Source organism: Pleurodeles waltl, chromosome 1_2 (assembly GCF_031143425.1).
Source record: "Pleurodeles waltl isolate 20211129_DDA chromosome 1_2, aPleWal1.hap1.20221129, whole genome shotgun sequence".
Lineage (NCBI taxonomy): Eukaryota > Metazoa > Chordata > Amphibia > Caudata > Salamandridae > Pleurodeles > Pleurodeles waltl.
In genome coordinates, this window is record NC_090437.1 from 7,537,785 (window position 1) to 7,826,142 (window position 288,358).

Genomic DNA, 288,358 nt, shown 5'->3' on the forward strand with positions numbered 1-288,358 from the left:
TCAATGGGACTGCCCAGCAGACACCACGAAGTGCGTTGGTGGGGAAAGAGCGGAATGAGGTGGGGGAATTTACTCCCATTTATCACAGGGAATTTGCCGCAGTGGGGGATGCCCGGATTTGTTGCTGATACACTTGGGAGAAAATGATTTAGTGAGGCAATCAGGGCTCACATTGATACAATTTATGCAGAAAGATTTGGAGCTATTGAAGCGGAACCTGTGCGGGACATCTCTGGTGTGGACAGAGTTTATACCCAGGCGGGTATGGAGAGGGGCAATCAATCACGGAGCCATTGAACGGGCTCGGAAAAAGTTGAATAGGGCAATGAGGGTATTTTGCTGGGCCCAAGGGATTAAGGTGCTGAGGCACGAGGATATTAAGGAACAAGAGGGGACATTGTTCAGAGATGATGGAGTACATTTATCGCAATTGGGAAATGAGTATTATTTGATGGGTTTGAGGCTGATGCTAGAGAATTTGTGGGGGGAGAATCTGTGGATTAGGAAATGAGAAGGAAGCAGGGTGGCAAACGAGGGTTTGCCGGGTGGGGCAGAAAAACGCCACATGGGTTTTCCTGGGAGGGGGGAGAGCCAGATGCTGGCTTGTTCCCCCCTTCTAAGGGGAAAAATGAGGTGAAAGATCAGAATGGGGGGGGAGGATTGTTTACAAACAAGGAGGGCATGGAAGGAATAGGGGAGTGTCTAGGGGAGGGGATTTGAAGAGAGCTATTAGAAGAGAAGGAAGGGCATAAGGAAGCTTTTAAGTTGAAAGTTGGGCGAGAGGGATTTCATACAGTTCAAAGTTGTTGTTGTTTATGTTAAATCCTGTCCTAAATAAATGACCTTTTGCACTAGAAATGAGTGTCAATGTATGTTTGTCCCGATGGGGGGGCCCGTGGAGAGAGAGACTCGCTCTAGTCTCTCCGCGGGTCTTTTCGGGACAACAGGAAGTGGCGCAGATGCGCCAGGATTGGGGGACAGGTAAGTAGGGTTGGGCTTTAGGGATGGGATAAAAGGGGGTGGAGGGGTGGGGTCGGCCTCTTTCCAGGCCGACCATTAGAGGGAGGAAGGTTTTGACCACCCACCCGCCCTGCACAGAAGGTAGGCAACAAGGAGAGGGTTGTTAAGGGTAATGCGTGATTAGGTAGGTAGGTTTAGGTTTTGACGTCAGTTAGGACAGGTGCGGTGCACAAGGGTTGGCAGGAAATGGGGGAGGGGGGAGAGCCAGATGCAGGCTTTTTCCCCCCTTCCAAGGGGAAAAATGAGGTGAAAGATCAGAATGGGGGGGAGGATTGTTTACAAACAAGGAGGGCATGGAAGGAATAGGGGAGTGTCTAGGGGAGGGGATTTGAAGAGAGCTATTAGAAGAGAAGGAAGGGCATAAGGAAGCTTTTAAGTTGAAAGTTGGGCGAAAGGGATTTCATACAGTTTAAAGTTGTTGTTGTTTATGTTAAATCCTGTCCTAAATAAATGACCTTTTGCACTAGAAATGAGTGTCAATGTATGTTTGTCCTGATGCTCTTTCGCAGGTCCGTACGTGGTCTGAGATACCCGAAGCGTGAGGACAGTGTAACCTTCCTTTTCTGCCTGTAAGCCTAGCACAATGGGGATAGTGTCCCATTACAGGTTGTGCCGTAGGTGATTATGTCACCTATGTCCTCTTCAAGTTCGGTTTTATGCAGACAAAGACGAGGATGTACCGCACTTAAGTGGAAAAGGAATAGGTTTGTGCTCGATTATTTTGTGGCTCTGATCTGGATGTCTGCACGTGACGAATGCAGCTGCACGCAATTATGGATTACATAAATACATATAAAATGTTATTATTCGAGGTTGGGCGATCTGTGTTATTCTGTGGATGCGGCGATATTTGTAGTGGTTTATTGAGGCATCTACATTGGAAACTAAATAAGATAATTTGGGAACGAACCAAGACAGTGACTAGGTTTTCCTGACCTTACAAAAATCCTGATTGATCGCTTCAGGAGACAGTGGTTGTATTAATACAGATATCGGATTCTTCCAAAAAAAGTGCCTCTAAAACATATACCTAGCATTCGAGGCCAAATTAGAGAGAAAAGTCAGATAATAACCTTGAGGAAAGGAAAGTAACAAACTCAGTCAAACGTGTTGGCTATTGGTTATCACTAAAGTTATACTTTTTAATATGTTTTAAAATGTTTTGTAAATTGATTATTCTTGCAAGTAAACATTTTCGTAAAAGATTACATTAGATTTTATAACAAATATTGTGTTTTAAATTGCATTGAAGTCTGGAATGTTCCCTTGATTCTCCTTCAATAGAAATTACCTATTGGGGCGTTACCGTGTAAATATGCTATACATTTAGGTTTTCTCTGTCTAGACTCTAGGGAAACACAGTAAAGAGAATTTGAGTCGTAGTTGTCACTTATATATTGAGAAAGGCCTAGCAAGACCCCAACCATTTCATAAACTCAAAAGCAAATATCAAGAAACTAGGAAACTGCTTTCCGCTAGCATTTTCACTAGGGGATATAAACATATCAGCAAAATGGTCAAAAGAAGATGCACTGATCGTAGGCGCCTGCTGTCTTGTTTATAATCTGTTTGCCAACACAGCTAATATGTAATTTTTCTTGGAAATGCTAACAGGCGCTTCTAACATTTCAAATAATGTACTAAAATACCAAAAATTATAAACGATCTTCACAGTATTGGATCACCCTCAGTATTGTAGCACCAAGTTAAAGTTTGACAGTGCTAATATTGTAATACTTCTTTAGGCCCCTCAGCGCTCTTTCAGTCAGTAAGTAAAAATCTTTATTCAGTCAATGCATGACCTGAAAAGAAGAGAATAAAACAGCGATATCGCTCAATAATAAAAAAAAAAAACTTTCAAAATGATTATGTCATGAGAAGACAAAAAGACATTCCCAGTTAGTAAAAACAAATGAGTACTATGTAGCAAACCAACCCAATGTCATCCATGTAACAAAAGCCTCAATTTTGGGAGTGTCAGATGGAAATACGTTAAAGATACATCATCACAAGCAGGCAGTCTATAATGATTTGTTAATGAAGGTTCAGAAACGCACTGATGGTGAATCTAAATGCTGTAAAAAGTACAACCCTTCTTCGTGTATACTAAAATTCCTATGATGTAAGAGAAGGTGGGGGAAACACGATCTTAAATTGTAATATAGGCCCTCATTACAACCCTGATAGTAAACGCCGCTTACCGCCGTGCTGACGGCCTCCAAAATACCGTGACCGCGGCGGTAATCCGCCATGGGTATCATGACCCACACATAGAATACCGCCACAATACAGACACCCACACAAGTCCGCCAGACCAAAGGTCAGTGATAAACTGGCGATAGCAAAACCCACACCGTTACGCCAACAGGAATATGCCCACAGTATCACGGCCCACGAATCAACGCAGCGGTCTTTCAACCGCGGTAAACCATTTGTGGTACACACCGCCGCGCTCAAAATACACACACATTTACAAGCACCACCACATTGGACAATTCAAACTACACATACCTGACAAACATACACACACCACACCCACACACCCACACCAATATAAAACACACACCCACATTACCCACAACCCATTACGAGAACAAAAAGATTGCAAACAGAGAGAGAGAGAGACAAGCCAGGAGCACCCACTCAATGTGAGCCACAGAACACCATCACCCATACACCATCCACGCACATCACAGCACATGCCACAACACAGCACCCCACACATCACCCCACACATCCTCACACACATCACACACACCACATCCATAGCACCCCAAAGACACCCCAGGTTTTCTGAGGAGGAACTAAGGGTCACCGTGGAGGAAATCATCTGGATAGACCCACAGCTATTCGGATCACAGGTGCAGCAGACATCCATTGCAAGGAAGATGGAGCTATGGCGGAGAATCGTGGACAAGGTCAACGCCGTGGGACAGCATCCAAGAACAAGGGATGACATCAGGAAGAGGTGGAACGACCTACAGGGGAAGATGCATTCCGTGGTTGCAAGACACCAGATAGCTGTACAGAGGACTGGCGGTGGACCTCCACCTCCACCACCACAAATAACAACATGGGAGGAGCAAGTCTTGACAATACTGCATCTAGAAGGCCTGGCAGGAGTAGCTGGAGGACTGACTCCGGTAAGTCAAATCATTACTACTTTCACCCCCCCACCTGCATGCCATCAAAAAAAACCACCCTCACTCCCATCACTCCACCACCTCACATACACCCCACAATCACAACCCACTCATCCCAATGCCAAGCCCTGCATGATATACCAATGCATGGACACCACTCACAGACCTGCATGGGCACCCATCACCCCAGCATGCCCAACAGAGAGACTCACCCAGCCCACAAAATCACCATTCACAGACTGGGCTCTGGTAAGTCAAAGCTTTACTACATTATCCCCCCTACCTTCATGCCATCACAAACTCGTACTCCAACCCCCATCACTCCACCAACTCATATATACCCCATTAGCACAACCTACCCATCCCAATACCAAGCCCTGCATGCACCCCCAATGCATGGACACCCATCAGAGACCTATATGGGCTCCCATCACCCCAGCATGCCCAATAGAGAGACTCACCCAGCCCACAAAATCACCTCTCACACAAGGCCAAGCCGACAGGGAAATCACATTCATAGAGGGAAACACAGCCATGCACAAGATGGCACATGCAGATACATTGACAATGCATTGGCATCCTAACAGGACCCCTACCCAACGTCCACGGAGAGGAGATGCCAGCCACATCCAGTCCCCCCCCCCAGAAGAGGCCCACAGTGATGACAGCAGCTTTGCACGCCTGGATCACGATTACCAACCTGGTCCATCAGGGACCTCTGGACAGTCGGTTACCCTGCCACAGTCCCAAACCACCAGAGAGCCTCCCCCCTCAGGAAACACCAGCACAGCACCCACCAAGCGGGACCATGCCACTGTCCCCAGGACACATCAATCAGCATTGTGTCCATCACTACAGGGACCCCAGGCAATCCCACAAACACAGGATGATAAGGGACCTGTGGTGAGTGGCAGTGGGCACACGGTTCACGGGACAGAGGCACAGGACAACAGGGAAGCTGGGGGGACTTCTGTGTGACAGGGGGAGGACAAGCCCAGGGAACTGATCCTCCACGAGGCACTCTCAAATATGATGGGAGCATACCACCATTCCCAGGAGACCATGGGCCAGGTACTGGGCAAGTTACAGGAGACCCAGCGGCTGCAGGAGGGACAGTACCTGGGGATCAGGGATGAACTAACAAAAATCTACACCATCCTGGTCACCATTGCAGGGGTGCTGGCTGACATGGGCAATACCATGGGGGAGGCAGTGGCACATCAAAGGGCGCCTGACACTAGCCAAACTGAGGAACAGCCTTCCACCTCCGCCAGCGCTAGTAGACAGTAAGCCCCGACACAGGACCAACAGGCCACCAGCACCCCACCCCCTGCAGAAGGAGAACCACCCTGCAAAAGGTCCCTGCAATCCAGGCAGAAACCAGAGAACATTGCCAAGACCCCCGCCAGGAAATAAGACCCTCCTGATTGTCACCCTTCTGTCCCACTATTTCACCCTGTCCACCTTGAACTGCCATTGCTCCACTTCCTATGTCCCCTTGGACAATGCACTTGTGATATCAATACGCTGGACTCTAACTGGACATTCCTCCACCATCACCCCCGCCCCTTGCACGTAGCCCCGTACTTATTGACAAAAATATAAGCACCCTTGAAACAAATACCATACTGGAGTCAGTGTCATGAATCGAAAAATTTATTAGTACAACATTATCAAAGCATTTCAACGTATATGTTCAGTGAAACGTACTACAGGATGACCTTTGGTGGGCAGCAGTACATATAGCAGGAGCCAGAATGGGGCACACAGATCTGAGAATAGAGAATCCAAAGGGTACAGTCAGTGTCCATAGACAGAGGGTTAGAGGCTGCCATGTACAATGTCCAAGAGATTACTAAAAAGTAAAGTTGAGTTACAGTCTCATACCTGTGTCACTGGAAGTATTGCTGGATAATGTTTGTTCTGTTATCCACATCTTCTTCATCTGCCTCCTCTTCCTCACTGTCGACAGGCTCCCCCGCACCACAAGACCATCTTCAGGCTCATTCTCCTGCAGAAAAGGCACCTGACGTCTCAAGGCCAGGGTGTGCAACATACAGCATGCCATGATGATCTGGCACACCTTCTTCGGTGAGTAGTACAGGGATCCACCTCTCAGATGGAGGCATTGGAACCTGGCCTTCAGGAGGCCAAAGGTTCTCTCAATAATCCTCATTGTACACCCATATGCCTTTATATAACGTTCCTCTGCCCTTGTCCTGGGATTCCGCACTGGGGTCAGTAGCCATGAGAGGTTGGGGTAACCAGAGTCACCTGTAAATATCGAGGGACAACTGATAGACACACACTAACCCTTAGGGACAACCCCATACCCAGACACCTACTTATAATGAGTGGGGACCCTGGGCTCACCTATTAGCCACACCCGGTGCCTCTGGAGTTGACCCATCACAAAAGGAATGCTGCTATTCCTCAAGATATAGGCGTCATGCACAGAGCCAGGGTATTTGGCATTCACATGGGAGATGTACTGGTCCGCCAAACACACCATCTGCACATTCATCAAGTGCTAGCTTTTTCTATTCCTGTAAACCTGTTCATTTCTCCGGGGGGGAACAAATGCCACATGTGTACTATCAATGGCACCAATGATGTTGGGGATATGTCCCAGGGCATAAAAGTCAGCTTTCACTGTGGCCAAATCATCCACCTGAGGGAACACGATGTAGCTTTGCATGTGTTTCAGCAGGGCAGACAACACTCTGGACAACACGTTGGAGAACATTGTCTGAGACATTCCTGATGCCATGGCCACTGTAGTTTGTAAGGAACCACTTGCCAGGAAATGCACCACTGACAGCACCTGCACTAGAGGGGGTATTCCTGTGGGCTGGCAGATAGCTGACATCAGGTCTGGCTCCAACTGGGCGCACAGCTCTTGGATTGTGGCACGATCAAGTCTGTATGTGATGATAATGTGTCTGTCTTCCATTGTCGACAGGTCCACCAGGGGTCTGTACACCGGAGGATGCCGCCAGCTCATCCTCTGCCTCAGTGGTTGTAGCCTATGGAGGAGAACGGTGAGCCGAAGGTCATATTTCCACATAGAATGCACAACTGTTGCTGAATTTAGGTCACACAAGCAGTATGTGAAGTTGAGAGTCAGTTGATGGGCCAATGTCTGCTGTGACGCAGTTAGGTGCCATGCCATGTGCCCCCCCTGAAATGGCGGCTGCCTGACCTGTGAGGAGGGACAAGTGGAAATGAGGTAAGTGCGCTGTGCGCCGTGCGCCGTCACGGTAGGCGGTCAATGATCGCTGCACAACTTCACATTGGTTATCATTGGGCCCTATGGGTTCCAGGAGCCAATGGCGATGTACGCCGGCGGTGACAGTACGCACCCCCGCGGACGTCACTGCCATTTTCTAACTATTCATTCAATTACTACTTGACCGTCAACAGGAGAAGACCTACACTGCAAGTGCTGCTGTGACCTGAGTCTGGAAGCGACAATGGCTACAGTGTCTGGGGAAAGGGCCCCTGCCTTCACTGCCGAGGAGTTGGAGAAACTGGTGAATGGGGTTCTACCCCAGTACACGTTACTCTACGGTCCTCCAGACAAACAAGTGAGTAAACTATGAGCATGATGTGTGGGCAGAGCATGTTTGGAGTGGTGTGGATGTAGGCCACATGTTGGGTGGTGCTAAGGCGTCCTGGCCTGAGTGTTGCATGAGAGGTGGTCAATGTATGTGCATCAGGGTATGGGTGGGAACTGGTGGGCAATGAGTATGATGGTCCAGATGGGTGAGTAATTTCCTTTTCCATTGTCTTTTCCGTCTAGGTCAGTGCCCACCAGAAAAAGGGTATTTGGCGTGCCATCGCCAAGGGGGTGCGGACCCTGGGGGTCTATCACAGGCAGGGCACCCACTGCCGCAAGAGAAGAGAGGACCTGTCCCGCTGGACCAAGAAAACAACGGAGGCCCAGCTGGGACTGGCCTCCCAACGTGGAAGGGGTGCCTGTCGCACCATGACACCCCTGATGTTCCGCATCCTGGCGGTGGCCTATCCGGAGTTGGATGGGCGCTTGAGGGCATCACAGCAGCCACAAAGGGGTGAGTACAGATTCTGAATCCTGACTTTGCGCGCTTTGGGAGCTAGCTGAGTGGAGAATGGGGGCTGTGGGTGCCCCTAGGCCAGGGCAATCATGGCAGGGTAGGTCTCTGGTGTGCAGGCTCTGAAGCACTCCAAACCCAATGGTGTTAGTGGGCATATACTACTGGGCATGGTCCTGTGGGTGTCAGGTGTGCAGATGCTGGCATTAGGCATTGTATCCTATGGGCTTGTGACTACCTTAGTGACTGGTTGGGCATGTCCTAGTGCATAGGGCAGCTCCCTGTGTGTTGTGTACACCAACGGTAGTGTTGTTGCTGGCATTGACCAAGTGTATCCTCTGTCTCGCCCCCCACTTTTTTGTTTTGTCACCCTGTCCTTGTGTGCATTAGCATCATCTGGCAGAGGAGCAGAGGCACCGGCGACGGAAGGAGCTGCATCCCACATGGCCCGTGAGGCCGAATCCACCGAGGATGAAGGCACCAGTGGGATGGAGGGCGAGGGGCGCACCATGATGGGGACAGGAGGGGAGACCAGTGACTGCGACTCCTCCTCCGATGGAAGCTCCCTGGCTGTGGCGGACACCTCTGTGCCCATCCCAACAACAGGTACAGCCGCCACCCCCCTACCAGCACCGCCCTCCCAGCTGCCCCTCAGCCCATTTCCTGTGCCCGCTCAACTAGGAGGGTGGGCATCTCCTTCACCCCAGGCACCTCAGGCCCTGCCCCAGTCAGCCCTGCAGCCCTCAGTGAGGAGGCTATTGACCTCCTGAGATCCCTCACTGTTGAGCAGTCAACCATTCTGAATGCCATCCAGGGTTTCAAGAGGCATTTGCAACAAACAAATGCATACCTGGAGGGCATTCATTCTGGTGTGGCGGCCCAATAGAGAGCATTTCAGGCTCTGGCCTCCGCACTGATGGCAGCCATTGTCCCTGTGTCTAGCCCCCCCCCTCCAAATTCCTCTACCCAGTCCCAATCCCCTCAATCCCAGTGTATCCCAAGCACACCTTCAGACCAACAATCACCCAAATCACCACACTTCATCACACAGGCACTCACACAAGTACCATCCCCATGCAGACACACCAACATCCACTGCCTCCACTGTGTCCCCCTCCTCCTCATCGTCCACCCCCCTCCCAGTAGCATCTCCACTCGCACCTGCATGCACTACAGCCTCATCCACTACGTTCATCACCAGCACGCCCATCACAACACACTGCTCACGAGCAAACACCACCCCCACAACCATGCACACGTCCCCTGTGTCCTCTCCCAGTGTGTCTGTGACCCCTCCTCCCAAAGTACACAATTGCAAGCACCCACCCACCCAACAGCCATCCACCTCACAATAGCATCTAGCCCATGCACATTCTCCCAAACTCAGCAGATCTACACCTCCCACAACCACTCCCACTTCCTCCACTCCCAAACCCTCTCCATCTTCCCGTCCCAGTGTTTCTAAAAAACATTTCCTTGCAAACTTTGACCTCTTCCGTACTCGTCCCCTGCCTCCTCCTTCCCCTTGGGCCAGGGTGTCAAGATCCCAAGCCAGCACCTCAGCCACCAAGTTGGCGTCCGCTGTGGTATCTGCAAGTCCCAGGGGATTAAAGGGGGCACCCGTCAGGGCTGACAGTGGGCCACCGACCCTGCAAAGGATCAACACATTCCACCACCTACAAAGGTGAAGAAGGTGCCAGCATGCAGCACGGCCAAGAAGCACAACCCACCCAGCAAGGCCTCCTCCAAAACTGCATATGCCGGTGCCAAGGTCCCAGCAGCGTCTGCCCAGGTGGGGAAGGGGAAGAAAACCAAAGGCAAGGCACTTCTGGCCTCGGAGCCTCCAGGTGAGGGACTGGTGCCCAACATCAGTACCGACAGCCCAGCAACCTGTACCGCAGAAAGCACTGCCGCAGGCACTGCCACCTGCACCGCCATCTGCACTGCCACATGCCCAGCCAGTACCACTACATCTGTCATCAGCAGGCATCCCCAGTGGGCAGCCATCTGGGTATGCAGGAGGCGGCCTGGACCCTCCACCCACCACTTGAAGCACCACCACCAGCACCGGCACTACCAGCAGTTTGCAGCCTAAGTCGCCGCAGGATGGAGTCTGGCTCTGCCTCCATGGAGTATCATGCTACCTGTTCCATGCACATCTTGTGCCTCAGACACCTAGGTGAGGGAATGGGAACTGCCACACCCCAGGTGCAGCATCACTGGGCAGAAGGCCTCCTCCAGAACCAGTGGAGATTTGCATCCACTATCACTTTCCTTGGCAGGATGAAGCAGACTGGGCACGAGGCCCCCTCCAGAACCAGTGGAGCTATGCATCCACTATCACTTTCCTTGGCAGGATGAAGCAGACTGGGCCCATGCCCCCTCCAGTGCCAGTGGAGAAAGGCATCCACTCACCCTATCCTTGGCAGGATGAAGAACACTGGGCACAAAGCCCCCTCCAGAACCAGTGGAAGAAGGTATCCACTCACCCTATTCTTGGAAAGATGAAGCAGACTGGGCACAAGGCCCCCTCCAGAACCAGTGGAGATATGCATCCACTCACCCTATCCTTGGCAGGATGAAGAACACTGGGCACAAAGCCCTCTCCAGAACCAGTGGAAGAAGGCATCCACTCACCCTATCCTTGGCAGGATGTAGCAGACTGGGCACAAGGCCCCCTCCAGAACCAGTGGAGATATGCATCCACTATCACTTTTCTTGGCAGGATGAAGCACACTGGGCACAAGGCCCCCTCCAGAACCAGTGGAAGAAGGCCTCCATTTGAGACACTGTGGCTTTGCACTCCTCAGGACCAAGCAGTGGGCAAACTGCCCACTTGAGAGACTGTGGCTTCACACTCCCCAGGACCAAGCAGTGGCAAACCACCCACTTGAGAGACTGTGGCTTTGCCCTCCGAAGGAGCGAACAGTGGGCAAACTTCCCACTTGAGAGACTGTGCCTTTGCACTACCCAGGACCAAGCAGTGGGCAAACCACCCACTTGAGAGACTGTAGCTTTGCACTGCCCAGGACCAAGCAGTGGGCAAACCACCCACTTGAGAGACTGTGGCTTTGTACTCCCCAGGACATCGCTGTGGGCATGTTGCCCCCTCCAGGAGCAGTGGCGTAGTACCATCTTCCGGCTGAGGTGCCCTACCCCTGAGGTGGCTGTGTGTTTTCGACCTGATGCCCCTGCAGTGTTCTCTCAGTTTTGAGGCATGAGTCAAGTGCGGGCTTTGCCTATGTTTTTTTGCCCACTGGGCCATAAACATTTGCAAAGGACAGTGTACGGCCTTCTGTACATATTGTAAATATTTGTATATACTGTTGTTTACAATCGTTAACTTTATCTGCATATTTCTAAATATCACTAGTTGCACTCAATTCCTTTAGTCCTTGCATTCTTCCATTGGGTTACGGGGTGTAAATGTACTGTTGCTGCATGTGTTTGTGTGTATGGTGTTGTGGGTGGGGGTGGGGGTGTTGCGTGTGTGTGTCACTCTCTTTTTCCTCCCCCCTTCCATGTGCCCTAGGTGCAGTACTCACCATGGTCGTCGCCACCTCCGTCTTTGTTGTTCCTGGTGTGGAAGCAGATACACCAGCATCGGCAGGACATGTAGTTCAGGCTCCATGGTGTCCTGGTTCTTCGTTGAATGTAGAAAAGTGAGTGGTCCCCCTTCTGGGTACTGATTCCGCCGTGCTTTTGATGGCGTTGGTACTGCCCCGGAATGCTGGCGGATTGGTGGGTTGTGATAGGGTGGGCGGTACATTGTCTTCCCCCTGTCTGTTGGCGGTGACCGCCGCAGTGTTTGTTGCTACCGCCGTGGCGGTCGGAGTGTTAAAGTGGCTGTCTGTGTTGGTGGCTTCCACCGTGGTCGTGATCCCATTTTTTTTACCGCAGGCCTGTTGGCTGTATTACTGCTGCTTTATCACTGACCGCCAGGGTTGTCACAAGGGCCATAGTGTGCAAAAGTGAATAAAGTGCATTGTAGATTGGGAAGAAACCGTGTCACAGGGCAACAGGGGAGTGAGGCAAATCAGAAGAGCCTGTCGGTGGCAATGATACTAAGAAGTGGACCGTACTTACATGTTAGATAGAATCCATGGTCAGATTTACTGTCTCAGATAATTTCAGTTCAGTCCCTGCAGAAGCTGAGATTGGCACATATTGAAGAACAGTCGACGTCAAAGTACTTTACTATTCTGGCATTTTCCCTGTCTACTTAGAACTTTTGCTTCACCACCTCCCTAGAATGGAAGCAAATTCAATATGGAGAATCAAAAAAATAACTCAGCTCAAGATCACAAAAAGATTCCTTTACGTATACCAGTTAGGGAATGGCAGCCATGTTACTCAGATGAAGACAGCCCTCTGAAACCTTATGAGGAAAGCTGGTCTTGGGCGTAGCCCACAATTTCAGCCACAATAAGAAGGGAGTTGTGCTCACTTGTTCCTAAAAATAACCCAAGCCAAGTTCAAGGTGTGAGATGAAACTTGTTGTGGTTTTGGAAACGGCCAGGAGTCAAGACAAGTTTATTCTCCACTGGCTGCAAGCTACCCAGGCCAGCATAACCCCATATTCCCGCCCCATATGTCTCAGCTGAAAGGCATTTGCTCCTGTATAACAAGATAATTTCTGTCAAAGGCTTGTGGCCTATCTTTTTCTAATAGGTACAGATCGCTTCACAGGACGCCACCATCTCTTGGCCTCTCTGGGTAATTAGCCTGTTAGATTTTCAGATTGACATCAAACAAGATAGGTATCTAGTTTTACCTATCTAGGTATCATGAGTACTTTTTTATCCGTTTTTTTTTGGGCCACATGTCAATATGAAAGAGTTCTGATTATTGACTTTCTCATGAAGTCATTAAATGCATTTAACAGGGCCTGCAAACAATTGGCTGTTTGGGTAATAAGAACTCCATCATCCACATGTAGGACGGGTACCGGGCGAAACCCGAATTTAGGATCATCCTTAATATGTGAGACCAGGGCTGAATCTAGGGTATTAATGTAAAATAAAAAAGGTGCCAAAGTACAGCCCTGCCTAACCCCTCTTGAGGCCTGTATTGATTAACTGCAATCACTGTTTTTAGTAAAGCACAATTGCATGGAAGTATCCCAGTAAGGTGCTTGAGAATGTCTAGTAAAGAGGGGTCAATACCTACCTGATCTATCAACTCTCATAGTTTCTCCCTGTCAACCAAGTAAAAGGCACCGGAGAGGTCCAGAAAAGCCATGTGTTTGGCACCCCCCCTTGTTTGACAAATTTCCCTATTATTAGGGATACGTTAAGCGCTTGTTCAACTCTGCCGAGCTCTGGTCAAAACCCATATTGGACCGCTGAAAAAAATGAATTGATCTCAGTCCAATCTTGCAATTAGCCAAAATTACTTGCAGTAAAATTTTGGTGGAAGAATCTAATAACAAAATAGGGTGGTAACAGGCTTGGAGGTTCTTATCTCCTTTCTTGAAGATCAGCAGTATAATTGACTCCCTCCAGGAGTCAATGGAATCCCCCTAATACCTGCTCGAACTACATTGGTTATTATGGCAGCCCAAAAGTTGGGATTTAAAACCCTCAACATGAATAGAGTCTAAAGCCCGAATCTTTTGGCTGAATATGATATTGAAACTGGATAAATGATAACTAGTTACTCAGTTTCTGACGTATCCCGCAATGTTCCAAGATAATAACTGAAAACTCGTGGACGTTTTAACTGGTTTCTGATCCAGGCTTGGTTTAGGTTCCATCTGATGAATACTTGTAGAATCAGAATAGTTGTGTGGGAGGTAATAGTTCTATTGGTGCTGGATATCATTTGCTGTCAGTCGATGTCAGAGAGGTCTGATAATGGATCAAAATGGTTTGTAATGGAAATTGGAGCTCGGGCCACAGGTGCATATGAGTTTTTGGAACTACATCTGTGCCAGATAGTATCAATGGCCCTGATAAGGGGAGGATGATAAAAAAACTCTAAAGGAAGGGCGACAATTTAACTGGCTGGTTAATTAGATAGTCCAAACGTGGCAGCTAAAACGTGCACAAGGTCTGAGTCTTTAAAATTGATGACCACGCAATTACCTCATAAAGTTTTAGGCAATGTGCTCACCCAGCTCACCCTAGGTGCCACAATGATGTTATTCACAATATCAAATAAGCACCCAGCATGTTTCTTGCACCCATGAACAACTTTGTGAAGAAGGCTTTGACTGTCCTCTTGAACATTCTCCTTCAAAGGCGGAACGCTCTCTAAGATGATCACATATGGAGTACATTCAGGCAGAAGATGTACGTGTGTAGATTGGCCCCTTGATGCAGATGGTGAAGCCTGCTGGGAGTGATGTCTTCTAAAGGAGGAAGGGCAACTGGCCTCCAGTGCTTGAGCTGAAAAATCATTTGTCCGATCAACAAAGTTGGCACCATACATGGCTGTCCTAATCAATTGACATAGGAGGGTTATGGTGACATTATGTTGGGTTACATAGCTTTGTAGAGGGGCAACACAATGTCCCCCTATGCTGTCTCACAAAGCTTTGTTATATGCCTGTCGGATTAAAGTTTTTCAGACACCGATTTAATCCGACCCAACACATCCTGCTTGAATGATTTCAGGAAGGCTTCCACACTTGCAAAAAAGAGTCTATAACATGATTGTATTGCAGCGTTGATACTGTTCATAGTAATGGGATTATTCACTGCTGTCTGTGTGGGGTCAAGAAGAGGTGGAGCACTATCCTTGGATGAATGGGCAAAATCCGATGAGACAAGATCTTTTTGGAGAGATCTAGTTATTTTCCCTTCTCCCCATTTTCTTTTAGAGGCGAGTGGTTTATTTGTGCAGGAGGTTGCGGGGCCAGATGGAGCGGACATAATTTTGCTCCAGTCATTGAGGACTATCCATGAATTTGTTAGATTTGCCTCTATTCCGCCTCTGCAAATTAGGGCTGGTTTGCATGACATTCGTCTGTCAGTGGTCTTTGAGGGTCACACTTGAGTCTGTGATATGCTCTCCAGGTTGAATCTCCAGTAACAAAGATGGGTCATCAATCTGCTCTTGTACTGCCTCTATGCAGCCTTACACCGAATTAGTTCAGTAGAGATTGCTCCCATTGCGGTGATAAGATAGGAGGCAATAGAGGGGGTGGAAAGTAAAGCCCCCTTAGTTGAAGAAAGACTCTTCTTCTCCGTAAGCCAAAATCTCAAAAAATGGGGGCACTGAAATGTAATATGCTACACCATTTATATTGCGTATGTAATAAAAAAGAGGCAAGACAAAATATTGTTGCCAACCTTGCTCGATAACAAGGACCATCCACAGAAAATCAGCCTAGGTTTCAAATATGAACCAAGGGAAAGAGCCGTGGCCCAGCCCAGCCTCGTCCAGTTGCAGACGGGCACAGACAATCCTGCTCTTGGTCCAGGCACATCCAGCAAGCATCCCACACTGCGGGATACTGAGAGAGCTTTTAGCACGATGACAAGTATGCCCCACCTCCTTGCAACACACAGTCTTCTGGGGATGCTGTTTATTTCTAGGGCAGTGGTTTTCAAACTTTTTAATGCTATGCCCCCCAGGGTGAGGGGAAAATAAATCATTGCCCCCCCTCACTTTTTCACAGTAATTCTATTAAATTTGCAATGTTTAAATGAGTCTAGAGTTATTTATACATTGCAGTTAACTTCTGTTACCTTTTTAAAAATGTGATAACTGTTTTTCTGCTCAAAAAAACAGTGTTATCTGCATAAAGCCTTTTTGTCCAGAGCCTGGTGCCCCCCCTGGGGTCACTTGAGGCCCCCCTACTGGGTCCCGCCCCCAGCATGACAATCCCTATTCTAGAGACAGCAGCAATTTTTAAACAATATAGATTCTGTGAGTCCTCTTGATGCACTGGATTGGGATGCCATTCTTCTGTGGAATCTTCAGCACATCTTCCTGTCACTCACTCCGTTCAACCCAAGTAGCCCTCAGGGAAACAAAACAAATATGAAGCCTGAGTAATCCGGCAATCTTAATTTATCATTGATATCTGCCCATCACTGGCACCTGTGAGGTAACATCTAAACACAATGGTGGCACACAAAAAAACAGATAATTCTCAGGACCCACGAGTCCCCTGAAGATAATGACTTCCTAAGCACCAGTGCAAAAACAACCTTGTTGCCCGTTTTCAGCCCCTGCCAGTGGGATCCCAACAGGCCCACAAGGTGCCTCCTATTAAATGCCCACATAAACACATAATGAGAACCCCTAGGTACCCACCTGGGGACACAGCTCCATGTTGGACCCCTAGCGTTCTGGGTCTCAGGTCATCTTCCTAAGTCGGGTTGGGTCCGCTCTCCTGAGTCTCGGGTTCTCCCCTCCTTGTCACAGCTCTTAGCACTTGAGATATTGCCTCTCCTGCAGTATCGCAGCTCCTCCTGCATCCCGCTGCTTGAACTCTTCCTGGCCATTACCAACACTCCTTGTGGCGCCTTACAGCTTGATCTCTTCCTCCATCAGTATTCATCAAGATTGCAACATAAACACTCTCACTGTGTGCAACTGTTGGCATGCAGGTCTCTGTTCACCCAGCCGTTATCAGAGAGGTGTTTCTTGGAAGCCAAGGTGGGGCTTGCTTTAACATACAGTACATTCGCTCATGGAGTCCTCCAGCCCTGCGTTAATCTTCCGGGGACATGGCCTCACAGACACTTTTGAAATCCCTTAGTCAGCGAGCAAGGCTTGAATGATGTTCTGTGGCAAAAAGAAGCACCTGTGTGGACGTAGCTGGCTTTATTTTCACAGATAGCAGTGGTGAGGTTTGCTGGTTTGATGCAAATGTTCCTGTGTGGCACAGTAATGTCATACCTGGCTTCATAATATTATTGTTTCTGTTCCATTTTGACGAACGTTCTTGGGATAGGAGGACAGATCTTGTCTGCTTCCAGAAATTGTGTTTATATGTAACAATAGCCATGTTTTTGGATGTTAGGACTTCATAGCCAACTCAAGGCCTCCCCTCACTTGAGTCATGGCCCCTCTCTCTTTAATTCTTAATCTGGCTGCAGATCCCTGGTTGTCCTTGTTCCTTTGCACTCTTCTAGGCAATAATGCAAAATGCAGCTGAAAAAAATGTGGAGAAAAGGGTGATTACCCAAATAAAAACTCTGATCTTTGTCAGAGTGAACCAGCTCAAAAAACGATGGTAGCTATGGAACAGAGCAGATTGGCTCAACTTGGAGAAATTCAGTAAAGTATTTATCCAGCACTCAAACTGTAACAAAATCAGAACAAAAGAAAAGAAAAATCCCAACCCAATTAAGAACAGAGTAAATTTGAATATAAAAAACAATACACGAAACTACACATATAATAAAATCCAATAAGTTTAACTGGGGTTATGAATTTAAAAATAGCGCCAAAAGTATTAATACCAACCACTGCAGGTGGAGGCTTGGTCCGGTGAAGTTTTCTATATTTGGACTTGGAATCTTTTCTAGAGCTTAGATTTCCTCAGTGAGGCAAGGCTACAGGCTGTGGACGAAGAAGGCTCAATGTTGTTGGATGCCTGTTGATGGAAGTCCTGCTGAACTGGGTCTAGTGCTGCAGAAAAGAACCTATTGGAAGCTGTGGAAAACTCAATCTCAGCAGTCATGCACCAACCATCAATGAATCAGCTTGACAGGTTGACCCAGGTCTCATGCCCCTTCTCAGGCCAAAAAGTTGGCAAAACATTTCTAACTACCATGGTTCAGGAAACTTTAGGTGGAGTACACTTTAACACCAGCAAATGTCCAGGACCTTGAAGACAGGACTTGGGGGAGCATGACTCACCCCAGCAGAGACCCACAGAAGGGTCCATGGCAGGTTCAGTTGAAATTGATCAGCTGGGAATGCAGGAAAAGACCTCTTGAACCTTGTTGCATCCTTGTTGCCCAAACTAGAGGTCAGCCTTATAACCCTTGGAGTCTTCTTCATTTCCTGAGCACAAAAATGAGAGGAAGTCAAATCTTCAGGGTGACTCTCGGGCCACAGACAGAAGGTCCAGTCCTCTTCTTCTCTTTCAAAGATCCAGAAGTGATCTAAGGAGGGTACTGTTTAATTTATTCCTGGCTCCAGCCTGTGATTTGGGGGAACTCCTAGACACCCTAACCAATTGGGTTAAAGCTCACAAGGGTGACCCTATCCCTTTTTGCAGCATGTCGTGTATGCGCTGCTGCAAACACTCACGCAATGTTCCTCTCTGCCCGAAACCAATATGGCAGAACCTTTAATCCCCTGTGCAGAGTTCCTGTGCCTACCACATGAGCAACCCCTCCTCTGTGGTCACTCAAAACTGGTTCTGGGAGCAACTCCTCTCTTACTGGGCTTGGTATCTGACTGGCTTATAGGGACAAAGGAAGGGTGCAGACTCGGGTGTTATCTACATCTGCCTGTGATAGGGTGGGTCTCTTTGAAGTTAATTAGTTCCTAGGCACAGCACAGATGGTCAGCCCACCAGAAAAACAGAACACCTCCAAAAACCCAAGGCCTTTGCCTCAGCTCTGGGAGCAAGTTCACACCACATCAAATAGGCTATTTAGCTCCTGTGTCACAATTTGAAGCACATGCAAATGTTATTGAAGAGGCTTTAGGAGGGTGACAGGCAACTTTCTAAAAGTAACAGCTCTTAAATATTTATTACATCTCTGACTTTGTCAATGAATTAGTCTTGTAATCAATATTTTAATAACTCAAGAATTAATTATATAGCTGTTTCCTAGGTGGCAATAGCAATGTTAAATAAATACTGGATTGCAGTGTTTTCCTATAGAACCTTTTAAATATCATACACCCTGCCTTAATGGGGAGTAAAGCCTGCTTTGTGGTGATTTGTACTTAATTAAAAGTAAGGTTTTAGGCTTGTCAAAAAAGGATATATTGACTAGTCAAATTGGTAGTTTAAACCTGCACAACCAGTGTAGGAAGCTGGCTCTCTTCATAGTGTACTAAAATGAAGTACACTGTGCTGAGAGTCCGGTAGATCCCCAACTGGTATTGCAGAGGAAAAGGTAGATAGGGCTAGTGCTTTATTTGTGGTATTGTGGGCAAGCAGTTAGGCTTATCAAGGAGTCATGCTAGGTGTTTGTTGTACTCACAGAGGCAATAAATGAGAAACACACTCAATGTTAAATCCAAGACCAATTTAGAAGAAAAAAAAATGCTTTTAAATATGCTTTGAGACAAAGAACTTCGTTATAAGTTAAGCAGATTTTAAAAGATAAATACTTTGCAGTTTCAAAAATCAACACAGTGCAATGTTTCCGTTCAGAAATGTTAACCTATGGGAGGAAAATAAGAATGCAGTTTTCCAGGTAAGTACATGTCTTACAAATCCAGTCTTCAGGATTTGAGTTCAACACCAGCCAAAGTTCAAATCAGTACCAAAAGTGCACCCACAGCAGCACAGGTTTGGCCAGGTGCAGAGTGCCAACACAGCATTGGGCACCCAATGTTAACCAATGGAGACTGGGAGTAACTGAAGATGTGCTGCTCACAGGTAAGCAAAGTGGAGTCAGGGGTTGATCTCCTGGGGTTAAGGTAAGCACAGGGACTCATGGCAGCACCAAACTTACACCCTCAGTGGCACAGGGGTGGCTGGGTGCAGAGTGCCAACGCATTGTCAAGCGCCCAATGCAAGTCATTGGGGGAGATCAGTTTTGGAAAAAGGTTGCAGGCTTGGGCCCTGAAACAGGCTGCTGGAGGCTGAAAGAAGAAAACCCACAGCTGCCCAGGTACATTTTGATGCTAGGAGATGTGGGGACACTGACTGTTCAGCTCCCCAAGACCCAGGGGATTCGGGTGCAGTGGTGACTTTTGGCATCGGGAACAGCTTACTGGGCAGGTCGCGTCAGGGGGAGTGTTCGATTTGAGGCTGCAGGCATTGAGGCTGAGGCTGCAGGGGTCAACCCATGGTGGACTCAGACTCAGAATTGCTGGGGAACTTTTGCAGGACTGGTGGGCCATTTGGACTCGAGTGTGGATGTCGGGTGCAGAGGTGGGTCTGGAGGTGGTTTTGCAGTTCCTCAGGACAGAGTTCTCTTTTAAAGTTGGTTTCTTCTTGAACAGGTCCGCTGTTCTCTGGAGATCATGATCTTTGTCAAAGGCAGGCAGTCCTCCCAAAGCTTTGGAGGTTGCTGGACTGCAGGACAGGTTATCTTTTGGTGCACCATCATCGAGGGCTGCAGACAGGCTGGTAGGGCTGTGGCCAAGTCAGCTGTTGTCTGCAGTCTTTTCTGCTGAAGCAACTCTGTAACGTCCGGTTCTTCTTAGGTCATCAGGAATCTAAGTTCTAGGATTCAGATGTGCCACCTAAATACTCAATTTAGGGGCATTACAGGGAGTGCCAGGCAGTAGCCAATGGGCTGACCCCCTTCAGGGTGACAACACACTTCTAATGACCACTTCTACTGGGAAGTGGGCATAACCCTAACCCTAACCCTAGAGGCCTAATTCCTTCCAAACAAGATGGAGGTATTTAAAAAGTAGTGTCCACTTCAGCTCGTCCACCTTAGTCAGTGGGACTGACATGAAGTGGGCATTCCTCCTAATTTAACTATTTTTCCTACCTGTACTGCCGCCATCGGGTCAGGACAGGGCGGTTGGTCATCTTTACCATCTGGAGAGACCTGGGTTGCATTACAAAGGCGGCAAAGCATTTAAAGCTCCCCACCCTGCAATGTCCATCCTGCCTGGGAGAGGAGGTAACACCTCTGCCCAGTGCAGGCTTTTGTCTCTGGGCTTCAGGAGCACTGGGTCTCACCTCAGGGGGCCAGAACTCTATCTAAGGTAACTGCATTGGTTTTGACCAGTTAGTGTCCATCCTTGGAGTTGGAAGGTTTTCAAGGGGAACCTCTAAGGTGCCCTCTGTGTGAATATTTTAATGAATTCATCACTGGATTCAATGAAGGTTTGTAAATAGGAGATGTTTTCTACCAAACATCCCTATCTTCAGTGAATCCATCATGTGGCTGGGGAACTCATAATGACCAGTGTCCAGCACATGTACTTAAAATGGCTTCCCTTTCACTTACTATGTCTGAGAGTCGACAAACACATAGCAGGGGCATTTCTACTCATGCAGCTATGCTCTCACATGTAATATAATGCGTCCTGCCTTTAGGGTTGGAAGGCCTGCTAGAGGGGTGACTTATATACATTACGTGCAGTGTAAAGGAGACAGGGCACAGAGGTTGTGTGCCATGTCATGGTTTCATTTTAGTTCTGCACCAAGGCACACAGCCTGCAAAAGCATCACTGTGTGTACTTAGTGAGAGGCTTCCTGAGGGTGGCACAATTTCTGCTTTTAATATCCCATACTCTAGGTACCAAGGGTACCATTTACTAGGGACTTGCAGTGGTAGCTAAACATTTGCCAATTGGGAAAAGCAACACTTTTGGGGGGAAGAGATCTGGCACATGCAGGCTATTTATCAGGGACCCAGTGCCCTTTCAGACAAAGTTGTACCAGAATCCATGCAAACAGTGTGTGGGGGAGGGGTGACCATGTCAAAAGAGGTTCTTTCCTACAGACAGGCTACTAGTCGAAGGCCAGGGGTTATGCCTGCATTGCTACTTCGTTACATGGCACAACTTGGTGACATTTAACTTACAAGCCCTGCGTGCACTTTGGTTACCAGAGACTAAGAGGTAAGTTAAATATGCCAATCAGGGTACACCAATTTCATCCTGTTGAAAGCTGGAGCACAGGCCCTTTAACAGTGCAGAGTTACACAGCCAGAAAAAAAAACAGTCATGGCAATACATCTTGGGGTTTACCACACAAATGATTGGTAGTTCCGAGTTCCAACAGCAGCGAACACATAGAGAGAAGCACACACAAAACAAACACATGCACTAATAAAATGTTTTTCATGAGAAGGTATAAACATTCGAGTTAAGAGCTGTGAATTGCTTTGTGGCTTTAGTCAAGTGTTTCCTGTGCATTTTGAAGCCAGACAATAAGAAGCGAGGCACCACACTTAAAAAGAGCTATTGTCTTACAGTTATTTACCTTGTGAAAGTGTTCAAATTAAACAACTTTGGGGATATGGGTCTGCCGTCCAAGGTAATACACAGATTGTGGTTGTTGGAGCTGGTCGAGTGTTGATAGCACCACATAACTGTAATAAAGGTATGAGTGTTATTGCAAAAAATAAGAGGATGAAATGTATTTATTATATTACGCACAGAAGTGATTTATAAACAAGCTCTATCAAACTAAACGGTTTCTGGCTACTATGTTCAAAGAAATCAACCACATGATGATACTGGCTGTGTTTAGTATCAGGTATTTTGCAGTTTCAGTTGAGTTGTTAACTTTCTTTCTGGCGCTTTAAGCATAGGGGTTTCACTAGTAGACTCCAATACTCGAGAGGCAGCACAAACAGCAAAATTATGTAAGGGTGGAACCGTTTGGCGCCAGGTAAGGTGATTGGATGGGGAACTTCGGGTACAGAGAGGGTCGGAAGGGTAACCGGGCAGTATTATTTGACAGCTCAGTATGTGGGCCGGTTTTTCAGCATTTAGAGGTCCGTTCTTTTGGCCAGGTGGACTGGTTTTAATGATGATTTTTCTGATTTTACCACAAACTTTGCCTACAGCTAACACAAATGCGTGCAGTCTCCAATACATTGCAAAATATTCACCCAGTATCTTCAAAAGTTAAAAACTTTTGTTTTGGTGTCCGGGTCTTATTTTTTGGTCCAAATCCGACCCTGTCAAGGTATCGTGCTCAGCTCGCATTAGAGCCAGGTTTGGGGTTATTAAACTAAGTTTCAGGCAGCGAGAGTCCTGCTGATACCACGCAAGCAGCGCCCGCGGCCGCACGTGGGTGGGTTGAAAGCAGGTACACCGTATCGCCGATACCGTAAATCACCTTTAAGATGAAGCTGCGGCTCGGCTCCCACTCTCCCCTCGGGTGCCGTGAGCTCCGGCATGCCCGCTCCTGTGCACTTACTTCCTCTGCCAGGAATGCGAATGATACTGCCTTGCATGTATGCGGGCGGCGCTCCGTTCGCGATATAAAGGCAGCAGGGCCTCCCACCTGCTACCGAGAGAACAACCGCAGCAGCACCCCAGCTGCCGAAAGGCTCCTCGCGAGCTCCCGCAGAGTTCACCTGCCCCTGCATCCGAGTCGCCGTTCTAGTGAGGGGGTCCCACACTAACTGCTCCAACTGACGCCTTACACTTGTCCTACAGCCAGCGCGCTCGACCGGGTGTCAGCGTACAAGAGGAAGACTGCTTGCACCTACGACCAGTACATTTCTCGTTCACAGGTGTCACACATATCTTCCTGGGGGCGGCCTCGGCCCCACAGAGTGTCGCCTGGTCATACTCGCGCACACTTATACGTCTGTGACAGCGTGACATTCCGCGAGTGATCCTAGCTATGGCCCTTGCCGACCAGTGACTGCCGTGTCCCCATGCTCCTCCCCGCTGTGCAGCACACACCCCAGTGACAGCCCGGCGCGTATTGCAGCAGCAGCCCGCACCCTTGCAGCCTGTGAAATAACTGTCAGCACCACCAGGATGAAGTGCCGCCTGACTCACCCCCTCCTCCTTCTCGGAGGTAAGTCACTTTCTGCTCGTGACCCCCTAGGATCCTGCAGCGAGGCTTGGTATTAGCTTTTTTAAATTATGTATTGAGCAATTCCAACTGTCAGTTTTCAAGTTCTGAACATATTACCTTTCTTTTTAATGGCCGTAGATTTATCGTTCACGAAAGGATAAATGACTGAGCTGGCCTTACATGTTGGCAAGACTGTGAAAGTCAACTACAGGTGCCAGCAGCGAACGCTTAAATTACCGAGCCTACCTTACTTAAAGTGCAATTTGTATTCTGCTTCGATTAAAGTTGAATGTGTACTAATAAATAAGGCAGACTGTCTTCCTTTCTGACAGTAACTTTCACTGTGTAACTTGTCCTAATGTTATGAATCCTTAAGTGTTCTTAATAGCTCGTAGGTGGTGCGCTCTCTTTCAGTTGGGTATTCTTAGCGCTTTATACAAATACATAAAATTGGAGAAAGCATGTTTCGTCTCTTGTAATGTCGCACATAATTATTTATCTTCATGCAAATCTTATTAGTGCATGCGGTTGTGAGGTTCAGTGAAACTTGGGTGCAAGAAGGACAATACCAGAGAGACCTAATTATAACGAAGAACTTCTAACCAAAATCACTAGCAACAGCCTGACTATACCGATTAACATTGGGGAACTGGCCCTTTTATCTGTAGGATAAATTCAGGGGTTTTGTTTAGATGCCTGCAGTGCAGTAGTCTAAGTCCAGGGGGTCTAATTTAGAGAGGTCAACTATTATACTCAGGTGTAATTCTCCACTTATTAGCTAGTCAGCATTTCCGAGACGCAATTCATCCTAGGGGTATATTTATATTCGCCACCCCTCCAGTGAGGGAGGCGGAGTCACCTAGGACTGAATTTGAGATTTGTTTTTACAATTAGTAACTTTCATTTGTTGTTTGAGATCTCTGCCACGGAGGAGGAGGGGGCGGGGGTGTTGATCTCCCTATGGGAAGGATAGGGAAATGTATTAACGTTTATTTTTTATACAAATAATTAAAACTATTTTAGTGGACATTATACAAGTAAAATAATTTTTTAACATAAATATGTTGCTTGAAATATTAAAATGAAAAATAAGCACATGCATTCTAGTAAATATATATTACATAATAGCATAATTTAAATATAATAATTTAATTTATAAATATTTTCTAAACAATAATGTAAGATAACTCCGTTTCATTAACATTTTGTTTTTCTTTAATGTGTGGTAAACTTGATCACAGGTTTTGTATGTATACTTTTTATATTTTTGAAATATCTTTAAAATATTTTTTTTAAATAAGTGTATTTTTAAATATATATTAAATTAAAAATAATTAATTATACCAATTTTTTTCACTAGCATGTACACACACACACACACACATACATACACAAAGAAACAACATTTCAACGTAGAACTTAGTTAATTAACTTAAAATGAGTTCATAAGGGGTGATATTTTAAATTCCTGGCTGCCTTAATTTCTATTGGAGTGTGCTGCAGTATCAGCGGTTGGCCAAGTGTGGTGTCTGACTTAACTGTAAGGTTGGGCTGGACTACACTAAAGCCTATTTTGATACAATTAGGGCTTAGTAGCTTTAGAAGTGTATTTTGTGAACTGGAGTGGTCTTAATCTTTGATCGGCATTTGTTTTGTGTTGTCAAACCTTTCCTTAAATTTCCCATAACCTACCCATTTTAAAGTAATTATTCCCCATTTTCCTACCAGCTTCCCTGATCCTTCATAGAATTATTACAGAATTATATATTTACATGTAGTTGTTGGAAATGGGGTTACTGGTTGAGTGGAGTGAAAAACTACTCAATTAAAAAACACAATTTCTGTAAGGGTGAAGTCACAAGCAACACCCAAACTAACCTGGCCTTAACCCTCTGCTAGCTTCCACACAAGCAGTCAGCCTAGAGGCAATATGTGAAGTATTCATGCAGCACTTCAAACAGTAATAAAGTGAAAATACATAACAAGAAAAATCCCTCGCCAATTTAGGAAAATAGAGTAAAATTTAACAAAATATTTGACAACAAAACAACAAAAATATGCAGTTTCAATGATTTAAGTAAAAATAGGGTCCATAAGCACAAAGCACCAGCTTTGGTTATCTGGAAACACCAGACTGGAACAAAAATCACAAGTTCTGACCGACCACGATAGAACACAGTTCGGAAACTAGTATCAAGTTTAGCCTGTAAAACAAAGTGCCTTAAATACTGGTTGTAGAGCGTTGCAAGATCGCTTGTCAAAGATGTTGTGCAGCGATGGTTCCGAGGAGCTGCGAGGCTGTGAGGCAGAGTTCTGCATCAACATCAAGGATGCCATCGATGAGAGATCTGTGATGCAAAGTCCTGTGTCAAGGATCCATGGTGCGCAGGGGATTCTGGAGAAGCTGGGATGCTTGTGATGCGAAAGTCTGCTTCAAGGATGCATCACACATCGATGGATCAGATGAGACTGCGGGATGTAATGCAAAGTCCAGCATTGGGGAGCAACTGTAAGGAAATGAATCGCACTGCCTCAATTTTGCCCACAGGACCACAACTGGGCTAGCAGAGCACCTTCAGGCCCACAGGTCTGAGGTGGCACCTCTTGGGGTTCAAGACTCACAACAGACTGAGTCCAGGTGCAGGGTTCAATGTGGGTGGAGCCTTTTCTGTCCCTGAGGGTCAGATTAGGAGGTCAGCCAACTAGCCCTTGGAGTCACTCTGGTGGGCCTGGGTTCAAGATTCAGGTCCAGTCCTTTCTCTCAGGCAGCAGGACAGTAGGACAGGAGGGCAGCAGGGCAGCAGAGTAGAAGTCCTTCTTGCAGAGCAACACAGTAATCCTACTGAATCTTCCACAGGTCTAGACATATACTGAAGAGTTGGTTCTTAGGGTCTAATATTTATATCCGCTGTCAACTTTCAAGTAGGAGAAGGTTCTAGAGGCTTCCACGCAAAGAGGTGTGTGGAACTTCCTGCCTCTCTGCCCTGGCCCCAGATTGTCTGGGGTCACAAAAGACTAGTGTAAAAATCTTTGTGAGTGTGTTTAGGCAGGGCCTTTGCGATGTGCAAGGGTGGTAGGTGACATCTCCTCACCCTCATCAAGTCAGAGATTGCCCATCCTCCCAATACCAACTGCACTTTGTCTCATTGTCTGACAGCAATACACACATGCCAAATGCCAGCTATATTTAGTCATGTGACCCAGGGTACAGGCAGCCAGCACCAAATGGCTAGGGCAAGAAAATATCAACTTTCTAAAAGCGGCAATTTCTGGATTGTGACTTAACATCGTGTTGGAAATGGCCTCTCTGCAGGGTCACCCCCAAACTTGTTGCCTTCCTCCTTCTCTTTTTCTGACCTCGTTTTTGCTGGTTTTAGGACTCTGCACATTTTACCACTGCTAACCAGTGCTAAAGTATATGCTCTCTCCCTTAAAACATGGTAACTTTGGCTCATACCCCATTGGCATATTTAATTTACTTGTAAGTCCCTAGTACAGTGCACTACATGTGCCCAGGGATTGCAAAGTAAGTGCAACTAGTGGGGCTGCAGCACTGATTGTGCCACCCACATAAGTAGCCCTTAATCATGTCTCAGGCCTGCCATTGCAAGGCCTAGGTGTGCTGTTTCACTGCCACCTCGACTTGGCAGTAAAAAGTACTTGCCAAGCCATAAACTCCCTTTTTTCTACATATATGTTACCCCCTAAGGTAGGCCCTGGATAACCCACAGGGTAGGGTGCTATATAGATAAGAGGCAGGACACATACCTGTGTGTTTTATATGTCCAGGTAGTGGAAAACTCCTAAACTCATTTTCCACTACTGTGAGGCCTATTCCTTTCATAGGCTAACATTAGGGTTACCTTCATATACTGTTTGAGTGTTAGGTTCTGATCAGAAAGGGGTATACAGATCATATTTAGTATGGCCAGAATGGTAATACAAAATCCTGCTAACTGGTGAAGTTGGATTTTAAATTACAATTTTAGAAGTGCTACTTTTAGAAAGTGAGCATTTCTCTGCACTTACAATCCTTCTGTGCCTTATAGCCTGTCTCCAATCCACATCTGGAGTGGGCTGGTTGACAGCTCCCTTATGCATTTCACCCAGACAACCACAAACACAAGATACTCAGTTACACCGCCCCACATCTGCATTTTGAATGGATCTTCCTGGGCTGGAAGGGTGGAAGGCTTAACATTTACATTTCAAAAGACAGTGGCCTGCCCTCACACAGTGGACTGCTAAACCCCCTACTGGGACCCTGGCAGACAGTGTTGTACTGAACAGGACCTTGTGCACTTCAAAACCACACTTTGAAGGCACTTTTGGGTATACAAATTGGGTCCCTGACCCTACCATCTTAGACACTTCCTGGGAGGAGAGATACTCTGCACCAGACCCTGCAATCTGCCAAGAGGAGCTGGCTGGCTGCCTAAAGGACTCACCTGGTCTGCTTTGCTGTAAAGAGCTGCTACCTTGCTGTTGCCCTGCTGCCTTGCTGACCTCTGGCTCTGCTGAAAAGTGCTCTCCAAGGGCTTCAATTGAGCTTGCCTCAGGGCCAAAAATAATACATCTCTGCAAAAGAACTCCTTGTGTGATGAAACTCGATGCACAGCCTGCTGGAATCGATGCACAGCCTGCCTAGCGGTGAAAGAATCACCGGATCGCCAAACTGTAATGATGCTGCCCTGATCCCTGAGTGGAGATCGACGCAGTGCCAGCGTTGCGACCGGAACTTTGATGCCCAGCCCACTGGATCGTGTAGTTTGCTGAGCCAGAACTACACAGCCTGACTTCCTGCGGGAGGAATCAACACAGTGCCTGCCGTGTGACAGAAACTCTGACGCATCGCCTACCGGATTGACCCAGCATCTGTGACTTTGTCCTGCAGGGCCAGGATTTCCACCCATCGTCCTTGGGCGTCAAAAGACCCCACATCACAAAGAGGATACAAGCCTGCCTGCCAGAATTCACTGCAAAGTCCGTGCCGCATGGAAAATAATCAACTCATTGTCTGTGTGTGCCCGGAAATCCGACGCACATCCTTCATTTTCCTCGCATACCCTCCTCTGCGGTCTGAGTGCATGTAATTCGACGCATACCAGGTACTTTGTTCTTTGAAGAGACTTGTTGCTTTTGAAAGACTTAAGATTCTTCTTATCATTACAAAAGTGATAATTCAACTTGTACTTATCAAATCTTGATCATTTTGACCTTAACTCACTCAGATAAATATCTTACATTTTTCTAAACTTGTGTGGTGTATTTTTGTGGTGTTTTCACTGTATTATTGCAAGATTTATTGCACAAATACTTTACACATTGCCTTCTAAGTTGAGCCTGACTGCTCAGTGCCAAGCTACCAGAGGGTGGGCACAGGATAATTTGGATTGTGTGTGACTTACCCTGACTAGGATTGTGGACCCTACTTGAACAAGGGTGTATACCTCTGCCAACTAGAGCCCCATTTCTAACAATCCGACTTTACCATTAAACAGGGTTTTAAATTACAATTCCATAGACACCAAACTCAAAATCACTTACTGCTCCTAATTGAAAGTTATAATTTATTAAATGTAATAATTTAACCTAATGTTATCCTATGGGAGAGGCATGACCTGCAGTAGTAAAAACACAACATTTAAATACACTACACACTGCCATCTGGGCTACTTAGAGCCTAATCTAGGGGAGACTTATATGTATTAATGAAAAGAAAGGTTTAGGTCTGGTAGAATGTTTATTTTGACAGGTTCAAATGGAAGTTTAAAATGGGACACACTAGCTGCAATGGCAGTCCTGAGATATGTTGAAAGGCTACTTAAGTAGGTAGCACAATAAGTACTGCAAGCCCACTTATTTAATTTTCATGCCCTTGGAATATGTAGTACCACTTTACTAGGGACTTATAAGTAAATTAAATGTGACAACTGAGTGTAAGCCAATTTTACCAGGCTTAAAGGAGAGAGCACACAGACTTTAGTACCGATTAACAATGCTAAAGTGCATAGAGTCCCAAGGCCAACAAAATAAGTACAACAAAAAAATAGAGGAGTCAGGGAAAATGTCTGGTGGAAGACCACCTAAAGGCTGACAGATCTAACATGCATTCACCCAGAAAAGATGGGAAAGTTGAGGTGGAGCTCTCCACCACTAGGTTAGTGAATTAATTTTTACTCATAAGTAGGTAGTGCTACTGTAGTACTACTTTATATACTTCAAAATTAAGTTTGTGAATAAGGCCCTTCATCTTCATCTTTGAGACAGTCAGTCGACAAAACTTTGCAAAGGGCCCTGTCAACAAATTTATAAGGGTGAAATCATTTTTCTGTGCCAGTGAATCTGTGTAATAATAACGTTCTTCTTTCTTTTTATGTAGCCTTCCACAGAATATTTACAACATTTATAAGCTCTCCAAATAACATGTTACTACTATCCAATTTAATGTTACTTAATTTTCCAATGTCAAAAGGCTGAAAGGCCAAGTAGACGTGCAGGGATTGCAGCGTGTGACCAGCAGATGATCACATATGTGAGCAGCAAACATTCAGCTCACTGAATCATTTTGACAGCTGTTTTTATATCTAGATTGTGTGTGCCTCCTTATATACTTGTGTAACTCAAAGATGAAAGTCATGGTATATCAAATACTCTCTGTGCTACTGGTTACCTCCTCAGCCCTTTCTCGTCCCATTACTTATTAATTGAGATCTGTCCACCGTCACATAGACACCATGTGATCAAGTCAAATTGAAAAAAAACACAGGCTTCCCACCCCTCCCCTTATACCCTTCCCTAAAGATCCATAAATGGGGCGAGAGCCGCAAATGTACCTGTTTTATGTGTCTCCTGTTGCAGATGCTCCTTGACCTGGACCGGCTGGGTTAGCTTAAACTACCAATAATTTTCTGCAGAAAAACCTGACCATGTGGGTCTGGACTGATGGGGCCTGTACCCCTGTCCCTGCTCTATTTGCCCTTATAGTCTCCTACTCACACATCAACAGTCATGCCACTTTAAATACATAGACAGATCAGTGTTCTCAATGTGTGATAAGAAACGAATGGCTGCGGCCCACAGTTTGTTGCCCACTGCTCTCCTCTCCCTGGTACTCACCAGATGCTCCCTAAGGCCGCTTAGACGGCTTTCCAGCCACAGCACCTCACCACTGATCCCAGGGATTCATAGACATACTGACAAATAAAGAAAAGTATTTAAGTTCCTCCCATTCCCCCCAACATTCTGTTTTAGTAGTGTTTCTGGGGCACAGACCTTCAGGGTTGCTGCTGAGTGGAAGCTCCAGTGAGACAAATCGTTTCTAAAACTTATGGCCCTCAACATTTTCAACAGGTGCAGCACCAAGGCTGGGATTACACACAACCTGATGCACACGTGTTCAAAACCATTGCAAAGAGGTTGCTACCTGTGTGCTCTTCTAGAGCGTAGTTACATAGGCTGTGGCAAGGCTGTCCAAATAACAATGGCCTTCTAGGTTACTGCAATTTCTCAATACATTGAAAAACAAAGAATCAATAAAAACAAGTTTAAGAGTGACTACACTAGGATTTTCGGTCCTGACATGGAACATCACCTAAGTGAGAATAGTGTCAGAATTCACATATTCATTCACTAAGCACCAGTTCCAGATATCTGCCTGTAACCTACATGTCACTTATGCCTCAACAGTTCATGTTCTCTGGGCAATTAAAACGTGTGTACCTCTGTGATGCTGGATCTGTCCTGAGGAAATGGAAAATTGCAGTTATTGCCTTCTGTGAGGGAGGGAACCTTGTTTACTATTGACATGCTGTCCCTACTCCACGAGGAACTAAAGCGTGCGCTGCTTTTGGCTGATTTTCATCTGCTTGTGTCGATGCTGCCTTAGCTGCACTGCTCCTCTGCAAAAGAGACAATTGGACTGTTTCTGCCTAAGGGGAAGCTCTTCAATTAAGATGGAGTGTTTCCACTGCTGTTGCCCCATTTTATAACAAAACACAAAGGATCATTTGAAGGCTCATGCAAAACTGTGTGACCCAGAGCAATTACTTTTCTTCCGTCTGCTTCCTTTTCAGCGATCACCACATTTGAGCCAAATTGAAATAATTTAGCTCAGGATGTGCACTGTACAAAATCCTCTCTTTTTATGGTGTGACAGACCTTAAAGTTCCGTCTATGTCAACACTAAAGGCTTTGCATAGGAGGCATAAGACAAACCACTTGCCTCTTGAGTCGCCAATAACATTTTTATCAGGGCAGAAAGGAGAAAGAATGTGATATCCATCCAGGATCTGAATTGCACAATGTCTAAACAGAAGACCTGGTTTAAGTACCAGCTTCAAAGCATGACTAAATTGTTTGATCCTGAGTAATTACTTTTTTCCACTTTGCCTCCCTTGTCATGATCACCACATTTGAAAGCACCATGAAATAGTTTGGGATTGTTGCTCCAGCTACAAAATTGAAAGGACGTATATAGGAGGAAACAAGACATCTTTCTTGCCTCATGTGTTTTTAATAAAATTGTCACAGCAGAAAAGGTGCCGCTCAGAGCAGTGATACAAAATAAGGTGCTAATAGGAAACAATCCAAAATACACTATTATATGTAAAAGTTCGTACCTCAGTTATAAATAGAATGGCAGCCTCTAACATTTCCAGAACAGGTAGAGGTCAAAGTTGCAACAAGAGTCATTCCCATAAGGCTCTAGCACTGCTTTTCAGGATCGGAGGGAACACAGATGGAGCTGCTTAGAATTATAGGATTAGATGGTCATCACCTCATGACCACTGCCCTATTAGTGCTTGCAGCAAGGCAGGAGGTGCTTTGGTAGTGGGTTATAGTTCAGTCTCAAAGTCTAAGCACTGCTGCTGCTCACATCCATTTAGCTGAGAGTGTAGCTCGGAAGCCTGGGCATGATTTGTTCTAGTGCAATGACTTGCCCTGGGAAAGATGTGCCATACTGACAGCCTCACCAACAGAATCTTGCAAGGCCTGCCCTATTGCCCTCCTTTTGAGTCTGGTGAACATGGTTTATAAAGCTAGGATTGTTTTGCAATATTTGATGTGATGTGATGAGATACTTATATACCTGTGGAAAAAGCCTGAGCCCAAAGCACCAACACATTTCGATGAAAAGGGGAAGTAGGGTCTGTTGCTCAGCCGTACTGTTTTTAATCATGTGGTAGGGAGAGCCAAGTAAAAACATTTTAGCTCACCCGCAGAAACTTTAATATAGGTCTGACCGTTAACAAAGGGAGTACATAGACGTTGACATAAGTGACATAACCTAATCCAAACTAGGGAATTTATAACTAGGAGACTGTGCAACCAGTGGCCATTAGTACTCTTGAATGCTTTATAGTGCAAGATATGGAACACACTGATAAAACATAACACATTAGATAGATAAGCATTCATCATCCTATACAAGTATATGACTATATGGTAATTCTATAGTAGGTTTTGATCTTTATTGCAGGAGTTTTGTACTCCTTCTGTGTTTATATGTGAGTAGGAAAACTATACAACAGTTCTTTATTTAATGTCTGACACTCACTCTTTATTTTCTTGGCTACCTGTGTTGTACCTGTCCTGTATGTGTGAGAAAATTGTGTGATGTTCTTTCTGCAGCTGCCCCTAGTCCTTAACGTATTTCTTCACTTAACTCTATAGTTAGAGAGGGTGAATTTGGCTCTAACCAAAGGTATAACAGGGCACAAACCTCTACAGCCGACCCTGACGATGTGTCATATAAATCTCAAAAGGTCTTGTGCCAAGTCTCAGCGTGGATGGCATTTGCCAAAAAATCTCTGACATTCTGCCCCCTGTTGGCTACCAATCGTCAACATTTCATAGTATCTTTCATTATAACTGCCTCGTACTGATCTTCTCAGATTTGAGTATCCAAACTGCAACACGCTGTGGTCTGGGCCTGCTTGTATAATTTCCTTTTTTTTCTAATGGACTCAGCATTCCCACCCTCCAAGGCCTGGCGCAGTTCATTTTTCACACTCCTGCAGTCTTTGTTGTACCATGTGCTAGCTACTTTACTAGGTTGTTTTGTCCCTGGGTGCCTCGGGTACCCTTTGTGAGAAGCATGTCCCCAATAATTTAAACAGTTGCTTGTGGATAGTTAAGATATGGTTTATATCCTGTGAAATTGTTTGACTATTTAGAGATACTAAGTCATATAAAAGGGCCTTACTAAGCCCACTAAGTCAGCGTGTATTGAGTTCAAACCAGTTGAAAGTGATAGTGAAACGTGTGCTGAATGTTAATTTAGGTTGGTCAATGTACAGTGGATGGCGTAAAGATCAGTGTAATTCCCAACGACAATCTTCATATCTATACAAGACTCCTCAAAGGTAGAGAAATCAGTATATAATCAATCCTACTGGCATGATTAGTACGATTATAGGTGGGAAGTGCTTGTAAATCAGACTTAGTGGGCCCATTTCATGCCCTCAAGCAATAAAATTGTGTGAATGAAAGTAGTTGGTATGCTACATCCGTCCATCGCTGTAAACATAATCAACAATGACGCCGGAACCACAACGTTGTTGTTAACGCAAGCGGAACCACGCTTGCGTTAACAACACACTTTTTTCTGCCTTACCCATGCATATACTGAACAACGCACATGCGTGGTTAAGGCAGAGGAAAAGGGAGTTAGCATTGGGATAGGACGCGGTCAGGTAAGCGGGGCTGGGGGGGTAGTTTTGTTTTTGGGGCGGGTGGTCCGGGTAACTTTGTTTTTAGGAGCGATGTGGGGGCGTAGGGGTAATTCTGTATTTAGGGTGGGTAGGAGTGTGTTTTTAGGGTTGGGGTAGTTTTGCATTTAGGGCGGTTGGGGGTGTGGTTTAGGGGCAGGGTTGGGGTAATTTTGTATTTAGAGCGGATGGGGTCAGGTTTTAGGGGTGGGGTGGGGGTTCGAGGTAATTTTGTTTTTAGGGGTGGGGTCAGGGTAATTTTGTTTTTAGGGTGGGTTTTTACGGGTGGGGTTGGGGCGGTCAGGGTAATTCTTTTTTAGAGGTGGGTAGTTTAATTTTTAGGGGTGGCGGTTGATTGTTTTTAGGGTAGATGGGAGATTGGGTTAGAATTTAGGACTCAGGGTGGGTTGGAGGTATAGGGGTTGTTTTTAGGGGTAGGTGGTGCGTGGGGGTACTTTTATTTTGGGGGTTAGGGGTTTGGGGTAGTTTTATTTTGTGGTTGGGGGGTCAGGGTAGTTTTATTTTTAGGGTGGGTCAGTTGTTTTTATGGCAGGTGGGGGGTTGGGGTAGGATTTAGGGCTCAGGGTGGGTGGGGGTATTGGGATAGTTTTAGGGGCAGGTAGGGGGGGTTGGGTAGTTTTATTTTTACTGTGAGTGGGGGGTCGGGTAATTTTATTTTTCGGGCGGGGTAGTTTTATTTTTGGGGTCCGGTCAGTTGTTTATAGTGCCAGTGGGTGGTTGGGGTAGGTTTTAGGGCTCAAGGTTGGTGGGAGGGTATTGGGATAGTTTTTAGGGGCAGGTGGGGGGTCGGGGTAGTTTTACGGTGGGTGAGGGGTCAGGTTAGTTGTATTTTTCGGGTGGGTGGGGGGATGGCATGCGTAAACCAAGCATGCCGTTCCACACATGCCTTTACTAGATATGCATTTACAATGAAAAATCGTTGTAAAGGCATGAATGGTAAAGGCATTTGTGGAAACAACACAGTCATTGTTCCAACCGCGTTGTTCAGGCATGCTTGGTTGGCGCATGCATTGTTCCATCATACATTTGTCCTTCACTTCACAGGTCTAATGCAGAAACACCCCATTCCTCATCCTCCACCTCAGTAAGTGAGTGGCTATTATTATCAAGAGATTCAAAGGTGGTATTAAAATCTCCGACAATAATTACGAAGTCTTGTTTGTCAAATTGTTCCATGTGAGCCCAAAGCTGTTTCAATGTCGGTGTTTTGCCTCCCTCTCGTAACCTTTGGTTGTACACATTATACAGATAGATCGTATGATTGTTCTCCCTTGTAATAGTTATAGCTTGAGTATCAGGGGATGAAATGGGAATAGAACACAATTTAGCATCCAGAGAAGTACAAATCCAAATGAGAAGGCACCTGAAGGGCAGCGCTTCCCTTTAGAGCTAGTGGGTACAAAAAATGAACTTATACTGGTCTATGTATGGGGCCAGAGCTCCAAGTTTCTTGGAGGAGACAGATGTCTAGGACAAGGTGATTATATCACATAACTTCTTAGTTTGCATACCATTTGAAAACATGAGTAGCTCTGGTAGTGGAGATATATAAGGTAAATCCAAACTTCTAAGGTGGATTTCATGCTGCTATGGCTCAGTGACAAGCAGACTCTTCAACTGTACTTAATGTGGGATGGCACCTTTCTCTGAGTCAATACACCATTGACACCATTGATGTCCCCAGGTCTTTATTGGAGGAAGGGAGACAAGAAGTGAGAGAAGGGACGGAGGGGTGCAGTGTGCTATGTTTAAACAACATTAGAGTGCTAGCCGGGGGATTTTTACATAGCTCAATTTCCACAAGCCCTTCTATTGTGTTAACATATTTCAATCTAATCTCAATATAAATGTGAGTTCTCCCATGGATAGATTGATTGTGAAGTCTTCTGACATGTAGGATGTCTGAGCGGATTATGGTATAAAATTTCCCTACAGATCTTATGTAGTGGGTGCATTTATTTATTAATGAGTCCTCATCCTCCTTAATCCCCTTAGACAGTTTTGGGACCTTTGTACAAAATGCAGAATTTGCCCTCCCTTGCTGTGGAACCCTTTCACTTTGAATAAAGGAGGGCTGTGGTGGTCTATTCTAGGTTATTCTTTACTGACCATAATTGAAGAAGTAGGATCTCAAGTGGTGCCTGTAACCTACTCGGAGCTAGTAGGGGTGCCCGTAACAGATGCTTAGTAGGGTGTGGCTCAGAGTTCGGTTGACGCCCAAGTTGCGTGCTATGTGCAAAGAATAACCAGATTTAATGCTACTATTTTTCCACTTATTTTGGTCATGCATTAGTGTGGTACACTTGTGGATAGGCATTTTGGTGGAAGCCTTAGCACTAGGTGCAAAATTGGTATGTTTAAGCTTTTTTACTTCCACCAACAAGGCAACTAAAGCCACTAACTGTGATCACAGGTCAATTACCTGTAGCCTCTTAACCAATGTAATAACACTAAGCATGTCCTCTTTTCCATCAGACCCCAGTTCCAAGCACACAGTGGAGCTGCCACTCTTATTGATTGTTATCATCTGTTGTACACTCTTTCCCCACAGCTCCCCCACATCTGATTCACTACACAATTAGGTGTCCCCAAGGACTAAATGCCTATTTGTGCAAACGATTACAGGCTCCAGCTGGACTACTGCATGCGTATTGGGATTCTTGCCAGAAAGCCTGTCAGCAGTGGCCCCCAATGGCTTGCTAGTCAGTAATGCATTTGAACTGATCCATTTAAAGCTGGGCCTGGGGGATAGGCTCTTTTGTTTAGTAACACAAAATTGGAGCAGTTTTATCCACCAGATTACCTTTAGATGCTTTGTGCCTCCCCACCCCCCAAGAGTGATTGACCTCCTTAATAAGAAAATCAATGTCCTCAAGCTTTGTGTTAGCTGGGGGTGTCTGTCCTCTGAATCACAGGAGATAAACCCTAAACTTTTCTTCCTCTTTCCTGGGAGGGTCTTGGTTGCCTTCCACTTGCCCATGTGGTCAAACTAAATCACAGACCACAAAAGGAGACACTGCCAACATAGATAAAAAGATGGCACACATAAAATAAGATTCTAACAACAAGCTCTGAGGCAAACCGCGTCGCATGAAAAAGATCCACATTGTAAATGCTTGTTTTGATGCATGATGTGAGTGAAAGCGTGGACTCTTGTAAAATATGTGATGGGAGATTACTTTTAGTTTCCCAAGTAAAACAAACAGTTTTTAAAAGAGCTGACAAGTGATTCCATATCATCCATAGCACCTACAACTAACTTTGGCATTCTAGTCAACAACATTTTGCATGCTAGGGTTTTGATCCCATAATGAATTTGTTTAATCAAAACTTCAATATTCTATTGGTTGAGGTTGAGAAAAACACGCATAAACAGGTTATGAAATCATATGCCCTATGTCATAATGAAAAAAATAGTTAAAAGCAAGATCTCTACATGCTGTTGGCTTAAAAAAGCACAAAAATATATGATAGTATCATGTGCCATCAGATGTGAAAGGCAAAACAGCATTTAGTTCCTGGCTTTCTCCCTTTTTTCTTGTAGGCAAACCTGGATTAATTGGTCCAGTTGGTGAGAGGGCAGAGATAGCCTTTCAGATGTAAATGCCAGAATATCTGATGAATGGGCAGACATGAACATTCATTGGAAAACTAGCTTGCTAAAACTACTTATTTACCAGACACTTGCTAGCATGGGCAAGTTAGTCATGTGTGATTATATTTTTTTAGTTTTATGGGGTGCAAACTCACTCCGAAGTTATTGGAGTGTTTTAAATGAGCACCAATTACATTACACAAGGTCACATTCATTTTTCCTTTTTTAGGCAGGGAGAGTATAAGTAATTGCCCAGAATCACATTATGTTGATCCGACACTGAGACTCAGACCTGGTTCCGCAGTTCCATAGTCAGCAGCTCTGGTCATCACACCACATCCTCTCCTTTGCGGCACAGGCTGCAGGTGCTGACCCGCAAGAGCCGCCAATGATTTTTTAATATATTTAATATTTAAAAAAAGCCAACAAGGAGTCATCCTGAGCCATCTGCTTTTGGCAGACATGCTAGTTAGAAATTGGGTCTCTAGTTGGCAGAGGTATACACCCTTGTCCAAGTAGGGAACCACAGTCCTAGTCAGGGTAGGTCACAACACAATCCAAATTATCCTGTGCTCACCCTCTGGTAGCTTGGCACAGAGCAGGCAGGCTAAACTTAGAAGGCAATGTGTAACATATTTATGCAATAACTCATACAGTAACACAGTGAAAACATCACAAAAAGTACTCCACACCAGTGCAGAAAAATAGTTAATATTTATCTGAATAAAATAAAATAGAAATAACAAAAATCCAATGTGCACAAGTCGAGATATCATGTTTTAAAGATTCAAATGAATCTCAATCCTTAAGAATCAGTGGTTGCATCCTTGTAACACACAGTATCTGAGATGCATCAACAATAACAATGCACGGGGGCCGCAGAGGTGGAGCTGTATTGAAAAATAAGGCACTGTGTTGAATTTTCCGTCTCAGCACAAAAGATGTGTTGTTTCTTTCAACACTGCAAAGGGATGCTTCGATTTCCAAGAGCGCAGCCTTGGTTCCTCATTGTGATGCAGGGATGTTTTGATTCCCAAGGATGATGTGTTGAAAATCCTTGAGGCTCTGGTAAGAAGGAGCAGGTGCTGCATCGATCCGGTAGGCCGTGTAGCACATTTTTAGCCATGAGGATAGTGTTGTGTCGATTGCTGCAGGCTTTGCATCGGTTTTCCGATGCTAGGTGATTTTCTTCCATTTGGTGAAGTTTTGTGGCCCTGAGACTTCAGAACAGGAGGCAAGCTCAATCCAAGCCTTTGGAGAGCACTTCTGGGGAAGGCAGAGACCTTCCAGCAGAGTAAGAGGCCAGCAGGCTGCAGGGCAACAAGCAGGGCAGCAGTTCTTCTCAGCAGAGCAGCCCAGATGGGTCCTTCGGGCAGCCAGGCAGTCCCTCTGACAGAGTCCAGGTGTAGATCCAGAAGTGTCCGATTTGGTGGGATCTGAGACCCAGTATATATAGCCAAAAGTACCTTTGAAGTGGGGTGAAATTCAAAGAGTGGTTTTGAAGTGCACAAGTTCCCCTATCAGCACAATCTTGTCAGCCAGGATCCCTGTAGGGGGTTATCAGTCCTTTATGTGAGGGCAGTCCCCTGACTTTTGAAGTTTAAGAGAGAGCCCCTCCACCCTTCCTGCCCAGGGAGACCCATTCAGTATGCAGATGAAAGCAGATGTGACTGAGTGTCCTGTGCGAGGAATGCACAAAGGGAGCCGTCAACCAGCACAGACCGGACGTGGATTGCAGACAGGCTGCAAGGCACAGATGACAGTAAGTGCAGAGAAATGGCCACTTTCTAAAAGTGGCATTTCTAAAATAGTAATATTGAATCCAACTTCCCCAGTAAGCAGGATTTTCTATTACCATTCTAGCCATACTAAACATGATAGGGTTACTCCTTTCAGATCAGAGTTTACTTCTTAAAAGTATATAAGGGCAGTTCTAATACTGGCCTATGAGAGGAGCAGGCCTCACAGCAGTGGAAAACTAATTTGTGAGTTTTTTACTACAGGACATGTAAAACACAAATGTACATGTCCTTCCTTTTACTTTCATGGCGTCCTGCCCTATGGGTTACCTAGGACGTACCTCAGGGGTGACATATTTAGGAAAAGGGGAGTTTAAGCCTTTGCAAGTTGTTTTAAATTCCAAATCAAAGTGGCAGTGAAACTGCACACACAAGCCTTTCAATGGCAGGCCTGAGACATGGTTAAGGGGCTACAAATGTAGGTGGCACAATCAGTGGTGCAGGCCCACTAGTAGCATTTAATGTAGAGCTTTTGGCACATGTAGTGCACTTTATTAGGGACTTACAGGTAAATTAAATAGGCCAATTGGGTAGGAACCAGTGTTACCATGTTTGGGAGAGAGAGCACATGTACTTTTTCACTGGTCAGCAGTGGTAAAGTGTGCAGAGTCCTAAAACCAGCAAAAACAGGGTCAGTAAAATAGAGGGAGGCTGGCAGAAAGTTGGAGGATGGCCACCACAAAGCTTTTAGGTATTACAATGCTGAATTTGAAGAAGCCTCCCTATCAATGCTGGTATGGAAAACTGAACTTTCTGTCTTTCTGTCCCAGACTGGAAGTTAGTGAATACACATATTCTCTGCTTTTGGGATTCAACATCTCCTAGCTGCAGCTAAGGTTGATAGCAAGCTTCCAGTGGAAGCTGAGTGTGTCAGACAGTCAAGTAAGAGGCTTGTGTACATCTACAACAACATTTGTAGAACAGCTTTGAATGTTCTTTGCCTCCTATTGATTGTGAACACTATTTAAAGAGTGGTGGTGGACTGGGCAGGGTGTGTAGTGATACTCTTTTAGCATTATGGAGGGCACATAAGTGTAAAAGAGGAAGAATTTAAGATCCTCTTCTTCATCTTTTAATGAGGGAGAGTAGGACGTGCAATGAAATCCCCCGTGAGTCAGGTGCTCTGGACAGCTTCTTATTAGGCGAGGATTGAGGTGGCTGTTAGTAAGGCATTGTCTAAAGAAAAAAAGAAACGACCTGTGGAAAAGTCTTCTAAACCTGCTCTTGATTCAGGGACTGAAGAACCAAACATTACTACTGCCAGCAAATATCTTGCTAAAGAGGAGTTGCCACAGATTTTTTAACATATTTGTGAAAATCCCAGCTATGAGGCAGCCCAGGGCCTGAGAAAGAGGAGGGTTTGTTTCCTCAGTACACACGTTCACCCACTTCAGGACTTCCACTTCATAAAAGAATCAGTGATTTGATCTTGAGGCAAAGGAGGGATATTGACCAAGCTTCGGTGCCAAGATTTCTGCAGAAATCCTATACCTTTTTGGAAGGCAAAGAAATAATTCCTCTGACATTAAAGGTTGCTTCCATTCTGGCTCATCTAATAGGTAGAACAGCCATCAGCCTTGATGATGCACTCCTATAGAGTAAATCGTTTGAGTCAAATGATCTGGTCCTAAAAGCTGCTACATATTCCACATGTATTGAAATGGGTTCTGCACATTTAATCCATGTGGATTTTTTGCTTTTTGATCACCCGGTTTAGAGATTTTTACTGTGGGTGAGTCTCAATACTTGTGTCTCTCGCACAGTAATCACATGGTAGATTGACTGTGTGTGGTTACCACCCACGTCCACCATTTGAAATAAGGCTGCTGCAACACAGTTATGGTAAGGGGTACTTGGCTGATTATATGTAAACACATGTGACACATGTGAGAGCTGCATGAAACTACAGTCATGCCCAGCCCAGTAGTTGCACACTGATAGCCTGCTGCAGAGTGGACTCTGCAAGTTTAGATGTCGACCTAGGGTATGGCTCATAATATTAGTGGGCACTCACAGGTAAAGTCAGTAGGGTTTACTGGATCATCTCCAGTGGAACTGTATTATACACATGGGGGAAATCTGCATTAAAGTGCAGTTTCACTTCCTGTAGGCCTACAAAGTCCAGTAAAGTGTCAAACTGGGACGGAACATGTGTGGCAAATTTGAATATGCAAGTCCCAAGAACCTACCTGTACACCCTATAGGTCATTCTGAATTGTCATTTTTCTTAGACTCAGCTTACGATCAGATTCCAGACCTTTTCAGACTCCGCTGGGTCAAGTTAATTACTGTGCCCCTCAGCAGAGGGAACGCGGGCCTCTCCTTTCAAAAGGAGTATTTAACAGTGCTTCCCACAGCTCCTGAGGATGAAGGGGAGGGGAAGAAAATCAGCATCTGTTAATTAGTTGTCACACTGTACCAGGGGTTAGGCAGCCCAGGACGAGGAACAAAGGAGGAAGCACAGACAACTGGAGCCAACATAGGAGTGAGGTGGTCCAGTTTGATTTTTTGGTGGGAAAGTCCCTGGCAGTGGTGTCAGCAAGGGCTGGAGCTGAGGCTCCAGAGAAGAAGTGCACAGAGACCACTTGACAGCGTGATTTTGGATTGTCCCATCATGCTTTGCAGGAGAGTTTGGACATGGTTGGAGGGTGATGTGGCACCCTAGTATTTACCAGATGGTTCTGGCATCTAGGACTCCTCATCCCCACTAAAAAGCTCTTGCACAATGGAGAGACAGAGAGTTAGACACTGGAATTGGGAGGCAGTAACGCCATAGACAGCTGGAAGGACAATCCCTGTGGTGCCCCAATGGACTACGGTCTCTGTCTACAGTTGATCCCATGAACAGTGGGTCTCTCGAGGACCAGTGAGGATGGTTCTTTTACACCCTTTGACGACCAGTTGGGAAAAGATCTGAACTTATGTGTCCCAGCAACAGTGGAGTAGCACCAGAAACAAAGAAAAGGAGAAAAGCTGGTGCAGGGACCCAGTGGAACTAGCTCCTAAAAAGTGGGCCACTACAGGCTGCTAGGGCTTGCCACCAGGAGCAAAATGAGACCAAGATTATGTTCATCGGCTTAATGGGACCGGAGATATTCAACTGTAAATGATGTGTCTTTTGACCTCTGATAAGTTTTAATAGTACACCTGGGTAGAGCTGGTGCCTGGCACAAGCTTAATAATTATTCATGCTATGGAATGGGGTGTGCATGGTGCCCGTTGCCCAAGTGTTCAGGAGGGCCCGAGGACCACATCCCCCAGTGTGTCATTTACAACAGAGGGGCCTGGGACTTCATTCACAGGCCCCTAATGCAGGAAGCAGGAGAGGGGGCGCTGTCGCACCCCTCACAGTGGAAGGGCCCCACACAAGCAAAGGAAAACTAGGAGCACCATCACACCCATTGACATCACAGTGGAGGTGGGCCGCCTCCTTGAGAGGGTCCAGCGCTACAATGGGTTGTTTAGTTCTCAGTGAAAGGGTAAATGTGCACCTATTACTTGTGCACGCCCCACATCCAGCACAACTAATAACATGGTTTCCTTACACCATTTATGCATTGCAGTGGCTAGTTTGAGATCTTGAGACCTTGTCAGAAGCAGTACATGTAGAAACGGACTCTTCTGAGTTTTTGCGCTATACGGAACAACAACAGGCTGCGCTCCAGAAAAATGGGAATATTTGTGGCTAGGTATTCAGAAGTTACTTACAAAGAAAGCAATTATTCCTGTGCCAATCAAAGAAAGGGGAGAAGGAACCTATTCTATTCTGTTCCTAGTCAAGAAGGTCTCAAGAGAGTGCCGACCAATACTCTATCTTAAGAATGTGAATGTGTTGATTAAAACAACTCATTTCTGAATGCTTGTGTTGCAGAAGTTAAGAAGTTAATTCAACTGGTATTAAAAGTGGTCTTCCCAACAACCAGAGACTTACAGGATGCAAACCTGCAAATCCAGGTCCATCCGAAGCATCAGCTGTTTCTTAGGTTCTCTATGGGTCTCTGGCAGTACCATTCAAGGTTCTACCCTTCTGCCTCAAGATATCTCCATGTGTTTTCAAGAAGGTGATGGCTCCTTTGATGGGCATATTAAATCAACATGGAAATTCCATAAGGCCATACCTAGATGCCTGTCTGAAACTGTCATCTTCTTACAAGACGATGAAAGAAACTCATGGTGAGGGCACTGGAAGTATTAAAGGTTCACCGTTTCCTCATAAGCTTCAGCCCAGGATCAGATATTTACTAAGGCATGGTTCAGAATGTGTGTGAATCTAGAAATACTTCCAGAGAAGGGAGTCTGAAACAGGCTCGCTTTGAGAACATTATGACCAAGGAATCGTCCTGGTCCCTTGGAGAAAGTGTCACTTACGACAATTAGTAGGACACATTCTGCACTTCTGGTCACCAACATCTGAAGATCTAACCATAATGTCAGAACCCCTTTCAAAGAGCCAGACTGGATTCCGATCAGTGCTGAATTTGGGCCGCTTGTTTCCAGTGCTTAGCACTGGCACTTATTTGACAGGGCCGACTCTATTTAATTTTTCTCCACTGGGCTGTGGGTCCAGCAATTATTAAAAATAAATTGACTTGTAGTACTGATCTCCTTTGGTTTGGATGTCTTCCTGGTATGTCTCAGAGGATGGACCACCCAAGTCCAGGCATGATAACTGTATCACGTTAGTGATGTCGGTTGTGCACGCCTGCCTTTCGCCAAGGAGCATGTCATTCCTACTGGATGATTACAGTTGAGGGCGGGCTGATGGGTGAGCTGGGAACAAGAATGGGAAAGTTCAGGATCTCAAGACAAACTTAATGTGCCCTTGCAGTAAATGAAAAGTGCATAGCAAACTTTTACTAGCTTGCACGCACTGAACTGAATCCAGCTGAAGCAGGCCATACATAATCAATTCTGCCTTTTGCATGTGCATTGCCTGGGCCCAGCAATACATGCAGTCCTGTTCCGAATCAGTCTGTTGCAGTTTTATGTGATCATTTGAAAGAATATGCATTTTGATCCAGAGCATATTGACGGGCTCTTTTCGCTTCCCTTCCACTTGTTCTCCAGCAGCTTTGCCTACTTCGCCCTTGCTTTGGACCTGCATATTTATCTGGTACAGGTGCTCTTCGGAGTAGTGGACCTCCAATTGTGAGGGCTGGGCTTCATCAGCATGTTGCAGTGTCACCCAAGCGTTTACCCTCGTTTTAGTGATCTGCATGTCTTGTCCAGTTTGACTGTTGTCAAAGGTAAGGTAATTGTATAAATTATTTTGAAACTCATGATCCAGACCTTTTTCCTCCTTCCCAACTCTTCCTAGGTATAACCTTCATTAACCACCTTCTGATACAACAGTCGAGTCAGAGCCTCCAAGTTTTCAGTTTACTTATTTGTACCATTTCGATGTTTTGAGGTTTGTTTGTGATGTTTAAACATAAATACAAGTTATTGCCCCCTTACTGAATGGCATATTTTCTTTTGAGAAATTATCTGCGTTATTGTGTAAAAGGTACAAAATCATTAGCAAGGCTTGCAATTAGGTCATCTCTAGTGCTTCCCAGTGCATTCGTCTGCCTATAAGTGCAACAATGGTTAATGTGCTGCAATCTGCAGCGTCTGGGTGTGTCTCTTTCACTTGTGATTGAGAGTAGAGAGATCTCCAACGCCTACGAGTACAGCCACCTTTGCTAAGTGAGACTGAACTCATCTCTGGTGCCTTTGTGCGCTGCTTCTTATATACCTGGGATTGCAGCCCTATTGAGTTCCTGAAATTGCTCCTGTCTTTAATTTCAGACTGTGCAGCTATTCTTTCTTGTGCCTGAAATTATTGCCATCTCTACTGTGTAGCAATGTTTGTTTTTTCACATGCTTCTCCATTTCACCGAAACCGACTGTTACTGAGTAGATAGGTTTACATCTGATACCCTGTGAGCACTGGCACTTTCTGGGTATATATGAATGTATCTACCGGTGTTTGTGTAGCCTAAACCTAGTTGGGAGTTTGATGCCCGTGAGCATGAGAGAAAGATAGATTAGATATACTTATCCAGTGCCTAAGTTGAACTGGCTGTTGAAGGTGGGGCCTACCAGCACTTATTTCTTAGGACCGTTACCTATTTTTCTTCATCAGACTTTCACCCAGAACAGAGAGAAAACATCAAAATGGGCATATACGTAGTGCCTACTACAGGATTTTGAGCAAAACCTTGAGCACTGGCACTTCTTGTCTTACAAATTAAGCACTGGTTCCGAGGCTCCTGGCTAGGGGTCCTCACGGGGGCAACTCAGCCACTATCCTCAATGCTTCCTAGCGATCTACGGGTCACGCTGCTCACAGTTCTCAGACGACAACCTGATCCTCAAAGCAACTTTGGTATCTGCAGCCCTCGTGGCATACAGTGTTGCCTTAACACTACTGGCCAAGGTGGGCTCCTACCACACGATAGTCTGTACCACGGAAGCCCCTCCTGGTATACGGAGTGGCCACTAGGCACTGCAAAGGCTTTGACCCTTAGTATCTGGCTGTAACTTTCACTGCGGCCCCTCCTGGCATATGAGATCACTACAACCAGCACCACAAAGGCTCCACATGGCACACCACTCATGGCTATCTTCAGAGTGGCCCTTTCATGGCTTACAGGGGTCACTAACTGTAATCTGCACCCTGGCAACAACCCAATCGGTGTAGCAGCTATCTCCTCACACCTGGACTGCCGACTGGCCCTCTCTCCCTCCAACGCTCTCCTCTCCCACACAGGGCACACTAGCCTTGGAAAGCAGGCAGATGCTGGTGTTCCAAGCTCCAGGACAGGTGGTCTTGGTTTCCATGAGTGATGTCCCCTCACCCAGCTAGGACACTGGAAAGCCTTGGACCCCAGTCCTCGTCACAGGTGGAAGTCTTGCAGAGCTTCCCCTCCTCACACAGCCCATCTGGCTGGCAAGATTTTAGGGTCTCAACCTCCCCTTCTTATAGTCCATTTCCAGACAGTAAATGTAATTTAGGGTCTGGGTCTTTGAAGTTTTATGTTGGAGTTCTGCTCCTTTGTAAGGAACACCTTTCTCTTCTTCCTCGTCTTCTTTAATAGGGTGTCTGCCCACCATCAAACAACTTTTGTCTCAATTATCAAATGCTTCACCAGTTGGGCTGCAGATTATGTTATCCAGTGGAGGACCTGTTTTCCACTCAAGGGAATTCACAGCTTCCAGTTTTTTTTCAAGAACAGAGGAAGATGGGGTTGGAATCTGGATGCAGTGTCATGCAGTTGACCAGAAGGCCTTTGATTTGCTTCCTCCCCTTCCCTCTTCTTCTGAGATTCTTGGTGAGTAGAGAGAGGGCAGACGTGATTTTTATGGCTATAGCCTTGCCTCGTTCCACGTTCTCTCTGACAGTGACATTAAAAACTGATAGCGATTGGCTCCTTTTGATCCATCTATCTCCTCTCACCTTTCCCTTGCTTCAGATTCATCATCTCAGGATATTGAAGCTAAGGCCTTGGAGGTTGAAAGTGAAGGGTGGCTGACCATGGGTTTGTCAGGGAGATAAGTGAGCTCCATCTAGGCTGCTAAAGGAAGATCCACTCTTCTTCCTACATTAGGCATTGGTCTACACTTTTGTTATGGTGTTAGCAATGCAGCAAGTACCCCTGCTCACCTAGCTCATGTATATCCTTGAATTCTTAAAGGATGGCTTCTCTCTTAATTTGAAGGTGCCCTCTTTTCGGATACAATTGGCAGCAATAAATGCTTTTAGGAGTTATTGGGGATGTTTAGAGGAGGATCAGGTTTTAGTTAAGAGGTTATTTAGAACGTTTTATAACATCTGCCCTTTAGAAAAAAACTATGTGTCCCACCAACGATTTACTGCTAGTCCTCTGGGCATTTAAATCATCTCCCTTTGAACCTCTAGAGACGAATAATGGAAAACGTTTAACTTGTAAGAGCTTTTTCACACAGCTATCACATCTGCAAGAAGGCTAGGGGCTTTGAGATATTTCTTGTTTAGTTTCCCTTTTCTGCATCGTGCTGAGAATAGAATCTTACTACAAAAGGGGACACCTTTTGTTCCCAAAGTCAAATCTCCATTCCATCTAGAACAGGAGATTGTCCTACTCATCTTCCATCCACATTCTCAAACTCCCGAGGAAGAGCTTCTACACTGTTTGGATGTGAAGCATGAAGTTTTTGTTTGGATTTATCTAGAGAGATTAGCAGATGTTAGTGCTTGTTGCATTAACAGCTTATTTGTGTATTTTGGGTCTGTCAAGGAAAGACTAGAACCTTCAACATTAATAGACAGTAAATGTATAAGATCTGTCATAGCCTTAGCCTACAAAGAAGCAGGTGTTCCTCCCCTTGAAGGATTTAGGGTAGATCGGCTTGAGACACGTAAGCAACTTTAGCAAAAGGTCAGGGTGCGTTGCTAGGAGAGATTTGCGGAGCTGCAACAAGGGCCTCCGCATACACTTTTATCTGACACTATAGAGTACTTTAGGAGACATAGATTTGCAATACCTGTGGTTCTACGGTTTTATTGTTGATGATTTAATAGAGGAAGAACAAATAACTCATCATTTTGTTCAGCATTGAGTCTCTGTTGTCCTGGTCTTATCATTGCCTGCTAGGTCTCAAATATTTAATTAATCAGGGCATAAGCAGCATGCAAAGTTAATGCTTCAATTACTTATTCTAAATGCTCCTTTTACCTGGGTTAGCCTATCCCACCCACCCTTTTCAGACCAGGTCAACGTAGCATAGGAAGGTTTGAGTCAACGAAAACGAGGAGTTGGTATGGTGGGAGCACCTGTAAATATTTTCTTTATTTGAAGGCTCGGTGCTTCTTACATACCTACTTAATCTGTGCATAAGAAGCATTTGGAGGAATTACATTTCCAGTAAGTAATTGAAGCATATGTACCTTTTTTGGGGTGAGTCATAGTACTGAGAAGAAGCTGTCTGCTGCTCCAAAAACTACAACTTGTCAACTCAAACTACAAATAGGATGGATAGGCTTCGACCATCTTTCTCCTTAGGGCTGTTTCTATTCTCCCTGTCCAGGAAATTGCGTGGTGCTAGCCAGCATTTTTAAAATCATGTTTAATTGCAGTATTCCGGTAAATGTGAAATGTCAGGACTTGTGCGTCCCATTTCGGGATGTTGAAGCTTATTATCTAATTGCAGTCGGTAATAAAGTGAGTCAAAGAACACCTGTGACCAGTCCAAGCATTTGTTTATCTGAAGACACAACCGTGTGAAACTCCGTCGCGTCGTTTAATTACAGCAGGACTTTTAATCACCTGGTGCAATAAGCTCGAATTAACTCTCAGTTTCTGTCATCCCTGTTGGCGCAGTTCTTTTTTTCCCACGACAATTTCACCTTCCTTGCAAAAGTTATTCCAGTTCCGTACATACTAGCGATAATGTAAGAAAGGAAAATGGTCCCCGGTCCTGTGGCTAGGTAGTAAAGACTTTGACAACTCTGTCAAATAGGCAGGTACCTGAAACGAGACCGTGTGGTCCACGGCAAATCCCCCCCCCACTCAGTATTTCGCATCACCAGAACTTGACCCAGTTAAAACGTAGCAAATGATTTGTAATTTAGCTTTCCAAATTGTTGAACGATTCGCACATGACCTGCGAATGGCACGTGAAACCGTTTGCCAGGCCAAACTTTTTAGCCATCCTCAATTTACCTACTGTTATTTTTATGTTTCCCGTGTTATTTCTGTGAGCTTACAGGTACCAGCAAGAAGGGTGCTGTTGGACTTAAAGCCTGGGCTGGCCAAGTGGCACCAGTGTAAATTTAAGATTTAGGGAGGCCCTGGGCAGGAAGTATTTAGTGGTAGCCATGTGAGAGAGAACTTTGAAATGTAATTTGGTGTGGGTAATTGTTGAGAAAAATGCTAATCTTAATACCAATGTTAAATAAGAATGGACTGATTCACCGCGAAAAAACTATTTTAAACCTGTGTTTTTAACTGTTTTTGTATGTAGCTCTATGGCTGGTGTTAGCCGATTAAGGAAATTAAATGAGAATTACAATGTTTTTACCCCCGTTTTTGCTAATCCAAGCCCTATATTGCCTAACAATAGTGAAATGTATCTTAACGGCCCATGTCAAAAAGGTGGCTGAATCAGACTTGTTTTTATTGTTTTTCACAAAAGGAGGGTCTACAGGGACATATCGTTTCATTATTCCCTAAGTATCGGCCAAGAATAATGCTTAGAGTGCTGGTTGAAAATCACCTCTCTGTCATTTTTGACACAGTTAACACTACTGGGCTTTTGTTTGCCGGTCTACTGCATTGTGGGAGCTGCAAGTCGTGTTTTTCATCAATCGAACTAATAAGGGCGACATACTTAAACAGGTTGACAACCACCCTCATGGCATATGAGCCATCATCAAAATACAATCATACACTGGAAAGAGCGTTCCTTGGTCTCAGTGATTTTCAAACTATATTAATGTCGCAGCATTTTGATTTGAGTCATTCTTCCACACAGTGCTTAAGTAAATTTGATTTCTCTAAATTTCACAGGGGCCGTTTTCCTAAACCAGTGCGCTCTTGTTTGCGTTTAATTGTAAGTGCAAAACTGCAATTACAGAGTTCAAAGTGAAGTCGGTTTTAAATAAATTCGGGCCCAGACTGGATTCCCCACCCTTGCCGCTGGATCTGTCCTGAAAGCAAGTCTGATATGGCTTCTTGCATGTAGATGAATGGGACTTCAAGGTAACTTTCGCCATAATGACGTATGTAGCATTCCTAATAGCTGTTACCTGTCCACGGGCTATGAGGCCCAATGCTTTAATCCCATTTTTTGTCATCCGTAGTCATTACTCGCTCTGAGACTGTTTTTTGTAGGCCAGGTAGGCCATACTTACAATACATACAGCGAAATGCGTGTCTTAGAATCCAAAGCGCTATTAGGTAACGAAGAATGGGTGCCTGAAGGTGACCCTCACGACACGTAGCCCGTTTGCAGAACTCTGTTTATCTTCTGCTCATGCAACAAACCTACTCACACTGTTTTAAAGTAGAATAAACTGGGAACCAAGTCCTTCTGTGAGTGCCCGCAACTGCTGACTATGAAGTCGATTTCCGCCTCAGGGTAAATAGCGCATATTTACGTAAGCAGAATGTGGCCTGACCACATTCCTCGGCCTCTCTCTTTGCCTTCCCAGACATCAGCAACTGGTCATCCCCATTAGCTATTGTCTAGTTAGCACCAGATGACCCCGGATAGAGAGGCAGCCCAACACCTGCATACCGATGGAGCAACCAGTGGAATGTGCACCAATACATATACCTACTTCTTTCTCATCCCTGTTCTCACTAACTGAAGGGGGCTCCTGCCTCGACAGGAATTTCTCTAATGTGAAAGCAGAAGAAATGTTTTTCAATGCTCTGTATCTTCCCGGTGTAAGGGGCGCTGCTTGCAAGGGGACTTCAGTTTAGTAGCCCGTAACGGGCCTGCCTTTACTGTGGCATCTGAATGCATCTCTCCCCGAGGACCGGTTGGTCATCATATCCCTTACTTTTGGTAGGCCAGTAGAGATGTGCTGCTGCACATGATGGGTCTGTCATGGAGCTGAGCTTCGACAGAGGACTGTCTGCTTGTTTTGGAATGGCCTACGCACACTGGTGGTCTAGGGATTGATTTATCCAAGCAAATGAAGAATCCCAGATCAAATGATGGCTTCTCTGGGAGGTCGAATCTCTTGTGAGGAGAATAACTCATGTACATGATCTCCATTCCGTGCACAAAAAACAAAAAGCAAGACCACTGATTCATCACCATTGTGTGTCATTTATTCTCGCTGACTCTGCACTATCTTAGATGAGATTTGCTCTTGCAACAGATTGGATAAATAAGACTAGTCTGCTTTGCTCTCTGGGCCCAGTGAGGGCTATGGGAACTATGCTAAAACCAAATGCTTCTGCCCATAGGAACCGGCCATCTATCTGGCTGCGATTCCACATATATTTCTGACTTTGCTTCATATTATTTCCAACATGTTCCTCTGTGTAGTTCCTCAAAATTACCTTGTAGTTCACCGTAATTATTCACGGATGGCCATACCCATGTTTCACCCATTCATCTCATCTCCAGCATGTGAGAGTAAATGACGTGACCTGCCAGGTTCATGCTTGAACACTTTCATGCGGTCCGTGTGCATGTCAGCTTTCACCCCCCCCCCCACCATAGTCTAAACCACCACTGGTTGTCCCACACTTTAAACCCCTTCTCTAATCCAGCACATACCTGAGGGCCTCTAGAGTGCTTTTTAGAGGGCCTAGTATTAATAATAACATGACCAATCATTGGGAGAGTGCACTTCTAGGCAGGGGGTTGAATACTTGGAAAGGGGTGCATAGTGGACCATACATAGTTTACTTCCCTTTGCCTCCCAGGAATGGAAATAATAAATCTTGTTTGTCCCATACATGCTTTCTCAGTCTTGATTGATGTATTCCTTGGCTATTTGTTTCTTATGTGTTCTGTAATAGTTGAGAGTTGACTTTTCGATGTCTGCTAGTCATTCTGCCACAGCTGTCCCATCTCTCTGCAGGAATATCATCTTTGGTAGTGCAGGACACTCTCTTTGTATATTTATCACCATGATACAAATCCCTGCTCAGTTTTCTTCTGGAGGCACTATTTCTGTTTCCTTTTTTATGACTTGAAACTCAAGTGACCTGCTGATCCTAGGTTATCCCAAGGATCACTCTATAGTGGATTCTTATGTTTGCCCATGAACCTGGAAATCCCCACTACACAAGGTCAGCAGACAAAAGAACATCCATATCCACCAATCTATCGACAACTTACCTGCCTCCTCTGAGACATGGAGTTGTTACTCCTTTACCCTTACCTTCTGGGAGGGAAGCTGAGACAGGTGAGAAGATTTAACATTTGTGCTTTATAGTGTCCTTGAGGTACAGGTGCCTACGTTGAGCAGGAAAGTTGTAAACGGGTGGATTTAATCAGAATGGAGATTCAACTGTTCATCACAGCCAGGGAGGAGCAAACACTGTTCATCTCACTGGCATATTTTTTGACAAAGAAAGTTAGATAAAGGGAGGGATGGGACTATAAGATCGACAGAGACCATGGTCTGCTGCACTTAATGAATTTTTCTGAGTAAGGATGTACCTGATATGTAAGGTGTGTTGTGGTTTTAGCACTGCTCATTTGACACTAAGAAGCAGAGGACAGGGGCTGGATATGTTACTCCACTGTTTAGCAGACCACCAATGCGAGTAAAGGCAGTGCTTGTGGGTATGTACATGCACAACTTGAGGCTGCTTGAATGATGAGCAGTCCTCAGAGGTGGGGGGACAAACATTTGACAAAGAGACTCAAGAGGTAGTCTTCCCCTGATTTCTTCCTAAACTTCATCTTCACATCCAAATGTCAGCATGTATGCAGATCTCACTGGAGGAAACAGCACAGATCCTCACATCATGACTGAATGGCAGATCAGATCGCTACTGTTGGACACAATATGCGTGGCAGAATAAGAACGGGAAGAAATCCAGCAGCTATCGAATATTATCTTCTTTAGCAAACCACCAGAAGCAGTCACATCAGAAACGGGGCAGAAGTAGAATAGGAGTCTAAAGGGAAATGTACTTTTAAATTTCATATCAGTACTAACATGAGATTTCTGTTTCTAGATGGTTTAAGTCCATCCATGCTGTCTGTCATATGCCAGTTTGAAGGGCCACTTGAATAGAGCTTATGTTTCACAGATTCATTTAGGGTGTGATCCTAAATGAATGAAGGAGTTGGGCAAACATTTAGTGCCATATCTCCCATCTTCCTGGCTGTACCCATCACTTACACATGAAATTTATTGTCACAACCAATTTAGGTAGACTCTTACTCTATTTTTCTGTTGGAATCATCATATCAAGAGGAACAATGTACTTGGGATATAATAATTCTGTGTAGAATCAATTTACTCTGTGGGCCAACACCTTCACTGGTTTTACACTAGAGTTCCTGATGATGGCTTTAAAGGATTGAACAAAGTTGTAGAATGTGATTCTGACTTCCCTGCAGTGCTGGAGAGTATAGCGAAGCTGGCGGAGGCTACATCAAATTGCAAGTCTGATGGTGTTCAGAGTGTTGGTCTTAGGCAGGAGGACTGGCATTAGAATAGCATCAGTTCAAGGGGCAAAGTGAGGCAATGCAGTAGACTCTATCCTTGAAAGATTATAATTCATATAAATTAACCTCAGATATAAACTAGAGAAGGTCAATCTTCTTTCTTTATAAGGAGAATAAGTATTCTTTAGCTCTGAATCAAAGAGCTAACGCTTCTTTTGTGTGTCCAGAGACTTTCAAGCCGTTTATTTCAGCAAGGAATCATCAACTAAGATGTTATAACAAATGTAGGAAAACTAACTCCTCTAGAGAGAAAGAAGCCTCACCACCAAGTAAGCCAGTGTCAGGGAGGCATTGCCATTCAGAAGGAGGGTGCAACTCTTCCTGGATGCTTGATTGGAATTTATTCCTGGTCAATGGGTACAGCAGTTGGTACAAGAAAGCAACCAAAATGGCTTTGTGTTCTTGCCTCTAAAAAAACAGTGTTGTACCTAGATGATGTTTGTGACATGCAGCAGGAAGGAAAGACTTGTGGATGCATATTCCGCTTCTCAAAAATTCTAGGAAAATCCATCAAAGTAGGGAGAGAGTGCATTTTTATAATCTTGTGGATCCATAAGTCTCTGGAAAGTTCACGCTGGTTCTCAGCCTCAAAAGCATTGAGACTATCAGGTAAAGAATAACCATGCTAATTTGTCAGATTTTCTTTTTTCTTTCAACTTGATGGAGGGTTACTAACATGTTTCAGAAAGGGTGTGGTGGGAGGGTGAAAATAAATTCCGTGAACAATGAGCATTTAAAATTCTCTGTTGTGCCATGTAGCCAGAAAACAGATCTACATATATTAACAGGGTACATGCATTTTGATTGAGTGTGGATTTTGTCTGATCTCATATTTGGGTGTTTGGCTCCTTCTGCACAGCAGTTTGAACAGTGTGTGAGAGTGATATGGAGTATGAGTCACAACATTCGGTTTTGGAGCAATCTAAAAATGTCTTGAATGCATCATAGGAGACGACTTTCATAGAACACTGTTTATTACTCATTGTCAAATTCTTAATAGGGGGGGGCTTTCACTCACCTGAAAACTACCCTGTTAAAGAGTCAGTGATGTTTAAGAACAATTTTTTGAGCACAGAGGTATACTGTGGTTTGTCTTTTAGTAGTGTCATGGGCTCATGTGCACAACTTTGAACTGCTGGAGTACTTCCACTTACTCTGTTTGACCAGGTCTCGGATCAAATGGTTTTGATTGAATGGTTCTGATCAGTAACTTGGTAAGCGGGCATTCCAGTAATAATACAGCTCAACCTACAATGGTACAACTCAACCTACCCTGATATTTTACTTTGAATCCTCATCCACACTGAAGTTACAGCTCATGCCAACCAAGGAAAGTAGTCCATAGAATGACATGAGCATAGAACAGGAAGAGAGGAAGTAAGGCTCTAATTGCAAATAATTAAAGGTAGTGTTACAGGACCCAAAGGTATTCTCCCACTAGACAAACACAGAAGGCAGTGCTGATGAATGGAGATAGCATGTTGAGTCAATCTATGTAAACTAAAAGGGTTCCAACAAGTCCAGAGATTTAGCTAACCTTAGCATTCTAGTTATTCATGTGGGTAGAGACACATCTTGAAAACAGTTGACGTCGAGGCAGTGGACAGTGTGTCAGCAGGCAGTTTTGGCCTTAGCTTTTTCCTTTCTTGGGATGTAGCTTTAAGCTGAGACCCATTTGGGAAGTGCTGTTCAAATGTTGAAACTACCGAAAAAGATGTCTTTGTAACCTCAGAGCATACCTCAATTCAAATGTTTTGTTCTAGAGTATAAAGGTACGACACCCTGGCACCAGCTTCTCTCCATCCCCCTAACTGCGTGATTTGTAGTCACACTGAGATAACTGGGAACAAGCTTTTGCAATGCAATTGGTCTTGAATTTATGAGAGTTAGAGCTATTGGCATTGTAAATGACAAGGGGCCAGATGTATCATCACGGCCCTTTGCGATTCGGAAATAGCGATTTTTAAGAAATCGCTATTTCTGACTCGCAAAGTGGCATGTATCACATTTGCGAATCGGTAATAGCGATTTCTTAAAAAACGCAAATGCTACCGAATCGCAAATTGCGATAACGGCCCCATTCGCAGCTATGGGCCTGTTGGCCTCTATCTGCACATTTTTTGCATTTCCAAAATTGCGATTTCTGAGCCAGAAATCGCAATTTTGGAAATGCAAAAGCCCATGGTGCTGGGGGGCTAAGGCCCTCTCTGCTGCACCCCAAATTTTTTGAGGGGGACATGTAAGGTGCTCACATGCCAAAAGGGCATGTGTGCTTTACATGTACAATTTAAAAATGCATTTTAAATGCATTTCAAAATTTTGCACATGGTTACCATCAAGTTCAACTTGGTGGTAATTAGCGATTCCTAAATACCAAAATCACATTTAGGAATTGCTTCATACATGTGCTAAGAAAACGCAAATAAGGAATCCTTATTTGCGATTTCTAATTTAGAGAGTCCCAATTTGCGACTCTCTAAACAGGGTCGCAATTTTAAGGAATTGCTATTTTAGCGATTCCTTAAAATTGCATTCAGAATGTATTTCATACATTCTGAAACAGCATTTTGCATTCGCAAACGGGCATTCACACCGTTTGCGATTGCAAAATGCTTTCATACATCTGGCCCAAGGTCTTTTACCTAAGTGTTTTGGCTTGGAATGTAGTGGATGTATGCCAGGTGCCACAGCAACCTTTCCAGGCCTATCGCTGCAGGAGGAAGCACACAACAAGGCCTCCATCTTGGGAGTATTTTTTGCCTCATTCCCATATACTGGCTGTGATACCCTAGATATGCAACCCTTTCTAGTGTGTTTACCTAAACATTTATAGCACCAAACAAGCCACAAGGAGGGGGACAAAAGAGTCAGGAGCAAAGAAAAGTGTGCAGCCATATATTTCTGTGTTAAACTTTTAAAGGAATTGTTCCTCAACATTGGCAATACCTGCCTAACTTTTATGACCACAAACAAAGAGAATAACAGAAGGCACAGCTTAACTGAACAAGGGGCTTCAAATGTGTGCAGAACGGTAAAACATAGCTTTAGGGGTAGATGGGCTGACAGAATAGGTTCCAGAGGTGCGACATCTGTGATCGTGGGTCAGTTTTTTAAATTGAAATACAGAAGGGTTGGTACGCTGTATTTATTTATAGCACTGCCTTGGGTTAATAGTCTCATGACAGTCCTCGGCTCCAGACTGGACTCTGTAGAACAGATACGTGTACCTGAATTTCCTAGGACTTGGCAGTGCCTTTCTGTGCATATATTTCTGCACTGGCTGATGGTTTTGAAGTGAGACTTATCTCTGTTGGGGTGGCTACTCAGAAAATGACGTTTTGGCCTTGCAATCTGAACCACTCAGAGTAGAGTTGGTAGGCTGGGTTTGGACATTAGAGACCAGTGGTGCCTATTGAGGCTCCTACAGGGCTGGTTTGTTGGCATTATTTTTTAAGGCTCCAAAAAGGATGCAAATGTATGTTTTCATGGGAATCCAAGGTAGGTCCAGAACCATATCAGAGTTCCTCGATACCCACTTAATATAAATTACGTAAAAATAATTTATATGGAACTTATTTACATAGTGGTTACGCTTCAAGCCTGCCATGGATCCTACCTTCCCAGTCCTTTAATGGACATGCAAGTCCTCTAATGACATGCAATAAAGTGTTCTAATAACCTCAACAAACACTTGCAATGTGTATGTAGCACAGAAGAACCACAACATAAAAATGAAATTAAAAAGCTGCTATGCAGTGCACTGCTTCCTGTTTCACCTCGTGTTCTATAAATGCGCCACTCATTCTATCAGTTTGTGAGGTCAATGTCTCTCCTCCCTGCGCAAGGAGAATAATGACAGAGGCCCAAATCAAGCATTTCCATCAAGTAGAAAAACTCAGTGCTCAAAATATTTGAAACAAAAGACCTTGAGGCCCATACGAATTATGAAGTGAAAAATTACCCAGCCAGAAGTTGCTATGAAGCAGACATGGGCTTGCTGCCTGTTTCAAAATGCAAAGACATGAAATTAGCAAATTAGGCCAAACTTCTGTGTTCAGAAGCACAGTTTGTCTGACCACAAATCACCAGCTTAATTTTAAATGCCAAGTTAGAATTAGCGAAGTGAAACAGTAACATAAATATTCACAGACGGGAGGGGTCATTGAGCTGCCACCCGGCCTGGAGTCATGGCTCCTCCAGTTATGTTCTAAGCTTGTGTGTGTGTTTTTTTTCAGACACAAGTGGCAAAATTCACTAAGAAAACCTACAGTCTTAAGTTTGCTCCTACATTAGGGGGAGATTTTTGATTCTAATTTTGGAATTCTCAAAGGATTCTAGAAGTAATCCCGGGAGCCTGCAACAGCCACAACGTTTCTGAAGTACTCACAATTGTAAACAGCTACACATACATAACTGCTCATGGAAAATAATTTCATATAAGAAAAAAATGATTACTAAGACATTTACCTTTTCTAACTTTTTCCCCTATTTTCCACTCCACACATTTTATGGATGTTTCCCCTCATTCTGTAACTGAGAAATGATTTACTCCTGTCTGTAACAACAGTAAGTTTCTAACTATCTATCTATCTATCAATCAATCAATCAATCAATCATTTGTGGAGCGTGCTACTCGCCCGCTAGGGTCTCAAGGCGCTGAAAGGAGGGGGGAGAGGTGCTACTGCTTGAACAGCCAGGTCTTGAGGCTAAACTTTTCCAGACTAAGAATGTTTGTGAGAAGTTACCAATTCATACATTTGTCAGTGTGCACAAACTTTCTATGTCACCCCCACCATGGGATGCACACTCCACATATATGAGGGCAGATTTACTCCAAGCTAATGCTACATAATACAGGTGTTATATTAGGTGTGTGTAAATTGAGTTATAAGCACAAATTAATATTCCACTTTTGTAAACCAAGCCTTTCACAGAAGTAGGTTGAACATATACATGCAAATGACTGTGAATGGGACAATGAGTGCTATGGGGCACATAAACCCAACTTCCTACTTCCTAGGAAATCTTTTGACAAGTAAATCTCATGGTGCCCAAATAGGTGCTGGGAAAAGGTTTGCATTCAAAATATACCTGCAGACTAGGATGTAGACAGTGTTCCAACCAAGGGAGGCCACTGTCCACGTCACTAATGTGACACTGGATACCGCAGTGGTGGTGCCTTGTGTTATATCATGCTGATACTCGGTCCCCTTCCCGGTTTATACACAGTTTGGTTGTGTGGCACAGCCATAATGAGATATCACACAGACCTTTTCCAGTTGGCAAATTGTAATATTGAATACAATATTTAGAGACATGATGAGGCACATTCCGCTCCATTGTTATTAGCTTGTCTGTTCCATTACAGGCTGGGACAAACCCTGTGAGAATTGATTTGGCCCAGCCATTCAATGGACATTCTGTTGGAACAGCTGGGCCAAGGAACTGGGCAATTTACAGCTCCTAAGGCAAAATAGAACTGTGTCAATGGTGCAGTCCCCCTATAGGTTTTTAAAGTAATTTGGCAATAATTTAACCTAACCATTAGGTGACTCCATAAGGCACCTTCCTTACACCACAGGGCGTGCTTAGACCATGTATCCTCTGAAGGGTAACTTGTGCACCCCCAAATGCACACATATAAAGCATACAGCATTAGTGTACATGTGGTGTGTAGTCATAGAACACACAGTGAGAATAAGCTAAGACAGTCAGGCTCTCTCAGGCAGTGACTCAGCTCTGACCTCTCTTAAAGTCAAAGAATTTGCAAATAAAAAAGTCCCGGTGCCCAAAGCCCTCCTCCTAAACTTGCGGCTGTTGCAATTAAATGTGGCAACACAGAATACTGAGGTGGCGTTATCCTGAAGCCATCTGGGCCTCTTCAATCTATATGATGCCACTCCCTGCCCCTTCAGCTCAATCTAGCAGCTTTCTGCTTTCTCCCTTTGTGATGCTTTTTTCCTCCCTCTTTCCCATATGTGTCTTTTGCCCGCAGCAAATGCTTGAGGCAAAAGAATAAGCCCTGGCCCTCAAAAATAAGTGCCGGTGCTCAGCACCGGAAACAACAAGCGCAAATTAAGCACTGCTAATAAGGTGAAACCTCTGCCCAGACAGTGTTAAAGAAAAAAATGGCAAAATTAGGAGATTCTGCTTTCACAAAATATGCAGCATTTGGTCTCTATGGTTATTTTTCTTGGTGCAAAATTTAGTGAAGATGACACATAATTTGGTCCTCCTCTGCAACATAATTCCAGTGGACGTGGCTATTAGGTTCTTTCTTCCTTCCGCTAAGTGCAAGAAGTCATGCTACCTGCTTTTACTTCTTTAGTCCTGTCCCTCAGCTGGGGAACAAAGGCTGTATTTATGTACATGTCTTCATGCAGATGACTTTTCTAGAAACACCAGAGATCTTAAGGTTGACCACCTCTTTTTGACACATGGTGCAGAGTGGGAGAAAGGCTTCAACGGATACCGGTCAAGATTGATAACCCTTCCAGTCACCTGGGCGTGATATATGACCGGCTCCTCCATACTGTCAGAGGGAGGATAATCCAAAGGAATCCCAGTTTCTTAGCCAAGGGTTTATGGTGATAATCTTGGGGAGATTTGCCTAGAGGTGCTATACTGTATTTGATTGTTCATTACATCAACAGTGCATATTTTAGAGGGATTCCTACAGGCAGTCATTAAGAAGGTGTAGTTTGTTTTGTTCCAATAATTTCATATGTTGCAATAGGACGTTTAGGCTTGTGAAGTAAATAACGCAATGTGAACCATGATCTTGGGTTTTCTTGTCAGTAAGGGGGGAGAAAAAGGAGAGGCAGATGTAGGTAATGGCTTCATTTTTACCAGAAATCTTGATGATTAGGAACTGTGTTGGATAAGAGCCAGGATTATTGAAGACTACCACTAAGTAATCACTCTGACAACCTTTTTGTGAAATTCCTATTTTCCTACAAAAAGATATACTTTTTCTTTCTGAATGATTCTATAGCAGTGATTCCCAACCTTTTGACTTCTGCGGACCCCCACTTTATCATTCCTGGACCCCAGGGACCCCCATTGAATCATTATTGGAATCCAGGGACCCCACCCACTGAGTCATTATTGGAAGCCGGGGACCTAATTTTATGTAATTTTTTAAGCAGTTGCGGAACCCCTGAGGAGGCTTTGCGGACCTGCAGGGGTCCCGGACCACAATCACTGTTCTATAGTTTATAAAGGAAAGGTTATGCATACCATTAGTTTTGTGTGACTCACTATCCCTTCCACCCTAAAAATGAAAAAACAAGTTAAACACATGACTGTTTTTCAAGATATAATGTTAACTTTTACCATGCATAAAGACACACGACTTGTTAACAGTATGTAGTTTCTGCAGTTCTGTTCTTTTGTTTTTGAATTCTGGTATTTGTAGTGTTCGTGTTCACTTTAAAAACGTAGGCCTTAATTACCAGAGTGCAAAGAAAATGTAGGGATTGTGTATTCTAATGTGTTTTTTGCCTTAGTGCTCCACGTTGGGCCCATCACCACCACTGGCCACCATTTCAAATGCAGCCTGTCTCATAGGGCAGAATTATAGTGCCCATAGATGTATTTACAGAACACCAGACGACTTTACAATATTCATTATGCCTGTAAAATTCGTGACATTTGTGAATTTCTCTTTGCATGAAACTTCCTCAAGTATCACATTAAGTGATGTTTTCACGTTTTTTGCATGCTTTTGGCCACTGAAAACTGGTTAGAGCAGAAAATGTCTAGGTCAATACTTTTCCTGCTTGTGTGTCTTGCCGTCAGCTCGCATAGCTTTTTTTTCACGCGACGTATTCCTTCACCATATTCCACGTGTTTTTTCTCCCCAGGAATATACCTGGAAACAGATTGTAAGATTTTTGAACACCCCAACAGAAAACACAGTGCTTCTCCAGGATTTTCACTAGCAGGGCACTTAGCCAGTTTAGACAGAGCTGTTGCAACAACTTTAGCCTAGATTTATTATCTCTTCATGTCCGCGCCTGTTCATTTTACATCTGTAGTTGCCGCATTCCAATGCCCTAATCCCGCTCTCTTTTATTGGTTTGTTTGTGAACCCTGCAGCCTGCCCATACCACATTCCAATCCCAGACGATTTACTTTGAATGTCCACACTGACGCAGTTTTAGAATAAAAACTGCTTCCTAAAAATAGCCTATGGTGCTTTGTTTGACATTCTATACTTAGACCAGGTGAAAACACATCTGATAATACTCTTTAAAGCTCTTGTAATTGAAAGTTTTGACGACATCCACCCATTCAAGCTCATTCCTGCAGTCAATGGCCTTTGATCTCTATTTACCTCCCTTCATGAAAGACAGATTTTACAGTCGTTCGTGGTAGTTAAAGCCTACTTATTGTGGCAGCACGCAAAACGTGTAAGGTATGTCAACTGCATTTCTATAGCACTTTTCTGCTATGAGTAACATTTCCAGTGCCGAGTGGTGGGGGATGTCCCATGTGATTGGCATGGAATGCAAAATTAGTGAAATGTCTGTCTTTTTTTAATTGTTACTTTCCTAAATCTAGAGTATGGGAAGGGAGTCCATCGTGACGCAAACAGCAATGTATGTTTAACATGGATGCATGTTGGGTTAACATAGCTCTCCAGTACAACTAAATCTTCTCGGATAATAGAGTGAATATGTACACACATGCAGGCGACAAGACCAATCATGCATGGCCACATTCCTGCCTTTCACGTTATTTTAGACTCTACATAGTCTACAGTTATGTTTTCTTTGATTCGCTTGTAGACAGCTTTTAGCTGTCTGGTTGTGAAAGACTTACTGTGAGCTTTGTCTGCTCATTGCATACCATTGGTTGGTGTTTCTTCACTCTCATCTGCTTGCTTCTCTTTACCATTCTTTTGATTGCCTGACTGTTATCCTTCCACTTATCACATTAGGGGGCCTGTTTTTTTAGGTCAAGGTTATTAGAAAGTGCATGCCCTGCCTGTTCTGAGGCACATTGTAGTTTATCAAGAACATGGAAGGGCTTTGAGCCCGCCAGTTGCTTACCATTGGTTGGCTGTCCTTATCACTCTAATTTGCCTGCTTCTTATTCGAATCTCAGTTTATCAAACTTGTGTTTGTCACTTCCATGAAGCATTGCCTTTTTTCAATCTTTATGATTGCCTGGCACTGCTGCTTCCACTGCTTGCTTTCCAAGCACTGCTTTTTTGTGTGAAACTTTCTATTGGAGCACATATGTTTTTTCACCGTCTCCCTCATTTACGTCTCTCCCCCTGCCGTCTGTGTTGTTCTCTGTTCAGCAGCTTCATCTCTTTGCCCCTCTTGAGATTACCCATGTGCTTCTTCACATTGATCACCCACATCTGCGGCATCTATGTTGCTTTCCTTCAACTCTCCATTGCTGCTTTCGCACTTGCCCACCCGCTTTGCTTTTGCATCCCTTTCATCCCTCCCCTTCATTGCCTTGACGTTCCCTCCTGTGTTGCTTTGACATTTCACCCATCACCATCCCTTGTGCTATTTTGCTTTTTTGACCCCTCTCCCGTGTTTCTTCGACTTACCCCCCTACCCTCCCCTGTACTGCTTCTGCTTCCCCCACCGGCTTAGAAAAAATACTTTTGTGTTTTATTATTCTTTTAGTTACTGATCCAACTTGGATAGATAACTAAAAACAAATAATGAAGTGGCAGAGTCATTTTGTAGGTGCTCGCATGCAATAACTTTAGACATGCTGAACAGCACATGCGGTGCAGGGTAGCTAAAGCTCATTGACAAAGCCAGTAGAGCACAAAAGCAAGACCTAATGGCTTTGCCAATGCTCATTCAATTTCTTGTAACACCCCATGTTAATGCACATGTTTTCTAACTCTTGTGTGCTGCTTCCCCACCCTAAAGCACCTCCCTGTGCTCAGTCCATGTTGCTCCATCATTTCCACCCCAATGCTCGCCCATTTCCTAGTTTCCTCTTCCCTATCTTTACTTTTTTTTCTCCCCAGTCTCAGTTGTCTTCATTGGTCCTTGTCCATTCCTTACTGCTTCATCCCCATACACTCCTCTATTGCATACTCCACCATGGAGGTAATATATATATATATATATATATATATATATATATATATATATATATATTTATGAAGTTAAGGGAAGGGCCCAGCAGCTGCCATTCGATGCCGAGCCTCTTCCTGTATCAAAAAGTGCTCTCATGCAACAAAAAAGTAATGTATTTCTCGATTCAGGTGGCACCTGCCATCTTGGATCGATAAATTCAAAAAAGAAAATGGCACTTGCATCATTTTATAGGCATGCACATGTGGTAACACATGTAAGTACATGTCATCACGCATATGGAATAATCTGGTTGTGTCATCATGCTTTTCCTTCTTTTTTCCCCAATGCTATGAAGCATTGGCCAATCTGATAGGTCAAAAAGTTCAGACCTGTTGGTTTTGCCAATGCTTGTTTTTCTTTTCTAACATTATTACTGCCCCTCCTCTGTCCAGTCCCTTTTGAGTCTTGCTCATAGAACACTTATGTGCCTCCCGTGGTGATTCTCACTTAGTGCCCCAAGACCCACCCCTCCACTTGAATATGTACCCCCTTGTGCTATATTTGTATATATTCCCTAATCCCCACTTCACACCTGGGCAATGTAAATTCCTGTAATGCTCTTTATAGAATTTGATGTAAAATAACTCCCTCTTGTTAACCCTTCCTTGAACTATTTCTTGCCTTTATTATTTGGTGATATACGGCCTGACTTAGAGTTTGCCAGATGGGGTAACTCCGACACAAACGTGATGGATATCCCGTCCGCCGTATTATGATTCCACTATGGGAATCTTAATTTGGCGGATGGGATTGGTGTCATATCACCAGAAATGAATGCAGGACTGACCTCAACAATGATGTATAGCGTGGGAGCACAAAGCTCTTTTCTTCTTGTTATATGTTGTCTTGTGAAGCATTACACACCTGTGATTAGTCAGACAGTTTGCAAATTTTAAGTCGATTGGATGGGATAACCCCATGTGGATGTGATAAATAGCTGCAGGCTGACTGAGCGGCTTTAAAAGCCTAAACTCAGAATATAAAAACTATTGAACAATGTGGGGCTCCTGGATTAAGTGAACTATAAAGAGGCCATTTCCGCTGAAGACCAAGGCTACTGTAATGAAATCTGCTGAACTTAATCTTTAAAAAAAGCATAGCAAGCATGCAGGAAACATTGTCATAATGTCTGGGAGCAGTGCTTAATTTATATTAAAATAAGTGCCAGGATATTTGACAAAAGGCCACTGCAGCTTGCAATCACTGCCAGTGCTGCAAAATGCCAGCAGCACTGTTACCTACTAGCCATCACATTCCAATAAGTTTGACAATTTGAATTATTCCATGTAGCCAAAGTTGTAAGAATGGCCTGGACAAGGTATTAATTTTTTAATTCAATGTGTAATAATTTTCAAAACGGTATGATAATGTTCTCTGAACAAAATTAGATGGTGCCATCACGTGGTGGACTGTCAGAAAAATAAGTCCTGGTGTTAAGTAATTAGCGCTGTGCCCATCATGACAAACACTAACACCTTTAGCACTGCCTAGGAGCGTTTTCACGGCTTCCCAGTTAGTTATGTTAATAATGATCTAAGAAGTAAGCACACTTTAAATCTGCTGATAGCTCACTTTTACCCTTATTATTCACACAATGTCCGCCCACATCATTTTGAAGTCTTAAGAACTATCTCAGCATATACATATATATAGGGTTCGTTCAACCACAGGGTGGTGCACCAGTTGCATGTTTTTTTATGTTTTACTCCCTCTAAATATCCGTTACTTCTCCATAGTAATCTTACCTGTGTGAGCGTGATATGTTATGCTATGTTTTTATACACCACTACAACTCACTTCTACAGGAGTATCCCGGCGCTGAGACTTCAACTAAAAGGGTGCTGTCAGGCTAAGACCTTAAAATAGCCATGCTTTTAGCAATTTTTTTTTTTTTTACAATTTTGAAAGGTTTGAATTTGGGGTTAGCAGCGTATTCAAGTAATGTGCAACCAGATAGGCGAAAGACCCCACTAGGAATCATTCAAATACAACGGGGAGATGCCAGTGAAGTATTAGAGGATATAAGGCTCCTGACTGGATGGTCGAACCTTATTCTGGAATGAAGATAGGCTGAGCCATACCCATACAGAGCTCTGTGTGCTCGGCAAAGAAGCTTGAAAATACACCACTTGCTGATAGGGAGCCACTGTATGCATCTTAAAACTGGACCTTAGGAGGAGGCAGTAGGCAGACAGAAGACCAATTGGGCTGCTGCATTCTGAATCATCTGCAGTCTTGACAGAAGAGCCTCATTAGCGGCAACCAAGAGAGCACTGACATAGTCTAAAGAACTAGTTATAAGGTCTTATGGGATGTACTTTCTGCAGCTAAGGGCAAGCCAAGGAAAACCTTTCCTAAGCTGCACACATAACCCTGGGCTTCATGCCCATCAGACACTACTGCTTTAATTACATTGATCAGATTCATTCTAACAATCCCACTGCTGCTTAGCATGAACCTTTTAACGGACTAGGATGCAGTTCTAGTTACATTTCTACTGTTCTTTTACTGTACTACTCCAAGTTCTGTGTGTGAAGTCTTTCTCACACAACCCTCTATTCCTCCGTCAATTCACGACCTCTTGTTGAAGCTACAGGTCACACTATCACTCCCTGTGGAGTGAATGCTATGGCTTTTTCCTTACATGGACATTACCGACTTGAATGCCATTTAATGTGTGCATAGAGAGACTTTAGGTGGCCTGGGTCTGTTTCCCTTTACGTATTTGTAATTGAGTTTGGCTAAATTTCAAGAAAAATTAAAACTTCAGTGTGCATCACATGACCCAGCTTATTGTCTGGTGTAAGTTATACTTGTTCAGTTTTATTGTATGGAGAAATGTAGGGGATACCGCAAAATACATTGCCATGGTTACTTTAACAAGTGTAATTTTGAATAGCAAATGTATTGTCCTCACAGTTTGCTATGTTTTGATGAAACAGCCCATTTGTGTTGCATTACGCACATATAATACAAAATAACCCCCTGGAATAACTGCTCTTGAAATAACTGATGGGAGAAATTACTAAAGTAAACTGGCATAGTGATTATTCTTGCTTAAAATATGTAATGAATTTTATAGACATTTGAAGAGAGAATCCCGATTAAGTGGCTTTCAGTCCTATACTTTTGTTTGTACTGCCTAGGAGTGTTTCAGTCACTGTTCTGATTGGTTGAGTTATACGATTCCATTGCATACGTGAGGGAACTATTTTCTAACTAGCTGCAGACAGCCTTAGCTGTATGGGATACCTCATGCTGCTGCTGCGGATGTTCCTCCCTGTCCTGTCGCCTCCTATCCTAGATATACTCTCCCTATCCCACCCCCTCTTATGCCAACCTTTCTCACTTGGTTGCAGTGCTTTGGCCCTCCTTGATAGTCTCCTTTTCTCTCCAATAGCTTTCATTCTTTAGCCAATCATTGCCTGCTTTCACCCTTTTGCATGCTTCCTCGCCAGAACTTGTGTATATTTGGCAAAGAATACCATACTAGCTGGAGTCCATGCCTGCATGATTAGTATTCAATAGCCCTACAGCGTCATGTGGCAGGATCCGTAGAATGTCGTGTATACTGGCATCTATGTGGAGCACAAGCCCCTGCAACCTTCCTTATGTGCCATGGAATACGCACAGGAGCATCTTGGGGAGGTATTTCGATTGGTGGAGAGTGAGGTGATCATGAGCTACAGGGGAGTTTCTGCTTTCACGATTGGTTGTAGCTCTCCTGGGGTTATAAGTCTAGCAGATGTTCTATTGAATACCCAATGAGCTGGACATTCACGCTCATTTGGTATTCACTATTCCATCAACCATTGCTCTTACTTTTTTTTCTTGTTGAGCATTGCCCAGTGAGCTGCACTCAGTGTGATGTGGTGTTTCATCTAACACTGGTGGCATTAGTGTACAGAGCCCCCACAGGCCACCCACTAGTTCACTAGTTGCCATGAAATGATTCCATAAAGTATACAAAAAAGTGATGATGATATGTTTGAATTAATCTCAGCCACATGTAATTAATTACTCGGGGTAGCATCTCAGCCCATTGTTATTTTGCGCACATTGCTCTCTCAGTTTGGCCCCAGCCATATGCAAATCGGTCTTGACCCTGCTTCAATAGGAACAGTCCAACCCAACCTCCAAGCCACACCCTCCCTGAAAGAGAAAACAAGTAGCCTAAAACCAGTTTTACAAATGTTAGAGCTTATCAGCCGGGTATAGCCTAGTTCAGGTGACACCGTGTGCATGGGACCCACTTCTGGGTATGCCTGTCTTACTTAGGGTGAAACATTAAAGAATCCAAAAAAGGGATGCGTGGAATGCTTAAATTAATCTAAGCCACTCGCCACTACTTGCAACCCCATCCTAATTCATCATTATTTTCCACATCGTGTCACTTCAGTTTGGGCCCAGCCATATGCAAATGTTTCTGGACTCAGCTCCAATGGGAACAGTCCTGCCCGAACTGCCAGGCCAAGTCCTCCCTGAACCAGTACACAAGCAATCTAGGACTGGTTTTACCTTGTAAGGGCTCGTCAGCATATATAGCGTGGTTCCAGTGACACAGTGTGAATAGGATGCATTTCTGCCATACCCGTCCCACTTAAGATGACACATTAAATTACACAAAAAAGGAATGGATGAAATGCTTGAATTAATCTCAACCACTGGTAATTACCCAGGCCGCATCTCAGCCCTTTGTTATTTTGCACACCATGCCTCCCCAGTATGGACCCAGCCAAATGCGAATCAGCAAATATGATAGATGGGTGGCATGCTGAGCAGTAAGTTCTAGACGATCGGGAAGCTCACTGGGAAGAATATGAGTGGTAACTTTCTGCCCGAGTTGGATTGAAAACATGCCACTGGAGGCACCTTCCTTGTTCAGTGATTTGAGGGGGGTACGGTAGGGGGTACTGGTTATATACATTTAAATTCCAGCTAGCCAAAAGCTGCTTAAAACATTTCAGAATGGTTGAAGATGTTATCCGTGACCTGTGGCCTCAGCTGTTGTGTATATGACTGCGTTGTATATCAATATGTATGCAACAGTTTGGTTTTTGTATACAGGCCAGCATTCACAAACCTGGACGCGGTAAGCATGGGTTATAACCACAAACAACTTATTTCCGTTTTGGCACATTAATCATACACATTAGCAAGAAAGGCTTACACTGCCCTTCCTTGCCTCTGAAAGTATAAAAATGAGTACCATATATGGTTCAGTTACGAGTTTTGAATGCAAAAAACGGATAAGGTATGCTAACGGGCATGTCAGACGTTTTGCAGGGTTTGGATAAAAAAATGTCACGTGCGCCAAAATGTCAGCGGCACCTATTCCTCATTTAAAAACAGGTCCTCAGTGAAAGGGAAAACTTGCAGCTCCAATGACTGGTGTTATGTGGTGGTTTTAAGTATGTTATGTACCACGAGTAAAGAGGGGAATGATACCATCTCTGGCCTCCTCTTCTTCTGATGGCCCTGCCTGCTCATGCTTGACTGGTGACTGGATGAGCTGTTCATGGCAGACATTGGGCACATCAATCTCTATGGCATCACCCCAAGCCTACCTACAGCACATCGATGCATGAACCTTTTTACATCACTGCATGCTTCCTTTGTGGATCACATTGGGCCCATTGTAGATCATATTGAGCCACCCTGCCAAACATCAGCCCTTCCAACATAATACACACAGCCTTGCTGCCTAGAACTGTAAATCAGATAGTGCACTTCTGCTAGAGCGGTCCGTAGTAATAATTTACCTGTGTTTGGACGCTCTTTAGGCCGATGAATCTTTTGACTTAGTGGGAACTCTTTGTACTCTTAATCGATCGGTCTCATCAAAAATCAATAATCAATAACGAACATAAGCAACACCTTGATCAACATAACACTTAACAATTAGTCCAGAATACATTTCGGCGAACCTGACCTCTCAGCCAGGAATAACCACACCGGTTTATTGCAAAGTTAGTGAATTTTATTCCCCTATATTAACAAAGCTAGCACAATATAAATGTGTCTCAACACCAAATGATAAACATATATGAACATGAATAGCTGTCCATAACGTCGAAACAAGTGCAATCTATGAAGCATTTGAATCACGAGGCATTCGATAATGGCAATGCAAATCACTAATACGATAATCTGTAATGAACTAATGGCATACATTTAGTCAGCATAACAAGATCTCAAATTGCATCGTGCGACATATGGAATCCTCGTCTAACCTCAAATTAGCATCGGCATGTGGGACTTCATGCAAAAACAATTTAGCAACATTAATTTAGAAAAACTCTTAACTAGGGATCTTACCAAAAATCAGCAGTTGGTTACCTAAAAAGAAACACAATGCAATTTTACAATTTCTTTTCATATTTACCAATTACGATCAGCATACAAGGAAGTCTTCGTCTCACAGGTACCGTTCTTTGGTCATCATGGGTACCGTTTCTTGATCAGCATGGGACGGGACAAAGGGGCAGGGGTGGACAGGGCAAATGCCTCACGGCAGCAAGGTAAACTACTACTTCATGCAAAGGGACAAATCAAAGTTAAAGTCTCTAGGGCAAGAATCATCAAAGTCTCTTTCTCTCGATTAGAGAAAGCATCAAAGTCTCTTTCAAAATGGCGTCGCAGCAAAGTGGGCCATAATAGCTACGAAGTCAAAATGACGGGTATCGAGCTGGTAATGGCTAATTTCTTCTCGTGCACCTGGTTTTTATAGACAACAGTTCGAATCCAGTAGGGTCTCCATTGGAGGGTTCATAGGTTAGCTTCAAATTGACCAATCAAAAACGACAGCTCTCAAGCTTTTACTTAAGCATACATTATCCTTGGAGATGGGTACGCAAGTTGCAACATAGTATACCAATTAGCTCACTTTCAGAGCCTCCATTGTCCGCACCTGCAAGTCGACCTTGAATTAAAGAGAAAATATGCCAGGCTGGCACTAACTTTAAGATAAGCATGTGAACAGTTTCTGTGGAAAAGTACAGCTTCAAGCAAAAATACACGTTTATTAGCACAGTGGAAAAATACGAGCATCTAAACCGTGAGACCAGGCAACTAGGTCAAAGCCTCGGCTAAAGTAATGTTAAGCTAAAACATTTCAAACAAGCAAATCATAGCACACGTTTATGATTATGTCGGATTAGTGCAATTCTAATACACCATGTTATATAAAGCACGTGTATAAACGTTGGCAAACTACTCTGAGGGCACATTTCGTCCCCGTACAATCTTTATTAGTTCGGTTAAAGTCACACATGATTATTTCAGCACTACGTTTAAGCGTTAATAAATCAAAACCTTCATTTTCTGCTTCATCACTTCTGAGGTGAACCACCTTCTGCTTTCCCGAAGCACATCTCTTCCTATATCACAGCACTACTAGGGTATGTTTGACTGCTTGCATTGATAGAAAAACCTATGTGAGATCCAGCTCACTTTGGAAATAAGTACAAAATGGATATGCACTATGATGACAACATAGAATGTAGACATATATTACATTCTGTTCGTAAATAATCCCCATGCATCGACATCCTGCAATGCCTTTAATGCCGAAATAACCCTTTATTTGAAGATCAGCAGTTGTAGTCATATTGAGAACTACTTGCCTATAAAGGGTTGAACCACTTCTCCTTTAACTCACAGACACTTTTCACATGGTTGTTTGCAAGGTCTTTAGTTCTCAACGAGACCACCATTTTGCCCTTTACTTGGAAGTACTGAAAATTCACCCCTCATCTGTCAGTCCCTGCGAAAACATCTGCCCATTTCTCTCTTACTGCAGCAGCATATAGATCTACAGTCCAAGTCCAAGACCCTATCTATCTAGTATTATATTCAAGTGTAAAGGATGCGAAAGAGTGTATATTATCTTGTTCCTAGTTGTTGTTTGAACTCTCCATGGCAAATGCGTCTTTCATACTTTGGGTTCCCAGCATCTCTGCAGAGATTGTCAATCCACCCAATTGGGCACTTTAAGTCTGCTGATGCACTTCTCATTTGTCCTGCAAATTGAGAAGCTTTTATGTCCTCCTGAGTGGGGTCTGAATCAAGAATGTCTTTTTTCTTATATTTCAGAGCAAGAGGGTAAATCATGAATTAGATGCACAGTACCAGCACCTATAACCAGTTTTCCGTGCCCTCAGTCGACTTAGGAGACGCACACGTTTATTCTCTCTGTCATTGACGCTCATTCAGTCCCTCACGGAACGTCACCTGATAGTCAGTAAATAATCTTATGGGGTATGTAGCGTTGCGAAGCAACCCATAAAAAGGTGTGTGTCTCTGATCGTGAGGGGTTGTGCATATCGTTCGGTTGGTCCACATGCCTGCTATCCAGCCAGTCAGTTTTATGTTTGGACAACATTCATTTGAAGCCCTGCCATAGCTTTCATCCACCCTCGTTACCAAAGACATCGAAGGATGCAATACAATTTGCTTCATTTGCTTGTGGTATTTATAAGCACTCTATCCACAGGCGCATACATCGCCACCAACTCAGTAAGTGCACTGCCATGAACACTGACACAAACTGTACAGACATTCTTATCCACCCTAGAGCCAACTGCACAGCAAAATCCGCATTCTCTTTTCTCTTGTCACTTTCAGCATGGTGTCCACTTCTTGGTATGTGGCCCACTTTTTGCTACTTAGTTTTTATTAATGTTATTATTATAATTTTTTTGCCTTAACCCATTTTAGTTATGTATTTTGGGAAGGAAGAAGTCACGCTATTCCCGTTTTCAAGCACTGTGAGCAAGTTGACACATTGCCGTTTAGCAGAATGGGCGATGGGGCACCTCATTTGAAAAACATTTCCCTGGTTCCCTTTCTGAAATGGCATTGTATCACTGCATGTCATCACCGGCCATCCATCCCTCTATCCCCTACCAAATTGACGTTTGTCCAGCAGAGGTATGATTTCGTACCACAACTAAACAAAAGACAAAAAAAGTCGTAAAGCTGTGATGACGCAGAAAAAGAGGGTTCGACATATATTCATGTATACTGTGTAACCGACATATATATTGAAGTGTGATTTTAAGTAAAAGAAATAATGTACAAGGGAAATTGTGCCCTCGGGGCAGTTCGCCATCATTATAAACGAGCTTTATTAATCATGAAGTATTAAAAATGTATTAATCCGTCATAATCGCAAATGTATGCTATGATTTCTTGTTTGAAAACTGTTTTGCTTAGCTTAAATTTAGTACAGGCTTTGGCCTAGTTGCTTGGTTTCAAATTCTAACTGCGTGATTCTTTTCTTCCTTGAATTAATGAAATATATTCTTGCTTGAAGTTGTATTTTTCCAGTAGAAACTGGCTGGTACACTTATCTCCAAGGTTTCGTGCTAGGCCGGTTACATCCCCTTTGATACAAGGTCAGTCTCTGCAGGTGCGGACAATGAAGGTACAGATAGTGAAATAATTGGCAAACCATGATACAATTTGTGTTCCAAGGCACCAAGGACAGTGTATGCATAAATGGGCGCTAGTAAAAGACAATTTTGATTGGACAATTTGAAGCCAACCTATGAACCCTCCAATGGAAGACCCTACAGAATTTGGAATGTTTCTTACTTAAACCCACCGGACAAAGAGAAGTCAGCCATTTTCCTCGATGCCAGTTTGAAGCCTGATGCCAGACTCCATTTTGGACGACACCCTGATGCCCTTTTCTCTATCTGAGAGAAGGAGACTTTAAGAATTCTCACCCTAGAGACTTTAACTTTGATTTGCCCCGTCTTGCCCATGCAGTAACTTTGCCCCATTCTCCTTGCCGCTGCAGGGAAACTTGCACTTAACTTTGCCCCTTTGAAATTTGCCCCATGCTGATCAACCGGTACCTGAAGGACGAAGACTTTTCTTGAATGCTGATTGTATTTGGTAAATATGAAAGGATAAATGTATTATGCATTGTGTTTTTTTTCCTTTTAGGTACCAACTGCTAATTTTGATAGGATCCTAGCTAGAAGTTTTCCAAATTTGTGTTGACTAAATTCGTTTTGCATGAAGTCCCACATGCCAATGCTAATTAGAGGTTAGTCGAGGTTTTCATTCAATGTATCATGAAGAATTGAAATCTTGTTCTGCTGACCAAATGTATGCAATTAGTCAAATACAGTTAGTCACATTGGTGATTTGCATTGCTATAACAGAGTGTATCATTATTCAGATTTTGCGTAGATTGCGTTTCTTCCGCCGTTATGGACAGTTAGTAATGTTCATATACATATATCAATTGGTCTTGAGACATATATATATCGTGCTAGCTTTGTTAATATAGGGAAATAAATTCACTAACTTTTAATAAACTGGTGTGGTTATTCATGACTGAAAGGTCATGGTGCGCTGAAATACCAACTGTTCTGATGTGTTATATTGATCTATTAATTGAGTACTGATTACCGATTATGACAGTTATTGATCATTGATCTGAGTGACTCGACTATTGAGGATGAGGAGAGCCCGACTCGGTTAAAAGATTCACCGACCTCCAACGTGTCCAGGTACAGGTAATTTATAAGGGCTGGACGCGTTATCAGTAGATGGTAGCAGAGGATGGTTGAGACCTTTGGGACCCCATCCGAACAATAGACAGAGTCAGGTTAGAATTTTCTTTGATAAAACAAGTTGGAGAGATGATGATGCCCTAAGTCCCCGATGACTTTCCCGGGATCTCGGAGCTAGCGAATGAGGAACATGCAGGTATGAGAACGGTCTCAGCGTTTCTAGTGACGGTATGAGTGAAGTTAGGGTTTCGCGCTTGCACAGCTTATTGCCGCAGATTAATTGAGAAGTTTGTGAGGATTTTAAGGGGGGGTTAAAAGATATTAGAGTAGTGTTACTCCAAAGGTGTGAGAGTAGGGAAGTCGTCGAACTTCACATGTGTGTGGCGCTTTGAGCAGAAAAATTGTCCACGTGGTTGTTGATGTTGAGACAGGCCCTGCGAGGTCAAGAGACTCCGGAGTATGTTGAAAAGTGTATGTGACACTTGTTTGATGTTGTGATCTGGTCGGTTTAATAGGTTGATCGGCGTGGTCAACAAGTCGGTATGAATGTTGCAGAGTGAAAGAAAACTTCGACTTTGAGATTTGACGAATTCTAAAGTGCACTAGAATAGTTCATTGATCAGTTGAGAGTAAAGTTTGCGGGTCAAATTTTGCTTGCGAAAGTGGGAAACCGAGAAAGATGGAATAACTGCTGAGGCTAGTGAAAAATCCCTAAGGTTTCTGAAGCGATTGTGTTACCCTTCCTGTAGTAAACCGACAGATCTGTTTTATTCTTTTGGTTAAGTGCTCGCGTTATATTGCAGAAATTAGTTTATGAGTGAAGCCGAATGAAAAGAGGACAAGCCGCAGGACTTTGTCAGCCGCAGTGTGTGAGTGTGACGTCACTAGGAGCCGCGCTGGGATAGGTCGGTTGGTGAGAAGGGTCGCGCACGGATTGGACGCAGTCCGTGAAGCGCAATTGAAAGGGGAAAGGCAAGCGAAGAGTATTCCGGGAATTAAAGTCACTTATTGATTACATATTGTCAGAAAAACAAAAGACGGAAGGATGAAATTTTTCAAAGCATTTAAGAGTGCCATGAGGGGAGATGTTTATATTAAAGCAAATGTAGGAGAAGAAACACCGCCTGAGGGTACACCAGCTTACATCGTCATTGAAGAAAAGGGTGTAGCGCCGTGTCTTTGGCTAAAGCAATGGTGCAAATTAACAGAAAAACATGGAAGTGTAGCGTTCCCCATCCACGGGTCTTTAACCTAAGGGTTTTAGAAAATCTGAGGTTTGCGCTATACAACATGAAAGTACCCCCAAGGCCAGCACAGTTTGAGGCATTGGCAATTTGGGAGCTAATAGCTAGAAATCAACAACAAAAGAAATTTGAGACAAGAATAAGGAAAGTAGAAAAGACCCTAGCGGATGCTAGATGGGACAGCACACAAAAGGTTTGGAGATCAGACGTATTGCAGGGAATTAAATTGTTTCCAGCGATTGCCGAGGAAGAGGAGACGGAAGGAAGGAAAGCCACCTGTAAGACAAACAGGAGTCAGTCCAGGGAAGGAGAGAGCAATAGAAACTCGAAAAGGGGAGACGAGTCAGATGATGAGGAGTTCATTATACAATTACTGAATGATCGCCCACCACCATATGTGGAAAGCGAAAAAGGCTCAAGCATTAGTACTGCCCCTCCAGAACCAATACAGGGTAATGTGACGCCAAATTTGAGAAGATCTCAGAGGCCGAGCAATTCTGACATGCCTTTCTCACCACGAATACCACGGGTTCAGAGGATGTACCCAGACGTGCCAACATTGAAACCTGCTGATAACTATCAGCCACAGGTTCAAAGGCACTATTGCGATGAGCATAATGTGGGAATGACTTCCGATTCAATGGCACAGGGAGGACAAAACTATCAGAGACCGACATTGATTCAAGCTGAATCAACACAGTTCTCGATGCCCCAAAAGCAGACACAAGAAGTGCGAGTGGTAGAGAGCCAGTTAGGTATGCCAGCAATGATGAACCATAATGTGGGGATTAACATGCCACAGAATTCGGGGAACAGACAGAATCCAGATGCAATATCTCTACCTATCACTGTAGGTCCACCAGTACCACTGTACATACAGGCAAATTCAAGCACCAGCGACCAAGGGTTAGTGATACAGAATGGGACAGGGAGGAGATGCATAGAAACCACTCCAGAGACAACTCCGATAGCGGCACTGCCAAATGGATCTGGGGCCTTGTCGGAGTTTAGTCCAATTCCAATTTGTGCTCCGTCAACCGTGGTAAGGTCACATCCACCACTATTAGTACCGTTAACCTCACAGACTGAAACATTACAGAAACCGTCGATGGCAGTTGATGTAACTGCTACATTGATGGGACTGAACGCGCAACAGTTGACACAATGGTTCAACAGCCTGAACTCCCCACAGAGTACATCAAGCGGGAAGGGAGAAGAATACCTGAATAAAATAAGGTTGGGGATGGAGGCAGATGAACTGGTAGAAGGAACAATGGGTTTGAACAGATTAGAATCATACACAGAGGAAGAACTAAGATACATGTGCCCTAGGATTACAAGAGAAGTGAGCAACATACATAAGAAGTTACAAGAAATCGCAGACAGAAACGAGATCGATATAGGTAAGACCAAACACCTGAGCAGAAGTTACAGGTTAGACTTCGAGACAAAAGATTTTGAACACATGAGATCCGCAGGGATGAAAACACACCTTAAAGAGATACTGCAGAGTGCGCAGGTTTGGAGATGTTTAGACAAGTGGGAAAGCAGGTGGGTCAAGAAAAAGGATAAAAAGAAGGAAAACACTTCAGAACGAAGTGAGAAAAAACAACAGAATGACGATCTGATAACCATGTTACCAATGAGAGAGACAGCAGGGGGAAAACTTGTGCATGTACCATGGCACAGGTGCGATATTCAATCCTTTACGGATGACTTTCCCAAATTGAGAGAGAAGCCGATTGAGTGGTATCAACAAACGGATAGATTTGTGAAGCTCGCGAAGTGTCTCTGGGAAGACCTGAATACCTTATTTGAAATTGTGGTTCCGGCTGATTTGTGGGAAGATTGTAAAAGGGCTGTAGGTTGGCCGACGAGTGAACCAGAGAGAGATAGGGACACAGGTGCGCCATCACCTATGGTAATGAGTTTGTACCACAAGGTGATCGAGCACTTGAAAACCAAGGTTGCGTCGAAAAATGTGGATTGGCAAAGGATTGACAGGACCGCTCAAGAGATTAAAGAATCTATACACGCGTATTATGAGAGGTTGTTGAAAGCGTTAAAAAATTACAGTGGCACGGAAACGATTGAACCAAAAGACATGCTCCATTTTGTGTTCAGGTTTGTGGAAGGGCTGAGACCCTAAATTAGCCAGATGATTAAATCGCATTTGATTTGTTGGCAGTCAAAGTCGATCGATGAAGTGTTGAATTATGCAAAATACTGCAGTGATGAGATTGAGACAAAGCAGAAAAGATTGAAGGAAAAGGTGATGGTGATGCAGCTCAGAGCAGCTCAGACAGGTTTACAAGGTTTGCAAGGGTTTCAACAACAGATGCCGCAGCAGCAGCAACAGGGAAATGTTATGTTTCAGCCACAGATGAGAGGCAGAAGTCGAGGAGGTTTTGTGAATAATGGTCCAGATTTGAATACCGTTATGATTCCAAATGGTATACAGGCAATGAAGAAGGTGATGCCATGTCACACGTGCGGAATTGTCGGGCATTGGAAACGGGAGTGCCCAATGATGGTGCAGAAGGTGCAGGTCAGCAAAACAATGATGTCAATGCATTTCAGACTATGAGAGGACCGAAACTGAGAGGTCCGAATCCAAATTTTCAAAACAATATGAACCAGATGCAGGGTCTACAACCCATGCAACCGCAACAGGTGCAAATGCCTCGTGTGCAAATGACACAATTGCAGCCAATGCAACAGCAGTTTCCTATGGTACCTAATCAGCAAATGCAAATACCTTTAGCACCAATGAATCAGCAGCAAGCAATGCTTCCTCAACAGGTCACGGGTCAAGGAATGAATCAAAATGACACAGTACATCAGTTCCCGTTACACAGTGAGAATGGAATAAACGATGCATGGGAGAGTGAAAGTTCAGATGAGGAGGGAAATTGTGTGCTTGCAGCATCCTTGGAAGTTGATCAAAAGGGCCCGTATGTGGAGGGAAGAGTTATGGGCCATCGTGTTTCATTCTTGGTTGACACAGGAGCTACACGTTCCACTGTTAGGAGCATTGAAGTACCAAATCTGCCACTTTCAGGGAGAACAGTTCAAGTAGTGGGAGTAGCAAACAGGTACCTGACGAACCCAATCACAGATCCAGTACAAGTCAGAATTGGTAACTATCAAGGGTCACATAATTTTGTGGTATGTGACTCAAGCCCGATATCACTGTTAGGGAGAGACCTATTGTGTAAATTGGGATATTCGATTATGTGTTCGAACGATGGAATTAGAATTCAGACGAGCAGTGATGGGGAAGAAGAGGACAGTGTAGAAGGGGATGAGATGGAAACTGTCGATGAAGAATATCCTCTGATTACCCTTTTTCCGATGATCACTGAAGCAGATATTCCAGCTGAATTACGGGAAACAGTCGGAAAAGAAGTGTGGGATATGACAGGAAAAGAGGTGGGATTGGTGAAAGGAGTGGAACCAGTGAAAGTGACCGTAAAACCCAATGTAACCTTTCCCCAGACCCCACAATACCATATGGCACAAGACACCCTCATGAAAGTCGCCCAACTCATTGACGAGTTTGTAAAACAGGGAGTACTGAAAGAAGTGTTAAGCAGTCCATGTAATTCACCAATCATGGGACTAATAAAGCCAAGTGGAAAGGTCCGAATTGTGCAGGACTTGAGGAAAATAAATGACATCATAATTAAATGCTGCCCTGTAGTACCAAATCCAGCTGTGATAATGTTTCAAGTCCCTTGCGATGCCGAGTGGTTCTCAGTCATCGACTTGTCACAAGCATTCTTTTCGGTGCCTCTTCATGAGGACAGCCAATTTCTCTTTTGTTTCAAATTCTTAGACAGAGTTTACAGTTGGTGTCGAATTCCTCAAGGGTTTTCGGAGTCACCGTCAATTTTCAATCAGATTCTAAAGAAAGACTTGGAAGCGTTAGAATTGCCATTCGAGTCAACCCTAGTACAGTACATTGATGACTTACTGATTGCATCCAAGACAGAAAGTGACTGCACAGCCGACACCATTGCCCTATTGAACCATTTGGGAAGGAATGGACACAAGGTGTCTCCTTCAAAATTGCAGTTCTGTCAGAAGAAAGTGAAATATTTGGGTCATCAAATAGAGAAAGGGTCACGGAGAATAATGAAGGAAAGAATAACAAGTGTACTTCAAATGAGTCCACCAAAGACGAGGAGGGAGGTGAGGAAGTTTTTGGGGATGGTGAGCTACTGTCGCCAATGGATTCCCAACTTCTCAACTCTAGCAAAACCTTTACTGAAACTGACCCAGAAGGATGCATTGGATGAAATTGAGCTGAAAGGAGATGAGATGGATGCTTTTATTGAATTGAAAGAATGCATGTGCAGGGCTCCAGCTTTAGGTATGCCTGATTACACAAAGCCTTTCACATTGTTTTGTCATGAACGTGATGCATGTTCCTTGTCTGTCTTGACCCAAGCCCATGGTGGCATAAACAGACCAGTAGCGTATTTTTCAGCTACTTTGGATCCGGTCGCAGCAGCACTGCCAGGGTGTTTGCGCGCCGTAGCAGCAGTTGGTATCAGCCTCACTCAGAGTGAAGGAATAGTGATGGGACACCCATTAACAGTCATGGTCCCTCACTCAGTCGAGATACTTTTGACACGTTCCCGAACACAGCACATGACTGGTGCTAGACTCACAAGGTACGAAACAATAATTCTGGGATCACCTAATGTGCAGCTGAAAAGGTGCACTACGTTGAATCCAGCAACCTTGTTTCCCAGTGAAAATGCTGAAATTGAGAACGCTGAAGACATCGAGCACGACTGTCTTCAGGTGACTGAATTTTGCACCAAACCAAGGCCTGATATCAAAGATACCAAATTAGAAGAAAATGATCAAATCATTTTTGTTGATGGTTCATGTTTAAGAGATGCACTGGGTGTATTGAAAGCAGGGTATGCTGTATGTACTGTAACAGGTGTTCTGGAAGCCTCTTGGCTTCAAGGGGTTTACTCTGCACAAGTAGCAGAATTGGTAGCTCTTACTAGAGCATGCCAACTTTCTGCACTAATGAAAGTTACCATTTACACTGACAGCCAATACGGGTTTGGAATAGTGCATGATTTTGGACAATTGTGGTCACAGAGAGGCTTCATGACCTCTTCAGGATCACCAGTGAAAAATGGTGAAAGAATAAGAGAATTGTTACATGCCATTCAGTTACCAGGGGAAGTAGCAGTGGTGAAGTGCAGTGCACACTCGAAGGGACAGGACTATGTTTCCCTAGGAAATGGATATGCGGATCAAGTCGCAAGGTTTTGCGCATTGAACTGTATATTGCTCAGGGATTAATGGAATTTGATAAGTGAACCAGAACTTGAACAAAGCGAAATATTTGCTCTAAAAGTTATAGATACAATGGATGAATTGAAATCCCTACAGAATGGTGTCAGTGAGGATGAAAAACTCTCGTGGACTAAATCACAATGTGTAAAGAGACTAGATGAATTATGGGTTTCAAGTGAAGGGAAATTCGTTCTTCCAAATAGCCTTTTGACACAGATAGCCAGATTTTACCATGGACAAGCTCATCTTGGGAGGGATGCCATGATTAGGTTATTTAAAACTGATTGGTTTAACCCCAAATTCCGTCAAGTTGCTGAAGCAGTTTGCCACCGCTGCGTCATTTGTCAACAGATGAACGCAGGGAAGGGAACAGTAGTAAATTTGAGCCACATTGGAAGAGCAGGGGGTCCATTCAGCAGGATGCAAATAGACTTCATTGAGATGCCTGTGCATGGAGGCTTGAAGTATGTGTTGGTGATTGTGTGCATTTTTAGTCACTGGATTGAAGCATACCCTACACGCAGAAACGACAGTCTCACAGTTGCAAAACTACTCTTGAGAGAGTTAATACCACGTTTCGGATTCCCGATCTCTTTAGAATCAGATAGGGGAAGTCACTTCAATAATGAAGTAATAAAATTGCTTTGTGCAGCACTGAACATTGAGCAAAAGCTGCATTGTAGCTACCGCCCTGAAGCATCAGTTCTAGTGGAGCAAATGAATGGCACATTGAAATCGAGAATGGCGAAAATATGTGCATCGACAAATTTGAAATGGCCTGACGCATTGCCTTTGGTACTAATGTCAATGAGAAACACCCCTGACAGAAAGACTGGATTGTCCCCACACGAGATTCTCATGGGCAGAGCTATGAGACTTCCAGCAGTTCCTGCAAATGCACTTTTGAATATTACAGATGATATGGTGTTAGACTACTGCAAAGGTCTAGCTGATGTGGTTCGATCTTTCTCTCACCAGGTGGAGGCAACCACCTTGCCACCGATCCAAGGTCCAGGACACACCCTGAAAGCAGGTGACTGGGTCGTGATAAAGAAGCACGTGAGGAAGTCGTGTTTGGAACCCCGTTGGAAAGGACCTTTCCAAGTGATTTTGACGACTACCACCGCTGTGAAGTGTGCGGGAGTTCCCAACTGGATTCACGCCAGTCACACAAAGAGGGTGTTGTGTCCCACAGATGAGGAAGTTGAAGCGCTGAAACTGCCAGTACCTGATAACAAAGTGCCGAGCGCTGAGGCAGAGCAAAACAGAGCTAGAAGCGAACAGGCAGAAATAGAGGAGGGAGAAATATTCTCTGAGGACGAAACAACCGATTCACTTGGGGAAGACCAAGGAGGAGCCTCAGACAGCGTCGAAGCAGCTGAAGGTAACAAAGAGCCTGAAGCAGCTGAAAGTGACAAAGAGCCTGAAGAAAGTAACGGCGACAAAGGGCTCGAAAGAGGTGAAGAAGCAGGAGAGCCTGATCAGAGGAGGGCTTTCCCAGAAGCAGACGATACAGAAAAGGAAAAGGAAAACCTGATTGACTCCCCAGAAGGAGGGGACAAGGCAGAACAGAACGAAACTGTTCAAACTTCTTCAGAAGAGATCGCAGGTCCATCAAGTGGACACAGTGCAAAGAGAAGACCGAGCATATCACCAGTAAAACTAAGAACTAGAGAAACGTTGAACGACAGTGAAGGGCCAAGAGTGAAAGAGAAAAGAAAGGAAGTGTCTGTCGTGGTACCAACATCAAGTGAAGAAAAGGACTTGGCCAAAGAGGAAAGTACCAGTGAGACAGAATCAAAGAGAGATGCAAAACTGAAAAGAAAAAGGATACCGAGCAGGAGGTATTCCGGTCCGGAGTGGGCATACGTAGCCAATAACGATTGGTCAGACGAATTCGTATCCCTCAGCCTTGAGAACGAAGAGGCAGAACTTCATTTTGGAAATAAAAACTTTATGGACTCTGTTGATTGAAACCATTGATCACTTGATTGATTTTCTTTTACCGGCTAAGACATTGCTAACTTGACATTGCTAACCTGATTGACTTTTCAACCGGCTAAGACATTGCTAACTTGATTGACTTTGAAACCGATTTTAAGACAACGCTGCTAACCGATAAGAGACTAAGCTGCTAAAGAAACTGTGTGAACATTGAACTCGTTCAGCTTTGTAAATACCTGCAACTTAGAGAAAAAAAAAAAAAACCCTGCAACATCGCTTTGATAAAGTGTCTTCAGCTTTCTGATTCTATACAGATCATGACTAGCTTCACTACACAGGGGCGTAAAATGAAGTGTTGTAAATACATGTGTATAGGCTTACTGATCGCATGCGTACTAATAATTGTAGCAATAGTTCTTGGAATGCATGGTAAAGGCGAGAGTGAGACGAATGATGCTTCTACTTCTAAACCTATTATCGTTACTGAACTAACAGCTCTGAAGAGACTCGAGCAAGACGAGAGACACTTGCATGATAAGAAGGAACTTTCATCTAACGTTTTCTATCGCTTACTGAGTGAGTATGTTGAGACCATGGATGCGAAAGATTGTTATGTGTGTACACAAATACCTACCTCAGTAGTGGAGGGGGTAACGTATCACAGCATGCCTCTTACGTATGGAATTACATGTAGTATAGTAGCTTCCAGATTTTATGCTCAAAAGGTCATTCATTATTTCTATACTAATTACGATGTTACTTTTGCATATGTCCCCATAATAGGGCACCTAAGTAAGATAGCTAGAGATTGGTCTGCCAAATTAATGAGGGAATTTTTCGAACCAATGTCCCCTTTCCACACAGCTCACGCACATAGGGAGAACCTTACATGCTTGCTTTCACCAATAGAAATAGAATTTTTAGACCGCACTGACGACAGAAAGAACGAAATGAAGGAGAAATTAGAGAAGGAGTTGCACGAAAGGACGTCTGTAGATAATTATGCTTTTGCCGCAATAAAGACACAAGGGAAAATAGCCTTAGATACATTGCATGTGGGAAGATTTTGTATACATAGATTTCCATCATATTATGACACAGTTTTTGTGGGAACGAGTGAATGTAAACACACATACGCATTTCAACAAAAGTGGACGTTCATGCTGAATGGACAAGACCCAGTTATTCCTGGAGTATATTATATTTGTGGACTCAACGCCTATTATCGTCTTCCTAAAGGATGGTATGGGAGGTATTATTTGGGAATATTGTTCCCAAAGGTTTACCAGTTAGATGACTTAAAGAAATTTCCAAGGCTGTCTGAATCACATCATGTTCAGAAAAGGGAGACAGCTGCTGGTGTGGTAGGAGATATATTTGGAGCTATGATTCCTTCAGTAGGAGTCATATTGAATTCAATAAAAATACGAAAGTTGTCTACTATTGTGGATAACATGCTAACAAAGTTTTCGGGAGCTATAATCCTGATGGATGCTGAACTCGCTGCAGAAAGAGCTATGACTCTTCAAAATCGGCTTGCCTTAGACATTCTTTTAGCAAAGGATGGCGGCGTTTGCAAAATGCTTGGCACGCGTCACTGTTGTACCTACATACCCGACAACAGTGGAAAAATTAGAACAATGCTTACAAATTTAACTAGAGAAAGTGTAGATTTAAAGGAATTGAAAGAACCCGGAGTTTGGGAGAAAATTGGAAAAGGATTTGCTTCTGTGGGAAATTGGCTCAGCAACGTTTGGAACGGATTGTTACTAAAAATAGTAAAGGGAATATTAATAATATTAATTTGTCTATTAGGTTCTTGGGGAATATGGAAAGCTTTCAAAATGTTAAAAGCAAGGAACAAAAGAAAAAGAGAAGAGAAAATAGAGAACAAAATGGTGGAAATTTATAGGGAGAAGTCAAAAGGGACTAAAAGAAAAAGGGAATTGACTGAAGTACCAAATTACTATACAGAATTTTAATGGAATAAAATTTATGGGTAGATTTGATGTGATGACATAATTAGTCATCAGAGGAGGGATTGATGACGCAGAAAAAGAGGGTTCGACATATATTCATGTATACTGTGTAACCGACATATATATTGAAGTGTGATTTTAAGTAAAAGAAATAATGCACAAGGGAAATTGTGCCCTCGGGGCAGTTCGCCATCATTATAAACGAGCTTTATTAATCATGAAGTATTAAAAATGTATTAATCCGTCATAATCGCAAATGTATGCTATGATTTCGTGTATGAAAACTGTTTTGCTTAGCTTAAATTTAGTACAGGCTTTGGCCTAGTTGCTTGGTTTCAAATTCTAACTGCGTGATTCTTTTCTTCCTTGAATTAATGAAATATATTCTTGCTTGAAGTTGTATTTTTCCAGTAGAAACTGGCTGGTACACTTATCTCCAAGGTTTCGTGCTAGGCCGGTTACATCCCCTTTGATACAAGGTCAGTCTCTGCAGGTGCGGACAATGAAGGTACAGATAGTAAAATAATTGGCAAACCATGATACAATTTGTGTTCCAAGGCGCCAAGGACAGTGTATGCATAAATGGGCGCTAGTAAAAGACAATTTTGATTGGACAATTTGAAGCCAACCTATGAACCCTCCAATGGAAGACCCTACAGAATTTGGAATGTTTCTTACTTAAACCCACCGGACAAAGAGAAGTCAGCCATTTTCCTCGATGCCAGTTTGAAGCCTGATGCCAGACTCCATTTTGGACGACACCCTGATGCCCTTTTCTCTATCTGAGAGAAGGAGACTTTAAGAATTCTCACCCTAGAGACTTTAACTTTGATTTGCCATGTCTTGCCCATGCAGTAACTTTGCCCCATTCTCCTTGCCGCTGCAGGGAAACTTGCCCTTAACTTTGCCCCTTTGAAATTTGCCCCATGCTGATCAACCGGTACCTGAAGGACGAAGACTTTTCTTGAATGCTGATTGTATTTGGTAAATATGAAAGGATAAATGTATTATGCATTGTGTTTTTTTTCCTTTTAGGTACCAACTGCTAATTTTGATAGGATCCTAGCTAGAAGTTTTCCAAATTTGTGTTGACTAAATTCGTTTTGCATGAAGTCCCACATGCCAATGCTAATTAGAGGTTAGTCGAGGTTTTCATTCAATGTATCATGAAGAATTGAAATCTTGTTATGCTGACCGAATGTATGCAATTAGTCAAATACAGTTAGTCACATTGGTGATTTGCATTGCTATAACAGAGTGTATCATTATTCAGATTTTGCGTAGATTGCGTTTCTTCCGCCGTTATGGACAGTTAGTAATGTTCATATACATATATCAATTGGTCTTGAGACATATATATATCGTGCTAGCTTTGTTAATATAGGGAAATAAATTCACTAACTTTTAATAAACTGGTGTGGTTATTCATGACTGAAAGGTCATGGTGCGCTGAAATACCAACTGTTCTGATGTGTTATATTGATCTATTAATTGAGTACTGATTACCGATTATGACAGTTACTGATCATTGATCTGAGTGACTCGACTATTGAGGATGAGGAGAGCCCGACTCGGTTAAAAGATTCACCGACCTCCAACGTTTCCAGGTACAGGTAATTTATAAGGGCTGGACACGTTATCAGCTGTGAGTTGTGGACAACATCTACCGCAGTCGCCCATGTAAATAAATCGCTGGTTCATGCTTGTAGGGCAGCAGGTGAATACTGGAAGAGTTTGGAAACTGGGCAGCATCTGCAACCAGCTCGGGCTGCTGGGGCCGAATCAAGACGACTACAAATACGTCTTTCTTTTAGTATTGCTTTGCAGTGACAAAAGAAAATTCGCGCATGCGCTCTGTGCAGTTTACCGCAAACTGTACACGATGGATTTCCATCACGTTACCTTTTCAGTCCTACAGAAGTCTCATTCTTTATGGGGATGGACTAATTTGCAAACTTTCTACTTTCCTGAACTTGTAAATTACTAACACTCGTCACAAGGGTTACAAAACTAGTGAATGGCAGTCCCATCAGCAGGGCAGTTGTACTTTCAGTGAAATAGCACCATCCTCATCCCTTTTTCTCAAGGAGATTCATAAATCGGTTGCTGTTCGGGACAGCTTCACCCACAATACGGGCTTTGCAGAAGGCAAGTTGTTATACATGAGAAGCTGCCAGGAGTGAAAGAATCCACTAGCAATGTGTCCTTGACATTGACTTTCTGTGCTAGGCACTCCGTCAGGCAACTCAACCCCCTTTAAAACGGGACATGTTAGGTTCCTGTTGAGGGAGTCTCATGTCTCTGCAGACGAGGCCGCCTTCCTCCACTCTGCTCCTCGTTATTAGTGCAGTGCCACAAAATCCTATTATTTCAAACTGAATAGTGGATTTTGCGCTAGAGGCCAATGGATCAACACGACAAAGGCTTATGAGGGTATGTCAATAATGAGCAATGTGGACATCAACAATAATCAATATATACAAAGATCTGGACCTCAAACAATAACCGCACCAGTTTATTAAGAAGAATTGTGAAATTATTTCCCTAAAATAACAATGCTAATGTCACGAAAATAACACTCAAGCATTAATGATAAGCATTTAGAATCAATAGTGGCTGATTAGAACGTCTTATATATCTGAGTTTAATCAAATCAATCAAGCAAATACTCTTAAGTATCATAACACTGATTAATAACACTAGCATTGGCAACAAAGTTAAAGTATACATAAGTACAAACAAAGTATGTCATCACAAATCATGAGCATGTGAAGGTAAATTCCCTCACTAACAACAAATTAGCATTAACATGTTGGACTTCATGTAAAAGAATTTAGAGATGCAAATTTAGAAAAATTACTCTAGCTCGGGTTATTCTAAAAAAAAAATATTATTATTATTATGCAACAATTGAATTATAAGTTACAGCTGGTACCTACAAAGCAAAAGAGACACATATATCAATGCAATTTCATACATTACCCATCAAACAGTCTACTTCAGCAAAGGGACACCATCAGGATCGGGCCTACATCAACAGTTAAACCCACATCGCTAATATGACTCGAACCACCAAAGGATGGCTGAATTTTGTTCTCTTCTCTCTCCTACACGACTCCACACCCTCGAACAGATCATTAAATTAAATATCGAAAAGTCTATGATTGGTCAGTACATGTGGAGGTTTACGATTCAACCAATAGTTATTTTATTTGATAACCTAAAATTCAGTGACTTCGACAAAAGCCAGGGCACATTCATAACAGTAACTTTTCCTCTTCTGTCTCATCTGTGACTCCATTGTTCCATCTCGTCTAAACTTCTTTTCTCAGGAAGAAATGTCTCAACTCAAAACATCTACTTCCATCCTCGAGGAAGAAACCACATATTAGTGAAAATTTCAAACAATAAAACATTCAAACTCATGTAATGACTTCATAAATCTGACCTTGTAAAACACTATGCAGCAAATCGCTAGGGGTAGCTAGTTACACATTTATAAGCTACTAAGCACACTCTTTTATGTAACCATTGAGCAATGGAAAATAACTACAAATTTAGCTAAAGTTTTGCTTAGCCAGTGAACAAAAATGAATTATGACGACCATTTACAAAAGTCACAGTTTTCAAATGTTAATGCACCAATGATTAGTACATTATAAATCATTAAGAAAACATTAGAAAATTTGCACCCCTGCATTATCATAACTGCCAGTGTAGTATCCCATGGCTCACACTACAACAGCACACTGTCAAGACATTCGTTTTATTTTGCTGCTTGAATGTTGTTCGGGCACAAAATTTCATGACATCGCCACACAATACCAGCATGGTTTAGGCTCGCAGTTGATATAACAACATGTGTTTATTTGCAATTTTAATATTTTTGCATTTGTAACCAGCCTGCTTGGTTTAGTAACTTAAGAAAGAATGTTGTTTTATGTACCTGGAAATTCCAACGACAGAGCTAGCAATGCAACATGAACTGACACTGAACTGTTGAGCCAAACTTATATTTTAGCAGAATGCATTTAACGGTTTTTGTACTGTTTGCAGGGTGTATCAATGGTTTAAAGATGTATGATAAAATACTTACTCATACCTGAGTTTGCACCATGTCTGTGGTTATAAAGACTGATTTTCTGCACTAGATGATAAAGGATGATAACCAGGCCGGGCTTTAGGGGTGCAACTGGTGCGGCCGCACTGGGCGCTGACCTGGAGGGGAGGGGCACTGACCTTAGAGCTGCGCTGTGTTTAGCAATAACTTACGATTTAAAAGCAACGGCAGAAGATTTCTTTCTGCACCCAGCTTTCAGGCAGCAATACAAATGTCAAGATAACCCTTGTGATATATGTTCTGCTAGAGAAAGATGTGAGATTTGTCTAGTGGCAGTTTTGACTCGCCATAAAGTAACGCAGACGGTTAATATTCCTGCTGCAAAGAGCAAATCTATATTTTATGTGGATAGTGGAGTAGATTAGTCAAGCTGGTCTTTATCAGCGCTTTATAAAAAATTAAATGTATGATAGAGAGGGGCGATGGAGAGATGAGGGGCACTTTTGCCGGGTGATGGGGAATCTGAGGAGGAGTGTGTTGCGGGCGGCGCAAAAAAGATTGTCAGTCCAGGCGTGACAAGCGCTACAATGGCCCTGATGGTAACTGTTTGGTATACAAAAGTGGAGTACCTAGTGCAGAGGCTGCAGAGTGTTGACTTATGTTGTTACTGCCAGCTGTGAGCTGCACAGTGGCAGTAGCCACACTGCCAGCATTAAAATCTGCTTGGAATGCCCTGTTTCTGCCGGTTCTGCAAAGTATCATACTGCCAGAAATTCCATCCTGGGCAGGCTTAGTTCTGATAGGTTGGTTGATGGCCATCTTTGGGGCATTAGTGGTCTTTTACACGTGTGAGGGGATAAAGCAACCATCCACACGTCTGCACTACGTCTACTACTGACACCCTTTGGGTGCACTGGGAGTATTTGGGCTAACGATGGGGTTGGGCCTTCTTTCCTTGATGTCAACTTCTTTAGCTTGCAATTGTGAGTTTGCATTGGCTTTCATGTTGCCTTTCTCTCATTGATCACACTGGTGTAGTTTATCTGTCCTTACATCTCAGGATTGCGTACTTCATTCCAGTTGCTTCCTAGTCCAGCTCGATAATCAAATGAGCACTTCACATCCAAGTACAAGTACTGAACGACATTGACACATACTGCTATGACGGATGCTATTAGGACAGTATTAAATGCTTACCGAATCAGCACCTTGTCTAATTCTCCTGCTATCTATTCTTCAGCCTGAACTAAATTTTTTCTACCATTCCAATTAGTTAAGGCTATAAAGTTGTGATATTTCTGGATTTGAGATCAAGGTTTGTTGCAGCGCTCTGTCCATGAAATGGAGGCCGATTATTAGTCTTTATTATTTTGAGACTGCTTCAAGCTGCAAATACTTCATCTAAAGTCTGCATTACTGTGGCAGTACTGCTTCAGGACAGTTGTATTAGCAAAGGGAACTTTGTGTACTCATTGTCATCAGCCAATGGCAATGTTGTGACATGCACCATTAACTAGTATTGTCACTTGTATCATTCTCGTAATGTGTTCTGTACAGATTGATTGAGCAAGGGAAACCACACCCGCTGACTGGGGCATTCTTAGTGGTTACTTTGCCCCCATGTCCTTCATGTGCCAAATCAGTGTCTTGCTGTAGCAAGCTTTTCAAAATGACAGTCCTTCTTCCTCAGAGAAAGATGGCACAAGTAGCAACTTACAATTCATTACTCACATGTCTAATATCAACTTCAGGAGGTAATGTGTGATCTTCAGTGTGTCCCTATTGGAGTCCAGTTACTCTTCTCTTCACCTCACTACTTGCGGGGTCAGTCATTGTTGCTGCAGCAAGGGACTCAAGGGAATGGAGCTTGGTGATGCCTTTCCACCACAAAATGTAGGTATTCTTCTAAAGGAGAGATTTTTGATTTTCTTTAACTTTAGTGGGTGGCAAGACGTAATCTGGTGGACACATTATTTCCCTGGCTTATGTACAATTCTATATAGATTTATTCTAGTAAGCCTATTCCCAGACTCTCAATTCTTGTTGGCGTCTTTGCTTTAGGATTTCTGAAAATCATCAGGACTGCTTGGTGGTCCGTCATGATTATGAATTGATTTCCATAGTTGAAAAGTGATAGTGTTTGTACGCCAACTCACCCGCTAGACTCTTTCTTAGGATGTGATTGTGCTCTTTAACTGCCAGACTTCTACCGACATGTGACGCAATCTGGCATACAAAACAATCTAGAATGACCAGAAGCCTATGGGCTGCCGTCCATTGCAATTTCAATCCACAGATTTAGATTGAAGTGCACAATGTTTTCAACTCCAAAGACTATCTTTTTGAGTGTCTTGAAAGCCTAGTTTTATTCAGACGTTCACATGAGAGTTTTTCATTGCTCTGTCAACCAGGTGCTGGTTGTGATATAGTCCTTGACATACTGTGCACAGTACAAGGTTTTTGCAAGAATGACATCACAGGGAGCTGGTGTAATGTTTAGTGCTTTATTTTTTTCAAGGTCAGGCCACATGCTGTTGTCTGAAAAGATATGCCCATAAAACCTCAAATGGGCTTTGGTGGAACTCACTTTTGACTGAATTCAGTGTCTAATTGGATATCTGCAAGACTGAGACGACCAGTCTTCAAGTGTAGTCATTTTAATCTAATTTAGCTCCAACTAATTAAATGCTATGTAGTTGAAAGCATTGATAATCGGGCTGATTACTTTTCAGATTGTCCTGTAAGAAAATCACTGGCTGCTGATACTTGAAAACTGAGTCTGTTGCAATGAAACAGTCCAAGATGTATGCTGTAAACTGTAATGCATTCCTTGTGGAGTTCAAGTTGATGATGTCCTTTATTGAGATATACTTTTAGCATATTTCTGTATTATTGAGTAGAATTATTATGTTACTCTTGTGGCTTGCTAAGCATCGTTTTTTTCTCTCAGTGGTTATATTTGGTTGTCCCATGTCATCAAAGTTTCTTACCTTTCCCTCAGCATTTCGCTTAGGCATTACATCCAATAGGGACACCCACAGAGTTGGTCCTTATGATTCCTCGATGAGAACGCCAGCCAGTATGTCCTGAAGTTCTTCTTCCACTGCTTGATGTAAGTGGAAACAATGTTGTAGTGATGCTAAGCTTCTGGATTGATGCTTTCATTTATGTGAGGGCAAACTTGGCAAGTGTTAATTTTTTTTTAAGTCCATGAATAGTTTCGGATCTTTCTGGATTTTGGATCAGTCATCCTTGATGGTATACAAGGTGGCAACTAACATCACTTGTTCTTCAGTATAAAAACTAAGGAACCCGTTGTGAATGCAGGACCATCCTTGGTGTCAAAATCGCTCTCCATTGCTCTGTCCATCCTTATGGGTGAGTTTCATCCTGAAACGCCCGGGTATGGTAGTGTTTTTTTTATCCATCCTGGTATGCACTCATTTCAGCAGATCTTAACTCCGGTCAAGGTGTAATTTCCCTGTATGCTTTTATACAAAAGTAATTTAGTGATGCTACACCATCAAGGAGGACTTTGGCATAGAGAAATCCCATCACCTAGTGTGTGTTGAAGCATGAAAACCACTAAAACATATTTTAGATGTGTATCTCTCATAGTCCACATTTTTCTCGGGAAGATATTTAGGGCCATATTTAACCTTTTTTAGCGCCGCATTTGCGTCATTTTTTGATGTAAAAGCAGTGCAAGCTTGCAAAATACAATTGTAATTTGTAAGTTTGCAACGTTTTTGCGTTAAAAGTGGTGCACATGCGGCACTAAAAAAGTATAAATATGGCCCTTAGTATTTAGTGCCTTACACACACGTGTATACATTGTTCCTTGTTCTGCAGGAAGTTCTTTGTGTCCCCCTACCTATGCCTACAGAAAATTAGCAAAGTCATCCAACTATTCCTTGTATTTAATCAAGAGTGCTGGTGGATGTTATTGAGAATTGTTCTGGGGCCCTTCGGTGTTTTATGGTTGGGTGACATGTTTCTGTTTGTCCTGACTTCTATATGTACTTTAGTCCTTTTTGCAGTTGGGTTGGATTGTCTGCCTATATTTCTTTCTATTTTGTGTTTAATTTCTTTTGTCTTTTAAACTATTGGGTGTACTTTAGTCCCTTTATTTTTTAGTTTGTTGTTCTCTGTGCTATTCCTTGCCTTTACCACAGCCTATTTTATTTTATATTTCTGGCGTGCACATTCGTAATGATGCCTGTCCTTAAAATGGCTGTTTCAATTCGTTACAAGTGTCCTTCATTGGATGTTCACCATTTTGGAGTCAGACATTGGTCTTGCAAAGGTTTGTTTCCTTTGAACTCTTGTATTTGCACTTCATGATTGTAATGGCCACATTGACCTGGTGATCAGCCCCCTGGGAGCTTGGTAATGAGGTGTTCAAAGTGTGCAGCGCGCTTCCTCTGCCTTTTGCTGCAACGAACTTCAACTCTCTCGCACTGCAAAGGGCTTTCCCGGTCTTGCACTGTTAAAAGACGGTTCCCATTAACCTTTCCCCTTTCGCTACCAGGTGTGCACCTCTGTTTGAAGTTCTCAGACCCGCAGTTCCAGGGAGATGCTTCACATCCTTTCAGCACACCTGTTTCAGCTACCTTCTTTGCCAGTTGTTGAGTCTTCTTTAATATCACTCAAACACGGGAACCAACTTTGCTCAAACAAAAACACTGACTTGATCAGGTAAGCTACACTAAATTCATCTTGAATCTTCCTCTCTAATACCCGTTCATCTAAATCTGGGGAAGTATGTCTTTAAGCATGTGCCCCTAGTCTTTCCCAACTCCATATGTCCCTTAGTGTCCACAGTGATGCCTTCCCCTGCCCTTGCTACGAACTGATAACCAGTGTCCAGAGGGTCAGATTGGTGTCCACTCTGTGATCAATGTGTTTCATGTTACCAACACGACAGTCAGTACAATATCCTTCATGAGTCAGTTGTATTGCTGTGACATAGCCAATATTATGTCTGCAGTACTACACCAATAAGCAGCAATTGCTACCAAGATGATGCCGTCTTGATCAACTACCTTATATCAGCCTGAATTTTCTCCTGGCATTCGGCTGTTTCTGCTCCCCTACAAGGTGGTGATGGCTACTGCTGCTCTCCTAAGTTCTTTGCAAGTGGGAAACAGGGAAACTCCACAGCGAGGCAAAGCAACCAAACACCCCTGAGGAGATGGTCCCGTGAAGGCTCCTGGACCCACTGTAGCCTTAGAGAAAGGGCACACAGAGTATATCTTAAGAACTTTTTACCTGTGCACTCCCATCAGTAATATGCAGACGTGCACAGGAACAGGCTTCTCAGCATTTCTGTGGGGGCACACATCCATGGTGGGGAGGGGGGAGGCATTCCTCATTGGGAACGTGCAAATATGCTCCCACTTAATGTGTATTACAGAAGGTGCCGAACTAGCATGCCAGCTACTTCTATAATACGGGAAAGGCCTAGTAGCATTAAAAGCAGAAGAAAACAGCCTCTGATCTTTTAAGGGACACTTGCATAACATGCATGCGTTATAGCAACAGCTTTATGAGTAATGGACCTGTGCATAGATTTACTATATTATTCCCACTAAAACTGCACCATTCTGAAAAAGAGGTGCTGAGAGCAGAAAATCGTAGAGTGGGACGGCAATAAGGGCCCGAGCTCAGGGCATGGGAGGAGTTGTTGGTGGAAATTAAGAGTGACATGTTTGTGGCTTTGTAGGGATGTTGTGGAATGTGGATGTGGCAACAATCGTTGTTTGTCATGGACCTGCTCCAGTTAGTGTTGCATATCAAAGTCTGTTTGGTAACCAATACAACTGCTGTGCAGGAGGGAGGTTTGGGTTTAGTCTTCTAGAGTTTACCTGCACCGGAATGTGCTACGGATAAATGCAATGGGCCTGCATCATGTCGAAGTCAAACACCATTTAGTGGAACTAAACTTTAGTACTGGGTCTACAAAAATGGTGTCTATTTTTGTGAAATGTACAAGAAGTGCGTTTTTTTTAACAGTCTGTATCAGATTTCTAGTTGTTGTGTGAAATTTCTGAGCAAATAAATGCATAGCAGTCATGATTTGAAAAGTCGAGTATGATTACCACCCTCGGGGTAACACGTTCATAGGCTTCACTCATGTACAAATAAAAAAATCATGTTTTTCAACAGGGGTCTTTGAGGCAGGGTTTGTGTCCACTTTGAGGACCTCCTGTGGCAACTAAACAACATATTAATTACCCTCTGGGTTCCCTGTGTGCTAGGGCCTAGTTATGGTGGTTGAACATGAAAGATCATATTAACCTAGAAATCCTGGTGCCATACTATAAAATTATCAAAGTGTCTGGTACAAAATTTTAACATGCTCAATTTCATGTGAAATAATAAAGAGGGATATGGCCTTGAATTAAAAATGGCAGCTAGTAGCTTTTTTAGCTGCTTTACATCTTGCCTGTTAAGTATGTATGCGTGTGTTATGGCCATCCACTTTTGTCCTATGCAGATCACATCGAAGCTAATTTAAAAGCTGCATTACACAACTAGATACACGCTATGTACAGCGACGATGCATTACTTTACGAGTCAAGCTGGTATGATTGCCATCTTGTTTTTGTTAACGAAAAACTCCCCACTATGCTCTCTGAGATTGGTTAAAAGGGTCACCTACCTACCTACCTACCTAGGAGACATTCTGTTTGCCCTTTTTCTGAGCCGGAAACCCTAGTCTTTTTTTTCAGCGCTGCATTGTTTTCACTCTTCTTCTTTTAATATTGTATTTCTCTTTTTTAGCATTTCAGTTTAGCGCTATGTACAGGCTGATACATTTTGTTTATATTTTGTCTGATCCCCCTGGGACTCTGTTAACGGGCAGTGGGTATGCTCATACACAGAGAAATAGAGGATGAAGTATTGAGTTCAGAACACTGCAATGAAATACTGCCCTTTGCTCTGTGCATACTCAGTATCATAGAAAGGATTTATTTTTTTGAGGGGGGGGGGGCAGCACATATTTTGGGGGGCCCTGTACCGACAAAAGATTATTTTTATTACTAATTTCCTGCTAATTTAAACCTGCATGATGCCAAACAATAATGACTTCTATGTTAAACTTTCACAGGGTCGCAAAAAATAGTTCAAATATGTCTTGCCTGGAACACAAAATTCCTTAAGATGACCCTGGGAAGAGATAGCGGCTCATAGGTACATGTAGGCAGAGAGTTTTACCTACCTTTTACCCTGCATTCACGTAACCCCACCCCTCAACTTGTGTTCACACGACACTCTACTCACCGGTCACTCTCGCCGCTAACCCTGCACTCAATCTCAAGCACATCACCCAGTATGCATTCACTCCTCCCACTCTGCACTCTCACCTGCACCCAAATTCAAATGGCACATTACTAACCCTGCACTTATATCACTCACCTCACACTCATTCCTCTCAACCTACTCTGACACAGGCACATCGCTCACCCTGCACTCAGATAGGCACTTGTGTCACTCACACAGCTCACCCATCACTCGGCCGGGCACATCACTCACTCTGTACTCACGCCACTCACACAGGCGCATCACTCACCCTGGACCCACACCACTAAGCCTGCACTCCCTCATCTCACCTTGCACACACGCAGGCACACCGCTCAGCCTGAACTCACACAGGCACTCTATTTACCTGTCACTCATGCAGCTCACCCAGCCTGCACGAAGCACAATGTTCTGCCAGACCTCACAGTGACAAACCACTCACCCTGCACTAATGCCTCTCACCATTCACTCACCAGTCACTCCAGCAGCTCACCCTTCACTCTCACTGCTCATCCTACACTCACACACGTGCTCCTCTCACCTGGCATTCACATGAGTCCTCCTCTCACCTTGCACCGATGCAGCTCAGTCTGCACTCACTTTGGCACACCTTTCACCATACACTCGCACCTTTCACACTGCACTCTCTCACACTACTCAGCATCAGGCAGCATTTACATGAGCATACCTCTTATGATGCAGACATAAAAATTGCCCAACTCTCATGAATATACACATATTTCTACTAAGGCACCCACAGAATACCTGCTCTTTCCATAGTAATATATGTCTATTCAGTTTAATCTCAAACTACGGGTCCGTTGCATGAGGGGAAAGGGGATTGAGGATGTGTGATGATGTGAGAAGGCAAATCAGGTCCGAGGCTTTGGGAGATGGGTCTGGATTGTGGAACAGTCTGAGGCTGTGGGGATTAACTTGAAGCCAGTGGTAATGGTGTGCAGGAGGAGAATACAAACAAAGGCTCCAAAGGGGGAAGCAGATGCAAAAGGCTAAGGATGATGACAGAGGCTGTGGGCTGGTGAGGGAATTGAGTGGGGGCTTATGTCCAGCAATGCGTTGTGGGTAGGGAAAGCAGCACTTGCTCCAGAGGTACTTTTTAATCCTGCAACTGGGCTCCGCCGGCCTGCATAGTAGCCTGCTGTTTTCTTTGCTGCTGAAGTCACGATGTAGATCAGCATTTGGGCCCCATTGGCATGCATGATGGTAGTGTTCTGTGGAGGAAGGTACCACAGTGGAGCACTGACTGAGCTGTGGGCAGAGACATTGGCTTCTGTAGATCATAGGAAACTTTGGCTCTTTGCTAAAACATGTCTTATTTTCTTTGGATTAAAATCGGTACAAGCTGTTTAGGGTCCAGGCTGTGAGTGCACGAGCTAGCCTGAGAGACTCTATTGTGTTCAGTAAAGGGCTTGGAGCCTGCCTGTCACTCACTATTTGTTGGCTTGTGTGGCACTCTTCTTCACAGCCTTGTAATTTGTCAATGTAGGCCAAGCATCATTTCCCTTCCTCTGTGTGGAGCAGGGACCAAGCATTGATCTATTCAACCTAATCACTTCCCGTCCGCTACTCCCGTCCTGATTGATGTACTGTTTTGTTCTTTTTAAATTCTAGTGCCATGCAAACAGAAGGCTTGTGGGGGACAAAAACATGCTCAGCAGGAAAAACAAAATTGCTAAGTTTTATTTTTTATAGATATATTTATTTTATTTTACCAAATCATCTTTTCTCACTTTGAGCTCATGTTTTCTTTTGTTTTTGCTCATCTGCGCTGTTCTCTAAAGATGACGATTATCTTGTTCTAAATACTGCAAAGCAACATTGTTTCTAAATTATGTGTAATTTCTGAAATGATGCTCTAACACATAATCATGCAGTACATCTCAATCCACCCCACTCCAATCCACCCCACTCCAATCTACTCCAATCCACCCGGCCTCACCCTGCACCAATCCACCCCATTCTTATCCAAACCACTCACCCCAGTTCACTCCACTCAACTCCAACCCACCCCACTCCAATCCTCACAACCCACCCCAATCTAATCTGCCCCACTCCAGCTGACCCCATCCCAATCCGGAACAATCTGCACCACTCCAAGACAATCTGCCCCAATACAAAACAATATGCCTCACTCCAATCTGCCTCAAACCAACCCAAAACAACGTGGCCAACTCTAAATCAAAAAATGTACCCCACTCCCATCTACCCCTCTTTAATCTGCCCCATTACAGTCCAAAACAATCTGCTCCACTCCAATCCAAAACAATGTGCCCCATTCCAATCTGCCTCAATCCAAAACAATGTGCCCCACTGCAAACTGCTCAACTCCAATCCAAAGCAATCTGCCTCACTCCAGTCTGCTCCACTGCAATCCAAAACAATATGTCCCATCCAATGCAAAACAGTCCGCCCCACTCCAATCCGCCTCACTCCAGTCTGCCCCATTTTAGTCCAAAACCATCTGCCCTCACTTCAATTTGCCCCACTCCAGTCTGCCCCACTCTAATCCAAAACAATCTGTCCCACTCCAATCTGCCCCACTCCAATCCAAAACAATATACCCACTCCAATCCACCTCGTTCCAATCCAATCCAATCCACCCCACTCCATCCCAATCCACCCAACTCCCATCCAATCCACCCCACTACCATCCAATCCACGCCACCCCATCCAATCCAACCTAATACATTCTGCCCAGATCTAATCCAAAACAAAATGTCCCACTCTAATCCAACACAATCTGTCTCACTCCAATCCAAAACAATGTGCCCCACTCCTGTGTGCCCTAATTCAATCCAAAACAATCTTCTGCAATCCAATCCAAAGCAATCTGTCCCACTCAAATTAATTTCAATCTTTCCCACTCCAATCTGCCCCACTCCAATCTGCCCCACTTTAATCCAAAACAATCTGCCCCACTCCAACCTGCCCCACTCAACCCTGTCCCACTCTAATCCAATTCACCCAACCATAATCCACTCCTGTCCAATCCACCCCACTCCTGACTGATCCAGCCCACCCCACTCAAATTCACCCCACTCCAATATAACCCACCCTACTCCAATCCAATCCAACCCGATCTCCCTCTCAAATACACCCCACTCCAATCAAGTCCACTGCTACCCAATCCACCTTACTCCAATCCAATCCACCCACACCACCCCAATCCATCTGACTCCAATACAATCCAATTTAATTCACCCCACTTCAGTCTACATTAATCCATCCTGCTCCAGTCCAATCCACTCCACCATGTTAATCTAACCCACTCTAGTCCAGTTCACCCTCTTTAATGAATCCATACCAATCCACCCCACTCCAATCCACTCCACCCCAATACAATCCACCTAACTCCAATCCAACCTATTCTAGCAAAATCAACCCACCTCCAGTCCAATCCAAAACTCACTCCAATCCCATCTACCCCACCCCTATCCAATCCACTGCAATCCAATCCAGCACACTCAATCTAATCCTCCCCACACCATTCTAATTCACCCCACTCAATCCAATCTACCCCATTCAATCCAACCCACCCCACTCCGTCCAATCCACCTTACTTCAATCCACTTCACTCCAGTCCACCCAATCCCAATCTGATCCACCCCAATCTGATCCACCATAATCGATTCACCTCACTCCAGTCCATCCCACTCCAATCCAACCCACCCCAATCCAATCCCACCATCTCACCTCCGTGCAATCCACCCCAGTCCAGTCCAATCCAACCCACCCCACTCCAACCCACCCCACCCCCTCCAGTCTACCCCACTCCAATCCACCCCATTTCAATCCACTCCAGCCCACCCTAAACCACCCCACTGTACTCCATTCCACCCCACTCTACCCTAATCCAATCCAGCCCATCCCATTCTAGTTCACTCCACCGCAATCCAGTCCTTTCCAATTAGCCTTCCCAACTCAAACCCACCACACTCCAATCCAATTCACCTCAATCCAATATACTCCATTCCAGTCTAAAATCCACCCCACCCAAATCCACCCCATTCCAGTTTAGCCAACCCCACCCCACTCTAATCCAATGCATCAACCCCACTTCAATCCACTCCACCTCAGTGCATTTCATTCTACTCTTATCTACCCCACTCCAATCCACCCCGCTCCAGCCAACCAAATCCAATCCACCCCATTTTCCTCCAACACACCCCACTCCAGTTCCGTCCACACCACACCACCCCACTCCAATCCAATCCATCCCAATTCCACCCGCCTCACCCGAATCCAATCCACCCCACCCATTTCAGTCCACTTCACTCCAATCCCATCTACCCCACCCCAGTCCATCCCACTACTCCAATTCACCCCACTCTATCCCAATCCAGTCCACCCCAGCCTATCCCAGTTCAGCCCACCCTGCTCAATCCAATCCATCCATCCCAAACCACTCCAATTCAAACTACTCCAATCGAATCATACTCCAGTCCAATCCACCTCACACCAATCCAATTTACCCCACGTCAATCCATTCCATTCCACACCACTCCAATCCACCCCACTGTATCCCAATCCAATCCACCCCATCCCATCCCCTTTCCGTCCACAGCACTCCAATCCATTCCATCCAGCACACCCCACTCCAATCCACCCCAATTTATTCTACTCCAGTCCACCCCACTGCACCACACCTCAATCCAATCCATCCACCCCAGTTCAGTCCACCCCACTCAAATCCATGCATCCCACCCACTCCAATCCTCCCCACCTCAATGCAATCCATCCCACTCCAGTAGCATTCAGACACAGTTTGGATGGTTTCCAGTTAAGCAAGAAACAGGAAGCCAGACTTGTGGGATAAGGGGGTTAATAAACTTAGGTTAGGTTTTCTGACCTTGTATTATGATATTTAAGATTTGAGGGAGAGTTCATATTCCTCGCTGAAGTATTTTATGAATCTGAGTGTGTTTTTTAAAGAGAACGGTTTCTCCAAAATTCTTTCAGTGGCATTGAAGATTTTGGAGAAACCTTTCTCTTTTGTCAGTAAAGTGATTAAATAAGCCAACATGTTTGAAGTTTTCTTGTTATTCTTATGTTAAGCTGATGTTATGAAATAAAGGACGCAGGCCCACTAGTGAAGAAAAGAACGGGGAATGAACAGGAAAATACTACTTTTTTCAGTCATTCGTCCTGAGGAGGAATGCTTTTCGAAGTTTCTTTTGGACTGGAGATTCAGAACATCATTGGTGTAGTGATGGCAAGTAGGCTGACTGCTAAAAAGAAGAGAATGTACAAGGCACCATAAAAGAAAGAGCTCCTGGATCTCAAGATCACTATATGCAGAAGAGACATTTCTATCAAATAAAGGTAGAAATGAGTACAGAGAGCAGATGAACTGACTTTGAACCATCTAAAACTATTGGGGATATCCTCCAGTAGAACATTCATACGCTCTTTCCATTGAATGTTTTCCACTGTGTATACGGCCTTCGAGTCCTCTTCTTTCATTCCATAAAAAAACCCTGATTTAGAACTCGACAGAGGGATAACTCCTTCACAATGGTGATGGATATCCCATCTGCTGAAATCGAAATCCCATTATCTTTTATGGGATTTAGATTTCTGCGGCTGGGATATCTGTCACTGTTGTGACAGAGTAACCCTTCCGCCGAGTTCTAAATTGAGCCCTATGTCTCTGAATTTTAGAGAATTATGAGATTTGAGTTATTGGTCCAATCCAAGATTTCAGTGAAAGAAATATTTTTGGGAGGGTGCAGAGAATGTTCTGCACACACAAAATGCATTCCATGCTGGCAACTTCAGTGGGTAACACATCCACTAGTCGAGAGGACTGTATTGCAGCAGATGCGGCAGACAAGATAATAGAAATTTCTCTAAAGAGGGCATTAGACAATTGTGATCTGCTTTGACTAAGAACATGCACAGCAAATACTGCTCAATCTACAGTGAAGGATTTTTATACACTGGCTGGAGCAATGCAGGAGTGGGGAGGATTGTATGATAATAGCTTTCTAGATTTAAAAAGCTACATTTATTTCAACTGTGATGTGGTGATCTTCATGGTTTTGCTTTGGTCACTAGAGGCAGTGGCGTAATTCAAAATTAAGGCCTTCTCCCTCGCAGAATATGATAAGGGGCTTCTGAGTCTCAAGTATGTCAAAAATATTCATATACTTCAGTCTGAATGGGGGCCCACTAAAGGGTGGGAGGTGCCCTGTAGGGTTAAGGTCCTGCCAGTGCCACTGGAGCTGCAGGGGCTGACTGGACTGGAGATTCAGTTTTGCCATGAGACTATATGCAGTGACAAGAAAGTGGATAACTCTGAACAATTAGCCTTGTTGAACAATACTTTCTTTGGTAAGAAATTGTGTGGAGAACAATTAGGGCAAATGGTGGCAGAAGCATTTAAGGACAAAAAACCTGCTCTTCCTTTGAAGGGGAAATGATCACCTTCCTCCATTCTTGACAATCTAGAAGGACAACATTTTCAAGTGTGTGCACAGGGAAAGAAGTTGAACTCAATACATCATCGTGCAAGGGAGAAGGCAAAGCGTTTTTACTGCTTAGGATATAGTTTATTCATGGGTTCCACAAGAAGGTTGTGTACATTTCTAAATGCAGGAATGAGAATGCTATGCACCAGATCAGTGGGTGTGACAGACTGCCCCTCCAAAATGAATTCCTTTCACGCTTCTAATCCATGCCTGACACCTGTTCCCAGGAGATCTCAAAATAGACACTCAGGGTCTGATTTGCAACGGTAAACTTAGACCAAAAATCTAAATTTAGGCCAAAATTCTAACTTTACTCGTAGTAATGTTAGACTTTTGGAATAACTTTAAACTTTTGGTCTAAGTTTAGACTTTGGTCTAAACTTAGACCAAAAGTTTAACTTTACTACGAGTAAAGTTAGAATTTTTGTCTAAACTTAGACCAAAAGTCTAACTTTACTATGAGTACAGTTAGACTTTAGGTCTAACGTAGGCTTTTGGTCTAAGTTTACCTTTGTGCATCGGGCCTCTTGTTTTCAGGAATCAAAGATAAAGTGGCAGCTGCCTCAAGATTTGTCACTGCTTCAATCCCATGTGTTTTAAATAAACTGGTAGAAATATTGTTTGAAGTCAGTGCAGGACATGAACTCCATTGGAGCAAGATTCCACACAGATGTAGAGGTAGTAGGACTTTCAGATAAAAATGGAGAAGATAGAGATGCATATCTAATCTGTCCTAGATCAGGGCTTTACAAAGCAAGATCCTGGCTGCATGTCTAGGTGAACAGGACAGCAAACAATGGCAGATTCTTGCTCCAGGTTTCCCTTGGGGATCCTGGTTTTGTATCTACTGCGTGCCTAAAAATTATGTTCCCAGAACTTCACATCTCACTTTATCTTGAATACTTTTGTTTGGAAGCTGCTGCAGTGGTGGTTGGAGACCCTGGAACTTGGGGTATGGTTATACCTGTCTTCAGGTTCGCCGCCATGCCTGACCCCCTCTATCAGAAGGGCTATTTTACGTTTGACTTCCAAGATATCGACTGTGGTCCTCATCAGACCAAACAGTATGGCTTTGGTTTGGTTTGCATGTCATTGGTGTAGTCGGGTGGCTGATAAATGTTGTTCGACTCCAGCAGAGTTTAATTGCCAGTCACGTGACACAGTCCATGTAATTTGGAAACTCAATTGAAGAGCTGACAGGCCCCCGGGGTCTCTGTGGCTGGTGATTTTCATGGCCAGCATACTCAAACCTGTTTTCAGCATTATTTAAGTCTAATTTTGTTGTGACCAATAAGTTAGTGGGCATAGCCCCCACCATACTTCTAAAGAGCATATGTTGTTTCTGAAGCTGGCTTAACATGAGGCATTAAAAGCACGGGAGACCCCTGGGCTTCAATGCAAAGGCTACATCTTTCAGGATGGTGCCCATGTCACCTTTGAGAACCAGATTCAGCAGTTCAGTCTTGCCAAAGGACAGTTTTTAGCCCACCAATGTTTAGTCAACATGGTTGAATCATTTTAGGGTGTTACCAATTTGGAACCTCCTACCCATTCCCTTACACAGATGCTGTATTCCCTAGGCACTGGTAGTTGCCTTGTCTCATAAATGAGATGGTCTATCCAGGTACTGGTTGATGAACCTCTAAGTTGATTATGAGAGAGGTGGTAGGTAGATGTTGGCCGGGTCTTTGCTCAGTAACAAAAAAATCAATAGCCTTTCCACATAAGAATCCCAGTACTGTTAGGTTCCAATATATCCAGTATGAAATACTACATTGTGCTCATTGTAAATTCTAAATTGATCTATATAGCGTGTACAACCCCTGATGTGGCATTAAAGCATATTTTGTGGTGAATAGCACACTACTTCTGAACCCAAGATTACTAACTAGTAAGTTTATGTTTTGTTTTTTCCTTTTCATTTTCTTTTTCTTTAAGGTACGATTGTGCTCTTGGTTGCTTGTGTGTTTAATAGACTTTGGGGTAGGGATAGAGTAATAGGAGTGGGTTTGAAAAGGGGAAGTAGTGAGTTGTTTTTTAAGTAGTGGTCATATGTGCTTGTTAGTTGGTTGACATTGCTAAAGGAGGGGTGAAAGACTGAGAAGGATGTGTGGGAGTTCATAGTAGTCTGAAGGTTTGGGATGAGTCAGGTGGAGCATGGAAGAAAGGAAGGAAGTGTTTCTTTATAATATCAAAATGTATATATATATATATATATTCATATATGTGTGTGTGTGTGTATATATATATATATATATATGTATATATACAAATATATATATTCACAAAATTCACAAAAAACAAAGATTACAGGGACGTTATACTTAGGCTGACATTTGACACATACAAAACCAGTGAAATTCAGCACTTAAAGTTACCTCAGCTAACTCAGTGCCCCCGTAATGCACTCCCTATGACCGCACATATTACATCACTAATGACATGGTCAGTGACAACACTGATGAAATCTCAAATGACATTACTGATGACATCACTGATAACATCGTCCAGTGAGTGTAAGTGGTTGTATAGATGTGTGAATGGGAGTGTGAGTGGCTGTACAGGTGACTGGGTGCATGTTTGCTTATATGGGTGAGTGACAGAGTGTGTTTGTATTAGTGAGTGAGTGGATGAGTCAATGCTTATATGAATGAGTGAGTGGATGTATCACTAGGTGTTTGCATAAGTGTGTGGATGTGTCAGTGACTTTATGGGAGAGTGAAATGGTTGTGTGGGTAGCCATATTGGTTACGCACTGGGTGTGTCAGTGTGTAAATTGGTGGGTCAGTGGGTGTATGATTTGCTGCATAGGTGAGTGAGTGGGTGTGTGAGTGGTTGTATAGATTAGTGGATGTGTTAGTGACTGTACTGGTGAGTGAGTGGGTGAGTCAGTGACTATATGGGTGACTAAGTGGGTGTATGAGTGACTGTATACATAAGTGACAGGCTGCATCAGTCACTGTGTGTGACAGTAAGTGGATGTGTGAGTAGTGCTCAGTAGGTGAGTTAGAGGGTTATTACAACTTTGGAGGAGGTGTTAATCTGTCCCAAAAGTGACAGTAAAGTGACGGATATACCACCAGCCGTATTACGAGTCCATTATATCCTATGGAACTCATAATACGGCTGGTGGTATATCCGTCCCTTTACCGTCACTTTTGGGACGGATTAACACCTCCTCCAAAGTTGTAATAACCCCCTTAGTGTGTTATTGTATGCATGGGTGACTGACTGCGTGTGTCAGTGTTTGTGCCAGTAAATGACTGGGTGTGGAGGTTGTTGTACAGGTGAGTTACTTTGTGTGTAAGTGTCTATATTGGAGAGTGAATGCCTGTGTCTCTGACTAGATAGCTGAGTGTGTGACTGCTTGTGTGGGTGAGTAGGTATATTAGTGGCTGTTTGGGTATTTTATTTGTTTTGGTGAGTTGTTCTACAGGTGTATGAGTAGGTGTCTGAGTGGCTATATGAGTGAGTAGGTATATGAGTAGCTGTGTAAGTGTAAGTGTATAAATAGCTGACTTAGTAATGTATTGTGAGTGAGCCGTTGTGTTGGAGGCTGTGTGAGTGAATGCGGGTCTGTCAGTAGTCTTCTGGGTATATGCATGATTGTGTGAGTAGTTGTGTGTGTGATTATACAATTGTTTGTATGGGGGTAAGGGTGAAAATTTGAGCTTTTTTATGAATGATGTCATCAGTGATGTGATTTGAGATGTCATCAGTGATGTCATCCGTGATGTCCCTGACCATGTCATGAGTGATGTAATATGTGGGGTTATATTCAGTACATTACGGGGGCACAAGTTACAGTTAGCTGAAGTAACTATAACTGGTGAATTTCACTGGTTTTGTATGTGTAAAATGTGAGCCTAACTATAACGTCCCTGTAACTTTTGTTTTTTTCAGTGAATGTCTGTTTTTTAAATTCTATTTCCGAACTATAACATCCCTTTAACCCTTGTTTTTTTCAGTAAATGTCTATAATTTTTTTAGCGTTAAGTACTTTTCATTACTATATATTTTCCAACTGCCACAGCACATGCCCTGCAGCCAACCCTATAACCATCCAACCCGGTGCGGCGCATGGTCTTCAACTGTGCACAGAGGGGTTTGCCGCCATGTCTGACTCCCGGACCCACATCCCAGGCTGATATCTGCCCCGGAGACCCCATATCCTGGGGCCTGGCCATGTGACCTGGGTGTAAATATTTAATTCTGTTTTGGGGAGGGGGCTGAAGCAGCTCCCTATCTGTGAGGGCAATGTTTCCTCTGTTTACCTGCCTGCCTCTCCGTAGGCAGGGAAACAGACAACACCTCCGCTCTCAGTGAGGGAGAGTTGTGTGACAGCTCTCCCTCACTGCGAGCAGAGTATTTACACTGACTTGGTGGGAGCTCTCAAAGCTCCCGCCAAGTCACTACAAACAGCTTGGTCCTACAGGTGGGTACCCTGGGACATTGCAGGAACTGGCCCTGGGGGTGGCAGTCCCCAAGGCCATCAATGGCTCCTCAAGGGGGTGGGCGCATGGTCCCCCCTCCACAATTAGTAGTCTTGGGGAGGTGATGTACCCTGGGTTCCAGGGGTCCACAACGGACCCTCTATGTCTTTTTAAATTAGCCCTGGATAGGTAATGGTCCCCCGGCTGTGAGGGGGAGGGTGGACTGCCTGTGTTACATTAGTTTGAAGCCAAAGGTGGGTGGCGGTCCCTGGGGCTGCGGGGAGGCCGGGAAGCCCCCTGCACTTGATTACTTTAAAGCCCCAGGGAGGTGGCGGCCCACAAGGGCTGAGGGGGAGGGGCATGCAACTCCCACGCACAAAACAAAATCTTTGCCTTGGGGAGGTATTGGTTACCGTGGCTGCTTGGGGGCTGGGCAACCCCCTGCATTTGACTTATTTAAAACCCTGGGAAAGTGGCTGTCCCAGGAGCTGTGGGTGTGGGGCGGATGGACCCTGTGTTACATTAGTTTGAAGCCCTGGGGAGGTGCCAGCCCTCGGGCTGCGGGAAGGCCGGGCTGCCCCCTGTCTTTCATTACTTTAAAGTCCTGGAGAAGTGGCGGTCCCAGGGTTGTGGGGAGGGGCGCGCGGCCCCCACCACACAAAACAAAATCTTTGCCCTATGGAGGTGGTGGTCCCCAGGGCTGTGGAGGTCTGGGTGCCCCTACGTTTCCTTACTTTAAAGTCCCTTGGAGGTGGTGGTCCCTGGGGCTGCAAGGGGGCTGTGTGGCCCCCCTGCACAAAAAAATCTTCACCTCGGGGAGATTGTGGTCCCCTGGGCTGCAGACATCTATATGCATCTTGCATACTTCTAAATTTTCACCTTCCTAGCTTTGGGACGCCCAGGAGGAGGACCCTGTGCGCCACCTCCTTATTTCTCAAATGCCCACCCAGGGCTTAATGAAAAGGATGAGAAATTGCCAGTTTTTTGTTAAAATGTCAAAAAATTCTGCAGGTCTGGATCTGCAGATTTTCTTACTTTTAAAACAAAATGCTTTTAAGCCCTGGCGGGGTCCATCTGGGACCTCAGCACCAGAGCTAAGGGGTCAGGGTGTCCCTACCCTGGGCCCTTTCTTTCTTCTAAAAAAAAAAAGTTTTTATTCTGGGACTCCGCCGAAGCTGAGTCCCAAGTTTGCTGCCAACTCTTCCTAGTTGAAGTGTTGGCAGCCAATCAGATATGTGCACGGGGACAGTTGGATTCGCAGAGTATCCACGTGCCCAGATATCTATATTTTTTTAACTCTAATTTCTCCAAAACTACTGGATGGATTTACACCAAATAACAAAAATTGTGCTTTCTGAACAAGAATCTACCTTTCTGCCAAATTTGTTGTAACCCCGTCCAATCGTTCGGGTGCTATTCCTGTTCAAAATCCCTATGGAAATTCACATGGAGAAAACACATTTTGGGGCCCCCCTTTTTCTCGGCCTCTGATTGACGGATCATCCCGAAACTTTCCAGACAGCAGCTGACGTGAGCGTCAAATGTTTTGGGAACTTTTTGTGAAGACTGGTCAACCAGCGCCAAAGATATATAGAAGTAAAAAAACACTATTTTTATAGATACTAGGTCCTAACTATAACTACCTAGTGAAGACCGCCACTAGGAAATACATATATATTTTATATATATATATATATATAATTGTTTCACTGAAAAAGCAAAGTTTAAACTAATTGTATAGTTACATGGAATGTTCAGTAACAAAGTGTTCGACCTGGCCCTTTTTGCAGGGTCAAACGTTTTGCTTCCTTTCTTCTATTTTTACTTTAGGACTCTGGGCACTTAGTGCTAAAGTGCATATGCTCTCTGTGTAAATTGTTTCTGTAATTGACTTTTCCATGATTGGCATATTTGATTTACTAGTAAGACCCCAGTGCTCTAGCGGTGCCCAGGGCCTGTAAATCAAATGCTACTAGTGGGCCTGCAGCACTGGTTGTGCCACCCACATGAGTAGCCCTGTAAACATGGCTCAGACCTCTCACTGCAGTGTCTGTATGTGCAGTTTTTGAACTGCCAATTCGACCTGACAAGTGTGCCCACTTGACAGGCCCAAACCTTCCTTTTTATATATGTAAGGCACCCTTAAGGTAGGCCCTAGGTAGCCCCATGGGCAGGGTGCAGTGTATGTTAAAGGTGAGACATGTACTGATATATTTTACATGTCCTTACAGTGAAATACTGACAAATTCAAGTTTCACTGTTGCAAAGCCTATCTCTCTCATAGTTTAACATGGGGGCTGTCTTTAAATATCTTTTAAGTGAGTTTCCCTTTGGAAGCAGATAGAAATTTGGAGTTTGGTGTCTGTGAACTCAAAATTTAAAAATACATATTTTGGTAAAGTGGGCATTTTCTTGCTTAAACCATTCTGTAACTCTGCAGGCTTGTTTATTCCCTGTCTGGGTCAGACTGACAATTGGGCTGTTCATGAATCTCCACTAGACAGTGACACAAAGGGAGTTGGGGTGTAGCCTGCATATCCTGATGAGGCATCTGGGCTAGAGTGGAGGGAGGTGTGGTCATTTACACCTGAATGGGCTGTTCCTGCCCTCACACAATCCAGTCTCCAACCCCTGGTGTGAGTCTGAAGCCAGGCCTGGGCAAGGCAGGATCTTGTGAACAACAGAAACTTTCCTTTGAAGTTTGCCTACTTTAAAGGCAGAAAGGGGTATAAGTAGTACACCCAAAACCCCAGATTTTTAGATTTACCTTTGGAACCAAGAGGAACCTCTGCCAAGGAGAAGAGTTGAAGAGCTGAGAAGTGTTGCCCCTGCCTGTGACTGTGCTTTGTTGGGCTATCCTACAGTTGCTGCTTCTGCCTGAGGAAGGGGACAAAGACTGGACTTAGTGGTATATTCCTGCTTGTGAAGAATCTCCAAGGGCTTGGACTGAGCTTGCCTCCAGTTTTGAAGGCTTCCAGCCATCAAAGACATCCTCTGGCAGCACCTGGACTCTCTGCTGAGACTGCTGCCCTGCCAAGTGGTGCCCTTTCCAGTCCCTGGGGCTGTGAAAGGTGCAGCTGGTAGAATAAGGAGTTAAATCCACGCACAGGAAGCTATGCCGGGAGAACTTCGATGCACCACCTGCAACGCAGCTGTAAAAACAATGTGCCACCCACTTTGCAGCTGAAATCGATGCACCACCTGCATCGCGGCTGGGAAATTGACGCATCACCTGCATTGGGGCTGGAGAAACAATGCAACACCCACTTGAGGCTGCTGAAAACAACGCAAACCCCACGCAGCACAATTTTCCATCACTGTGTGACCAGGATTTCTCATGCATTGTTGCTGGACATCAAAGTTATTGTGAACTTGAGCGGATTCGAGATGCCCTGTCTGGAAATTGACGCATCACTCTCTTGCGGGAGAGAAAAACGATGCATCGCTGACCCTACCGGAGAAGAAATAACACACAGCCTTACTTGCGAGCAAGGAACCAACGCATCACTGACTTTTCCAACGCGCACTCGTGCAGCTTTATTTTTTATGCAAACCGGGTACTTTGTGTGAAAGCAACGTTTCCTTTGTTTTCTAAGGAGTAGGAATTTATTATCTTGAAAATTAATAACTTTACTTGTGTATATTGGATTTTTCTCATTTTTGTCTTGTTTGATTTAGACAAATATTTCCTATTTTACTAAACTGGTGTGGTGACCATTTGTTAATGTTTTCACTGTATTACTGCGTGTATAAGTACAAATACTTTACACATTGCCTTTGTGATAAATCTGGCTGCTGGTGCCAAGCTACCAAGGGGGTAAGCAGGGGTGTCCCAGGAGTGTAAAACCCTTGCACTGACTGGAGTGAGGGTCCCTGCTTGGACAGAGTGCAAACTGAATGCCAACCAGAGACCCCATTTCTAACATTGGTGATCAGAGGTTGGGATTGGACTTGTATTTGTACTTGACATACAGTGATTGGTGTACACTACTATTTTCAGTTCAGACCATTACGTGACCACATACTGTTTTTTCCTCTTTGTCCTCTGATGTTCTCCTGGAGGTATTGTGACTTTTTGGACTCTGGGTTTTGGTTGCACCTGTGAGGACTTTGCAGAATGGAAGTCAACTTCTGACACCTGGAGATCTATACAATGAGGGAGCAAAAAGGGTTCTGCAAGGAAAGGGAGCTGGCTGTGAAGGTTCCAAAGATGGGTTCTTCAAAAAGTCCTTTTTCAGTATGAGATGAAACGCTGGAAAGCAACTATACCAGATGACTCTGAGGAGGAGGACAGCTCTGAAAGTGAGGGCAGTGGCCCTGAAAGGGAACCAGAGAGAGAGGGATGCCTCCTAGCTCAGGAGGAGTGGATGAGGGAGCTGGATGAAGAGCTTGAGAGAGCTGAGGCTGTTAGAGCCTTAGCAATTGAAAAAAAAATGTTTATAGTTCATGAACTGAGCTGTGAAGAGCAGAAGCTGGATGCCATGAGGGCTGAGTCCAGTTCAGATGGTGGCAGCAAAAGTCTTATGTCCAGTACGGAAGGCATGCACATACCCAGAGTCTTGGTGCCCAACTCGAAGGAGGGGTTAACACACACCAGGAGGTTCAGGGGTATGAGGTAGCTCCTGTGGTGCACAGGGTCCCTGAGGTGGATTGGGGAACTGACATTGAGAGTCATATTCCTTGTTGGTGGGAGGGACACTCTACTGGCTTTAGGTGAGAGTGACAGGGAGAGAGGTTCCCCCCAGGTAAAGGTGCTGGTTGTGGAGTGTGGAGACACCCCAGAAGAGTGTGGGTTGAATGTCAGGGACTTGTCTCATCTGTCTCAGGAGGGTGATATGGGGTACATTTTCAAGGCTGAGGCACTTGATGGTTGGGTGAAGGTTACTTTGGTTAACTTATGTGAGGGGCTGTGTGATGCGATTGCTGGAGAGCATATGTCCAGTCCTTGTTTTCCAGAGCTACGCCACCACCAGGTGGAGTGTGAGTTCTCTGAGCCCAGTGAACTTGCACTGGAGGCAGACCTCTGGGTGAGTACCAGAGGGTCTGAAGAGGCATTTAGGGGTGCTCCTGAATGGGGGGGCCTAGGTATTTCTCACCCAGGTGAGGCAGGAAGGGTTGCAGTGTCCCAGGTAGGTCCCTATGTAGTGGGATGGGTAAGGGATCTCATGTCCAGTCTCAGAGGAGAGGGAATGGGGGTGGGCTGAGTCCCAGGATGCCCGAGATCCAGTCCCAGAGCCTGGAGGGTTCAATGAGGGAACACCAGGAGTGGGGGGCTAGCCTGTATCGTAGGGCCTTCTGCTGAGGGGGAATCCCATAATGTCAGGTGAACTTGGTTTGCCAGGCAGTGGTGCAGTCTGAGGGTACAGACCCTAGACTGGAAGGTCAGGTGCAGCGGGTAAACTCTGGCCTGATTGGGGGGGGGGCGGTTTGCCCAATCACCCCCCTGGTGTGACTTCTAGGGGTACTATCCTTGGTGGGGGGGTGCAGAACCCTGGGAGCAGGGGAGAGACAGACTCACCTCTGACCCCGGTTCTATCCAAGGGTACAGACCCCTGGTTGACTCGTCAGACTGCCCTACCTATGCCACACAATCCCTTTGGCGTGCACGGCGTAGGATTGGCCTTTGGATCCCGTGGACACCATCCCTTGTGGCCAACACATATACATTATGGGGGGGGGCATGCAGCCCCCTTCCTCAAGCTTTTATAGGCCCTGGACACCTCATCCCCAGGGGCCAGAATCCAATAAAAAGGGGAGGGAACCATGCAGCCCTCTCCCTGAGCCTTCTAGGCCCCCTTGGGAATACATACACTGCTGCCAAATTTAATAAAAGAGGGAGGGGCATGCAATACCCTCTCCCGAGTCTTATAAGACCCTGGGGACCCCATCCCTTGGGTCTAAATACTCCACATATTATTTCACTGATGATGTTTTCTATCCTATTTTTCATACTATCACTGCAACATTTGCAATAAAATTATTAAGACAACTGTGCATGGCAAGGGCCCGAGTTATAGTTACTTCAAAGAACTCTAACCATAACTGCAGACTTTCTAAGGTTATGTACAAGTAAATTGAGATCATAACGTCACTGTAACCATTGTTTTTTTCAATGAAAATATATATATTTATTTATATATATATATATATATATATATATATATATATATATATAATGTATATATGTATGTATATGGGAGAGCATGCAGCCCCCTTCCTGAGCCTTCTTGGGTCCTGGGCAACATATATATATAGAACCAGAAAACGCCGGAATCCCGAGGCTCTCTATCGGGCGGTCCGAGTGTGGTTCCAGCATACCACATATATAAACCAGGCTTTCTCCAAATAACACGAAAGACCTCGGACAACAATGTGTGATCAAAAATCTATATTTTTACAAAGCGAATACCACTACACAACGCATTTCAGCTGTAGCCTTGTTCACGCGTGTTATAAAACCAAAGGTTACAGGGACGTTATAGTTTGGCTCACATTTTAAACATACAGAACCATAGAAATTCACCTGTTATAGTCAAAGTTATTTCAAGTAAGTAGAACTCGTCCCATAAGGTAACTATAACCTGCGCCCCCCGCCGTGTCATGTATAATTTGACAACAAATTTTGCAGTGATATTATCAATGGTGTTATAAAAGATGTCATGAGTGCTTTAATATCTGGGTTATTAGCAGTGCATGGTGAGGGTGCAGATGACAACAAATAACCCACACATAACAGTCATTACATAATATACTGCGGTCCAAACACCCAAGGATGCAAACACCTCCTTCAAAGTTTATTCATAACTTTTCAGGTAGAAATGCAGAGAAAAGGAAATTGCTTTGCCTTGGCCATGCACATCAATTTAAGATGATTAGTACTTTATAGAAGTAGAACTTAAACTTGGCACTTGCTTTGTTTATATCTGTAGATGCTTCCAATTGAGGTTTATCTTCTGTGAAATGAGCATTGTGCCAGAATGACTCCTGCCCTGCATATTATATACACACACATGATGCTTGGTAAAGTTTTGTTTGTTTGATTAAACCCCTCGATATAAATACCCACCTGTACATTGAAGTTTTTCAAATAACTATAATTAACTTATATATACAGAAATTTACACATGACACTACTGTACTTATTTGTTGCAGGTGTAACCCTCAATATATGCACATATGAGTTATGCAATATGCATATATATATTTGCATAGACACAGCACTTTTTTATCATGGTCTGTTATACACATTTATCCTGTGATGTAATATATCATTTTCCCTTTATATAAATGTGTCTATTTATAGCAGGAGGCTTAGTTAAAAGTACAATGTTGTGTATTTGTATAATAGAACTCTATCGTGAGAAGTATAGTTTGCCATGTCTGAGTATACTTTTGTGGTACATTGTTGAGTTGTGAGTATAGTTGTCATGTAGAGAAGAGCCAGTTTTGACTAATTTTCTGACGTGGCGATGGTTGTCTGTGGGTCTTATGTTTTCTGTTAGGGAATTCCATATTTGGACATCTTGAACCGAGAAAGATGTTTCACTCATTTTCCACTCACTTTTTTTTGTATGAAGAAATTATGAGGTGGGGAGCCATTCTTGGGTGTATGTTCCTTTGCTGTATGTATTTGTTGATGTTCTTGCTCATGAAGAGTGATCCTTTACCATGTATTGCTTTCAATGTGATACAAAAAAGCTTGAATGAGGATCTTCTGACAACTGGTAACCTCAAGACTCAACGCAGGAAAGATGTGTGCTTGTGACTGTACATGTAGGAGGAGTCTAGTGGCTCTAACGTCTATGCGCTTACACAGGTTATACCTATGTTAACTCGAACTGTCTTAGATGTTCCATTCCCGATGCAGATTTTAAGCATATGCTGTGAGAATGCTCCATTTATTGGAAGGAAATTTACACTTTATTAGTGTCCTTAGCCAATCGCACAGGGGTGGGCAGTTTGGTGGGTTCTCTATTGGGTCTTTATAGGGGTTCCAAGTCCAAGAGCCAAGACTGGTTCTTAGGCCTTTTCTGTTACTGAACACATGTTTTATTACTATGAAGTGGAAGGCTTCCTCCCTGCCAGGATTTTCCCTCTGTCATGCGATGGTAATAAAATGAGCCAAGACTGAGGCATCCACAGTGCATCAAGTGGAAACCAAAGGTCTTAGAAAACACCCCATAGCATATAATTGGGACGAGTTGCTTCTCTCCCTCACAGACACCCATAATGATGACACCAGGCCTCTGTGATGCCCCTATATCCCCAGCCTTGGGAAAGCCATTGACATTATTCCTTTTGCTAGACGGTGACTTTTAATCAGCACTGTCTACCTGTTCTGCTGGTTGGTTCAAAACACATGGAGAGAGTATGAGGGAGACATGGGAAACTAGGAGGAATGCAACCGTACTCAGCTCCCTATATATATAACCAAAAATCACACAAAGAAGTACGGGTTCTCTAATAAATCAAAGAATAAACGTCAGGGGTACAAGTTGTGCCCTTGGTTACTCGTGATCCTTTATTGGAAGGATGAGGTCAGTGAGCCGCTGTGGAGTATTGAGGGAAAGCGGGGGAATTTCCTTTACGGACAAGGTGGTCTCACACACTATATAGTGTCATGCTTCATCATTTGACCACCTAGCGCCACCCAGGTAGGACAATGCCACCTGGGCAGAGTCAACCTCGCTATTAAAAGAACAGGAGGGAGTGCATAAATAAATTCTTGGTCTGGAAAGATCGGGATCCAGCTAATCTAGGGAAAATAAAAAAACCTAAACAGCCACCTGTATGAAGTTACAATTTAATAATGGTGTCTGTTTGGTGTGGTTAAAAACATAGAGTGGGACACCTCCGTGAGAATAAGGACTCACAGGGTCACCTATCTAAAGAACGGTAGCCAACATGTTTCTGCCCTTAGTAGTGAGCCAAGTAAGGTCTTGGGACATTCATCAGGGCCTCGGATCTCTAAGACTCACATTAAGAGTTCAAAAGAAACTCTTCTCAATTAGTGAAAAGTGTAATGTGTAAAGTAAGAGGCCTACCTTACCCAAGGAATTACCTTGAGGCGGCCCTATCCCCAGAGGCTAATGGCCTCTGGTATCCAGGAGGGGGAGTGTCCCCTTATTGTCAAACATGCATCAAAGGGGGCGCTCGCTGTGTGCCTATGCCGTCCTCTCCTTTGACCGCTCCTTGGACCGCTCTACTATTGATCTACTATTGAAACCAGATTGGGTTGTTCAAAGTTAGTAGTGGTTTTACTGTCCCAAAAGGGGAAATCCCACCAAGCAAAGGGAAGGCCTAGGGTGGCTACAATCAAATGATGGTGAGGGAGAGACATGTAAATACAAAGGCACCCATCTCAGGGGTCTAGATGTAGTGATCATTTGGGGAGCCCCGTAATTGGCCCCAAGGAGGAAATATGGCTCTGAGTATACCAGGGGAGGAAGTTTTTACAGGGACTCCAATTCACCTTATGGATACAGGTGTAACGCCCCTGCGACAATCCATAAAGGAGTTTGCAGTGAAGTATTTAAAAATGAAACCAGGTACCCACTGACTGCCCATATTGTCAACAAATTCACCTAGTGATGAACGGAGAGAGAACCAGAGGACTGCAATATGTGACTCTGTTGTTTTAGAACCCGCACCAGACTTGGACTTGGGAGGTTTTGGGTAAAGATAGTGAAGGGATAGTTCTACCCATAACACAGCTGTCTTAATCACCCCGCCTCGGCAAAGACAGAAATGGGAGGAAAGGGCAGACCAAGGCCCCAAGGGTTGAGACCCGTCACAAGGGTGACATAGGTGGAAGAAAGAGGGCAAGTGGGCCAGCAGAAGGAGTAAAAGCACCCAGAAGAGAGGCTATCCAGATACAGGTGGAAAAAATGCAACCCAGAAGACTTGCAAAGAATAGAGTTAGGTGTACCGCTACTATGCCAGATGTGAGACCCAATGTAGCTCCCATAGTGAAGCCATCCTAGAACAAACTCGGAAGAGCAAACTCCCAAAAACAGCCAGGGAATCTAAAGGTGAAAGGAATGAAGCAGGGGACAGTTTATGGTTTTACTTAGATTCCCAGGTAAGAGGATCTGGTATGAAACATCGGAGGAAACTTAAGCCCTTGAACTGCTCACATCTATTGCAAGTTATGGCCAAATGCCTGAGTTTATGCAAGATTGCATCTGGAGACATAGGGCAAAATGGTTTACAATAAACCAGGAGGGAAAAAGGTGAGAAAGGCTTTTTTTTACTCAGAAAGTTTGAAACAGATGATGGTGAGGGTGGAGGAAGAATTAGGAAAGGAGGGCACAAAACTGGCACAGGTGGGGCAATTTGGAATGGAAACAGAACGGGGAGCTAGGGCATTGACCTGCCACACCGATACAAGCTTAGGTTAAGTAAGAAGCTGCTCACAAGGGGTCTAATATACCAGAACCTTTACTGACTTCAGGGACGATGGCTTGCGAGTGACTATAGAACGAGGAAATAGAGAGCCAAATCTGACAAATCGTTTTGAGTGTCTATCTAATACAGCCCTAAGCTGGAAAGACAGCAGAAGAGGGGTGATGAGCGACCTGGACAAGGGTTTGGAGACGTTACACATCCTAGCAGCCTTGTCCTGGAATATAGGAGGTTATAGAAAACTGATATCCAAGAATACATTTAAAGAAATGCTGGAAAGGTATGAAATGATGTGCCTACAAGAGACCTGGCTGTGCGAAGATCCCGAATCATTAGATGGATTTATAATGATTTCCAAAAATGCTAGGTGCCAGGGACCAGCCCTCGGGCAGTCCGATTACGCTAGTCTCAACAAAAACAACCAATAAAGTAACAATATTAGAGGTTAAATGTCACTTGTTATTGGCGGACTTAACAGAGGCCTATAGTGTTCCTCAGGTAAAAAGATATATAATCATAATATATATATCCAACCACTGAATGACGTAGATCAGTGCTCAGTGCTTCCTAATCTTTTGACCTCTGTGAACCCCAACTTTATCAGTACTGCAACCCATGGACCCCCACTGAATCATTATTGAGATCTGCCCCCCATGAAGCTGGGCACCTAATCTGTTAATATTACATTTTCTGAGCAGTCACTGACCCTCTCAGGAGGCTTTGCGGACCCTCATGGGTCCCTGGACCACAAGATGGGAACCACTGCCATAGATTATGTAGAGCAACTAGAGCTTTTAAAAGAAGACATAGAAATTATCAGTACCGCCAAGGCTACTCAAATGAAAATGATTCTAGGATCATCAATCATAAGCTAGATCAATCCTCAAGTGATAAGATGTACAAAGATCTATTAGCAGTTACGCAAGTACCACCGGCAATCTTCCCATGTCACTCCGCACGAGATGAAGCCCTAATGCCGTTTCTAGGGTCTATAGGGTTGTTCTGCATAAATGGTCAGGTAGATACAGATCTGCCCAATTGATTGTGTCTTTATTAATGTTTGGAACTTCTCCGCAGTGAAGGGATTTGAACTGCTGCATACTGAGGGGAGTGATCACAGGCCATTACAGGTATTGGTAGATCTAGGGCCCTGCGAATAAAGAGACAAAGTTGTCCCTCTGCAAGTAGAAAACCCCAGACACATAAAAACCCACATAACAGAGAAAAGCTTAAAGGTGCTTAATGACCTAATGATAGATTCTATGTTGCTCACTGCACCAGATGCCCAGAGTGATACCTTAACTTGGTATGGCCATCTGATAGAGCAGGTTGTAAATTGTTTGAAGATAAGACTCAAATCAGGAGCTTACAATAAGTCATGAGAGAGGGAAGTTCTTGCAGTTGGTGCATCATGGGAGAGAGCAGGTTAAAATGAGAGAGGAAGGCTGGGTCAACCACTTGAGTAGCTTGTATCGCAGTGACAATGAAGATGAGAGCCCGAAGTTTAGGATGGAATCTGAGGGGGATATTGGGTCATATTGTTCATTCCAGAAGCTAAAAGAAACTCTACATAAGCTCAAGCCAATCAAGGTGGTGAGCCCAGACAACCTCCCTCCAATTATACTAAAAAATATTGTGTATTAGTGGGCAAGCTTTTTTCATGCCACCTTTTAGAAGGCCTTGGCCACTGGGAATTTTCCACAGCGTTGGAAAGGCACTATAATTATGGCTATATATAAGAAGTACGATGCCAAGCAGCCCAATAATTATCGCCTAATTATTCTGCTGGATGTAGGGGAGAAAGTATTTCCAAAGTATTGTTGAATTTAATACAAATTTAGGTGGAGCAAAATAACTGAATTCTGGTTGAGCAAGGCGGATTTAAAGAAGGCCACTCCACAACTGACCACTGCCTTAGCTTATGGGAAATGACTAAGAAGTCTATAGAGCTGAGAGACTGATTGTTTTGCTGTTTTGTTAATTTCTTGGCTGCGTTTGACTTGGTCGATGTAAGCTGCTTTGGGAAAGGCTGAGGCAGCTCAGTATCAACAAGATGCTACTCGCTATTATCCCGGAGGTACACAGCCAGAATTGGGCCCGAGTGATTTTAGACACCAGAGGTACCATATCACAGATAATTCTTCTTTATCATCTTCTTTATTCCTGTCTGATTTTCCAAACAATTTAAAGGAAGGAGGTGGTCTTACTCTTTGCCCCAAAATGGACTGGACTTATGTCCCATGCCTACCATACGCCGATGATTTGGTGATATTGGACACAATAGAAGTGGGACTACAAAAGAAACTGGACACCTTCCAGTACTACTGTTTAAGCAAAAGATTAATGGTTAACCTAGATAAAACCAAGATAATGGTGTTGGGGAAAGGAAAGGTTAGTTTCAATTGGTACCTTGGCAGGAATAAAGTTGAAATAGTTGATAAATATAAATACCTAGGTATGTGGTTTCATGCCAAGTTAAGTTGGAGATATCGTGTTGAATCACTAAAATCAACTGCCTTATCTTCGGTATGGGGTTTAAAACAGTTTAACTGGAAGTATGGAGGGCCTTCTTTACGCCCCATATTGTCTGCCATTAACACATTGGTTCGCCCTCAATTCCAATACAGGGTGAAATTATTAACTATAGGTAGCAAATTAGAATTCTGAAGAGGGAAAATGTATAAAAAGGCTTCTAGCGTTGCCACCCTCATCTATGATTCAATCAATAAGGGTAGAATGCCAGCTCACAGCCTTTAACCTCTTGGGCACACTGTTTACACTGAATTGTGGGCACAATCTCAGTAGAGTGGAACCTTCCAAAAATCGCACCTTTGCAGAGCAGAGATAGAGAATAGTGAACTGAATTCGGCCTCTCAAGTAAGATATAGGTTGGGTAAGCTCTGTGTTAAACTATCACTAATGCCTGATCGGGGAGGAAAGGGCAACAGATCTCTGAGCAGGAGCTACGCAGCATTTCAAATGCAAGAGCTAGAGAGGAGCATCTGCTTTACTTGAGGGGTAAATCATTCTTTTAATTTATGAGTAAAGGCTTTGAGCAATGAGGACCAGTTTCCATACTTGGAGGCCCTGCCTGACACTAAGCTCAGGAATGATGCGTTAAAATTTCGGATTGGGCTAAACCCATGTTATGCAGATAAGAAGACCAAAGCAGCAATACGAGATGAGCAGTGCATGTGAAGGTAAAATGCAATGAGGTACATATCTTACTAGATGGTTTATGGTTTTTAAGTGAACGAAAAACTTTTTTAAAACCCATTTTTATCACTTATGGAATTACCAATCGGGATCAAGCCCTGAACTTGTTGATAGACATGAGATTTTTAAATGTTGTATGTGTAATTGGGCGATTTTTCATTGCAGTACAGGAACTATTAAAAGGTCTGTCGGATAACTTGAAGGGGGTTTGGTGGGTAGATAGACCCCCCCCCCCCCACCAGACTGTTTCCTCTTTTTATACTACTGTATTTATATTAACGTGTTTTTAATTACTTTTTATTTATGTGTGATTTTAGGCTTTATTTAAGGTACTGTTTATAGACTAAGGTCTAAATAAATGAGTATTTGACTGACTGACAATATTAAAATACATTAGAAGACAAAGCAAGGTGCAACAGTGGCTTCAGGGACAGCGGAAAGGTAGAAGAATGTGAATTTGTAGGAGTATTAAGGGGCAGATTTAAGAAAAGTGCCACTGCACCCAGTGCTTTTCTTGCACGCCTTAACGCCCCCTTACCGCTGCACTGTGTGTGCTGTATTTAAAATAGTGCACACCATGGCGCAGGCTAGGAGGCAATAGCATCACATTTTTTGACGCTATTGATGTACTGTTCAGGGTTAGCGCCTACATATTGGCACTAACCCTGAACAGTACATAGGGGCCATTGTAACCAATGGTGTCCCCCTTTTTAATGCCTGCTCTGAGCAGGCTTTAAAACTAGCCACAAAAAAATGACTCAGTGGAATCTCTTGGATTCCACTGCGCCATTTTTGCACTCCCTCTAACGGGGGTAAGCCCCTTTTACATACATTATGCATGGCGAATGCATACTGTGGCGCAAAGGGTTAAAAAGTGGCGCATTGCATGCATTGCACCACTTTATGAATATGGTGCAGTGATTTTTTAAGCCTATTGCTACATTAGCTTAAAAAAATGACACTAATGTGGGGCTAGAGCTTCTTAAATCTGGGTCTAAATGAGAGAAAATACATTATTTTGTGAAATAACCAACATTTTGAAGTTTTTCTAAACAGACAGAGGGAGTGAGTGTGTGTGTTTTTGTCTGTGTGTGTAAAACTTCCTGGTGAAATTCGACAGACACCTCACTATACCCTATTGAAAGTACCTGAACCCAACTGTTTATCACAAAATAAATGTATTAGGGGAGTGTAACACCTCAAACACCCCCATGAAGATATGCCCCTGGCTTTGTAGCAGTGTACAATCTTCAGGTTCAGCCAGCAGTCATTCTGCGATACTCAACACAAATAGGGTGACACGCCTTCTCAAATCCATTGTGACTTTTTGTCTAGACTAACACAGACAAGGCTCAGCGGGACATGATTCTCCATACATTTAGAATCCTTCTGAAGAAAGTCAAAAACCGCTGTCAATGTGAAAAGTATTTTTTATTTCTGGGAGATACACCATTCCTATAAATGTGGGGTTTGGTACATGTCACAAAAAGCAGCCTGCTCGTGGGAGAAAGTGCGGGGGACTAATCACCCCTGGACAGTGCCATTCCTGACATCAGTGGGGTGTGTGCTGTGATGTCATGTGCCATGATGTCACTTGCATATTCCCTGACTTGATTAGTCCCCCACTTCTTTGTTTTAAGACTTGTGGCTCGGGTAATGCAAAATGATGGAGCTTCATACAGTATATGAAGAAGAGTCTTCCATATCCCACAGATATCCATTGGTCTTAAGCTGAATGCCCCCACCAAAGGATTGGGGCCCTTGAAGGGTTGAGGAGCCCTTTAAGGGGTGTCCCCCCCACCCCGCCCATGGCAAGGGAGCATGTACACCAGCAGCAGAGGAGCTGAAGAGCAGCAAGGCAGTGGGTGGCAGGAAAGTTATCTTTAATGTTTTTGTTATTCTCCCCCACCCTGGCCACCACGTTTCGCTGACAGCAGCTGCCACTGCATTCAATTCTTCACTTTATGTATTTGTGGGTCCTAGAAACAGTAGGAATGTACAAACCTTTTCCCCGGGGCTTGGGCAGCCAATTATTACTAGACAGTATGCACTTTGGGTGCTGTCATTTACCACCTGTATGAGAGGACTCGGGAAATATTGCCCTGAAGTTTGATTGCCGTAATTGTACACTTGAATCTCCAAGGGTAGCCAGGCTGAAGTGATCGTAGCTTCTGAACTCACTCAGATAAATAAATGTCACACAAATCTGTGTCTTTTTCATAGCTATATCTATTAAAGTGAAAGTTTTTATGCACATGTAGAAAATGTAGAGCAGTTTAAATATTGTTCTCAAAAGGATCGGCTGGTCACTGAGAAGAACCCAAAAAAGTTAAATTGCTTATGTAGAAAGGTGCTGCAATTCACAAATCTTAGCATCTATTTCAGTGTAATACCTAGGGATGATTTGAATACTTGACTGTCCCCAGAAAACATTCCAGTCTTTCCTCTAACCATGTCCCCTGGAATTATCAGCGGTCAAAACAACAAATATGCCAAAAAGAATGATAAAAATGTTTCACAGATATTTTTATGGGAGAACACTATGTCCTAGTTTCTCAGTGGGCAAGATAAGACATGTAATTGGGTTTGGGTCAAAGCATGTGATAAAAAGATCAAGATACTAGGGATCCCTGCAGGTACTGGACACATTCAAAATGTACAAGTAGCTGGGACACTCATGTAGACAACAGGTCCAAATAGGAACTGGGAAGCGAGCATTTAGAAATAGAATCCACTTGAGTATATGAACAGTGTTCGCTCTGGAAGTGTAAGGGATAGAGACATGGTTCATATTGAAAGCTGAAGATACAAGCTCTGGGCTGCTGTAAGGCAGGTCAGGGTAATGCAGGGTTTTCAAAATTGGCATACCTGGAATGTCTACTGAAAGTCTATTAACTTCTTACAAAGGGGTCTTTAGTTTGGTTCTAGTCATCTAGTATGCAATGCCCTTGTGACTCATTCCTTCAAAGACTCCAACTCAGGATATAGGCCTCTAAGACTATCTTTATGTCCTTCTGATAGAAGGTTGACTCCTTTCCATACACTGGAAAATGCAGCTGCCTGTTTTTCCAGGGTAGATCATAGTACTTCACTAAAGTACTTAGCATGATCTCCACCTTGGTGGAAAACAACTTCCAGAGTCCTTTTCCTATTAAGATTGTCTTCTGTACTCGTGCAGCAGAGCTTTTTCAGAAGTCTGATTGAATAGAATGATCTTGTCTGGTAGAGTGAGTTTTCTTGCAATTCAGAGCAGCATTAGTTGGGATCAGGGCAAATAATAGATGTGTCGTTTTCAAAATCTAGAAAATAGGCCAGTCAGAGTAAGGGTGCCCACAAAGAGGGAAAGAAGCAAGCATCGTCTGAGTACAGGAATATATATTCAAAGAAGAGCAGGGTATAGTTCCTAAGTAGGGTATCTGCAATTTCCAGACCAATAAAGATCTAAAGGGATGTCAATTTTTAAAATTAAGAACGAGGAATCCTAAGTAGAAGTACATTAAGATTGTCTTTCATGTCTGGACAAGTCTGAAGGCAGAACAGAAAACAAGTTTGAATTTAGTGTTTTGTTGTCCTACAGAATTGTGGTCTGAATTTTAACTTTCTAAGCACTACAATGGAAGCAACAAGGGGCGTGTCACATCCACAAAATAAGCTGCAGCAGAATCTTCAACTTGTGCAACATTTCTCAGAGGGCATGTTAGACCTGGCATCCTTGACATTGTTTTCCCTATTTTGGGCCCTCATGCCCTCAGGCCTCCTGTTTTTGCTGAATTTGGTTTTTGCTGGCCATTGGACTCTGTCCAGGTTACCACTACTGACCAGTGCTAAAGTGCTTGTGGTCTTTCCCTAAACCAACGGTAACATTAGCATCTCCCCAAATGGCATATTAAATTTACTTATTCTTCTCTAGTAAAGTGCACAACCTGTGCCTAGGGCCTGTAAATTAAATGCTACCAGTGGGCCTGCAGCACTGATTATGCCACCCACTTAAGTAGCCCTTTAAACATGTTTCAGACCTGCCACTGCAGAGCCTGTGTGTGCAGTTTTAAACGGTCATGCCAACTTGACAAAGTAAACCTTTCGCCAGGCCTAAACCTTCCTTTCTAATACATATGTCACCCCTAAGGTATGCCCTAGACGGCCCCAAAGGCACGGTGGAGTGTATTTAAAAAGGTGGACATGTACTTTACAGTTGTACATGACCTAGTAGTGAAGAACTCTTAAATTTGTTTTTCACTACTCCAAGGCCCATCTTTCCCCTAGGATAACATTGGACTTGTCTTATAACCTTTTATAGGTATAACTTCAAATTGGAAAGAGAGATTTTAAGGTTTGGTGTCTTAGGAATCACAATTTAAAATCACAACTTATGGTGAAGTTGGATTTTAAAGTGCAATTTTGAAAATGTCACTGCTAAAACGTTGGCAATTTCTTACTGTAGCTATTTGGTGCCTGCTGCATGGCTCTGCTCATGTGTTTTAGGTGAGGTGACAGCTTGGCTTTGTGTACTCCTCCTAGACAGCCACACACAATGGGAGCTTAGGGGTGACCTGATGGGCCTTGATGGGCATTCCTGGGCAGGATGGGAGGGAGGAGCTTGGCACAGCCTCACTTACACCGTAATAGGCTGTGTCCTGTCCACACACAAAGGGTGGCATAATCCCCTGTAGTGAGGTTGGAGCCAGAACAGGGAGGGTAGAGACCCTGTGCACCTCAAAGGCATGTCTTTGTAATCTCGCCAACATCAAAGGCCAAACTGGGTATAAGTTCTGGACCTCTTACACCACCACTTCAATACACTTTTGGACTTATGGATACTCTGCCAGCAAGAAGGACTGCTGTGCTGCTGAAGGACTACCACTCTCCTGGACTGCTACTCTGATTGACACCTGCTTTGCTGTGTTGATCTTTTGCCTGCTGCCCTCTTACCTGGGACTGAGAAGGACTGGACCTGCATCTCTCCAACCCAGAACCCAGAGTGCCTCCAAAGGCTAGTTGGCTGGCCTCCTGATCTGAAGTCTCAGTGGCATAAAATACTTCCGACCACCATGCTTCTGCACCTAGACTCTTCAATCTGTGAGACTAGCTTGCCTGGTGGTGCCACCCCAGTCCTGGACCCTTTAAGTGGGACTAAGGTACATGCTCCAGCAGAACTGATGCATTATTTGCTGCGGGAGCATTACCAATGCATTGCTGTGTGGAGCAGAACCGACGCATTGCTGCTACTGCCTGGTTAGGAACCAACACAGCAGACTTGCATCACCACGTCTTCAGACCGATGCATCACCTTTAGTATCACTACTGCATGACACTTTCCCCAACGCAAAACTCCTCACATCCCTCATCAACTGCAACCTCGCCGACGAAGCTACAGCTCTGCATCGGTGCTGATATGAACCAACATATTGCATCAGCTGTGCAACGCATCCTGACATCTTCCTTTACATCCCAAGCTCCATTGAGGGGTTCCTGAACAATGACACAACAGGACCTCACACTGCAGTCTCGCTGCATCTCGGAACCAACATATCACATCAGGTGCGCAACACATCTTTGTTTGAGGTCCACGCAATGCTCAGCAACCAGTATTTTAGGTAATTTGGTTCAGTGGACTTAACTGGATCCCTGTAGCCGGCCCATCCTCCATTGTGGTCGGCCTGACCTTTTGTCTTCGGTTCAGTCCGGCGCAACTAGATATCCCCGGTTGGCGCTTCTTGCTTCTAAGCGCTATTTTACAGTTTATTCTTTGCAAATGTATAACTCAAGTTCCACTTATTGGATTTTTGTCGTTTTGGTCTTGGTTTATTTATTAAATCAAGTTCTATGTTTCTAACATGGTGTGGGATCCTTTTTATGTTGTGTTGCACAAATACTTTACACATCACCTTCAAGTTAAGCCTGACTGCTCTTTGCCAAGCTAACAGAGGGGTGAGCAAGGGTTAATTTGGGGTTTGCGTGTGCCTCACACTGACAAGGATTGTGGTTGTTGCTTGACCAGGATTCACACCCCAGTCAACCAACAAGCTAGTTTCTCACAGGGCACAATCCACACCTTGCACCAGTACAACATGCTCTGTCCTCACGCCACAGGTCACAATTTGCAGGTGGAAGTGAAAGACCCCAGTAAAGGAGAACAGAAAGGATTTATTCACATTAGTAGGTTGCAAATCTTTCTCTCAGGAACAGTTAAAAAAGGCTTGTGCCCCTTAATGATGTCTTCGTTGACAACTAATTGTCTACCTTACCATGTTTTGTGGAAATTGACAGTAGAAACCCTTATTATTACCAGTGGGGGTACACTTAATATGTATACACTAACCAACAAAGCCTTGTGCTCAGCTGTTTGAAGATTGTAAATCATGGAACACACTTTTTGAACTCCTAAGCTGTTGCGCTCGTGGAGTGGGAAACAGGCAAGGCATGGAAGAGAACGATGTCACAAAAAGCTGAACTTTCTTTACTACAGGTAGATTCACCAACAAGGACGTTCGCGTATGTATATACCTGCCACTGCCACATATTTCTTCAGATTTTATGTTCGTAAAAATACCAGGTGCAATCCAGGGAAAACTATTTTCCTTTTTTTTAAAAAAAGATTGTGTGATGTACGCAGATCAGCAATCCGCAGGCGTAGAGTTAAGGTTCAGTTACATATTTTTTTCAGCACGTTTCTTCGTCAGGAAATTGCTTGTTCCATGTTTTAAAAAAAAACCTTCTTTTGACACTCACCTTTCCCCACACGTATTGCATGCTAAATGCTTGATAAATGGGAATTAGGCATGCATGTCAGTACCCACAAAGTTGTCTCCGCATCTGAAGGGAAAACTCACATGACTCTCTCATAGGAACATACCTTTCCGCCAATAGCTACAAATTAGTCTTAGTTACTAGAATTTCCATTGTTGTCAATTAGACCTCCAAACACAAAAAGTCTAATCCTATTTTCACCAATGCGAGCACACATTCCACTTTTCAACAGGTGGCATTAATTCGACCAAACAACAATAAAAAGCAGTAGGTTTTTTAAATAGCTCGTGCGCAATAAATTGCGCTAAAGCTAGAGTATGCAAATAAGGTGTCAAAGAAGAGGAAACGTAAACTCAACTCACTTTACCAATAATATGGTAAAAACAAGACAGTGTAGCTTGATCTGGTATATTAGAACTGAAATGTTCGCTAGCTTCAGACTGTGCACAGTGAGCAAAAACTGTCTAATTCACTAAAGCTGGGGGCCAGATGTAATGGCCACTCTAATATTTGGTTAGCTGAACTCCCTCAGTCCTAAATCCCCATATCGCCACTTCAAGATACATTCCAGAGGAAAACAGCCTAGCTTCTTTGTTCGAACATTACACAGCGTTTTGTGCAAGGCAGAGGCTCAAAAGAGCAGAATGAAAAAAGGTCCCCTTGTGAATTACTAATGACTTCTGCAACATATGACTTAACCTGGGAAAATAAGGCACTGGACACACAAGATCCAAGCAAAACAAGTGCAATAGTAAAGAAAAAAATGAGAGAAATGAACAGTTGTTACCCTCCCATTACATGTGAATATATAAATAAATGTAAACTTTCAAAGTTTATATCCAGCCTGCAGCAGTCAGCCTTCAGCCCCAGACCGGTTTCTGTCGGTGGCTGTGAAAGGGGACGGGTCTAAACAATTTGATAGACACAACACATGCTGATGGCGCACTGCACCTGGGCCACAAAGTGCTCATGTTGGGTTGGATGGCTGCCATTCTCCGGCCAGCCCAGTATGCACACTAGAGGCCTCTCTCCACCTGCACATTAGTGAGTGGGGGTTAATCAAAGCCCTCTTAGTCACCTAATGAGCAGTGAGTTTGCCTGCTCAAGCTAGTCATGGTGCTGCTCTCAGATTGTGTAACAGCAAGGGAGCAGCATCTGGATTGGCTAAGAGACGGAGTTGCTAGGCTTAGTCTAGGCATATGGTGCAGTATATGCTGCGCGGGGTTTGATTATTGCGAAGCCATGCAGTGATTGGCTGTTTCTGCCATTGCTGGGCTGCTCATCCAGTCTGCCTCTTCCCCCTCTCCGTCCGCCGCACACTGCTTGTACAAGGGAGTGGGGGAGAGACTCAAACATCAGGACAACAGTGACCTGTACTTCACACCCCGGCCTGCAGGCAGATAAGGAACATCTTTCCTTACTCATTGGATAGGTGAGCAGCGTACATTTATTGTCTTGATTCTGAGCATATTTAACCACCCAAAATCATACATTTTCAGTGATTTGTTTCTGTGAGGAGAGATGATCGGTCCTGCAAGTTGGGGAAAGGGTCTTATCCCCTAAAATCTTTGATTGGCCAACAATGTATTTGAATTGCTTTAAAACAAGTTTTGTTGTAACCGTAAAGCTAATTGAAGTCATATTGCAGGCAAGCACTGCATCTCCCGACAATAATTGAACATTCGTCTATCTATGCTGCTGTTAGATTTTTCCATCATGCTGTCAGTTCGCCTGCGCCTCTTTGGACATGGGGGCTGCATACAAGGCTGGAACAAAGTGGGACCCACCTTTATTCTGCAATGGCAGTAATTCCTGACCGGACCCAGAATCCCAGCAGGACCCAGCAATTCTTCACATCTATGAAATGATGGAGTGTGCAGACACCTGAGCAAAGCAGGGGCTTTAGCATTTACATGTCATAGCTAAAGGATGTGAGGATATAGGCACAATATACACATTATACCGAGTAGAGGCTGCGCTTGGTAGTGACTCCAGGCAATCTCTGTTTTACTGGTCCAAAAGCTCACTATTATCAGTTCAATAATCTCCTTATAATTACTCAAAGAAAGCACCTTTATTAATAGTGAATGTAAGTATGGTGTAATGCGAACAGGCAAACGTTTTGTAAATAATTGTTCATTGTTAATTGTTATGTGCAAACAATTTACAACGGAGTCAGTTGTCAGGCATTACTACCCAGGCACAAAAAACATACTTGCGTGCTTGTTAGTTCAAGTGCACATTGCTGGCGGATGTGCCACAAATGCAGGACTGCTGCATTGCTCAAATGTCCTTTGACTCTGTGTGGAAGTTGCTCTTCCTCTGACGGTGCCTCTGCCACATTCATCCCAGTGGCGAGGTTGCAGCACTGCCACAGGCTCGGCTTCATTATATCCAGGCCTTGCTGGGTTGCGCCACTACCTGATGAAGGTGAGACAGGGTCCCCTATCAAAGACACTCAAATTACAGCTCAGCTTTTCCATTACACTTAGCGCAGTCCAGTCTTTAGGGAGCATACAAGTGAGGCTTTTTTAGTTCTTGACGCTTGCAGTGATTCTCTTACTGACTGCAAGCAGCATCTCCGACCCTAAGGACAGCTACATCTAAATAAATATATGTGCAAAGTTTAGATCCAAGGAGGAAATTCCACTTGATGGCTTCCAAATGGTTTTAACTGGATCCAGTTGTGGCATATGACTTGAATAGAGAACTAAAATGTCCTGTGAAAAAACCCAGAAGGGCCATCCGACAGGCTAAGAAAACATCCTCGCTGCTGCCAGTAAGCAACTACAGGCAATTCCAAGAGGGAAATAGATTCTTCCAAATAGCAGTTAATTACTTGGCCCTGTCGTGCATGCCATCAGTACGGTCTAGGGAAAAAACATTTATAAATGGCCAACTAAAACATACACGAACTGGAACCCATATTAGCCCTGGCCAAACTGTTTAAACCTGTCCCACACTGCAGAATACCTCAAGAACGGGGCCGAAGCAGCCCTCTAGCCTGACGCCTACTGGAGAAACGCCAGCAAGGTAGTGTGTAACTACACTTTCGCAATTGCTTCATTAACCTTCTTGCTTTCTCAAATTTGCTTGAAAATGCACCATTTGCCCACTTTTCTTTCAAAATTTTCTTGGGGAGAGAACCACCCCGAACCACCTTTAAGGCAGTTGGGCTCACTCATGTTTTCTTAGTAGTTAACTGCATATTTGAGTTGGGTGGTGAATGCCTTACGTTCTTTGATGTTGGCTGCATTAGTTTGTATTTTTGTTATGGGATGTGTGGGTGTGGTAAAGCGCACAATTACCATAACACAATAGGTGTCTTAGCACTGACATTAAAAGGAGTGCACTGTAAAGAAAAAAGTGAATTACTTGGTGTACAGACAGTTTTTCTAAACCTTATAAAAATGTAGAAGCTGAGTCTGAGTGTGTAAATGAAGAACAGAGAGTTCCTAAGTTTCGCTGCAGAATGCTGAAAAGGCTCTGCCTCCTAGTCTCATACAGTGGAGCCTAGGTATGGTTCGCAGTCTTGCATTGGATGATACAAGAGTCCAAGGTGGACTATATGGTACAAATTTATGACAACAATATCTGGGACCTCGACCATGGGTAGTCCTAAAGTCCAGGCAGAACAGGTTGAACATAATTTTCTTCTTAATGGGCAGCAAGAGCAAGTAATTCAAAGCCATTGCTTCTGACGAACACTTAATATAGAATTGAGCAAGTCTGACAGCTGTATTCACTGCTGACATTGGAGGACATATTCTGGAGCACCTAGGAAGAGTGAATTGCAGTAGTCCAGTCTCCTCAGTATGATCAATTGAAATACTTATTGAGCGTAACAAGGGAGAAAAGAGAGAATTATTTTTTTGCAGTCCAGTTTCTTTACCTGGGTAGCTAGTAAGAGGTCACGATCAAAGAGAAAACCCAGGTCTTGAACTGATGTAACAGGTGTGAGAGTGGGACCCGATGTGGTGACCAAAGATTCAGCGGAAGGAGATTTGAGGATGACCCAGTAAGTAGCAACATGATTTCCCTCTTGTCTGTGTTAATTGTGAGGGAGTTGTGTGACATCCACTTGGTGACTTGCGTCACACAGTCCCTAAATTTGGGGGTCCCTTGCTGGCCAGCTTCATCAAGAGAAAACAGAATTTGTGTGTCATTAGCATAGGTCAACGGTTGGAGTTCAAAAGAGTAGATGAGCTGTGCGACAAAAATATTAGAGAGTGGGGCTTAAGGAGGAGCCATGAGGGACTTCTTGTGTCAATGATTGAAAATCCAACTGAAATGGAAGCATGAAGATTGCTTGAGAGTGGTCTTGAAGGTAGTAATTTAACCAGGATAAGGCATGGACTTAGATCTCAATCTCAAAATTTTAGTAAGCAATAGAGAATAGGAGACCATCTCAAATGCCATAGACAATTCTAATGGATACCAGGACAAAAGATGTACCATTGTCCAGCAGGAGGCAAAGGCCATCGAAGACTGAAACCAGAGCTTCGCCTGAGATTTATCCAAGAGTCTTATTAGCTTCCAGAAAGTGAGAGATCTGTCGAATGTTTTCCTTTCCCAGTAACTTAACTGGAAGTGACAGAAGGGAGGTGGGATAAAATTATTCTTACTGGTGAGACTAGTTTCAGCAGGGGTATGACCAGACATAATTGCCATGCAGAAGGCACCTCAGCCTGTGCCACTGAAGCATTGCAGAGAGAAAGAAGGACTTTTGTAAGTGTGTCAGAGCCGTTTGAAAGATTCTAGGAGGTCATGGATTGAGTGGAGAGTCTTATTTCTTTTAGGGTAGAAGAGAAGAGATGTCTTCTGTCAAGACTCAACATACTGAGCTTACAACTCAACAAAGAGACAGCAGGTCTTGAAAGGAACCATGGGTAGATATCTTTAATAGTCGGAGAGAAAGTGTGACAGATTATATTCTTTTGTTCATCAGAGACTTTTGCTAGGTAGCTGGGATGTTTCTAGCCTACTAAAGAGGCAGTTAGGGCCCTGGATGGAGTGGAACACAATAAATAATTCTCTAGAGGGGTGCTGGGCTTTTAAGATTCTAGTTGTAAAGCAGTCTTCTCTTGTTTTTAACATAATCGTTTTATATGTACAGAGGGTTCCATGAGTGTTTGATTGGCTGACTCAGTATAGTCGCTTTTCCACCTTTGTTCTAATTTTTTGCAGTGTGATCTTAACTCTTTCATGTTGTTGTACCAAGGAGCAGAGGGAGACTGGCAATGTGAATGAGGAGGGTTGACTGATGAAACTAACTCAGTTGCAGCCATTACCCAATCAGGGACCTTTCTTGCTATAGAATTCACTAAAGATATCGGGGAACATTGGGTCGGTTAGATGGATCTACTTCAGGTCATGCATCCAGAATTTGTGCCACAAGGGCTTGGGTTTGGTGAAAGAATTTTGTATTGACTCTCTTGCAGACAAGCCTGCGGAGAGGAGAATAAAGGAAATAAAAAATGGTCAATCTAACAAAGGGGATGGGTGATAATTTATGAAGGAGTTGGAGACATAAATTTGGTCCAAAGTATGGCCTGCTTGATGCCTGGGACCAGTGTTTAGCTAGCTTATCATCAAGTGCATCAATCCGTATTTTAAAATCACTCAAGACAGTGAGATGAGAATGTCTCACCTTTAGTGGAACTATAAATTTAGCAAACGTCTTACAGAAATTACCACAGCTGGGTGGTGGCACATAACATAATACATTTGAATATTTTCATGGTAAAGCCTGAAAATTCTGTGAAAGAAAAAGGACCCAAAGGTAAAGAATTAATGTTGATTTATCTATAAACAATGACTGCCAAACCACCAGCGGAGTGGGTAAGGAAAAATCTGAAATTTCCCCAGCATGTTTCAGGAATTACCATGTGTTAAAGCACATGTTACCTTGGAAGATCTCCTTCATTGGGTGCATGTGATAAGTAAATGTGGTGAGTTCCTAAATGATAAGTCAGGAGGAGGCTGGGAGATATTAGAATTGGGAAAAAGGTGGGAAGATGGGGAAAGAGCTAAATTCAAGGCCAGTAGGGCATTCTTTGAGTATGTAATAAGTGCCTTACTTCTTGTCAAAGAGCCAGCCTGAGAGGGAAAAAGTGCATTGTGAGTGGCACTGGTCACAGTCTACTTGGAATATCTTTTCCATCTTTCCTGTTGGTGGAGTCCCTATTGCATCTTCATTGCTTTATCCCAGTGATCCTAATTTTAAATTAACTCTTCCAGCATGTGGAGAATTTCCTTCATTTCAGAAAGTAGGCTTGTTTAACTTTGTTGACCTTGCCATCTTAAGATCAGGTGGAAGGGATACCACCATCTATAATCTATGTCATGGTAGAGAAGATATTCAAACATTTGTAAGAATTCTCTACATTTGTCCAGCATGAAATTTGTCTTTCTGGCTTTGAGAGCTTTCCCATAAACATTTCTTGTACAGGGGCATCTTTTGAGTCAGTTTTGGAGGAAGATGCAGCAGGGGCATCTACCTATTCGTTCTCCTTTTGTGTGATAGTTTTGTGCAATGTCTGTTCCTTTAATAATTCCTTTATTGATAGGCTTTTATTTCCACTGTCGAGTGCCTTTCTGAGAGCCACCATCAGTTGTCAGTGGAATTGGATGAGGATCATCTACATCTTCCTGCTGCCTCAGCTGTTGTGCAATGGTTTTATGTAGTGTCTATGCGGAAGAAAGGGGGTGTTCTGCATTAGCGTCTCTAGGTGTACACTGTTTGTGAGTGCCTTTGTCCATTATTCATGCACTGTTTCTTTCATGTAAAGTGTCTGTACTCTGTATCTGTTACCTAGGAAGAGTGGCCACCAGCTCTCCAGGCACAGAAGTTCCTTGCTTTCCCACTAGAGGCTGGAATAAAAAAAATTATAGCTTACGCGTCAAGAATTTTCAATTCTATTAAGGACACGGAGGCGAGGATTATGCTATCTCTTTCTTTACTGTCTTAAAATAGCAGCCAATCAAATACAAATAAACAGAAAAACTATAAATCCCATGATGCCTCACATAATATCACATGGTCCAATCACCAAGCATGACCTCTGTCCATAAGACTCTTGACCCTGGACGTCACTTCCTCTTTGTTTGATCAAATCAGATACAGTTCAAATTGAAAACGAAACTTCTTACATCAGACTAGAAATTCAGGAGTCAGGAACACCCACTCCCACCGGATAACAAGAACTCGAAGAATCCAACTCGAAGGGAAAAACAGACCCTGAAGTAGTTTGTGAACGAAACTTTTCATGAAGTCGTAAGAATTCAGGAGTTCTTCTGATCAGAACCTATAAATAATAAAACAGGTAGGTAATATCCAAAATAAATTGAATACATTTCAATAAAATTTATATCCATATAAATGACATAAAATTGGGAGGGTAGGAATAATAATAATTCATCAACTTCAACAGTTAATTATTTACTCAATAACAAATGTTCTTAAGGGTGGGATAATCCTCGTCTCCGTGTCCTTAATAGAATTGAAAATTCTTGACGCGTAAGCTAGAATTTTTTTTATTCTTTGTCAGGACCGGAGGCTCCGATTATGCTAGTTTAAAGCTGCTCCATTACTACAGATGCTACATCCAACACAGGTCTGTGATAAAACTTACGAAATGTATTTTCAGAAGACCAATCCGCAGCCTTCATAATGTCTTCCAAGCGGGAACGCAGAGCATATGATTTAGAGGCCATAGCTCCTCTAGCAGAATGAGCTCCAAACAGATTGGTATCTATACCCGCTTCATTCATTAACCATCTCATCCATCTAGCTATAGTAGCTGAAGTAACTGGTTTAAAAGGCTTTTGTAAAGAAATTAACAATTGACCTTTAACATCATGTCTAAACTCTTCTGTAACAGCTTCATATTCCTTTAAACATTGAACTACACATAACTTAGAATTGACAGGATACACTAGATATGATACTGACCTGTAATTTGTTTTAGTCCTTCTTGTTACCGTAAAGGTAACTCCCTCTGGGGAATATACTCTACCAGCTAAGTCTAGTGCTCTGACATCTGACACTCTCTTACAAGAGATGAGACATAAAAGCATGGTCAATTTAACCGAAAGCTGTTTGCGAGACAAATACCTATTGGCAGGCCAAGAATCTAAGAATTTTAAAATAACATTTACGTCCCATAACACTGAATATTTTGCTTGAGGAGGTTTAGAGAGATGTATACCCCTCAGTAATTTACAAAATAAAGAATGTTCTCCTACTGGTTTACCTTCAAAATGTATATGCCCTGCTGAAATGGCTGACCTAAAATTATTGATCGCCCGATATGCTAAACCTGAACTTGCTAATTCTGCTAGGAAGTTAATGATCAACTCAATATGTGCTTCCACCGGATTGGCACCTCTTCCATCACACCAACTATCCCATCTGCGCCAGGCTGATTCATATCTTTTATGGGTACTACCGGCCCAGGACTGTTTAATGTAATCCGCAGCTTGTTGCGAAATACCTGGGGTACTCCATCATGACCTGAAATCAACCAAGCTAACAGAGTCAACTTCCCTGATGAGATCATTGGATGTTGAAGGCCCTCCGGATTCAGAAGAAGATTCTGACGAGGAGGGATGAAAAGAGAAGAGGCACAAGCTGAATGCAGAGCTATAGGGAACCAAGGTTGTGCTTCGAGAAGGGTGTCACCAGAACAATCTCTGTCTTCTGTCTCCGAACCTGAGACAACACCTTGGCAATCATCAGAAATGGTGGAAAGGCATAACCCCGAAACTGTGACCAGTCCTGGAGAAATGCATCTGTCTTCAATGCACAAGGATCTGGGCGCCAACGGTAAAATTTTGGAATCTGAAAGTTGAGGCAAGAGGCAAACAGGTCTACCTCGCAACTGCCCCATTACTTGATTATCTGAGGAAAAAATCAGTGGATCCAGTTTCCAGTCGCTGGAATCTGTCAGGTATCTGGAATTCCAGTCCGCTATAATGTTCTGGTTTCCCGGTAGATATTCCGCTATGACCACTAGGTGCTGTGTCAGACAATAATGCAAAAAATCCTTGGCAATCTCCGCCAAAATTCTGGATTTCGGCTCCCTCAGTTTGTTGACATACCTCACTGCTGAGACATTGTCCATCTGTAAAAGTATGCAACAATCTGTCCTCTGAGGGGACAGACTCTTTATGGCAAAGGAAGCCGCAAGAAGTTCCATGCAATTGATATGCAAGGTTTGTTCCTATTCCGACCATCTGCCTCCTGTCACCAGGGAGTTGCAACGGGCTCCCCACCCCCAACGACTGGCATCGGATTCGATCACCACATCTGGGTGAGACCCGAAAATCGCTCTGCCATTCCAGGCTTCCATCTGATGAAGCCACCATTGAATTTCCGATCTTACTTCGATAGTCAATGGAATCTGTTCCGAATAACTCTATTGAAGATGTCTGATTTTGAGTCTCTGTAAAGCTCGGTAGTGTAATGGGGCTATGAAGATCTCCTGAATAGACGAGGCTAACAATCCCACTACCCTGGCAATGTTCCTCAGAGAAACGGTCGGGCTGATCAAAACCGACCTCAATTCCCTCTTGATATTGCAAATTTTTTGAGAGGGAAGAATAAGCTGACATAGGAATGAGTCTATCTGAAAACCCAGGAAGTCTATCACCTGAGTCGGTTTCAATAATGACTTCTGCACATTAATAAGGAAACCTAAATCTTGCAGAAGACTGATGGTTCAGTTCAAATGAGACAGGAGGACTTGGGGGGACTGAGCCATCAGTAGTATATCGTCTAGATAAATTATCAGTCAGACTCCCTTGGCCATTCCATCACAGGCCTCAGTAACTTCGTGAAGAACCAGGGGGATGATGACAGACCGAAAGGGAGAGCAAGAAACTCCAGACACTGGCCTTTTCCCTGAAATTGAAGAAATCTCGACAGATAAGCATCTTTTAGGGCCAGGTGGCCATCCAATCTCCTTCCAATAGAATATCTCTCAATATGTGGATGCCATCCATTTTTAAATGTCTGTACAGAATCCAATGATTGAATTCCTTTAAGTTCAAGACAAGGCGGTGTCCTCCTCCTTTTTTGTCTACCACAAAAATAGGACTTAGAAAACCATAAGGGTGAGGGGAGAAAAACTGTATGGCACCTTTGTCTAATAAAGCTGTACCTCTTTGTCTATAAAAACTTGATTTTCTAGTGAAAAACACATATGGAGTGGTGGTTTGTGCTGTGTGGGAATACTGATAAATTCTAGGTGAAAACCCATGACTGAAGGATCCAAGGATCTCTGGTAAGCCTTCTCCAGTTTCCTAGAAACAAAGCCACTCTGCCCCCAAGTGTGACCTGAGAAAAGTGAATAATGCTCACCTGCGAAACTTGTGTCTTGAATAGCACCCTTGTTGTCCTCTGCGAGAACCTCTGCGGAAGCTAGGACGTCCTCCTCTGGGACGAGTGGGATAGAAGGTGGAATCTTGTTCACCATACCACCCTCCCCTGCCTCTGGTGTAATAGTTCTGGGGACTATTGAATGTTCCTCGGCCGGGCATGCGTCCTCCGTAACGACCGGCCCTGACAAAAAGGCCTCGTCTAAAAACTTTTTTGAGAGACATCTGGGCTTTGTATAGTGAGGAAAAGGTGGAACAAAACTTTGCCAGATCCTCAATAAAGGAGGACCAAAAAAGAAGTCCCTCAGTAGAAGGGCCTGCTTCCGAAGTTGCTAAATCTGACAGTTTAGGATCGATGCGCATCAGAATAGATTTTCTACGTTCTGAAGAAATAGCGCAATTAGTGTTTCCTAGTTGACAAATGGCTCGTTGAGCCCAACCAATAAGGACTTCAGTGTCTACAGGAGACCCTGACTCTTTAGCCAGGTAAGCCATCTCGAGAATCTTAGTCAGGGGACCTGACAGGTCCAAACGTTTGTCCTGGCAATTACGCCATGATCTATCCAAACCTTTTTTAGCGTCCTTTGCACACTTTCTCATAAACGTAACCATAGTGGGGTATATATCTGGGGTATCAGAAACTTTACCCTCAAGATCTGGTCTGGGACACTCTGCTCTCAATCGAGATCGTACCTCTTTATCAAAGCTTTTCCTAAGGTTAGACTGAACATATTGGGCCACTGCAGGAGGAGGAACCCAATTGGAAGCTCTTGGGTGCATAATTTCTGTGGGGGTCAAAGTCCAAAACCTGACAACGGGGAACCGTCTTTTTTGATTTCTTACTGGGAATCTCGATATCTGAGTCATCTGAGTCCTCGGAGGATGAATCTTTATCAGAGGAAGAAGGGGAAAAAGAGACATCCTTTTTAGAACTATAATTATGCTCCCCACTACGCTTCTTGCGAAATTTCTCAAAGGCATCAGCCTGAATTCCACTAACATCAGCTTGCAACTCCTCCACATTTTTTGCCTTAGCTTTTGCCTTTTTTCCTTTGGGTTGAGGTTGTTGTCCTTGCACCCAACCCTGGGAGCGAGCGTAATCAAAAAGTTGAAAAAGGTCCCAAGGCTCTCACTAGGGCATCATTCACTGATTGCTTAACCCTAGTACCAAGGGCTTCCACTAAGTTAACGTCCAGCTGATTACCCAGTTCTTCTGTGTAATATTCTGCCTCTTGGTCATCCCACTGAGCCATGATATAATTTGGGATAGTATAAGTAGACAAATGTATTGGATAATATATATAAGTACTTTTAAAGTATTTTTTAATATCTTTTTATTTTTTAAACGTCAGTGGGGAGTGCAAAAAAAACCTAATCAGGCAAACACTAAAGCCCAGCTAAAGTGTGGAGGGAGCTACCTGAAAGCACTCTAGGCAGAAGCCTTGTATATATTTTACAACCCTCACTATTTTGGATATAGTGAGCCTTCCAGGAGCACAGTCGGTGAAAGGGAATAAAAAAACACATGCGCGCTGCAATCCAAATGAGCCGATCGCTCAAAAGAGAAGTTGAGGGTCGGCTCGTTACAGGATGCGCGATTAATAGAAAATGAAAAGAGACTGCGTGGAGCACACGCAGCTCTGCTCCGGCTCCCACTCCACCAAAAAACGGGCATAAACTCAGACAAAAGGTCCGGTAAACAGTCAGCGCGAGACGCGCTTTAAACACGATAAGAGCGCGCTAAATCGTGACGCTTAATAATCACACTACCAACAATTTAAATACAATATAATATCACACAAGATGAAGAGAAGAAATATTGGTTACTTATCTCCTGCGAAACAGCAAAGAAAGAGGAAGTGACGTTGAGGGTCAAGAGTCTTATGGACAGAGGTCATGCTTGGTGATTGAACCATGTGACATTATGTGAGGCATCATGGGATGTATAGTTTTTCGGTTTATTTGTATTTGATTGGCTGCTATTTTAAGACAGTAAAGAAAGAGATAGCATAATCGGAGCCTCCGGTCCTGACATAGAATTGTGGACCAGCCAGGCAGGCAGGGTATCATGCCTTGTCACCTGAAGCCAAGTTCAAAACTTTGCATCTATCATCGGGTGCCTCTCCTTGCTCCAGGCCCACATCCTAGGATGCTTGTTTCTTTCACTTCTTCTGGAGTCAGTGTAGTGTTCTGTTGCAAACCTGTGTCACTCTTGTAATCACTATTAATCTTGCGGGGGCAGTTTGGTAAAATTAGATGAGTCATGTACCAATGACCCTGAAGCTGCAGACTGGGACTTTCCCACTTACTTTGTCCTGGTTTAGAAGCACTTATTGCCTCACTGATTGCAATGCCTTGTTATTGTAGGCCCTGGTCGCCGGTGCTGAGGCCACAGTTTGTTGTGGTGGACCTTACCACACTTCCTCCTTTGTTGTTGGCTTGAACCTGTGTCCCAAATGGTGCTCAATGCCACAATCTTCGATGGAGAGCCACCAGGAGCCCCAGACTCCCTGCTTCATCAGCAATTAGAAATGTGTCATGCTTGTCTTCTGGGGTTGCCGGCCCAAACCAATCAACCTTCTTTCTGTACTGTAACCAGAAAGGGCCTGTGCATTCCTGTAGGGTGCGGTGATCAGTGGAACTCTGTTGGTATAAGTATGTTTATATCATTATTGTAGCATAAACCTAATTAAAAGGTGGTGCAGTGATTTACATGGTCAAAAGCAAGCATAAATTCAATAATTAAGTGGAGAGCAGCATGGTTTTGGACTGTATATTGCCCATCTTCTAACCACTAAGCCACGTGTCTTTAGTTATCAATATCCCACGTCCCCACAAGGAGGGCCTCTTCAGCGTTTAGGACTGCCCCTATTTTGAGAGTTGTTGGGACCAGGGACCTCTGCAATGTCAGTTGTGCATGGAGTGAAGCAACTGCTGAGTCACTGTACCATAAGCATTCACAGGTTGGGGGTGGGGGTGCACAAGCCCTGAGGACAATGGTGCTGTTTTCGGACTGTGGCCCAATCCACGCACCATCATCAATCAATAGGCTGCTTTTTCCTGGGTATAGCGCAGGCAGAGTTCATGTCCGTCCTGCTCTTCCACTTGCTCAAGTTGGACACACAATCCCTTCATTAATGCTATATTTGCGTGGAAGGAAATGTCTCTTTGACAGATCGGGGAGAGGGGAGGAAAAAATCCTCTCACTCATCCGCCATCTTTCCCACACCCTTTTTATAACCATTGCCGTGCATTCTTGAAACTCTGGTATCAGAATTACAAGAAACTATTTTTTTCCATTGGGTTCACCGTTCCCCGGTATTAGAGGAAAAGTTGTTTTTGGACGTACATAAGCTACAGGGTGGTGTGGGACACGCTTTATTTTCTGCTCATAGAATACAAACTTGGTTGTTCACCAACCTTTGATTGTTTGCAGCTTTGTAAACATGGTTTGTTTGCTTTTAAATGAACCTTATCTCCTCCCTAGTTTCTTTGTTACGGTTTCTATACTTTGAACTTTAATACTATATAGCAGTGGTTGTGAATATTCTGCAACATTGTATTTCCACAACAGCAAAATCCTTTTGAGATAAAACCATTCCCATCAGCTGTGAAAACACCCATTGACTAATTTAGCCACACCCATAAGCTATCACTATTAAATCAACAATGAGAAATAGTTCACCTTTGCACCCCCTTGCACTGGCTTATCCCTGAGATATTTTCAGAGATTCTGGTTTCTAAATACCAAATATTATTTTAAGGTTCAGACAACTATATACGTTATAGTCCAAAACCTCTTTAAGAGGAGTTCCAGGTGAGCAACAGCACAGCTAAATAATGTCAATATGATTGATAGGGTGGTTGTGTGTGCTTAAAGGTTGCTAGCGCGTCAGAGCCTTGATAAGTAAACTTACAAGGAGACGCGTTTAGGTCGACGAACCTTTGGGCCACGTTCGGGGACTTCCCAGTACGAGATGTCTCTTTGGCATCATGAATCAATGGATCAATAAACCAATCAATAATTTTCAATAACTAATTATCAACCTAATCAATAACATTTTGTAAGAATCAATAAGTTGAACACACCATGACCTTTCAGTCATGAATAACCACACCAATTTAGTTAAGTGTTAGGATATTTATTTTCCTATTAGTCACAATCTAATGTCATTTCTGTTAATCTCATTAGCAATTCATCTCATTAGTAACTCTTCAGATTTGCAATTAGAACGCAATTAATTAATGCATAGAGAATATTCATTCAGTATTAACACGTCATCAATAAGAAGCAGCTTAGCAAAGTCTCAGTAGTGCATGATTCAACAGAGCAAGAACTCAGTCGTTTGTCTATTTGCGTAGGATATTTGTGAACACATCAACTAACCTCTAATTAGCATTAGCATGTTGGGCTTCATGCTAAACATTTTAGCAAACATGAATTTGGAAAACATCTAAACTATGGCCTCTATCAAAAGAACAGTTGGTACCCAGAAAGAAAAGGCAAATAGACAATTACAATTTTGCATCAGATAGTTACCAATCCAACAGATCAGCAAACAGCGTCAGTCTTCGTCCTCAGGACATCAGTCGTTTTCATCATCAGCAAAGATAGGATGGGGCAAAGTCTCAGTATAGCATAGCTAAGGAAAAAGATCTTCCCTCATATGGAGGAGAAGTAAGTATCAGGTAAGGAATAGGTATAAGATCGTTTAGAGTATCAGGACGAATAAATGGTAAAGTCTCAAAAGAATGGACCCCTTTCTTCTTGGGTTGTGCGGTTAAATCAAAACTGCCTAATCTGCCCTTAATTCCTCATTGGTTCATAATTGGTGCATCGTTATCTCTGTCCAATAATTTTCCATGCACTTCACTCGAATTTTCCACAAAACACAGTTCTCATGTAGCTGATTAGCCCATGTTATTGACGCCTTCATCGCTTGGAATGTCAGGTAAGAAAAGTTACACTTTACGCTCCAGTCAGTGGCTCCATTGTTTTCTGCTACTCCAGGCAGCCTTGCATCTGTTACGAATTACACTGTTGCATTCAGCAAGAATGTCTCCTTGAGCAAGTCGGGTCGCATGAGAAAGAAATTATTACGGCTACACACATAACCTCTGGAAAAGTACAGCTTCGTGTCCTTCAGGAAAACAGCACATTGCACGTTAGAAAAATGCAGTTTAATATGAGACCAGGCAGCTAGGCCCAGACCCTCGCTAAGCTAAGGCCTAATGATTAATTGAGCAAACTCCTAATACATGACTCTAATTATGATATGCTGGTACAAATTCAAAACATTAGTACATAATTAATTCAGCATTGATAACTTTCATTAGTCTTCATATACATTGGTAGCCACTCCCCGTGGGCACATTTCAACGCGTGCATTATTTTCTACGTTAACACATTTTCTATGCAGCTTCATCACACAATATTTTGCAAGCTTTTCATGTGAATATTGCTTTTAAAAGACACACTCCAACAAGGTCTGCCTACTGCCAGATATTAGAATGCTAAGAGGTAAGGATACCACATAAATGTACTTGCCTTCGAAGTTATCATCGTCTAATTAAATCCTCTTTCATGTGCCGTCTATGTGAAAGTGGATTGGCAAACAGTAGCCTGACTACTTTCTTTTTGTTTTTTCAACAGCCAGGCTTATAAACCGCAGTTATTCTTAGGAGATTTGTAAAACGGGTTTATGACCCCTACCCTGGAGTAGCGCAATGGGCAACAGAGATGGGTTTGGATGTGTCCCAAGCTATTGTCAGTGGCTGATACCTTTGCAGACATTCCACCTGTCACTTTTTAGGGTCGAGCGCGCAAGCACTCTGGCCTGTTGTAATCTATCTGTGGAATTTTAACCATACCCACTATTGCTCTTCATTCTTTGTTGTGCTTGTCTTAAATGCTTCATTTGTACTGGTGCATTTTGAGAAATGTTCCTCCTTTGTGTGCTGAGTTCCCTCCCCAGGTGATTTAACTAAATGAACATTTTTGTTGGCCATCACACGACATCATGGGTCTTCCTGATACAGCGTGTGATGTCCTGATTGCTTTTGGTTTGCCTTTCATCCCAGACACTATCTTTTCTAGACATTCATGCAGGAAGCCAAGAACTCTCTCGCTCACGCTCATAGCGGCGGTGGCGCTTTGAGTCAGCTTGCTTCACAGCTTATTCATTTGCTCATATCTATAGGCATGCACCTAGGTAGTTGAAGTGGTGTTCAGCAAATTGTTTTCACTCATTTTTAGAATATACATCGGTTTTATTTCTTTCACTCAGAGCAGTTTTATTCACATGATACTAGTTTAATCAGGCTACACTGGAATATGCACGGTCGCATTCACAATATAATTCTTTGTGTATTAGCATCACACATCTTTTTATGATACTCTGCTCTTAGTGTTTGAGTGGCCTTACCCTTATGGCATGCAACCTTCGAGGTTTCAGCATAGATAATCTTCATGCTAATGGTCGATGTCTGAGCGTCAATCTCTGTCTTTTCAGAGACAGTATGTAACAATGTGTATTTTGCAAGAAAAATGTTGTGCATAATATGACTTAATGTTATAATGCAGTTATCATGAAACAGTGGAGAGATTTTTATCTCTTACCTTGTTCGTTAACAGCATGTTTCAAGCTACAACACCATTGTATCTTTCATATTGTATCGACTTGGATCACGTAGTCTGTTTTCTCTCTCAATGTTCAATGTAAGTATTTCCTTGATACACAACCTTGGTGTCTTCCTGTTCCATTCCTGTCCGCTTCTATAATGATGACTCAGTCACACCGGTGGCGTTTCACGTCACACCACGACTCAGGGGTGTGTTGAATAAGGATTTGCTGTTTCAATAAGGTAATTTAGCATACATTTACAGGAGGGAGTTGGCTCTGATGCTGGCTTTCTTTATTTTTCAAGAATCTTTAAAATTTTCCTTATAATTGAGAGAGCAGAGAAGTATGGTTCCTTATTGTTGGAATCATATCTTGGCTACACCACTTGTTTGCGACCCCAGGACAATAATGCACAGTAATGTACCAATTGATTTTTTACCAACACATGAAAGGGATTAGGGTGGACTGTATGTCCTTGTGACCAGTGTCTACATTGCTTTTACAAAGCAGAAATAATTGCCCCCCCAGGGAGAAGTGTAGCACTTAATTTCCACAGCAATACTTTAAGTCATTTTAGAAACCCTTTTGTCTAAATAAGGTTATTAAACAATTTGTACTTTTTATTTAATTAGCAATTCCATATTGATTCCAAATTAAAACCAGGATTCAATATATTTAGGTGCTCCTACAGTGGCTGTGCAGTGAAAGTGAATAATGTGATAAATAAAGTGCCAAAGTGTTATATACAATATATACAAAGGTGTGGTTAAAGGTTAGAGTTTGTGGCATCAACACTTGTGAATCATTATCATTAGTGAGTATACCTATATCCGCTGTTTGTGGTATTGCATGCTGGGACATGTAGTTTCACACAGATGTGCAAAGCATATTGTGAACACTGCTCCTTGGATGTATAGTCCCGTTTATACAATGACAGCATGCAGATTTAGTGGTTTAATCTTTTTCATGTTTATGCTCATGAGACAACAGCTGTTTTCTTATGACACTGAGGATAGGCGTATGGGTCACATAGTTTGTTCAGCACTCACCCCACAGTTTGGATGTTTGCTCACAGTGCGCAGACTGTTCACAATTAAAACATGAAAGACACGGATGGGCCCTTTTTTTATTCAACATGAGGAACATTTCTCCTATTTTGCATGTCTCCCCTCCAGTTTTAGGTAGAGCGTGCAAGCATTCTGACCTGCTGTGATTTATCTGTGGGCTTTTAACCACACCCACCGCACGCCCATCACTATCACTTGTTTATGGACTTGTCTTTCAAACATTTTTTGTTATTATTGGTAAATGCTTTACATTTGTCCCTCCCTGGGGCGGTTTTGTTACCGACTTTGACACTGACCCTGATACATGTATAATTGCATGTTTGTCAATACGTTTGACTTCTTTTTTCCTTTTGTGTCTCTCCTTTGCGCTCATGATCATGGCGGCTGTGGCACTTTGAATCAGCTCAAGTATGTCAACTGTTTTACTTTTCATTTTCAATTTATGTGGCAAAAAACTATCCAGTTAGGAATTCGCAACATTATCAGCTCTAACTCGAGCAAATGTGAGACCCATTGCATTGCAAATGCTTGTTGTTTTTATTTCAATGTAAGCCATAGCACACCATATGGTTGGTGACATAGCTATCCAATATCCAAGGATTACTAGATGGTGTTCTTCCCATGAACACATTTTCAATAAAATAGACCAAATGCTAGAACTGTGTTGTACTCTGCCAAAATAAAAAGAGGAATTATTTATCTACAGTAGTAAAATTGGAACACTTTGCAGCAACCCTCCCCTCTAAGGATACCCTTGCTTTCCCTACAACCCACTTAATCCAGAAGAATCCTTGCTATGAATGGGAGGATTGGTTAATAGATCACTTGAAAGAACTACTGTGGCTTGAGATGGGAATCAATTCAGAAGATAGCTACAAAAAATGTGGAACCGTAGGAAACATTCTCACCATTCACTGACTCAGAGAGCACACAAAACTAATGTATTACACGCTGCCAATAGCCAGTGTGTGGTTTTGGTTAGGTCTAACTTACCATTGAAAAGGATGTTTTTGATTCGCTTCTAAATTTATCGGTATTTGACAAATCTACACAAAGCTTTCCAGCCAGATAACATTAGTGGTTAAGGTGTAGCATGCCAAGTCCTGTGCGGATCTGTCAAGGGAAAGAAATTATAAATGTGTGGAGGTGGGGAAAAAAAAAAGAATTTGTGTTTGTCATTTTAACTCCCATAGGAAGCTTTGCTCACTCCAAAATCCACTGAATGGAATTACACCAAACATGGCGTGGAACTGGAACATAACTCAGCTAATCGTTTTTGAGAAATTAGTGTTACAAAAAGGTACCTGTGGGCTTTGAGGGCAAAGTTTCGAGAAATCTGGACTGATAGATCATGGATCCTTCAAGGATCTAGCTCCTCAATTCCTCTGAGGATAATAACTTTGAAAAATAAACCAATCCCATTGGAAAAATGAGCTTTTTTTCTTTGCCCGATTCAGAAATTCTAAATTATTAGAGGATTTGCTGATCCAAGCAGTCGTAGTGGCTGGCTGCAACTAAACATTTCCCCTGAGCCTCTAGGCTGGCAGACATTGAATCATGTGTCCTGAAAAAAAGTGACATAGAAGTTATAGGACAGCATGGAGAGCATTGCATGACCTCCAGCAGGATATGGTAGGTGAGGGCCAAGGGTTATAAAGTGCCTCCAAATGTCAAAATAAAGACCCTGCTTTTTTATGGGTTCACAAATCCAACATTTGCAAAATAAATTTCGACATGGAACTATGTAGTGACAAAGGCCATGCACAGTGAGCACTGTAGAAACTGAGATTAGTTCAGGGACTGGTGTTAGGCTGGGTCAGGCAGGGAGTGTAGTGCAGGGTTTGGCCATATGCCAGGCCGTTCCACCAACCCCTGCTAAGCGTGGGCAAAGACTATACACAGAACAATTGATTGTCCAGCAGGTTAGGAATCGGATAAAGGGGTATTACCTTTTTACCAGCTCTGCTTTGCATTGCCAAAGTCTTTCATAAGGACATATCATATATAGTAAAAAATGCACAAATTCACTGAAAAGGCTTTGTCAAAGGAAGTTATGTGTCTCTGTTCATAATAGTGTATCCCATACCATGTTTTAAAAGCCCCTGAAAGTCCATTAAAACAGTTCAAGAGCAGTTATGGATAGGAAATAAAATCTAGAAACCTCAATATTGACAGGTTATGGTGAGTTATTCAAGCAAAGCTCACATCCCCAACATGAAAACCACCCACTATACCCACTATAATGTCAATGTAAAGTTGATACGTAATGTCACCAGTGGTGATGATATCCATGTAACTTCTGTTATCTTTCATGTCATGGACGAGTTTATAGTAGTGCTTTTGTTGAAGGAGATTTGGCTTTCATGAGAGGAGTTAAAGTTTTTATTACTAGCCATAAATGGTCAATTTCAGGGGGTTGCCAGGTTTTATTTTAAACTATTATTGAACTTGGCATGTATTTTTTAATGAAGTCATTTGATTTTGTTGTGCTTTTTCTAATATTACCCAAGACAATTCGTTTTAATTGTGACTCTTTTTCAAAAAATGAACTGTCAATAGTACATCAAAATTAGAACATTAAAAACGTTATCTTTAAAAGGGAACAAAAATGGGTCCTCAGGTTAAGGAACAAGAAGAGTCTAAGTGATAATATACGATGGTCACTGTTAGTGAAGAAATTACTTCTTCTGCTCCTGATATGAAAACTGTGAGGAGTATACTAAAATATTCATAATGTTCCTTTGCTTAGTCAATATGCATCATTGACATACACATTCAGTATAAAAAGAATCCCATGTGTGTTGAGGCACACAAATTAATTGTATTTTATCAATACACGTACTTCTAAAATATACCTGCATATGGGCTCAACTTAAAAATGTCCTAATCTTTTGATAGACACAGCATAACACCTGAGGTTGACATGTCTATGCACCTTGCTCACTGTCTTTTTTGAACAGGCAAGAAGAAACAGTCACTTTGGTTACAACATCACCTGGCGCTGCCTGAACTAGCTTTTCTTTGGCAGGTTTGTGAGTTGCTGAGGCACAAGTACACTGTGTGGAGACATCGCAAACACACATTCCAGACATGCACTGCTCCCTAAACGCTCTCCAGTACCAAGAGAGCTCTTCCACCACCTGGGTGCCATCAGGGGACAGGAGCCAAAAAACATAGGTTAATTGCAGGTGCAACCTCCTAATGTAGGAAATGACTGTCAAAGAGTTTGACCATTTCAGCTAGCATTTTAACTACGATTACACTATTTGTGGCCCATCATTTTCTACTACAGATTTTGACTGTGAGAACAACATGGACTTGCTCCCCATGGGGCCCTTCCTCTTCAGTGTTCAGGCAAGCTGATCCTTCACACTTGTGTGTGTGCTTTTGCACTTTTAAACCATAAGTGTGCTCATGTATGTTAGGTGTCCCTCTTGGTAACTTACAAATTAGTGATGATGAATGATTTGCTGCTTTCATATGTGGTGGTGATATCCATATATTTTTGAATGTGAGTATGAGTGAGTATCCTTGACCACAACCTTACCAAGGATATTGTATCGTAATATTTTTACGCTGGTCTGAAGAGTCTCCAGAGTGTCCGCTTTAATGCAAGAATGCTTGTTTATGTCTTATATATGTGTACATGTGAATGTCTTTGGCCCTGCAGTTGAAAAATTTTGTATTTCTCCAGAGGGCTATTTGGGCCTGTCTCGACTAGGTCCTTATGAATGCCTAAAACCTAGATGGGCATTTTGGCAGATACATGTTGACTATTTTACTATCAAGCAATTTTGGGATTATTATTTCCCATAAGTCCCCATTCCATTTTTTAACATTACTGTGGATAGTAAAAATTGGAAACAAAAGGGATCTCATGCTACCCTCAGGTAATTTTAAACAACTAACTTTGACCTGTCTAAAAAGATCTTAAGACACCACATTTTGGGGTCATTTAATCACAAAATTATCTCCTAAAAGGGCTTATTCTGTGAAGCCTGTTGGTTATTGCACACCCAACCCCCAGTGAAGTATGACCTGATGGTGAAGCATGCCACCTATGTCGGTTAGGGTCTGTGTAGCATGAGAAGAGAACCTTAGGATTGGTGATTAAATAAATGCTAAAAGTAAAGGTTCTCCAAGTATATTATACAGAACATCATAGTAGCTTCAGGAGAATCTGTAATAGATCGCAGGAAGCCTCCACCTTGCTTAGTTTGGCTATATGTGTTTATATACGACCATATAATCAAGGAACATGCTACCTGTTTCTGTACCTGCATGTAGTTTGACAGTTTTAAGCCCCAGGTTAGAAAATTCCCAGACAAATGCCTATATATCAGAACCAATCCTAGAGAGGATCTATATGAGGACTATAATAGGCAGCATCCTAAATACCTATTTATATTGTGACTATGTTACTCAATTGTGCCCTGCCCCATAAGGGTGGTTGAAGCTGGGGCTATTTGCGGAAATTGGCACAGGACTTGCAATGGCTCTTTACCTGAAACCCAAAACATCTGTGCCAGGGTGAAAAGTCATTCATTCGCCACTCTGTATGCATGAATTGGTGATAGAAAGTACACTATTTCCGCCAGAGAGTCTGTGTTTGGTCCACTGCATCCTCTGGTATTGTGGAGGTGGTGTGGCATTGTCTTCATGAATTCTGAGTTGAGTAGAGGAGTGGTCTGACAGGCTTGGTGTAGTTTATCAATGTGGGATGCTTTCTGAGAAGTAGGTCTTGTATATGTAAATACCCTATACAATATGAAATGCAGCGACCTGGCAAAGGAAAGGTATATTCCTCATGAGATGGGTGCGAGATATGCCACACAACCATTAGGTTGTGGTTGGCTAGAGCATCCCATACTAATGCTGTTGTTCCTCCCTCTAATTCATATTTTGACAAATTCTCTGAGCAGCCTAAATATATGGGTGAATAATTTAGCGTTGTAGGATTTAGAAGCAGGTATTGATTCTCAACATAAGTGTAAGTAGGCCATTTTCAGTTTAACAAAAACATGCCAACCCTCTGGGTCAGACAATCTTTTGATGAATGTCTGTAGCAGAGTCTTGAAAATCATGATAGCCACCCCACATTCTGGAGCAATTTAATTTCAACAGCCACTGACCACCTTGCTCACCCAGTCCTATTTCAGCTCATTGGCTTCTCTGGGTAACAGATGTGTCTTGTAGGTATCAGTAAGAGAGAGAGTTTTAGGCTACTGAATCTGGTTCCAACACTGAAGAGGGTAACCAGTCTGTGGGTTGAGTCTACCAGGATAAATTCTGTTTGTACTAGCAGGGGCACTGTCGGATGCAGACGTTCTGCTGTACTAATGCAGTGTAGTTGTAATGACTCTACACCCAGGGATAAAATATTAGTCAAAGTTACCCTGATACTGGGGTGTTGGGTGCTCAGGAGCGTCTCTCTAAGAGAATATAATTCTTAGAGGCAGGAAGCATGGGTAATCAACTTTTAGAAATATTAACTGCGAGCCAGACCCCTTCTCCCGTCACTGAGGCAAACCGCAGGGTCAAGAAAGGCAATATTACTGGGTTTTGGGAGGGTGCTCCAGGGATTGCCCACGGGTAGTAGGAAGGTCACAAGAGGTGTTATACATGTGATTTGTTCTGAGCGATGGTGGATATTGGATTGTACTCTACTGATATCTCATCTAAATGTGTGGAGGACTCTATTAGGAGAGGTTCAGTATGTATGAGTGATCTCTAGTGGCAGCCTTTAGCAGAAGGGGGTAAACCTGCCACCGAAAGGACGGTCGAATAAGATTGGGAGGCTTGCCAGTAATTGGAGTCAGTGACACCAATGAGTAATGTCACAGAGACATATGTGCAAAACTGACAGTGCAAGTGACAACATATAAAGGGTCCTTAACAGCTCAAGTATCCCAACATCCTATCAGTACAACATAAAGAATATCAGAGAGTGCAGAAAAGTCAAAGTTCATGCTGGTAACTCTGCATGATCCATCTTGTTCACAGTATGGTTGTTCACTGGAGCATAGCATTTATTTCTCTTGTATGAGGGATTCCACCACCTTGTTGACACTCTCTCAAGCTTGACCTATGTAGCATGGTCGGTGGTTAGTAGGTGGTGGGTTTGTGTGTATGGTTTGATTTCCACATTGTGTACGAGTTCCATGCCACTCCCTTCTTGCTGATATAGAGACACTTTAATTGATGTCGGAATGATGGTTTCCACATAATCATTTGTTTGTCAGATTCTGAAAACTCAGAGTTCTTGTCATTGACAGTAACAATCAAAATTATGCAGTCGAACAGACAAAACTTGATGTTCTCCTGATACACTCTGGGCCACAGTCTTATGAATTTCTTCCTCTTAAATGCAGGGTCAGGGGAGTAGTGTGTGACAATGTGAGTAGCGTGCCTTTGAGAAAAGGGCTCTCATGTCTCTTGGCCATCTGTACGATTGGAAAGGTGTGTTGATGGCATAATAGGCAGGCTATAATAGGACTCAGGTTGCCATGTTCCAGGAGTTCTGTGACCTAACTCTGTGACTCACTGAAATTCCAGGGGCTCGGGAAAATGTTGATCTAGTAACTAAGGCACAAACCTCTGCAAGTACACAATCATGTCTTTTATATCTCTTGTGGGAGTCCTAACTGGCGTATATGTCTGTGTCAATGATCTTCCATGTCTACGACCTTGTACTTAAAATGCTATATTTCAGAGCACCAATCTGTTTGAGAGTTCACCTGTCGCTAAAGGTCCTCCAGCCTTCTATCAGTGAAATCCATACACTTGTGTGGAGCAACGTGTGGGCTCGATCGCCCAGTTCTATCAGTAGGGTCAAACCAGGACTACCTAGACATTTTTTTAAATATTTAATCCCGGTGACACCTTGCTGTTCTTTTTAGTAGATTGAGAATAGCAAGGGTTTATTGCCTGTGTGTCCAGTGTTGAGAGGAAATATTGGCCTCAAAGTTTCAATGCAGTGTTCGCAGAAATTGAACCCCACTACTTAAAGGTCAGGAGCACTTCTTCCATTATCCATCTGTGGAGGAAGTAAAATCACTAGTTTCCTGCGAAAACCACTCATTAAAAAAGGTAGCCAAGCAAGAGAACTTCATTTCACATCATCCATCTGCACAGGAAGTTATACTGCATTGCTTATCCATCTGCACAGGAAATGACATCACCAGTTTCCTGCCAAAACCATCTTTAAAAGAAGGAGCTAACCAAGATGATTTTATTTCCCATCATCCATCTGCTCAGGAAGTTATGCCACTGAATTTCCCTTTATTCATTGCTCAGGAAGAGCTACCACTGGATTTCCCTTCATCCATCTGCACAGGAAAAGCCATCACTTCTGGCCTTCTCCCTACTTCAATTAACTCTTCAGGGTATCCCATCTCCTGGGCATCACCAACAAAGGTTGGACAGAGACAAGAGCATTTCCTGTTTGGGTCTATTAGGTCCAGATAGGGTCTTGGGTCAGAACCCCTGTTCCACTGAAACTTAAAAGCTAAGTTAAAATCATTTGCATCACCCAGTACCCCATACTGTCAGTCCTCAGTCCATACAATCATACTCTGATGTAGACAATCCAATCACTCACATAGCATTTACGCAACACACAGAGCCAACCTTGTACACATTCTGCTACCTACCACACACCATTACAGTACAGAGCACACATTACAACTCATGCTCATTAACCCTATCTCTGCAGTGCTCCACGCAGCAAATATTGCGGAACTCATCACCTATCACAGGGCTGACACCCTCTTCATCACAGAAAAAGGTTCACGCCCACATCTTCGCCCATTGTAGATATCCTTCTTCCCTCATGTAATAGTATCTATCATTGCACTCGGCACATAAAAAGGTAGGAAGCCTCACTGATATCTATAAGTTCTTCTGGCCATGCACCCTCAACAAGCTAGTAACATTCAACTGATTGGAGCTGCTGAAATGCCAATTTACAGTTGGTGTAACTCAGACTGCCCCCTTCCTTCTCACCTACAGGTCTACCAGGCAAAACAAGGACTAAATTGATGAATTCTCAGATCTCCTCACCACCTTGTCCAGCCAACATGCCAACACCACCGTCCTGGGTGACTTCAACCTCCCAGACAATGCAAGCGGAATAAAATAAACTCTTCAAGCTCATATATACACTTAACTTTGTACAGCATGCCACTCAAACAGTGCACTCCAAATGGCACATCCCTGCCCTTGTTTTCTCAACATCACCAACAATCCCATGTAAGCCATCCAAATCCCTGGACTGGACTGACCACTGTACAACCCCTAGCTCCCTGATTAGGGTCCTACCAAATAAATCAAGATCAAACCCAAGATTCTCCAAAGACTTCTCCATAAACAACCTAATGCTTAAACTCATCTCTCAAACAATAAATTCCATGTTCAATGGCAACACTCTTCTAAAAAAATCTGCAATGGTTTGGAAAGATATTTGAACCTCTATGCCTCAATTACACCATAAAAGTGCAATCCAAAGCCTTTGACACCCTGGTACTCTAAAGTCCTTGCTGACAATAAACAATCCATTCACAGATATGGAAGAAAAACATAACTTTTGAGGGCCTCTTGATGCTGATGTACCTCTGCATAACATGAAGATAAACCATCACATCAGCCGAAGGAAAGTACTACACCAATACCATCAAGGAATCCACCAAAAGAAACAAAATGCTTTTCAAGATAATCAACCACTGTATCAAATCGGGTACTGGCTTAACTATTCCTCACTGCACAGAAAAGTGCAATGCCATCAACCTCAACCTCTTCTTCAGTGAAAAAATGCAGAAGATCTGACAGCACATTGGCGATTCCAAGCCAGCTTCAGTTCTCACACCCAGCCGTTCCCCTAGAATCCTGTAAAGTCAGCCTTAAAAGCATTATCTCTCTGAGATCTTACTGACATATGCTACACTCTTAAAATCATTTCTTAAGATGATGATGTCCTACTACTGGCCTTCAACTAAGCTCTCTCTTGGGATGCTCTCTTACTCCTACTTATCACTGTCAATGCCTCCCTCACTCAAGGTATTCAAAGCTTTCAAGACAGGCCCGATCCTTCCACTCTCATGTCTCAGCAGGTCTCATCCAGGCCTGAAGAAATATAAACACATCACCTCATCCTGATGGATTTCTATTGGCTCCCTTTGCCAGCATGTACCATCTGCAAATTCAGCTGTATCATTTATGAATCCATCACCACCTGCACCCCTTCTAATCTTGCGGACAAATCACCATCTCTGGTGGTTTTCCGCACACCTGCATACAGGACCCATCAGATTGCAGACTAAGAAGTGTAAAAAAGGAATACAAGTTATCAGGCCTTTTCTTTCCCTTCATCCATGAACTGAAACAACATCCCCAAAACCATCAGGACCACCACAATACAGTTTTAGTTTAGGAAAACGGTGAAAATTCTCCTATTTAAAGAACACCATATCACAGTGATTTAACAGTCCACAATCCAGCTTCCTCGTCACTTACATATTCGCGTTCTGCTCGTCTTTGACCCTGTAGAGGTCTCCACTGCCATTTGACTAGGGTTGTGCTATAGAAAATGATTATACATACATTTATACAGCTGAAGGGATAAGGCATGTCGGAAGGCCGATGTGTACTTCATTTGGAGAAGGGCCCTAAAGTGGTGGTCATTCATATGATCTCTCAAGGCCCCATGTATAATCACAGAGCAACTCCATTGACCAGTAGCTGCAGGACCCTCTTTTTGGGAGCACCCATCTCTAGGCCTAATGTGGTCCTTCCTTAATACACCAGTGTAGGATCCAGTCCGACAATTTTCAGTGAGCAGCTGGGGGAGAAGGCAGTCATTTGCTGCTTCATAGACCAGTCTGTGCAGCATCACAAAACCAGGCAACCAGGCATGGACGTTTAGGTTCATAGCAAATAGTTTTGTACACTGTCCAGTCGTCAGTTGAGGAGCTGCCTTCCTGTTGTTAGGTGGTTCTTCTTTTCACTGGTTCCCCACACCTGGAACCGCAGTACTGAGACCCGAGCTTGCTGTTAATCTGTATCTAATGCAGCAGCGGTAAGCAGATACTGCCTTTATCTATCAGTGTGGCTACTGCTTTTTTTTTACCAGGGTGAAGTGGATGCCTTCGTCACTGTCGCTATGTGTTGTATTGACATCCTTATATTGTGCACGCTCTTCCTCGTGTTGTGTTTACCTTTAGCGTTGTCCCGTGCTGGTAGATAGAACGACAGGCGAGGATTCCAGCGGACTCTGGTCAGTTTCTTTAGAAATCCGAGCTTGCTGGTGGCTGCAAGTCGTGGGCGAGCCTTCTGTATGAATAAAGCATTTCTTCAACGTCATCTGTGGCTCCGTTTCAACTTACCTCACTATCTGACTATGCACTGCAGTTTTCATCACAGGCTATCTCGCAGGAAGTGATAAAGTCCCTGAAGAGTCATCCAGCAGATTTAGAAATTCAAGGAGCATCCAACTCGCTTTGTGGCTGGCCCCGCCCTCCCCTGTATCATTTCTAGTGCATACTTTGTGGCTGTTGTGGGTTGCAATGAGCGACTCCTGCGCAGATATCTTACATAAGGAGTAATTAATCTAGCCTTTTTATTAAACAGAATGTCTACTTTAATTTCACATCATGTCTCTTCTTGCCCAAATATTGCTTTGCTAGAGAACAAACATTTTTGCCAGGACCCATCAAGTCCGTGATTAAATTGAATGTATGTCATCAGCTCTTGTTGAAATATGGATAGAACTTATTGCTTATTGTTATTCTCTGACCTTGCCTTGTTGGGAATGATAAGTAAAAGACGTTTTTGTTTAAAAAAATCATAATTAAGATTTGTATTCATGTATTTTCCTAGGTCTGTGTTTAATACACGTATCATGCTGTACTACAGTTATCCCTTTATGCGAGTCTGGGAACTGCACGACGGCTCTGGGTAAGTTATAGAGTAAACAACTGGCTAAAATGCACCCCATAGAAACTGAATTTAAAGAAATGTTTCCTCATGCCACTCTTATTAAACAGTGATTGTTTTGCAGATGCTGCTCACTCGACTAATGCACAACTAGCACATGGCGGGTCTGGCCATGCACCCGAATCATGGACAATTAAGTATTTTGCCTGTCACACCTCTAAGTCCCCCAATAACAATTTAGCAGAATTTTCAGAAATTTGAGAGAACAGTTGTAAAAACATCCTGCTTCGCAATAGCAGTTGGAGGCAAAGATGATGTGTGTTTTCAAATTCTAAATGAATAAAACGAATCGAAGTTAGTGCATCGGGTGGCGTTGGTAGGAAACTTGTATTCTATGGCCAAAAAGGTAGTAAACTAAAAAGGCAGCTAAAGCGGGTTCTTTTTACATGCACAAAGCAATATTATTAGACAGGTGGAGAAGCATCCTCAAGGCGAGATAAAGCAGTCAACTGTTGATAAAGCCAAATGCACAAGGCCTGAAAACTGCCTTTTCTGATGCATGAAGATGTTACCATGTCACTGAAATGGCGCCGATTTCATTCTAAGATACTTTCCACTGTTTACAGTAGGTGGAGAGAAGCATTGCTCTGTATGGTCAGAGAGGCAAGAAATATTGTGCCTAATTCATGGAGTTTTTGCAAAGCTTAGTCCGAATTGGGTTTGTAAAATGTGCATTTGTTAAACACAAAGCCCAGTGAATTAAGGTTTGCAAGCTGCATTATTATATGAACTCAGGTAATTTGCCATCGTAGTGGATTGTCTTCATAGATGAAGGAGTGGGAATTTACTAAAGCATACAAAACATGATGGATGGAAGCTTAAACTAATCTCAGTGACTGGTAATTACCCAGGCCACATCCCAACCTATCGTTATTTTGCACACCATGTCATTTCAGTTTGGACACAGCTATATGCAGATAAGTCTTGATCCTGCTCCAATGAAAAAAGTCCAGACCAGACTGCCAGGCCAAGTCCTCCCTGAACCAGAACACAAGTATTCACTTTTGTATAATTTAGTGTGTCATCATAAGTGGGAAGGGTATGCCTAGATGTGGGTCCCTTGAACCAAGGCATGCCTCCCTATTGAGCCCTAACTAGTACAAAACCAGTCCTCGATTGCTTGTGTTCCTGTTCAGGGAGAACCTGGCCTAGCAGTTTGGGCTGGACTGTTACCACTGGATGAGGGTCAAGACCGATTTGTCTATGGCTGGGGAAAACTGAGGTGGCATGGAGTGCAAAATAACGATGGACTGGGATGTGGCCCCCAGTAATTACCAGTGACTGAGATTAGTTCAAGCATTCCATCCATCACTTTTTGTATTTTTTAGAGTAGGGACTTAGGCACTCCTGGTGAGCGAATGCTCAGAATCTCGTAGGCGTGTGGGTTGTGCTGGAATTGGAAAAAAAATACTCCGGGATCCCATAAATTGGGGGCCAAGGTGTAGTAGAGGAAAGAGAGTGGATTCATGAGGGGTGTAGGTCGAAAAGCAGAGTCTGACAGTCAACCTATGCATTTATTTGAAAAACAAATCAGCGGCAAAGAAATTGGCAACAGGGATATATGTGAAAGTAAATCTAGATTACTTAATTTGTCACAAAGAGGCTACATTTTAAAATATCTCACAGGTTTAAGACTTCTGCTGCAGAGATCAACGACTGCCCATCAATTCTGAGGGAAATATAATAGCAGTAAGAGAACTCTAGTGGTTAACACAGTTCTGGGAGAGTTCCTTGTTATGTCCAGTTACAGTCTGACCCACAAAGTAGCTGCTGGACCTGATATCCTTGGTTTGGTTTCCCCCCAACTTTTTACCTTCCATCCTTCTGTTTTTGCTGACTTTGGTTTTGCTGGCTTGAGGATTCAGCACACTGCTAACCAGTGTGAAACGCTTGTGCTCTATCCTTTAAACATAATAAAATTGGCCTAACCCAATTGGCACACTTAAATCACTTGTATGTCCCTAGTAAAGTGGTACTGCATGTACCCAGGACCTGTAAATTAAATGCTACTAGTGGAGCTACAGCACCCTTTGTGCCACCCACTAAAGGAGCCCTTGAAACATGCCTCAGACCTGCCTTTGCCACCTGTGTGTGGAGTTATAAACTGACATTTTGATTTGTAAAAACACACTTTATTGCCAGGCCTACACCTTCCATTTTGATACATAGAAGATACCCCAAAGGGTAGACCCTGTGCAGCCTATAGTGCAGGGCGCAGTGTATTTAAAAAAGTGAACATGCATTTTTATCTTTTCCCTGACCCAGTAGTGAAAACCTTTCAAATTAATTTTTCACTACTGCAAAGCCTGCCTCTTCCATAGGATAATATTGGGTTACCTTATTGGATTTAATAAATGCTAACTTGCAATTGAGAGAAGTAGTAATCTCAAATTTGGTGTCAAAAGCATTGTAATTCTGAACTCTGTTTAAAGATAAAGTTGGATTTTAAGTCACAATTCTGAAATACCACTTTTGGATAGTTGACATTTTCATATCCTAACCATTTGGTGCCTGCAGCTTGTATCCTGGGTAACATGACTATGTGTAGCTGCCAGTAGGTCTTTGTTTATTGCTCCCAGATAATGAGACAAAAGTGAATGTGTGTTTTCAGTATGGGCCATCTCTGACTTGATGAAGGGGAGGAGATGTCTTTTACCACACTTGCACATCACAAAGGCTCTGCCTGAGCACACTAACCAAGAGTTTGACGCTACTATTTTGTGACCCTTGACAAGTTGAGGCCAGGGCATGGAGGCAGGAACTTCTAAACGCCTCTGAGGGTGGAAACCTCCAGAACCTTTTCCTACTTCAAAGTGGGCACCAAATATAAATAGAGGACACTCAGACCCATGTCTTCAGTGCATCTCTGGGCCTATGGAAGACTCATAAAGACTGCTGTGCCTCTCTGCAGGAGGGGCTAATACTGCAGCCTGATTTAAAAAGGACTAGATTTGCATCCTGAACCCAGGACCACTAGAGTGACTCTAAGGGCTGGTTTGCTGTCCTCCAGAGCCTCAGGGACAGAAAAGACTCCAACCATGGTGAACCCAGTACCTGGACTCTGTCTGATGTGAGTCCTTCCCCCAAAGTGGTGCCACCCCTGGCCTGGACTATTAGAAGTGGGCCTGACGTCACTCGGGCAACCCAGCTGTGGTGCACAATTTGCTGCATCCCTAATACTGGACCTTGCATCACAACGCACAGTCTCCTTAGATGCGCTGCTACCCAACTCATACTTGACATCAAACTTCGCATCGGAAGCCCCTCATCAACAGTGTTAGAAATGGGGCCTCTAATTGCCTGTGGTTCGTGCCCTGTCCAAGTGTGGACTTTCACTCTAGTCGAGGTGAGGGAGTCACACGGCTAAGTTAACCCCTGCTCATCCCCTTGGTAGCTTGGCATGAGCAGTCCAGCTTATCTCAGAGGCAATGTGTAAAGTATTTGTACAAACACACACAGTAACTCAGTGAAAAAAAAACTTCAAAAGGAGTCCACACCAGTTTAGAGAAGTAGCCAATATTTATCTTAACAAAATAAGACCAAATCTACCAAAATCCACTATACACAAGCCCAGGTATAACTTTTAAAAGTCCATAGAATTAAATGGATGCATTTGTTTTAGGGAAAAGTACCTTAGCTGCAACAAAAATCATAGACAAGTACAGGCTCAGGGGAGGTGAGGTGCCAGAATAGCAAGTGATGGGTTGGTTCCTTACTGCAAGGGGAGGTGATGCATCGGTTCCTTTAGGTCACAAAGAGATGATGTATCCTTACTGACGGGGAGGTGATGCATCTGTTTCTGGACAGGCAGCCTCCGTTCCTTAATGCAGTGCCGTTTTGATGAAGAAATTGGCACCCAGGGACAATGCTTTGAAAATCCAGACCTGCTGTGTTGGTCTACAGTAGAAATGCAGGTGTTGCGTTGATTCTGCAGCAGCACTGCAGGTACGGCAATGATTTTGCATCTTGGGTGCAGGTGCTGTATTGGATTTTTACAGCGATGCATTGATTTCAAGTGGCAAAGCAGGCACTGCATTGGATCCTTCCAGTAATGCGTTGATTCTCCAGCCGCGGGGTAGGCGGTGCATCAATTCTTCAGCAACGAGGCGGGCACTGCTTCGATTCTTCTGCCACAGTGCATTGATTTGTTGATTTTCTCCTTCAGATCACCAGCTTTCACTTCCAAGGCCCAGGAGCTGGAGATATATTTTTAAATTGTAAGTTCAGAGACCTCAAACTCCAAATCTCTATCTGCTCCCAATGGGAAATTGCACTTAAAAGATATTTCAAGGCAATCTCTACGTTACCCTATGGGAAACATAGGTCTTGCAATAGTGAAAAACAATATTTGCAGTATTTCATTATTAGGACATGTAAAACACACCAATACATGTCCTACCTTTTAAATACACTGCACCCTGCCCACAGGGCTGCCTTGGGCCTACGTTAGGGGTGATGTACAGGTAATAAAAGGGAAGGTTTGGTCCTGGCAAGTGGGTGCACTTACCTGGTCCACATAGTAGTTCAAAACTGCACACATAGACACTGAAATGGCAAGCCTGAGCCATATATACAGGGCTACCCATTTCGGTGGCACAATAAGGGCTGTAGGTCCCCTAGTATCATTTGGCTAGGGTCTTACTAGCAAATAAAATATGCCAATCATGGAGAAACCAATCACCAATACATTTGAGGCAGAGAGCATATGCACTTTAGCACTGGTTAGTAGTGGTAAGTGCCCAGAGTCCCAAAGCCAACACAAACAGGTCAGAAAAAATTAAAGGAAGAAGGCAAAAAATGTGGGGATAATCCTGTAAAGAGGGCTTGGTACAACAGATAGCATCCTTGATGATGACCTAGGACTCCGCATTGCAGCCCTTGGAAACCACTGCTGTGTGACGCTTCCTTGATGTGGGATCATGCAATTCTGCGTTTAGCAGACCTAACTTAGTCCCCACATCTGGCTAGCGCTCCATCGTGGTCAACCTGACCTTGTGACTTTGTTCTGGTCTGACATGACCAGATAACAACAGTAGGCTCTTTGTGCTTCTAGGCACTATTTTTAACTTAAAGTTCTACTGATTGAATTTTTGTCAGTTTGGTCTATAATATGTTATTAAAGTTTACTCTATGATTATTCTTGTGTGGTGTTTTCACTTTATTTGTGTTTGAAGTGCAGCACAAATACTTTACACATTGCCATGAAATTAAGCCTGACTGCTTTTGTGCCAAGCTACCAGAGGTGGCACAAGTTAATTAGGAGTTTTCTTGTGTTTCACTCCGACTAACACTGTGGTTGCTGCTTGAGTAGGGTTTCACCCCCTCAATCAGTAACAAAGTTTCCTACCGTAGCATAGAGTAATGTGTCTCCTGCAAAGCACACAGTGTAAGATGCAGATAACAGATTTTTTTATTTTTATTTAGATACGTGAGTGGGCTAGTACTTTTGATATTGATATCATTTTGTTACTTCCAGTTCATAAGTTGCAAGCATTCTAACATAGGACAGTGCTCAATATACTAGCATCAAGGTGCTGCATACAAACTGTAGCTCATTAGTTTCGATCCTTACTGTTTTTTCTCAATCTGCTGTTATCCTAAGATTGCAAAGACATATTCCCTTGGGAAGATATAAAGTCTTATTAGTACAGACAGCCACAATCACAGAGTTTTTTTTTTTATCATTGACTTTTTGTTTCTCCTGTCCATTCACCCTTAACATATAATATCTACACGTATGGATGACATGTGATTCCTGCACCTTATATGATATAGCTCTCATTGTCATATGTTATGACACTTGTACAATGATGTACACACTCTGGTATGATTTTGTTGTGCCTCTGTGTGTGATATTAAGCACTCTGGTACCCTACGCTTGGAATAAATAAAAAAGTATGTGCCATTTACATCGATATTGTGTTATGGCTCCTACAGACAGATACAGTTTGCATTCTTAAAGTGCAAACGCATCTCTAACAAAAGTAGTTGAACGTTGTTAAAATCTGCCTCCAAATCTTAGTTTCTCCTAGGTACTTGTGAGGTGGTAACACACCTTTGTTTTTTTCCATTGCTTTGGCGTCTAGGTGTTAACCTTTCAATATTACATTCAAACAAAAGGAGGGCTGATAGTCCTTTGAATTCAGCCTTTATTTTGGACCCAACTAGAAGTGTAAATAAGAAAGCCCCCTCTCTGCCTGCACGGTCTGCTCTGAATGGAATACAGATGACATGCAGCTGCTGCTAAATTGTGTCCTGGTGTTGGAAAATGACACCAGGACAAAATCCACAATTTTCCCTGCGTCAGCCCGATCCTAGATCTGACCAGAATTACCTGCCAGAACCAGGCTCCAGAACAATCCCTCTACTTTCCAGCACTATGTGTAAGTGTTCACATAACTCTAGCTGCACACATTTCCATAAAAATCATCCGCATTTGCTCCTGTCAAAGGCAAAAATGTGTTTCCATGGCGGAATAGCAGGATACACCTCCAAAATCAATGTAAGTACAGACAATGGGGTTTCTCAGTGGGAAAACACGTATTCCTTGTGAAAGGACAACATTTGAATATGGAGATGCACATTTTCTTAAAATTTTCTTGACATTTTCACTTTCTGAATTTTCCATCTTGTGGAAATTCTTCATGTATAAAATATTTGACAAGTGAACACTCCTCTGAATGTTCACCTTTATGGGACCCTTAAGCAGGCCTCAAAAAATCTACTCACCCACTTGCTATGGTGAGATAGATTTTAACAGGGTAAGCTATTTCTCGGGCCTTCTGGCCGGACTGGCGAGAGAGCTCAGAGAAAGAGCAGGGGTTCTCAAAGTGAATAAGGATTGTAGATGCCTTTACGTCTTGTCTTTATCTTATCACATTTGCTGTACAGAAAGACAGAGATCAAACGTCAGCTCATGTTTTCTTATACATTGCTTTTTATTTTATCCTGGTGATTGGTGTTTACAAAATCCTCTAAATATTCAGTCAGAGAACGAAAAGTAAAGTGAACTATCTGAGAATCGTGCTGGGGTACAGGAAGTGTAAAATGAAAGGCTGCAGGATGTAATTTTATTTCTGACACACAAATAGCATGTAAATGAACTGTACAAATATTTCTTAATATATTTCAGGAGTTAGGAAAGCAATAAAAAAAAGAAGTTTGATGGAGACAAAGATTTTAGTATAATCAAAAATCAAAAGACTTTAGTTGTTGATGTGCAGATGATAATTCTCAAGTATTGGATCTTTCATAGTTTCACATGCTTGAATCATTCCCTTTCATTTACGTGGGAGTCCCACTGTGCCTTCTAAAACAGTAGAAGCAGTATAAATAACTAACAACGACAAAACACATTGACTTCAACAGCTTATCTACATCATTTATAAAGAACCGAACTCCATCCAATCACGTAATAAATAGCTCCCTCTAGTTAACTACCTGCGGAGGCATCTTCCACCAAATGTTTTACAGCAGGTTGTGTGAAAGGGAGTCTCCCTGAGGTTTGCTCAGTTCCTTAGCTATTACCCTGAGTTTGGTCATCCAGTCACTTCTGCTGTTTCATTTATCAGAGTCTGCCATTACCATGCCAGAATCACAAAAAAGGCCTTTTTAGGCTCTGTGGGGCCTGTGGAAAGAAGAGACTACACTCTGAAGATCCTCACAAGGACTTCATTTACCGTCTTCATCCTGCCAACAAGGTAAAGACTATAAAAGCTGTCTGACTTTTTCATCTAAAACTCTCAAAGATAGTGGAGGCTTTTAATGTGATCATAAAAGCTGAAATCAAGACAAACATGTTATCTCTTATGAGTAAGACAGGTAGTATTATATTCCGTCACAGGAGAAAGAAAAGGTAGAGGTTGCACCAGGTGTCACCACAGGCACATAGAAAAGCAATGAAAAAAACTCACCACAAGTCTTCAAAAGGCACTTCTCACTGAGAGAAAAAGGAAAAAACCTCCTCAGAGGCCATACGTTCAGAGGGTACCACTCCCTCTTCACTCCTAACCTGACGTCTGGGGAAATCCTCCAAAGAGCCAGCCATGGTGAAATCTAAACTGGTGGTGAAGTTCTTGGCCACAACAAACCAATGTCAAAAACTGCTTCGATGGCAGTAACAATGACATCCACATCAACTATCACAGCCCTGTAAATGACAACCTAATCGTCGACTACAATGTCATCGACGACTGCCTTGCCAACACTGTAGACAACGATACGATCAGTGAAGACCTGATCAACAACACTGTTGACGGGACAATCAACAGCTAAAACACCATAGTCAACATTAAAACCATCAAAGAACCACCAGTTTTACACCTGATGCCTGACCTGATGATGACATCGTCAATTATACCATCGACAATACACAGGCCAATGCAAGAGTACATAGGCCAGAACATACTTCAGCAAGCAAGGTGTCCCCCTTGCCGCCAGGGCATCTATTGGATATAGAGGACTCAGATGATGATGACGGACCATTTGGTACAGTTCAAAGTCCCTCAGAACTTAATGTTAACTACCAAGAAGATGATGAAGGAGGCTATTATGAACACATCTTGAAAGACAGCAAAACATAGAGAAACCTAGACAATATGCGGAGCACTTTCAGCGTATCACTCCACCTCCACCTCAAGAGGGCATGGTTCAGGTTCCTGTGGTTGTAGTGCAAGCCCTTTCAGGGTATGTTACAGGACTATTACAAATGGTTTTCAGAACCCACAAGGTCAACCTCTCCTCTGAGTTCACAGCCTTCAATGCCAAGCTCACCCAATCCTATGCCACCTACCTGCAACTCCAAGAATGACCACGGTGTCTACTATTGCCATGCCATTTTGGGATGAAGATAGAGAGGAGTGTGGAATCCCAGATAACCAATCTGTGCCCAATGAATGGGATGATTATCTCATTCTGACGCCTTCGCCTTCTGGACCACAACCAGTGGACTAGATGATATCTGTGGTTTCCATGCCCTTATGGAGAGAGCGGCCAAATGTTTCCCGCTTCCTATAACAATCAAACTATTATACTGTTTTCTATATGATTTAAAGACTAAACAAGAAAGGCTGTAAGAGTAATTGCAATTGGTGATTACGTCTGGGAGGAAGGAGTACAAATAATGAAAAATCCTTCCGGTCCTGCCAAGGATCGACAGAAAATACAAAGGTCTTGAGGATTTGTCGGCATGTCTGGTTGGACACCCAAAACCAGACTCGGTCGTAACACAGGTAGCCCAGCATAGGTCAAAGAACCCTTCCACACCGATCTCAACCCCACCTGACAAAGAAGGGAGATACCTCAATAATATTGGGAAGAGATTCTGAACCACGTCAGCGACAACAGTCCCAGCGGCCAATTCGCTGGCAGTACTAGGCAGATGTGACTGACAGATGTGATCAGACATTGCCACATAAATTGCTCTTCTGCCGGAGGATAAAAGTATTGAAGACAAAAAGATCCTGCAGAAGGGGGAGAGATCTTCATCTGAAATTATAGACTGAGCTATGGATATAGCCTCAATAGGATTCCGGCAGCTTGCAGGATCAGCAGTCCTTAGACACCAAGGTTGGCTAAAGGTCACAACATTCGGACCTGAAGTACAATCCAAAGTATTGGACATGCTATGAGATGGGGATGCTCTGTTTGGCAAACATGTGGACGATGTTTGCAAACAGTAAAGGCAGACATTATTACCGTAAAGTCTTTGAGCACCTTACAGTTTCAGAAAATGCCTTTACAAGGGCACACTGAAGAGGCGTTTATTCATATCTAGGAGGATACCAGAGGTATCAGAGTTATCTGTCATTTCAGCAGCCCTTTAGACCATCTAACAAACAACATTAATCATATAGAACATTGCCAGCAGCAGCCTACTCCAAACAACACCAAGGAGAAAGCAGGCAGGTCAGATGAGAAACGCTGGCAGAAAACAGTAACAACTTTGTATTGCCGATTATGCCCCCTACAGAACACCATCCTGTGGGAGCCAAGATTTCAAAATGTTCTCCTCAATGGCGGAAAATAATGGGACAAATAGGTATTGGATCTCATAACATGTGGTCCCAATTTGAAATTCACCCAGATTCCACCCACCACTTCACCAAAACAAGTGCACCCACCTCACCTCAATCTACTTCAAAAGGAAGTGCTAGCCATGCTAAGCAAAGGTGCCATAAAGAAAGTCCTACATTCTCAAAAAGCAATGGCCTTCTATTCTCGTTTTTTCCTCATAAAGAAGAAATCATGGGAATAGCAACCCATTCTGGACCTCAGAAAATTGAAAAAAGTGTCTAAAAATGCAATCTTTTTATATGACAACCCTTCAAGACATCATACATCCTGGAGATTATGTGACAAGTCTAGATCTACAAGATGCCTATTTCCATATCCCTGTTTATCTAAAGCCTCACAAATGTCTCAGATTCACACTTGCTGGCACTCATCATCAATTCAAAGTTCTCCCTTTTGGGGTCAGGTCAGTTCCTTGGATTTTTAGAAACTTGTTAGCCCCAGTGGCAGCTCACTTAAGACAAAAAGGCCTCCAGGTATTTCCGTCCCTCGACAATTGGCTCATAAAAAGGCCATCTGCCCACCAAGCATCAAAGACTACAATGATCTTCAGACAGATGTTCCAATCCCCGGGCTTAACAGTCAGTTATCAAAAGTCTCTTTCATGTCCCTCCACAAGGATAACATTGTGGGCTAGATTTTTACTATGCATGGGGCAGATGTTTAAACTCTTAACTTCAACAAAAGAGTTTTTGCACAGCAGACATGCTGAACTCTCATATTTGAAGGCACTCTCACACGTGATAGTTGAAGAAAATTATGATTCAGTGAAATAAAATATTTGCCTGGCTGGGATCATTCAATTTCAGACCAGTTTATGGATCGAGCGAATTACAGTGTGGTCGAGTAGATTATCCAACTCATGTGCCCTGCAGGTCTAGTAATATTTATATGATTTTTTAAGGCCTGCCTAAAGGCCATCATTGAGTAATCAGCCTGACTGAAATGTGTACAGAAAACATTCTTATTTCTTATGCTTCTGGTCACATTTTTGCAAACGTAGAGGTGGATTCATCAAATCTTGGTGATTCTTTAACTTCCTCTTCTACACAAGTTTTTTTCTTCAACTAAAATATGATTATAAACACTAGTTAACTTCCACATTTGCACATTAGGATAAAGACTGATTAGATTGAGCTTCTAATGGTCCATATTTGAAAGGACACGGTTCTCAAAATTATAGAATATTCCCAGCTCTGTGCGTAGTATATTTACATCTAGTGGTGGTATAAGTTAGAGCCGTCAAAGGTTTCCAAAAATTCTCTGGAATATGTAGGGAAAACTATGCAAGTCATTGATTTTTATATGTGCTCAAGGTGTTCAGTGCACACTCCAGAGAACTGTCAACCTGGCAATCAATTTTCCCTGTAGAGAACCCAATTTTATCCATGGGGAATATTAACCACTGTACTTCTAAAAGTATATGGGTATTCCAGTCCTATTTCCGCAATGGAAATAAGTATTTTTTCAGAAGTAGCTCTCCAGAGTGGGAACAACAATGCAGGATGTTTGTAAACACCCACAAGTTTACGAGTGGGTGCTCCACAATTTTTTAAACGCCACTTCCCTGTAACCTCTTCATACCGCAACTATCCATTCACCTTGTGGACCAATAAACTGGCTATAAAAGCTTTCTGCCATATTGAGTTCAAACTGTGGACTTGCATCACTACAGCCTAGTTATGTAAATCGGGATCTCTGAAAGTACCAATGTAACTTTTTCAGAACCAAGTTCAGTACAGACAGCAAAGTATGCAAATACTTTCTTTTGCTTACGCTAATTAGGCAAATGATGCACTGGTAACACTTCAGAGGTCACACACTGTTTATACTGCTGGAGCGAGATCTTTAGCATCATTGTGCATGATGAATCCATGTTGCTATTTTAATACTTTTGTGTTTGATTTGGTGCAAACAGCAATATTGAAAGCCTAGTGCGCATGTATAAAACTCGACTACCCCGAGATTTTTTTTTTTTGGGTCTCACCTACTAGACAGCACATGGCCTGTCTTTTGCGAAACATACTGCTAGCTTGCAATGGGCTTAGAAACCACCTGTTGCTTTACAATTTTCTGGGTTTGTCACTCATTTGCCAGCTTCGCACTCAGCAGCTTGTGTGAACTTTCCTCCTGTTTGCCTTTCACCTGGAAAACGGACACATTACTTGTACCCTTCCACTGCTTATGTTTTATGCATTATTTTTTCTTTTTGTTTACTAAATCCATGAGCAGCCATGTGCTTTCTAAATATCTCCTGTGTGTGTTTTTTAATGCTTTATTGCATAATTACTTAACATCATTGCAACCGTACAAGAGGAGACGTTTAAAACACCATAAAACAATTAATACATTCTTGATTTCTTTGTGGTTTTTAGTCCAGTTAAGCCCTGTTCACGTGTTAATCGTCTTGAGATGTATTGTCTTACTGGAACACTGAGTTACTGACTGTTAAATTAGACTTTTCTCAAAGTGAATCCATGTAAAAAACATCAGAAAGTGTTTTCTTTTGTTTTTTAACTGATAAAATTTAAATAGTTCAGTCCACAGGTGGAGTATGCTGAGGGCCGTTGATGAGAATGCTGCAGCCATTACTCCTAAGCCTGGAGCTGACATTGTTAATTTCCTATGCCAGTTGAGGGCTTGTATTCTTGTTTTTTGTGGCATGTTTTAAGGAATGTTCTGTTTATAAAATACATTTTGCAAAACAGGCCATGTGTTGCGGAGTCAGTCCTTTCAGACTAAACAGGATAGCCTGCCGGCATGTTCTGATACCACTGGCGTTGAAAATGTTTTTCAGATACAGCTTTCTCCACGGTAGTAGAGCAGGGCAAATACAAAGGATGTGTATTAGGTCTTCATGGTGATGTGCGCAAAGTATGCATCGTCTGTTGTTTGTGGGTCTAAACCATTTTGGTTCGGCCTCCAATGCAGGTAGTAGGCTGAGTCTGGCATGTAGCACCTTTATTTTTAGTGACTTTTTAATATTTCTGCCATGTAAGGTTTTGCTGTTAGAGCCTTATATGTGTTAATTGTCATCCAAGAGTGTGATTGATTTCTGAACTTATCTTTGTCCTTGCTCCAGGAGAGCATCTTGATTTGTTTGTTTAGAAGTTGCTTGAAATTGTTATGGGGTAAAGATTTTTGCCATAGCTCCTCTGCCTGCAGATGCTTTATGGCAAAAGCGATTCTCTTTAGCCATGGACTTGGAACTTCCACCTGGTTTGTGTTGATGTCCTCCCAAATCAGTGCCTTTAGTGTGTTTGGTTGGGCCTGTCTTAGCATGGATGCATATTTGAGCAATGCCCCGTCTTGGACTAATTTTTGATCTTGTAATCCGAATTCCAACCTAATCTGAGCTGGAGAGGAGCTGTGTGGAAGGCGGAAGAGAAGGTGAAAGACATTGATTTGTGCAATGTTCATGAAGTCGTTCAGTTTGCTTGGATATATTTCTGAACCGTATGTTAGGGCTGGCAGGAATTTCGCTTTTATCACTGTAAGTAGTGGAGACAAGATTGGGGTTTGTAGTTTTGAGGCCAGGCCTAGGCTGGTGCAAATAGAGATGCCAACCTCGCTTTCAGGGTGTTTCGGTCAGGTGATGCAACCAGCACTCCTGTAGCCAGGCACCAAGGTATTTATAGCTTCTGCTTCTTTCCACAGATGGATTCCCACAGAACCATTTTTGGTTCTTAATTATCCATTTTTCAAAGATGATTACCTTGGTTTTCTCCGTGTTTACCACCAGCTCATTAGTCGTGCTATATTGATTGAAGGTGTTTAGTACTTTTTGGAGTCCTGTACCTGAGAGATTCAGTAAGACAATGTCATCTGCATATAGTAATGCTGTTAGGGGATGGTTGCTCAGTTTGGGGGGATGAGAGCTAGTGGTTTTTAGTTGTGTGCACAGATCTGCCAGGTCAAGGTTGAAAAGCATTGGGGCCAGAACACAGCCCGACTTAACACCTCTGTCTATCTTAATTCTGGCTGACACTCTTCCATTATTTCCAACTTTCACCCTTGCCAAATTTTCTGAGTACAGAAGCTGTATTCCTTTTAGCAGCTCTGGCAGAATTTTAAAGTTTGCTTGTTTCCCCCACAGCTTGTTCCACTCCACTGAATCAAAGGCTTTGGACAAGTCCACGAAAAGTGTGTAAAGGGCCATTTTTTTTATTTGTATATTTTTCTGCGAGCATGGCTAGCGTTATCAGGTTGTCCTAGGTGCTTGCCGAGGGCTGGAAGCTGGTTTGATTCAGAGGTATTAGATTGAATTTGCTAGCCCATTCTTTGAGATCCTCGAGCAGGAGACCCGCAAATATTTTTGTGTCCATGTCAAGCAGTGATATTAGTCGATAGCTGTTATGGGTTTCCATAGGGGCCCTTCTTGTAGATTGGGTGGAAAATTACCCCTTTCCAGGAATCCATAATTTTGTTTTCCATGCTTCTGAAATTGAAGAGGTTGCAGAGCAGGCCAGTCCAAAGGACAGGGTTGTGTTTTAGTATTCCTGCTGGGAGACCATTTGGCCCAGGATCCCCACTCTGTCTGCAGCGTCATAGTTGTCCCTTGGCGTTTTGTATTTCGAATAATAATATCTTTGCCTCACTGCTTGCGGTGGGATATGGCATCTCTGTGTTAGGGCTGCTGTAGAGGTTGGAGATGTGTCCAATCCACTTTCTCTCTGGAACAACATTACTTTGGATCCCTGTTGTCCTGCGCTCCAGCTGATTGACAATAGACCACAGTGATCAACTGGTCTTTTCTTTAGTGGCTTCCACAATTCTGATCCATTCCTGACCTTTGGGAGCCTACTTTGCTTCAAATATTGCCTTCTTGTATTCCTTTCTTAGTTCATGAAAGGTGCTCTGGTAGCTGATATCTGGTAGTTGATTCTTTAGGAATCTGGCGATTTTGTTAAGCTGTTGTCTTTGTTGCCTTACTGTCTGCGTGAACCAACCTTTTCTGCTCAGTAGTGGGCCAGCCTTGAATGGTTTATTAGGCTCCAGCTGGTTCCTTAATGATGTTAATGTGGCCACCCATTTTGAAATTTTGTCAACTGTTCCGTTTGATCCGACGTTAAGTTGGCTTTCCATACTTCATATTCCTCCATGCACTTGTTGGACCATCTTATGCGATAAAGGTGACTTCCTGCGTCTTGTTCATCTATCCTCTGTAGTGGAGCAGCAAGAATGTTACTGTTTGCTATTTTCATTGTTTGTGGGTGATGGTCACTTTCGCATCTCATCTCTATCCTGAAGTCTTGGAAGTGCTTGAAGATGTCCGTTGAGACAAAAGTGTAGTCTAGGGTGGAAGCAGACCTGTGTGTGCTTTTCACCCAAAGCCATGGTGTGTGTTCCTCTCCGTCAACCATTGGCTTCTGCCCACCAACCATCTTGTGGCCCCCCTCACCATGCCCTCCATATTGCTTCTACCCGCACCAGTGCCTTTTGTGTTGCTTACATCCCCCATCAGTGCCCTTTGTGTTGCTTCCTCCCACCTCTCCTTCCGTGTTGCTTCTGCCACCCATTTGATGCAGTCGCCTGTGTTGCTGTGCCCACCCGCTTTAAAAAAACATTTTGACAATTTTTTCCTTTTTAGTTACTGACCCAACTTGAATTGTAAACTAAAAAGAAAAAAAAGCAGCTGCATAATTTTGTGGGTAAGTGTATACATGATTTGTGCACCTACAAAATGACTCAGCTGACCATGTCAAAAGCTTTTTACTTTTTCCATACTTTAGCCAAGCTGCACAGCATTGCATTACAATGCTGTGCAGCTTGGCTAAAAATCATTGGCAAAGCCAGTAGGTCCCAAAAGCCAAAACTATTGGCTTGCCAATGTTTGTTTTTTGTGCTGGCAGAACATGCCTGCTTTTCTACGTGAAAGTGGGAGTGTTACAATTGTCAATATGTTAAACAAATTTCTTGCAACCAAACAATATGTTTTTCTATTTTGCAGTTCGTAAGGAAGGTACTGCCCGTGCGGCTAAAGTAAGAACAATCGACTGTGAAGAGGATAAAAAATACTTCTGTTTTCGTGGACGATGCCAGTTTATTTTGGAGCTGAATGAATTTCACTGCAGGTAAAGGGGAATACATTGGGTGGTTTAAGTTACATGAACACCAAGCAGTGGAACAAATTATGGAAATACCTTCATTTTTTCAGGAGTACATACACCATTTAAGTTGCTTTCCCATATTAATTTTAAGAGATATCTTAAGCTTGTCTGTCCGTTTTGATCAGTAGAAGATCCTATATTTATTGTCTATAATAAACCATGATGTAAGAATTTTTATTTCTTTTCTACTGTATTTGACATTCAATCCAGACCAAATTACAGGTTTGAGGGCGTCCGTAATGCAGAAGCTAAAACAAAATAAATATGTTTCCACGCACATTTTCCTTGTGCTTGTGGAATCGGTGTTGCATGTTGAATTGGACTTGGTAGTTCTAGGTTGTTTACGATTTCCCTGTTTCTGTGCCTGGTAACTCGTGGTGCATGCTAGATGAGATGGGAGATACCAGACAGAATAGTTAACTCCTGACTCGTCATCTCCCATCTAATAAGCTGAACGCCATAAAGGGCTCCTGAGAGTTAAATACGGCATAGATAGGAACCTTGCAGGCCCAAAAGCCACTAAAGCCACAGATGACTAGAGTCCAGATGTATGATGGTCAAGAATACCATTTTGCAAACTGGTGAAGTTATCCAAATCGCAATTTAGGAATTGGTATTCTTTATGTGTCATCGGGACATTTCCTCAATTTGCCAATCAGCATGATTTTCAGTTGCAATTCAGCAGTTTGGTATTCAATCATGTTCGGCAAATAGTGAAGCAAGTGTCTTTCATACATTCCAAAATGCCTTTTTACAGTTGCACGATTTGGTGATTCAGACTAGTAAATTCAAAAGGCCTGAGTACATCTGACTCTAGAAATCCAAAGGAACTAATTGAAACAGCAATTTATGCAACAAGTTGTGGGGTAGCACCCAATGCTGACATTATTTACCATGTTCTTCTACTTTACTGGTGGAAACACCTTTTTCAATGGCAAGTGCTTGTATACATTTTATGCCTAAAGGTTAATACATTTTTATTATATGCAGTATATAAAAACAAACAAATTATCTGGATTTTTGTACCTTAAACTTATAAGTGCCAGTGTTGGCTGATGGCCGACACCCTCAGTACCTCTACAGTGCATATGTTTGCCATTGTTTTTTCAGGCTTCGCGAGCTGTCTGATCCTTTTTCTTTTATACTACAATGACAATCAATGCGCAGGGCACCCTGACACGATTGCAGTAAAAATTTAAGTAAAACAAACCAATTGGCTTGTTTTACTTTCACTGAACCAGTGCTTGGGGGACTATCTCTGCCCCCAAGCATTGATTCTAATGGGAGAGGTATTGTTAAAAAGGGGAGAATCTCCCCTTTACAAGGGTACCTCTTTCCAGTGTATCCCTGCTGTGGGATCACCACAAAAGAGCGATCCCAAGCAGGGATCCACTCACTAGCAACCAGGGGTGGGGGAGCGGCACCTAGGGCAAGGGTTTGTGCTCCCCCTGGGCCAATAGCTTAATTTCAGCCTTTCTGCGTGAGGGCAGATAGGGGCAGCTGCCCCTCATGTGTCCCCCCCAGGGGGGAGGGCAGAAAGCCCACTAGGCACAAGGAATTCATTTTTAAAATAAAAATAGAGGAGTATGGGCCGCCCAAAATGCCCTCACTCCTAAGAAAAGTGATAACAGTTTTTCTGCCTGCCCTGGGAGGCAGATGGGGGCAATTGACCCCGATCTACCTTCTGGGGGCAAGAAAGCTCACAAGGCACCCAGGATTTATTTTTTAAATACAAATAGAGGGGTTGGGGCTGCCTAGAATGGCCATGGCCATGCCCGACCCCTAATAAAAGGGGAAACATTCTTTCTGCTCCCAGCTAGGGGGTATATGGGGGCAATTGTCTCTGATCTGCCCCCCGGGTGCAGAAAGCCCACTAGGCACCAGGGATTTCTTTTTTAAATAAAAACTGATGACTGGGAGCTGTCCAGAATGGGCATGGCCATGCCCCCACCCCTAATAAAAGACAAAACAGCCTGTCTGCACCTCTGGAAGGCAGATGGGGCCAATTACTCTCGATCTCTCGCCCAAGTAAGGACAGAAAACCCACTAGATACTAGGGAATATATATATTTTTTTAAATATGTGGGCCGCCTACATGGGCATGGCCATGACCCCATCCCAAATAAAGGAAGCAATAGTATTTATGCCTTTCGGGGGCAGATTGTGGTAATTTCCCCTGTAGTAATTTCCTCTGATCTGCCTCCAGGGGAGGCAGAAACCTCATGGCAGCAATGTATATTTTTAAATACTAATCATCGGGCCCCACTCTCACCCCAAAAACCTCAACTGTCTTTCTGCTACCCTGCAGATTAAAGCATCCCATCCCAATGGCGATTAAGAGGGCATTTGATTCTTTTGGGTGTTGTTTTCACATATGGGCCAGGAGAATTTGACTATTTCCCAATATCGTCCCATTTGGAGTGGTGAACAGCTGCACTTTTTGGGTAGGCTGCCACCTAGAGAAACCTACAATACCCAATCAGTTCTGAAAACTAGACATCTGGGTGGTGTGGTTTACATGCATCCCACGCCATTATCTTACCCACAATGCCCTGCAAACCTCAAACCTTGACTAAAAAACACATTTCCCCACATTTCTGTGAGTAAAACTTCTGGAATCTGCAGCGAGCCACAGTTCTCCTTCCACACAACATTCCCCCAAGTCTACAAATAAAAACGGAATATCACTTGTGTGGGTAGGCCAAGAAAATTTGACACAAAAGGTCCTAAAGTGCTACGTGAAGCGATAAGCACTAGGGGTAGCTGTGGTATTTTGGGCCATGTTCGGCTTGAACCCATGGAAACCTACCAATCACAAGCATGTTTGAAAAGTAGACAGCTAGGGAATTCCAGGACAGTGTGCCTTGTGTGAATGCCTTGAAGGGTTTTTTTTACCCACAATGGCCTGGAAACCTCAAGCTTTGTCTGAAATCACACATTTTCTTCACATTTCTTTAAAGGAAACATTTGGAACTCACAGGAATCCACAAAAGTTTTACAACCCAGGATTGCCCCACTTGTGCCGATTAAAATGCTGTGAAATGTGTGTGGTTGGATCTAGTGCCAGCAACAAGAACGGATCAAACTGAGGTTAGTGGGAGTCCCCAGCCATGGGCTCCTATTGACCTTGGTTTGATCCATTCCTGTCACTGGCTCTAGGCCCAGCCACTGAATTGGAGCAGCATTTTTATCGGCACAAGTAGGGTGATGCAGGGTGGTAGGAATTTTATGGATTCCTGTGTGTTGCGGAAGTTTCCATCACAGAAATGTAAGGAGAATGTGTGATCTCAGGTAAAGTTTGAGGTTTGCAGGGCATTGTGGTTAAAAAAACCTCATGGGATTCATGTAAGTCATCCATCCTGGATTCCGCTAAGTGTCTAATTTTTTTAGAAATGTGTACCTTTGCTGGTTTCCCTAGGTGCTGGCTGAGCTAGGGCCCAAAATCCACAGCTACCCACTTTCCGAAAAACAGTCCATTTTGAGTGGAAAGATGTGATGTATCCATGTTGCATTTTGGCCCACTTCCGATCGTGGGTACTATGCCTATCCAAAAGAAGTGAGGTATCATATTTATCTGAAGACTTAGGGGAATGCTGGGTGGAAGGAAGTTTGTGGCTCCCCTCAGAATCCACAATTTTTAATCACAGGAATATAAGGAAAATATGTTTTTAGTAAAAGTTTGAGGTTTGCAAGGGATTCTGGGAAAACCAACCAGGCGAGAGCTACACAATTCACCACTTTCTGGACTTACCTAGATATTTCATTTTTTTTAAATGTACAGATTTGATAGGTTTCTCTAAATGCTGCCTGAGCTAGGGTCAAAAATCCACAGCCACCTACTTTGCAAAAGAAGGGTCAGTTTTGAGTGTGATGTGATGCATCCATGTTACGTTTTGGACCACTTCCTGTCATGGGCACTGCTCCTACCCACACAAGTGAGGTACAAAATGTATTGGAAGCCTTAGGGGAATGATAGGTGGAAGGAAGTTTGTGGCTCCCCACATATCCCAGAACCTTCTATCCCAGAAATGTGAGGAAAATACATTTTTTAGTCAAAATTTGAGGTTTACAAGCGATTCTGGGAAAAAGAACCTGGTAAGAGCCACGCAAGCCACTCCATCCTAGACCCCCCAGGGTGTTTAGTTTAAAAAAATGTACAGGTCTGCTATGTTTCAATAGGTGCTGGCTTAGCTATGGCTCAAAATCCACAGCTACATACTTTGCAAAAAATAGTCCGTTTTGAGTGGAAAAATGTGATGTATCCATGTTGAGGTTTTGGGCTGTTTCCTGTGGCAACCACTAGGTCTGCCCTCACAAGTGAGGTACCGTTTTTATCAGAAGTCATGTGGGAGCATAGAATAGAAGGATATTTGTTATTACCAATTGGAGTTTACTGCATCTGTGTCTTCTAAGTGTAAGCCAGTATTGAAGAAAGAAGACATTATGAAAAATACCCTCTAAATCATATGCTTCTACAGGTACCCACAAATTCAGAGATGTACAAAAAAACACTGTTCAAAATTGCATATCTTGTGTCCATTTCAGAAATGCATAGGTTACCTTAATCAATACCTATTTTTCAATGTATGTATTTCAACATATGAATTGGTCTATACTCCGTACACAATTAAAAAACATTTTACAGTGAAGATCAGTTGTTGACTCTGGATAACTCGGGTTCTTGGAGAACCTACAAACCCTTTATATCCCTACAACCAAAAGAGTCTAGCAAATATAATGGACAAAACTTTCTGCCATCTTGACAAAAAGTTACAGTTGAAAACATTGTCACAAAGTGCTGTTTTTTTCCTACTCGTTTTCAATATTTATTTAAACACCTAAGATCTGATTTAGATATTGGTGGACGAGTTACTCCATCACAATGGTGACGGATATCCCACCCGCCAATATCTAAATCCCATAGGATATAATGAGATTCAGATATTGGTGGACGCAATATCCATCCCCATTGTGAGGGAGTAACTTGTCTGCCAATATCTAAGTCAGGCCTTTAGTTTCTTGAGGGATTAATGCATATGACCCCTTGCTGACTTATGAAATGTGTCCACTTATAGCAGCTTTCCTGGATCACCCAGGGGTTTCACACTGGCTTCCACCACAAACTGGTAGTAGCGTGAAAACACAAAAAATAGGAAAAATGGACTACCTCTTTAAAAAATGCCAAAACTGTGGTAAAAAATGTTTTCTTTTATTCAGCTCTACTTGTTCCTGAAAGCTGGGAAGATGGTGACTTTAGCATAGCAAACCGGTCTTTGATGCCATTTTTATGAAAAAAACAGACTCTTTTATCCAGAGCACTTTTTTCCTATTTTTCCCCCAAAACTCAAAATATAGCTACATTTTGTTTATTTCCTCAGTCCCCTCCAGGGGAATCCACAAACCCAGGGTACCTTTAGAATCCCCAATATGTTGATAAAAAGAACATTAATTTGCCTTATATGAACAAAAGGTTATAGAGGCCTAAGCATGATCTACCCCAAATAGCCAAAAAAGCACTCAGCACTGGGAGTGAAGAGTGACTCCCGGCAGTTAAGGGGTTGACAGTGGTCAGTGAACTGATAAATACGAGTAACTTAAAACAATTGCTGTGATGATTGGTAAAATTACACACTTGGACTTACCTTGTGTTCAGTAGAAACAGTTATAGTCCCTTTGTCACCAATGAATCAAAATGATTACACTAAAGAAATAAACAACTTTTAAAAAAGAAGCACGAAGGGAAAGCTGGTCAGTAAACCCAAACATGCAAACAATTTAGAAGGGGAAAGAGGAAGAGTTAAATAAAATGATCAGACGTATGTATTTCTCCCATCAACTTCCATTGAGGCCTGAATCAGTTTATTGGCATGTGCTGCTGCAGGATCATATATCAAACTGCAAATATATGTTGTTTTCCCTACTTTTCAAGAACAAAGAGAAAATCCTATGGCAGGCAAAGAAAGTTTAACAAACATGTGCTTTGGCCTGCAGAAGCAGATGACTTGCAGTGCATACTTCAAGTCACACTAAATCAGTCCCTGTCGGCAGAAGCATACAGAGGAATTGGGTTTTCGCATGCAGTAATTGGAAGGCTGGAGACTAGCTTTGAAATCGGTAGTCTCTGCATGAATCAGGAGGGTTTGCATGTATGAGTAAACCACGCAGATGGGAGCACAAGAACTTTCTTCCAAATGTAGACGTTTTGTCTCGGGGGAGACACCCACAAGCTGGCATTATTTTGCATCCTGGGACACAGGTCACAGCATGAATGGGCCAAATTACTTCACTTCCACAGAAAGGCAGTACTAAAGCCAGCTAGCTGGCAGTGCCTTCAATCCAGTAGAAAGAGGAAATGATTGCGTCACTCACAGGCTGAGCTCTGGCGGAAGAGGACCTCCTTTGGTCTTTTAATACAATAAGCTTTCCTCCCTGCAGCAGTGTATAACTCTGACAGGGAGGATGATTCAGTAGGCAGTCGGATCAGTGTCTGCAGGAGGGCCTTGAATTGAGTGAGGAGGGGCTTTGACCTGTCAAATGCTGGCTTGTTACAGTGGCCTTGTGGCAAATGAAAGGAAGCTGCAGGGCACGCTTCAATAATTCTCTGGCTCGTTGGTAGATCAAAGGAGGCAGCTGTGTGGTGAAGCCCTCAGCATTCCTTTACAGTCACTCACAATCAGAAGTGAAGCAGCAATCAGGTCCCCACATTGCATTGGGCAGCTAATACTAGAATTATTGACCTGCTGCCTGGGTTCTGTGCAACTGCAGTGCCACCTGCAGGTAGGGAGGAGTGACTAATCTCTAACGATGGCGAGCCTTATCGTGGTCGGTGAGAGACAAGATGCTGTATCCTGCCAATCAAATTTAAACTTTTTGGGGCTTCTGGTTGATGCTTTTGGTGTACCGTTCTCACAAGTGGTGATATAATAGTTAACATCAGGGAGACTCTATGTGGTGCTCCTCAATTTTTTGATAATCAACAGGTGGGTTTGTGCATTAATTTTCTGATTGATAATGCTGATTTCAGATTCCTCCAGAGGTGGCTCTTTTGCAATGGGGAAGGAGCACCGCCGCCCTGACTAAGCCAGGAGATGAAAGATAAAACAACATTTACTAATCGTTTTATCTTTCATCTGCTGGTTCAGCCAGCAGTGTGTTCAGGCTGGGGCGGGGCTGAGCTGTGGGAGGTGTGAGGGGGGAGGAGAGGAGAGTGCCCTAAGTGAGCATGTGTGTTTGGCCAACTGTCTCAGGCCGGCAAAACACAAATGCGCACTTAGGTTTCTCCAGCCTGGCTGTATGCACATCTGGGCTGGGGAAATCTCACAGATCTCAGGCTTGTGTCTGAACGGCACTCCGAGATACTCAGACCAATCCTGATGCTGCTTACATGCCATGTTTAGTGTATAAGCAGCACCGGGATTGCTGGGTAGTCTGTGCTGGTGTCCCAGAGAATGCTGGGGCACCACAAGAAGACCAGAGGCAGGAGGCGGTGGTGGCTGCATTGACTTGAAAAAGGTACGTTTTTGTTTATTATTATATACTTTTTTATTTATCCCCCTTCCCCATCCCTTCCCCCACCTCTCCTCTTGAGATTTGCGGTGGCCACCACTGGATTCCTCACCTTTTGAATCCTTCCAGGTACAAGGGCGGATCTGGCAACTTCTGCAAAAGCCACTGCCGCAGAGCTGCATATAGGTGCCACCACTGTTTCCTAATGTTCATTTGTCTTTCCGATTGCCATTTTTCTTCTAATCTTTTCAAAGCAGTGGGCTTAGTATACGTATTTTAAAGACTGCAGGTTTCAAGCAATGCCACAACTGACGTAAGCATATGTCAGTACTGGATCCACACGACGTCTGCCTTTGCTGTCTCAGAACCAAGCATGACTCAAAATCCTGCGACAAATGCTTCCTGATCCACATGAAAGCCACAAGCGAGCGCAAAGCAAATTTTGCATTTTGTAACACAAAATGATGGAGCTTCTTGTATGATGAGAGACCTCTGAGTCTTGTAGATCTGACAGTTATTCTTAGGCTTCGGGGTGAATGGGGCCCCTGAAATTGTAGGGAACCCTAAAATGGTTGGAGGCACCCTGCACAACAAGTGCTTCAGGGGTCTGTGTTACGCCCCAGCTAAACACAAGACGAGTCATCTTCTTTGAAGCCGTGATGTTGTTTTGGTTTCCAGTCAACATGGCCATACATGGGTAAGTCTAAAGCGAGTTAAAAAAAAGTCCAAGTGGATGTTGCCCCCATCCCTTTCTTCCTACTGCTCCAGTTTTAGAGACACATTGTTCAGTAAGCAATCAGAGATGACTGCTTCTTTTAACATGGGCCAGATTCTGGAGACAATGTAGCTGAGATTTCATGCACTATTATTGACTCAACAGCATATTGAGACTGTGAACGAGGACATACTGCCATTATTCAAAGTGGTTCTGGGCTCCTCTGAAACACCTACGGGCCCCACAGATTCATAGGGGGCTCCATTTCTAATCCTACCAGTGGGACCTTCCCCAGCACCATCTGACTCTGTCCAACCTCACCCTGGCCTACAGCCAACCGATACCTCAATATCTCTACTTCACTCTCTGCTGGTTTTTCCTAGTTTGGCATAGGCCTTGGCCCTTGTGGTGCCAGTTTCAGACCCTGCACTGGTCCCAATGTCAGATCTGAAGCCATTTTCAGCTAAGTCATGTCCTATGTTACAACATGAAATAACACAAGCACAGCTTGTGGTTTTTGATGACTTTTCCGGTGCTTCTTCAACTTGACACCAATATTACTGGAGAATGGAGGCCTAACTGACACTATTCATAGACTTGATTCAATACACCAAAATGAAGATCATGAGAAGCCAGATCCATTGCTCCTCCCTTGCCACACTGACAAAAGCCTGTCTTTGGATTGGCAGAATACTAGTGGTCTGGACAGTTTTGCTGAACATGAACCAAGTTTCCCTTTGGGCCCCCCTACAGAGAGTAGTGTCTACTTTGTGGTGTTTGTACTCAAGGCTATGGAGGACTAGGATTCAATATACCTTTTTTTGTCTAAATTATGAACAGAAAATCTTTAACCTGAGCCATATACTTTTGATCCTTTGTTGCTATTTATTGAAGACTTTACACACATCTTTCTGCACAAGGCCCAAATCTTGCTCTGGTCCACCTGTAAGCACCCCAGTGGCACTGTACAATAGTTTTGCTCCCGGGGACCACACATTCTTGACTCCACACCTGACTCTGAAAGCCTTGTGGTGCAGACTTCCGTTAGTACGGTCAATCCAAATGCCTTTCCCCTGCCACCTATAGAAAGAGAGTCTTAAATGAGTGTTTCTCTCAGTGAGTATGCCCCTCATGTCCGTGAATGCAGTGTGTCCCTTGGGCTGTCATGCTCACCTTCTTTGCAACATGGTGAGTGAGATTTTGTCAAGTCTTCCTGAAAATTTCAGAAATTGCTTCTCAAATATACACAACGACCAGGTTGCGGGCAAAGATGTATTTCAAGCTAGAGGGAAACCTTGAATTCATTTACTCATGCCATTAGCATTTGTATGATTATTCATTGTCACACAACCAGTTTTTCAGTGATACCCATGCTTATTTAATGGATCTGCCATTTCATAGAGCCATGCTCTTTGGGGAAAAAGTACACTCAGCTCTATATCACTTTAAAGACAGCAGGGTTATGGCATATGCTCTAAGGCTGTTTCGCCACAGTCCCCAGCTCCACCAGCAGCACCAGACATTCTGGGGCTATTCTAGAGGCCTTGCCTATTGACAGAAGTAACCCTTCCAACATTTCCTGGGTCTTAGTCCCCAACGAAAGGGCTAATGATAGAGTCATTGGCTACCAGCAAGCCTAATATTTTTTCTCCTTCCCTGTTGTCACTGACAAAAAGCCAATAGAAAATGTAATGATCATTTGGGTTGGGTCGCAGGCAGAAACTAATTTTTGTCTGCCCAGGTGATGGGCAGTTACATAAGACCAGTGAGTCCTTCAGGATTTCAAGCTGTTTAAACCCTCCCTCTTGTGTCCAATCCTCTCCAAGTTCCATCAGTTTTACTCAGGCATTCGTGTCCCATGCAGCCACCCTGTCCAGAGAGGTTAAGTCTCTACTTGCCAAGGGTAAAATCAAGGGGGTACCCAAGACACAGAGGGGCCCTGAACCTTATTCGCAGTACTTCCTAGTTCCAAAGAAGGAAAGAGGGCTGAGACCAGCCTTGGACCTCTGACTTCGAAACACCTTCAGACTTTTGAAAACCTTCCTGAGGGTGGACACATTCAAAATGCCAACGATGGCACAAGTTTTGTTGACCTCGGATCGCTGATGCTGGTTGGTGTACTTTTAATTGCATGGTATGTGCTTTTATGTACCAGTTCTGCAATCCCACAGGTATTTTCTGGTTTGTAGCAGGGATGGAGCATTACCAATTCACTTCCTGCCTATAAGCCATACCCGGTCCCTTTAGTATTCACAAAAAGTATGTTGGCAGTCATTGCCCTTCATTGCGTGCTGAGGATCTATGTATTCCCGTATCTCAAAGACTGGCTTCCTGAAAGCAAAATTACTTCAGCTAGTTGCAGACTACCTGCCGTGGATGATTTTGTTCCTCTCCACCCTGAAGGTCTCCCTCAACAAACCAAAATCCCATCTTTGGGCCATGGAGTAGATTCCTTTCCATTGAGGCTTTCCTGGAAACAGTGGCTTTGAAAGTATTTCTGCCCCTACAGTGAGTTTTCAGGACATATAGGCTCTGATCCTGATGTTTCAAGCAATAGCCTTTGATCTGGTTATGGTTATGGGGCTTCTTGGTCACCTGGTCGCCTCATGTCCACTGGCAAAGGTAGGCTCTGCAGTGGCCTCTTAAGCTGCAGTGGGCCCAGCATTGGAGGATGCCTGTCAAACAATATCTGCATCTCCACAGAGGGAGCTAGGGACATTTGGGATGCATAGCCAATAGCTATCAGCATTAGGATGGATGTACTCATAAGGCAGCTTCTTGCCAACCACAAGTGGTGCCTGCATCTGAAAGTTGCAAAGGGTATCTTTGGCTAGTGGTGCTTGCCCATTGTAGGTCTGTACACTTCCTCTGAGAATTCAGTCTTTTTTTTTTTTTTTACCCCTTGAAGTATCCTTCTCAAGGTTCTATCTTTGGTGGTACTTAGGCGCCCTTTATATATATATCTGCCTCTGCTGTTCTTCCTGCAGATCCAGAACATAGACGTCGATTCACCAAAATGCGGTAAGTTGCATCACATGACCTTAACTCTAAAGACAATGCAATAATTGACATCACTGAAGTGCTGTAATAAATGCATGATTAGTATAATTCAACACATACAAATCGCCATTTTTAGAAACCACCTGTATTAGGGTGTTGATATGATCTTTGAAAGAGGTGGGACGTAATAAGTGAATTGGAGTGAGCCAGACCTCTCCATGGTGGGCTCCTCCCACTGAGATTTTGTTTTAAATAAAGGGAGTACATATTGGCCTTCATTACAACCCTGGCGGTAAATGCCGCTTACTGCCGTGCAGAAGACCGCCAACATACCGCTGCAGCCGTGGAATTCTGCTACAGCTATTACGACCCACAGCTCTGAATCCACCATAATACAGACACCCACACAAGTCCTCCACACCAAAGGTCAGTGATAAACTGGCAATACCAAAACCTCCACGTCACGCCAACAGGAATATGCCCATGCTATCACGACCCCCGAATCCACACAGTGGTCTTTCCACCGCGGTATTCCATTGGCGGTTCACACAGCTGAGCTCAAAATACACACACATTTACAAAACACAACCACATTGGACAATTCAAAATACACACACCTGACACACATGCACACACTACACCCACACACCCAATCCAATATAAAACACACACCCACATCACCAACAAACCCTTACTACCAGAACTCCAGAGAGAGCCACCACCATAAACAACACCAGCAACCACAGACACACAACACCATCACTTACACAACATCCACGCACCTCAAACAACACACAACAACACATCCCCTCACACATCACAACACACAGCACCTCACACATCACCCACACCACATCATGGCACCTCAACGACACCCCAGGTTCTCTGAGGAGGAGCTCAGGGTCATGGTGAAGGAAATCGTCCGGATAGAGCCACAGCTATTCGGATCATAAGTGCAGCACACCTCCATTGCAAGGAAGATGGGGCTATAGCGCAGAATCGTCGACAGGGTCAACGCAGTGGGACAGCACCCCAGAACAGGGGATGACATCAGGAAGAGGCGGAACGACCTATGAGGGAAGGTGCGTTCCGTGGTCTCCAGACACCAGATTGCTGTACAGAGGACTGGCGGTGGACACCCACCTCCTCCCCCACAAAAAACAACATGGGAGGAGCAGGTCTTGGCAATACTGCATGCTCAGGGCCTCGCAGGAGTAGCAGGAGGACTGGACTCTCGTAAGTCAAAGCTTTACTATTTTATCCCACAACCTACCTGCATGCCATCACATACTCCCACCCTAACCCTCACCCCATCACTCCAACACCTCACATATGCCCCAATATCGCAACCCACCCATCCCAACACCAAGCCCTGCATGCAACACCAAAGCATGGACACCCATCACCAAAGCATTTCCACTACAGATACCCACACAGACCCCAAACCAAATATCACACTGGAAACTGGGAGGACTGCTGTGCGACAGGGGGAGGTCAGGCCCAGGGAACTCACTCTCCACGAGGCCCTTTCCAACATCATGGGAGCTTACCATCTTTCCCAGGAGACGATGGCAATGGTACTGGCCAAGTTTCAGGAGACCCAGCGGCTGCAGGAGGAACACTATCTGGAGATCAGGGAGGACCTGAAGTCCATTAACAATACCCTGGTCACCATTGCAGGGGTGCTGCAAGACCTTGTCAACACCAGGACGGACACTGTGGCACAACATGGGGCCCCTCACACTAGCCTGGACGATGACCAGCCCTCCACCTCTGCAGGCGCTAGTGGACAGGAGGCACTGCCACAGGAACACGACACCAGCACCCCACCCCCTGCAGATGGAGAACCACCCCGCAAACGGTCCCTGAGATCCCTGAGATCCAGGAACAAGACAGAAGACATTGCCAAGACCCCCCACCAGGAAATGAGACCCCCCTGAATGTCACCCTTCAGTCCCACTTTGTCACCCTGTCCATCCTTCAACTGCCATTGCTCCACTTCCTATGCCCCTTTGGGCAAAGCACCTGTGAAACAAATAGACGGAACTCTGCCATGGACATTCCTCCACCATCACCCGTGCCCATTTTACAACCTCCTCCACTTATTTGCACAGAAATAAACACACTTCAATCCCAAAACAATCTGGAGTCAGTTTATGCTTTCACAAACGTGTAATTGCAATAACCATGGGATATAGCAATGTCAATTTAATTGTTCTCATACCGTTGTAACACAGCTGTAGGGCTGGAGGAAATATAGCAGAGGGCACAAAGTGGGACCCACATCTGTGAAATGGAAAGGCAAAGTGACAAGTCAGGGTCCATACACTGAGTGAAAATTACAGACTTATGCTAGCTCCAGCAATAGTTTGAGATGTGGGAGGTACCTGTGTCTCACTGGAAGTATTGCATGATTATGTTATTTCTGTTGTCGATATCCTCTTCTTCTGCCTCCTCTTCTTCACTGTCCACAGGCTCCACAGCTGCAACAAGACCACCAGCTGGACCATCCTCCTGCAGAAAAGGCACCTGCTGTTGCAAAGCCAGGTTGTGCACCATACAGCAGGCCACGATGATATGGCACACCTTCTTTGGTGAATAGTTGAGAGATCCACCTGTCGTATAGAGGCACCGGAACCTGGCCTTCAGGAGGCCGAAGGTGTGTTCAATCACCCTCCTAGTTCGCCCATGTGCCTCATTGTAGCGTTCCTCTGCCCTTGTCCTGGGATTTCTTACTGGGGTGAGTAGCCATGACAGGTTGGGGTAACCAGAGTCAAGCAAAACACAAACGCTGTGGGATAGCGTAACTGGATGGACGGAATGCAGAACCAATCAAACATTCACCCCCAGTCACAGATCCGGGTTTGATCCATCCATTATTTTGCTCACCATGCCACCCCAGTTTGAACCCAGCCATATGCAAATCAGTCTTGACCCTGTTCCTCAAGGGAACAGTCCAGCCCGAACTGCCAGGCCAGTTTCTCCCTGGACCGGAAACAAGCATCCTGGGACCGGTTTCAGGGTTTCACCCCTCATCAGCCAGGCTAGCTTGAATCCAGTGGCACAGTGAGCCCGGGACCCACGTCACCCAGAGTCACCTGCAAATGTCGAGGAACAACTGTTAGACACACACTAACCCATAGGGACAACCCCATACCCAGACAACTATTCACACTGTATAGGGTGCTTGTCCTCACCTATTAGCCACACACGGTGCCTCAGGAGTTTCCCCATCACATAAGGGATGCTGCTATTCCTCAGAATGTAAGCGTCATGCACTGAGCCAGGAAATTTGGCATTCACATGGGAGATGTACTGGTCGGCCAAGCACACCATCTGCACATTCATAGAATGGTAGCTGTTCCAGTTTCTGTACACCTGTTCACTCCTGCGGGGGGTACCAAGGCCACATGTGTCCCATCAATGGCACCTATGATGTTGGGGATATGTCCCAGGGCATAGAAGTCACCTTTCACTGTGGGCAAATCCTCCACCTGAGGGAACACGATGTAGCTGCGCATGTGTTTCAGCAGGGCAGACAACACTCTGGACAACACGTTAGAGAACATTGGCTGGGACATCCCTGATGCAATGGCCACTGTTGTTTGAAAGGAACCATTTGCCAGGAAATGGAGTACTGACAGGACAGCACTAGAGGGGGGATTCCTGTGGGATGGCGGATAGCTGATGTCAGGTCTGGCTCCAACTGGGCACACAGTTCATGGATTGTTGCACAATCAAGTCTGTAGGTGACTATTACGTGTCTCTCTTCCATTGTCGACAGGACCACCAGCGGTCTGTACACCGGAGGATGCCGCCATCTCAACACCTGCCCCAGCAAACGTGCCCTATGGATGAGAACAGCGAGCAGAGAGTCAGCCAACACTGAGGTATCGCAAAATGTCATTTGCACACATTTATTAATCCACAATGTGCCTGTTACTGTGTGTATTCAAGGCCTACATTGGCGTGACGCAGTTAAAATTAATGCCGTGTGGCCCCCTGAAATGGCGGCTGCCTGACATGTAAGGTGGGACAAGGGGATATGAGGTAATTGCGCTGGCGTTGTACACCGTCGCGGTAGGGGTTCAAAGACCGCGGTCGCAATCCTGCATTGGTTAACATTGGACCCTATAGGTCTGAGGAGCCAATGACGATGTACACCGGCAGTGACGGTACGCACCGCTGTGGACGTGACTGCCATTTTCTTTCTGTTCACTCACTTGATACCTGACCTTCAACAGGAGAGGACCTACACTGCAAGTGCTGCTGTGACCTCAGTCTGAAAGCGACGATGGCTCATATGTCTGGGGAAAGAACCCCTGCCTTCACTTCGGAGGAGTTGGAGAAACTAGTGGATGGGGTCCTCCCCAGTACAAACAACTGTACGGTCCTCCAGACAAACAGGTGAGTACACTGTGAGCATGCTGCATGGGTAATGCCTGTTTGGAGTGGTGTGGATGGAAGATAAATGGGGGGGAAAGGAGGGACTGAGGCCTGCATGTGCGGACGGTGAGTGTATGTGCGTCAGGGCAAGGTTGGGAACGGGGACCAATTAGTATGACGGTCCGGACGGGTAAAGATTTTCCTTTTCCCCTGCACTATTCCTCTAGGTCAGCGCCCACCAGAAGAAGTTTTTTTTGCGTGCCATCGCCAAGGACGTCCGGATCCTGGAGGTCCAGCACAGACAGAGCACCCACTGCCATAAAAGATGGGAGGACCTTCGCCGCTGGAGCAAGAAGACTGCGGAGGCCCAGCTGGGGATGGCCTCCCAATGTGGCAGGGGTGCCCGTCGCACCATGACCCCCCCTGATGTTCCAGATCCTGGCGGTGACGTATCCGGAGTTGGATGGGTGCTTGAGGGCATCACAGCAGCCACAAGGGGGTGAGTACACTCTCATTCAGCTGACTCTGCGTGCATTACGAGGTGCCTGGGTGGGGGAGGTGGGCAGTGGGTTCCCCTAGGCCAGGGCGATCTTGGTAGGCAAGGACCCCACTAGTGGTTAGTGCCATCTACACCTAGTCAGGCTCCTGTGACTTCCACGTGTGCAGCAATCGGGCTTAGGCCTTGTGGCCATGTGATTAATCTAGGAACTATAAGTGCATGGCGCAGTGCAGAGGGCTGCTGTGTCTGTCGTGTCCGCCAACGGTAGTGGTGTTGCATGCACTGAACATGTCTTTCTTCTGTCTCCCCCCCACTTTTTGTGGTCTCCCTGTTCTTGTATGCAATAGCATCATCAGGCGAAGGAGCATTGGCACCGGAGCAGGAGGTAGTTGCAACCCACTTGGCCCTGGAGGGCAAAACAACAGAGTCTGAAGCCATCAGTGGGACGGAGGGCGAGGGGAGCTCCACGGCCGGGACAGGAGCAGACAGCAGTGACAGCGACTCCTCCTCTGATGGGAGCTCCCTTACGGTGGCGGGCGCCTCTGTGCCCCCAGCATCAACAGGTACAGCCGCCACCCCCCTACCAGCACCGTCCTCCCAGCCGCCCCTCAGCGTGTGTCCCTGGCTGCTCACCCAGAAGGGTGAGCATCTCCTTCGCCCCAGGCACCTCAGGCCCTGCCCCAGTCCGCCCTGCTGCCCTCAGTGAGGAGGCTATTGACCTCCTGAGATCCCTCACTGTTGGGCAGTCTACCATTCTGAATGCCATCCAGGGTGTTGAGAGGCATTTGCAACAAACAAATGCATACCTGGGGGGCATTCATTCTGGGCGGGCAGCCCAACAGAGAGCATTTCAGGCTCTGGCCTCCGCACTGATGGCAGCCATTGTCCCTGTGTCCAGCCTCCCCCTCCAACTTCCTCCACCCAGACCCAATCCCCTGTACCTCAGCCTATCCCAAGCACACCATCAGACAAGCATGCACACACATCAACACACAAGGGAGGCTCCGGCAAACATAAGCACCACACATCCCATAGGCACTCACACAAGCATCCTACCCATGCACACATACCAACATCCACTGACTCCACTGTGTCCCCCTCCTCCACGTCTCCCTCCTCCCTCCCAGTCTTGTCTCCACTCACACCTGCATGCACTACTTTCTCAGCCACTACCTCCATCACCAGCACGCCCATCACCACACACCGCTCACGTGCACTCACCACCCCCACTACCATTCACACATCCCCAGTGTCCTCTCCCAGTGTGTCTGTGAGCCCTCCTCCCAAAGTACACAAATGCAGGCACACACCCACCCAACAGCCATCCACCTCACAACAGCCTTCAACCCATGGACCTTCACCCAAATTCAGCAGACGTACACCAACTACAACCACTACCTCTACCTCCACTCCCAAATCCCCTCCATCTACCCGCCCCCGTGTGTCTAAAAAATTTTTCCTGGCTAATATTGACCTTTTCCCTACACCTCCCTCCCCCGTCCTTCCCCTAGGGCCAGGCTTTCCAGGTCCCAGCCCAGCACCTCAGGCATCACATCCCGAGGAACAGTGGGGCAGCAACTGCGGGGTCATGGAGTGTGCCAGCCATCAGGGTTGCCAGTGTGCCACGTAGCGAGGGCAAGGACATTCTGACACCTACCAAGATGAAAAAAGGTGCCCACATCCCGGGGGGAGAAGCCGAAAACACCTGCCACCAAGGGGTCAGGGAAAACGAAAGGGGATAGTGGCAAGACAGCTGCGCCACCATCAAAGGCGGGGAAGAGCCAAAAACTGAAGGGCAGGTCAGGAGAGGGCATGGTGGCACCGACTGAGGGACCAGTGTCACACCTTCTGTCCACGTCGACACCAACCTGTATGGCGGAGAACACCGCCACAGACCCCGCCGCCAGCACTGCCGCCACAGACTCCGCAGCCAGCACCGCTGCCACAGACCCTGCCGCCAGCACCCCCGCCACAGACCACGCAGCCAGCACCGCTGCGACTGACACCGCCGCCAGCACTGCCACCACAGACCCCGCAGCCAACACTGCTGCGTCTGACACTGCCGCAAGCACCGCTGCCACAGACCCCGCCGCCAGCACCGCCGCGACTGACACCGCCTCCTGGCACCACCGCAGACATGGCTACCATCTCCAGTGGTCAGTCGTCCGAGGCTGGTGGTGAGTTCCAGGACCCTTGGCAGTTTCCATGAATCATCACTGTCATCACAGTTGTCACCTGCATATGGAATGCGAAGCCGCAGCAGTGTGGGGTATGTCTCTGCCTCCATGGAGTATCATCCGACCTGTACCTCGGCAATCTCATGGCACACACACCCAGGTGAATGTATTGTTCCAGCCACAATGCACGTGGAGCACTCTGGGCACAAAGCCCCTTCCAGAAACAGTGGAGTATCTCATCCACTATCTCAGTCCTTGGCAGGATGAAGCACTCTGGGCACAAAGCCCCCTCAAGAACCAGTGGAGTATCTCATCCACTACCTCAGTCCTTGGCAGGATAAAGCACTCTGAGCACAACGCCCCCTCCAGAACGAAAGGCATCCACTACCTCAGTCCTTGGCAGGATGAAGCATTCTGGGCACAAAGCCCCCTCCAGAACCAGTGTAGTATCTCATCCACTTCCTCAGTCCTTGGCAGGATGAAGCACTCTGGGCACAAAGCCCCCTCCAGAATCAGTGGAGTATCTCATCCACTACCTTAGTTCTTGGCAGGATTAAGCGCTCTGGGCACAAGCCCCTCCAGAACCAGTTCAGTATCTCATCCACTACCTCAGTCCTTGGCAGGATGAAGCACTCTGGGCACAAAGCCCCCTCCAGAACCAGTGGAGTATCTCATTCACTACCTCAGTCCTTCGCAGGATGAAGCAATCTGGGCACAAAGCCCCCTCCAGAACCAGTGGAGTATCTCATCCACTGCCTCAGTCCTTGGCAGAATGAAGCACTCTGGGCACAAATCCCCCTCCAGAACCAGTGGAGTATCTCATCCACTACCTCAGTCCTTGGCAGAATGAAGCACTCTGGGCACAAAGCCCCCTCCAAAACCAGTGGAGAAAGGCATCCACTAGCTCAGTCCTTGGCAGGATGAAGCACTCTGGGCACAAAGCCCTCTTCAGAACCAGTGGAGTATCTCATCCACTACCTCAGTCCTTGGCAAGATGAAGCACTCTGGGCAGAAAGCCCTCTCCAGAACCACTGGAGAAAGGCATCCACTACCTCAGTCCTTGGCAGGATGAAGCACTCTGGGCACAAAGCCCCCTTCAGAACCAGTGGAGACTGTTATCCACTTGAGAGACTGTGGCTTTGCACTCCCCAGGGTAAAGCAGTGGGCAAAGCACCCACTGAAAAGACTTGAGAGACTGTGGCTTTGCGCTCCCCAGGATAAAGCAGTGGGACAAACCACCCACTGAAAGGACTTGAGAGACTGTGTCTTTGCACTCCCCAGGATACATCAATGGGCTTGGACCCCCCTCGTGGAGCAGTGGCATCGTGCATTCATCAGACTGAGGTACCCCCCTCCCCCTGAGGTGCCTGTATATTATCTATGTGATGCCCCTCCAGTGTTCTCTCCGTTTGGAGTCAGGTATCATGTGTGGGCCTCGCCCATGCATTTTGGGCCCAGTGGTCCACGGACAATGATTGGTGCACTATCTTGATTACAATCGTTACAATCATTTTGTTTTGTCCTTGCATTCTTCCAGGGGGGTGGGGGGTGTATATGGAATGTTGCAGCATGTATTTGTGTGTATGGTGTTGTGGGTGAGAGTGGGAGTGGGGGTGTTCCGTGTTGCGTGTGTGTGTCACTCTCTTTTCCCTCCCCCCTCCCCTGTGTTGTAGGTGCAGTACTCACTGTGGTTGTCGCCGCCTTCATTGGAGCTCCTGATAGAGGAGCAGGAAGACCATCGCCGGCAGTATCTGCAATTCAGGCTCCATGGCGTCCTGGTTCCTTGTGGGTTATGGAGAGGTGAGTGTTTTCCCTTCTGTGTCCTGTTTCCGCAGTGTTTTTATTTGCGTTGGTTCCACTCCGGAAAAAGGTAGTGGATAGGCGTGTTGTGATAGGGTGGGCGGTACATTGTCTCCCGCCTGTCGGTTGGCGGTGTCCGCCATGCTGTTTGTTTGTACCGCCATGGCGGTCCGAGTGTTAAAGTGGCTGTCTATGTTGGCGGTTTTTACCACGATCGTAATCCCATTTATTTTTCTGCCGGCCTGTTGGCGGTATTACCGCCACTTTAACACCGACCGCCAGGGTTATAATGAGGGCCATTGTATTAAATGAGCACTAATCACATACATTTTTCAGAAAGCCAAATGTTCTGAAAGTGCACTCATTCATATGCAGATTCTTTCAAAGTGTACCCAGCCAATTAAATTGGAGGCTCTCAAGGAGTTCACCCTATTGTTTTCATTATGTGCTATTGATAACCCCTTATGTCAAAAATCACCTCTATTGTTCCAGGGCTTCCATTTTGTCAGGGGTTCCCCATATATGCAATACGTGCCCCTTATGCCAAATGTTACCTACAATATCCCACTGCCAGAATTTGGGAATTAATAGCATCAGCTACCTTAGGTTGGGTGCCCTTATGTCAAATTACTTTGCCCTTATATCAAACTACTTCTAGTACATCAGGGCTAGAATTGTGTCATGGTTGCCCCATCTCAGATGCATGATCGTCCTCCCTTACACCAAGAAGTATCTCCAACGAGCTCCAGCATTTTGCCACACGTGCTCCCAATGCCAACAATTTCTTTGAGTGTGCCAGTATCTTCCCTTTGGTGCCCATTATGCTAAGAATTACCCCTGCATGCTAGAGCCACTATTTTTCACAGGTGCCAGCTCGCAAGTGGTAGAATGTTTCTGTGGGTGTATCTATAAGCCAAGAATTACTTTCAGTATGTCAGGGCCAATCGCAGACTAGCAAGCATAACGTCACATTTTCACTACTGTCACTTACATTCACTCACTCACACTCATTCTCACCCACACTCAACCATTCATTCTCACTTGCAGCCATTTATTCCCACTCTATATCACTCAAACACACTCACAATCATTCTTATTCTGACTCAGTCATACTTACACTCTCTCTGGCATGCTCACACACTTTCACTCACTCATTCTCTCTCCTTCATTAACACTCACTCTCACTCATATTCACTCTGACTCTCACTCACCCACACATTCTCACTCATGTGCACTCACTCTTATCACTCATTCTGACTCACCCATAATCACTGACACTAAGGGGGTCATTCTGACCCTGGCAGTCACCGACCGCCAGGGCCAACGACCGCGGAAGCACCGCCAACAGGCTGGCGGTGCTTCCTGGGCCATTCTGACCGCGGCGGTAAAGCCGCGGTCAGAAAAGGGGAACCGGCGGTTTCCCGCCGGTTTTCCCCTGGCCCAGGGAATCCGCCATGGGGATTCCGACCCCCTTCCCACCATCCCGTTACTGGCGGTTTCTACCGCCAGGAACAGGATGGCGGGAACGGGTGTCGTGGGGCCCCTGTGGGCCCCTGCACTGCGCATGCCACTGGCATGGGCAGTGCAGGGGCCCCCTTACAGGGCCCCATAATGATTTTCAGTGTCTGCTTTGCAGACACTGAAAATCGCGACGGGTGCCACTGCACCCGTCGCATCCCAGCAACTCCGCCGGCTCCATTCGGAGCCGGCTTCATCGTTGCTGGGTCTTTCCCGCTGGGCCGGCGGTCGCCCGCCGGCCCAGCGGGAAAGTCAGAATGACCGCCGCGGTCATTTGACCGCGGTGCGGACTTTTGGTGGTCTCCACCCGGCGGGCGGCACCCGCCGCCCGCCGGGGTCGGAATGACCCCCTAAATCTTACTTATTCTCACTCACCATGTATCCCTGACTCTCACTCACTATCTGTCACTGTCTCTCACTCACTTTCACTCACACACACTCATACTCACACATGCAGGCACACACCCTCTTGCACACAAACACACTGTCACCCACAAGCATGCACACTACTTACATTTACTTACAATATTTGTTACTGAACGTCTTGTTCTAGCTTCTGGTGCATTTTGTTTTAACAATAATCTTGAATAACAGTGTAATAAAAAAAATGGTAGAAAATGTAGGTGCTGATTTTGCACCTCTGATGCCAGGAGTTACAAAAGCAGTGACAGGAGTGACAAGAGGGCAAGTGAGTGGGTGTAGCTGTGACCCCTAAATGACGTCCATGAGCTAGAGAAAGGTCAAGAAAGGCCAGCACAGTACAAACTGATAATCCCGGCTTGGCCTCAGAGTCTGCTATTCTGAACTTCTGACCGTGAGCATGAGCCCTCCATTTCAGCTACTTTTGCAGGAATAGGGTTGGGTCCAACCCCAGAACCTTAAAAATCTCCACAACCATGCATGGATATTGAGCAGAACCAGTTGAGTGTTTTTCATCCATTGTCTGAGGCACTGGATGTAATCATGGCTGCGCAGTACCCATCCACAACTTTTTGTTCACATAAGGTATCTACACCAAATTAGTGTCCCTTTTTCCCAATATCCTGTGAATTCCAAAGGTACCCAGGATGTGTGGATTCCCTCTGAAAGGACAGAGAAATTAGTCAAAATACAGTTACATTTTTTTTTAAATGGAGAAAAAGTGCAGCAGAAGTAAGCTTCTGTTTTTTCCCTACAAATGGCATAAACAAAGGGTTGGTGGTGCTAAAATTACCATCTTCCCAGCTTTGAGCACCATGCAGACTTGAATCAGACAACCACATTTTTCAACACAGATTTGGCATTTTACTGGGACATAGCCCATTTTCCCTATTATTTCTGTTGTTTCAGCCTCCTTCCAGTTAGTGGTAGAAATGGGTTTAAAACCAATGGTGGGTCCTGGAAAGCTATACATTTCTGAAAAGTAGACACAATTCTAAATTCAGCAAGGGGTCATTTGTGTAGATCCTTCAAGGTTTTCGTATAGAAAGTAACAGTTAAATTAGAAAAATATTGAAATTCAGTTGAAAAAAACAGCCATTTGTGTCTGTGTTTTCATCTATAACTTTTAAGTATGGCAGATTTTCAAAAGCAATATATTATTATGTCCGTTGGACCCTTCAAGTTGCGGGAATGTATAAGGCTTGTAAGTTACCCCGAGCTACCCAGAGTCAACACCTGAGCTGCACTTTGCAATGGTTTTTCATTGTGTACCTTATATATATAGAGAAATTAATTTAGTAAAATATAAAAAGTTAAAAATAGGTATCAAGCACATCTATCTACTTCCAAAATGGGCACAAGATATGGAGTTTAGAAGCAGTGGTTATATGCACATCTCTGAATTTGTGGGCACCCATACTAGCATGTGAATTAGAAGTCATTTCTCAAAAGTACTTATTTCTTTCACATTGTCTTACATTTGAAAGGAGCAAATGCAGAGAAAGTCAATTGGTAATAACACTTGCTCTACATTCTGTTTCCCCCCCCAAGACTCCAGATACAAATGGTGCCTCACTTGTGTGGGTAGGCCTGTGCCCGTGATAGGAAGGAGCCCAAAATGCAACATGGACACATCAATTTTTCCACTGAAAACTGACCCATTTTTTTGCAATGTGCCAAGCTGTGGATTTTGGGCCCTAGATCAGCCGGCACAAAGAGAAACCTAGAAAACCTGTACATTTCTAAACACTAGACACCTAGAGGAATCCAGCATGGGCTGCCTTGTGTGGCTCTCACCACATTTTTTTTACCCAGAACCCCTTGCACATCTCAAACTTTGACTAACATAATACATTTTCCTCACTTTTCTGTGATGAAAACTTCTGGAACTGCCTAAAATGCAACGTGGACACATAACATTTCTCCACTGAAAACTGACTTGTGTGGCTCTCACCAGGTTCTGTTACCCAGAATCCCTTGCATACCTCAAAACTTGTCTGAAAAACACACTTTCCTCACATTTATGTGTCTGTCTATTACAGACAGCTGAAACTAAACAAATGTAATCTTTGACTCTGGAGAACAATCCTTGAATACAACAAAATAATTGAAGGTTGCTGAATAAATTAAATGGATAGCCAACTTCATATACTAAATGTAAGCCTTACGAACAGCAATTAAGGTTCCAACCTCTGATCTACTGTATCTACACCACCATGTGCTTATTGTAGTGCACACAGTTTTGCAACCTGACCCAAACGGTCACAGGTAATGTACTTTCATCATGCACGTAGACATCCCTCCTGTCTGCAAATGTCACAGTTAGCAGTTCATCAATATGTAAGGCATTGTACTGTCCCCTCTCAAGTTTTTGTTTACAAACAAGCTCCTATGGATAACCTTTACGGTTAGAGCAGATTCTGCCACAAGCAAAACTGTCCACTTTGAACAATTCCCGAAACAACTGCACATCGGTGCAGAAGTTATCTACGTAAAAATGGTGACCTTTGTTAAAAAGTCCTCTACCATGTTCCCACACACTTTTCTCACTAACTCCGGAGGTGGGTGGAAAACCAGGGGGGTCAATAGTTTAATCCGTACAAGTGTACACCCGAACTACTCTCGGACAGGATATAAATCTGAATTCCATAACATGCCCTGCTACTAGGAATGTACTGCCTAAAAACCAAAAGGCTCTTAAACAGGACCAAAGACTCACCCACAGCTACTTCTTTCCCTGGAACATAGATCTCTGAAAATCGATCTACAAAGTGATCAAGGACAGGCCAAATCTTAAAAAGCCAGTCACAATCATGGTAATCATGTGATGACGCTGAAGCATTATCAACAAAATGCAGCATCCGAAGCAGAAGCAAATACCCATCACGACTCATGATTGCAGGAAATATTGCCGTTGCCATCAAGGGACTGGTAGACCAATATGATGACAGTGACGGCTTCCTTGTCATGCCCATCAACAAAGTTAAACCCAAGAACTTCTCTACTGATACAAATTTGTGGGAAACCACTGTAGCCCTAGATTGGGGCTTAGGTCTGGCACTGTGGCCCTCACATACTGTTCAGAATACAAATTAGCCTGGTCAACAATCTCATCGGAATAAAAAAACATGTCATCCATAAACAACTGAAAGAAATTTATAGGCAAAAAAATGTCAGTATTCACTCCACTCCATGCACCACCACTAAAGGCAGGCAACGCCGGCTGCACCATGTTTGGGGCAAGCCAGAGTTCAGCTCTTCCAATGGGTAGCTTTTCAGCCACAGAATGCAATCCAGATGCCTCTTGCTGCACTTGTGGCTCATCAGTGTCCTCCTCTAAAAGAGGCACTTCCTCTACACTGAGAGTGTCTTCATCATCTCAGAACATTTACTGCCAGAATTTTGCACTTCCTCCTCTGCTCAGATGCAGAGTCAGTCTCATAATCAAGGTCAGATGAAGACTCGAATAGCATACCAACAACCTTCTGAGCAGTAATCCTGCAGCTAGCCATAATCTTTGCTAATAGAAGTAATTTGACAAAGAACAACCAACCCTGTGTAAAAAAGTAACAAACAAAGTGTGACTTTATCACAAAGACCTTTATACTAAAAAACAATACCACTTACTTGCTAAAGACAGCTCAACACACCAGTATCCACTCTTCCCAGACACAGCAAGCACCAACAATATTCCACAAAAAATGAAAAACAAAATACATTTACACATAAAGCAACACAATACACATTGTGCACAAATCCAGGGAGCATTTCACACACAAGAAAACAGACGCTAAATATGCTCCTATTATTGCACCATTTAGAAAAAACTCATTGATGCATGGGTATGATACTCATTTGGAGTAAACAGAATGAAAAGGTTTTACTTACCAAACACATGCAACTACACAAACTGCAGCTCCACCAGTGTTGAAACCACAATCAGGAGTCACAGCAAAGGATGTCAAAAGATTTGCACTAAAATAATAAGATAAATAAAACATTGCGATTACAAATGCAAATGATGACAAGAAATAAAACAGTTAACATGATAAAATACCATGACCATCCAAATGCCAGCTACACACATTGCCACGAGAAGCCAGTCAACAACACAGTCAGCCAGATGCCAGTCCACAAATACCGCCAACCAAGCTCAAGTCCACACACTACCAACCAAATGCCAGTACACACACAGCCAGCCAAATACGAGTACACAAGACTGTCAGCCGAACTCCAGTTCACACACACACAGAAACTTTTACTGGTGTCTAGTGGTTTTCTGCCCATTGCCAATCTGCCCCCAATGGGACAGAAATGGCCAAAATACATGCCCCTAGTAAAGGGGAGCAACCCTTGCCTAAGGGGCAGCTCCTCTACATTCATGTAAATAATATCCCTGGTGTCTAGTGGCATTCCGCCCCCCCTTAGGAGCAGATGGGCCTCAAAATATGGCTGATCCGCCATATTTTGGGGGACAGAAATGGCCAAAATACATGTCCTGAGTAAGAGGTACAACCCTTGCCAAAGAGGTCCCTCCCCGATATGAAAATAAATAGTATCCCTGATGTCTATTGGCTACGGCATAAAAATAAAGCTGATATGCCACCCACGGGGCAGAAATGGCCAAATTAAATGCCCCCAATAAGGGAAGCAACCCTTGCCAAAATGGGTTAATTGGTCCCACATTGTAGAAGGTAGTTCGCATGGTCTTGATGCAATTGGAGTCCGAAATTAAAATCAGAGGGACATAAAGAAACGGAGTAAAACTCGGACCTCATTTACAAGTTTTTGCCACAGTGCAGCACAGCAAGCCACTGTGCTGCATTGCCCTACATCAAAAGGAAAGGACTGGAATGCACAGTATTAATGAAATATGGTGCATTTCTACCCCCTTTGCCTGCGCTGGTACAAATTGGTATCTAGCGCCAATGCAGGCACCCTTGCAGCATGGTGCAAGGGTGTCTGCATTGTTGGCACAATTGTTTTTGTGCAGGAAGGGACATCTTCCTGCACAAAAACAATCAATGGGGGCAATTTCCTACTTCTACGTGTGCTGCAGAATGCAGGAAAGAGAAAACAAAACAAGGAGAAATAAAGTAATTTTTCTTTGCTACGCCTCCCCTGGGGAGGCGTGCAGTTTTGATGCATTTCCAGGTTTACACATCCATGTAAATCTGTAAATGTGTCTAAATCCATGGGTGTTGTGTGGAAAAACCCACTGCAACACCCATGGGACACCTCCTTAACATAGACTAAGGAAACGCAGCAAATTGCACTGCCTTGGCATACTCCATATTTATGAGCCATGCAAAGCTAGGCAGGGTGGCTTTGCATTGCCTCATAGATATGAGTGAAAGGCCTGCACCACTGAAGCGTTCTAAAAGGTGACGCTCTGGCGGCACAGGCCTCTTGCAAATGAAGCCCTAGGTTTATTTGAAATCAGAGGTGATTGAAGTACATATGCTGGATCCATTGATTTAGCAACAAGAATACTTTAATAGGTTCATTAGTACAGGCAACAGTAGGACAGACATAACACTAAAATAACTTTTAATTTGTAAGATATATTAGTAATTTGTAGGGAGTATCATCTAATTGTGTTATTTATCTTGAACTTTTCATACGTCCATCTCTTGGTCTTCCTAGTTTCAAATGAAATTCACATTTTTGGGGAGCTGTATTTCTGGGCAGAACTGGATGGGATCATAGCCAGACCTGAAATTGCAAATCTAACGAAAGGGAAAACAGCTCTCTCTACTAATGACAGCACCTGACGTACCCCTGTTACATATTGATTTGAAAAAGCATAAAATGTAGCCCTGTCTCTAAGTGTTGATTTAAGACCCATGCTCTGTAGCCACTCTTCTTTACCAAATCCACTGGAGATTCCACCTGAGACCAATAGATACAAAAATGATCTTGTTTATAGAAAATTATATTTTGCACTACCTTTTGGGGTACTGTACAAACACACCCAGTTGGATTTTATGTATGCTGGTGCTCAACTAGCACATGTAGATTAGAAAGCTGTCTTTCAACGGATGGTCCAATAGAATTCCACCCACTGCTATGAACTCTGACTGATGATGGAAGAGTGATGTCAAATATGGATTGAGAATGAGGGATGAGTAGTGTGGGGTGTGACGTAGGGATTAGAGGTGTGGGGTGATAACTAGGCCTGGGCGGAGTGCACAGAGCCCCGCTACGTGAGCTATGTGACAAGGCAAAACAACTCTGTTGTGCTACGTGGAGTTCCGCTAGCGGGCGGAGTTCTCTGTTGCGCCTGTTGACGTTGCATTTGACATAACGAGCAATGCGAAGTACATACTCATGTTCAAAATCTCACACGAACTGCACCACGAGGTTCGCAAGGGCGCAACCATCTTGTTTTTCACTCTGTTTATGGTTCTGGGACTTCTACTTCATCTGCCCTCAATCTTTGTAATCCTCTACCCTGTACTTCATCTACCTCTATTTTTTAATTTATTGTATTAGTGTTTCTTTTTGTCAATTTTTTTTACTTGTTTTAAGTTTTTTGTTTTTTGTGTGACTTTTTTTGTATTTTTGCTTATTTTTCCTTTATTTCCTTCCTTTTTCTCCTGTTTCTTTTCTCCTACTCTACCCACCCAGCACAATGGCAGTGCAGCTGGGCAACAGTGGCCGCCTGCCTTGTGGGCGGCATCGCCATCAAAGGGAGAAGCCTCATCCGATCTTCAGCGAGGAGGAGGTGGCACTCCATATAAAAAAAAAACTTTATTTGCATGTCAAATCTTTATTTTGGTGATTTTAGACTTTTAATGTGCACTGCTATCTTTTAGTGTAGCCTGTATTTGTTAATCTGCTAAAAATGTGTATCTCATTTACTTAGACTCTTGCTCTATTGCCCTCTGAAACTATTATTGACCACTAGGGGATGATTGCCCTTGCCTATTTTGCTTAGAAAAACCCAGTACATACACACATCTTCTTCAGTAGAAGTTAAATACTAACTAAACAAGTTCACTTCAATCCATAGTTCTTCTCCTATCTGAATAGATGAAGCAATGGAGTCTTCTTCTTACTACAGGGTTTTTCCAAGATGGCAACTTAAGGTGGTGGTAGGTAGGCCGTAGTAGTAGCATGATAGCACACTGACAGGGAAGACATAGCTTGACAGAAAGTGCCACTCCCACCTATGCGAACTCCAATTACAGGATTAATCAAAGGGTCATCCATCACTGTCAACTCGATTGAAAAAAAAATAGAGAGTTAGTGGGTCATCATATATCATAACTGTAGGAAGACTGAGACCAGACTACCACAATAACAGTATTGAAACACAGTAAACAAGGCCTGATATAATTATAAAATATATGAATATCAATTTCTTCTGAGCAATGGTGGGGAGCTATAGTATAAAACTAAACTTAGGTAATGAGATCATGAAGTCAGAAGTGGGCTCAGACTCAAGAGTGTTTGGACCAGGTTGAGCATTTATGGAACACATACAAGACATGAATGAAGATGTTGATGGGGCAGATGTGGAATATTGCTCAGGTACAAGAAAGTAGAAGGTCATGCAGTGAGTTGGTGTTGCTTTCACCACATCCGCCCCAGCAAACGTGTGATTCACTTATGGTGTAAAATGAGGCCACACCTCAATAAATCACAAAGCTCGGGGGAAGAGGGTTACGGGCTCAATAGATGGATGGGAAAAGGGATTTGGGAAAAGGTGTGGAAAAGACAAACACTACACAAAAGAAACCACCACAATATTCGTTGGGGCACTGAGCAGCAAACCATCATCAATCTGTTGAGGAAGGAAACAAAGGGATAAGTAAGAAAGTATGACGCAGTCAGTAAATTCATTGGGAACAGTCCTTCTGCCCCAGGGAAACCCCAGATAGTATATCCTAAGTGTTATGTCTTCTAGTTTTTAAATATGGAAGATTGAATGTAACCCATGTAGTTCTAAGAATTATGATTGTTAAAAGGAAAACTATACTGTATTGCCAAATTGGGTGATGCATTTCCATTCTTCTTTGGAATGTCTGTCACTCTGGTGCCTGTCTGAACCTATCTGATAGGTAAGCTGGAGTCTGGCTTTCAAAGTTTTGTTTGTGCAGGAGAGGACTAGGAAAAGGCCTGTGTATTGAAAAAAACAGTAGCTATATTATAGAGTAAATGAAAAGGACAAGAGAAAGCTTGGTAAGCTTCATGAGAAGTCAGGACTCCGGAGTGTACCAAGAAGACTCAGAGGCAGAGCAAGAACATAAGAGGAGTTTCACGTTTGAGCGAGCAATGCATCAAATACATATTCAGCAGTATTTCCAAATCAATACACCTCTCTCCAGTTCACAGAACTGAGTGAGTACTAGGCCTCAGAGTCTTTGCCAAAATCATGGGTTCTCTTTGAAGTCAAAAACTTTCATCTTTCTAGTTCTTGAGGTAGTCCCACCCTGGGTCCTTCCATCTTACTCCTCCAGATTCAGAGTAACTCCGTCCCTGTCCCAAACCGAGCAAGGTAGACTTGTGAAGTGCACTACTGTTGAAGAACAAATAGAGAAACAGAAATGGAGGATTTGTGTTTGGTGACTAAAGTGGCTGGTTTGTTATGAGGAACCAGAAAAAAAGAGTAGACCCCACGGGTAAATTTCACTACTTCTAGAAGGCCATCCACTTTCAGGAAAAAAAGGGTCACCCATCAGCCCCCAATAATTGCAAATCATTGGAAACAAGTTTACAGTTTTGTTGAACTCCCTTCCTCACTGTCAGCCACCACATATATCAGTCATCACTCACAAATTCACAATCACAATCAATAAATATAGTACCACTCATTGGTGCAATAGTTACTTAGTTACCTCTTCCAATCCAAGCACAGTGGTTGACCAAAATACCTCCTCTTTGATGGTATCCACACATTGGATTTAGACATTGGCACTGGCAGTCTTTTAATCAATGATTTTCTAGGGTAGCCCTTCTAGGTGATGTAAAAATAGGCTAGGCCATCGCATGTGAGAGAGGCAGGCAGCATCTCTAACATCGGTTTAGGGTATGTCGGGGCTTCTTCACTCCACATGGGTCCAACTCCGTTCTAGGCTTGTATGAGACTTTAAAATCAATGGTGGGGCGGCATAAATCCGACACAAACATAATGTTGCACTATCATTTTTTTTTTTTGCAAACACAGAAAGAGAAAAAGAAGCTGAACGAGAAATAATGAAAAAGTTCTGTGGTGGCACTGGCATACTCAGTCCGGGAAGTAGAGTTCATCCTCAAACTCTGGTGGTTCACCCAGAAGTTGATAAGCTAACAGGCTTGATTGGACCAATCACCCTCTTCCTTTTCCTGTAATATTTCAGGAATGGTGTAATCAGGTGTATGAAACACTGGTTAATTTTGATCATGGTCAATCTCTCCACTTTTTGAGGAGAGAGACTTCTCACTGTAACAACAGCACCAGCTGCACTGAACACACGTTCAGCAGACACACTGGCTACAGGACAAGCCAGAAACTTTATTTCCAGGCTGCTGAGCTCTGGCCATTGGCTCATCTTTCCATATCAACACACCAATGGGTTATGAGCCACATACACCTCTTTCAGGTCATCCAGATACTCCTGGAACATCCTATAGATGGTCATTGGTTCTGCCACCTGCTCGGCTGCTTTTTCTTTCAACTCTGCACTAGACTTAAGACCTGTCACTTGAAACCTGCCAATATAGAGGTTGGGCCAGATTTTTCTTATGCTATTGTTGCCAGTTTTCTTGGTGGGGTTGGCGGATTTGAGACAAGACTGATCTCTCTGGAAGTTGAAGGCGGCACCCCAGAACTGTAGAGTGGATCTCTAAGTTCAAAGTTGTTCTTCTTTCAGTTATCCAGCTTGCGCAACAATCCACCTCTTGTATTTTGAAACATCCTTTTAAAAAAGGAATGAAAGTGGGAAGAATTTTTTTTCCGTATGTATCAAGCAGAGTGGCACAGATGTATTTTTGGATGAAATGATATAATTTTGCTGCCTTGAATTACAAGTAAAGCAATAGCTTAGGCTAGTAATCAAGGCATGCGCTTCTGGGTTTTCGATCGCACCCCCGAATGCGAACCTTTCAGACACCTTCTTTAGCTGCTCCTTTAGCAGGTGCAACAATGGGATAGCTTGGCCCATTTTATTGCCCTTCTTGCTAACTTCCCACCTGAAAAATGTAAAAGGGAGCAGCATCTGTGTGAGGCATTTGACTAGGCTCCAATTGTCCGCATCCATGGTCATAGCTCTCCCAATTGCATCAGCTCCTCTTTCAATAACAGAGTCATTGATCTGCTTGTACTGCTCAAACAGATGTTGCAACATATAATAGGTTGAGCTCCAACGTGTTGACACCTCCTGTATCAGAGCTTTAACTGGTACTCTGTTATGATGCTGAATAATCTGCAACTGTTTCTGGGCTTTAAAAGAATGACTGAAATGAGTGTAAATGCATCTGTAGATGATCAGTATGTTGCTGACAATTCCTTCTTTTTTAAGTAAGTCTTGTACAACCAGGCTAATGCAGTGCGCCAAACACAGGACCCGGAAATAGCCACCGTCTGCCATGGCCTTCGTTATGTTACTACCATTGTCCCTGGCAACAAATGCAACTCGATGACCTCTGGGTCGCAGCAATTCAGACACCTTGCTAATAAATTCCTCCAAGATGTTTGCAGCTGTGTGTGACTTCTCCATGGCGATCATGGCTACTGTTGCATGCTTCAAAACACTCTTACAAATTTCTTCAGGGCCAATACCTGTAAATAGCTTTTGCTTTACCCCCAGAATAGAGATCCAGTGTGCAGTAATGTGCATGCAATCAGTCGTCTGACAACTGGTCCACATGTCTGTCATCAGGTGGATAGTATGGATAACACTTTCCTGCAAAGCTTGTTCAACCAGTTGCAGTACATCATGATGCAGTGCTGGAACAGCAACTCTGGCAAAATAGGTCTGGCTTGGAGTATTCCATTTTGGGTAGAGAGCTGCCAGAAATTCTAAGAATACCACTCCTGCCACAAAAGAAAAAGGAAGGAGGTCCAGCGCTAACATTTTTGCCAGCTTGCCATTGTACAAACGTGCTGTTGGGTGGTTGCTGTCGTATGGCCCCTCCTGCCTAAACATGCATATAGAGGTAGCCTGGATTTTCTTCTTTTGTGAAGCCACTGACGCAGGTGACTTTTCAGAGGTAAGTGGTGTTAGACTCAATGGTGGTGCAGTCACTGTACACAGTGGTGTCTCCATCTGACTCTGCGTCTTCCTGTGCCATTGTGAAGTTACTGAGGTGGGTGATTCTCTTGCACTGCTGGTGACAGGGCTGCTTTGTGTGAGAATAATGTTACCCTCTTCTTCCTCATCTTCCACTGTAATTTGACCAGGTGTAGTAGATGTTTCCTCGCCCTCCTCAGTTTTACCACCATGACCACGATGAGCCGTTTGTTTAAGGTGCTGCTTCCACCGCATTGGGTGATGTTTTTTCATATGGTTCGTCTGACCTCCAGTACCATAATGTGAACAGGCTGATCTCAACGAACACTTGCGTGGCAAATGGAGTATATGGCAATGTTCTCCTCCTGTTTGCTAATCGCACAAAAGTCCCTACCTGGGGAGGATTACTTTCTTATTGTGCCAATGCCTGAAGAAGAACTGGATGTAGGTGGTCGTGGGTGTATTGATTGCCTCTCTGCAGTGCATACTCTTACTGAGGCATGGGAGCTGTCGGTGCTGTCTGTTCCACATCTCTCAGAGCAGGTTGGATAGTAATGTCAGACTGCTCTGTGCCAGCTTCTACAATGACTGTGTCAACATCATCATCATCCTCGTCATCATTCCATTCCATGATTCTAAGGCTTTCTGGAACTTTTGTTTTCCTTTTCCTCTTCTGGCATCTCCTGGGCTCTGCTGGGGTCCACTCCATGTCCCTATCATTATTATCAGAAGTGGTGATTGGAGAAGATGGTGGAGTAGTAGCACTCTTCCTTTTTCTTGCTGGAGATCTGGAAGCCCTTCATTCTAAAAGAGGAGGTTCTTGCTCGACAGAAAACTCGACCTCCTGTTCTGTTCCAACTTCAGGAAGACCAGGCTGTGGCTGCTGTTCACTTTGCTCTGTTTCCTGAATTGGTTGGGTACAACTTTGTGAAAGGGACAAATCTAATTCAACATCACTGATCGTTGGAGTCACCATGGTTGCAGTAGTTGGGTTGGGGTGGCGTGGTGATGCAGGAGTGCTTCCAGGTTCCTCCGTGAAAAATGTTGCAGTTGGCACGCCACTGGTAGAACACTGCTTCTTCTCACTGGCCACTTTCTTGGGAGCAACTTTCTTTGGGGCCATCTTAACTAGCTCTAGGTTGGCAGTGGCACTAAGATGCACAAACAAAAGAGTTTGGTGCATGTGGACCGAGGTAACTGTAGGGCCTTCTCTTTGGCAGTACTGCAGGTGATGTGGATTCTCTTCTCTTGTACACCTGAAAGCAACCAAGCAAGAATAACATGTATTTGATTAAAGGTGGCGTGCCATTGTTGCAGCAGGTTGAAAATGGTACAGAGAAATGCAATATTAGTGCTGTTGGTTACTTATGTAATATAACTAGTATTTATTTTAAAGGCAAACCACACCACCACACCATAAAAGAGTGAGATTTCAAATCAGACAGTACAATAGGTAGATCAAGCTCTTTGCTTTATTTACATCTGTTTTAGGAGACACCTGGGGGGGAAGAGTTGCATGGATAAATAGAATAATCCTTGAAATAAAATAACCTATGGCGGAAAGCTGGTCCAGGGGAAATGCTCTGGTGGATAGATGGGTGGAGGAATGGAATGGATTGGATGGATGGATCAAGGCAAAATGCAGAATTAAATAAAAATTAAAATATAATTTAAAAAAAATAAAAAAACGCTAAAATCTAAAGAAAAAATAAAAATAAAAATTAGAAAATTAAATTAACCAAAAACTATTAAAAATAGAAAAATTATTATAAAAATAAAAATCAATTAAATTTAAAAATAAAAATATACAGTATACACACAAAATGGCTACCAGCCAACCACATGGTCAACAACAAGGAGCAAGGAAGAAGCATGGAGAACAACGAACACATGCAAGCCTAAGGCAAACGCCACTGGCTGCATGGACAAAAAGGCTGCCAGCCAGCCACATGGTCAAACAACAACAATGAGCAAGGAGGAAGCATGGAAAACAAAGAACACATGCAGGCCTATGGCAAGGGGCACTGGCTGCATGCACAAATGGCTGCCAGCCAGCCACGGGGTCAAACAACAAGGAGCAAGGAGGAAGCAAGGAGAACAAAGGACACATGCAAGCCTAAGGCAAGGACACTAGCTGCATGCACAAAATGGCTGCAAGCTTGCCACAGGGTCAAACAACAAGGACCAAGGAGGAAGCAAGTCTATGGCAAAAGACACTGGCTGCATGCATAAAGTGTCTGTCAGTCAGCCACATTGTCAAACAACAACAACAAGGAAAAGGGAGGAACAAGGAGAAAAAAGAACACATGCAAGCCTATGGCAAGGGACACTGGCTGCATGCGCAAAAAGGCTGCCAACCAGCCACGTGGTCAAACAACAACAACTAGGAGCAAGGAGGAAGCATGGAGCACAAAGCACACGTGCAAGTCTATGGTCAGGGACACTGGCTGGATGGACAAAATAGCTGCCAGCCAGCCACATGGTCAAACAACAACAACAAGGAGCAAGGAGGAAGCATGGAGAACAAAGGACACATGCAAGTCTATGGCAAAGGACACTGGCTGCATGCATAAAGTGTCTGTCAGTCAGCCACATGGTCAAACAACAACAACAAGGAGCAAAGAGGAAGCATGGAGAACAAAGAACACAAGCAAGCCTATGGCAAGGGACACTGGCTGGATGGACAAAATGGCTGCCAGCCAGCCACATAGTCAAACAACAACAACAAGGAGCAAGGAGGAATTATGGAGAACAAAGAACACATGCAAGCCTAAGGCAAGGGACACTGGCTGGATGGAAAAAATGGCTGTCAGCCAGCCACATGGTCAAACAACAACAACAAGGAGCAAAGAGAAGAAAGAAGGACACATACAAGCCTATGGCAAAAGGACACTGGCTAAATGCACAAAATGGCTGCCAGACAGCCACATGGTCAAACAGCAACAACAAGGAGCAAGGAAGCATGGGAAACGAAGAACACATGCACGCCCACAGCAAATGACACTGGCTGGATGGACAAAATGGCTGCCAACTAGCCACATAGTCAAGCAACATTCTCCTATGCCATCAAATATTATCACCCCACAATATAGGCACTTTCTGCAAAAAAATGAATAGCATACAATATTAAATTTAAATTGCCCTAAACAAAGTTTTAAAAACACATTCCACTGAAACATTTATTTAATGCACCGATGACTATTAGCACTGGCCTGGGATGACTGGCTTAATGGCCCTCTGGAAATTTGGGCCACATACTAAAATAATATTGCAAATGGAAACATGTAAAAAAGGTACTGAGCTGTGCAACAATTTTCCTTTACAAACGGTGAAAAATCAATGAAATTCAAAATAAATCATAACTAGACCCATACTTAAACTCCAGGCCACCCACCACTATACATTTTTTAAATCAAATGAAAGTGCCAATTAATACTGGTGCATGCCCAAGCAAAGAAACAACAACTCCCTTATTCAATATAGTTTTAGAACTTACTTGTGTGATGATTCCACTAAAACAAAGTCCTTACATCCAAAGGTAGATCCAGGAGACAAAGAGAGTGATCCTTCCATCTCGAAATCTAAGTGAAAAGTGACTTGGGGATGGACAAATCACTAGGAAAAGCCTGCTGGACAGGAACAGGAAGTTGGAGTCTCTGACACACTTCCTTCATGTTCTAAAAAAAAAGAAAGGCTTCTCAATCTGAAAAACGAATTCTAGGGTCAATTGGAGAAGAAAATCTAGTTTAAATAGCTAGTTCTGACTAGATTTAGTAGCTCTGGAGCAGAAAATCATCTTCAGAAGTGAGTTTGCACAAGTGAGCAGCCCGTTTTGGTCACTGGTGCGGCTGGAAGCAATGCAAGAAAACGCGAGGTCTTGCGTGCGCTCGCTAGTGACCCAGGAGAATTGTAATTGTTGCGAGAGAGCGCTAAAACCCAATCTAAAACCCAAGCTTGCAAGCACAAACAAACTCCACTCCATGCCTGAGAGTTAAATTCAGGAACACTGAGCTACCTCGTGTAGCGCCGAGTGCCCGAATTCTGTTAACTCCACTGGCTACGCTCAGGTCTAGTGATAACATGAGAACTGACTGATGGCGCAAGGGTTTAAGTAGTGATGAGTCATGAGAAATAAGTATTGAAAGATGATGGGGAATAAAAAGTAAGAAGTGGGGAATGTTGAATAAAGGATAAAGAATGAAAGATGAGGAGCAATGTTTGAGGTGAATGGATTGTATGGTAGGAGGACAAGTGAGGAATAGGATAGAGTAAGGGATGAGAAGTAGGGATGAAAAATGAGGGATCGCGACTTAGGGACCGTGGATGATGGATATGTAGAGAGGTATGACAAGGGGAAGTAGGGATGAGACATGATGAGTTAGGGGTTGATGGATGATGGATCAATAGTGACCAATGGAAATGAGGATGTCCTAAAATGAATGCTGTCCTTGCATTCAAAGTTGTTTAGAAAGATGTTATGACCTCAACGCACTAAGATGACCAGGTTTTTAATCAAATGACAGAGAATGAAATAAAAAGATTTCCGTGCGACTAATGGATTGTTACTCTGTAAATTATCTCTTTCTATAGCCTCAGGTGCTAATGGAGAACGTTCTGTTTCACAGAAGAGTACACTGTGATCACATATTTTAAAAGAAGGACAGACAATGCAATTGGAGCCCTTGTCTGGATGCTTATCTTCATACCCTAGCAATGAGCTGTAAAAGGCCAAACACGCCTCTGCACAGAGATCTGCGGAGTCACAGTAGGCAAGCAGCCTTAAAGCACAATAATATCCATTATGAGATGAGTCATTGCAGGGGATTGATTAGCGGGTGATTTCCGACAATCAGATCATTTATATGGTTTTTGTCCTTAACAAAATAAAAAAAAATGGTTCAAAAATGTTAAAATATATTACTTTTACATTTAAAGAAAAGACGTCACATTAAGAAGTGCATAATACACATGGATTCATAATTTGAGACAAATGTGCCACAATAAATTCTATGTACTAATTTGTCTATGACCACAAACAAAACTACTGAATAGGGCACCAATTTGGTATGTTATTTGCTGTATGTTATTTCTGATCTATATAATTTAACAAAGTGATTTATTATTTGCTTGACAACCATGCTAAATCTCTAAATAGTAAGCAGGAGTTCTGCGACCATTTAAGTAATTTGTTGCTTTCTCAGGACAATATATTCCAATATTTCAAGAGTCATGGCATCACAATGAATTTTGGGTAAACTACAATGCTTCCAATAATATTGCACCATGATACTTTAACTCTTCAACTCTCTGAGGGGCAGATGGATAAAAACTACAAAAACTGTAAACTTGGCACTACTCACCCGTTAGGGTCTCAAGGCGCTGTACGCATACCACTATGGAACACCTTCTGGCTTCTCCCTGTGAGATGCCCACTCCTAGGCACCCCAAGGGTGAAGCAGGGCATCCAAGTGCTGTTGGGGCCATTGTGGAGATTAAGCAAGCTATTGCCAGAGTTACAGAGCGGGACCCATTAATTATATTAGGGACTGAGTCAAGAATTATCTGGTCCAAGGGAATTGAGCCAAGACCTGCTGAGACAGGACTTGAACCTTGGTCCCAGGCCAGATCTCTGCATCAGGGTCTGCTGCTCTAACCATTGTGCCACACTTCTCCAGTGTGAGTGTAGCACCACTTTCCCTGCGCCCTTTTGCACCCTCCTATCATCACCATGTGTGCGCTGTATTTAAAATACGGCGCACCATAGCGCAGGGTAGGGGACAATAGCATCATTTCTCATGACGCTATGGATGTACTCTGCAGGAGTAGCGCCAAAATATTGACACTACTCCTGCCGAGTACATAGGGCCCTATTCTAAAGAATGGAAGCCCCCTTTTAATGGCTGCTCATGAGCAGGTGTTAAAAGTGCAGTAAAAAATGGTGCAATCTTATAGATTTCCTTACACCATTTGTTCGGCTCCACTGACGGGGAAACACCCCCCTTTGCATACATTATGCCTGGCACTGGCATAATGTAGCGCAAAGAATTATTGTGCCACTTTGTAAATATGGTGCATTATTTTTGTCCTTCTAACACCACAGCTTCAACAAAATGACGCTAAAGTGGCGTTGGAAAGGCGGTAGGGGCTCTTAAATATGCCCCTTAATATTTTGCTTAGATTATCCCCCATCCCTCTCCATTATGTCAATCTACTTGCTCTTTCATCTTTTTACTTTTCTGATAGTTTTGATACTCTTTCCTGTTTGACTTAAAGGGAAGAATTAGCGTGAGGGGTTGCAGATGTGGAGAAAAAGTTACTCTGTTCCTCGCATGCTCCCCTAGACGTGCAGAAGATCCTACTCGTGGTAGGGGAAGTGAAGGAGTGAATTTTGGATGTCTGGGAAAAGTTAGCATGTCACAGCTTTGTGACTGCAGAGTTTTAGAACCGTCCCTATCTGTTGCCAGAGATATTCGTTTGAAACCTATGTTTTTACTTGCTTTGTTACTATTCTAATGATGATATATACAGTGCATTTTTACCAATCAGCCAAAAATGGTGGGTAAATACACACAAAATGCGTCAGTAATTGTAACATTAAACTTCTGCATATATATGTCAATGTTGTGCCAAATGTTTCACTAAATATACATTGCTACATTTGTATGTATTTTTACTAGTTTGAGGTACATTTTCCTGTCTATAGAGTTTGGTTTTTGAAACTCCATCACAAAATGGCTTTTTTAAATGTACAGGGATTGATGGCGGTCATTTTGGAATGTTTTGGCTTTGCCAGTGCTTATGAAGCGATGCCAAATTCAGAGAGAGCTGGAGCCATTTACTGCAGGGAGTGGAAGTCACTTCCTGCACTGGGGTGGTGGAGAAATGTTGCAGGGCTGCAGGTAATTCATAGTGACAGCAAGTGGGGGTGGCAGCAAAGTGGCAGGGTTATAACTAAGGAAGAGTTTAAAGAGTTTACCCAGGTAAACTTCCAGGAAAGTGTGATGGTTTTAATCACCACCCAACCAGCCAATGGTAGCCTTTAAAACATTTGAACATTTCAGCAGCAATGGCTTATGGGAGCTGACCTAAAACTGTCCATTCTTCTGTATGTATGAATAACTTGAGGTCACTGAAACTGCCTGTAGGCGAGCCCTAGAAAGGCTGTAACTTACCTCTCATCAACTACTCACAAAACCCAAAATAGCTCTCTCTTTCACTCTCTAACCTTTATGCAGAAGGTAGAAGACATTGTAATTCAGCTGAAAGCATCCTTGTGTTAGGGCGAGTGTTATTCCACACTTCCAGTGCAACTAAAAGAAGAGGGGTATGTAGTCCCAGGTAGGGTCTTTGCAGCGTATTCAAGAAACTGCCCAAAGAGTGTATTTGATTCTTTGGATCGGGAGAAACAGAAAGGCACCATGAGCGTAGCTCATTTCTTCCAGGTTTTCCTAATGTAAACACAAAAACGTATTTTCATGAACAAACAGTTAACTATATTTGTACTTCTCTAATCTCTGTTGTTCTCGCGCTATGAGTAGTGGAATATCACACAGGCTCCCTAACCTGTTATCTGCTTTTAATTTTAGGTGCCAAAAGGGATACATTGGTGAAAGATGCATGTATTTGGAAATAGAATCTGTTACTCAACCGATGAGTAAAGAATATGTGGCACTTTCCGTAGTTCTGAGTGTTCTGCTTGTCGTTGTTGTTGCCCTATGCTCATACTTCATGTATAAATGGTAAGTAATCTTTCCTGTATAAGGTATTTCTGCGTGCTTCTCTTTTCACCTGAGTCTTCAGTCTGTTTTTTTGCATCCAGTGACCGTGAAGTTATGACAAAATGTCTTTAAAGGTTCTCCAGGAAAGTGACACTCTTCATAGGAGGTCAAGGAAAAGGGAAGCTCGGATGCCAGTGCCAAGGTGCACTTGTTGCTCCCTCTCATCTCCATTTTCCAACTCTCATCTGAAGATGGACCTCCATATGGCCCCTACCCGCTCAACTTCTAACATAAGATATGACAGAGACCTTTGTAACATGTTAGCGGAAACAGGAAGGGAGCAATAGGCAATGACATGACAGTCAGCTGATGGGCGAATAAATTTGTACTTACAAGCAAAGATTGGAATTTACCTATTCCATCTTCTTTAGATCAGAATTTCTTTGTTTGTGCCAGGGTATATCAACAATCAGCACTGCCATCACATGATTATTTTAATGTGGAAAGAATTGTCAAGGGTTGGTGCCAGTATTATTTATACCCATCTCTCCTCTGGTGTTCACCTTTAAAAAAAATGAATGTGTCTACAGGAAAGGGCTCTCACTGGTTTTCGAGATGCAGGTATTACCCTAAGGGGGGTATCCTGGATATAAAAAACAATGGTATAAGAGTGTTAGGGCTCATCACAAATATTCACTCAAATTCACAAAAAATCACCATAGATAGCTAGGTATCTGTTAAGCACTATCACCCTGAAGAAGGCCTTTGACCTGATTAGGAATCAAAACGGACCAAAACATGTTGGTGCATGGATGTTTGAATCATTGTATTCAGTAGACATCCTACTAATATCTCTTCTACCCATACCATGGGAACCACAGAATAACAAGTAAAACACTCTGGGTATACCTGTAAGGTATCTTTAAATAACTGCATCCTAGCTTTTGTTCAGAAAAAAACATTATTGTGAACTCCCACATGTAGCTGAGCCCCTCAAGGTGGTATCAACTTTCCTTGAAGGGAAGTGACGCCTATGATGAAGCATGCCACAGTGATGAGGGTGTGGTGTCCCTTTCCCTCACTCCATCCCTAAGGTTCTACAGCAGCTGCACCTAAACAAACTACCTTAATTACTACACTACTTCATCTTCCCAGTCTTTACTCTCTTTAGACCTGTATAGCTGTTGTCCATGGTAGTAGAACAACAGCAAACCAGAAGCTCTATTTGAACAAATCATCATAAAGGTGGGGGTGCCTGAGACCTTAGGCATGAAGAGGGTAGTAATAGAATTACTGTTGCGACATCTAGCGTTTCCGTTTCAAGGTCCTTTCATCACCACTAGCCAAAATTGTACTCAGCTACTGTCAATGAAGATTGCTTCGTCAAAGTTAAGCAGTCCCTTAACACATTTGTAAGTACGAATAGCGTTACTATAGAAGCACACCCTACGGGGATGGGATAGCTGCGGAATGCGACTGTGCTGCAAGAGGAGCTGATAAATGAGCTCACAAAGGATGAACTTTAACCTGGTATGTGTTGTGCAGGTGCTGAAGAACAAAGTCAAATGACATACAAGAAATGCAGCTATACAAGATTGTGTTGCTGTATATCATTGGCACGTCAGCAGTCAAACAGAATACAGGGCCACAGAAATGAATTGTAAAATAGGCTCCATTTAAGTGAAAAAAATAAAAATAGTAGAAATACTCTGGGACTTTCAACTAGTTTTGGATTTTGTTGTCTCTTTCTAAAGCTTAAGAAGCTTATTTGTTCTCAAGTTACAGAAATGTAAAATAAGATTGTATATTAAAAAAGAAGTTCTGTACTGCAACTCTTTCCTAAGACTTAAATTGTCCTCATATGATGCCACTCCTATCCTCATTGGTTCATTTGTGATCACATGACCAAGAATACTCCCTACTACTGAGTTAATTTGACATTCAGTTGTGGAAGTTTCTAGCTATTATAAAACTTCAAGGGCTGTATTACATAAAGTGCCCGGGGTGCAACGGATGTTTGTGCCCTCTTTGCACACCCCTGGGGCACTTTGGCATTACAGAAGGGGCCACAGACGCTTATATGCCCCTTCTGTAATGTCAATAGCTCTTGCCCAGATATAGCACCAGCACTATCACCAGAGGGTGTTCCCTCATTTGCAAGGGGACATGGCCTCACGTAAATGAGGGAATCCCTTTGCCTCTGCCCCCACGCCATATTATGTACCAGGTGCAGAGGCAAAGAAGCTGTCAGGAGGCGCACTGTCCGTATGCCCTTAATGGTAGCCCCCTGGAGGGGGGAAAGTGGTCCTATGGACCCCCTAGGTATTCCAGTGCAGGCGGGTGCAATCATTCCCTGCACCCGCCTGCAAGGGACTCTCTAATCCCCCTTAAATGTGCAGGCAGGTTACCGCTTGCACAGTGAAACACAGATCGACTTCAAAGCAGCCTCTCTTTTTTTCACTTGAATGCTCTGCCTCAGGGCAGCCCGAGTTCACGGCTTCCCTGGGGGTAGCGTATTCAACATAATAGGATGCACTTTTTCTCTGTTTGTGCCCGGCGCACCTGTTTTAAGGGGCACCATAGCGCAAACAGAGAAAATGGGCCTCATATGTAATAGGGCCCCTGATGTCATGAACCATTAACTGCCTATGGCCTTTCCAGGTATACAGAGAAAATCAGCAAGTTGTGGACTTTAGGTGTAGTGGGGTGATGAACATGGCTGTATTTAAAAATAACCCGCAAGAGAAAAAAAGTCTCAATTTACTTTTTTGGGCCACTTTAAAAGCAACAGGAACCAGGTAAGCTGCTGATGTAAATGGTGAGTTAAACAGTGATAAATGTTGCTCTGGTAGGCAGTTTGTCTTCATCATGTCTTGCCTATAGACAGCTTCCAATTTAGACTTAGAGCTTTGGGTCTGCCCCATGTTCTGGATTTTATGACTTTCAAGTTTACCTCAGTTCTCTGCTTTTAAATGTTGGCTTTCCTGTCTAGTGTTGTGTTTGTCCCACTCAAGGAGTATTTTGGTCTCACCATGTAGTGAATGGATGGATTTTATCCTTCCACTACTGACATCAGTACCTTGTATCGCAGTGGAAGGGAGGCAGTTGGCTCCCCTTCCTTGTTCTCTTTCCTGCACTCTTGCCCGTCCCTGTCCCTTTTATGTAAAAATGAACAAATTAGCTCTCCTCAGCACACACCTGACCCTACCCAGCTCTGCCTGCCCCTAATACAGAGGCAGGCAGCTATTGGACCTGGCGCTTTTTGCAGGGTCATCCCCACTCTTTTTGACTCCTTCCTCCTATTTCTTCTGATCAGTTTTCGTTGGCTTTAGGATTCTGGGCACTTTACCACTGCTAACCAGTGCTAATGTGCACATGCTGTCTGTGTAAATTGTATTGGTGATTGGGTTTTCCATGATTGGCATATTTGATTTACTAATAAGTATCTAGTAAAGTGCACTAGAGGTGCCCATGGCCTGTAAATCAAATGCTACTAGTGGGCCTGCAGCACTGGCTGTGCCACCCCCATGTGTAGCCTTGCAAACATGTCTCAGACCTGCCACTGCAGTGTCTGTGTGTGCAGTCCTGCACTGCCAAATTGGACCTGGCAAGTGTACCCACTTACCAGACCCAAACCTTCCATTTTTATACATGCAAAGCATGCAAAGCACCCCTAAGGTAGGAACTAGGTAGCCCCAAGTGCAAGGTGTAGTGTATGTTAAAGGAGGGACATGTACTGGTGTGTTTCACATGTCCTAGCAGTGAAATACTGCTATTTGTTTTTCACTGTTGCAAGGCCTATCTCTCTCACAGGTTAACATGGGGACTGCCTTTAAAAGACTTTAAAGTGCAAATTACCTCTGGGGGCAGATAGAAATTTGGAGTTTGGTGTCTCTGAACTGACAATTTAAAAATACATCTTTTAGGAAAGTTGGTTTTCAGATTGTTAGTTTGAAAATGCCACTTTTAGAAAGTGGGCATTTTCTTGCTTTAACCATTCTGTGACTCTGCCTGTTTGTTGATTCCCTGTCTGGGACAGTTTGGCAGATAGGCTGTTTGTGAATCTCCTTTTGACAGTGAGACAAACAGTGCTGGGGTATAGCATGCATATCCTGATGAGCCATCTGTATTAAAGCTTAGGGAGGAGTGGTCACTTCCACCTGAAGGGGCTGTGCCTGCCCTGTCACAATGCAGTCTCCAACCCTCTGGTGTGTGTCTGTGGCCTGGCCTGGGCAAGGCAGGATCTTGTGAACAACAGAGACTTTCCTTTGAAGTTTGCCTACATCAAAGGCAGAAAGGGGTATAAGTAGTGGACCCAAAACCCCATACTTTAGATTTTCTTCAAGAATTCAAGAGGAACCTCTGCCAAGGAGAAGAGCTGAAGAGCTGAGGAGAAGTGCTACCCTGGCCTGTGACTGTGGTTTTTTTAGGCTATCCGGCAGTTGCTGCTTCTGTCTGTGAAAGAGGACAAAGACTGGACTACGTTGTGCATTCCTGCTGGAGAAGAATTTCCAAGGGCTTGGACGGAGCTTGCCTCCTGTTTTGAAATCTCAGGGCCATCAAAGACTTCTTCTGCCAGCACCTGGACTCTCTGCTGAGACTCCTGTCCTGCCAAGTGGTGTCCTATCTAGTCCCTGGGTCCTTGAAAGGTGAAACTGGCAGAACAAGAGCTGAAATCCATGCACAGAATGCAGTGCGGGGAACTCTTTGATGTACCATCTGCAATGCAGCTGATAAATGACACGTCGCCGGTCTTGCGGCTGAAATCGACGCTCCACCTGCATTGCGGCTGGAAGATTGATGCATTGGGGCTGGAGAAAAGATGCCCAAGACCCGCTTGCAACTGCTGATAATGACGCAAACCCCACGCAGCACGGTTTTCTAACACTGTGAGACCGGATTTCTGAAGCATCGTCCCTGGGCATCAAAGACATTCCATCTCTGCGCGGATCCGAGGTGCCCCATCTGGAAATCATCGCATTCCTTCCTTGCGAGGGAAAAAAACTACACATCGCCCATCTGACCGGAGAAGAAATGAAGCACGGCCTCACTTGCTAGTAAGGAATTGATGTATCACTGACTTTTCTGATACATGCTCGCCCGTGCGGCTTTATTTGTAACGCAAGCCAGGTACTTTATGTAAAATCAACGTTTCCATTGTTTTCTATGGAGTAAGACTCTTATTCTTTGGAAAATTCATATCTTGACTTGTGTATGTTGGATTTTTTGTCGTTTTGGTTTTGTTTAATTTAGGTAAATATTGACTGTTTTTCTAAACTGGTGTGGTGTCCATTTTGTAGTGTTTTCACTATATTACTGTGTGTGTTGGCACAAATACTTTACACATTGCTTCTGAGTTAAGCCTGCCTGCTCGTGCCAAGCTAACAAGGGGGTGGGTGGGGGTTAACAAGGTGTGTTTCTCCTTTGCCATGACTAGCGTGAGGGTCCTTGCTTGGACAGGATGTAACCTGACTGTCAACTAGCACCCCCTTCCTAACAGCAACCATCTTGGAACACTTTCTCATAAGGTTTATATAAAACTATACTAAAATGTCATCCATGAGCGCAGACATGGGCAGCCATCTTGGAGAAGCTTTTCATAAGGTTTATTAAAGTAATTCCAAGATGGCTTCCATGTGTGCTCACATACTGTGGCCATCTCAGAATTATTTTCTAAACCTCTTATTTTTTTCCTTCAGATTTGTAAAACGAATGCTACTGTGAAGGTATATTAAATGACTATCCACTTTCACTAAAAAAATGATTTCCTTACTGGAAAAAAGAAATGTTATTGTCAATAAAAAGAGAAAGAGCATTTTGAAAAAAGATGGTGGCTTCATAAACAGATATGTAATACAGTGGCTATTTTTCACCCATGGAGAAACCTACATTGCCTTTAAGCTGCATTACAGTCTTGAGGCAAAATTGACTTCCTGCTTGCTCAATAGCATCTCGTATGGTCTGTGTGCATAAAATATATGGGGCCAGATGTAGGTAGGCTTTTGCACCTCGCAAACGGCGACAAACGCCGTTTGCGAGGTGCAAAAGCCCTCAAGCGATGCAGAAACACATTTTGCGAGTCGGAACCGACTCGCAAAATGTGTTTCCGACTCGCAAATAGGAAGGGGTGTTCCCTTCCTATTTGAGACTCGCACCGCGATTTAAGTTGATTTGTGACCGCGAAAGCGGTCGCAAATCAACTCGCAGTTACCATCCACTTGAAGTGGATGGTAACTCATTCGCAAAGGGGAAGGGGTCCCCACGGGACCCCTTCCCCTTTGTGAATGCTCACAAAATTATTTTTTCAGAGCAGGCAGTGGTCCTATGGACCACTGCCTACTCTGAAAAAAACCGAAACAAAAGGTTTCGGTATTTTTTTCTATTTGCAGCTCGTTTTCCTTTAAGGAAAACGGGCTGCAAAGAGAAAAAAAAAACTGCTTTATTTAAAAGCAGTCACAGACATGGAGGTCTGCTGACTTCAGCAGGCCACCATCCCCGTGAGTGCCTAGACTCGCTATGGGGTCGCAAACTGCGACCCACCTCATAAATATTAATGAGGTGGGTCTTTGCGACCCCATAGCGAGTTGCAGAAGGTGTCTGAGACACCTTTCTGCATCCCAAATTGCGACTTGCAATTTGCGAGTCGCAGGGACTCTCAAATTGCAAATCGCAATTTGGAATCTTTCTACATCTGGCCCATGGTTACCAATAACTATTTATCCTTCCCTGCCTAACCATAATAAGAGACATTTTTCCTCATACATTTGAAGATAATTATCCTTTAGGAGGAAGTCGAGATTTAATTACAAAGGTCCCAAACGATTTCTCAGTGAAGTCTTGAAACCATACCACCAAACTACATGGAACATGTCACAATATGTGTTGCTCATTGTCAGCTGCTTGTTTTTCTCCTTTGTGAATCTGGACTGATGGACTTATACTGCAGGCCCATCTACAATAAATGAATTAACCCAAGAATGACTGTTTCACAAATAGCATCCTAGCTCCAGTGTTACGAAGTCCCCTGCAGCAATGGTTCTTAACCTGTAGTCTGGGGAACCCAGGCGATCCTTGACGGCTACTTAGGGGGTCCGTGCATGCTTCGAAAATTAAATATTATTAATATATACTAAAGTGTATCTGAATAAAGAGCCATGTGTGCAGTTTAAAATGTTACAACATTCTGTAAATGAATTAGAAATTGGGAGCTCACAATTAAGGTCGTATCTTCCAACTGATTCATGGGAGAAAAGCAAGTGCATCAGAAATAGTATTAACGATTGATAGCCTCAATTCAATTTAGAAAAGCTCCAATCTTCTCATTCAAATTCGGATTTTTTATATTTGTGAATTAAATATAATATGTCATATTTTGTATATTTGTTTGATGAATGTTCGTTTCTGTATTTTTTATTTGTTTTGAGGTTCAATTTATTGAAAATGCTTAGGCCGGGGCGTCGGCTTCCAGTAATTAACGGGGTCCCCAGATTCCAATAATAATTGAGTAGTGTCTCCGGTGTCAGCAATTAATAAGTGAGGGTCCCCAAAAGTCAAAAGATTAAGAATCACTGCCCTGCAGGTTATATTCACTCTGCCCACGTCGCCACGGAGATGCACGACTTCTTCGCCAGGCATTCTCTGGTGCACATACCATTCTGCATGTCCTGAAAACGGAAGGATTGTTTTAGTATCACATCTTTTAACTTAATCCCTCTTTTAATTTTAGGTACAGGAGCAAGCAGCGGAAGAAGCAGAACCAGCCTACAAAGGAATACAAGGAAGTCACTACGTGCAGTGTATAGACTGGGTCTTTACACCAATGGAGTGTGTATTGCGACAATGCAGCGACACCCTCCTTCCCTTTGCTGAAACGATGCAGTGTGAATTGCCTGTAGGAGGAACGGATAATCTCTGCTCACCTTAAAACAGTACCTTCAACATGGACACCAGAAAACTAAGAACATGTTTGCATCTGAAAAGTAAAGCACCAACGAGACCCGTCGGATACCTAGGCCTGCTGGATTGATCAATTCTGCAGAAGTCCCAACTACCCTTGCGGCAAAGCTGTAAAGAAAAAAATATATATATATTATTCTTAGTAGGCTGTGCGTAGTGCGCCAAACGTACGAGTGAAATAACGGTACCCTAGGGTTTTGCAGTTAAACTTTGCTCCTTGTTGGAACTGCGCCAACACCCATGATTTGCCCATCTGTCCGTTATTGCTATTTCTTGTCCACAATTGCTCTTATGACAATGCAAATCTTGTGTACAGAGGCTATTACATGCAAACAACATTTATTTCCACACCTGTCAAGCAGACTAGATGAAATATGGAGATCGAACTCAATAGTAGGGCAGGTTTACCAGGCACTGTCTGTGGTAAAAACAACTGCTGATAATGTCACTCCACTGCTAAGCCCTCAAGCTTCATCTACCGATAATGGGTTTCATGAAGATAAAAGAAAACATGGTTCTCAAAGCCATCGCCACTCTCTCTTTATCACTCCGTGCCCCTACCCTAGTATATCATTACTGAATAAGACACTGTACGGGGGACACGAATGGTGCGCTGGGTCAAACCTGTAATGTTATCAGTGCTCAGTTGGTATGTGAGGTCATTTCCAATACCCTTGGCTTTTTGATAAATTAACCTCCTTTGCAGTCTCAGATCCTAATTTCTCAAACATCTTCAATTACAGATGTTATTTATTGTCTTGAAATCAAGACAGACTTTTTGCTTTCCTTTTCATGTCAATTATTTTGGATGTGTGGTCACACATGTATATACTCTGCAGGTCTGAACATACTGCTGCTGTTTTCCATGCCTAGTTATGGTCTGGTTACAGTTAGAGATGTTTGTTGTAAGTACTCATGCTATCAATGCAATACCAGAACATGACATTTCGGCGATGGTTAGACTGTGCCGTCGACTTTAGATCATGGCTTTAGATATGTGTAAAAGTAGGTTCTTACTGCATACACATCCGGCACTGATCTGTCAGCAGCAGAAACAGCTTCTATAGTCCTGACAAGGGACTGACACCAGAAGCTTGGAGCCTTAACAGCTGTAATTGCCCAACCTCCTCACGCTGAAAGCTGTTGCCCGCTGGTAACCCCCACAAAGCTCTTCGCTAAGTGCACTGCAGATGTTTGGTTTTGTACTTTAAGGAAGACACTAAGGGCCTGATTCCAACTTTGGAGGAGGGTGTTAATCCGTCCCAAATGTGACGGATATCCTGCCCACCGTATTACGAGTTCCAAAGGATATAATGGACTCGTAATACGGCGGGTGGTATATCCGTCACATTTGTGATGGATTAACACCCTCCTCCAAAGTTGTAATCAGGCCCTAAGAGTTTTGAGGTTACAACACAAAAGCTAAAACTCAGAGGAATTATAGATACTTGGTCCTGGCCTCAAAATGTCACATGACAGCTCTGGGTTTCTTCATCTCACGACCGCTGATTCAAAAGCAATCACCTTTAGAAAAAGACAACTCTGTTTCCTCTTAGAAACTTTTTGTAAATGTGTATTTTAAAATTTTTATTTTAAAGAAGTTTACATTTTAAGCCTAAACAATCAAATTATTATCTTCTTAAGTGTAATGAGTTAAGTGTTTTTATATGGGGTATTTATGTTGCATGTGGTTGTACTTTTAATGTGCTAGCTCCTCTAAAATAGCTAGCTTTGAATTTGCTTGATTATATAGTAACATGTCTAATTTAACATTAGTTGTTGCCATTGTTTATATCCATATCTGTGTCAATTTAAAATTCATAAGAATTGCATTGGCATACCCTGCTATGCAACTGTTGCCATGGTTGGTACGTGCCTATAAGAAAGCAGGAACATTATACATTTTAATATTTCTCTTTTGATAAATGTATAAAAAACATTTTGTGATTTTGGACACAAGGATGGTATCGCCCACACATAACATGTAGGTTCAAAATAGTGGCTTGGCTTCAGAGAGGAGGTGATATTCCTACTTCTCTGGAGCACACAGGGTCTTTTCAAGGCTCAACTACGTTTTTGCCCTGGGAGGGGAATTTGACATGATAGAGAGGATGAAATACATGGTTAGATGGCTGTCAGACCATTCTCTCTTGGTGATTGCAATGGGTTACAGGAAGTGGTTGGGAGGCGATGGGTGTAAACTAAGTGTGTGGGACCTACAGGATTGGGAGGTTATGTTGGAACTCAAAATGCCATAGAACTCTATTTTAACAAGAAAGAGAGATCAGTTCCCTCTAGAATTGTTCTGTGGGAAGCCTACAAGCATTAGTGTGGTGCAGGGCCCAGAATATAAATGTACAAAAAGAGAGGAGGGAAGTGGTGGAACTTGAACACCTCAAGTCGAGACTCCTACATTGGGAGAGAGTTCCTGGGACAGCCTCTGATCCCCAAACACTAGGACAAATCACAAATGTAAAATATAGAATACAGGGACTTAGCACAGGCGAGGGGAAAGAAGCAAATGCTGGCCACATTGTATTGTCTCTACGATGTAGGGGACAAAGCTGGAAAACTTCTAGTGCGGCTGAATGAGAGAGAAGTGAAAGAGAGGTGGGTGGGACGCATAGTGGACCAGGTAGGGTTAACCCGCACTACTGATGAACACATAGCTGAAGAATTTGCCCGTTACTATGGGGCATTTTACAGTCCCGGCCCCTTTCACATGTAGCCAATTTCTCACATTATTTAGATGCAGTTGGCACTCCTGTGCTACATGCAGAAGCCCAAGTGATATTAGCAGAAGATAGTACACTGCAGGAGGTACAAGCAGCAATTGCGAAGTTGAGAGTGGGAAGTCCCCAGGGCCCAATGGAGTCCTAATGGAATTGTATAAGAGTATGTCTGGGACCCTGGGGCCACACCTGCTGAATCTATTTAAAGAATCTAGAGATATGGGGGAGTTGCTACCGGATCTTTGGCCTGCCATTATCACAGTGATACCCAAAGAAGGCTAACCGAGGGACCGATCTGATTAATTCCCCTAAAAAATATTGAAGTAAAAATCCTAGCAATTATACTGGCCCCTAGGCTCCCGCATGTTATCATCACCTTCGTACATAGGGATCAAACTGGCTGTATGCAAGGTAGGTTCACACAATAAAACCTCAGACAAACACATAATTGGCCAGCAGAGGTACAGGACCGCTCAGAGCCCAATGGTTCCCTTACATTTCATGCAGAAAATGCATTTAACTCTGTGCTCTGGCCGTTCCTTGAGGCAACACTAATGAGTTTTGGATTTGGCTCCCGATACAGAGAATGGGTGTCACTACTATATCGGGCCCAAATCACTGCGATGAGAGTAAATGGGACCACGTCAGTGGGATTTACATTTGGGTGAGGGACAAGAGATGGTTGCCCTTTATCTCCTCTTCTGTTTGCACTCACAGTAAAGTCCCTGACCTGCTCAGTGTGTGCCCACATGGAGTTAAAGGTGTTTAGGATTGAAGCTGCCAGTGTGGAAGAGGAGAAAGTCTTGCTCTATGCAGACAATATTCTTCTCTGTAATACAAAACTCGAGAGCACGATCCCCACAGTTTTTCCACCTATTTGAGGAATATGGCAAATACACTGGTTGCTGTATAAATTGGGAGCCCTCAGTGCTTGACCAACCGAAACAGCTTGATGGACATGGCACTGCTCCCAACAGCACTTGATAGTGGTGCCAGATGGGTTTAAATAGCTGGGCATTTGGATGACACCTCGTAGGGCACTTTGACTAAGCAAAAATCTCATTAGGGTGGAACAGAAAAGTAGTGAGGGAGCCTTTGATCCTCCTGGGATAGGAAGCCATCTTCAAGATGATCACTCTGCCTAAACTGCTTTCTCCCAAAGACGTATTACCATGTCCAGCAAGAAGTGTTCACTAAAATAGATGGCATGGTAAGGTCCCTGCTCTGAAATAAAGGTCACCCAAGGACAACTGAGGGATAGCCCTCCCAGATCTAGAGGCCTACTACTGGGCAGCACACCTGATCAATATTAACGACTGTGTCTATGCCCCGCAGAATTACTTGACCTTTAGGCTGGAATGAGAGAAATTGCTGGCCCATGCACACCTACACAACCTCTATGTCCAGAGAGGGGCTAACCAGCTACTGCTGGCAACCCACGTGGTGCTTGCAGCATGGGTCAAGGCCATTAAGTGTGTTGGCTGGACCTATAAAATCACCCTCTGGGTGGGGGGCTGGCTCCGCAAGATTGGGAAACTTTGGGGGTTCGGGACATGGGACAATATTGGAATCTCAAAAGTGGGGGGGCCTGAGGGAAAACTGAGACTTTATGACCTAGTCTTCCCTTCAGAGGGAGTATCCGTTGCATGATAACCAATTCATGAAATATGCTCTGCTAAGGCATGCCTGGCAGGCAGTAGGTCTGGAAAAGTGGTGTTCCCGGAGTATGCCTCTTTAGAGGGCCACCTGCTCATGGATGCTCTGGGTAAAAGGGCGATTTTATTTGCATACAAGACACTCTACAATAACATATTCAAGTGTAGGCCCGACACACTCAAGGCTCTCTGATCAGTGCCCTACTGTGTATGCTCCTATTCTATAGTGTGTAGAGTCAAAGTCACTCATATCAGGGTAGGGCATACTACGCCTCTAAGTCCCATTGAGTTTTGAAATGCATTGAGGGTTTCCTCCTAATAATCCAATGTGGGTCCACCAACAGTTAGATAGAGCCATAGTAAAATTAAGTACTCCAGTTGAGTTTCAGACCAAATTAACCTTCTTCAATCTGTGGGTTTTATTATAATTTCCTTTTATTACTTATCTTTATACACTGCAGGCCAGATTTACAAGGCACTAAGGGGGTAATTCTGACTTTGGCGGGCGGCGGAGGCCGCCCGCCAAAGTCCCGCCGTCAGAATACCGCTGCGCGGTCAAAAGACCGCTGCGGTAATTCTGAGTTTCCCGCTGGGCTGGCGGGCGACCGCCAGAAGGCCGCCCGCCAGCCCAGCGGGAAACCCCCTTCTATGAGGATGCCGGCTCCGAATGGAGCCGGCGGAGTGGAAGGGGTGCGACGGGTGCAGTTGCACCCGTCGCGATTTTCAGTGTCTGCTTGGCAGACACTGAAAATCTTGGTGGGGCCCTGTTAGGGGGCCCCACGACACCCGTTACCGCCAGCCAGGTTCTGGCAGTCTAAACCGCCAGAACCAGGCTGGCGGTAAGGGGGTCGGAATCCCCATGGCGGCGCTGCCTGCAGCGCCACCATGGAGGATTCCCTAGGGCAGCGGGAAACCGGCGGGACACCACCGGTTTCCCGTTTCTGACTGCGGCTGTACTGCCGCCGTCAGAATGCCCATGGATGCACCGCCAGCCTGTTGGTGGTGCATCCGCGGTCCCCGGCCCTGGCGGTAGTCAACCGCCAGGGTCGGAATGACCCCCTAAGACTTCCTTGCACCACACTAGCATCATTTCTTTAAACAAATGTGGTTCAAGGAGGCAATTTTTGCTGTTCCATATTGACAAAGTGGCGCGATGCATGCATTTCACCTCTTTGAGACCCCTTGCGCCACATTATGCCTGCGTCCGGCATAATGTATGCAAGGGGGGGGGTTTCTAGCCTTAGGATGCCCGCAAAAATGGTGCAGTGAAATCTACAGGATTTCACTGCGCCATTCTTGGCATCATGTTTATCACCTGCACAGAGCAAGCGTTAAAATGACGCACCCATCTTAACCTATGGGCCTCTTTGCACTTTGCTCTGCTAGCCTCAACATTTTTTGATGCTAGTGGAGCAAAGCGCCACAATAGCGTAAACAAAATGACTCTGTTGGCCTAACAAAAGCCAAAAGGAGAAAAAGAAAGATAAAACAACCAAGAGAGCACCCATTTATTAGTGAAGATGAATATAAAATAGTTTTGATAAAATGGTAGCTGGAGCTCTTAGATGTACAAAAGCTATTTTCACTGTGAGTTCATTATGCACTGGCACTGTCAAGAATAGTAGTCAAAATCACAATTTCAATATTACCTGTGCTCTTAATTTGTAGGCATAATAGTTATCTGTGGCCCTAAGGGAAAATGAGAAAGTCTCTAACTGTTGGTGAAACCACAGTTGATTACTGGTAGGAAACACTCATTGCATTTCCAAACTCAACACAAACATGCCTAACACATTTGGGAGGCTGTGAGAAAGGTGGTAAAGAGACATGGGGGAAATGGAGGATATAGTTCGGGAAGCCACGCTGATGCACATGGACATGTACATGGCCACAGAGAAAGTCGTCTATAAAAGCATAGGATGCCCTTGTAAGTTCCAAAAGGGAAAGGGAACTGGCACACCCATTATGCACTGGAGACATTAGGGGATGGAAATGAATGCCGGCCATCATCAGAGATCCACTAGAAACACACACTACAGTGGAGTCATTATTGTTGTGTGGTGGGTGCTGTAAGCTTTGAATCTGATTGTACAAGTTGTGGCGAATTATTCCCTCTGGGCTTGCAATGTTATGGGTGCATGATGGCACCACTATGGATTGTTTCTCTCCACACAAACAAAAATACAATAAAATATATTTTGAAAAGAAATGAGTGGCTTAGCTTGTGACAATACTGCATAATAGCATAGGCGTGCCAGAGTTTTATCAGATGTTTGTGTCAGAGATGTTTTCAAAGGAATGTATGATGGAACAACTAATGCAAGAGCCATGCATGTCTGAACAACGCGGGCAGAACAACAACTGCCTTGTTACCACAAATGCCTTTACCACGCATCCCTTTACAACGGTTTTTCATTGTAAAAACATGCCTAGTAAAGGCATGTGTGAGAACGCCATGTGTGGATCTAGCATGCCACCCCCCCATTCGTCCTAAAGCCCAAAAGTACCCCACCCCTAATACCAAAACTACCCTAGCCCCCCGCCCCTAGAAACAGAAGTACCCCAACATCCCCACCCACACTGAGCCGTAAAACCTTCCCTGACCCCCCCGCCAGTCCTAAAACCAACTGACCCCCCACACCCGCCCCTAGAAACAAAACCAACCCGACACACCACTCCTAAAAACTACCCCCAAACCTGCTCCAACCCTACTTACCTGACCAAACCACACTGATCCCCCACCCCTGCCCCTAAAAACCAAACTACCCTGACCCCCACCCCACCCCAAGCCCTTAATCCACCCCTAAAAACTACCACCAACACTACACCAACCCCATTTACCTAACCATACTACCCCGATCCCCTCACCCCATCCCTAAAAACCAAACTACCTTGATCCCCCATCCCGCCACTAAAAACCAAACTACCCGACCTCCCCACCCCAAGCCCTTAATCCACCCCACCCTTAAAAACTACTCCCCAACACTCCCACAGCCTCACTTACCTGACAGCGTTCTCCCCCAATCCACTCTGCCTTTCTACCTGAAATGTAGTTCAGCACATGCGTGGTTAAGGCAGAGAAAAAGGCAGTCGTTGTTCCGGCAAGCGTGGTTACACTTGTGTTGTAGGTATCATTGTTGTTCCAGAGTCATTGTTCAAGACGTTCACCGTTTCAAAGTGTTGCTATTGATTCATTCAATCATCTCATGTCTACCTCCGTTGCCTGAATATGCACAGAAGCTATATTTTCATGTTACATTCATAGTTCTTCATTGGTGGAAACGCTGGGTCCACAGCTGTTTCCATTCTGTAGATGCAGGAATATGTGAAGTTATTTTCAACAAAATTGCTCAATATTTTTGTTACATTCCTAAAGCCGACATATCTAAAACCATGTGCTCTAAGCAGAGGAATGTTGCCCGGTGTGTCCAGAGTCTGGCAATGCTAAATGCGACTTTGCCAAAATCTGGTCCTCGTTAGCAGGCACAGCCCTCAAAAGCGCTTAAGTACAGATTGCAGGTGATTAAAAATCTTAATTGAATTGATGACTCTGCTGCAATGTTCATAAAGGAAAAATATGTACCCCATTACAAAGGAGAAACTATAAAACACCTTGGTCTTGCAATGATGATACACTTCCACTATTTTATACCTCAGCCTTCTTGAACTGAAAGCATTGCAGTGCGGCAGTACAGACACACTACACCCTCTACAGCCTACCAGTGATGACAATTATTTCTATCAAATCAAAATTGATTACGTCTCTTTGACTCTGAAATGTATAACCCACAGGGATGTTGAGTGTCTCTGAATATAGTCGACATCTACCTGAGGCCCTATAATCCAGTTCATTTTTCAGCACAGCCTACACTTCCAACTGTACACAGATGATATCTGTCTGGGTAGCCAGAAATAACAGCACAAAAGCATTACTACGGGAATGTATACATTTCTTGATGAAGGAGTGCTAGCTCTGTACGAGTTTCAAAAGACCAACATCCCCATAGTTGAAAAACCTCTAAGTGACGGCTTACTTCTCATTAGGCCAGAAGAGCTCAGGCCTACTCTAACCCCAGAAAAAACAGTTGATAATCTTAGAGAGTGGACGAGTGCTTAATTTGAGCTGGGTTTTTGCAAGTGGGGTCCACGGGCACTCATTTTGGGTATGAGCTCTTAATTTTCCTCATCAGATCTTGACCCAGAGCAAGACAGGACTCGTTTTAGGCATATGAATCTTTTGACCCAGTTGAGAGACACCTTAGGACGAGATAGCTAATCAAAATGTCAATCAATACGTCAATGATGTCATCAATATTTATCACAACAATACATTTCACTTTAGTCAAAGTCATTTATCAATTCAAGACACCACCATGACCTTGCAGTCATGAATAACCACACCAGTTTAGTGGAATTTTATGAGTTTTATTCCCTATTAGTTACAAATCTAAGAGCATGTGTGTTAATTTCATTAGCAAAACACTCAATAACATTGTCATAAATTGGCAACTCGAATAAGACTTAAACAACGCGAGGAACGCAATTATTAGAACATAACAAAGCATCAACATAAGACAATTTTAGCAGAGTGTCATTAACGTGTCAGTTCAACAAAGCATGGATTCAGTTGTTTGTCTATTTGCGTCAATTTTGTGAACCCGTATCCTAACCACTGATTAGCATTAGCATGTTTGGCTTCATGCAAAACAATTCAGAACACCAATTTGGAAAACATCTAGCTACGGTCTCTGTCAAAAGTAAGCAGTTGGTACCTAGAAAGGAAAAGCAAACAGACAAATCACAGTTTCATTGTCATAATTACCCTCCAAGGTTTAGGTCAGCACTCAGGTTCAGTCTTCGTCTTCAGGACATCAGTTGAATCGCCATCAATCAGAATTCAGGTCCAGGGTAAAAGGGGCACTTCCCTCATAAGGAGGTAAAGTGAAAAATGGGCAATCTAAGGATGAGGATGGTTTTAAGTAAAATCAGCAAAGTCACCAAACAGAGTGACAAAGTTTCTGGATAAAATCAATAGTATTCCCTAACCCACCTAAATGGCTCCCTGTGTCATGGGTTTTTATCCCTTTTTCGTTGTACATTCCCCTAAAACCTAATTGGTTGAACGTTATACCCCACTATCTTTACCCAATTAGGAAATGGATTATGTCATTAATCTTTCACCCCATATTATTTTACTAGCATTTTATTGGTCCAAATGATTGACGTCTTCGGAGGTAGCACGTCCGGTATGATTTGCGCATCTTTTGGTCAGTAGCTCCATTGTCTTCACCGGTTTGAACGACCTTGAACTTTACATTAATCTACACTGTTGCATTTTGATTAACATTTTCTACCAGCAATGGGGATTTCATGGGAATGGATCTACTGTGGTTACATTCAGCTTCTAGTTGGAAGCAAACAAGAGGTCATGTCCTTTAGCGAGTCAGTACACTGCAAGATAGGAAAAATAAGTTTAATATGAGAGCCAAGCAGCTAAGCTCCGGCTCATGCTAACTTAACGCCTACGAGGATTTCAGCACAAATTCAATAATGTAATCATTAATAATTAGTGTAAACTTATTCTTTATATTAATTCATAACGTTAGTCATTTTTATTAGTCCATGTATACATTGACGGACACTCACTGTGGTCACATTTCATGTGCACGTTTAAACGAAAAATCATTTCTACGGTGTGAGAAAGTAGCCTCTTTCTAGCCGTGTTACCCCCCCTTTTGGCCTGTTTGTGAGTATATGTCAGGGTGTTTTCACTGTCTCACTGGGATCCTGCTAGCCAGGGCCCAGTGCTCATAGTGAAAACCCTATGTTTTCAGTATGTTTGTTATGTGTCACTGGGACCGTGCTAGCCAGGACCCCAGTTCTCATAAGTTTGTGGTCTATATGTATGTGTTCCCTGTGTGATGCCTAACTGTCTCACTGAGGCTCTGCTAACCAGAAACTCAGTGGTTATGCTCTCTCTGTATACCAAATTGTCACTAACAGACTAGTGACCGATTTCACCAATTCACATTGGCATACTGGAACACCCTTATAATTCCCTAGTATATGGTACTGAGGTACCCAGGGTATTGGGGTTCCAGGAGATCCCTATGGGCTGCAGCATTTCTTTTGCCACCCATAGGGAGATCTGACAATTCTTACACAGGCCTGCCAGTGCAGCCTGAGAGAAATAACGTCCACGTTAATTCACAGCCATTTACACTGCACTTAAGTAACTTATAAGTCACCTATATGTCTAACCTTCACCTGGTGAAGGTTGGGTGCAAAGTTACTTAGTGTGTGGGCACCCTGACACTAGCCAAGGTGCCCCCACATCGTTCAGGGCAAATTCCCCAGACTTTGTGAGTGCGGGGACACCATTTCACGCGTGCACTGTACATAGGTCTCTACCTATGTACAGCGTCACAATGGTAACTCCGAACATGGCCATGTAACATGTCTTATATCATGGAATTGTCACCCCAATGCCATTCTGGCATTGGGGAGACAATTCCATGATCCCCAGAGTCTCTAGCACAGACCCGGGTACTGCCAAACTACCTTTCCCGGGGTTTCACTGCAGCTGCTGCTGCTGCCAACCCCTCAGACAGGTTTCTGCCCTCCTGGGGTCCAGCCAGGCCTGGTCCAGGAAGGCAGAACAAAGGACTTCCTCAGAGAGAGGGTGTTACACCCTCTCCCTTTGGAAAAAGGTGTCAGGGCTGGGGAGGAGTAGCCTCCCCCAGCCTCTGGAAATGCTTTGATGGGCACAGATGGTGCCCATCTCTGCATAAGCCAGTCTACCTCGGTTCAGGGATCCCCCAGCCCTGCTCTGGCACGAAACTGGACAAAGGAAAGGGGAGTGACCACTCCCCTGACCTGCACCTCCCAAGGGAGGTGCCCAGAGCTCCTCCAGTGTGCTCCAGACCTCTGCCATCTTGGAAACAGAGGTGCTGCTGGCACACTGGACTGCTCTGAGTGGCCAGTGCCAGCAGGTGACATCAGAGACTCCTCCTGATAGGCTCTTACCTGTGTTGCTAGCCTATCCTCCTTCCTAAGTAGCCAAACCTCCTTTTCTGGCTATTTAGGGTCTCTGCTGTGGGGAATTCTTTAGATAATGAATACAAGTGCTCATCAGAGTTCCTCTGCATCTCTCTCTTCACCTTCTGCCAAAGGATCGACCGCTAACTGCTCAGGACGCCTGCAAAACCGCAACAAAGTAGCAAACACGACTACTGCAACCTTGTATCGCTGATCCTGCCGCCTTCTCGACTGTTTTCCTGGTGGTGTATGCTCTGGGGGTAGCCTGCCTCCTCTCTGCACCAGGAGCTCCGAAGAAATCTCCCGTGGGTCGACGGAATCTTCCCCCTGCAACCGCAGGCAACAAAAGACTGCATCACTGGTCCTCTGGGTCCCCTCTCAGCACAACAAGCGTGGTCCCTGGAACTCAGCAACTCTGTCCAAGTGACTCACACAGTCCAGTGACTCTTCAGTCCAAGTTTGGTGGAGGTAAGTCCTTGCCTCCCCACGCTAGACTGCATTGCTGGGTACCGCGTGATTTGCAGCTACTCCGGCTCCTGTGCACTCTTCCAGGATTTCCTTTCTGCACAACCAAGCCTGGGTCCCCGACACTCTAACCTGCAGTGCACAACCTTCTGAGATGTCCTCCGGCGTCATGGGACTCCCTTTTGTGACTTTGGGTGGATTCCGGTTCACTCCTCTTTGTAGTGCCTGTTCCAGCACTTCTGAGGGTTCTGCCTGCTTCTGTGAGGGCTCCCTGACTTGCTTGATGCACCCTCTGTCTCCTCATCCAAGTGGCGACATCCTGGTCCGTCCCGTGCCACAGCAGCATCCAAAAACCCTAACTGTGACCCTTGCAGCTAGCAAGGCTTGTTTGTTGTCTTTCTGTGTGGGAACACCTCTACAAGCTTCTTTACGATGTGGGACATCCATCCTCCAAAGGGGAAGTTCCTAGTCCTCTTCGTTCTTGCAGAATCCACAGCTCCTACCATCCAGTGGCAGCTTCTTTGCACCCTCAGCTGGCATTTCGTGGGCATCTGCCCACTCTCGACTTTGTCGCAACTCTTGGACTTGGTCCCCTTGTTCCACAGGTACTCTCGTCCGGAAATCCACTTTGGTTGCATTGCTGGTGTTGGTCTTCCTTGCAGAATTCCCCTATCACGACTTCTGTGCTCTCTGGGAAATTTAGGTGCACTTTACACCCTCATTTCAGGGTCTTGGGGTGGGCTATTTTTCTAACCCTCACTGTTTTCTTAAAGTCCCAGCGACCCTCTACAAGCTCACATAGGCTTGGGGTCCATTTGTGGTTCGCATTCCACTTTTGGAGTATATGGTTTGTGTTGCCCCTATACCTATGTGCTCCTATTGCAAACTACTGTAACTTTACATTGCTTGCATTACTTCCTTTTGCTATTACTGCATATTTTTGGTATTGTCTACATATATCTTGTGTATATTTGGCATCCTCATACTGAGGGTACTCACTGAGATACTTTTGGCATATTGTCATAAAAATAAAGTACCTTTATTTTTAGTATATCTGTGTATTCTGTTTTCTTATGATATTGTGCATATGACACCAGTGGTATTGTAGGAGCTTTGCATGTCTCCTAGTTCAGCCTAAGCTGCTCTACTATAGCTACCTTCTATCAACCTAAGCTGCTAGAAACACCTCTTCTACACTAATAAGGGATAACTGGACCTGGTACAGAGTGTAAGTACCCCTTGGTACCCACTACAAGCCAGGCCAGCCTCCTACGTTGGTCGTGCAGCGGTGGGATAAGTACTTGCAACTACTTACCACTTTGTCATTTTGTACTTTTCATACGAGAATAATATACAAAACAAGTTCAGTGTATGTACACCTAACCAAAAAGATTTGCTTTTCTTCTCTTACTCTATTTGCTAAGTGCTGAAAAGTACCTTTTAAGCTTTCTAAAAGTTTCTAAAAAGTTGAAAAAGTTTTTTTTCTGTTTCCTTAAAAAGTCCTGAAACTTTTTCTTTCTTTTATCTGTCCCTAAACCTTTTTCTATCATGTCTGATGTAGGTCCTTCTCTTGATCTGATCTTATCAGCTTATGACCACCTTAACTGGAAGGGTTTGAGGAGTCTCTGCATTGATAGAGGTTTAGGGGTAGGGAAGAATCCCTCTAGAGAATTGTTATCTAACATGCTTATTGAGAATGATAAGGCCTTAGCTGGCACATCCATTGAGAAGTTAGGAGATGGTTCACACTCTGACTCTGGGGCACCCCCAGTAAGAGTGTTAGATGGTAACCATCCCAACCTGCCCCTTAGCAGACCACCTAGCATAGCTGGTAGTAATGTAAGTTCACATCAGAGTAGGGATGGTTTTATTCCTGCATGCCAGGTTGCTAGAGTGCCAACTGTTAGGGAAAGGTCTCCCTCTGTTCATTCACATCATTCTTCTGTGTCAAAGCATTCCCAACCTACCCACCCTGATGACACACTGTTAGAAAGGGAACTCAATAGATGGAGAGTGGAAGAGTCCAGGCTGAAGCTTAAACAGCAACAGCTGGCTCTAGACAGGGAATCTTTAGACTTAGAAAAAGAAAGACAGAGGTTGGGGTTTGGACCCCATGGTGGCAGCAGCAGTATTCCTGATAGTAATCCTGTGAAAGAGCATGATTCTAGGAATCTGCATAAGATAGTTCCCCATTAACAAGGAGGGGGATGACATTAACAAGTGGTTTGCTGCACTTGAGAGGGCCTGTGTTGTACAGAGGGTCCCTCAAAGGCAGTGGGCTGCTATCTTACGGCTATCTTTCAGTGGAAAGGGTAGGGATAGGCTCCTTACTGTTAAGGAAAGTGATGCCAATAATTTTACAGTTTTGAAGAATGGACTCTTGGATGGATTTGGCTTAACCACTGAACAATACAGGATTAAGTTCAGAGAAACCAGAAAAGAGTCCTCACAAGACTGGGTAGACTTTGTTGACTATTCAGTGAAGGCCTTGGAGGGGCGGTTTCATGGCAGTAAAGTTTCTGACTATGAAAGCCTGTATAATCTGATCCTGAGAGAGCATATTCTGAATAACTTTGTGTCTGATTTGTTACACCAATATCTAGTGGACTCAGATCTGACCTTTCCCCAAGAATTGGGAAATAAGGCAGACAAATGGGTCAGAACAAGAGTGAACAGAAAAGTTCATACAGGGGGTGACAAGGATGGCAAGAAGAAAGATGGTGAGAAATCTCAGGATAAGCATGGGGATAAGGGTAAAACCAAAGATCCTTCTTCACATCCTAAACACTCTTCAGGGGGTGGGGATAAATCAAATTCTTCCTCTTCTTCACAACATACACACATTCAAAAGCCTTGGTGCTATGTGTGTAAAAATAAAGGCCATTGGCAAGGGGATAAGTCATGTCCAGGTAAACCCCCTGAGCCAACCACCACTAATACATCAAACTCTAGTGCCCCTAGCAGTAGTGGTAATAGTGGTGGGACTGCTGGCAACAGTCAAACTAAGGGGCATATTTATACTCCGTTTGCGCCGGAATTGCGTCCTTTTTTTTGATGCAATTTCGACGCAAAACTAACTCCATATTTATACTTTGGCGTTAGACGCATCTAGCGCCAAAGTCCATGGAGTTTGCGTCATTTTTTTGCGTGGACACCTACTTTGCGTTAATGATATGCAAGGTAGCCGTTCACATCTAAAAAATCGACTCCGAGGCATGTGCGTCGGATTTATACTCCCGGGCAAAAGTCACGCCCGGGAGTGGGCGAGTCAAAAAAAATGACGTACGGACGCTTTTGCGCCGTTTTTTAGCGCCTGCAAAAGGCAGGCGTTAAGGGACCTGTGGGCTCTGAAGGAGCCCAGAGGTGCCCTCCCATGCCCCCAGGGACCCCCCCTGTCACCCTTGCCCACCCCAGGAGGACACCCAAGGCTGGAGGGACCCATCCCAGGGACATTAAGGTAAGTTCAGGTAAGTGTTTTTTTTTTTTTTTTTTGTGGCATAGGGGGGCCTGATTTGTGCCCCCTACATGCCACTATGCCCAATGACCATGCCCAGGGGACAGAAGTCCCCTGGGCATGGTCATTGGGCAAGGGGGCATGACTCCTGTCTTTGCTAAGACAGGAGTCATTTCTATGGGGGTTGGGAGTGAAAAAAAATGGCGCAAATTGGGTTGAGGCGAAAAAATTGCCTCAACCTGACTTGCCCCATTTCTTGACACCCAAGCCCCATATCCCCCTACGCTGGCGCTGCCTGGTGTACGTCGTTTTTTTCCACGCACACCAGGCAGCGCCGGAGGCTAACGCCGGCTAACATCATTGATTAAATACAACGCCCGCATGGCGCTTCAGAATGGCGTTAGCCGGCGCTAATTTTTGGGACGCAAAACTGCGTTAGCGCAGTTTTGCGTCAAAAAGTATAAATATGGCCCTAAGGGTGTAGTTGGGTTCACTTATGGGTCCATCATAGAAACTGGGGTAGTCAGTCCCAAGTCAGTTTCTGTCACACCTAGTGGCATTGGCCTTGCCACACTGGCTGCTTGTCCCTTACAATGTATAAGTACAGGCAGACAGTTTCAATAAATGGTGTTGAGGCCTTGGCCTACAGGGACACAGGTGCCAGTATCACTTTGGTGACTGAAAACCTAGTGCCTCCTGAACAACACATCATTGGACAACAGTACAAGATTATTGATGTCCATAACTCCACTAAGTTTCTTCCCTTAGCTATAGTTCAATTTAGTTGGGGTAGAGTTACTAGCCCTAAGCAGGTGGTAGTGTCACCTAGCTTACCTGTAGACTGTCTCTTAGGTAATGACCTAGAGACCTCAGGTTGGGCTGAGGTAGAGTTTTATACCCATGCAGCCATGCTGGGTATCCCTGAGGAATTGTTCCCTCTCATTTCTACTGAAATGAAAAAGCAAAGGAGAGAAAAAGGCCTGAAAACAGGATCCCTCTCCAACAACAGGTAAAAAGGGTATCACAGTATCCCCTACCCACCCTGCCATTCAGGATACCATTCCTGTGGTGGGAGAAACCTCTCCTGGGGTGGCACCTGTACCAAGGGAATAAACAGCTGGCTTAGCTGTACTCCCTGAGGTAGAAGTACGTCTCTGTGGGATAACAAATATTGGTGATAAATCCACCATTGTAGTTAGCATGAAGCATCCCTCCAACCCTCCCAGAGAAACTTTAGTGCAGAAACCCTGCACTGCCTCACAACACTTAGGACAGCAGCCCTGCCCTAGTGTGGAGCTCATAGGACAGCATCCCTGCCCTGCTCCAACTAAAGAGAAACAGCATCACCGTTCTCTCTTCCAGCCATATGGACAAAGTTTTTGCCCAGCTATGGCTTTACTGAGACAGCATCCCTGTCTGGCATTCTCATCACTAGAAATAGGTCCAGTGGATAATTCCCACTGTTCTAAACTAAAACTTACTGATAGGAACTCAGAAAATATATCATTACATTGTTGCTTAGCTAAAAAACTTCAAATAGGGTGGTTTACATCCCCACAGGGAAGTAACCATATAGTGGATGATAAAGGGAGTAACCAGTCTATTGCAGAGCTACTCTCCACTTATCACCACTTAGACAATAAAGTCTCAATTGGTCAAGGTTAGCCTTATTGTCCTTCGTTTGGGGGGGGAGGGGTTTGTGTGAGAAAGTTGCCTCTTTCTAGCCTTGTTACCCCCACTTTTGGCCTGTTTGTGAGTATATGTCAGGGTGTTTTCACTGTCTCACTGGGATCCTGTTAGCCAGGGCCCAGTGCTCATAGTGAAAACCCTATGTTTTCAGTATGTTTGTTATGTGTCACTGGGACCCTGCTAGCCAGGACCCCAGTGCTCATAAGTTTGTGGTCTATATGTATGTGTTCCCTGTGTGATGCCTAACTGTCTCACTGAGGCTCTGCTAACCAGAACCTCAGTGGTTATGCTCTCTCTGTATACCAAATTGTCACTAACAGGCTAGTGACCGATTTCACCAATTCACATTGGCATACTGGAACACCCTTATAATTCCCTAGTATATGGTTCTGAGGTACCCAGGGTATTGGGGTTCCAGGAGATCCCTATGGGCTGCAGCATTTCTTTTGCCACCCATAGGGAGATCTGACAATTCTTACACAGGCCTGCCAGTGCAGCCTGAGTGAAATAACCTCCACTTTATTTCACAGCCATTTACCACTGCACTTAAGTAACTTATAAGTCACCTATATGTCTAAACTTCACCTGGTGAAGGTTGGGTGCAAAGTTTCTTAGTGTATGGGCACCCTGGCACTAGCCAAGGTGCCCCCACATCGTTCAGGGCAAATTCCCCAGACTTTGTGAGTGCGGGGACACCATTACACGTGTGCACTGTACATAGGTCTCTACCTATGTACAGCGTCACAATGGTAACTCCGAACATGGCCATGTAACATGTCTAAGATCATGGAATTGTCACCCCAATGCCATTCTGGCATTGGGAAGACAATTCCATGATCCCCCGAGTCTCTAGCACAGACCCGGGTACTGCCAAACTACCTTTCCCGGGGTGTCACTGCAGCTGCTGCCAACCCCTCAGACAAGTTTCTGCCCTCCTGGGGTCCAGCCAGGCCTGGTCCAGGAAGGCAGAACAAAGGACTTCCTCAGAGAGAGGGTGTTACACCATCTCCCTTTGGAAAAAGGTGTCAGGGCTGGGGAGGAGTAGCCTCCCCCAGCCTCTGGAAATGCTTTGATGGGCACAGATGGTGCCCATCTCTGCATAAGCCAGTCTACCTCGGTTCAGGGATCCCCCCAGCCCTGCTCTGGCACGAAACTGGACAAAGGAAAGGGGAGTGACCACTCCCCCGACCTGCACCTCCCAGGGGAGGTGCCCAGAGCTCCTCCAGTGTGCTCCAGTCCTCTGCCATCTTGGAAACAGAGGTGCTGCTGGCACACTGGACTGCTCTGAGTGGCCAGTGTCAGCAGGTGACGTCAGAGACTCCTCCTGATAGGCTCTTACCTGTGTTGCTAGCCTATCCTCCTTCCTAAGTAGCCAAACCTCCTTTTCTGGCTATTTAGGGTCTCTGCTCTGGGGAATTCTTTAGATAACGAATGCAAGTGCTCATCAGAGTTCCTCTGCATCTCTCTCTTCACCTTCTGCCAAAGGATCGACCGCTGACAGCTCAGGACGCCTGCAAAACTGCAACAAAGTAGCAAAGACGTCTACTGCAATCTTGTATCGCTGATCCTGCCGCTTTCTTGACTGTTTCCTGGTGGTGCATGCTCTGGGGGTAGCCTGCCTCCTCTCTGCACCAGGATCTCTGAAGAAATCTCCTGTGGGTCGACGGAATCTTCCCCCTGCAAATGCAGGCAACAAAAGACTCCATCACCGGTCCTCTGGGTCCCCTCTCAGCACGACGAGCGTGGTCCCTGGAACTCAGCAACTCTGTCCAAGTGACTCCCACAGTCCAGTGACACTTCAGTCCAAGTTTGGTGGAGGTAAGTCCTTGCCTCCCCACGCTAGACTGCATTGCTGGGTACCGCGTGATTTGCAGCTGCTCAGGCTCCTGTGCACCCTTCCAGGATTTCCTTTGTGCACAGCCAAGCCTGGGTCCCCGACACTCTAACCTGCAGTGCACAACCTTCTGAGATGTCCTCCGGCGTCGTGGGACTCCCTTTTGTGACTTCGGATGGACTCCGGTTCACTCCTCTTCGTAGTGCCTGTTCTGGCACTTCTGCAGGGGCTGCCTGCTTCTGTGAGGGCTCCCTGACTTGCTTGGCGCCCCCTCTGTCTCCTCATCCAAGTGGCGACATCCTGGTCCGTCCTGGGCCACAGCAGCATCCAAAAACCCTAACTGTGACCCTTGCAGCTAGCAAGGCTTGTTTGTGGTCTTTCTGTGTGGGAACACCTCTGCAAGCTTCTTTACGACGTGGGACATCCATCCTCCAAAGGGGAAGTTCCTAGTCCTCTTCGTTCTTGCAGAATCCACAGCTTCTACCATCCAGTGGCAGCTTCTTTGCACCCTCAGCTGGCATTTCGTGGGCATCTGCCCACTCTCGACTTTGTCGCAACTCTTGGACTTGGTCCCCTTGTTCCACAGGTACTGTCATCCGGAAATCCACTTTGGTTGCATTGCTGGTGTTGGTCTTCCTTGCAGAATTCCCCTATCACGACTTCTGTGCTCTCTGGGGAATTTAGGTGCACTTTACACTCTCTTTTCAGGGTCTTGGGGTGGGCTATTTTTCTAACCCTCACTGTTTTCTTAAAGTCCCAGCGACCCTCTACAAGCTCACATAGGTTTGGGGTCCATTTGTGGTTCGCATTCCACTTTTGGAGTATATGGTTTGTGTTGCCCCTATACCTATGTGCTCCTATTGCAAACTACTGTAACTTTACATTGCTTGCATTACTTCCTTTTGCTATTACTGCATATTTTTGGTATTGTCTACATATATCTTGTGTATATTTGGCATCCTCATACTGAGGGTACTCACTGAGATACTTTTGGCATATTGTCATAAAAATAAAGTACATTTATTTTTTAGTATATCTGTGTATTGTGTTTTCTTATGATATTGTGCATATGACACCAGTGGTATAGTAGGAGCTTTGCATGTCTCCTAGTTCAGCCTAAGCTGCTCTACTATAGCTACCTTCTATCAACCTAAGCTGCTAGAAACACCTCTTCTACACTAATAAGGGATAACTGGACCTGGTACAGAGTGTAAGTACCCGTTGGTACCCACTACAAGCCAGGCCAGCCTCCTACGTTGGTCGTGCAGCGGTGGGATAAGTACTTGCAACTACTTACCACTTTGTCATTTTGTACTTTTCATAAGAGAATAATATACAAAACAAGTTCAGTGTATGTACACCTAACCAAAAAGTTTTGCTTTTCTTTTCTTACTCTATTTGCTAAGTGCTGAAAAGTACCTCTAAACTTTCTAAAAGTTTCTAAAAAGTTGAAAAAGTTTTTTTTCTGTTTCCTTAAAAAGTCCTGAAACTTTTTCTTTCTTTTATCTGTCCCTAAACCTTTTTCTATCATGTCTGATGTAGGTCCTTCTCTTGATCTGATCAGCTCAGCTTATGACCACATTAACTGGAAGGGTTTGAGGAGTCTCTGCATTGATAGAGGTTTAGGGGTAGGGAAGAATCCCTTTAGAGAATTGTTATCTAACATGCTTATTGAGAATGATAAGGCCTTAGCTGGCACATCCATTGAGAAGTTAGGAGATGGTTCACACTCTGACTCTGGGGCACCCCCAGTAAGAGTGTTAGATGGTAACCATCCCAACCTGCCCCTTAGCAGACCACCTAGCATAGCTGCTAGTAATGTAAGTTCACATCACAGTACGGATGGTTTTATTCCTGCAGGCCAGGTTGCTAGAGTGCCAACTGTTAGGGAAAGGTCTCCCTCTGTTCGTTCACATCATTCTTCTGTGTCAAAGCATTCCCAACCCACCCACCCTGATGACAGACTGTTAGAAAGGGAACTCAATAGATTGAGAGTGGAAGAGTCCAGGCTGAAGCTTAAACAGCAACAGCTGGCTCTAGACAGGGAATCTTTAGACTTAGAAAAAGAAAGACAGAGGTTGGGGTTTGGACCCCATGGTGGCAGCAGCAGTATTCCTGATAGTAATCCTGTGAAAGAGCATGATTCTAGGAATCTGCATAAGATTGTTCCCCCTTAACAAGGAGGGGGATGACATTAACAAGTGGTCTGCTGCACTTGAGAGGGCCTGTGTTGTACAGGGGGTCCCTCAAAGGCAGTGGGCTGCTATCCTATGGCTATCTTTCAGTGGAAAGGGTAGGGATAGGCTCCTTACTGTTAAGGAAAGTGATGCCAATAATTTTACAGTTTTGAAGAATGCACTCTTGGATGGATTTGGCTTAACCACTGAACAATACAGGATTAAGTTCAGAGAAACCAGAAAAGAGTCCTTACAAGACTGGGTAGACTTTGTTGACTATTCAGTGAAGGCCTTGGAGGGGTGGTTACATGGCAGTAAAGTTTCTGACTATGAAAGCCTGTATAATCTGATCCTGAGAGAGCATATTCTGAATAACTGTGTGTCTGATTTGTTACACCAATATCTAGTGGACTCAGATCTGTCCTCTCCCCAAGAATTGGGAAATAAGGCAGACAAATGGGTCAGAAAAAGAGTGAACAGAAAAGTTCATACAGGGGGTGACAAGGATGGCAAGAAGAAAGATGGTGAGAAATCTCAGGATAAGCATGGGGATAAGGGTAAAACCAAAGATCCTTCTTCACATCCTAAACACTCTTCAGGGGGTGGGGATAAATCAAATTCTTCCTCTTCTTCACAACATACACACATTCAAAAGCCTTGGTGCTATGTGTGTAAAAATGAAGGCCATTGGCAAGGGGATAAGTCATGTCCAGGTAAACCCCCTGAGCCAACCACCACTAATACATCAAACTCTAGTGCCCCTAGCAGTAGTGGTAATAGTGGTGGGACTGCTGGCAACAGTCAAACTAAGGGGCATATTTATACTCCGTTTGTGCCGGAATTGCGTCGTTTCTTTTGACGCAATTTCGGCGCAAAACTAACTCCATAGTTATACTTTGGCGTTAGACGCATCTAGCGCCAAAGTCCATGGAGTTTGCGTCATTTTTTAGCGTGGACACCTACTTTGCGTTAATGATATGCAAGGTAGGCGTTCACGTCTAAAAAATCGACTCCGAGGCATGTGCGTCGGATTTATACTCCCGGGCAAAAGTCACGCCCGGGAGTGGGCGGGTCAAAAAAAATGACGTACGGCTGCTTTTGCGCTGTTTTTTAGCGCCTGCAAAAGGCAGGCGTTAAGGGACCTGTGGGCTCTGAAGGTGCCCAGAGGTGCCCTCCCATGCCCCCAGGGACCCCCCCTGTCACCCATGCCCACCCCAGGAGGACACCCAAGGCTGGAGGGACCCATCCCAGGGACATTAAGGTAAGTTCAGGTAAGTGTTTTTTTTTTTTTGTGGCATAGGGGGGCCTGATTTGTGCCCCCCTACATGCCACTATGCCCAATGACCATGCCCAGGGGACAGAAGTCCCCTGGGCATGGCCATTGGGCAAGGGGGCATGACTCCTGTCTTTGCTAAGACAGGAGTCATTTCTATGGGGGTTGGGAGTGAAAAAAAATGGTGCAAATCGGGTTGAGGCGAAAAAATTGCCTCAACCTGACTTGCCCCATTTCTTGACACCCAAGCCCCATATCCCCCTACGCTGGCGCTGCCTGGTGTACGTAGTTTTTTTCCACGCACACCAGGCAGCGCCGGCGGCTAACGTCATTGATTAAATACGACGCCCGCATGGCGCTTCAGAATGGCGTTAGCCGGCGCTAATTTTTGGGACGCAAAACTGCGTTAGCGCAGTTTTGCATCAAAAAGTATAAATATGGCCCTAAGGGTGTAGTTGGGTTCACTTATGGGTCCATCATAGAAACTGGGGTAGTCAGTCCCAAGTCAGTTTCTGTCACACCTAGTGGCATTGGCCTTGCCACACTGGCTGCTTGTCCCTTACAATGGATAAGTACAGGCAGACAGTTTAAATAAATGGTGTTGAGGCCTTGGCCTACAGGGACACAGGTGTCAGTATCACTTTGGTGACTGAAAACCTAGTGCCTCCTGAACAACACATCATTGGACAACAGTACAAGATTATTGATGTCCATAACTCCACTAAGTTTCTTCCCTTAGCTATAGTTCAATTTAGTTGGGGTGGAGTTACTAGCCCTAAGCAGGTGGTAGTGTCACCTAGCTTACCTGTAGACTGTCTCTTAGGTAATGACCTAGAGACCTCAGGTTGGGCTGAGGTAGAGTTTTATACCCATGCAGCCATGCTGGGTATCCCTGAGGAATTGTTCCCTCTCATTTCCACTGAAATGAAAAAGCAAAGGAGAGAAAAAGGCCTGAAAACTCAGGATCCCTCTCCAACAACAGGTAAAAAGGGTATCACAGTATCCCCTACCCACCCTGCCATTCAGGATACCATTCCTGTGGTGGGAGTAACCTCTCCTGGGGTGGCACCTGTACCAAGGGAATCAACCGCTGGCATAGCTGTACTCCCTGAGGTAGAAGTACGTCTCTGTGGGATAACTAATATTGGTGATAAATCCACCATTGTAGTTAGCATGGAGCATCCCTCCAACCCTCCCAGAGAAACTTTAGTGCAGAAACCCTGCACTGCCTCACAACACTTAGGACAGCAGCCCTGCCCTAGTGTGGAGCTCATAGGACAGCATCCCTGCCCTGCTCCAACTAAAGAGAAACAGCATCACCGTTCTCTCTTCCAGCCATATGGACAAAGTTTTTGCCCAGCTATGGCTTTACTGAGACAGCATCCCTGTCTGGCATTTTCATCACTAGTATTAGGTCCGGTGGATAATTCCCACTGTTCTAAACTAAAACTTACTGATAGGAACTCAGAAAATATATCATTACATTGTTGCTTAGCTAAAAAACTTCAAATAGGGTGGTTTACATCCCCACAGGGAAGTAACCATATAGTGGATGATAAAGGGAGTAACCAGTCTATTGCAGAGCTACTCTCCACTTAGATAATAAAGTCTCAACTGGCCAAGGTTAGCCTTATTGTCCTTCGTTTGGGGGGGGGGGGGTTGTGTGAGAAAGTAGCCTCTTTCTAGCCTTGTTACCCCCACTTTTGGCCTGTTTGTGAGTATATGTCTGGGTGTTTTCACTGTCTCACTGGGATCCTGTTAGCCAGGGCCCAGTGCTCATAGTGAAAACCCCATGTTTTCAGTATGTTTGTTATGTGTCACTGGGACCCTGCTAGCCAGGACCCCAGTGCTCATAAGTTTGTGGTCTATATGTATGTGATCCCTGTGTGATGCCTAACTGTCTCACTGAGGCTCTGCTAACCAGAACCTCAGTGGTTATGCTCTCTCTGTATACCAAATTGTCACTAACAGGCTAGTGACCGATTTCACCAATTCACATTGGCATACTGGAACACCCTTATAATTCCCTAGTATATGGTACTGAGGTACCCAGGGTATTGGAGTTCCAGGAGATCCCTATGGGCTGCAGCATTTCTTTTGCCACCCATAGGGAGATCTGACAATTCTTACACAGGCCTGCCAGTGCAGCCTGAGTGAAATAACGTCCACTTTATTTCACAGCCATTTACCACTGCACTTAAATAACTTATAAGTCACCTATATGTCTAAACTTCACCTGGTGAAGGTTGGGTGCAAAGTTACTTAGTGTGTGGGCACCCTGGCACTAGCCAAGGTGCCTCCACATCGTTCAGGGCAAATTCCCCAGACTTTGTGAGTGCGGGGACACCATTACACGTATGCACTGTACATAGGTCTCTACCTAGGTACAGCGTCACAATGGTAACTCCGAACATGGCCATGTCTAAGATCATGGAATTGTCACCGCAATGCCATTCTGGCATTGGGAAGACAATTCCATGATCCCCCGAGTCTCTAGCACAGACCCGGGTACTGCCAAACTACCTTTCCCGGGGTGTCACTGCAGCTGCTGCCAACCCCTCAGACAGGTTTCTGCCCTCCTGGGGTCCAGCCAGGCCTGGTCCAGGAAGGCAGAACAAAGGACTTCCTCAGAGAGAGGGTGTTACACCATCTCCCTTTGGAAAAAGGTGTCAGGGCTGGGGAGGAGTAGCCTCCCCCAGCCTCTGGAAATGCTTTGATGGGCACAGATGGTGCCCATCTCTGCATAAGCCAGTCTACCTCGGTTCAGGGATCCCCCAGCCCTGCTCTGGCACGAAACTGGACAAAGGAAAGGGGAGTGACCACTCCCCAGACCTGCACCTCCCAGGGGAGGTGCCCAGAGCTCCTCCAGTGTGCTCCAGACCTCTGCCATCTTGGAAACAGAGGTGCTGCTGGCACACTGGACTACTCTGAGTGGCCAGTGCCAGCAGGTGACGTCAGAGACTCCTCCTGATAGGCTCTTACCTGTGTTGCTAGCCTATCCTCCTTCCTAAGTAGCCAAACCTCCTTTTCTGGCTATTTAGGGTCTCTGCTGTGGGGAATTCTTTAGATAACGAATGCAAGTGCTCATCAGAGTTCCTCTGCATCTCTCTCTTCACTTTCTGCCAAAGGATCGACCGCTGACAGCTCAGGACGCCTGCAAAACCGCAACAAAGTAGCAAAGACGTCTACTGCAATCTTGTATCGCTGATCCTGCTGCTTTCTCAACTGTTTCCTGGTGGTGCATGCTCTGGGGGTAGCCTGCCTCCTCTCTGCACCAGGAGCTCTGAAGAAATCTCCTGTGGGTCGACGGAATCTTCCCCCTGCAAATGCAGGCAACAAAAGACTCCATCACTGGTCCTCTGGGTCCCCTCTCAGCACGACGAGCGTGGTCCCTGGAACTCAGCAACTCTGGCCAAGTGACTCCCACAGTCCAGTGACACTTCAGTCCAAGTTTGGTGGAGGTAAGTCCTTGCCTCCCCACGCTAGACTGCATTGCTGGGCACCGCGTGATTTGCAGCTACTCAGGCTCCTGTGCACTCTTCCAGGATTTCCTTTGTGCACAGCCAAGCCTGGGTCCTGACACTCAAACCTGCAGTGCACAACCTTCTGAGATGTCCTCCGGCGTCGTGGGACTCCCTTTTGTGACTTCGGATGGACTCTGGTTCACTCCTCTTCGTAGTGCCTTTTCTGGCACTTCTGCAGGGGCTGCCTGCTTCTTTGAGGGCTCCCTGACTTGCTGGGCGCCCCCTCTGTCTCCTCATCCAAGTGGCGACATCCTGGTCCCTCGTGGGCCACAGCAGCATCCAAAAACCCTAACCGTGACCCTTGCAGCTAGCAAGGCTTGTTTGCTTTCTTTCTTCGTGAAAATACCTCTGCAAGCTTCTTCACGACGTGGGACATCCATCCTCCAAAGGGAAAGTTCCTAGTCCTCTTCGTTCTTGCAGAATCCACAGCTTCTACCATCCGGTGGCAGCTTCTTTGCACCCTCAGCTGGCATTTCGTGGGCATCTGCCCACTCTCGACTTTGTCGTGACTCTTGGACTTGGTCCCCTTGTTCCACAGGTACTCTTGTCTGGAAATCCACTTTGGTTGCATTGCTGGTGTTGGTCTTCCTTGCAGAATTCCCCTATCACGACTTCTGTGCTCTCTGGGGAATATAGGTGCACTTTACATCTACTTTTCAGGGTCTTGGGGTTGGCTATTTTTCTAACCCTCACTTTTTTCTTACAGTCCCAGCGACCCTCTACAAGCTCACATAGGTTTGGGGTCCATTCGTGGTTCGCATTCCACTTTTGGAGTATATGGTTTGTGTTGCCCCTATACCTATGTGCTCCTATTGCAATCTACTGTAACTTTACATTGCTTGCATTACTTCCTTTTGCTATTACTGCATATTTTTGGTATTGTGTACATATATCTTGTGTATATTTTGCATTCTCATACTGAGGGTACTCACTGAAATACTTTTGGCATATTGTCATAAAAATAAAGTACCTTTATTTTTAGTATATCTGTGTATTGTGTTTTTTTATGATATTGTGCGTATGACACCAGTGGTATAGTAGGAGCTTTGCATGTCTCCTAGTTCAGCCTAAGCTGCTCTGCTATAGCTACCTTCTATCAGCCTAAGCTGCTAGAAACACCTCTTCTACACTAATAAGGGATAACTGGACCTGGTACAGAGTGTAAGTACCCCTTGGTACCCACTACAAGCCAGGCCAGCCTCCTACATACAGTTTCTATGCGGCATTATCACACATTAATTCATAAACATTTCGTGTTAATATAGATTATGTAAGCTACGCTCTCTGAGTCCCTCTGATGACATTCGTCATCACACAAACCTTTCCCTTTCGACCTTTCACTTTAAATTTTTCACCTTGCGCATAATGCACATTTCAACATCTTGCCCCTTGTGTGAACTTTCCCAAATTTCATTGAACATTTTCTCCCTTTCACTTTCCTCATTTCTCTTGTTTCTCTTCGTCCAATTTTGTTTAATTTTTGCATTAATTTTACATGCTCCCCATAAACCCAATAAACAGACCAGAACAATTAATAGACCCCCTAGTATTTTTGCAAGAACCCCATTCCAAATGTTGCTAAACCAGCTCCCTACTCTGGCAATTCCTTTTCCCACTTTCTCCCACACTCCAGGTTCCTTCAGTTCCTTCAAATCTAGTTGGGTTAGTAAGCATACCTCTAATCTTTTTACTATTGTCCGGTATAAATGAGCAACAATGACGCTCATTGAGCATCTTGCAGACTCCGCCGCTCTTTGCTAAAAGAATGTCTAAAGCAAGCCGATTTTGAAGAGTCATAGCTCTTTCCACAGCAAGTTCAGTATCCATCAGGAGTATAGCCCCTGTAAAATTTGGCAGCATGTTATCCACAATAGTAGACAACTTTCGAATCTTTATGGAGTTTAAAATAACCCCTACTGAAGGAATTATGGGTCCAAATATGTCACCAACGACAGCAGATGCTGTCTCTCATTTTAGTCTAGCATGTTGTAATTCAGACGCTTTAGGTATTTGCTTTAAGTCATCAATCTGGTAAATCTTTGGGAAAACTATCCCCAAATAACATGTCCCATACCATCCCTTAGGGAGACGGTAATAAGCATTAAGTTCACAAATATAATAGATCCCAGGGATCGCTGAATCCTGTCCATTTAACAGGAATGTCCATTTACTCTGAAACAAAAACACATGCCTGCATTCACTCGTTCCCACAAATAAAGGTTCATGATCAGATTTTGGCCTACATATACAAAGTCTTCCTACATGTAATGCATCTATAGCTAATTTGCCTTGCGTCTTTATTGCAGTGTAAGCATAATCATTTCCATATGTGCGTTTTTCTAACCCCTTTTCTAGTCTCTCTTTCAATGCCTTGCGTCTATCATCAGTGTGATCTAAGAAGCTTTTCTCTACAGGTGTTAATAAGCAAGTCAGATTGTTGCGGTGTGCATAAGCTGTCCCAAATGTAAGTGTTGGTTCAAAGAAACCTCTAACTATTTTTATACTATGCTCCTTAGCTAATTTGTTCAGGAACTCAATCACTGGTACAAAAGAAAACACCACATCCAAATTTGAGTAAAAATATTGCACATGCTCCTGATTATAGAATCTTGTTAGTAGCAAACTACAGCTTACCACATATGTTAACGGCAAGCTATGATAAGTGACCCCTTCTTGCACTGATGAAGGAATCTTTGTGCACACATAACAATTTCTTGCATCCATGGTTTCAACATAGTCATTCAGCAAGCAATAGAAGACGTTAGTGGAGAGTTCCCCTTTTGAATTATTTCCCTCATGCAAGTGTTTTATATCTTGATCAAACTTTTCCCACTGTGTTAGTGTTGTAGTCTCAGGTTTTGAAGCATTGTTAGTCGCTTTCTTATCCAACCACGGCATTCCCACAATCACACCTACAATTATTATCGCACACACAATACCTAATATAACACTTAACCAACCACACATTTAACCCTTCTTACTACTACCTCTATTATAAGCCATGGTCTGTAAAGAATCAGATAGCAGAATAACTCAAAGCTAACAATCAACTTGAGGATAATTTAAAAGCTCTTTTTTATTTTTTTTCTTGATGCAAAGTCTCTCTCTCTGCGTGTGTTTACAGCGTTTCACTCACTCCAGGACCCTTTTTGTCAATCAGGTTAGCAGCTTGTTATAATCGGGTTTCAAGGTCAATTCAGGTTATTAGTGTCACATCCAGTAGTTTATAAGTCTTTCTCAGCTTTTCAACTTTCAATTTCAATTTCAGTTTTTAACACAGTCTCATTCTCTGATTGATTTCAGGTACCGTAGTATTGACCTGGTACTTCTCGATCAAAACAGAATGCTAAGAATTCTTGTTGCCATTCAGATGCTGTTGCATATGCCCATTCAGGACCTGCATACCTTCTATTAGCGGTTCTTTTCCTTTTCAGCCTGCGTTCGCTTTGGAATTCTCCTTCACTTAGATCCTCTACTCTGGTTGTATCGATTTCTTCCGCTATTGTTTCGCCTGGTACGACCTTTTCTTTCGCAGCCTGCTTCTCTGGCCAGTTATCACCTTTGTGCATCTTCTTCCTGCTTGGCCTTTCAGGACGCTGAATAGCACCCTCCTCTTGTGCTATGGTGTTTTCTCTTGACGGATCTGCAACTGGCTCAGGGGATACCTGTGTGCTTTGACTTCTCTCTCTACTATTTCCCCTTCTTCTTCTGGGTCTGTAACAGGTTCAAGCTCTAACCCATACCCGTCTCCTTGATTTAGTTCTCCTGCTGCCTCTACTGAGAGGAGCTCACTGTCACCTCTCTCGAACTCGTTTGCTGTTTGAGGGACTAGGCTGTTCTCAACAGGCTCTCCTGTAGTCTCAGTTCCCCCTTGGCTGTTTTCTGGCCCTGAGACTTCCTTCTCTGGAATTGCTGAGTCGGAAACTTCAAGTTCCTCATCAGTCAGACATGTTACCTTCTTTGTGTGACTGGCATGTATCCAGTTTGGAACGCCTGCACATTTCACAGCAGTAGTTGTTGTCAGTATTACTTGATATGGCCCCTTCCAGTGCGGCTCCAAACACGACTTTCTCACGTGCTTCTTCACAACCACTCAGTCACCGGTTTGCAGGTTGTGACCTGGATCACTGATCGGTGGCAATGTGTTGGCTTCCACCTGGTGGGAAAAAGAGCGAACCACATCAGCCAAACCTTTGCAGTAGTCCAACACCATATCATCTGTGATATTCACAAGAGCATTTGCGGGTACTGCGGGTAGCCTCATAGCTCTGCCCATGAGGATCTCATGGGGTGATAGTCCTGTCTTCTTATCAGGGGTGTTTCTCATCGACATCAGCACTAAGGGCAATGCATCTGGCCATTTCATATTGGTAGCTGCGCACATTTTCGCCATTCTCGACTTCAAGGTACCATTCATCTGTTCTACTAGTCCTGATGCTTCAGGGCGGTAGCTACAATGCAGCTTTTGTTCAATGTCTAACGCAGCACACAAGAGCTTAATCACCTCATTGTCGAAGTGTCTGCCCCTATCTGATTCTAAAGAGAACGGAAAACTGAACCTTGGTATTAATTCTCTGAGCAAAAGCTTTGCGACTGTGAGACTGTCATTTCTACGTGTGGGGTAAGCTTCAATCCAGTGGCTGAACACACACACAATCACCAACACGTACCTCAATCCTCCACAAACAGGCATTTCAATGAAATCCATTTGGATCTTGCTAAATGGACCACCAGCTCTCCCTATGTGGCTCAAAGTTACCACAGTCCCTTTTCCTGCATTCATCTGTTGACAGATGATGCACCTGTGACAAGTAACCTCTGCGGCTTGTCTGAATTTCGGGTTAAACCAGTCAATTTTAAATAACCTGATCATTGCATCTCTCCCAAGATGTGCCTGTCCATGATAAAGCCTTGCAAATTGTGACAGGAGACTATTTGGTAAAACCAGCTTCCCCTCCTCAAGTCGTCAGCCCTCTGTACACATTGCATTCTCTGCCAGGAGCATTTTTCCTCTCTACTAGCACAACCCTGTAGTGATTTTAATTCATCTAGTGTATCAACCACCCTTAATGCAAAGTTCAACCATGTTTCATTTTCAGTTTGCGGTAACAATTCCCACTGATCCTTGAACGATATACAGTTCAATGCGCAAAACCTTGTGACTTGATCTGCATAGCTGTTTCCCATTGACACAAAGTCTTGTGATTTAACATGAGCATTGCATTTCACCACGGCAATTTCAAGAGGTGTAGGAAGTTGGCTCTGTATGTACTATTTCAGAGTAAGAAATAGCATGCACAGAGTCCAAGGGTTCCCCTTAGAGGTAAGATAGTGGCAAAAAGAGATAATTCTAATGCTCTATTTTGTGGTAGCGTGGTCGAGCAGTAGGCTTATCAGAGGGTAGTGTTAAGCATTTGTTGTACACACACAGGCAATAAATGAGGAACACACACTCAGAGACAATTCCAGGCCAATAGGTTTTTGTATAGAAAAATATATTTTCTTAGTTTATTTTAAGAACCACCGGTTCAAGATTTACAAGTAATACTTTAAATGAAAGGTACTTCACTTAGGAACTTTAGGAACTTTGAATTAGCAAAATAGCATATCCAGTTTTCACATAAATGACATATAGCTATTTTAAAACTAGACACAGTGCAATTTTCAACAGTTCCTGGGGGAGGTAAGTGTTTGTTATTTTTTGCAGGTAAGTAAACCACCTACGGGGTTCAAAGTTGGGTCCAAGGTAGCCCACCGTTGGGGGTTCAGGGCAACCCCAAAGTTACCACACCAGCAGCTCAGGGCTGGTCAGGTGCAGAGGTCAAAGTGGTGCCCAAAACGCATAGGCTTCAATGGAGAACGGGATGCCCCGGTTCCAGTCTGCCAGCAGGTAAGTACCCGCATCTTCGGAGGGCAGACCAGGGGGGTTTTGTAGGGCACCGTGGGGGGGACACAAGACAGCAGAGAAAGTACACCCTCAGCGGCATGGGGGCGGCCGGGTGCAGTGTGCAAACAAGCGTCGGGTTCGCAATAGGATTCAATGGTAGACCAAGGGGTCTCTTCAGCGATTCAGGCAGGCAAGTGGGGAGGGGGGCTCCTCGGGGTAGCCACCACCTGTGCAAGGGAGAGGGCCACCTGGGGGTCGCTTCTGCACTGGAGGACAGATCCTTCAGGTCCTGGGGGCTGTGGATGCAGAGTCTTTACCAGGCGTCGGGTCTTTGAAGCAGGCAGTCGCGGTTGGGGGGAGCCTCGGGATTCCCTCTGCAGGCGTCGCTGTGGAGGGTCAGGGGGGTCAACTTTGGCTACTCATGGTCTCGTAGTCGCCGGGGAGTCCTCCCTGTGGTGTTTGTTCTCCACAAGTCGAGCCGGGGGCGTCGGGTGCAGATTGCAAAGTCTTACGCTTCCGGCGGGAAATGTTGGTTGTTTCAAAGTTGCTTCTTTGTTGTAAAGTTGTAGTCTTTGTGGAACAGAGCTGCTGTCCTCGGGAGTTCTTGGTCCTTCTAGATGCAGGGTAGTCCTCTGAGGCTTCAGAGGTCGCTGGACCCTGTAGAACGCGTCGCTGGAGCAGTGTCTTTAGAAGTGGGGAGACAGGCCGGTAGAGCTGGTGCCAAAGCAGTTGGTATCTCTGTCTTCTCTGCAGGTTTTCAGCTCAGCAGTCCTTCTTCGTCTTAGGTTGCAGGAATCTATCTTGCTGTGTTTTGGGAGCCCCTAAATACTCAATTTAGGGGTGTGTTTAGGTCTGGGGGTTAGTAGCCAATGGCTACTAGCCCTGAGGGTGGCTACACCCTCTTTGTGCCTCCTCCCTGAGGGGAGGGGGGCACATTCCTATCCCTATTGGGGGAATCCTCCATCTGCAAGATGGAGGATTTCTAAAAGTCAGAGTCACCTCAGCTCAGGACACCTTAGGGGCTGTCCTGACTGGCCAGTGACTCCTCCTTGTTTTTCTCATTATCTCCTCCGGCCTTGCCGCCAAAAGTGGGTCCGTGGCCTGAGGGGGCGGGCAACTCCACTAGCTGGAGTGCCCTGGGGTGCTGTAACAAAGGGGGTGAGCCTTTGAGGCTCACCGCCAGGTGTTACAGTTCCTGCAGGGGAAGGTCAGAAGCACCTCCACCCAGTACAGGCTTTATTACTAGCCACAGAGTGACAAAGGCACTCTCCCCATGTGGCCAGCAACATGTCTGGTGTGTGGCAGGCTGCTAAAACTAGTCAGCCTACACTGATAGTCGGTTAAGGTTTTTAGGGGGCACCTCTAAGGTGCCCTCTGGGGTGTATGTTACAATAAAATGTACACTGGCATCAGTGTGCATTTATTGTGCTGAGAGGTTTGATACCAAACTTCACAGTTTTCAGTGTAGCCATTATGGTGCTGTGGAGTTCGTGCATGACAGACTCCCAGACCATATACTCTTATGGCTACCCTGCACTTACAATGTCTAAGGTTTTGCTTAGACACTGTAGGGGCATAGTGCTCATGCACTTATGCCCTCACCTATGGTATAGTGCACCCTGCCTTAGGGCTGTAAGGCCTGCTAGAGGGGTGACTTATCTATACCTATAGGCAGTGTGAGGTTGGCATGGCACCCTGAGGGGAGTGCCATGTCGACTTAGTCTTTTTATCCCCACTAGCACACACAAGCTGGCAAGCAGTGTGTCTGTGCTGGGTGAGGGGTCCCCAGGGTGGCATAAGATATGCTGCAGTCCTTAGAGACCTTCCCTGGCATCAGGGCCCTTGGTACCAGGGGTACCAGTTACAAGGGACTTACGTGGATGCCAGGGGGTGCCAATTATGGAAACAAAAGTACAGGTTAGGGAAAGAACACTGGTGCTGGGGCCTGGTTAGCAGGCCTCAGCACACTTTCAAATCATAACTTGGCATCAGCAAAGGCAAAAAGTCAGGGGGTAACCATGCCAAGGAGGCATTTCCTTACACAACCGCCCCACCCCCCCAAACGAAAGAGGATGAGACTAACCTTTCCCAAGAGAGTCTTCATTTTCTAAGTGGAAGAACCTGGAAAGGCCATCTGCATTAGCATGGGCAGTCCCAGGTCTGTGTTCCACTATAAAGTCCATTCCCTGTAGGGAGATGGGCCACATCAACAGTTTTGGATTTTCACCTTTCATGTGCATTAGCCATCTGAGAGGTCTGTGGTCAGTCTGAACTACAAAGTGAGTACCAAAGAGGTATGGTCTCAGCTTCTTCAGGGACCAAACCACAGCAAAGGCCTCCCTCTCAATGGCACTCCAACGCTGCTCCCTGGCGAGTAACCTCCTGCTAATGAAAGCAACAGGCTGGTCAAGGCCATCATCATTTGTTTGGGACAAAACTGCCCCTATCCCATGTTCAGAGGCATCAGTCTGCACAATGAACTGCTTGGAGTAATCTGGAGCTTTGAGAACTGGTGCTGTGCACATTGCTTGTTTCAGGGTGTCAAAGGCCTGTTGGCATTCCACAGTCCAGTTCACCTTCGTGGGCATTTTCTTGGAGGTAAGTTCTGTGAGGGCTTTCACTATAGATCCATATCCCTTCACAAACCTCCTATAGTACCCAGTCAAGCCAAGGAATGCCCTGAATTGAGTCTGGGTTTTTGGAGCTACCCAGTCCAGAATAGTCTGGATCTTAGGCTGGAGTGGCTGAACTTGGCCTCCACCTACAAGGTGTGCCAAGTAAACCACAGTTCCCTGCCCTATCTGGCATTTGGATGCGTTGATAGAGAGGCCTGCTGCTTGCAGAGCCTTCAAAACCTTCTTCAGGTGGACCAGGTGATACTGTCAGCTGGAGCTAAAGACATCAATATCGTCAAGATAAGCTGCACTAAAGGACTCCAAGCCAGCAAGGACTTGATTCACCAACCTTTGGAATGTGGCAGGGGCATTCTTTAAACCAAAGGGCATACCAGTAAACTGATAATGCCCATCAGGTGTGGAGAATGCTGTCTTTTCTTTTGCTCCTGGTGCCATTTTGATTTGCCAGTACCCTGCTGTCAAGTCAAAGGTACTTAAGTATTTGGCAGCACCTAGTTTGTCAATCAATTCATCTGCCCTTGGAATAGGATGGGCATCTGTCTTGGTGACAGAGTTAAGTCCTCTGTAGTCCACATAAAACCTCATCTCTCTCTTTCCATCTTTGGTGTGAGGTTTGGGGATTAAGACCACTGGGCTAGCCCAGGGGCTGTCAGAGTGCTCAATGACTCCCAATTCCAGCATCTTGTGGACCTCCACCTTGATGCTTTCCTTAACTTGGTCAGACTGCCTGAATATTTTGTTTTTGACAGGCAAGCTGTCTCCTGTGTCCACATCATGGGTACACAGGTGTGTCTGACCAGGGGTTAGGGAAAAGAGCTCATCAAACTGTTGCAGGACCTTCATACAGTCAGATTGCTGTTGGCCAGAGAGGGTGTCTGAGTAGATCACTCCATCAACTGAGCCATCTTTAGGGTCTGTGGAGAGGAGATCAGGGAGAGGTTCACTCTCAGCTTCATGGTCCTCATCTGTTGCCATCAACAGATTCACATCTGCCCTGTCATGGAAGAGTTTGTGGCGGTTCACATGGATCACCCTCTTGGGGGTCCTGCTAGTGCCTAGGTCTACCAGGTAGGTGACCTGACTTTTCTTTTCTAGCACTGGGTAAGGGCCACTGCATCTGTCCTGAAGTGCCCTGGGAGCCACAGGCTCCAGAACCCAGACTTTCGGCCCTGGCTGAAATTCAACCATAGCAGCGTTTTGGTCATACCAAAACTTCTGGAGCTGTTGGCTGGCCTCAAGGTTTTTACTTGCCTTTTCCATATACTCTCCCATCCTTGAACGTAGGCCTAGTACATAGTCCACTATATCTTGCTTAGGCTCATGAAGAGGTCTCTCCCAGCCTTCTTTTACAAGAGCTAGTGGTCCCCTTACAGGATGGCCAAACAGAAGTTCAAAGGGGGAAAACCCTACTCCCTTCTGAGGCACCTCTCTGTAGGCGAAAAGCAGACATGGCAAGAGGACATCCCATCTCATTTTGTGTTTTTCAGGGAGCCCCATGATCATGCCTTTCAATGTCTTGTTAAATCTTTCAACAAGACCATTGGTTTGTGGATGGTATGGTGTGGTGAATTTGTAAGTCACCCCACACTCATTCCACATATGTTTCAGGTATGCTGACATAAAGTTGGCACCTCAGTCAGACACCACCTCCTTAGGAAATCCCACTCTGGTAAAAATACCAATGAGGGCTTTGGCTACTGCAGGGGCAGTAGTCGACCTAAGGGGAATTGCTTCAGGGTATCTAGTAGCATGATCCACTACTACTAGTATGTATTGGTTCCCTGAAGCTGTGTGAGGTTCAAGTGGACCCACTATTTCCACACCCACTCTTTCAAAGGGGACCCCCACCACTGGAAGTGGAATGAGGGGGGCCTTTGGGTGTCCACCTGTCTTACCACTGGCTTGACAGGTGGCACAGGAGACACAAAACCTCTTGACCTTCTGGGACATGTTGTGCCAATAGAAGTGGTTGACTAATCTCTCCCACGTCTTGGTCTGTCCCAAATGCCCAGCAAGAGGAATATCATGAGCTAAGGTCAGAATGAACTCCCTAAACTCCTGAGGCACTACCACTCTCCTAGTGGCACCAGGTTTGGGATCTCTTGCCTCAGTGTAAAGGAGTCCATCTTCCCAATAGACTCTATGTGTTCCTGTTATTTTTCCTTTGGACTCTTCAGCAGCTTGCTGCCTAAGGCCTTCAAGAGAGGGACAGGTTTCTTGCCCCTTACACAACTGTTCCCTTGAGAGTCCCCCTGAGCCTAGGAGCTCAACCTGATAAGGTTCTAACTCCAGGGGCTCAGTTTCCTCAGAGGGCAGAACTTCTTCCTGAGAAGAGAGGTTCTCTTTTTTCTGGTTGTGTGGAAGCTGGTTCCCTAGTCTTCTTTCCTTTTCTCTTGGAAGGTTGGGTCCCTTGGGCCCTTTTTCCAGGCTCCAACACCACTTTTTCACCCTGAGCCTTGCACTGTGCCCTCGTCTTGACACACACCAGTTCATGGATACCCAGCATGGCTGCATGGGTTTTGAATTCTACCTCAGCCCATGCCGAGGACTCCAGGTCATTTCCAAGCAAACAGTCTACAGGGATATTTGTGGAGACCACCACCTGTTTCAGGCCATTGACCCCTCCCCACTCTAAAGTTACCATAGCCATGGGATGTACTTTAGTCTGATTGTCAGCGTTGGTGACTGGATACGTTTGTCCAGCCAGGTATTGACCAGGGGAAACCAGTTTCTCTGTCACCATGGTGACACTGGCACCTGTATCCCTCAGGCCTTCTACACTTGTCCCATTAATTAAGAGCTGCTGCCTGTATTATTGCATATTAGGGGCCAGGCAGCCAGTGTGGCTAAATCCACCCCACCCTCAGAGACTAATGTAGCTTCAGTGTGAACCCTGATTTGCTCTGGGCACACTGTTGATCCCACTTGGAGACTGGCCATTCCAGTGTTAGCTGGAGTAGAGTTAGAAGTGGAACCTTTCTTGGGACAGGCCTTGTCTCCAGTTTGGTGTCCTGGCTGATTACAGCTACGACACCAGGCCTTTTTGGGATCAATGTTTTTACCCTTGTACCCAAAATTGGATTGTGAAGAGGCTCTGGGCCCTCCCTCCTGAGCAGGTTTTTGGGGCCCTATAGAAGACTCTTTACTATTTTTCCCTTTGGATGTCTCAACACTCTTCCCCTGGGGAGGCGTTGTGACCCCTTTCTTTTGGTCACCCCCTGTGGAAGTCTTGGTCACCCTAGTCTTGACCCAATGGTCCGCCTTCTTTCCCAATTCTTGGGGAGAAATTGGTCCTAGGTCTACTAGATGCTGATGCAGTTTATCATTGAAACAATTACTTAACAGGTGTTCTTTCACAAATAAATTGTAGAGCCCATCATAATCATTTACACCACTTCCTTGAATCCAACCATCCAGTGTTTTCACTGAGTAGTCAACAAAATCAACCCAGGTCTGGCTTGAGGATTTTTGAGCCCCCCTGAACCTTATTCTATACTCCTCAGTGGAGAATCCAAAGCCCTCAATCAGGGTAGCCTTCATGAGGTCATGGGATTCTGCATCTTTTCCAGAGAGTGTGAGGAGTCTATCCCTACACTTTCCACTGAACATTTCCCAAAGGAGAGCACCCCAGTGAGATCTGTTTACTTTTCTGGTTGCACAAGCCCTCTCGAAAGCTGTGAACCATTTGGTGATGTCATCACCATTTTCATATTTAGTTACAATCCCTTTAGGGATTTTCAACATGTCAGGAGAATCTCTGACCCTATATATGTTGCTGCCACCATGGATGGGACCAAAACCCATCTCTTGTCTTTCCCTTTCTATGGCTAGGAGCTGTCTCTCTAAAGCCAATCTTTTGACCATCCTGGCTAACAGTAGGTCATCTTCACTGAGGCTATCCTCAGTGATTCCAGAGGTGCTGGACTCTCCTATGAGAGAAGCAGCATCTCTGACTATAACATTTGGAGTCAGGGTTTGAGGAACCCTGGCCTCCGTAACTAGGACTGGAGGTGGGACTTCCTCCACATCACTAGCTTCCTCCTATGGGAGGTCATCCTCAGAGGGGTTGTTCTTGGCAAACTCTGCCAAAAGCTTCTGGAGCTGTATTTTGGTAGGATTTGAACCAGTCTTAATCTTTTTTATTTTGCAGAGAGACCTTAACTCTGACATCCTAAGATTCAGGTAAGGGGTGACGTCGAGTTCCATCACATTCTCTTCTGCATTAGACATTATGGGGGTCATTACAACATTGGCGGTAAAAGCCGCTTACCGCCGTGCAGAAGACCGCCAATACACCACCGCGGCTGCGGAATTCTGCCACAGCTATTATGACCCACATCTCTGAATCCGCCGAAATTCAGTCACCCACACAAGTCCGCCACACCAAAGGTCAGTGTTAAACTGGCGAAAACAAAACCTCCACCTCCACCTCCATGCCAACAGAAACACGCACATGCTATTACGACCCACGAATCCACGCGGCGGTCTTTCAACCGGGGTATTCCATTGGCGGTACACACCGCCGCGCTCAAAATACACACACATCTCCAAAACACCGCCACATTGGACAATTCCAAATACACACACCTGATACATATACAAACAACACTCCCATACACCCAACACAATACAAAACACACACCCACATCACCCACAAACCCCTACAACCAAAAATTAGTCACGAAGGCGACAGAGAGATAGCACAGAATAGACAATCCCACCCCAAAGAGGCACACAACACCATCACCCACACAACATCCACGCACAAAACACGACACACCACTACACATCACCACACACATCAACACTCACCCCGCCCGACACATCACACACACCACCCCATGTCACGCCAAAGACACCCCCGCTCTTCCGAGGAGGAGCTCCGGGTCATGGTGGAGGAAATCCTACGGGTAGAGCCACAGCTATTTGGCTCACAGGTGCAGCACACATCCATAGCCAGGAAGATGGAGCTATAGCGCAGAATAGTCGACAGGTTCAACGCTGTGGGACAGCAAATCGGGAGGACATCAGGAAGAGGTGGAACGACCTACGGGGGAAGGTGCATTCAGCGGTCTCTAGGCACAACATCACGGTTCAGCGGACTGGCGGCGGAACCCCACCTCCTCCCCCACAACTAACAACATGGGAGGAGCAAGTCTTGACCATCATGTATCCTGAGGGGCTCGGAGGAGTCGGTGGAGGAATGGACACTGGTAAGTCAAATCTTAACTATCAGATCCCCCACCCTACCTGCATGCTATCACACACCCCCACACTCACCCCCTCCCCTATCACTCAAGCTCCTCACTAATGTACTAATAACACAAACCACACATCCCAACACCAAACCCTGCATGACACAACTAAGCATGGTCACCCATCACTAAAGCATGCTCACTTCACATACCCATAACAACCCCCTAACCATCATGACACAAGCCCCCACACATGAATGCTTGCACTGGGGTACACCCACACCCACCCATTGCACACCATGACACACACACATGCAATAATCATGCTCTTATGCCCCTGCAGGATCATGAAGGACCGTCACCACACCGGAGGGTCCAGACAACTCCACTCCACCCACAGAAGAGGCCCACAGTGACGATAGCAGCTCTGCCCTACTGGATCCAGATGACCAGCCCAGACCATCGTGGGCCTCGGGACAGTCGGTTCCCCTTGCACAGGCACAGCCCAACACTGACCTTCCACCCTCTGGTAACACCAGCACAGCACCCACCCAGCGGGCCCAAACCTCCGTACCCAGGACAGGTCAATCAGCTGTGTGTCCACCACTACAGGGAACCCAGGCTAACCCACCACCCCAACAACAACAGGGATCTTGGGGCAATGGTAGTGGGCACACGGTCCAGGGGACGGAGGCACAGGAACACAGGGGAACTGGAAGGGCTGCTGTGCGACAGGGGGCTGACAGGCCAAGGGAATCCACTCTCCACGAGGCCCTCTCCTCCATCATGGGAGCATACCACCATTCCCAGGAGACGATGGCGACGGTCCTGGTCAAGTTTCAGGAGACCCAGCGCCTGCAGTAGGAACAGTATTTGGGGTTCAGGGAGGAGCTCAGGACCATCAGCTCCGCCTTGGGCACCATCGTAGGGGTGCTGAAGGACATACAGCAGACCATGAGGGACACCGTGGCACTCCAAGGGGCCCCTGACACTAGCCAGGACGATGAACTGCCCACCACCTCCGCCAGCGCTAGTGGACAGGACGCCCCACCACAGGACCACCACACCAGCACCCCACCCCCTGCAGATGGACAACCACCACCCAAGCGGTCCCTGAGATCCAGGAACAGGACAGAGCAAGATGCCAAGACCCCTGCCAGGAAATGAGACCACCCTGATTGTCACCCCGCTGTCCCACTTTGTTACCCTGTCCATACTTAAACTGTTCCAGCTCCACTTCCTATGCCCATATGGGCAGTGCTCCTGTGAGACTGATAGACTGGACTCTGCCATGGACATTCCTCCACCATCACCCATAACCATTTTACAACCCCCCTCCATTTTTTAGCACTTCAATAAACAGCCTTGAACCACAAAACTATGTTGAGTCAGTTTATGATTTGGTAAAATGTGTTATCAATGACAGTGTCAAAATGCGTTTCTAGTTGTAAAGGCAACATACCTATGTCACACATCACAAGTCCTTGAAGGATGCATGCAGATGACACACGTTGGTAAGCACACCTGTGAAACCGTAATGTAAAGGAACAACTCAGTTACCAAATAATGCAATGAAATTACACACAGGATAGAGGAAGACGTGTGACAGTGAATGTAATGGTAGAAATGAAAATGTTCTCACCTGTGTGTCACTGGAAATATTGCTGTATGACTGACTCCCTGTTGTCGTTGTCTTCTTCCTCAGCTTCCTCCTCATCACTGTCCACAGGCTTCACAGGCTCCACAGGTGCCATAACACCGTCATCTGGACCATCCTCCTGCAGAAAAGGCACCTGGCATCGCAAAGCAAGATTGTGAAGCATCGAGCAGGCGATGATGATCTGGCACACCTTCTTCGGTGAGTAGAATAGGGAACCACCTGTCATATGGAGGCACCTGAACCTGGCCTTCAGGAGGCCGAAGGTGCGTTCGATCACCCTCCTAGTCCACCCATGGGCTTCATTGTAGCGTTCCTCTGCCCTGGTCCTGGGATTCCTCACTGGGGTCAATAGCCAGGACAGGTTGGGGTAACCAGGGTCCCCTAATAGCCACACACAGTGCTTCTGGAGTTGACCCATCATATCAGGGATGCTGCTATTCCGCAGGATGTAGGCGTCATGCACTGAGCCAGGGGACATAGCATTAACCTGGGAGATGTACTGGTCTGCCAAACATACCATCTGTACATTCATGGAATGATAACTCTTCCGGTTCTTGTACACCTGTTCACTCTTGTGGGGGGGGACCAGAGCTACATGGGTCCCATCAATGGCACCTATGAAGTTGGGGATGTGTCCAAGGGCATAGAAGTCACCTTTCACTGTAGCCAAATCTTCCACCTCAGGGAAAATGATGTATCTCTTTTCGTGTTTCAGCAGGGCAGACAACACTCTGGACAGCTCGTTGGAAAAAATGGGCTGGGACATCCCTGATGCCATGGCCACTGTTGTCTGAAAAGATCCACTTGCAAGGAAATGGAGCACTGACAGCACCTGCACGTCAGGGGGGATTCCAGTGGGATGGCGGATTGGTGACATCAGGTCTGGCTCCAACTGGGCACATAGTTCCTGGATAGTGGCACGGTCAAACCTGTAGGTGACGATTAAATGTCGCTCCTCCATTGTCAACAGGTCCACCAGCGGTCGGTACGCCGGAGGATTCCACCATCTTCTCAATTGTCCCAAATGACGGTGCCTAGGAAGGACAACAGCGACCACAGAGTCAACTTTTTTCCAGGTATGTACCCACAGTTACACAGAACACAACACCAAACACAAAACCCTTCCTGTGTGTGTGTTGAGTGTAGGCCTAGCTATGTGTGACGCAGGAGTAAATGAAGCCATGTGGGCCCCTGAAATGGCGGCTGCCTGACCTCTAAACTGGGACAATGGGATTGTGGGTTAACTGTGTTGGCGTTGCACTCCGTCGCGGTAGGCAGTCGTAGACCGCGGCACAATGCTGCATTGGTTAACATTGGACCCTATGGGTCCCAGGAGCCAATGAGTAAGTGTGCCGGCGGTGATGATACGCACCGCCGCGGACGTCACCGCCGCGGACGTCACCGCCATTTTCTATCAGTTCAATCACTAGATACCTGATCTTCGACAGGAGAGGACCTACACTGCAAGTGCTGCTGTGACCTCGGTCTGGAAGCGACGATGGCTGCTGCGTCTGGGGAAAAAGCCCCTGCCTTCACTGCTCAGGAGGTGGAGAAACTAGTAGACGGGGTCCTCCATCAGTACACGCTACTCTACGGTCCTCCAGACCAACAGGTTAGTACACTGAGAGCACATTGTATGGGCTAGGCCTGGGTGGAGAGGGCTGGTTGTAAGAGGGAAGGGGGCAGAGTTCAGGGAACATTAATGCATGTGAATGAATGTGCCACATGGCTAGGGTAGAGGGGGGACACTCACATCGACGGTGCAGTTGGTAATGACTCCTCTTCTTCCCTTGTGCATGTCATGTAGGTCAGCGCCCACCAGAAGAAGGACATTTGCGTGCCATCGCCAAGGACGTCCGGACCCTGGGGGTCCACCAGAGACGGGGCACCCACTGCCTGAAAAGATGGGAGGACATTCGCTGCTGGAGCAAGAAGACGGCGGAGGCTCAGCTGGGGATGGTCTCCCAACGTGGGAGGGGTTCCTGTCGCACCATGACCTCCCCCCTGATGTTCCTGATCCTGGCGGTGGCCTACCCTGAGTTGGATGGACGCTTGAGGGCATCACAGCAGAAAAAAGGGGGTGAGTACACTCTCGTTCTGCAGAGTTTGCGGGCAGTGGAGGGGTCTGGGTGGGGGAGGAGACCTGTGGGTGTACCTAGGCCAGGCAGAAATACGTAGGCTAGGCCCCTCTGTAATGCAGGCCATGTGCCACTCTACCCCACCGCAGTAGAGTGCCAAGTACAGGTATACATGCCCCTGTGGCATCCATGTGTGCAGATGTCCATCATAGCCATGTAGGCCAGATCCCAGGAATTGCATCTGTAGAGGCCAGGAGCACGGCGTAGTGCAGGGGGCTGCTGTGTCTGTATTGTCCGCCAATGGTAGCGGTATGCAATGCACTCAACCTGTCTTTCTTCTGTCTCCCCCCCCTTCTTGTGCTCTTCCTGTTCTTTTGTGCATCAGCATCATCAGGCGGAGGTACAGTGGCACTGGAGCATGAGGGAGCTGCATCCCACATGGCCATGGAGGGCCACACCACAGACTCAGAATGCACCAGTGGGACGGAGGGCGAGGGGAGCTTCACGTCAGCCACCTGATCACCAACCAGCGACACAGACTCGTCCGCCGATGGGAGCTCCCTTGTGGTGGCGGCACAATCTGTGTGCCCCACTTCTACAGGTACAGCCGCCACCTCCCCTACCAGCACCGCCCTCCCAGCAGCCCCTCAGTGTTCGCCCTGTGCCCGCTCACCCAGGAGGGTGGGCATCACCTTCGCCCCAGGCACCTTAGCCCCTGCCCCTGTCACCCCTGCTGCCCTCAGTGAGGAGGCCATTGACCTCCCCAGGTCACTCACTGTTGGGCAGTCTACCATTGTGAATGCCATACAGGGTGTAGAAAGGGAGTTGCAACACGGTAATACATTCCTGGAGGGCATTCATTCTGGTCAGGCTGTCCTTCAGCGAACCCTGCAATCTCTGGCCTCAGCACTGATGGCAGCCATTGTCCCTGTGTCTAGCCTCCCCACTCCATCCTCCTCCACCCAGACCCAATCCCCTGTACCCCAGCCTATCCCAAGCACACCATCAGACCAGCATGCACACACCTCAACACACAAAAGTAGCTCAGGCAAACATAGGCACCACACAACCCACAGGCACTCACGCTAGCATCACACACATGCAGACACAGCAACATCCACTGCCTCCACTGTGTCTCCCTCCTCGTCGTCTCCCTCCTCCCTCCCAGTCTCGTCTACACACTCACCTGCATGCACTACATCTACAGGCACCAGGACTCGCACCAGAACACCCAGCACCACACCCGCCCACCTGCACCCACCACCTCCACTCCCATTTACACGTCCCCTCTGTCCTCTCCCAGTGTGTCTGTGACGCCCCCTCCCAAAGTACACAAACGCGGGCACCCACACACCCAACATCCATCCACCTCACGACAGCCTCCAGTACCTGCACCTGCACCCAAAACACCTAAAGTGACACCTCCTACAACCACCTCCTCTTCCTCCACTCCCAGACCCCCTCCAACTACCCATCCCAGTGTTCGTCAGAAACTGTCCCTCTGCAAAGTTGACCTTTTTGCCCCCACCCCCCCTCCAATTCATCAGTCCCGTCTAGCGCCTCAGACAAAAAGCCTCCAGTACCAGTAGTGACTGTTCAAGGTGTGTGGAGTGCACCGGCCACCAGGGCAGGCAGTGTGACACGGAGCCAAGGCACTGCCAGTCCACCCCCTGTAAAGGCTCTGAAGTTGGAAAGTGGCCGACGGGACCGTGTGAAGACTCCTGGAGGCAAAACAACTCACAGGGGTCCCAGGGGGATTTCAGAGTCAGCTGTGACTCCTCTAAAGGTGGTGAAGGGCCAGAAGAAGTCTGCACAGCCTGGTGTGAGCATCACGGCAGAGAAGGGAGGCATCCTTCCCGGCGGCCGGGACGCCACCGCCAGCACCGTCGTCACTGGTCCAGAGACCACCGCCAGAGTCATTGCCCAGGAGGGCCCAAGTATCGTCACTGGTCCGGAGACCACCGCCAGAGTCATTGCCCAGGAGGGCCCAAATATCGTCATTGTTCAGGAGACCACCGCCACCGCCGGAGTCAGTGCCCAGGAGGGCCCAAGTATCGTCACTGGTCTGGAGACCACCGCCAGAGTCATTACCCAGGAGGGCCCAACTATCGTCACTGGTCAGGAGACCACCGCCACCGCCGGAGTCAGTGCCCAGGAGGGCCCAATTATCGTCACTGGTCAGGAGACCACCGCCACCGCCGGAGTCAGTACCCAGGAGGGCCCAAGTATCATCACTGGTCAGGAGACCACCGCCGGAGTCAGTGCCCAGGAGGGCCCAAGTATCGTCACTGGTCAGGAGACCACCGCCACCGCCGGAGTCAGTGCCCAGGAGGGCCCAAGTATCGTCACTGGTCAGGAGACCACCGCCGGAGTCAGTGCCCAGGAGGGCCCAAGTATTGTCACTGGTCAGGAGACCACCGCCGGAGTCAGTGCCCAGGAGGGACCAAGTATCGTCACTAGTCAGGAGACCACCGCCGGAGTCAGCGCCCAGGAGGGCCCAAGTATCGTCACTGGTCAGGAGACCACCACCAGAGTCATTGCCCAGGAGGGCCCCGGCAGCCACTGCCCTGCTGGGCAATGAGGGACCATCATGCCACACACCAATGCCCAGTCCAGCGACCGCCATGGCAAAGCACCGCTGAAGAGTCCCGAGACCGCCATGGCTAAGCACTGCTGAACAGTCCAGAGCCCGCCATGGCAAAGCACCGCTGAAGAGTCCAGAGACCGCCATGGCAAAGCACCGCTGAACAGTCCAGAGACCGCCATGGCTAAGCACCGCTGAACAGTCCAGAGACTGCCATAGCAAAGCACCGCTGAAGAGTCCAGAGACCACCATGGCTAAGCACCGCTGAAGAGTCCAGAGACCGCCATGGCTAAGCACCGCTGAAGAGTCCAGAGACCGCCATGGCAAAGCACCGCTGAACAGGGCATGCACCGCTGAAGAAGGAAAAGACCGCCACATCAAGCATCGTTATCCCATGTGCAGCTGGGACAGTGACGGGACAGGAACTGTCACGGGGAGACTAATCCAGTCGGGGCACCAGTCCCCCTCCAGAACCAGTGGTGGCTGTTATCTACTTGAGAGACTGTGGCTTTGCACTCCCCAGGATGGTACAGTGGGCAACCCACCCACTGTAGAGACTTGAGAGACTGTGGCTTTGCACTCCGCAGGGTGGTACAGTGGGCAACCCACCCACTGTAGAGACTTGAGAGACTGTGGCTTTGCACTCCCCATGATGGTACAGTGGGCAACCCACCCACAGTAGAGACTTGAGAGACTGTGGCTTTGCACTCCCCAGGATGGTACAGTGGGCAACCCACCCACTGTAGAGACTTGAGAGACTGTGGCTTTGCACTCCCCAGGATGGTACAGTGGGCAACCCACCCACTGTAGAGACTTGTGAGACTGTGGCTTTGCACTCCCCAGGATGGTACAGTGGGCAACCCACTCACTGTAGAGACTTGAGAGACTGTGGCTTTGCACTCCCCAGGATGGTACAGTGGGCAACCCACCCACTGTAGAGACTTGAGAGACTGTGGCTTTGCACTCCCCAGGACGGTACAGTGGGCAACCCACCCACAGTAGAGACTTGAGAGACTGTGGCTTTGCACTCCCCAGGACGGTACAGTGGACAACCCACCCACTGTAGAGACTTGTGAGACTGTGGCTTTGCACTCCCCAGGATGGTACAGTGGGCAACCCACCCACTGTAGAGACTTGAGAGACTGTGGCTTTGCACTCCCCAGGATACATCAATGGGCATGGAGCCCCGTGGTGATCTGGCTTTGCACTCATCCGGCTGAGGTGCCCCCCCGTCCCTTCCCCCTGAGGTGCCTGTTGTATTTCTCTCTGATGCCCCGGCAGTGTTCTCTCCGTTTGTGGACAGGTATCTTGTGTGGGCCTCGCCCATGCATTTTTGGACTAGTGGTGCACGGACATTGATATGTGCTTATCTGCACTACTTCTCGTAATGTATATACTTTTGAATGATTTTATAATATATCTGTATATATTTGAGACATGCATATTGAAACACTACAATGTTTGAACTGATTTCGTTTTGTCTTTGCATTCTTCCGGGGGGGTTGTGGGTTGTTACTGTGATGTTTGTGAATGCATTGGTGTGTGTGTTGTAATATGCGAGGGTGGGGGTGGGGGTGGGGGTGTTGCGTGCGTGTCCCCCTGACTTTTGCCTCCATCCTCCCCTATGTTGTAGGTGCAATACTCACCGTTGTCTTCGCCGGCCCCGGCGTTGCTCTTCGTAGATGAGTAGGAATACAAGGGCTGGTAGGATTTGTAATTCCGGATCCATGGAGTCCTCCTTCCTCGTGGGATGTGTTCAGGTGAGCGTTTTCCCATTGGAGAAACTGTTTCCGCCGTGTTTTTATCCACGGTGAATCCGCCGCGGAAAAGGTGGCGGATTGGCGGGTTGTGATACTATGGGCGGTACATTGTCTTCCGCCTGTCTGTTGGCGGTGACCGCTGCACTGCTTGTCTGTACCACCGTGGCGTGCGGTGTGTTAAAGTGGCTGTCTTTGTTGGCGGTTTCCGCCACGGATATAATTCCCTTTTTTTGTCCGCCGGCCTGTTTGCAGTATTACCGCACCTTTAACACCGTCCGCCAGGGTTGTAATGACACCCTATGTTTCTAAAAGTTGGAATACTTTTCAAGAATCTAAAACTATCTCTAGAACTTAATTCAAACTTTTACAAAACTTTTAAACTCTAAAAGAAATGCTAACAGGGACTAACACAAGGCCCTAGCAGGACTTTTAAAAATTTAGAAAAATAGCTAAAATTTCAAAAATCTGTTTCTAATGACAATTTTTGGAATTTAATTGTGTGATCAGGTATTCGCTGAGTAGTCCAGCAAATGTAAAGTCTTGTACCCCACCGCTGATCCACCAATGTAGGAAGTTGGCTCTTTATGTACTATTTCAAAGTAAGAAATAGCATACACAGTGTCCAAGGGTTCCCCTTAGAGGTAAGATAGTGGCAAAAAGAGATAATTCTAATGCTCTATTTTGTGGTAGTGCGGTCGAGCAGTAGGCTTATCAGAGGGTAGTGTTAAGCATTTGTTGTACACACATAGGCAATAAATGAGGAACACACACTCAGAGACAATTCCATGCCAATAGGTTTTTGTATAGAAAAATATATTTTCTTAGTTTATTTTAAGAACCACTGGTTCAAGATTTACAAGTAATACTTTAAATGAAAGGTACTTCGCTTAGGAACTTTAGGAACTTTGAATTAGCAAAATAGCATATACAGTTTTCACATAAATGACATATAGCTATTTTAAAACTAGACACAGTGCAATTTTTAAAAGTTCCTGGGGAGGTAAGTGTTTGTTAGTTTTTGCAGGTAAGTAAACCACCTACGGGGTTCAAAGTTGGGTCCAAGGTAGCCCACCGTTGGGGGTTCAGGACAACCCCAAAGATACCACAACAGCAGCTCAGGGCCGGTCAGATGCAGAGGTCAAAATGGTGCCCAAAACGCATAGGCTTCAATGGAGAAGGGGGTGCCCCGGTTCCAGTCTGCCAGCAGGTAAGTACCCGCGTCTTCAGAGGGCAGACCAGGGGGGTTTTGTAGGGCACCGGGGGGGGGGGACACAAGTCAGCACAGAAAGTACACCCTCAGCGGCACAGGGGCAGCCGGGTGCAGTGTGCAGACAAGCGTCGTGTTCGCAATAGGATTCAATGGGAGACCAAGGGGTCTCTTCAGCGATGCAGGCAGGCAAGGGGGGGGGATCCTCGGGGTAGCCACCACCTGGGCAAGGGAGAGGGCCACCTGGGAGTCGCTTCTGCACTGGAGGTCAGATCCTTCAGGTCCTGGGGGCTGCAGATGCAGAGTCTTTACCAGGCGTCAGGTCTTTGAAGCAGGCAGTCGCGGTCAGGGGGAGCCTCGGGATTCCCTCTGCAGGCTTCGCTGTGGGGGCTCAGGGTGGTCAACTCTGGCTTCTCACGGTCTCGTAGTCGCCGGGGAGTCCTCCCTGTAGTGTTTGTTCTCCACAAGTCGAGCCGGGGGCGTCGGGTGCAGAGTGCAAAGTCTCACGCTTCCGGCGGGAAACGTGGGTTGTTTCAAAGTTGCTTCTTTGTTGCAAGGTTGCAGTCTTTGTGGAACAGAGCTGCTGTCCTAGGGAGTTCTTGGTCCTTCCAGATGCAGGGTAGTCCTCTGAGGCTTCAGAGGTCACTGGACCCTGTAGAACGCGTTGCTGGAGCAGTGTCTTTAGAAGTGGGGAGACAGGCCGGTAGAGCTGGTGCCAAAGCAGTTGGTGTCTCCGTCTTCTCTGCAGGTTTTCAGCTCAGCAGTCCTTCTTCGTCTTAGGTTGCAGGAATCTATCTTGCTGTGTTCTGGGAGCCCCTAAATACTCAATTTAGGGGGGTGTTTAGGTCTGGGGGATTAGTAGCCAATGGCTCCTAGCCCTGAGGGTGGCTACACCCTCTTTGTGCCTCCTCCCTGAGGGGAGGGGGGCACATTCCTATCCCTATTGGGGGAATCCTCCATCTGCAAGATGGAGGATTTCTAAAAGTCAGAGTCACCTCAGCTCAGGACACCTTAGGGGCTGTCCTGACTGGCCAGTGACTCCTCCTTGTTTTTCTCATTATCTCCTCCGGCCTTGCCGCCAAAAGTGGGGCCGTAGCCGGAGGGGGCGGGCAACTCCACTAGCTGGAGTGCCCTGGGGTGCTGTAACAAAGGGGGTGAGCCTTTGAGGCTCACCGCCAGGTGTTACAGTTCCTGCAGGGGGAGGTGAGAAGCACCTCCACCCAGTACAGGCTTTGTTACTAGCCACAGAGTGACAAAGGCACTCTCCCCATGTGGCCAGCAACACGTCTGGTGTGTGGCAGGCTGCTAAAACTAGTAAGCCTACACTGATAATCGGTTTTGGTTTTCAGGGGGCACTTCTAAGGTGCCCTCTGGGGTGTATGTTACAATAAAATGTACCACTGGCATCAGTGTGCATTTATTGTGCTGAGAGGTTTGATACCAAACTTCACAGTTTTCAGTATAGCCATTATGGTGCTGTGGAGTTCGTGCATGACAAACTCCCAGACCATATACTCTTATGGCTACCCTGCACTTACAATGTCTAAGGTTTTGCTTAGACACTGTAGGGGCATAGTGATCATGCACTTATGCCCTCACCTATGGTATAGTGCACCCTGCCTTAGGGCTGTAAGGCCTGCTAGAGGGGTGACTTATCTATACCTATAGGCAGTGTGAGGTTGGCATTGCACCCTGAGGGGAGTGCCATGTCGACTTAGTCTTTTTATCCCCCTAGCACACACAAGCTGGCAAGCAGTGTGTCTGTGCTGAGTGAGGGGTCCCCAGGGTGGCATAATACATGCTGCAGCCCTTAGAGACCTTCCCTGGCATCAGGGCCCTTGGTACCAGGGGTACCAGTTGCAAGGGACTTACCTGGATGCCATGGTGTGCCAATTGTGGAAACAAAAGTACAGGTTAGGGAAAGAACACTGGTGCTGGGGCCTGGTTAGCAGGCCTCAGCACACTTTCAAATCATAACTTGGCATCAGCAAAGGCAAAAAGTCAGGGGGTAACCATGCTAAGGAGGCATTTCCTTACAAGAGGTAACTGAATCGCATGTAACAAATCTTTAATTTGTTCGCCATTTTTCACTGGAGAACCAGAAGAACCAGAAGAGGTCATGAAACCTCTCTGTGACCACAATTGGCCACAATCGTGTACAATTCCAAATCCGTATCTGCTGTCAGTATAGATAGTGACTTTCAGGTTTCAGCTGCGTGGCATGCCTTAGTAAGGGCAATTAATTCTGCCATTGTGCGGAATACACTCTCTGGAGCCAGGAAGCTTCAATAATACCAGCTATTGTACATACAGCACAACCGGGTCTCAGTATTCCATCTAAGTCTCTCAAACAGGATCCATCAACAAACATAATGCAGTCATTTTCTTTTAACTGCGTATCTTGAATGTCAGGTCGGGGCTTGGTACATAGTTCTGTTACCTCAAGACAATCATGTTCCACTTTTTCTTCATTATTAATCTCAGTACTTTCAACAGGAAGTAGAGTTGCCAGGTTCAATACAGTACATCTCTTTAAGGAGACATTTGGTGATCCCAAAATAATTGTCTCATATCGGGTATGTCGGGCATTTGTCATGTGCTGGGTTTTAGTTTGAGTCAACAGAATTTTAACTGAATGTGGAACCATTACTGTTAAGGGATGTCCCATCACTATGCCTTCACACTGCGTGAGGCTCTGACCAACTGCTGCAACTGCGCGCAAACAACCCGGTAAGGCTGCTGCGACTGGGTCCAAGGTAGCTGAAAAATACGCTACAGGGCGGTTTGCACCTCCATGTACCTGTGTCAAGACAGACAAAGAACAAGCATCATGTTCATGACAAAACAGTAGAAAAGGCTTCGTGTAATCAGGCATACCTAAAGCTGGTTCCCTGCACATGCACTCCCTCAATTCCATGAATGACTCAAGCTCTTCCTTGGACAGAGTTATGGTATACGGGTCATCTTTAGTTTCCTTGCCTGTCAGCTTTATTAATGGTTTCCAGATAATTGAAAAGTTAGGTATCCACTGGCGACAGTAGCCCACCATTCCCAAGAACATCCTGACATCTCTCTTTGTTGTCGGTGGGTTCATTTGTAGTATAGCTGTCACCCTTTCCTTTGATATTCTCCTAGACCATCTCTCAATCAAGTGTCCTAAGTACTTCACCTCTTTCTGACAGTACTGCAGCTTCTTTGGAGACACTTCATGTCCATTCTTTCCCAAATGGTTCAGTAAAGCAATTGTGTCATACCTGCAGTCATCTTTTGTTCTGGACGCAATTAGCAAGTCATCAATGTATTGCACTAGAGTTGAACTGAAAGGCAGTTCCAATGACTCCAAATCATTTTTCAATATCTGATTGAAGATGGAAGGTGACTCAGAAAATCCCTGAGGAATTCTACACCAACTGTACACCTTATCCAGGAATTTGAAACTGAAGAGAAACTGGCTGTCCTCATGAAGAGGCACCGAAAAGAAAGCTTGTGACAAGTCTACAACGGTGAACCATTCTGCATCACACTGAACCTGAAGCATAATCACTGCTGGGTTCGGCACTATAGGACAACATTTTACCACAATCTTGTTTATTTTCCTCAAGTCCTGCACAATTCAAACCTTCCCACAAGGCTTTTTCAGACCCATTATTGGTGAATTACATGGGCTGTTCAACACTTCTTTCAAAACTCCTTGCTTTACAAAATCCGCAATAATTTGCGATACCTGGACAAGGACATCTTGTGCCATGTGGTATTGTGGCACCTGGGGAAACACTGCATTTGGCTTCACTTGTACTTTAACTGGTTCCACTCCTTTTATCAGCCCCACTTCTTTTCCTGTCAAGTCCCTCACTTTCTCCGTCACTGTTCCCTGTAACTCAGCTGGTAAGTCAGTCACTGTAAGCATCGGGAATAAGGTTATCAAAGGGTAATCCTCATTCGCGGTTTCTGTCTCTAACTCTGAGAACTGACCATCATCCCCTTCATCATCACTGTTTGTCTGCACCTCAATTCCATTGTTGGAACAAGTAATCGAACATTTTGTTTTGCACAGTAAGCCTCTTCCCAGTAGGGACACTATACTTGAATCGCAGACTGCAAACTTATGCAGTCCCTGAAAGTTGCCAATCTCAACTTGCACCGGATCTGTGATCGGGTTTGTCAAGTACTGGTTTGCTACTCCTACCACTCTTATGCTACGCCCTGAAAGTTGCAATTTTGGAACCTCTGCACTTCTGACTGTAGAGCGTGTAGCTCCAGTGTCAACCAAGAATGAAACCTTGTGACCCATCACCGTTCCCTCTGCATAGGGTCCCCTCTGGTCTACTTCTAGGGATGCTGCAAGCCTGCACTCTTCACTGTCTGAACTCTCATCCGACCATTCATCATTCATTCCATCTTCACCACGTAATGGGAACTGCTGTACTGTATTATTTTGACTTACTACTTGACCTGTGACCTGCTGAGGAAGCATCACCTGTTCCTGTCCCATTGGAGCTAAGGGTAATTGCATTTGCTGTCTAGGTACCATGGGAACTTGCTGTTGTACCTGCTGCATTTGTGCTGGTTGAACATGCGGCATTTGCATTTGCTGCATGGGCTGTAACCCCTGCATCTGGACCATGTTATTTTGGAAGTTCTGATTTTGACCTCTCATTTTTGGACCTCTCAGATTTTGAAATGTACCGACATCAGTGCTTTGTTGAACAACACCATCATGCACCGCATTTGGACATTCCCGCTTCCAATGCCCCACGCCCCCGCACGCGTTACATGGTGACATCTTTTTCATCCCTTGTACATCATTTTGAACCACCACAGTATTCAGGTCTGGACCGCGATTCACAAACCCTCAACCACGGCCTCCCGGTTGTGCCTGAAACACGCCATTCCCTTGCAGTTGTTGCTGTACCATCTGCTGGATTCCATTCCCTTGCATACCTGCCTGCGCTGTCCTTATCTGCATCACCATCACTTTCTCCTTCAATTTTCTCTGCTTCAGCTCAAACTCGTCACTGCAGTATTTCACATACTGCAACACCTCATCAATCGGCTTCGCTTGCCAACTGATCAAATGATTCTTAATCATCTGGCTAACCTCTGGTCTCAGCCCTTTAACGAACCTAAACACAAGATGGTTCATGTCTTTCGGCTCAATAGTCTCAGTGCCACTTTAATGTTTGAACACTTTCAATAACCTCTCATAGTAATCATGGATTGACTCCTTAACCTCCTGTGAGGTCCGGTCAATTTTCTGCCAATCAGTCACTTTCGGCGACACCTTCTGTTTCAAAAACTCAATCACTTTATGATAGTACTTCATCACCTCCTCAGATGGTGCTCTAGTCACTTTATCCCTTGCCGGCTCCTGTGTCGGCCAGTCTACACCTCTCTTGCAGTCAAGCCATAAGTCGGGTGGGACAATAATCTCAAACAAGGTATTCAAATCTTCCCAGAGACACTTCGCAAGCTTTACAAACCTATCTGTCTGCTGATACCACTCTATCGGTTTCTCCCTCAACCTGGGATAATCATTCGTAAAAGACAGAGGGGGTCATTACAACCCTGGCGGACGGTGTTAAAGCTGCGGTAATGCCGCAAACAGGCCGGCGGAACAAAAAGGGAATTATGACCGTGGCGGAAACCGCCAACAGACAGGCGGAATACAAAGTACCGCCCACACTATTACAACCCACCAATCCGCCACCTTTTCCGGGGCGGATTCATCATGGATAAAAACAAGGCGGAAACAGCTTTTGCAATGGGAAAACGCTCACCTTAACACACTCCACGAGGAAGGAGGCCACCATGGAGCCCGAACTCCAAATACTCCCTGCGATTGTCTTCCTGCTCCTCTAAGAACACCAGCAACGGCGGCGCCAAAGACAACGGTGAGTACTGCACCTACGACATAGGGGAGGGGGGAGGCAAAAGTCAGGGACACACACATGCAACACCCCCACCCTCAACCCGACCCTCGCACACTACAACACACACCAATGCATTTCCAAACATCACAGTAACAACCCCCATCTCCCCCGGAAGAATGCAAAGACAAAACCAAATTACTTGAACCATTGTAATGTATCCAAATACAGTAAGCTCATATATACAGAAATATATACACATTCCAGATATATACATCACGATTAGTAGTGCAGGTATGCACAATTCAATGTCCGTGGACCACTGAGCCCACAATGCATGGGCGAGGCCGACACTAGATACCTGTCCACAAATGGAGAGAACACTGATGGGGCATCAGATAGAAATACAACAGGCACCTCAGGGGGAAGGGAAGGGGGGGCACTTCAGACGGATTACAGCACCACGCCAAATCCACGACGGGGCTCCATGCCCATTGATGTATCCTGGGGAGTGCAAAGCCACAGTCTCTCAAGTCTCTACAGTGGGTGGCTTGCCCACGGGACCATCCTGGGGAGTGCAAAGCCACAGTCTCTCAAGTCTCTACAGTGGGTGGCTTGCCCACTGGACCATCCTGGGGAGTGCAAAGTGACAGTGTCTCAACTTGATAACAGTGGGTGGCTTGCCCACTGGACCATCCTGGGGAGTGCAAAGCCAGTCTCTCAACTCGATAACAGTGGGTGGCTTGCCCACTGCACCATCCTGGGGAGTGCAAAGCCACAGTCTCTCAAGTCTCTACAGTGGGTGGCTTGCCCACTGGACCATCCTCAGGAGTGCAAAGCCACAGTCTCTCAAGTGGATAACAGTCTCCACTGGTTCTGGAGGGGGAATGGTGCCCAGTGTGCTTCCTCCTGTGAAGGATTCAGGAAGTGGATGCAGTTCTCCACTGGTTCTGGAGGGGGACTGGTGCCCAGAGTGCTTCATCCTGTGAAGGATTCAGGTAGTGGATGCAGTTCTCCACTGGTTCTGGAGGGGGACTGGTGCCCAGAGTGCATCAAGCTCCCCGTAATGGTCCCAGTTCCCTCACTGTCCCAGCTGCACATGGGCCAAAGAAGCTTGGCGGTCTTTGCCCTCTCAGTGGTGCTTTGCCATGGCGGTCTTTGCCCTGTTCAGCGGTGCTTGACTTTGCAGTTTCTGACCTGTTCAGCGGTGCTTGCCATGGCGGTCTTTGCCCTGTTCAGCGGTGCTTGACTTTGCAGTTTCTGACCTGTTCAGCGGTGCCTGCCATGGCGGTCTTTGCCCTGTTCAGCGGTGCTTGACTTTGCAGTTTCTGACCTGTTCAGCGGTGCTCTGCCATGGCGGTCTTTGCCCTGTTCAGCGGTGCTTGACTTTGCAGTTTCTGACCGGTTCAGCGGTGCTCTGCCATGGCGGTCTTTGCCCTGTTCAGCGGTGCTTGACTTTGCAGTTTCTGACCGGTTCAGCGGTGCTCTGCCATGGCGGTCTTTGCCCTGTTCAGCGGTGCTTGACTTTGCAGTTTCTGACCTGTTCAGCGGTGCTTGCCATGGCGGTCTTTGCCCTGTTCAGCGGTGCTTGACTTTGCAGTTTCTGACCTGTTCAGCGGTGCCTGCCATGGCGGTCTTTGCCCTGTTCAGCGGTGCTTGACTTTGCAGTTTCTGACCTGTTCAGCGGTGCTTGCCATGGCGGTCTTTGCCCTGTTCAGCGGTGCTTGACTTTGCAGTTTCTGACTGGTTCAGCGGTGCTTGCCATGGCGGTCTTTGCCCTGTTCAGCGGTGCTTTGCCATGGCGGTCTTTGCCCTGTTCAGCGGTGCTTGACTTTGCAGTTTCTGACCTGTTCAGCGGTGCTTGCCATGGCGGTCTTTGCCCTGTTCAGCGGTGCTTGACCATGGCGGTCTTTGCCCTGTTCAGCGGTGCTTGACTTTGCAGTTTCTGACCTGTTCAGCAGTGCTTGCCATGGCGGTCTTTGCCCTGTTCAGCGGTGCTTGACTTTGCAGTTTCTGACCTCTTCAGCGGTGCCTGCCATGGCGGTCTTTGCCCTGTTCAGCTGTGCTTTGCCATGGCGGTCTTTGCCCTGTTGAGCGGTGCTTGACTTTGCAGTTTCTGACCTGTTCAGCGGTGTGTGGCATGACGGTCCCTCAGTGCCCAGCAGGGCTGTGGCTGCCGGGGCCCTCCTGGGCACTGACTCTGGCGGTGGTCTCCGGACCAATGACGATAGTGCTGCCCTCCTGGGCACTGACTCTGGCGGTGGTCTCAGGACCAGTGACGGTGGTCTCCGGACCAGTGACGATAGTGCTGCCCTCCTGGGCACTGACTCTGGCGGTGGTCTCCGGACCAGTGACGATGGGGCTGGCGGTGGCGTTCTGGCCAGTGGGGAGGATGGAAGCCTTCTCCGCCGTGCTGCTCTTACCAGACTTTGGAGACTTCTTCTGCCCCTTCACCACCTTGGGAGGAGTCACAGCTGACTCTGCACTCCCCCCGGGACCCTTGTGAGCGGCTTTGCCTGCAGGAGTCTTCACCCTCTCCCGTCGGGCACTGTCCAACTTCTGGTGCTTTACAGGGGGTGGACTGGCAGTGCTTTGGCTCTGTGTCACACTGGCTGCCCTGGTGCCCGGTGCACTCCATATACCTCTAACATGCACCACTGGAACTGGACTTTTTTTGGCTGAGGTGCTAGTACAGGACCTATGAATTGGAGGGGGGGTGGAGGGAAAGAGGTCAAGGTTGCTCAGGAAAAGTTTCTGACGAACACTGGGACGGGGAGCTGGAGGGGGTCTGGGAGTGGAGGAAGAGGAGGTGGTTGTAGGAGGTGTAACTTTAGATGATTTGGGTGCAGGTGCATGTTCTGGAGGCTGTCGTGAGGTGGATGGATGTTGGGTGTGTGGGTGGCAGCGTTTGTGTACTTTGGGAGGGGGCGTCACAGACACACTGGGAGAGGACACAGGGGACGTGTAAATGGTAGTGGGGGTGGTGTGCACAGGTGAGCGGGGTGAGGTGCTGGGTGTTCTGGTGCGAGTCCTAGTGGCTGTAGATGTAGTGCATGCAGGTGAGAGTGTAGACAACACTGGGAGGGAGGAGGGAGACGACGAGGAGGGGGACACAGTGGAGGCAGTGGATGTTGCTGTGTCTGTATGTGTGTGATGCTTGTGTGAGTGCCTGTGGGATGTGTGGTGCCTATGTTTGCCAGAGCCACTTTTGTGTGTTGAGGTGTGTGCATGCTGGTCTGATGGTGTGCTTGGGGTAGGCTGGGGTACAGGGGAATGGGTCTGGGTGGAGGAAGTTGGAGGGGGGAGGCTAGACACAGGGACAATGGCTGCCATCAGTGCTGAGGCCAGAGATTGCAGGGTTCGATGAAGGGCAGCCTGACCAGAATGAATGCCCTCCAGGAATGCATTACTGTGTTGCAACTCCCTTTCTACACCCTGGGTGGCATTCACAATGGTAGACTGCCCAACAGTGAGTGACCTGACGAGGTCAATGGCCTCCTCACTGAGGGCAGCAGGGGTGACAGGGGCAGGGGCTGAGGTGCCTGGGGCGAAGGTGATGCCCACCCTCCTGGGTGAGCGGGCGCGGAGCGAAGGCTGAGGGGCTGCTTGGAGGGAGGTGCTGGTAGGGGGGGTGGCGGCTGTACCTGTAGAAGTGGGGGGCACAGATGGTGCCGCCACCACAAGCGAGATCCCATTGGAGGACGAGTCTGTGTCGCTGTTTGCTGATCCGGTGACCGACGTGAAGCTCCCCTCGCCCTCCGTCCCACTGGTGTATTCGGAGTCCGTGGTGTGGCCCTCCATGGCCATGTGGGATGCAGCTCCCTCGTGCTCCAGTGCTACTGTACCTCCGCCTGATGATGCTGATGCAGAAAAGAACAGGGAGAGCACAAAAAGGGGTGGGGAAACAGAAGAAAGACAGGTTGAGTGCATGGCTTACCGCTACCGTTGGCGGACAATATAGACACAGCAGCCCCCTGCACTACGCTGTGCTCTTGGCCTCTAAAGATGCAGTTCCTGGGATATGGCCTACATGGTTATGAGTGTCATCTCTCCACATAGATGACACAGGGGCATGTATACCTGTACTTGGCACTCTACAGAGGTGGGGTGGAGTGGCACATGGCCTGCATTCTGGAGGGGCCTAGCCTACGGAACTCACCCTGGCCTAGGGAAACCCACAGCCCTCCTCTCCCACCCAGACCCCTCCACCTGCACGCAAAGTCATCAGAATGTGAGTGTACTCACCCCCTTGTGTCTGCTGTGATGCCCTCAAGCGCCCATCCAACTCAGGATAGGCCACCGCCTGGATCCTGTACATCAAGGGGGTCATGGTGCGACGGGAACCCCTCCCACGTTGGGAGGCCATCCCCAGCTGAGCCTCCGCCGTCTTCTTGCTCCAGCGGCGAATGTCCTCCCATCTTCTACGGTAGTGGGTGCTCTGTCTCCGGAGGACCCCCAGGGTCCGGACGTCCTTGGCGATGGCACGCCAAATATCCTTCTTCTGGTGGGCGCTGACCTACATGACATGTACAGGGGAAGAAGAGAAGTCCTTAGCAACAGCACCGTCGAAGTGAGTGGCCCATGTGCCTGCCCTTGCCATGTGGCGCATGCATTCACACTCCTTCATGCTTGCATAACTCTGCCCCCTTCCTACTTACATCCATCCCTCTCCACCCAGGCATAGGCCACACAACTTGCACCCTATGTACTCACCTGTTGGTCTGGAGGACCGTAGAGTAGCGTGCACTGGGGGAGGACCCCATCCACGAGCTTCTCCAACTCCTGTGCAGTGAAGGCAGGGGGCCTTTCCCCAGACGCACGTGCCATTCTCTCTTCCAGACCGAGGTCACAGCAACACTTGCAGTGTAGGTCCTCTCCTGTCGAAGATCAGGTATCGAGTGATTGAACAGATAGAAAATGGTGGTCACGTCCGCGGCGGTGACGTCTGCGGTGGTGCGTATCATCACCGCTGGCGCACTTCGTCATTGGCTCCTGGGACCCATAGGGTCCAATGTTAACCAAAGCAGCATTGCGACACGGTCTTCGACCGCGTACCGTGACGGTGTACAATGCCAGCGCAGTTACCTCACCTCCAATTGTCCCACTTTAGAGATCAGGCAGCCGCCATTTCAGGGGCCCACATGGCTTCATTTACAACTGCGTCAAACAATACCTAGGCCTGGACTCAACACACTTACAGACAACTTTTTGGATTATGTTTTGTGCACTGTGTAGCTGTGGGTACATACCTCTGAGTTGCTTGACTCTGTGGTCGCTGTTGTCCTTCCTAGGCACCGTCAGCTGGGACATGTGAGGAGATGACGGAATCCTCTGGTGTACCGACTGCTGGTGGACATGTTGATAATGGAGGAGCGACATTTAATCATCACCTACAGGTTTGACCGTGCCACAATCCAGGAACTGTGTACCCAGTTGGAGCCAGATCTGATATCACCAATCCGCCATCCCACAGGAATCCCCCCTCAAGTGCAGGTGCTGTCAGTACTCCATTTCCTTGCAAATGGGTCATTTCAAACAACAGTGGCCATGGCATCAGGGATGTCCCAGCCTATGTTTTCCAACATGTTGTCCAGAGTATTGTCTGCCCTGCTGAAACACGTGAGGAGCTACATCGTTTTCCCTCAGGTGGAGGATTTGGCTACAGTGAAAGGTGACTTCTACGCCCTGGGACATATGCCTAACATCATAGGTGCCATTGAGGGGACCCATGTGGCTTTGGTCCCCCCCCAAAGGAGTGAACAGGTGTACCGGAACTGGAAGAGTTATCATTCGATGAATGTACAGATGGTATGTTTGGCAGACCAGTACATCTCGCAGGTAAATGCTATGTTCCCTGGCTCATTGCATGACTCCTACATCCTGCGGAATAGCAGCATCCCTTATGTGATGGGTCAACTCCAGAGGCACCGTGTGTGGCTATTAGGGGTCTCCGGTTACCCCAACCTGTCATGGCTATTGACCCCAGTGAGGAATCCCAGGACAAGGGCAGAGGAACGCTACAATGAGGCCCATGGGTGGACTAGGAGGGTGATCGAACTCACCTTCGGCCTCCTGAAGGCCAGGTTCAGGTGCTTCCATATGACAGCTGGTTCCCTATTCTACTCACCAAATAAGGTGTGCCAGATCATCATCGCCTGCTCTATGCTTCACAATCTTGCTTTGCGACGCCAGGTGCCTTCTCTGCAGGAGGATGGTCCAGACGACGGTGTTGTGCCAGCTGTGGAGCCTGTGGACAGTGATGAGGAGGAAGCAGAGGAAGAAGACATTGATAACAGGGACTCTGTCATACAGCAATATTTCCAGTGACACACAGGTGAGAACACATTTTTTTACTTTTACATTTACTTTCACACTTCTACCTCTATCCTGTCTGTCAATTTGAAGCAGTATATGCTAACTGAGTGGTACGTTTCCATTACGGTTTCACAGGTGTGGTTACCAATGTGTGTCATCTGCTTGCATCCTTCATGGGCTTGTGATGTGTGACATGGGTATGTTGACATTACATTTTCGAACAGATTTTGTCATTGTCATAGATAATACACATTTTCATAATCACAGACTGACTCCAGATTGTTTTGTGGTTCAAGGGTGTTTATTGAAGTGCTAATTGTTGGAGGGGGTGGTAAAATGGTGATGGGTGATGGTGGAGGAATGTCCATGGCAGAGTCCAGTCTATTAGTCTCACAGGTGCACTGCCCATATGGGCATAGGAAGTGGAGCTGAAACAGTTCCAATCTGGACAGGGTAACAAAGTGGGACACTGGGATGACAATCAGGGTGGTCTCATTTCTTGGCGGAGGTCTTGCCATCTTGCTCTGTCCTGTTCCTGGATTTCAGGGACCGCTTGCAGGGTGGTTCTCCGTCTGCAGGGCGTGGGGTGCTGGTGTGGTGGTCCTGTGGCTGGGCGTCCTGTCCACTAGCGCCGGCGGAGGTGGTGGGCAGTTCATCGTCCAGGCTAGTGTCAGGGGCCCCTTGGAGTGCCACAGTGTCCCTCATGGTCTTCTGTATGTCCTTCAGCACCCCTACTATGGTGCCCAGGGCGGAGCTGATGGCTCTGAGCTCCTCCCTGAACCCCAAATACAGTTCGCCCTGCATGCGCTGGGTCTCCTGAAACTTGGCCAGGACCTTCGCCATCGTCTCCTGGGAGTGGTGGTATGCATGAAGGAGGAGAGGGCCTCATGGAGAGTGGGTTCCCTAGGCCTGTCCGTGCCCTGTCCCAAAGCAGCCCTCCCAGTTCCCCTGTGTTCCTGTGCCTCCGTCCCCTGGACCGTGTGCCCACTGCCACTGCCCCCAGGTCCCTGTTGCTGTTGGGGTGGCGGGTTATCCTGGGTTCCCTGTAGTGGTGGACACACAGCTGATTGACATGTCCTGGGAATGGAGGTATGGGCCCGCTGGGTGGGTGCTGAGCTGGAGTTACCAGAGGGTGGAAGGTCAGTGTTGGGCTGTGCCTGTGCAAGGGGAACCGACTGTCCCGAGGCCCACAATGGTCTGGGCTGGTCATCTTGATCCAGTTGGCCAGAGCTGCTGTCATCACTGTGGGCCTCTTCTGTGGGTGGGGTAGAGATGTCTGGACCCTCCTGTCTGGTGACGTTAGGTAGTGGTCCTGCAGGGGTATAAAAGCATGATTATTGCATCTGTGTGTGTCATGGTGTGCAATGGGTGGGTGAGCGTGTACCCCAGTGCTAGCATTCCTGTGTGGGGGCTTGTGTGATGATGGTTAAGGGGTGTTCTGGGTATGTGCAGGGGGCATGCTTTAGTGATGGGTGTCCATGCTTTGTTGTGTCATGCAGGGCTTGGTGTTGGGATGTGTGGTTTGTGTTATTAGTACATTAGTGAGGAGTTTGAGTGATAGGGGAGGGGATGAGGGTGGGGGTGTGTGATAGCATGCAGGTATGGTGGGGGATATGATAGTTAAGATTTGACTTACCAGTGTCCATTCCTCCACCGACTCCTCTGGATTCATAATGGTCAAGACCTGCTCCTCCCATGTTGTTAGTTGTGGGGGAGGAGGTGGGGGTCCGCCGCCAGTCCGCTGAAGGTCCCTGTAGGTCGTTCCACCTCTTCCTGATGTCCTTCCGATTTCTTGGGTGCTGTCCCACTGCGTTGACCCTGTCGACGATTCTTCGCCATAGCTCCATCTTCCTAGCTATAGAGGTGTGCTGCACCTGTGATCCAAATAGCTGTGGCTCTACCCGTACGATTTCCTCCACCATAACCCTGAGCTCCTCCTCCGAAAACCTAGGGTGTCTTTGGCGTGCCATGGGGTGGTGCAGGTGATGTGTGGGGTGGTGCATGTGGTGATGAGTGTGGTGATGTGTAGTGGTGTGGGGTGTTTTGTGCGTTGATGTTGTGTCGGTGATGGTGTTGTGCGCCTCTGTGTGGTGGGGTTGTCTATTGCTGTGCTCTCTCTGTCACCTTCGTCAATAATTGTGGTCGTAGGGGTTTGTGGGTGATGTGGGTGTGTGTTTTATATTTTGTTGGGTGTGTGGAAGTGGTGTTTGTATGTGTATCAGGTGTGTGTATTTTGAATTGTCCAATGTGGCGGTGTTTTGGAGATGTGTGTGTATTTTGAGCGCGGTGGTGTGTACCGCCAATGGAATACCGCGGTTGAAAGACCGCTGCATGGATTCGTGGGTCATAATAGCATGGGCGTGTTTCTGTTGGTGTGACGGTGGAGGATTTGTTTTCGCCAGTTTATCACTGACCTTTGGTGTGGCGGACTTGTGTGGGTGTCTGAATTTCAGCGAATTCCGAGATGTGGGTCATAATAGCTGTGGCGTAATTCCGCAGCCGCAGCGGTGTATTGGCGGTCTTCTGCACGGCGGTAAGCGACTTTTACCGCCGATATTGTAATGACCCCCAGAATGTCTCCCCTAGTCCACGGTACATGGACTAGGACCCCTCCAGCTGATTCTTTCATTGGTAGTATCTTTAGTGCCCCGTGTCTGGTGAGGCTTTAGTCGGGCTCGATCCTGGACTGTCGCTTTTCTCCTTATATCTTTTCTTTGCCCATCTGCCTTCCCACTTTTCTAAGGCTCCCCAGATCTGAGCACTTTGCAGTATTTCTTTAAGATGCGTCATTATCCTGGCCGACCTCATGTGATCAAAATCTTTAGAGTCGAAGTCTAGTCTGTAACTTCTTTTGAAATGCTTAGTGTTCTCAATGTCAATATTGTATTTGTCTGCCAGGTTCGCCAACCTCTGATGCACCTTGCCCACTTCTTTAGTAATTTTGGGGCACAGATACCTTAACTCTGCTTCTGTGTACGATTCTAATCTGTTTACCCCTATTGTCCCTTCCACTAGTTCAGCAGCCTCCACACCCAGTCTCACAAAGTTCAAGTACTCATCTTTTTATGACTTTTCTGGCCTCTCTGCAGTCTTTTGTGAAGCATAAGTCTTTTCTAGCCACTCATTTAATTGTTGCACCGTAAAACCTTGCAGTGAAATATCCCCTGCATGGATCATTGGTGACTGCGAAGCATTCGTACTCATTGTCTGTGGGGTTAGCACACCTAGCCCTGCCTGTCTCATTGCTTCCAAAGGTGTTTCAACCGGGCTGAGGTCTAACAAGGACCTTGGTCTTTCAACTGATTGCTTTCCCGGGGCCATTAACTGGGGAGTTCCCATGGACCCTCCTCTTATTGCTTCTTGGGTCATTACTCCCTGATCACATATGCCAGGCTTACCTTGCGCATACAATGGCACCGGTGGACCGACAGTAATTGGTAATGATATGGCAGCTGGTGTCTGACCTGGTCCCAAACCCCGTGGAGCAGTAACTCCCAAAGCTTGACTCACTGAGGCTGGAGCAGGTACTAATGGAGGTCCTGCTGCTGGACTATACCCTGGTATCAGCTGTTGCTGCAGCTGGGGCAACAATTGTGGAGTTGGCTCAATCTGCACTAACCTCGATTTTGTATATATCGGGTCAGGCAGCACTATCAGATTTGTAGAAGTCTCTAGTACAGGGACGTCTGGATAGATTCTCTGTATCTGCGGTGGAGGTTGCAACTGTATCTGCATGTCTGGCGCAGTGGGTACACTGACACCATTCTGTATCAAACCCGTATCACTAGTCTGTACTGTATCGGTAACTCCCTTCTCCTGCGTCTGGTTCCCAGGACCCGTACTGGTGCTCGGGACATTGTCGTCTACTGCATAAGGTGGCGGGCGATCATGCAATAACTGATTAAGAAACTCTTCATCATCTGAGTCATCTTCCTCTATCCAAGACCTCTTAGTCTCTTTAGGCTTATAAGAGTCCTTGTCTGTCTTACAGGTGGATTTCTTCCCCTGCGTCTCGTCTCCCTGCGCTATTGCTGGAAACAATTTGAGTCCGTCAACTATTCCCCGTCTCCACATTTTGCTCTCATTGTCCCATTTAGCCTCAGCTAAAGTCTTTTCTGCCCTTCTCATTCTCCTCTCAAATTTCTGCTGTCTTTGTTTAATAGCCATTAAATCCGAGACTGCTAAAGCCTCGTACTGAGCTGGCCTCAGAGGTGGCTTTTGTATACTTAACATCCACCTCAAATTCTCTAAAATTCTTGTATTGAACGTTCCATGCTCCGGAAACGCCAAGCATCTCTCCTTCTCTGTCAATTTGCGCCATTGTTTCATCCATTAGCAAGGCGCTACACTCTTTTCCTCCATGACTATATAAACTGGAGTACCCTCAGGCGGTGTAGGCTCCCCTTCACTCGCCATAATGTATGAGTCTCCTTTCAGAGCGCTCCTAAAAGCCTAAATAAAATTCATTTTTGCGTCTTTCCTTTTGTTTTGTATTTAATCAGGAAGTGACTTTAATTCCCAGGATACTCTTCACCCACCTTCCTCAACCTATTGCCTCTCACGGACGGCAGCCAATCCGTGCACGACCCCTCTCGGTAACTGACCTATCCCAGTGCGGCACTACTGACGTCACACTCACACACACTGCAGCTGACAAAGTCTTGCGGCTTGTCCGCCCCTCACCGGATTCACACCAAACTAATGCAACATATTGCAAGCACCTTTAACAACAACAACAACTCAAATTTGCCGGTTCGCTACAGGAAGGGTACACAACTGCTTCAGAACTTTACAGAGATTTCACTTGAAGCCTCGGCCGCTGCTCTCTCCTTCTCAGTTCCCACACCCGCAAGCAGAATTCGACCCGCAAATCCTACTCTCGACTTGTCAATGATTTGTTCTAGTGCACTTTAGAACTTGCCAAATCTCCATCGAAGGTTTCACTCACACAATTGACTCAAACTCGACTTGTCAAACACGCCCGATTGACCTACTAAACCGCACAAATTACAACATAAACCCAAATGTCTTCTACACTTGTCAATATACTCCGGAGTCTTAGACCGCGACTGGTCCGTACATTAACAATCAACCATGTGGATAATTTTTTAGCACAAAGCGCCACACTCATATGAAGTACGCCGACTTCCCCACTCTCATACTCTGGAGTACGCCCACTCCTTCTAAAACAACATCACCTGGCCTTAATACACATAAACTTCACAAATCACCTGCAAGATGCATAAGCTGAGCAA

At 45.0% G+C, this 288,358-nt stretch overlaps 1 protein-coding gene across 1 annotated transcript; it reads left to right on the forward strand.

The window, feature by feature from the left end:
* Positions 1–23,309: 23,309 nt before the first annotated feature.
* LOC138296372 (proepiregulin-like) lies at positions 23,310–226,988 on the forward strand. Its single transcript, XM_069235448.1, has 5 exons — positions 23,310–23,831; positions 156,865–156,942; positions 173,003–173,126; positions 213,986–214,138; positions 221,844–226,988. The coding sequence occupies exons 1-5, from the start codon at positions 23,792–23,794 to the stop codon at positions 221,917–221,919; spliced, it is 471 nt and encodes a 156-aa protein (XP_069091549.1). The 5' UTR covers positions 23,310–23,791; the 3' UTR covers positions 221,920–226,988.
* The last annotated feature ends 61,370 nt before the right edge of the window (positions 226,989–288,358 follow it).

Coding starts and splice junctions, on each gene's coding strand:
- LOC138296372 (XM_069235448.1), top strand. CDS start 23,792: ATGAAGTGCCGCCTGACTCACCCCCTCCTCCTTCTCGGAG. Junction 23,832..156,864: donor CCCCCTCCTCCTTCTCGGAG/GTAAGTCACTTT, acceptor GTATTTTCCTAG/GTCTGTGTTTAATACACGTA. Junction 214,139..221,843: donor TCATACTTCATGTATAAATG/GTAAGTAATCTT, acceptor TTTTAATTTTAG/GTACAGGAGCAAGCAGCGGA.